Genomic DNA, 288,358 nt, shown 5'->3' with positions numbered 1-288,358 from the left:
ATCCCCTTTCTAAAAGTAAGCCGTAGCACACACCTGGAGTCCCTAGATTATCTGTTGATTGTAAACAGGTGGTTGTGCTGCCTCTCAGCCCTCCCTTGGGTGAAACACACACACACAACTTTTGTACCTGAGCTTACTGTAGAGGAGTTCAAATAAAGTTCAACCTAGGTCAAAAGGCGGGGCAAGGAACCAGTAGGCAGAAGGAAATACGGGAAGGGGCCATAGTGGATTGAAGGGTCTTTGAGACAGCATGGAGAGGGAGAAAGTGCTTGTGTTGTCCTGGGTCCTGAGCTCAGGAGGAAGGGGCTTTCCCCTCCTGGCTCATCAGCTGAGTAGTAGTGTCAGCTGGCTGCTTGCTCTGCCTCTCTGAGCTAACAAGCAGGCTTGCACAAAAGCATCTGGCTCCTGAATCTTCCTAGGTAAAGTGGACCGCTTGGGATGATTGCTGCTTGATTTGTTGGCTGGTTGGTTTGTTGAAGACAGCAAGGGGAAGTAATGCAGGAGGAGTGTAACCCTGCATCATTATTGCTCTGGCCAGAGGGTCTCCTGCTAAGGTTTTCCAGGTCCTGCTGGAAGGCAGAAGGAGGGTGGGGAAACCACCTGAGTCCCCCTTGTGTGAAATGCAGACATGTCCTCAGGGCATAGCCTAATCTTAACAATGTAGGTTACTTGCACTGGTTGAAGGAAGCAGCCGTGTTTGAAAGTGGACTGAAGGAACCAAAGGTCCCATTAAGGCCAAAGTCTGGGAAAAGTCGGCCTACCCAGTCCTCCCTGATGGATCCCCATTAAGGCCAAAGCATGGACATGTCTAGAGAGTCTAGATTGAACAAAGGGCAGACAGATATCGGATCCCTCTGTGTGTGTGTGTGTGTGTGTGGCAGCGACAGAAAAAAAAACCTTGAAGAGTCCAACTTGACTCAAGGTCTCAGTTTGTGCTTGAGTCCAGTTGGACTCAAGGACAACCAGCTGTGTTGAAAAGTTTCCACTACCCCTCCCCAGCTAAAAAAGGTCCTAATCACCCCCTGTGACTGCTGCAACCAGTGTTTTCCATTGGTCAACTTGCCCTCCACCTGTTACCCTACCAGGAAACATCAAGGCTTGGACTCCCTGCCTGCAGCCTTGCTGCCCAGATGCCAACCAATCACATAGCGTTCAACTCATTTCTTTGTCTAAAACCTTTCAAAGGCCCGTGCCTCTGCTTCTCGGGGTCTGCAGGTTGAAAGAGCTGGACTGACCGTGTTGTGTCAGCTCAATAAATTCCTATGTATTTGCACCTAGAACGGACTTCTCCTTTTAGTGAGGACTCTGGGACTAGACGTAGAGATCTCTCTAGAGGTCACAGCCTTCCAGCACATCTTAATCCCATTTTACTCCCAGTCCTTGGGGAGACAGAGGCAGGTGGATCCCTGTGATTCACAGGCCAGCCTGGTCTACCAAGCTAATCCAACACACCCAGTGCTCCACACACAAATCCAGTCTTTCAAAACAAAAGAAAACAAAACAGCTTAGGAAGAGCAGCAGCAAAAGGGCTTCCCACACATCTTCATCCCCCCCCTCTCGTCTTCTTCCTCCTCCAAGAGTGCCAAAGTATTCATCCTAAGCACAACTCTGCTGAAGCCCACCCACAAACCCAACCCAAGGGCAGCATGCACACATGGTGACGTTAAGGGCGGGGCACGCCAATCAGGCAAGAGGACCGCCCTCAAGGCGATCCCATAAAGCCAGAGCAGCTCAGTGGAGTCTCAGCAGTGCAGTGGAGTCGAGCGCCTTGGTGACTTCGTGCAAGGTGTGTGCAGCTCGGCGCAGATCAGCAGAGGCGCTTATAGCCAGAGGATCAGAAGGAGCCAGAGGTGGTTGGAGCCCAAAGCCAAAGTGACTGGTGAAGAGGAAAGCTCGGCCGAGTCGCGGGAAGCAGAGGACAGCAGGCAGGTGACGGAGAGCCTCAGAGGAGACCTTGGCCTGGGATCCTCTCCCGAGGGAGCATCAGGTACACTCCCGAAACGGGAGGTGCGTTGAATTCGACAGACAGACTTTTCCTGCTTGAGGAAAAGGACAAAAAGAGGGAAACTCTCAGATCCCTGGAGAGCCACGCTTTGCCTCGAGGGCATAGAAGCCTAACTTGAAAAAGCCATGGCGGCACTTGTTGCAAAAGTGATCACCAGAGTGTTTCTCACCTTCCTCTGGATAGCATCCTTTATTATGTGTTATTTCTCAAAGGAGCTTGAGAAAATGACTGTCCAGCAGGAGAAAGCCTTGAAAAGCCTCGACGGACTGATTGCACGACAAGAAAAGGTGGTCTTCCAACAAGAGCAATTCGCCAAGAGATTACAAAGGCTGGAGGAGAGACAGAAGGCTGAGGAAGTGAGAGAAGGGAAAGCAGGCTTTGGGGAAGCCAGGGAAGCCAGGGAAGCCAGTGAAATGGAGGGTCAAGTGGCTCAGCCCATGGAAGCTGAGGCGCCAACTCCTAAGGGGACCGAGGAAAGGGCAGCGCCCTCCCTGGCTCTCCCAGTCACCCGGGAGGAAGTGCAGGCCAATGGTTTTCAGCAGCCAGCAGGCCCCCTGCTTCCGACTCCCGGGAAGGCCGCCTGTGAAGAAAGAGCCACAGGCTCTTGTGGCTCGGCCCAGCCTCAGCTGTTTGCCTCAGTGAGCGGTGATGCAGGCTTGGGCAGATGGTCTGCTTGTCCCGATTCCTCAGTCACGGGGGAGGAAAGATTTCAAGAGGGCCTCAGGGTCCCCTACACGCTGGCATTGACCAACGAGCCAGGGAGGGCGGATCTGAAGCATATCGTGATCGACGGGAGCAACGTGGCCATGAGCCATGGTCTGAAAAAGTTCTTTAGTTGCCGTGGACTAGCCCTCGCAGTGGAACATTTCTGGAGGCTTGGCAGCAGAAACATCACTGTGTTTGTGCCGCAGTGGAGGACCAAACGGGACCCTCGTGTCACAGAACAGCACCTCTTAAGCCAGCTCCAGGAGCTTGGGATCTTATGTTTAACTCCTTCCCGGGAGGTCTTCGGGCAAAGAATGGCTTCTCACGAGGACAGGTTCCTACTCCACTTAGCGGACAAGACCGGGGGTATCATCGTGACAAATGATCAGTTGAGAGAGTTTGTGACTGAGTCAGAATCCTGGAGAGAAATCATTGCCAGGAGACTGCTTCCGTACACGTTCGTCGGGGACATCTTTCTGATTCCCGATGACCCTCTGGGAAGAAACGGCCCTCGGCTAGAAGACTTTCTTCGAAAGGAGGCCCTTGTCGGAGACAGGCCGCCGCTTCTCAATGGCGGGCCAAGAGTGGGCCCCCCTGCACCTGGCCTCCGGAGCCCCCGGAGCCAGGTAGAAAGCAGCAGCTGCCGGGCTCCAGCCCAGATCCAGGCGGCCTCTTCCAGGCCTTGGCGTCCCAGGCAGCTGGACTCCCCTGGGCTGGATAGCATGCCCCCGATGCAGCAGGAGCGTCCCACGACAGCCCGGAGCCTTCTGCAGAGACCCTTGAGCTCAGGGGCCTGCTGGTGAGCATCTTCCACGACTCTGAGCACACTCTGAAGACCGACCGCGTTCCAGCGGCACATCCCTCCAGGAAAGAGCCCAGCACCCTTTCTGCCCGGGTGCTGGTCCCAAGGCTGGCTGACAGTCCACTCGTGATGGTGGCCACGGGGAAGCTGCCAGGTGGCTTCAAAAGGACACACGGCTCTGCAGACCGTCCGGTTGGAAAACGCTTTTTTTTGCGAGGGGCCTGGGGGGCCGGGACAGGTGACTGGGACTGCAGGGGCGAAGGAGCGTCACATCAAGACTTCTTCATAAGGACCTCCGGGCCTTTCGCTTGATGGGATTGATCATTGCTTTTGTTGCAAGAGGAAAGCAGGGGACGCTTCTTAGCTGAAACACCGAGGGGACTGTTGCAGGATACGTGATCCCACGGGAACCCCGAGACTCTGAACTGTAAAACCATGTAATACAAATAAAAAGGTCTTAGCACACGCCTTGAATCCAGAGTCTTTGTGTTTATTGTAAACAGGGGGTTGGGCCAAAGCAAGCCCAACAAACAAAGAAGCCACATCTGAGATCCAAGATGGCGGCACCTAACCCGCCCTTGGTGGAATGGTAGGACAGCAGTGGCTCTTGAACAAGCCAGCGATGGATCAGAGAACCAGAGACATCAACAGTGGTGACCAAAAGGTGATAGGGATCCAAATTTCGTCGAGCACGTTTGTGTTGGGCCTCTTGCCACCAGGCAAAAGCACAAAGGGGCTGGGACCCCACAGCAAGCTGCAGGCAGCCTCCAAAGGCTAGAGCCCTACACACAGCTGAGGAGGCCTCTATGCACTCCCTAGTGGGCAGAACCCACTGGAGACTGCTAAATCCCCAGCACCTGTGTGTCTTAGCACCGAGCCGACACTACAGTCAAGATCACAAGCAGAGCTGATCTCAGGTCACCCTGAGAAGCCGCACGGAGAGCTCCAGGGTTCCTGAGCAGCTGCAGTCCATCTGTGTGTCCTCCACACCCCCAGGTGCAACACAGCTATTGAACTTCCTAGTGCATGGTCCTAGCTTGAGTCTCCAATATCACCAGTGTCTGGGTTCCGGCACACACCAGACCCCACAATCAGGATCCCAAGAGGCTCTGATCTCAGGCCTCCCAGAATAGCCACCAAAGGGTCCGTGGTGAAAGCAGGCACTGGGCATCCACTCCAAGCAGAGACATCCCAATGGGAAGAGGTCAGCACAAGATCCCAAGCAATCGTCTAGAGGATCATTTGACCCCACCAGAAACTGACAACATCAGGCCCCCACCACAGCAAGGCCTGGAGCTACTCTCTCAGCTGACACAGAAGAGAAGGATTTCAAATCTGAGGGTATGAAAATGAAAGACGCCTTCAAGGAAGAAAAGACATCCCTCCAACTAGAACTGCGAACCACAAAGGAAGAATTGACAAAATCACTTGAAGAAACTGCAATGTAACAGGAGAAAGCAATGAGTGAATGGTAGCATGATGTAAAACAGGAGCTCCAAGCTAGGAGGAGAATCCACTCTGAGAGAATCCAGGAAATGGAAATAAGAGAGAAGAGGACAGGATCCATAGTCACAAGCATGACCAAGAGAGTTCAAGGGGTGGAACAGAGAATATCAGAGATACAAGATTTGAGTGAGGAAATGGATACAGCAGTCAAAGAAAATTCTAAGTCTAAAAAGCTCTTCTCCCAAAATCACTTATAGGATTATCTGGCCACAGAGCAATCCTTCACAGATACAAAAAGTAGGAAATAATTCTTTGCCTCCCTTCATTCTGCCAGGGATTAAAGCTGGATCTCAAGAGCAACAAATACAACAGCATGCCAACAAGTACATGGAAACCGAACACCTTCCTACTCAATCGTCTCGGGATGAGGAATGAAATGGAAAAAGACCACACACATATGGTCCCATGATTTTTGGCTAAGAAGCTCAACCTATTCCATGGGAAAAGGATAGTGTATTCAGCAAATGGTGCCGGTCTAACTGGATGTCATTTGTAGAAAAATGCCACTGGTCCCCTATTTGTCCCCATGCACAAAACTCCAGAAGTCCAAGTGGAGTAAAGACCTCGACATAAAACCAGAGACACTACATCGGTTAGGAAAAAAAAGTGGGGAAGATCCTAGAACACATCAGCAGAAGAGACAACTTCTTGAACAGAACACCAACAGCCCAGGCCCTAAGGTCAACAATTAATAAATGGGACCTCATGAGGCTGAGAAGCTTCTGTAAGGCAGGAGACACTGTCAACAGAACAAAGAAATAAAAAAGAAATAAAACTCTCTAGAAATCAATGACTCTGAAGGCACACCATACCCAACCGTACGGAACACAATGGAAGCAGGGCTAAGTGCCTCGGCCTGCGGTGTTAGACTAAAACTCTGGAGGACAGTCACCTGTTGGGATGCAAGACACAAAGAAGGAGAGCAAGTCTGAAGTATTGATCAAGCTCTCTAACTTGATTGGTCAGGCAGCAAGCAGCTTTTAGAAGTCAGAATGCAGGGAAGCATATTGCTCTAGCAACCCAACTGCAGGCTTTTCTCAAAACACAGGGAATTCCAGGCAGGGTCACAACGCCCTGCCACACAGGGTATCTTGCTCTCTCTTTGTCTAGTCTAACTGCTAAACCATAACTGGCTTGCCCCATCTCTAGCTGTCTTTGGTCTAACTGGGGACCCACACCAGGGTCAGCTAGTTTCTGGTGAAAGGCAAGCTCTGGGAAAAACAGACACGTAAAGGTGCAGGCTCTGGTGAGATGGCCGAACAGTGGCCATATGGCCAATTGTCCCCAACAGCTAAGTGGAATATTCATAGCAGAGCGTGTCTGTGTAAAGAAATGGGAGAGATGCCATCTTACCAACTGAACAACACACCTGAAACCTCTAGAACAGAGAGCAGCAGACTCACCAAAGAGGAGCACATGGCCGGAAATCATCAACTTCAGGGCTAAGATCAATAAAATAGACCCAGAGAGAACAATGCAAACAAGCATCAGCACCAGGAGCTGGTGTTTTGAGAAAACAAACAAGATTGACAAACTCTTAGCCAAACTAACTAAAAGGCAATGGGAGAGTAATCAAATCAGCAACATCAGAAATGAAAAGGGAGACATAACAACAGACAGTGAGGAGGAAAGCCAAAGAATCACTAGGTCATAGCTCTAAAGCTTTTATGTCACAAACTTTGACAACACACACAAAATGGATACATTTCTTGATTGATAGCACCAACTACCAAAATGGAACCAAGAACAGGTAAACAAACTAAATAGTCCTCTATCTACTTAGGAAATTGAGGAAGTCATCAAAAGTCTCCCAACCAAACAAAGCCCAGGGCCAGAGGGATTCAGCACAGCATTCTACTAGACCTTCAAAGATGACCTAATGCCAATTCTCTTTAAACTATTCCAGAGAATAGAAATAGAAGGAATGTTACCAACCTCATTCTATAAGGCCACAGCCACTGTGATTCCTAAACTACAGAAAGTCTCTACAAAGAAAGAGAATTTCAGACCAATTTCTCTTAAGGACACTGACACACAAACACCCAATAAAAATACATTCAAACCGAATTCAAGAATATATCAAAAATATTATTCAGCATGATCAAGTAGGCTTCCTACCAGTCATGCAGGCTCATTCAATATATGGAAATCCATCAATGTAATCCACCATATGAAGAAGCTGAAGGAAAAAAAAAAAACAAAAACAAAGCACCCACATGATCATCTCCTAAGCTGCCTGAAAAGCATTTGGCAAAATCCAACACCATTCATGTTGAAAGTCTTGGAGAGGGCAGGAATAAAAGGCACATACTTCAACCTAGTAAAGGCAATACACTGCAAGCCTAGAGGCAACATTAAACTCAACAGAGAGAAACTGAAATGAATTGCACTGAAGTCAGGGGCAAAACAAGGCTATCCACTCTCTCCATATCTCTTCAATAGAGTACTTGAAGTTGTAGGTAGAGCAACAAGACAGCAAAAGGAGGCCAAGGGGATAGTATGCGTGAGTGACCCTAAAAACTCTACCAAGCCCCTTCTGCAGCTGACAAACACCTTCAGCAAAATGGCTGGATACAAAGTCAACTCAGAAACTGGGGAGCCCTGCTCTATACTAATGACAAAGGAGCTGAGAAAGAAATTAGGGAAACCCTACCCTTCCCCATAGCTGCAAATGGTCCAAAGTATCTTGGTGTAACTGTAACCAAACTAGTGAAAGCCTTAGGTGAAGAAAACTTCAAGTGTCTTGAGAAAGTAATAGAGGAGGATATCGGAAGAAGCAAAGACCTCCCATGTTCACGGATCACGAGAATCAACTTAATAAGAATGTGCATTTTACTAAAGGCAATGTATAGATTCAGTGCAATTCCCATCCAAACCTCAAGACAATTCTTGACAGACCTTGAAAGATCAATTCTCAACTTCACAGGGAAAAACAAATCCAAACCAAGAAAGCAAAATCCCCAGAAGAGCGAAAACAATGCTGATTACTAAAAGATGTTCTGGAGGGATCTCCCTCCCTGATCTCAAGCAGTGCTCTAGAGCAACAGGAAACAAAACAAAACAAAAAAACAAAAACAAAAAGAAAACCAAAAAACCTAAAAAAAAACCAACAACAACAAAAAAACAAAAAACAAACAAACAAACAAACAAAAAAGCATGGTCTTCCCATGGAAATAGGCTGGTCCGCCCCAGGAATGGAATAGAAGAGCAATAAAGGCACACATCCTTGGGCATTTGGTTTGGACAAAGAAGACAAATCCATACAATGGAAAAAAGAGAGCATCTACAACAAATGGTGCTGGTCTAAGTGGATGGCTGTAGGTAGAAAAATTCCCATAGACTCATCTTTATCACAGTGCAGAAAGCCAAAGTCCAAATAGATGAAAGACCTCAACCTAAAACCAGACTCCCTAAAGGTGTGAGAAGAAAAGGTGGGGAAGAGCCTTGAACTCACTGACACAGGAGACAACTTCCTGAACAGAACAGCAAGAGGCCAGGCTGTAAGATCAACAATTAATAAATGGGTCCTTAGGAAACAGAAAGGCTCCTGTAGGGTGAAGGACACGGTCGACAGAACAAAAGGACATCCTACACACTAGGAAAAGATCTTCACTAGCCCTCCACATGACAAAGGTCCAGTCTCCAAAATGTAGAAAGAACACTAGGCAGCACTGTCTCCTGGTGGGTCCCACCAAATGAGAAATAGGGACTACTTGTGACATGGATCAGGCCTCTAATGTTGTTCACTTCCCCCCTGGGAGGGTGGCCCCACCAGGCCACAGAGGAAGGGGTTCCACAGAGTCCTGAGGACATTCCAAAGCTGAGGTCAGACATTAGGGGAGGAGCGATCCCCTTTCTAAAAGTAAGCCGTAGCACACACCTGGAGTCCCTAGATTATCTGTTGATTGTAAACAGGTGGTTGTGCTGCCTCTCAGCCCTCCCTTGGCTGAAACACACACACACAACTTTTGTACCTGAGCTTACTGTAGAGGAGTTCAAATAAAGTTCAACCTAGGTCAAAAGGCGGGGCAAGGAACCAGTAGGCAGAAGGAAATACGGGAAGGGGCCATAGTGGATTGAAGGGTCTTTGAGACAGCATGGAGAGGGAGAAAGTGCTTGTGTTGTCCTGGGTCCTGAGCTCAGGAGGAAGGGGCTTTCCCCTCCTGGCTCATCAGCTGAGTAGTAGTGTCAGCTGGCTGCTTGCTCTGCCTCTCTGAGCTAACAAGCAGGCTTGCACAAAAGCATCTGGCTCCTGAATCTTCCTAGGTAAAGTGGACCGCTTGGGATGATTGCTGCTTGATTTGTTGGCTGGTTGGTTTGTTGAAGACAGCAAGGGGAAGTAATGCAGGAGGAGTGTAACCCTGCATCATTATTGCTCTGGCCAGAGGGTCTCCTGCTAAGGTTTTCCAGGTCCTGCTGGAAGGCAGAAGGAGGGTGGGGAAACCACCTGAGTCCCCCTTGTGTGAAATGCAGACATGTCCTCAGGGCATAGCCTAATCTTAACAATGTAGGTTACTTGCACTGGTTGAAGGAAGCAGCCGTGTTTGAAAGTGGACTGAAGGAACCAAAGGTCCCATTAAGGCCAAAGTCTGGGAAAAGTCGGCCTACCCAGTCCTCCCTGATGGATCCCCATTAAGGCCAAAGCATGGACATGTCTAGAGAGTCTAGATTGAACAAAGGGCAGACAGATATCGGATCCCTCTGTGTGTGTGTGTGTGTGTGTGGCAGCGACAGAAAAAAAAACCTTGAAGAGTCCAACTTGACTCAAGGTCTCAGTTTGTGCTTGAGTCCAGTTGGACTCAAGGACAACCAGCTGTGTTGAAAAGTTTCCACTACCCCTCCCCAGCTAAAAAAGGTCCTAATCACCCCCTGTGACTGCTGCAACCAGTGTTTTCCATTGGTCAACTTGCCCTCCACCTGTTACCCTACCAGGAAACATCAAGGCTTGGACTCCCTGCCTGCAGCCTTGCTGCCCAGATGCCAACCAATCACATAGCGTTCAACTCATTTCTTTGTCTAAAACCTTTCAAAGGCCCGTGCCTCTGCTTCTCGGGGTCTGCAGGTTGAAAGAGCTGGACTGACCGTGTTGTGTCAGCTCAATAAATTCCTATGTATTTGCACCTAGAACGGACTTCTCCTTTTAGTGAGGACTCTGGGACTAGACGTAGAGATCTCTCTAGAGGTCACAGCCTTCCAGCACATCTTAATCCCATTTTACTCCCAGTCCTTGGGGAGACAGAGGCAGGTGGATCCCTGTGATTCACAGGCCAGCCTGGTCTACCAAGCTAATCCAACACACCCAGTGCTCCACACACAAATCCAGTCTTTCAAAACAAAAGAAAACAAAACAGCTTAGGAAGAGCAGCAGCAAAAGGGCTTCCCACACATCTTCATCCCCCCCCTCTCGTCTTCTTCCTCCTCCAAGAGTGCCAAAGTATTCATCCTAAGCACAACTCTGCTGAAGCCCACCCACAAACCCAACCCAAGGGCTGCATGCACACATGGTGACGTTAAGGGCGGGGCACGCCAATCAGGCAAGAGGACCACCCTCAAGGCGATCCCATAAAGCCAGAGCAGCTCAGTGGAGTCTCAGCAGTGCAGTGGAGTTGAGCGCCTTGGTGACTTCGTGCAAGGTGTGTGCAGCTCGGCGCAGATCAGCAGAGGCGCTTATAGCCAGAGGATCAGAAGGAGCCAGAGGTGGTTGGAGCCCAAAGCCAAAGTGACTGGTGAAGAGGAAAGCTCGGCCGAGTCGCGGGAAGCAGAGGACAGCAGGCAGGTGACGGAGAGCCTCAGAGGAGACCTTGGCCTGGGATCCTCTCCCGAGGGAGCATCAGGTACACTCCCGAAACGGGAGGTGCGTTGAATTCGACAGACAGACTTTTCCTGCTTGAGGAAAAGGACAAAAAGAGGGAAACTCTCAGATCCCTGGAGAGCCACGCTTTGCCTCGAGGGCATAGAAGCCTAACTTGAAAAAGCCATGGCGGCACTTGTTGCAAAAGTGATCACCAGAGTGTTTCTCACCTTCCTCTGGATAGCATCCTTTATTATGTGTTATTTCTCAAAGGAGCTTGAGAAAATGACTGTCCAGCAGGAGAAAGCCTTGAAAAGCCTCGACGGACTGATTGCACGACAAGAAAAGGTGGTCTTCCAACAAGAGCAATTCGCCAAGAGATTACAAAGGCTGGAGGAGAGACAGAAGGCTGAGGAAGTGAGAGAAGGGAAAGCAGGCTTTGGGGAAGCCAGGGAAGCCAGGGAAGCCAGTGAAATGGAGGGTCAAGTGGCTCAGCCCATGGAAGCTGAGGCGCCAACTCCTAAGGGGACCGAGGAAAGGGCAGCGCCCTCCCTGGCTCTCCCAGTCACCCGGGAGGAAGTGCAGGCCAATGGTTTTCAGCAGCCAGCAGGCCCTCTGCTTCTGACTCCCGGGAAGGCCGCCTGTGAAGAAAGAGCCACAGGCTCTTGTGGCTCGGCCCAGCCTCAGCTGTTTGCCTCAGTGAGCGGTGATGCAGGCTTGGGCAGATGGTCTGCTTGTCCCGATTCCTCAGTCACGGGGGAGGAAAGATTTCAAGAGGGCCTCAGGGTCCCCTACACGCTGGCATTGACCAACGAGCCAGGGAGGGCGGATCTGAAGCATATCGTGATCGACGGGAGCAACGTGGCCATGAGCCATGGTCTGAAAAAGTTCTTTAGTTGCCGTGGACTAGCCCTCGCAGTGGAACATTTCTGGAGGCTTGGCAGCAGAAACATCACTGTGTTTGTGCCGCAGTGGAGGACCAAACGGGACCCTCGTGTCACAGAACAGCACCTCTTAAGCCAGCTCCAGGAGCTTGGGATCTTATGTTTAACTCCTTCCCGGGAGGTCTTCGGGCAAAGAATGGCTTCTCACGAGGACAGGTTCCTACTCCACTTAGCGGACAAGACCGGGGGTATCATCGTGACAAATGATCAGTTGAGAGAGTTTGTGACTGAGTCAGAATCCTGGAGAGAAATCATTGCCAGGAGACTGCTTCCGTACACGTTCGTCGGGGACATCTTTCTGATTCCCGATGACCCTCTGGGAAGAAACGGCCCTCGGCTAGAAGACTTTCTTCGAAAGGAGGCCCTTGTCGGAGACAGGCCGCCGCTTCTCAATGGCGGGCCAAGAGTGGGCCCCCCTGCACCTGGCCTCCGGAGCCCCCGGAGCCAGGTAGAAAGCAGCAGCTGCCGGGCTCCAGCCCAGATCCAGGCGGCCTCTTCCAGGCCTTGGCGTCCCAGGCAGCTGGACTCCCCTGGGCTGGATAGCATGCCCCCGATGCAGCAGGAGCGTCCCACGACAGCCCGGAGCCTTCTGCAGAGACCCTTGAGCTCAGGGGCCTGCTGGTGAGCATCTTCCACGACTCTGAGCACACTCTGAAGACCGACCGCGTTCCAGCGGCACATCCCTCCAGGAAAGAGCCCAGCACCCTTTCTGCCCGGGTGCTGGTCCCAAGGCTGGCTGACAGTCCACTCGTGATGGTGGCCACGGGGAAGCTGCCAGGTGGCTTCAAAAGGACACACGGCTCTGCAGACCGTCCGGTTGGAAAACGCTTTTTTTTGCGAGGGGCCTGGGGGGCCGGGACAGGTGACTGGGACTGCAGGGGCGAAGGAGCGTCACATCAAGACTTCTTCATAAGGACCTCCGGGCCTTTCGCTTGATGGGATTGATCATTGCTTTTGTTGCAAGAGGAAAGCAGGGGACGCTTCTTAGCTGAAACACCGAGGGGACTGTTGCAGGATACGTGATCCCACGGGAAGCCCGAGACTCTGAACTGTAAAACCATGTAATACAAATAAAAAGGTCTTAGCACACGCCTTGAATCCAGAGTCTTTGTGTTTATTGTAAACAGGGGGTTGGGCCAAAGCAAGCCCAACAAACAAAGAAGCCACATCTGAGATCCAAGATGGCGGCACCTAACCCGCCCTTGGTGGAATGGTAGGACAGCAGTGGCTCTTGAACAAGCCAGCGATGGATCAGAGAACCAGAGACATCAACAGTGGTGACCAAAAGGTGATAGGGATCCAAATTTCGTCGAGCACGTTTGTGTTGGGCCTCTTGCCACCAGGCAAAAGCACAAAGGGGCTGGGACCCCACAGCAAGCTGCAGGCAGCCTCCAAAGGCTAGAGCCCTACACACAGCTGAGGAGGCCTCTATGCACTCCCTAGTGGGCAGAACCCACTGGAGACTGCTAAATCCCCAGCACCTGTGTGTCTTAGCACCGAGCCGACACTACAGTCAAGATCACAAGCAGAGCTGATCTCAGGTCACCCTGAGAAGCCGCACGGAGAGCTCCAGGGTTCCTGAGCAGCTGCAGTCCATCTGTGTGTCCTCCACACCCCCAGGTGCAACACAGCTATTGAACTTCCTAGTGCATGGTCCTAGCTTGAGTCTCCAATATCACCAGTGTCTGGGTTCCGGCACACACCAGACCCCACAATCAGGATCCCAAGAGGCTCTGATCTCAGGCCTCCCAGAATAGCCACCAAAGGGTCCGTGGTGAAAGCAGGCACTGGGCATCCACTCCAAGCAGAGACATCCCAATGGGAAGAGGTCAGCACAAGATCCCAAGCAATCGTCTAGAGGATCATTTGACCCCACCAGAAACTGACAACATCAGGCCCCCACCACAGCAAGGCCTGGAGCTACTCTCTCAGCTGACACAGAAGAGAAGGATTTCAAATCTGAGGGTATGAAAATGAAAGACGCCTTCAAGGAAGAAAAGACATCCCTCCAACTAGAACTGCGAACCACAAAGGAAGAATTGACAAAATCACTTGAAGAAACTGCAATGTAACAGGAGAAAGCAATGAGTGAATGGTAGCATGATGTAAAACAGGAGCTCCAAGCTAGGAGGAGAATCCACTCTGAGAGAATCCAGGAAATGGAAATAAGAGAGAAGAGGACAGGATCCATAGTCACAAGCATGACCAAGAGAGTTCAAGGGGTGGAACAGAGAATATCAGAGATACAAGATTTGAGTGAGGAAATGGATACAGCAGTCAAAGAAAATTCTAAGTCTAAAAAGCTCTTCTCCCAAAATCACTTATAGGATTATCTGGCCACAGAGCAATCCTTCACAGATACAAAAAGTAGGAAATAATTCTTTGCCTCCCTTCATTCTGCCAGGGATTAAAGCTGGATCTCAAGAGCAACAAATACAACAGCATGCCAACAAGTACATGGAAACCGAACACCTTCCTACTCAATCGTCTCGGGATGAGGAATGAAATGGAAAAAGACCACACACATATGGTCCCATGATTTTTGGCTAAGAAGCTCAACCTATTCCATGGGAAAAGGATAGTGTATTCAGCAAATGGTGCCGGTCTAACTGGATGTCATTTGTAGAAAAATGCCACTGGTCCCCTATTTGTCCCCATGCACAAAACTCCAGAAGTCCAAGTGGAGTAAAGACCTCGACATAAAACCAGAGACACTACATCGGTTAGGAAAAAAAAGTGGGGAAGATCCTAGAACACATCAGCAGAAGAGACAACTTCTTGAACAGAACACCAACAGCCCAGGCCCTAAGGTCAACAATTAATAAATGGGACCTCATGAGGCTGAGAAGCTTCTGTAAGGCAGGAGACACTGTCAACAGAACAAAGAAATAAAAAAGAAATAAAACTCTCTAGAAATCAATGACTCTGAAGGCACACCATACCCAACCGTACGGAACACAATGGAAGCAGGGCTAAGTGCCTCGGCCTGCGGTGTTAGACTAAAACTCTGGAGGACAGTCACCTGTTGGGATGCAAGACACAAAGAAGGAGAGCAAGTCTGAAGTATTGATCAAGCTCTCTAACTTGATTGGTCAGGCAGCAAGCAGCTTTTAGAAGTCAGAATGCAGGGAAGCATATTGCTCTAGCAACCCAACTGCAGGCTTTTCTCAAAACACAGGGAATTCCAGGCAGGGTCACAACGCCCTGCCACACAGGGTATCTTGCTCTCTCTTTGTCTAGTCTAACTGCTAAACCATAACTGGCTTGCCCCATCTCTAGCTGTCTTTGGTCTAACTGGGGACCCACACCAGGGTCAGCTAGTTTCTGGTGAAAGGCAAGCTCTGGGAAAAACAGACACGTAAAGGTGCAGGCTCTGGTGAGATGGCCGAACAGTGGCCATATGGCCAATTGTCCCCAACAGCTAAGTGGAATATTCATAGCAGAGCGTGTCTGTGTAAAGAAATGGGAGAGATGCCATCTTACCAACTGAACAACACACCTGAAACCTCTAGAACAGAGAGCAGCAGACTCACCAAAGAGGAGCACATGGCCGGAAATCATCAACTTCAGGGCTAAGATCAATAAAATAGACCCAGAGAGAACAATGCAAACAAGCATCAGCACCAGGAGCTGGTGTTTTGAGAAAACAAACAAGATTGACAAACTCTTAGCCAAACTAACTAAAAGGCAATGGGAGAGTAATCAAATCAGCAACATCAGAAATGAAAAGGGAGACATAACAACAGACAGTGAGGAGGAAAGCCAAAGAATCACTAGGTCATAGCTCTAAAGCTTTTATGTCACAAACTTTGACAACACACACAAAATGGATACATTTCTTGATTGATAGCACCAACTACCAAAATGGAACCAAGAACAGGTAAACAAACTAAATAGTCCTCTATCTACTTAGGAAATTGAGGAAGTCATCAAAAGTCTCCCAACCAAACAAAGCCCAGGGCCAGAGGGATTCAGCACAGCATTCTACTAGACCTTCAAAGATGACCTAATGCCAATTCTCTTTAAACTATTCCAGAGAATAGAAATAGAAGGAATGTTACCAACCTCATTCTATAAGGCCACAGCCACTGTGATTCCTAAACTACAGAAAGTCTCTACAAAGAAAGAGAATTTCAGACCAATTTCTCTTAAGGACACTGACACACAAACACCCAATAAAAATACATTCAAACCGAATTCAAGAATATATCAAAAATATTATTCAGCATGATCAAGTAGGCTTCCTACCAGTCATGCAGGCTCATTCAATATATGGAAATCCATCAATGTAATCCACCATATGAAGAATCTGAAGGAAAAACAAAAACAAAAACAAAGCACCCACATGATCATCTCCTAAGCTGCCTGAAAAGCATTTGGCAAAATCCAACACCATTCATGTTGAAAGTCTTGGAGAGGGCAGGAATAAAAGGCACATACTTCAACCTAGTAAAGGCAATACACTGCAAGCCTAGAGGCAACATTAAACTCAACAGAGAGAAACTGAAATGAATTGCACTGAAGTCAGGGGCAAAACAAGGCTATCCACTCTCTCCATATCTCTTCAATAGAGTACTTGAAGTTGTAGGTAGAGCAACAAGACAGCAAAAGGAGGCCAAGGGGATAGTATGCGTGAGTGACCCTAAAAACTCTACCAAGCCCCTTCTGCAGCTGACAAACACCTTCAGCAAAATGGCTGGATACAAAGTCAACTCAGAAACTGGGGAGCCCTGCTCTATACTAATGACAAAGGAGCTGAGAAAGAAATTAGGGAAACCCTACCCTTCCCCATAGCTGCAAATGGTCCAAAGTATCTTGGTGTAACTGTAACCAAACTAGTGAAAGCCTTAGGTGAAGAAAACTTCAAGTGTCTTGAGAAAGTAATAGAGGAGGATATCGGAAGAAGCAAAGACCTCCCATGTTCACGGATCACGAGAATCAACTTAATAAGAATGTGCATTTTACTAAAGGCAATGTATAGATTCAGTGCAATTCCCATCCAAACCTCAAGACAATTCTTGACAGACCTTGAAAGATCAATTCTCAACTTCACAGGGAAAAACAAATCCAAACCAAGAAAGCAAAATCCCCAGAAGAGCGAAAACAATGCTGATTACTAAAAGATGTTCTGGAGGGATCTCCCTCCCTGATCTCAAGCAGTGCTCTAGAGCAACAGGAAACAAAACAAAACAAAAAAACAAAAACAAAAAGAAAACCAAAAAACCTAAAAAAAAACCAACAACAACAAAAAAACAAAAAACAAACAAACAAACAAACAAAAAAGCATGGTCTTCCCATGGAAATAGGCTGGTCCGCCCCAGGAATGGAATAGAAGAGCAATAAAGGCACACATCCTTGGGCATTTGGTTTGGACAAAGAAGACAAATCCATACAATGGAAAAAAGAGAGCATCTACAACAAATGGTGCTGGTCTAAGTGGATGGCTGTAGGTAGAAAAATTCCCATAGACTCATCTTTATCACAGTGCAGAAAGCCAAAGTCCAAATAGATGAAAGACCTCAACCTAAAACCAGACTCCCTAAAGGTGTGAGAAGAAAAGGTGGGGAAGAGCCTTGAACTCACTGACACAGGAGACAACTTCCTGAACAGAACAGCAAGAGGCCAGGCTGTAAGATCAACAATTAATAAATGGGTCCTTAGGAAACAGAAAGGCTCCTGTAGGGTGAAGGACACGGTCGACAGAACAAAAGGACATCCTACACACTAGGAAAAGATCTTCACTAGCCCTCCACATGACAAAGGTCCAGTCTCCAAAATGTAGAAAGAACACTAGGCAGCACTGTCTCCTGGTGGGTCCCACCAAATGAGAAATAGGGACTACTTGTGACATAGATCAGGCCTCTAATGTTGTTCACTTCCCCCCTGGGAGGGTGGCCCCACCAGGCCACAGAGGAAGGGGTTCCACAGAGTCCTGAGGACATTCCAAAGCTGAGGTCAGACATTAGGGGAGGAGCGATCCCCTTTCTAAAAGTAAGCCGTAGCACACACCTGGAGTCCCTAGATTATCTGTTGATTGTAAACAGGTGGTTGTGCTGCCTCTCAGCCCTCCCTTGGGTGAAACACACACACACAACTTTTGTACCTGAGCTTACTGTAGAGGAGTTCAAATAAAGTTCAACCTAGGTCAAAAGGCGGGGCAAGGAACCAGTAGGCAGAAGGAAATACGGGAAGGGGCCATAGTGGATTGAAGGGTCTTTGAGACAGCATGGAGAGGGAGAAAGTGCTTGTGTTGTCCTGGGTCCTGAGCTCAGGAGGAAGGGGCTTTCCCCTCCTGGCTCATCAGCTGAGTAGTAGTGTCAGCTGGCTGCTTGCTCTGCCTCTCTGAGCTAACAAGCAGGCTTGCACAAAAGCATCTGGCTCCTGAATCTTCCTAGGTAAAGTGGACCGCTTGGGATGATTGCTGCTTGATTTGTTGGCTGGTTGGTTTGTTGAAGACAGCAAGGGGAAGTAATGCAGGAGGAGTGTAACCCTGCATCATTATTGCTCTGGCCAGAGGGTCTCCTGCTAAGGTTTTCCAGGTCCTGCTGGAAGGCAGAAGGAGGGTGGGGAAACCACCTGAGTCCCCCTTGTGTGAAATGCAGACATGTCCTCAGGGCATAGCCTAATCTTAACAATGTAGGTTACTTGCACTGGTTGAAGGAAGCAGCCGTGTTTGAAAGTGGACTGAAGGAACCAAAGGTCCCATTAAGGCCAAAGTCTGGGAAAAGTCGGCCTACCCAGTCCTCCCTGATGGATCCCCATTAAGGCCAAAGCATGGACATGTCTAGAGAGTCTAGATTGAACAAAGGGCAGACAGATATCGGATCCCTCTGTGTGTGTGTGTGTGTGTGTGTGTGGCAGCGACAGAAAAAAAAACCTTGAAGAGTCCAACTTGACTCAAGGTCTCAGTTTGTGCTTGAGTCCAGTTGGACTCAAGGACAACCAGCTGTGTTGAAAAGTTTCCACTACCCCTCCCCAGCTAAAAAAGGTCCTAATCACCCCCTGTGACTGCTGCAACCAGTGTTTTCCATTGGTCAACTTGCCCTCCACCTGTTACCCTACCAGGAAACATCAAGGCTTGGACTCCCTGCCTGCAGCCTTGCTGCCCAGATGCCAACCAATCACATAGCGTTCAACTCATTTCTTTGTCTAAAACCTTTCAAAGGCCCGTGCCTCTGCTTCTCGGGGTCTGCAGGTTGAAAGAGCTGGACTGACCGTGTTGTGTCAGCTCAATAAATTCCTATGTATTTGCACCTAGAACGGACTTCTCCTTTTAGTGAGGACTCTGGGACTAGACGTAGAGATCTCTCTAGAGGTCACAGCCTTCCAGCACATCTTAATCCCATTTTACTCCCAGTCCTTGGGGAGACAGAGGCAGGTGGATCCCTGTGATTCACAGGCCAGCCTGGTCTACCAAGCTAATCCAACACACCCAGTGCTCCACACACAAATCCAGTCTTTCAAAACAAAAGAAAACAAAACAGCTTAGGAAGAGCAGCAGCAAAAGGGCTTCCCACACATCTTCATCCCCCCCCTCTCGTCTTCTTCCTCCTCCAAGAGTGCCAAAGTATTCATCCTAAGCACAACTCTGCTGAAGCCCACCCACAAACCCAACCCAAGGGCAGCATGCACACATGGTGACGTTAAGGGCGGGGCACGCCAATCAGGCAAGAGGACCGCCCTCAAGGCGATCCCATAAAGCCAGAGCAGCTCAGTGGAGTCTCAGCAGTGCAGTGGAGTCGAGCGCCTTGGTGACTTCGTGCAAGGTGTGTGCAGCTCGGCGCAGATCAGCAGAGGCGCTTATAGCCAGAGGATCAGAAGGAGCCAGAGGTGGTTGGAGCCCAAAGCCAAAGTGACTGGTGAAGAGGAAAGCTCGGCCGAGTCGCGGGAAGCAGAGGACAGCAGGCAGGTGACGGAGAGCCTCAGAGGAGACCTTGGCCTGGGATCCTCTCCCGAGGGAGCATCAGGTACACTCCCGAAACGGGAGGTGCGTTGAATTCGACAGACAGACTTTTCCTGCTTGAGGAAAAGGACAAAAAGAGGGAAACTCTCAGATCCCTGGAGAGCCACGCTTTGCCTCGAGGGCATAGAAGCCTAACTTGAAAAAGCCATGGCGGCACTTGTTGCAAAAGTGATCACCAGAGTGTTTCTCACCTTCCTCTGGATAGCATCCTTTATTATGTGTTATTTCTCAAAGGAGCTTGAGAAAATGACTGTCCAGCAGGAGAAAGCCTTGAAAAGCCTCGACGGACTGATTGCACGACAAGAAAAGGTGGTCTTCCAACAAGAGCAATTCGCCAAGAGATTACAAAGGCTGGAGGAGAGACAGAAGGCTGAGGAAGTGAGAGAAGGGAAAGCAGGCTTTGGGGAAGCCAGGGAAGCCAGGGAAGCCAGTGAAATGGAGGGTCAAGTGGCTCAGCCCATGGAAGCTGAGGCGCCAACTCCTAAGGGGACCGAGGAAAGGGCAGCGCCCTCCCTGGCTCTCCCAGTCACCCGGGAGGAAGTGCAGGCCAATGGTTTTCAGCAGCCAGCAGGCCCCCTGCTTCCGACTCCCGGGAAGGCCGCCTGTGAAGAAAGAGCCACAGGCTCTTGTGGCTCGGCCCAGCCTCAGCTGTTTGCCTCAGTGAGCGGTGATGCAGGCTTGGGCAGATGGTCTGCTTGTCCCGATTCCTCAGTCACGGGGGAGGAAAGATTTCAAGAGGGCCTCAGGGTCCCCTACACGCTGGCATTGACCAACGAGCCAGGGAGGGCGGATCTGAAGCATATCGTGATCGACGGGAGCAACGTGGCCATGAGCCATGGTCTGAAAAAGTTCTTTAGTTGCCGTGGACTAGCCCTCGCAGTGGAACATTTCTGGAGGCTTGGCAGCAGAAACATCACTGTGTTTGTGCCGCAGTGGAGGACCAAACGGGACCCTCGTGTCACAGAACAGCACCTCTTAAGCCAGCTCCAGGAGCTTGGGATCTTATGTTTAACTCCTTCCCGGGAGGTCTTCGGGCAAAGAATGGCTTCTCACGAGGACAGGTTCCTACTCCACTTAGCGGACAAGACCGGGGGTATCATCGTGACAAATGATCAGTTGAGAGAGTTTGTGACTGAGTCAGAATCCTGGAGAGAAATCATTGCCAGGAGACTGCTTCCGTACACGTTCGTCGGGGACATCTTTCTGATTCCCGATGACCCTCTGGGAAGAAACGGCCCTCGGCTAGAAGACTTTCTTCGAAAGGAGGCCCTTGTCGGAGACAGGCCGCCGCTTCTCAATGGCGGGCCAAGAGTGGGCCCCCCTGCACCTGGCCTCCGGAGCCCCCGGAGCCAGGTAGAAAGCAGCAGCTGCCGGGCTCCAGCCCAGATCCAGGCGGCCTCTTCCAGGCCTTGGCGTCCCAGGCAGCTGGACTCCCCTGGGCTGGATAGCATGCCCCCGATGCAGCAGGAGCGTCCCACGACAGCCCGGAGCCTTCTGCAGAGACCCTTGAGCTCAGGGGCCTGCTGGTGAGCATCTTCCACGACTCTGAGCACACTCTGAAGACCGACCGCGTTCCAGCGGCACATCCCTCCAGGAAAGAGCCCAGCACCCTTTCTGCCCGGGTGCTGGTCCCAAGGCTGGCTGACAGTCCACTCGTGATGGTGGCCACGGGGAAGCTGCCAGGTGGCTTCAAAAGGACACACGGCTCTGCAGACCGTCCGGTTGGAAAACGCTTTTTTTTGCGAGGGGCCTGGGGGGCCGGGACAGGTGACTGGGACTGCAGGGGCGAAGGAGCGTCACATCAAGACTTCTTCATAAGGACCTCCGGGCCTTTCGCTTGATGGGATTGATCATTGCTTTTGTTGCAAGAGGAAAGCAGGGGACGCTTCTTAGCTGAAACACCGAGGGGACTGTTGCAGGATACGTGATCCCACGGGAAGCCCGAGACTCTGAACTGTAAAACCATGTAATACAAATAAAAAGGTCTTAGCACACGCCTTGAATCCAGAGTCTTTGTGTTTATTGTAAACAGGGGGTTGGGCCAAAGCAAGCCCAACAAACAAAGAAGCCACATCTGAGATCCAAGATGGCGGCACCTAACCCGCCCTTGGTGGAATGGTAGGACAGCAGTGGCTCTTGAACAAGCCAGCGATGGATCAGAGAACCAGAGACATCAACAGTGGTGACCAAAAGGTGATAGGGATCCAAATTTCGTCGAGCACGGTTGTGTTGGGCCTCTTGCCACCAGGCAAAAGCACAAAGGGGCTGGGACCCCACAGCAAGCTGCAGGCAGCCTCCAAAGGCTAGAGCCCTACACACAGCTGAGGAGGCCTCTATGCACTCCCTAGTGGGCAGAACCCACTGGAGACTGCTAAATCCCCAGCACCTGTGTGTCTTAGCACCGAGCCGACACTACAGTCAAGATCACAAGCAGAGCTGATCTCAGGTCACCCTGAGAAGCCGCACGGAGAGCTCCAGGGTTCCTGAGCAGCTGCAGTCCATCTGTGTGTCCTCCACACCCCCAGGTGCAACACAGCTATTGAACTTCCTAGTGCATGGTCCTAGCTTGAGTCTCCAATATCACCAGTGTCTGGGTTCCGGCACACACCAGACCCCACAATCAGGATCCCAAGAGGCTCTGATCTCAGGCCTCCCAGAATAGCCACCAAAGGGTCCGTGGTGAAAGCAGGCACTGGGCATCCACTCCAAGCAGAGACATCCCAATGGGAAGAGGTCAGCACAAGATCCCAAGCAATCGTCTAGAGGATCATTTGACCCCACCAGAAACTGACAACATCAGGCCCCCACCACAGCAAGGCCTGGAGCTACTCTCTCAGCTGACACAGAAGAGAAGGATTTCAAATCTGAGGGTATGAAAATGAAAGACGCCTTCAAGGAAGAAAAGACATCCCTCCAACTAGAACTGCGAACCACAAAGGAAGAATTGACAAAATCACTTGAAGAAACTGCAATGTAACAGGAGAAAGCAATGAGTGAATGGTAGCATGATGTAAAACAGGAGCTCCAAGCTAGGAGGAGAATCCACTCTGAGAGAATCCAGGAAATGGAAATAAGAGAGAAGAGGACAGGATCCATAGTCACAAGCATGACCAAGAGAGTTCAAGGGGTGGAACAGAGAATATCAGAGATACAAGATTTGAGTGAGGAAATGGATACAGCAGTCAAAGAAAATTCTAAGTCTAAAAAGCTCTTCTCCCAAAATCACTTATAGGATTATCTGGCCACAGAGCAATCCTTCACAGATACAAAAAGTAGGAAATAATTCTTGGCCTCCCTTCATTCTGCCAGGGATTAAAGCTGGATCTCAAGAGCAACAAATACAACAGCATGCCAACAAGTACATGGAAACCGAACACCTTCCTACTCAATCGTCTCGGGATGAGGAATGAAATGGAAAAAGACCACACACATATGGTCCCATGATTTTTGGCAAAGAAGCTCAACCTATTCCATGGGAAAAGGATAGTGTATTCAGCAAATGGTGCCGGTCTAACTGGATGTCATTTGTAGAAAAATGCCACTGGTCCCCTATTTGTCCCCATGCACAAAACTCCAGAAGTCCAAGTGGAGTAAAGACCTCGACATAAAACCAGAGACACTACATCGGTTAGGAAAAAAAAGTGGGGAAGATCCTAGAACACATCAGCAGAAGAGACAACTTCTTGAACAGAACACCAACAGCCCAGGCCCTAAGGTCAACAATTAATAAATGGGACCTCATGAGGCTGAGAAGCTTCTGTAAGGCAGGAGACACTGTCAACAGAACAAAGAAATAAAAAAGAAATAAAACTCTCTAGAAATCAATGACTCTGAAGGCACACCATACCCAACCGTACGGAACACAATGGAAGCAGGGCTAAGTGCCTTGGCCTGCGGTGTTAGACTAAAACTCTGGAGGACAGTCACCTGTTGGGATGCAAGACACAAAGAAGGAGAGCAAGTCTGAAGTATTGATCAAGCTCTCTAACTTGATTGGTCAGGCAGCAAGCAGCTTTTAGAAGTCAGAATGCAGGGAAGCATATTGCTCTAGCAACCCAACTGCAGGCTTTTCTCAAAACACAGGGAATTCCAGGCAGGGTCACAACGCCCTGCCACACAGGGTATCTTGCTCTCTCTTTGTCTAGTCTAACTGCTAAACCATAACTGGCTTGCCCCATCTCTAGCTGTCTTTGGTCTAACTGGGGACCCACACCAGGGTCAGCTAGTTTCTGGTGAAAGGCAAGCTCTGGGAAAAACAGACACGTAAAGGTGCAGGCTCTGGTGAGATGGCCGAACAGTGGCCATATGGCCAATTGTCCCCAACAGCTAAGTGGAATATTCATAGCAGAGCGTGTCTGTGTAAAGAAATGGGAGAGATGCCATCTTACCAACTGAACAACACACCTGAAACCTCTAGAACAGAGAGCAGCAGACTCACCAAAGAGGAGCACATGGCCGGAAATCATCAACTTCAGGGCTAAGATCAATAAAATAGACCCAGAGAGAACAATGCAAACAAGCATCAGCACCAGGAGCTGGTGTTTTGAGAAAACAAACAAGATTGACAAACTCTTAGCCAAACTAACTAAAAGGCAATGGGAGAGTAATCAAATCAGCAACATCAGAAATGAAAAGGGAGACATAACAACAGACAGTGAGGAGGAAAGCCAAAGAATCACTAGGTCATAGCTCTAAAGCTTTTATGTCACAAACTTTGACAACACACACAAAATGGATACATTTCTTGATTGATAGCACCAACTACCAAAATGGAACCAAGAACAGGTAAACAAACTAAATAGTCCTCTATCTACTTAGGAAATTGAGGAAGTCATCAAAAGTCTCCCAACCAAACAAAGCCCAGGGCCAGAGGGATTCAGCACAGCATTCTACTAGACCTTCAAAGATGACCTAATGCCAATTCTCTTTAAACTATTCCAGAGAATAGAAATAGAAGGAATGTTACCAACCTCATTCTATAAGGCCACAGCCACTGTGATTCCTAAACTACAGAAAGTCTCTACAAAGAAAGAGAATTTCAGACCAATTTCTCTTAAGGACACTGACACACAAACACCCAATAAAAATACATTCAAACCGAATTCAAGAATATATCAAAAATATTATTCAGCATGATCAAGTAGGCTTCCTACCAGTCATGCAGGCTCATTCAATATATGGAAATCCATCAATGTAATCCACCATATGAAGAAGCTGAAGGAAAAAAAAAAACAAAAACAAAGCACCCACATGATCATCTCCTAAGCTGCCTGAAAAGCATTTGGCAAAATCCAACACCATTCATGTTGAAAGTCTTGGAGAGGGCAGGAATAAAAGGCACATACTTCAACCTAGTAAAGGCAATACACTGCAAGCCTAGAGGCAACATTAAACTCAACAGAGAGAAACTGAAATGAATTGCACTGAAGTCAGGGGCAAAACAAGGCTATCCACTCTCTCCATATCTCTTCAATAGAGTACTTGAAGTTGTAGGTAGAGCAACAAGACAGCAAAAGGAGGCCAAGGGGATAGTATGCGTGAGTGACCCTAAAAACTCTACCAAGCCCCTTCTGCAGCTGACAAACACCTTCAGCAAAATGGCTGGATACAAAGTCAACTCAGAAACTGGGGAGCCCTGCTCTATACTAATGACAAAGGAGCTGAGAAAGAAATTAGGGAAACCCTACCCTTCCCCATAGCTGCAAATGGTCCAAAGTATCTTGGTGTAACTGTAACCAAACTAGTGAAAGCCTTAGGTGAAGAAAACTTCAAGTGTCTTGAGAAAGTAATAGAGGAGGATATCGGAAGAAGCAAAGACCTCCCATGTTCACGGATCACGAGAATCAACTTAATAAGAATGTGCATTTTACTAAAGGCAATGTATAGATTCAGTGCAATTCCCATCCAAACCTCAAGACAATTCTTGACAGACCTTGAAAGATCAATTCTCAACTTCACAGGGAAAAACAAATCCAAACCAAGAAAGCAAAATCCCCAGAAGAGCGAAAACAATGCTGATTACTAAAAGATGTTCTGGAGGGATCTCCCTCCCTGATCTCAAGCAGTGCTCTAGAGCAACAGGAAACAAAACAAAACAAAAAAACAAAAACAAAAAGAAAACCAAAAAACCTAAAAAAAAACCAACAACAACAAAAAAACAAAAAACAAACAAACAAACAAACAAAAAAGCATGGTCTTCCCATGGAAATAGGCTGGTCCGCCCCAGGAATGGAATAGAAGAGCAATAAAGGCACACATCCTTGGGCATTTGGTTTGGACAAAGAAGACAAATCCATACAATGGAAAAAAGAGAGCATCTACAACAAATGGTGCTGGTCTAAGTGGATGGCTGTAGGTAGAAAAATTCCCATAGACTCATCTTTATCACAGTGCAGAAAGCCAAAGTCCAAATAGATGAAAGACCTCAACCTAAAACCAGACTCCCTAAAGGTGTGAGAAGAAAAGGTGGGGAAGAGCCTTGAACTCACTGACACAGGAGACAACTTCCTGAACAGAACAGCAAGAGGCCAGGCTGTAAGATCAACAATTAATAAATGGGTCCTTAGGAAACAGAAAGGCTCCTGTAGGGTGAAGGACACGGTCGACAGAACAAAAGGACATCCTACACACTAGGAAAAGATCTTCACTAGCCCTCCACATGACAAAGGTCCAGTCTCCAAAATGTAGAAAGAACACTAGGCAGCACTGTCTCCTGGTGGGTCCCACCAAATGAGAAATAGGGACTACTTGTGACATGGATCAGGCCTCTAATGTTGTTCACTTCCCCCCTGGGAGGGTGGCCCCACCAGGCCACAGAGGAAGGGGTTCCACAGAGTCCTGAGGACATTCCAAAGCTGAGGTCAGACATTAGGGGAGGAGCGATCCCCTTTCTAAAAGTAAGCCGTAGCACACACCTGGAGTCCCTAGATTATCTGTTGATTGTAAACAGGTGGTTGTGCTGCCTCTCAGCCCTCCCTTGGGTGAAACACACACACACAACTTTTGTACCTGAGCTTACTGTAGAGGAGTTCAAATAAAGTTCAACCTAGGTCAAAAGGCGGGGCAAGGAACCAGTAGGCAGAAGGAAATACGGGAAGGGGCCATAGTGGATTGAAGGGTCTTTGAGACAGCATGGAGAGGGAGAAAGTGCTTGTGTTGTCCTGGGTCCTGAGCTCAGGAGGAAGGGGCTTTCCCCTCCTGGCTCATCAGCTGAGTAGTAGTGTCAGCTGGCTGCTTGCTCTGCCTCTCTGAGCTAACAAGCAGGCTTGCACAAAAGCATCTGGCTCCTGAATCTTCCTAGGTAAAGTGGACCGCTTGGGATGATTGCTGCTTGATTTGTTGGCTGGTTGGTTTGTTGAAGACAGCAAGGGGAAGTAATGCAGGAGGAGTGTAACCCTGCATCATTATTGCTCTGGCCAGAGGGTCTCCTGCTAAGGTTTTCCAGGTCCTGCTGGAAGGCAGAAGGAGGGTGGGGAAACCACCTGAGTCCCCCTTGTGTGAAATGCAGACATGTCCTCAGGGCATAGCCTAATCTTAACAATGTAGGTTACTTGCACTGGTTGAAGGAAGCAGCCGTGTTTGAAAGTGGACTGAAGGAACCAAAGGTCCCATTAAGGCCAAAGTCTGGGAAAAGTCGGCCTACCCAGTCCTCCCTGATGGATCCCCATTAAGGCCAAAGCATGGACATGTCTAGAGAGTCTAGATTGAACAAAGGGCAGACAGATATCGGATCCCTCTGTGTGTGTGTGTGTGTGTGTGGCAGCGACAGAAAAAAAAACCTTGAAGAGTCCAACTTGACTCAAGGTCTCAGTTTGTGCTAAGGGTCCAGTTGGACTCAAGGACAACCAGCTGTGTTGAAAAGTTTCCACTACCCCTCCCCAGCTAAAAAAGGTCCTAATCACCCCCTGTGACTGCTGCAACCAGTGTTTTCCATTGGTCAACTTGCCCTCCACCTGTTACCCTACCAGGAAACATCAAGGCTTGGACTCCCTGCCTGCAGCCTTGCTGCCCAGATGCCAACCAATCACATAGCGTTCAACTCATTTCTTTGTCTAAAACCTTTCAAAGGCCCGTGCCTCTGCTTCTCGGGGTCTGCAGGTTGAAAGAGCTGGACTGACCGTGTTGTGTCAGCTCAATAAATTCCTATGTATTTGCACCTAGAACGGACTTCTCCTTTTAGTGAGGACTCTGGGACTAGACGTAGAGATCTCTCTAGAGGTCACAGCCTTCCAGCACATCTTAATCCCATTTTACTCCCAGTCCTTGGGGAGACAGAGGCAGGTGGATCCCTGTGATTCACAGGCCAGCCTGGTCTACCAAGCTAATCCAACACACCCAGTGCTCCACACACAAATCCAGTCTTTCAAAACAAAAGAAAACAAAACAGCTTAGGAAGAGCAGCAGCAAAAGGGCTTCCCACACATCTTCATCCCCCCCCTCTCGTCTTCTTCCTCCTCCAAGAGTGCCAAAGTATTCATCCTAAGCACAACTCTGCTGAAGCCCACCCACAAACCCAACCCAAGGGCAGCATGCACACATGGTGACGTTAAGGGCGGGGCACGCCAATCAGGCAAGAGGACCGCCCTCAAGGCGATCCCATAAAGCCAGAGCAGCTCAGTGGAGTCTCAGCAGTGCAGTGGAGTCGAGCGCCTTGGTGACTTCGTGCAAGGTGTGTGCAGCTCGGCGCAGATCAGCAGAGGCGCTTATAGCCAGAGGATCAGAAGGAGCCAGAGGTGGTTGGAGCCCAAAGCCAAAGTGACTGGTGAAGAGGAAAGCTCGGCCGAGTCGCGGGAAGCAGAGGACAGCAGGCAGGTGACGGAGAGCCTCAGAGGAGACCTTGGCCTGGGATCCTCTCCCGAGGGAGCATCAGGTACACTCCCGAAACGGGAGGTGCGTTGAATTCGACAGACAGACTTTTCCTGCTTGAGGAAAAGGACAAAAAGAGGGAAACTCTCAGATCCCTGGAGAGCCACGCTTTGCCTCGAGGGCATAGAAGCCTAACTTGAAAAAGCCATGGCGGCACTTGTTGCAAAAGTGATCACCAGAGTGTTTCTCACCTTCCTCTGGATAGCATCCTTTATTATGTGTTATTTCTCAAAGGAGCTTGAGAAAATGACTGTCCAGCAGGAGAAAGCCTTGAAAAGCCTCGACGGACTGATTGCACGACAAGAAAAGGTGGTCTTCCAACAAGAGCAATTCGCCAAGAGATTACAAAGGCTGGAGGAGAGACAGAAGGCTGAGGAAGTGAGAGAAGGGAAAGCAGGCTTTGGGGAAGCCAGGGAAGCCAGGGAAGCCAGTGAAATGGAGGGTCAAGTGGCTCAGCCCATGGAAGCTGAGGCGCCAACTCCTAAGGGGACCGAGGAAAGGGCAGCGCCCTCCCTGGCTCTCCCAGTCACCCGGGAGGAAGTGCAGGCCAATGGTTTTCAGCAGCCAGCAGGCCCCCTGCTTCCGACTCCCGGGAAGGCCGCCTGTGAAGAAAGAGCCACAGGCTCTTGTGGCTCGGCCCAGCCTCAGCTGTTTGCCTCAGTGAGCGGTGATGCAGGCTTGGGCAGATGGTCTGCTTGTCCTGATTCCTCAGTCACGGGGGAGGAAAGATTTCAAGAGGGCCTCAGGGTCCCCTACACGCTGGCATTGACCAACGAGCCAGGGAGGGCGGATCTGAAGCATATCGTGATCGACGGGAGCAACGTGGCCATGAGCCATGGTCTGAAAAAGTTCTTTAGTTGCCGTGGACTAGCCCTCGCAGTGGAACATTTCTGGAGGCTTGGCAGCAGAAACATCACTGTGTTTGTGCCGCAGTGGAGGACCAAACGGGACCCTCGTGTCACAGAACAGCACCTCTTAAGCCAGCTCCAGGAGCTTGGGATCTTATGTTTAACTCCTTCCCGGGAGGTCTTCGGGCAAAGAATGGCTTCTCACGAGGACAGGTTCCTACTCCACTTAGCGGACAAGACCGGGGGTATCATCGTGACAAATGATCAGTTGAGAGAGTTTGTGACTGAGTCAGAATCCTGGAGAGAAATCATTGCCAGGAGACTGCTTCCGTACACGTTCGTCGGGGACATCTTTCTGATTCCCGATGACCCTCTGGGAAGAAACGGCCCTCGGCTAGAAGACTTTCTTCGAAAGGAGGCCCTTGTCGGAGACAGGCCGCCGCTTCTCAATGGCGGGCCAAGAGTGGGCCCCCCTGCACCTGGCCTCCGGAGCCCCCGGAGCCAGGTAGAAAGCAGCAGCTGCCGGGCTCCAGCCCAGATCCAGGCGGCCTCTTCCAGGCCTTGGCGTCCCAGGCAGCTGGACTCCCCTGGGCTGGATAGCATGCCCCCGATGCAGCAGGAGCGTCCCACGACAGCCCGGAGCCTTCTGCAGAGACCCTTGAGCTCAGGGGCCTGCTGGTGAGCATCTTCCACGACTCTGAGCACACTCTGAAGACCGACCGCGTTCCAGCGGCACATCCCTCCAGGAAAGAGCCCAGCACCCTTTCTGCCCGGGTGCTGGTCCCAAGGCTGGCTGACAGTCCACTCGTGATGGTGGCCACGGGGAAGCTGCCAGGTGGCTTCAAAAGGACACACGGCTCTGCAGACCGTCCGGTTGGAAAACGCTTTTTTTTGCGAGGGGCCTGGGGGGCCGGGACAGGTGACTGGGACTGCAGGGGCGAAGGAGCGTCACATCAAGACTTCTTCATAAGGACCTCCGGGCCTTTCGCTTGATGGGATTGATCATTGCTTTTGTTGCAAGAGGAAAGCAGGGGACGCTTCTTAGCTGAAACACCGAGGGGACTGTTGCAGGATACGTGATCCCACGGGAAGCCCGAGACTCTGAACTGTAAAACCATGTAATACAAATAAAAAGGTCTTAGCACACGCCTTGAATCCAGAGTCTTTGTGTTTATTGTAAACAGGGGGTTGGGCCAAAGCAAGCCCAACAAACAAAGAAGCCACATCTGAGATCCAAGATGGCGGCACCTAACCCGCCCTTGGTGGAATGGTAGGACAGCAGTGGCTCTTGAACAAGCCAGCGATGGATCAGAGAACCAGAGACATCAACAGTGGTGACCAAAAGGTGATAGGGATCCAAATTTCGTCGAGCACGGTTGTGTTGGGCCTCTTGCCACCAGGCAAAAGCACAAAGGGGCTGGGACCCCACAGCAAGCTGCAGGCAGCCTCCAAAGGCTAGAGCCCTACACACAGCTGAGGAGGCCTCTATGCACTCCCTAGTGGGCAGAACCCACTGGAGACTGCTAAATCCCCAGCACCTGTGTGTCTTAGCACCGAGCCGACACTACAGTCAAGATCACAAGCAGAGCTGATCTCAGGTCACCCTGAGAAGCCGCACGGAGAGCTCCAGGGTTCCTGAGCAGCTGCAGTCCATCTGTGTGTCCTCCACACCCCCAGGTGCAACACAGCTATTGAACTTCCTAGTGCATGGTCCTAGCTTGAGTCTCCAATATCACCAGTGTCTGGGTTCCGGCACACACCAGACCCCACAATCAGGACCCCAAGAGGCTCTGATCTCAGGCCTCCCAGAATAGCCACCAAAGGGTCCGTGGTGAAAGCAGGCACTGGGCATCCACTCCAAGCAGAGACATCCCAATGGGAAGAGGTCAGCACAAGATCCCAAGCAATCGTCTAGAGGATCATTTGACCCCACCAGAAACTGACAACATCAGGCCCCCACCACAGCAAGGCCTGGAGCTACTCTCTCAGCTGACACAGAAGAGAAGGATTTCAAATCTGAGGGTATGAAAATGAAAGAGGCCTTCAAGGAAGAAAAGACATCCCTCCAACTAGAACTGCGAACCACAAAGGAAGAATTGACAAAATCACTTGAAGAAACTGCAATGTAACAGGAGAAAGCAATGAGTGAATGGTAGCATGATGTAAAACAGGAGCTCCAAGCTAGGAGGAGAATCCACTCTGAGAGAATCCAGGAAATGGAAATAAGAGAGAAGAGGACAGGATCCATAGTCACAAGCATGACCAAGAGAGTTCAAGGGGTGGAACAGAGAATATCAGAGATACAAGATTTGAGTGAGGAAATGGATACAGCAGTCAAAGAAAATTCTAAGTCTAAAAAGCTCTTCTCCCAAAATCACTTATAGGATTATCTGGCCACAGAGCAATCCTTCACAGATACAAAAAGTAGGAAATAATTCTTGGCCTCCCTTCATTCTGCCAGGGATTAAAGCTGGATCTCAAGAGCAACAAATACAACAGCATGCCAACAAGTACATGGAAACCGAACACCTTCCTACTCAATCGTCTCGGGATGAGGAATGAAATGGAAAAAGACCACACACATATGGTCCCATGATTTTTGGCAAAGAAGCTCAACCTATTCCATGGGAAAAGGATAGTGTATTCAGCAAATGGTGCCGGTCTAACTGGATGTCATTTGTAGAAAAATGCCACTGGTCCCCTATTTGTCCCCATGCACAAAACTCCAGAAGTCCAAGTGGAGTAAAGACCTCGACATAAAACCAGAGACACTACATCGGTTAGGAAAAAAAAGTGGGGAAGATCCTAGAACACATCAGCAGAAGAGACAACTTCTTGAACAGAACACCAACAGCCCAGGCCCTAAGGTCAACAATTAATAAATGGGACCTCATGAGGCTGAGAAGCTTCTGTAAGGCAGGAGACACTGTCAACAGAACAAAGAAATAAAAAAGAAATAAAACTCTCTAGAAATCAATGACTCTGAAGGCACACCATACCCAACCGTACGGAACACAATGGAAGCAGGGCTAAGTGCCTCGGCCTGCGGTGTTAGACTAAAACTCTGGAGGACAGTCACCTGTTGGGATGCAAGACACAAAGAAGGAGAGCAAGTCTGAAGTATTGATCAAGCTCTCTAACTTGATTGGTCAGGCAGCAAGCAGCTTTTAGAAGTCAGAATGCAGGGAAGCATATTGCTCTAGCAACCCAACTGCAGGCTTTTCTCAAAACACAGGGAATTCCAGGCAGGGTCACAACGCCCTGCCACACAGGGTATCTTGCTCTCTCTTTGTCTAGTCTAACTGCTAAACCATAACTGGCTTGCCCCATCTCTAGCTGTCTTTGGTCTAACTGGGGACCCACACCAGGGTCAGCTAGTTTCTGGTGAAAGGCAAGCTCTGGGAAAAACAGACACGTAAAGGTGCAGGCTCTGGTGAGAGGGCCGAACAGTGGCCATATGGCCAATTGTCCCCAACAGCTAAGTGGAATATTCATAGCAGAGCGTGTCTGTGTAAAGAAATGGGAGAGATGCCATCTTACCAACTGAACAACACACCTGAAACCTCTAGAACAGAGAGCAGCAGACTCACCAAAGAGGAGCACATGGCCGGAAATCATCAACTTCAGGGCTAAGATCAATAAAATAGACCCAGAGAGAACAATGCAAACAAGCATCAGCACCAGGAGCTGGTGTTTTGAGAAAACAAACAAGATTGACAAACTCTTAGCCAAACTAACTAAAAGGCAATGGGAGAGTAATCAAATCAGCAACATCAGAAATGAAAAGGGAGACATAACAACAGACAGTGAGGAGGAAAGCCAAAGAATCACTAGGTCATAGCTCTAAAGCTTTTATGTCACAAACTTTGACAACACACACAAAATGGATACATTTCTTGATTGATAGCACCAACTACCAAAATGGAACCAAGAACAGGTAAACAAACTAAATAGTCCTCTATCTACTTAGGAAATTGAGGAAGTCATCAAAAGTCTCCCAACCAAACAAAGCCCAGGGCCAGAGGGATTCAGCACAGCATTCTACTAGACCTTCAAAGATGACCTAATGCCAATTCTCTTTAAACTATTCCAGAGAATAGAAATAGAAGGAATGTTACCAACCTCATTCTATAAGGCCACAGCCACTGTGATTCCTAAACTACAGAAAGTCTCTACAAAGAAAGAGAATTTCAGACCAATTTCTCTTAAGGACACTGACACACAAACACCCAATAAAAATACATTCAAACCGAATTCAAGAATATATCAAAAATATTATTCAGCATGATCAAGTAGGCTTCCTACCAGTCATGCAGGCTCATTCAATATATGGAAATCCATCAATGTAATCCACCATATGAAGAAGCTGAAGGAAAAAAAAAAACAAAAACAAAGCACCCACATGATCATCTCCTAAGCTGCCTGAAAAGCATTTGGCAAAATCCAACACCATTCATGTTGAAAGTCTTGGAGAGGGCAGGAATAAAAGGCACATACTTCAACCTAGTAAAGGCAATACACTGCAAGCCTAGAGGCAACATTAAACTCAACAGAGAGAAACTGAAATGAATTGCACTGAAGTCAGGGGCAAAACAAGGCTATCCACTCTCTCCATATCTCTTCAATAGAGTACTTGAAGTTGTAGGTAGAGCAACAAGACAGCAAAAGGAGGCCAAGGGGATAGTATGCGTGAGTGACCCTAAAAACTCTACCAAGCCCCTTCTGCAGCTGACAAACACCTTCAGCAAAATGGCTGGATACAAAGTCAACTCAGAAACTGGGGAGCCCTGCTCTATACTAATGACAAAGGAGCTGAGAAAGAAATTAGGGAAACCCTACCCTTCCCCATAGCTGCAAATGGTCCAAAGTATCTTGGTGTAACTGTAACCAAACTAGTGAAAGCCTTAGGTGAAGAAAACTTCAAGTGTCTTGAGAAAGTAATAGAGGAGGATATCGGAAGAAGCAAAGACCTCCCATGTTCACGGATCACGAGAATCAACTTAATAAGAATGTGCATTTTACTAAAGGCAATGTATAGATTCAGTGCAATTCCCATCCAAACCTCAAGACAATTCTTGACAGACCTTGAAAGATCAATTCTCAACTTCACAGGGAAAAACAAATCCAAACCAAGAAAGCAAAATCCCCAGAAGAGCGAAAACAATGCTGATTACTAAAAGATGTTCTGGAGGGATCTCCCTCCCTGATCTCAAGCAGTGCTCTAGAGCAACAGGAAACAAAACAAAACAAAAAAACAAAAACAAAAAGAAAACCAAAAAACCTAAAAAAAAACCAACAACAACAAAAAAACAAAAAACAAACAAACAAACAAACAAAAAAGCATGGTCTTCCCATGGAAATAGGCTGGTCCGCCCCAGGAATGGAATAGAAGAGCAATAAAGGCACACATCCTTGGGCATTTGGTTTGGACAAAGAAGACAAATCCATACAATGGAAAAAAGAGAGCATCTACAACAAATGGTGCTGGTCTAAGTGGATGGCTGTAGGTAGAAAAATTCCCATAGACTCATCTTTATCACAGTGCAGAAAGCCAAAGTCCAAATAGATGAAAGACCTCAACCTAAAACCAGACTCCCTAAAGGTGTGAGAAGAAAAGGTGGGGAAGAGCCTTGAACTCACTGACACAGGAGACAACTTCCTGAACAGAACAGCAAGAGGCCAGGCTGTAAGATCAACAATTAATAAATGGGTCCTTAGGAAACAGAAAGGCTCCTGTAGGGTGAAGGACACGGTCGACAGAACAAAAGGACATCCTACACACTAGGAAAAGATCTTCACTAGCCCTCCACATGACAAAGGTCCAGTCTCCAAAATGTAGAAAGAACACTAGGCAGCACTGTCTCCTGGTGGGTCCCACCAAATGAGAAATAGGGACTACTTGTGACATGGATCAGGCCTCTAATGTTGTTCACTTCCCCCCTGGGAGGGTGGCCCCACCAGGCCACAGAGGAAGGGGTTCCACAGAGTCCTGAGGACATTCCAAAGCTGAGGTCAGACATTAGGGGAGGAGCGATCCCCTTTCTAAAAGTAAGCCGTAGCACACACCTGGAGTCCCTAGATTATCTGTTGATTGTAAACAGGTGGTTGTGCTGCCTCTCAGCCCTCCCTTGGGTGAAACACACACACACAACTTTTGTACCTGAGCTTACTGTAGAGGAGTTCAAATAAAGTTCAACCTAGGTCAAAAGGCGGGGCAAGGAACCAGTAGGCAGAAGGAAATACGGGAAGGGGCCATAGTGGATTGAAGGGTCTTTGAGACAGCATGGAGAGGGAGAAAGTGCTTGTGTTGTCCTGGGTCCTGAGCTCAGGAGGAAGGGGCTTTCCCCTCCTGGCTCATCAGCTGAGTAGTAGTGTCAGCTGGCTGCTTGCTCTGCCTCTCTGAGCTAACAAGCAGGCTTGCACAAAAGCATCTGGCTCCTGAATCTTCCTAGGTAAAGTGGACCGCTTGGGATGATTGCTGCTTGATTTGTTGGCTGGTTGGTTTGTTGAAGACAGCAAGGGGAAGTAATGCAGGAGGAGTGTAACCCTGCATCATTATTGCTCTGGCCAGAGGGTCTCCTGCTAAGGTTTTCCAGGTCCTGCTGGAAGGCAGAAGGAGGGTGGGGAAACCACCTGAGTCCCCCTTGTGTGAAATGCAGACATGTCCTCAGGGCATAGCCTAATCTTAACAATGTAGGTTACTTGCACTGGTTGAAGGAAGCAGCCGTGTTTGAAAGTGGACTGAAGGAACCAAAGGTCCCATTAAGGCCAAAGTCTGGGAAAAGTCGGCCTACCCAGTCCTCCCTGATGGATCCCCATTAAGGCCAAAGCATGGACATGTCTAGAGAGTCTAGATTGAACAAAGGGCAGACAGATATCGGATCCCTCTGTGTGTGTGTGTGTGTGTGTGGCAGCGACAGAAAAAAAAACCTTGAAGAGTCCAACTTGACTCAAGGTCTCAGTTTGTGCTTGAGTCCAGTTGGACTCAAGGACAACCAGCTGTGTTGAAAAGTTTCCACTACCCCTCCCCAGCTAAAAAAGGTCCTAATCACCCCCTGTGACTGCTGCAACCAGTGTTTTCCATTGGTCAACTTGCCCTCCACCTGTTACCCTACCAGGAAACATCAAGGCTTGGACTCCCTGCCTGCAGCCTTGCTGCCCAGATGCCAACCAATCACATAGCGTTCAACTCATTTCTTTGTCTAAAACCTTTCAAAGGCCCGTGCCTCTGCTTCTCGGGGTCTGCAGGTTGAAAGAGCTGGACTGACCGTGTTGTGTCAGCTCAATAAATTCCTATGTATTTGCACCTAGAACGGACTTCTCCTTTTAGTGAGGACTCTGGGACTAGACGTAGAGATCTCTCTAGAGGTCACAGCCTTCCAGCACATCTTAATCCCATTTTACTCCCAGTCCTTGGGGAGACAGAGGCAGGTGGATCCCTGTGATTCACAGGCCAGCCTGGTCTACCAAGCTAATCCAACACACCCAGTGCTCCACACACAAATCCAGTCTTTCAAAACAAAAGAAAACAAAACAGCTTAGGAAGAGCAGCAGCAAAAGGGCTTCCCACACATCTTCATCCCCCCCCTCTCGTCTTCTTCCTCCTCCAAGAGTGCCAAAGTATTCATCCTAAGCACAACTCTGCTGAAGCCCACCCACAAACCCAACCCAAGGGCAGCATGCACACATGGTGACGTTAAGGGCGGGGCACGCCAATCAGGCAAGAGGACCGCCCTCAAGGCGATCCCATAAAGCCAGAGCAGCTCAGTGGAGTCTCAGCAGTGCAGTGGAGTCGAGCGCCTTGGTGACTTCGTGCAAGGTGTGTGCAGCTCGGCGCAGATCAGCAGAGGCGCTTATAGCCAGAGGATCAGAAGGAGCCAGAGGTGGTTGGAGCCCAAAGCCAAAGTGACTGGTGAAGAGGAAAGCTCGGCCGAGTCGCGGGAAGCAGAGGACAGCAGGCAGGTGACGGAGAGCCTCAGAGGAGACCTTGGCCTGGGATCCTCTCCCGAGGGAGCATCAGGTACACTCCCGAAACGGGAGGTGCGTTGAATTCGACAGACAGACTTTTCCTGCTTGAGGAAAAGGACAAAAAGAGGGAAACTCTCAGATCCCTGGAGAGCCACGCTTTGCCTCGAGGGCATAGAAGCCTAACTTGAAAAAGCCATGGCGGCACTTGTTGCAAAAGTGATCACCAGAGTGTTTCTCACCTTCCTCTGGATAGCATCCTTTATTATGTGTTATTTCTCAAAGGAGCTTGAGAAAATGACTGTCCAGCAGGAGAAAGCCTTGAAAAGCCTCGACGGACTGATTGCACGACAAGAAAAGGTGGTCTTCCAACAAGAGCAATTCGCCAAGAGATTACAAAGGCTGGAGGAGAGACAGAAGGCTGAGGAAGTGAGAGAAGGGAAAGCAGGCTTTGGGGAAGCCAGGGAAGCCAGGGAAGCCAGTGAAATGGAGGGTCAAGTGGCTCAGCCCATGGAAGCTGAGGCGCCAACTCCTAAGGGGACCGAGGAAAGGGCAGCGCCCTCCCTGGCTCTCCCAGTCACCCGGGAGGAAGTGCAGGCCAATGGTTTTCAGCAGCCAGCAGGCCCCCTGCTTCCGACTCCCGGGAAGGCCGCCTGTGAAGAAAGAGCCACAGGCTCTTGTGGCTCGGCCCAGCCTCAGCTGTTTGCCTCAGTGAGCGGTGATGCAGGCTTGGGCAGATGGTCTGCTTGTCCCGATTCCTCAGTCACGGGGGAGGAAAGATTTCAAGAGGGCCTCAGGGTCCCCTACACGCTGGCATTGACCAACGAGCCAGGGAGGGCGGATCTGAAGCATATCGTGATCGACGGGAGCAACGTGGCCATGAGCCATGGTCTGAAAAAGTTCTTTAGTTGCCGTGGACTAGCCCTCGCAGTGGAACATTTCTGGAGGCTTGGCAGCAGAAACATCACTGTGTTTGTGCCGCAGTGGAGGACCAAACGGGACCCTCGTGTCACAGAACAGCACCTCTTAAGCCAGCTCCAGGAGCTTGGGATCTTATGTTTAACTCCTTCCCGGGAGGTCTTCGGGCAAAGAATGGCTTCTCACGAGGACAGGTTCCTACTCCACTTAGCGGACAAGACCGGGGGTATCATCGTGACAAATGATCAGTTGAGAGAGTTTGTGACTGAGTCAGAATCCTGGAGAGAAATCATTGCCAGGAGACTGCTTCCGTACACGTTCGTCGGGGACATCTTTCTGATTCCCGATGACCCTCTGGGAAGAAATGGCCCTCGGCTAGAAGACTTTCTTCGAAAGGAGGCCCTTGTCGGAGACAGGCCGCCGCTTCTCAATGGCGGGCCAAGAGTGGGCCCCCCTGCACCTGGCCTCCGGAGCCCCCGGAGCCAGGTAGAAAGCAGCAGCTGCCGGGCTCCAGCCCAGATCCAGGCGGCCTCTTCCAGGCCTTGGCGTCCCAGGCAGCTGGACTCCCCTGGGCTGGATAGCATGCCCCCGATGCAGCAGGAGCGTCCCACGACAGCCCGGAGCCTTCTGCAGAGACCCTTGAGCTCAGGGGCCTGCTGGTGAGCATCTTCCACGACTCTGAGCACACTCTGAAGACCGACCGCGTTCCAGCGGCACATCCCTCCAGGAAAGAGCCCAGCACCCTTTCTGCCCGGGTGCTGGTCCCAAGGCTGGCTGACAGTCCACTCGTGATGGTGGCCACGGGGAAGCTGCCAGGTGGCTTCAAAAGGACACACGGCTCTGCAGACCGTCCGGTTGGAAAACGCTTTTTTTTGCGAGGGGCCTGGGGGGCCGGGACAGGTGACTGGGACTGCAGGGGCGAAGGAGCGTCACATCAAGACTTCTTCATAAGGACCTCCGGGCCTTTCGCTTGATGGGATTGATCATTGCTTTTGTTGCAAGAGGAAAGCAGGGGACGCTTCTTAGCTGAAACACCGAGGGGACTGTTGCAGGATACGTGATCCCACGGGAACCCCGAGACTCTGAACTGTAAAACCATGTAATACAAATAAAAAGGTCTTAGCACACGCCTTGAATCCAGAGTCTTTGTGTTTATTGTAAACAGGGGGTTGGGCCAAAGCAAGCCCAACAAACAAAGAAGCCACATCTGAGATCCAAGATGGCGGCACCTAACCCGCCCTTGGTGGAATGGTAGGACAGCAGTGGCTCTTGAACAAGCCAGCGATGGATCAGAGAACCAGAGACATCAACAGTGGTGACCAAAAGGTGATAGGGATCCAAATTTCGTCGAGCACGGTTGTGTTGGGCCTCTTGCCACCAGGCAAAAGCACAAAGGGGCTGGGACCCCACAGCAAGCTGCAGGCAGCCTCCAAAGGCTAGAGCCCTACACACAGCTGAGGAGGCCTCTATGCACTCCCTAGTGGGCAGAACCCACTGGAGACTGCTAAATCCCCAGCACCTGTGTGTCTTAGCAGCGAGCCGACACTACAGTCAAGATCACAAGCAGAGCTGATCTCAGGTCACCCTGAGAAGCCGCACGGAGAGCTCCAGGGTTCCTGAGCAGCTGCAGTCCATCTGTGTGTCCTCCACACCCCCAGGTGCAACACAGCTATTGAACTTCCTAGTGCACGGTCCTAGCTTGAGTCTCCAATATCACCAGTGTCTGGGTTCCGGCACACACCAGACCCCACAATCAGGACCCCAAGAGGCTCTGATCTCAGGCCTCCCAGAATAGCCACCAAAGGGTCCGTGGTGAAAGCAGGCACTGGGCATCCACTCCAAGCAGAGACATCCCAATGGGAAGAGGTCAGCACAAGATCCCAAGCAATCGTCTAGAGGATCATTTGACCCCACCAGAAACTGACAACATCAGGCCCCCACCACAGCAAGGCCTGGAGCTACTCTCTCAGCTGACACAGAAGAGAAGGATTTCAAATCTGAGGGTATGAAAATGAAAGAGGCCTTCAAGGAAGAAAAGACATCCCTCCAACTAGAACTGCGAACCACAAAGGAAGAATTGACAAAATCACTTGAAGAAACTGCAATGTAACAGGAGAAAGCAATGAGTGAATGGTAGCATGATGTAAAACAGGAGCTCCAAGCTAGGAGGAGAATCCACTCTGAGAGAATCCAGGAAATGGAAATAAGAGAGAAGAGGACAGGATCCATAGTCACAAGCATGACCAAGAGAGTTCAAGGGGTGGAACAGAGAATATCAGAGATACAAGATTTGAGTGAGGAAATGGATACAGCAGTCAAAGAAAATTCTAAGTCTAAAAAGCTCTTCTCCCAAAATCACTTATAGGATTATCTGGCCACAGAGCAATCCTTCACAGATACAAAAAGTAGGAAATAATTCTTTGCCTCCCTTCATTCTGCCAGGGATTAAAGCTGGATCTCAAGAGCAACAAATACAACAGCATGCCAACAAGTACATGGAAACCGAACACCTTCCTACTCAATCGTCTCGGGATGAGGAATGAAATGGAAAAAGACCACACACATATGGTCCCATGATTTTTGGCAAAGAAGCTCAACCTATTCCATGGGAAAAGGATAGTGTATTCAGCAAATGGTGCCGGTCTAACTGGATGTCATTTGTAGAAAAATGCCACTGGTCCCCTATTTGTCCCCATGCACAAAACTCCAGAAGTCCAAGTGGAGTAAAGACCTCGACATAAAACCAGAGACACTACATCGGTTAGGAAAAAAAAGTGGGGAAGATCCTAGAACACATCAGCAGAAGAGACAACTTCTTGAACAGAACACCAACAGCCCAGGCCCTAAGGTCAACAATTAATAAATGGGACCTCATGAGGCTGAGAAGCTTCTGTAAGGCAGGAGACACTGTCAACAGAACAAAGAAATAAAAAAGAAATAAAACTCTCTAGAAATCAATGACTCTGAAGGCACACCATACCCAACCGTACGGAACACAATGGAAGCAGGGCTAAGTGCCTCGGCCTGCGGTGTTAGACTAAAATTCTGGAGGACAGTCACCTGTTGGGATGCAAGACACAAAGAAGGAGAGCAAGTCTGAAGTATTGATCAAGCTCTCTAACTTGATTGGTCAGGCAGCAAGCAGCTTTTAGAAGTCAGAATGCAGGGAAGCATATTGCTCTAGCAACCCAACTGCAGGCTTTTCTCAAAACACAGGGAATTCCAGGCAGGGTCACAACGCCCTGCCACACAGGGTATCTTGCTCTCTCTTTGTCTAGTCTAACTGCTAAACCATAACTGGCTTGCCCCATCTCTAGCTGTCTTTGGTCTAACTGGGGACCCACACCAGGGTCAGCTAGTTTCTGGTGAAAGGCAAGCTCTGGGAAAAACAGACACGTAAAGGTGCAGGCTCTGGTGAGATGGCCGAACAGTGGCCATATGGCCAATTGTCCCCAACAGCTAAGTGGAATATTCATAGCAGAGCGTGTCTGTGTAAAGAAATGGGAGAGATGCCATCTTACCAACTGAACAACACACCTGAAACCTCTAGAACAGAGAGCAGCAGACTCACCAAAGAGGAGCACATGGCCGGAAATCATCAACTTCAGGGCTAAGATCAATAAAATAGACCCAGAGAGAACAATGCAAACAAGCATCAGCACCAGGAGCTGGTGTTTTGAGAAAACAAACAAGATTGACAAACTCTTAGCCAAACTAACTAAAAGGCAATGGGAGAGTAATCAAATCAGCAACATCAGAAATGAAAAGGGAGACATAACAACAGACAGTGAGGAGGAAAGCCAAAGGATCACTAGGTCATAGCTCTAAAGCTTTTATGTCACAAACTTTGACAACACACACAAAATGGATACATTTCTTGATTGATAGCACCAACTACCAAAATGGAACCAAGAACAGGTAAACAAACTAAATAGTCCTCTATCTACTTAGGAAATTGAGGAAGTCATCAAAAGTCTCCCAACCAAACAAAGCCCAGGGCCAGAGGGATTCAGCACAGCATTCTACTAGACCTTCAAAGATGACCTAATGCCAATTCTCTTTAAACTATTCCAGAGAATAGAAATAGAAGGAATGTTACCAACCTCATTCTATAAGGCCACAGCCACTGTGATTCCTAAACTACAGAAAGTCTCTACAAAGAAAGAGAATTTCAGACCAATTTCTCTTAAGGACACTGACACACAAACACCCAATAAAAATACATTCAAACCGAATTCAAGAATATATCAAAAATATTATTCAGCATGATCAAGTAGGCTTCCTACCAGTCATGCAGGCTCATTCAATATATGGAAATCCATCAATGTAATCCACCATATGAAGAAGCTGAAGGAAAAAAAAAAAAACAAAAACAAAGCACCCACATGATCATCTCCTAAGCTGCCTGAAAAGCATTTGGCAAAATCCAACACCATTCATGTTGAAAGTCTTGGAGAGGGCAGGAATAAAAGGCACATACTTCAACCTAGTAAAGGCAATACACTGCAAGCCTAGAGGCAACATTAAACTCAACAGAGAGAAACTGAAATGAATTGCACTGAAGTCAGGGGCAAAACAAGGCTATCCACTCTCTCCATATCTCTTCAATAGAGTACTTGAAGTTGTAGGTAGAGCAACAAGACAGCAAAAGGAGGCCAAGGGGATAGTATGCGTGAGTGACCCTAAAAACTCTACCAAGCCCCTTCTGCAGCTGACAAACACCTTCAGCAAAATGGCTGGATACAAAGTCAACTCAGAAACTGGGGAGCCCTGCTCTATACTAATGACAAAGGAGCTGAGAAAGAAATTAGGGAAACCCTACCCTTCCCCATAGCTGCAAATGGTCCAAAGTATCTTGGTGTAACTGTAACCAAACTAGTGAAAGCCTTAGGTGAAGAAAACTTCAAGTGTCTTGAGAAAGTAATAGAGGAGGATATCGGAAGAAGCAAAGACCTCCCATGTTCACGGATCACGAGAATCAACTTAATAAGAATGTGCATTTTACTAAAGGCAATGTATAGATTCAGTGCAATTCCCATCCAAACCTCAAGACAATTCTTGACAGACCTTGAAAGATCAATTCTCAACTTCACAGGGAAAAACAAATCCAAACCAAGAAAGCAAAATCCCCAGAAGAGCGAAAACAATGCTGATTACTAAAAGATGTTCTGGAGGGATCTCCCTCCCTGATCTCAAGCAGTGCTCTAGAGCAACAGGAAACAAAACAAAACAAAAAAACAAAAACAAAAAGAAAACCAAAAAACCTAAAAAAAAACCAACAACAACAAAAAAACAAAAAACAAACAAACAAACAAACAAAAAAGCATGGTCTTCCCATGGAAATAGGCTGGTCCGCCCCAGGAATGGAATAGAAGAGCAATAAAGGCACACATCCTTGGGCATTTGGTTTGGACAAAGAAGACAAATCCATACAATGGAAAAAAGAGAGCATCTACAACAAATGGTGCTGGTCTAAGTGGATGGCTGTAGGTAGAAAAATTCCCATAGACTCATCTTTATCACAGTGCAGAAAGCCAAAGTCCAAATAGATGAAAGACCTCAACCTAAAACCAGACTCCCTAAAGGTGTGAGAAGAAAAGGTGGGGAAGAGCCTTGAACTCACTGACACAGGAGACAACTTCCTGAACAGAACAGCAAGAGGCCAGGCTGTAAGATCAACAATTAATAAATGGGTCCTTAGGAAACAGAAAGGCTCCTGTAGGGTGAAGGACACGGTCGACAGAACAAAAGGACATCCTACACACTAGGAAAAGATCTTCACTAGCCCTCCACATGACAAAGGTCCAGTCTCCAAAATGTAGAAAGAACACTAGGCAGCACTGTCTCCTGGTGGGTCCCACCAAATGAGAAATAGGGACTACTTGTGACATGGATCAGGCCTCTAATGTTGTTCACTTCCCCCCTGGGAGGGTGGCCCCACCAGGCCACAGAGGAAGGGGTTCCACAGAGTCCTGAGGACATTCCAAAGCTGAGGTCAGACATTAGGGGAGGAGCGATCCCCTTTCTAAAAGTAAGCCGTAGCACACACCTGGAGTCCCTAGATTATCTGTTGATTGTAAACAGGTGGTTGTGCTGCCTCTCAGCCCTCCCTTGGGTGAAACACACACACACAACTTTTGTACCTGAGCTTACTGTAGAGGAGTTCAAATAAAGTTCAACCTAGGTCAAAAGGCGGGGCAAGGAACCAGTAGGCAGAAGGAAATACGGGAAGGGGCCATAGTGGATTGAAGGGTCTTTGAGACAGCATGGAGAGGGAGAAAGTGCTTGTGTTGTCCTGGGTCCTGAGCTCAGGAGGAAGGGGCTTTCCCCTCCTGGCTCATCAGCTGAGTAGTAGTGTCAGCTGGCTGCTTGCTCTGCCTCTCTGAGCTAACAAGCAGGCTTGCACAAAAGCATCTGGCTCCTGAATCTTCCTAGGTAAAGTGGACCGCTTGGGATGATTGCTGCTTGATTTGTTGGCTGGTTGGTTTGTTGAAGACAGCAAGGGGAAGTAATGCAGGAGGAGTGTAACCCTGCATCATTATTGCTCTGGCCAGAGGGTCTCCTGCTAAGGTTTTCCAGGTCCTGCTGGAAGGCAGAAGGAGGGTGGGGAAACCACCTGAGTCCCCCTTGTGTGAAATGCTGACATGTCCTCAGGGCATAGCCTAATCTTAACAATGTAGGTTACTTGCACTGGTTGAAGGAAGCAGCCGTGTTTGAAAGTGGACTGAAGGAACCAAAGGTCCCATTAAGGCCAAAGTCTGGGAAAAGTCGGCCTACCCAGTCCTCCCTGATGGATCCCCATTAAGGCCAAAGCATGGACATGTCTAGAGAGTCTAGATTGAACAAAGGGCAGACAGATATCGGATCCCTCTGTGTGTGTGTGTGTGTGGCAGCGACAGAAAAAAAAACCTTGAAGAGTCCAACTTGACTCAAGGTCTCAGTTTGTGCTAAGGGTCCAGTTGGACTCAAGGACAACCAGCTGTGTTGAAAAGTTTCCACTACCCCTCCCCAGCTAAAAAAGGTCCTAATCACCCCCTGTGACTGCTGCAACCAGTGTTTTCCATTGGTCAACTTGCCCTCCACCTGTTACCCTACCAGGAAACATCAAGGCTTGGACTCCCTGCCTGCAGCCTTGCTGCCCAGATGCCAACCAATCACATAGCGTTCAACTCATTTCTTTGTCTAAAACCTTTCAAAGGCCCGTGCCTCTGCTTCTCGGGGTCTGCAGGTTGAAAGAGCTGGACTGACCGTGTTGTGTCAGCTCAATAAATTCCTATGTATTTGCACCTAGAACGGACTTCTCCTTTTAGTGAGGACTCTGGGACTAGACGTAGAGATCTCTCTAGAGGTCACAGCCTTCCAGCACATCTTAATCCCATTTTACTCCCAGTCCTTGGGGAGACAGAGGCAGGTGGATCCCTGTGATTCACAGGCCAGCCTGGTCTACCAAGCTAATCCAACACACCCAGTGCTCCACACACAAATCCAGTCTTTCAAAACAAAAGAAAACAAAACAGCTTAGGAAGAGCAGCAGCAAAAGGGCTTCCCACACATCTTCATCCCCCCCTCTCGTCTTCTTCCTCCTCCAAGAGTGCCAAAGTATTCATCCTAAGCACAACTCTGCTGAAGCCCACCCACAAACCCAACCCAAGGGCAGCATGCACACATGGTGACGTTAAGGGCGGGGCACGCCAATCAGGCAAGAGGACCGCCCTCAAGGCGATCCCATAAAGCCAGAGCAGCTCAGTGGAGTCTCAGCAGTGCAGTGGAGTTGAGCGCCTTGGTGACTTCGTGCAAGGTGTGTGCAGCTCGGCGCAGATCAGCAGAGGCGCTTATAGCCAGAGGATCAGAAGGAGCCAGAGGTGGTTGGAGCCCAAAGCCAAAGTGACTGGTGAAGAGGAAAGCTCGGCCGAGTCGCGGGAAGCAGAGGACAGCAGGCAGGTGACGGAGAGCCTCAGAGGAGACATTGGCCTGGGATCCTCTCCAGAGGGAGTATCAGGTACACTCCCGAAACGGGAGGTGCGTTGAAATCGACAGACAGTCTTTTCCTGCTTGAGGAAAAGGACAAAAAGAGGGAAACTCTCAGATCCCTGGAGAGCCACGCTTTGCCTCGAGGGCATAGAAGCCTAACTTGAAAAAGCCATGGAAGCACTTGTTGCAAAAGTGATCACCAGAGTGTTTCTCACCTTCCTCTGGATAGCATCCTTTATTATGTGTTATTTCTCAAAGGAGCTTGAGAAAATGACTGTCCAGCAGGAGAAAGCCTTGAAAAGCCTCGACGGACTGATTGCACGACAAGAAAAGGTGGTCTCCCAACAAGAGCAATTCGCCAAGAGATTACAAAGGCTGGAGGAGAGACAGAAGGCTGAGGAAGTGAGAGAAGGGAAAGCAGGCTTTGGGGAAGCCAGGGAAGCCAGGGAAGCCAGGGAAGCCAGTGAAATGGAGGGTCAAGTGGCTCAGCCCATGGAAGCTGAGGCGCCAACTCCTAAGGGGACCGAGGAAAGGGCAGCGCCCTCCCTGGCTCTCCCAGTCACCCGGGAGGAAGTGCAGGCCAATGGTTTTCAGCAGCCAGCAGGCCCCCTGCTTCCGACTCCCGGGAAGGCCGCCTGTGAAGAAAGAGCCACAGGCTCTTGGGGCTCGGCCCAGCCTCAGCTGTTTGCCTCAGTGAGCGGTGATGCAGGCTTGGGCAGATGGTCTGGTTGTCCCGATTCCTCAGTCACGGGGGAGGAAAGATTTCAAGAGGGCCTCAAGGTCCCCTACACGCTGGCATTGACCAACGAGCCAGGGAGGGCGGATCTGAAGCATATCGTGATCGACGGGAGCAACGTGGCCATGAGCCATGGTCTGAAAAAGTTCTTTAGTTGCCGTGGACTAGCCCTCGCAGTGGAACACTTCTGGAGGCTTGGCAGCAGAAACATCACTGTGTTTGTGCCGCAGTGGAGGACCAAACGGGACCCTCGTGTCACAGAACAGCACCTCTTAAGCCAGCTCCAGGAGCTTGGGATCTTATGTTTAACTCCTTCCCGGGAGGTCTTCGGGCAAAGAATGGCTTCTCACGAGGACAGGTTCCTACTCCACTTAGCGGACAAGACCGGGGGTATCATCGTGACAAATGATCAGTTGAGAGAGTTTGTGACTGAGTCAGAATCCTGGAGAGAAATCATTGCCAGGAGACTGCTTCCGTACACGTTCGTCGGGGACATCTTTCTGATTCCCGATGACCCTCTGGGAAGAAACGGCCCTCGGCTAGAAGACTTTCTTCGAAAGGAGGCCCTTGTCGGAGACAGGCCGCCGCTTCTCAATGGCGGGCCAAGAGTGGGCCCCCCTGCACCTGGCCTCCGGTGCCCCAGGAGCCAGGTAGAAAGCAGCAGCTGCCGGGCTCCAGCCCAGATCCAGGCGGCCTCTTCCAGGCCTTGGCGTCCCAGGCAGCTGGACTCCCCTGGGCTGGATAGCATGCCCCCGATGCAGCAGGAGCGTCCCACGACAGCCCGGAGCCTTCTGCAGAGACCCTTGAGCTCAGGGGCCTGCTGGTGAGCATCTTCCACGACTCTGAGCACACTCTGAAGACCGACCGCGTTCCAGCGGCACATCCCTCCAGGAAAGAGCCCAGCACCCTCTCTGCCCGGGTGCTGGTCCCAAGGCTGGCTGACAGTCCACTCGTGATGGTGGCCACGGGGAAGCTGCCAGGTGGCTTCAAAAGGACACACGGCTCTGCAGACCGTCCGGTTGGAAAACGCTTTTTTTGCGAGGGGCCTGGGGGGCCGGGACAGGTGACTGGGACTGCAGGGGCGAAGGAGCGTCACATCAAGACTTCTTCAGAAGGACCTTCGGGCCTTTCGCCTGATGGGATTGATCATTGCTTTTGTTGCAAGAGGAAAGCAGGGGACGCTTCTTAGCTGAAACACCGAGGGGACTGTTGCAGGATACGTGATCCCACGGGAACCCCGAGACTCTGAACTGTAAAACCATGTAATACAAATAAAAAGGTCTTAGCACACGCCTTGAATCCAGAGTCTTTGTGTTTATTGTAAACAGGGGGTTGGGCCAAAGCAAGCCCAACAAACAAAGAAGCCACATCTGAGATCCAAGATGGCGGCACCTAACCCGCCCTTGGTGGAATGGTAGGACAGCAGTGGCTCTTGAACAAGCCAGCGATGGATCAGAGAACCAGAGACATCAACAGTGGTGACCAAAAGGTGATAGGGATCCAAATTTCGTCGAGCACGGTTGTGTTGGGCCTCTTGCCACCAGGCAAAAGCACAAAGGGGCTGGGACCCCACAGCAAGCTGCAGGCAGCCTCCAAAGGCTAGAGCCCTACACACAGCTGAGGAGGCCTCTATGCACTCCCTAGTGGGCAGAACCCACTGGAGACTGCTAAATCCCCAGCACCTGTGTGTCTTAGCACCGAGCCGACACTACAGTCAAGATCACAAGCAGAGCTGATCTCAGGTCACCCTGAGAAGCCGCACGGAGAGCTCCAGGGTTCCTGAGCAGCTGCAGTCCATCTGTGTGTCCTCCACACCCCCAGGTGCAACACAGCTATTGAACTTCCTAGTGCACGGTCCTAGCTTGAGTCTCCAATATCACCAGTGTCTGGGTTCCGGCACACACCAGACCCCACAATCAGGATCCCAAGAGGCTCTGATCTCAGGCCTCCCAGAATAGCCACCAAAGGGTCCGTGGTGAAAGCAGGCACTGGGCATCCACTCCAAGCAGAGACATCCCAATGGGAAGAGGTCAGCACAAGATCCCAAGCAATCGTCTAGAGGATCATTTGACCCCACCAGAAACTGACAACATCAGGCCCCCACCACAGCAAGGCCTGGAGCTACTCTCTCAGCTGACACAGAAGAGAAGGATTTCAAATCTGAGGGTATGAAAATGAAAGAGGCCTTCAAGGAAGAAAAGACATCCCTCCAACTAGAACTGCGAACCACAAAGGAAGAATTGACAAAATCACTTGAAGAAACTGCAATGTAACAGGAGAAAGCAATGAGTGAATGGTAGCATGATGTAAAACAGGAGCTCCAAGCTAGGAGGAGAATCCACTCTGAGAGAATCCAGGAAATGGAAATAAGAGAGAAGAGGACAGGATCCATAGTCACAAGCATGACCAAGAGAGTTCAAGGGGTGGAACAGAGAATATCAGAGATACAAGATTTGAGTGAGGAAATGGATACAGCAGTCAAAGAAAATTCTAAGTCTAAAAAGCTCTTCTCCCAAAATCACTTATAGGATTATCTGGCCACAGAGCAATCCTTAAAAGATACAAAAAGTAGGAAATAATTCTTTGCCTCCCTTCATTCTGCCAGGGATTAAAGCTGGATCTCAAGAGCAACAAATACAACAGCATGCCAACAAGTACATGGAAACCGAACACCTTCCTACTCAATCGTCTCGGGATGAGGAATGAAATGGAAAAAGACCACACACATATGGTCCCATGATTTTTGGCAAAGAAGCTCAACCTATTCCATAGGAAAAGGATAGTGTATTCAGCAAATGGTGCCGGTCTAACTGGATGTCATTTGTAGAAAAATGCCACTGGTCCCCTATTTGTCCCCATGCACAAAACTCCAGAAGTCCAAGTGGAGTAAAGACCTCGACATAAAACCAGAGACACTACATCGGTTAGGAAAAAAAAGTGGGGAAGATCCTAGAACACATCAGCAGAAGAGACAACTTCTTGAACAGAACACCAACAGCCCAGGCCCTAAGGTCAACAATTAATAAATGGGACCTCATGAGGCTGAGAAGCTTCTGTAAGGCAGGAGACACTGTCAACAGAACAAAGAAATAAAAAAGAAATAAAACTCTCTAGAAATCAATGACTCTGAAGGCACACCATACCCAACCGTACGGAACACAATGGAAGCAGGGCTAAGTGCCTCGGCCTGCGGTGTTAGACTAAAACTCTGGAGGACAGTCACCTGTTGGGATGCAAGACACAAAGAAGGAGAGCAAGTCTGAAGTATTGATCAAGCTCTCTAACTTGATTGGTCAGGCAGCAAGCAGCTTTTAGAAGTCAGAATGCAGGGAAGCATATTGCTCTAGCAACCCAACTGCAGGCTTTTCTCAAAACACAGGGAATTCCAGGCAGGGTCACAACGCCCTGCCACACAGGGTATCTTGCTCTCTCTTTGTCTAGTCTAACTGCTAAACCATAACTGGCTTGCCCCATCTCTAGCTGTCTTTGGTCTAGCTGGGGACCCACACCAGGGTCAGCTAGTTTCTGGTGAAAGGCAAGCTCTGGGAAAAACAGACATGTAAAGGTGCAGGCTCTGGTGAGATGGCCGAACAGTGGCCATATGGCCAATTGTCCCCAACAGCTAAGTGGAATATTCATAGCAGAGCGTGTCTGTGTAAAGAAATGGGAGAGATGCCATCTTACCAACTGAACAACACACCTGAAACCTCTAGAACAGAGAGCAGCAGACTCACCAAAGAGGAGCACATGGCCGGAAATCATCAACTTCAGGGCTAAGATCAATAAAATAGACCCAGAGAGAACAATGCAAACAAGCATCAGCACCAGGAGCTGGTGTTTTGAGAAAACAAACAAGATTGACAAACTCTTAGCCAAACTAACTAAAAGGCAATGGGAGAGTAATCAAATCAGCAACATCAGAAATGAAAAGGGAGACATAACAACAGACAGTGAGGAGGAAAGCCAAAGAATCACTAGGTCATAGCTCTAAAGCTTTTATGTCACAAACTTTGACAACACACACAAAATGGATACATTTCTTGATTGATAGCACCAACTACCAAAATGGAACCAAGAACAGGTAAACAAACTAAATAGTCCTCTATCTACTTAGGAAATTGAGGAAGTCATCAAAAGTCTCCCAACCAAACAAAGCCCAGGGCCAGAGGGATTCAGCACAGCATTCTACTAGACCTTCAAAGATGACCTAATGCCAATTCTCTTTAAACTATTCCAGAAAATAGAAATAGAAGAAATGTTACCAACCTCATTCTATAAGGCCACAGCCACTGTGATTCCTAAACTACAGAAAGTTTCTACAAAGAAAGAGAATTTCAGACCAATTTCTCTTAAGGACACTGACACACAAACACCCAATAAAAATACATTCAAACTGAATTCAAGAATATATCAAAAATATTATTCAGCATGATCAAGTAGGCTTCCTACCAGTCATGCAGGCTCATTCAATATATGGAAATCCATCAATGTAATCCACCATATGAAGAAGCTGAAGGAAAAAAAAAAACAAAAACAAAGCACCCACATGATCATCTCCTAAGCTGCCTGAAAAGCATTTGGCAAAATCCAACACCATTCATGTTGAAAGTCTTGGAGAGGGCAGGAATAAAAGGCACATACTTCAACCTAGTAAAGGCAATACACTGCAAGCCTAGAGGCAACATTAAACTCAACAGAGAGAAAGTGAAATGAATTGCACTGAAGTCAGGGGCAAAACAAGGCTATCCACTCTCTCCATATCTCTTCAATAGAGTACTTGAAGTTGTAGGTAGAGCAACAAGACAGCAAAAGGAGGCCAAGGGGATAGTATGCGTGAGTGACCCTAAAAACTCTACCAAGCCCCTTCTGCAGCTGACAAACACCTTCAGCAAAATGGCTGCATACAAAGTCAACTCAGAAACTGGGGAGCCCTGCTCTATACTAATGACAAAGGAGCTGAGAAAGAAATTAGGGAAACCCTACCCTTCCCCATAGCTGCAAATGGTCCAAAGTATCTTGGTGTAACTGTAACCAAACTAGTGAAAGCCTTAGGTGAAGAAAACTTCAAGTGTCTTGAGAAAGTAATAGAGGAGGATATCGGAAGAAGCAAAGACCTCCCATGTTCACGGATCACGAGAATCAACTTAATAAGAATGTGCATTTTACTAAAGGCAATGTATAGATTCAGTGCAATTCCCATCCAAACCTCAAGACAATTCTTGACAGACCTTGAAAGATCAATTCTCAACTTCACAGGGAAAAACAAATCCAAACCAAGAAAGCAAAATCCCCAGAAGAGCGAAAACAATCCTGTATACTAAAAGATGTTCTGGAGGGATCTCCCTCCCTGATCTCAAGCAGTGCTCTAGAGCAACAGGAAACAAAACAAAACAAAAAAAACAAAAACAAAAAGAAAACCAAAAAACCTAAAAAAAAAAAAACAACAACAACAAAAAACAAAAAACAAACAAACAAACAAACAAACAAACAAAAAAGCATGGTCTTCCCATGGAAATAGGCTGGTCCGCCCCAGGAATGGAATAGAAGAGCAATAAAGGCACACATCCTTGGGCATTTGGTTTGGACAAAGAAGACAAATCCATACAATGGAAAAAAGAGAGCATCTACAACAAATGGTGCTGGTCTAAGTGGATGGCTGTAGGTAGAAAAATTCCCATAGACTCATCTTTATCACAGTGCAGAAAGCCAAAGTCCAAATAGATGAAAGACCTCAACCTAAAACCAGACTCCCTAAAGGTGTGAGAAGAAAAGGTGGGGAAGAGCCTTGAACTCACTGACACAGGAGACAACTTCCTGAACAGAACAGCAAGAGGCCAGGCTGTAAGATCAACAATTAATAAATGGGTCCTTAGGAAACAGAAAGGCTCCTGTAGGGTGAAGGACACGGTCGACAGAACAAAAGGACATCCTACACACTAGGAAAAGATCTTCACTAGCCCTCCACATGACAAAGGTCCAGTCTCCAAAATGTAGAAAGAACACTAGGCAGCACTGTCTCCTGGTGGGTCCCACCAAATGAGAAATAGGGACTACTTGTGACATGGATCAGGCCTCTAATGTTGTTCACTTCCCCCCTGGGAGGGTGGCCCCACCAGGCCACAGAGGAAGGGGTTCCACAGAGTCCTGAGGACATTCCAAAGCTGAGGTCAGACATTAGGGGAGGAGCGATCCCCTTTCTAAAAGTAAGCCGTAGCACACACCTGGAGTCCCTAGATTATCTGTTGATTGTAAACAGGTGGTTGTGCTGCCTCTCAGCCCTCCCTTGGCTGAAACACACACACACAACTTTTGTACCTGAGCTTACTGTAGAGGAGTTCAAATAAAGTTCAACCTAGGTCAAAAGGCGGGGCAAGGAACCAGTAGGCAGAAGGAAATACGGGAAGGGGCCATAGTGGATTGAAGGGTCTTTGAGACAGCATGGAGAGGGAGAAAGTGCTTGTGTTGTCCTGGGTCCTGAGCTCAGGAGGAAGGGGCTTTCCCCTCCTGGCTCATCAGCTGAGTATTAGTGTCAGCTGGCTGCTTGCTCTGCCTCTCTGAGCTAACAAGCAGGCTTGCCCAAAAGCATCTGGCTCCTGAATCTTCCTAGGTAAAGTGGACCGCTTGGGATGATTGCTGCTTGATTTGTTGGCTGGTTGGTTTGTTGAAGACAGCAAGGGGAAGTAATGCAGGAGGAGTGTAACCCTGCATCATTATTGCTCTGGCCAGAGGGTCTCCTGCTAAGGTTTTCCAGGTCCTGCTGGAAGGCAGAAGGAGGGTGGGGAAACCACCTGAGTCCCCCTTGTGTGAAATGCAGACATGTCCTCAGGGCATAGCCTAATCTTAACAATGTAGGTTACTTGCACTGGTTGAAGGAAGCAGCCGTGTTTGAAAGTGGACTGAAGGAACCAAAGGTCCCATTAAGGCCAAAGTCTGGGAAAAGTCGGCCTACCCAGTCCTCCCTGATGGATCCCCATTAAGGCCAAAGCATGGACATGTCTAGAGAGTCTAGATTGAACAAAGGGCAGACAGATATCGGATCCCTCTGTGTGTGTGTGTGTGTGTGGCAGCGACAGAAAAAAAAACCTTGAAGAGTCCAACTTGACTCAAGGTCTCAGTTTGTGCTAAGGGTCCAGTTGGACTCAAGGACAACCAGCTGTGTTGAAAAGTTTCCACTACCCCTCCCCAGCTAAAAAAGGTCCTAATCACCCCCTGTGACTGCTGCAACCAGTGTTTTCCATTGGTCAACTTGCCCTCCACCTGTTACCCTACCAGGAAACATCAAGGCTTGGACTCCCTGCCTGCAGCCTTGCTGCCCAGATGCCAACCAATCACATAGCGTTCAACTCATTTCTTTGTCTAAAACCTTTCAAAGGCCCGTGCCTCTGCTTCTCGGGGTCTGCAGGTTGAAAGAGCTGGACTGACCGTGTTGTGTCAGCTCAATAAATTCCTATGTATTTGCACCTAGAACGGACTTCTCCTTTTAGTGAGGACTCTGGGACTAGACGTAGAGATCTCTCTAGAGGTCACAGCCTTCCAGCACATCTTAATCCCATTTTACTCCCAGTCCTTGGGGAGACAGAGGCAGGTGGATCCCTGTGATTCACAGGCCAGCCTGGTCTACCAAGCTAATCCAACACACCCAGTGCTCCACACACAAATCCAGTCTTTCAAAACAAAAGAAAACAAAACAGCTTAGGAAGAGCAGCAGCAAAAGGGCTTCCCACACATCTTCATCCCCCCCTCTCGTCTTCTTCCTCCTCCAAGAGTGCCAAAGTATTCATCCTAAGCACAACTCTGCTGAAGCCCACCCACAAACCCAACCCAAGGGCTGCATGCACACATGGTGACGTTAAGGGCGGGGCACGCCAATCAGGCAAGAGGACCACCCTCAAGGCGATCCCATAAAGCCAGAGCAGCTCAGTGGAGTCTCAGCAGTGCAGTGGAGTTGAGCGCCTTGGTGACTTCGTGCAAGGTGTGTGCAGCTCGGCGCAGATCAGCAGAGGCGCTTATAGCCAGAGGATCAGAAGGAGCCAGAGGTGGTTGGAGCCCAAAGCCAAAGTGACTGGTGAAGAGGAAAGCTCGGCCGAGTCGCGGGAAGCAGAGGACAGCAGGCAGGTGACGGAGAGCCTCAGAGGAGACATTGGCCTGGGATCCTCTCCAGAGGGAGTATCAGGTACACTCCCGAAACGGGAGGTGCGTTGAAATCGACAGACAGTCTTTTCCTGCTTGAGGAAAAGGACAAAAAGAGGGAAACTCTCAGATCCCTGGAGAGCCACGCTTTGCCTCGAGGGCATAGAAGCCTAACTTGAAAAAGCCATGGAAGCACTTGTTGCAAAAGTGATCACCAGAGTGTTTCTCACCTTCCTCTGGATAGCATCCTTTATTATGTGTTATTTCTCAAAGGAGCTTGAGAAAATGACTGTCCAGCAGGAGAAAGCCTTGAAAAGCCTCGACGGACTGATTGCACGACAAGAAAAGGTGGTCTCCCAACAAGAGCAATTCGCCAAGAGATTACAAAGGCTGGAGGAGAGACAGAAGGCTGAGGAAGTGAGAGAAGGGAAAGCAGGCTTTGGGGAAGCCAGGGAAGCCAGGGAAGCCAGGGAAGCCAGTGAAATGGAGGGTCAAGTGGCTCAGCCCATGGAAGCTGAGGCGCCAACTCCTAAGGGGACCGAGGAAAGGGCAGCGCCCTCCCTGGCTCTCCCAGTCACCCGGGAGGAAGTGCAGGCCAATGGTTTTCAGCAGCCAGCAGGCCCCCTGCTTCCGACTCCCGGGAAGGCCGCCTGTGAAGAAAGAGCCACAGGCTCTTGGGGCTCGGCCCAGCCTCAGCTGTTTGCCTCAGTGAGCGGTGATGCAGGCTTGGGCAGATGGTCTGGTTGTCCCGATTCCTCAGTCACGGGGGAGGAAAGATTTCAAGAGGGCCTCAAGGTCCCCTACACGCTGGCATTGACCAACGAGCCAGGGAGGGCGGATCTGAAGCATATCGTGATCGACGGGAGCAACGTGGCCATGAGCCATGGTCTGAAAAAGTTCTTTAGTTGCCGTGGACTAGCCCTCGCAGTGGAACACTTCTGGAGGCTTGGCAGCAGAAACATCACTGTGTTTGTGCCGCAGTGGAGGACCAAACGGGACCCTCGTGTCACAGAACAGCACCTCTTAAGCCAGCTCCAGGAGCTTGGGATCTTATGTTTAACTCCTTCCCGGGAGGTCTTCGGGCAAAGAATGGCTTCTCACGAGGACAGGTTCCTACTCCACTTAGCGGACAAGACCGGGGGTATCATCGTGACAAATGATCAGTTGAGAGAGTTTGTGACTGAGTCAGAATCCTGGAGAGAAATCATTGCCAGGAGACTGCTTCCGTACACGTTCGTCGGGGACATCTTTCTGATTCCCGATGACCCTCTGGGAAGAAACGGCCCTCGGCTAGAAGACTTTCTTCGAAAGGAGGCCCTTGTCGGAGACAGGCCGCCGCTTCTCAATGGCGGGCCAAGAGTGGGCCCCCCTGCACCTGGCCTCCGGTGCCCCAGGAGCCAGGTAGAAAGCAGCAGCTGCCGGGCTCCAGCCCAGATCCAGGCGGCCTCTTCCAGGCCTTGGCGTCCCAGGCAGCTGGACTCCCCTGGGCTGGATAGCATGCCCCCGATGCAGCAGGAGCGTCCCACGACAGCCCGGAGCCTTCTGCAGAGACCCTTGAGCTCAGGGGCCTGCTGGTGAGCATCTTCCACGACTCTGAGCACACTCTGAAGACCGACCGCGTTCCAGCGGCACATCCCTCCAGGAAAGAGCCCAGCACCCTCTCTGCCCGGGTGCTGGTCCCAAGGCTGGCTGACAGTCCACTCGTGATGGTGGCCACGGGGAAGCTGCCAGGTGGCTTCAAAAGGACACACGGCTCTGCAGACCGTCCGGTTGGAAAACGCTTTTTTTGCGAGGGGCCTGGGGGGCCGGGACAGGTGACTGGGACTGCAGGGGCGAAGGAGCGTCACATCAAGACTTCTTCAGAAGGACCTTCGGGCCTTTCGCCTGATGGGATTGATCATTGCTTTTGTTGCAAGAGGAAAGCAGGGGACGCTTCTTAGCTGAAACACCGAGGGGACTGTTGCAGGATACGTGATCCCACGGGAACCCCGAGACTCTGAACTGTAAAACCATGTAATACAAATAAAAAGGTCTTAGCACACGCCTTGAATCCAGAGTCTTTGTGTTTATTGTAAACAGGGGGTTGGGCCAAAGCAAGCCCAACAAACAAAGAAGCCACATCTGAGATCCAAGATGGCGGCACCTAACCCGCCCTTGGTGGAATGGTAGGACAGCAGTGGCTCTTGAACAAGCCAGCGATGGATCAGAGAACCAGAGACATCAACAGTGGTGACCAAAAGGTGATAGGGATCCAAATTTCGTCGAGCACGGTTGTGTTGGGCCTCTTGCCACCAGGCAAAAGCACAAAGGGGCTGGGACCCCACAGCAAGCTGCAGGCAGCCTCCAAAGGCTAGAGCCCTACACACAGCTGAGGGGTTCTCTGTGTACTCCCTAGTGGGCAGAACCCGCTGGAGACTACTAAATCCCCAGCACCTGTGTGTCTTAGCACCGTGCAGACCCTACAATCAGGATCACAAGCAGAACTGATCTCAGGTCACCCAGAGATTTCTCTCGGAGAGCTCCAGGGTTCCTGAGCAGCTGCAGTCCATCTGTGTGTCCTCCACACCCCCGGGTGGAACACAGCTATTGAACTTCCCAGTGCACAGTCCTAGCTTGAGTCTCCAATATCACCAGTGTCTGGGTTCTGGCACCCACCAGACTCCACAATCAGGATCACTAGAGATCCAACCTATAGCCAACATCAAAGTAAACAGAGAGAAACTGAAAAGAATTTCACTGAAATCAGGTGCCAAGACAAGGCTGTCCACTCTCTACGTATCTCTTCAATATAGTACTTGAAGTTCTAGATTCAGCACTAAGACAGTTAAAAAAGAAAAAAAAAGGATATCAGGGCGATTGAAATAAGAAATGAAGAAGTTAAACTTTTACTCCTTGTGGGTGACATGATAGTACAAGTGAGTGATCCTAAAAACTCTACCAAGGAACTTCTGTAGCTGATAAACACCTTCAGCAAAGTGGCTGGATACAAAGTCAACCCAGAAAAATCAGTAGTCCTGCTCTACAAACAACAAGGCAGCTGAGAAAGAAATTAGGGAAACTAAATCTTTCACAATAGCTACAAATGGTATAAAGTATACTGGTGTAACCCTAAGTAAACAGGTGATAGACTAATGTGAAAATACTTCAGGTTTCTAAAGAAAGATACAAACCCTCTGGTGAGAGGGTCTCCTCCTAAGACTTTCTAGGTCCTTGGGATCCTGCTTGGAGGCAGAAAGTGAGTTGGGCAACCCAGCTGAGTCCTTTTGTTTGAAATGCAGATGTATCGTTAGGACACACCTTAATCCCAAACAATGTATGTAAATTGCATTTGTTGAAGTAAGCAGCTGTGTTTGAAAATGGGCATCTGTAGTCCTTTAATCTCACCACTTTGGAAGATAGAACCAAGCAGACCAGTGTGAGTAGCAGGGCCACTTTGTCTACATAGCATATCCAGGACAGTCATGGCTACACAGAGAAACCCTGTCTTGAAAAACAAAGCATTATAACAACAGTGAAATCATCCTACTTACCTTATGCCAACCCAAACCTCTCCCCCCCACACACAAAAAAGAAAGAAAGCAAGAAAAGAAAGTATAAGAAAAAAAACATAAAAGAACATACATTGTTTTCAGCACCTCACAGAATTTTCTGCATCATCGACTATGCATTCAACCACAAAGCAAGTGTTGCCAGATAGGACAAAATTGAAATAGCCCCTCTTATCTTATTAGACCACCAGGGATTAAAGATGGTTTCAAAGACAGAACCAAGGAAAAAATGTATGGACTCATTGGAACTGAAATCCTTTCTAATCACTGACCAACAACCAACAATCAATAAAGAAATCTAAACAATAAAGAAAGAAATTAAAGACTTTCTAGAATTCAATGAAAATATAGGCAGGTATGGCGTCCGGAAACTTAGGGGACACAGTAAAAGCAGTGTTAAGGGGAAAGTTCATAGTACTAAGCACCTTCATAAAAAAGTTCAAGAATTGTCGTACTAGCAATTAAAAAAAACAACAACCAAGATGAGACTTGATAGCCTATGACCATATTGTAGAGGAGGAGGTACCCCTTTGTCATAGACCTAGGGGAAGGGAATAGGGTGAAAGCAGGAGGGAGAGAGGAATGGGAGGATAAAAGTGATGGGATAGCAATTGAGTTGTAATCTGAATAAATTAATTAAATAAAAAAAGGACAACCTAAAGCTCTAAAACAAAAAGAATCAAACACATCCAAGATAAGTAGACAATAGGAAATAATCAAACTTAGGGCTAAAATCAAGAAACAAAGAGAACAATACAAAGGATCAATTAAACCAAGAGCTGGTTCTTTGAGAAAATCAACAAGATAGACAAGCGCCTAACCACATTAACTAAAAGGCAGAGAGACAGTATCCAAATAACAAAACCAGAAATGAAAGGGGGCATAACAACAGACACTGAGGAAATTCAAAGAATCATTAAATCTTTTTTTTTGAATCATTAAATCTTACTTAATAAGACTGTATTCCAAAAATTGGAAATGCTAAAGGAAATGCATAGTTTTCTTGATAGATTTCATTTATCAAATCTGAATCAAGATCAGTAAGCAATTTAAACAGTCATATAGGCCCTAAGAAAACAGAAGCAGTCATCAAAAGTCTCTCAACCAAAAAAACCTACCACCAGATTGTTTTAGCTCAGAATTCTACCAGACTTTCAAAGAAGAGATAATACCAATACTCCTCAAACCATTATGAAAAAATAGAAACCAAAGGAACATTGCCAAGCTAATTTTAAAGTCCCACAGTCACACTAATACCTAAACCATAAAACATTCATCAAATAAAGAGAATTCAGGCCTGTTTCATTCATGAACATTGATGCAAAAATACTCAATAAAGTACTGGCAAGCTGAATTCAAAAAACACATCCAATTCATCATCCATCACAGCCAAGCTTAACCCCAAGGATGCAGGGATGGTTTAACATATGAAAATCCATCAATGTAACCCACTATAGAAATAAAATGAAAGAAAAAAGTCACATGATCATCTCATTAGATGCAGAAAAATCCTTTGACAAAGTCCAACCCCCCTTCATGATAAAAGTCTTGGATTGATCATGGATGCAAGGCCCATACCTAAATGTAATGAAAGCTATATACAGCAAGCCAACATCAAATTAAATGGTGGATGGAGAAGGAGGAAAGGAGGACAGGGAAGGAGGGAGGATGGGCCTGGGAACAGTAAGGGATGAGATTACAACCTGGATGTAAAGTAAATAAATAAAAATTTTAAAAGGATTAAAAAAAAAAGAATATGCAGGCAAAAGGCAGCTTGGTGGTGCATGCCTGTAATCGAAGCACTCTGGTAGGCAGAGGCAGATGGATCTCTGTGAGTCTGAGGCCAGCCAAAGCTACACAGAAACCCTGTCTCAAGAAACAAAACAAGAAGCAAAAGGCACAGTAAAACAAAGGTGACAAATGAAGAGACAGAAGACCCTGGAGTCTCTGACCCTACTCCACAGAGATTGGGAGTGTTATGTTGCATCTCTTCTTTGAATTCCAAAGCTTCACAGCGAGGCTGGAAAGGACACACTTTAAACTGCCGCTGGTTCTGGGAAGGTCTTTTGTGATGACTACCAACAAAATACCTAGTCACTGCCATCACAGGTGCTGGGACAGGGGTAGGAGCTCAAAGGCTACCTGCTTTAGAATGGTCTTCTAGACTCTTCAGTTAAAAATTTTCCTGCATAGTCTACCTCCTATGACACATATCATGTTACATAATATTTTGCAATTTTTGCCACCTTTATTACTCCAATGTCAGAGGTTTTTTTTTTTATTTTTTTAGAGGCTCTATCTCATTGATCTGGGAGCTCTCTAATGTAGCTGTAATATAATTTACATGTAGGTGATGATCGCCAAGTATTTACATATAAGTGAGGAAGTTAATAAAACGGCAAGAGCTTATTATGGAGTTGGGGAGGTATTTTTTTTTTTTATGAAAAAGTAATTGGGGCTGGAGAGATGGCTCAGCGGTTAAGAGCACTGTCTGCTCTTCGGGAGGTTCTGAGTTCAATTCCCAGCAACCACATGGTGGCTCACAACCATCTAAACCCTATAATCCTTTCTTCTGGCGTGCAGGTATACATGTAGATAGAGCACTCATATACATAAAAATAAATTTAAAAAAATAAGAAAAAGTAATTACAGTGTTATAGATTTAGGTCTTCAGTCATATTCAGAATAAAAAGGAAGTCCTTTTCAGTTATACCATCAAAGATATAAAACTGAAAATGAGGGATTATATTTCAAAATAATAGAGTGAATTGAGCACCAACTACATTCAAAATCCAAAATTCAACAAGAATGATGAAGTCTTGCCTCTTTTGTGTATACAAAACAATACAGAAGCAACGAGGCTATGAAAATTGTGCTATTAAAAGGGAAGTGTAGTATTTAATGAAGTTATGGATGGTAGGACCTAACTTGAGGGACCTGTATGAGTGTGACAGTTAGAGACATGCAGAATAGGTTGAAGTTGTTCATGCGTATTCTTTGTTTAGAGGCAAAATGATAAATAATCACAAACTGGGTGGATTAGAGCAACAGAAAACTTTCTCTCAGCTCTACAGGGCAGAAGTCTAAAATGATGGTGTTGATGAGGCCATGCTTTCTCGAAACACCCAAAATGAAAATCCTTGCTTGCTTCTGGCAGCATCACTTCATCTTTACATAGTTTCTTCTTCCCTTGGTCCTCTCCTGTGTATTTCAAATTGCCCTATTCTTTATCTTATAAGAATACTAGTCACTCATTATTTTAGACTAACACCAGTTATCAGCCCTGAGTTGACTTCATCTTATGATCCTTAACTTTATTGCATTGGCCAGTCCATGCTTTCAAAGAAGACCACCTTTTTCAAGAACTAGAAGTTAAGACTTGGACAAAACTCTGTTGCTCATAGCTCAACCCACTTCACCAAAGTGATTGAATATTATACAGGAAAAGAAAAGATGCCTTCTAGAGAGGATACGCTCATCTGAGGCCCTATTGGAGCTGTCACTTGATATCCCCTTCAAGAAATTGAAAGATGCCCGATTAAGTATACAAGGAACAATGTGTTTGTAACTGGCTCCTTCCAGTGCCTTATTAAAATGACAAAAGCAATTTCAAATGTACATAGTCACTAGGACAAAAAAAAAATAGAGTTAATAATGAACTATTGATGTTAATACATTTTTGGAAACTAGTATGAAGAGTGAGGAGTGAAAAAAAAAAAACAAAGGAAGCTGAAAGCTGCATTCTTACTCTGAAGGATCATAAAAATAGAACAAACTCATTTCCCATAAAACCACAGAAGGAGTCAGATCCTTCGAGGCCCCAGGAGCAGTGGAAGATTAAACGGTTAGGTGAAAGTGACGAGGCTGTCGAAAAGTCTGTGCATGAAACACACTCCCTGGTTCTCTGCCTTCAGTTTTGTAGCTGGACACGACCCGTCAGTTCCTGCAGGACACTAGAGGAGAATCTGGAGAAATTAAAATGAAGATCTGTGCTTGAGGCACAGAAACATCATGTGGGTCCGTGTGGAAAGCTTGCCTAGTATGTATGAAGCAAACGGGGAGCCTCCCCCACAGATGACATTTGAAGGAGACGAAGGCAAAAAAAAAAAAAAATATGCACGAGGCTACAGGAAAGAGCAAAACCACAGCAGAGGAGCATCCAGGTAGACGAAGAACAGGAAAACACCAAGCACTACAACAGTAACAGAGTGACAGCAAGCAGTGCATCCGTTTCGAGAATACATGACACTAATGGTGGCAGTCCAAAGCATGCAGATTGGAATTGGAAACTACAACCCAATTAATTGTGGCCTCCAAGAAGATAGGAGCTATTTTTAGGGTAAGAGGGTGGAGAAAATGGAGGCAGGAAATAAGTAGATGCCTCCCTTCTACTGATAAAATTGGATTCAAATCAGTACTAGTCCGAGGGCCACTTCATTCTGATTAAGTGGAAAACTCATCAAGAACACATGATGGTTCTGAACATGTACACGTTAGACATGGGTGAACCAATTTCATAAAACAATTACCACTACTGTAAATTTGGTGAAATGTAAAGTAAAGCTTTTATGTCTGGCTTTAAGTGAGACGCATAGTGAAGCCTTTGTGTCTGGCTTTGAGTGAAATGTCTCAGCAAAGCATTGGCGGTGTTTGAGTTAATCAGTAGAGGCTGAGAAATTGTTTTGAGACTTTCTGAACCTTGAAGAAATGTGGTCTGTCTGGAGAATCTGCGTTTGGTGCTATGTGAGCGCTTGCGGCTGCACCGACCTTGGTCCTAAGACACTCCTGGCAAACCCGGAGTTCTTACTTTTGATTATGGCTATCAAAGGGGACAGAGGTTTGTGTGGGCTGTGGGCTCTCGCAGGCAGCCAGAGCAAGATAACTTTGGCAGATGGAACCTTTTCCTGCCCCAATTAACCTCATATGCTTGGATGATGTAACTGGAGTGACCTGGGTGCCAGTCTTTTCCAAGAAGGCTGAGCCCTCTGCTCCTTTGGAAGATGAATGTGTAGGATCCAGGTGAGTTTCTCTCTCTACTGCGGCACCTACGACCAACATCAAGCAATATGTAAAGCCACAGATTAGAAACAATACAGTATTAGTGTGGTGATATCCCATTTTCACCAACAGGTCATTGCTGTACCACCCTTATGTGGCTTAGGTTCCAGAACCCAGACTAGGGGCAACAAGACAAGGAAAAAGGACAGACACTGAAGAAATGACAGACACATGTTTAGAGGAATGCTGGCATCAGGTAGTCTGCGCTCTGAGGTGGAGAACCCTCTGACTGCTTGCTATATGAAAGCCTGGTAAGGGCTTCTTTGGCCATTTGCTCTTCCATGTGTTGGTAACCCGCTCTTTAGTTCTGGTTTGGCAGTCATAAGATTGGTTGACATTTAACAAGGTCTGGTTGTGGCTAGGGGATTGGTCAAGCCTAACTTCAAAATGCTTAACATCTGGGGATGTCAGGTACTTCCCTGCTGTCCCCTGATTGGCTCAGACCTAGGGTGGTTCTTTTCCTGAAACAGTTTGTGGTGTTTTTTTGTTTTTTTGTTTTTGTTTTTTACAGGAACTGGGGTGATCCTGAACACAGGCCTAAAGTGGAGTCTATGGACAAGGTGGAGTCACAATGGCTGGGCTTCCACAGGCTGTTCAGATGGATAAAGATGGTCTAAGATTAATCAGCTGTGGGCCTGTAACATTTCACATCGCTGAGTTTCTGATTAGCTCACCATCGTTGTAGTACGTGTGGTGGAAAGTTGTTCTCACCAGAGCACTGGCTCATAGTAGTTTAACCAAAATACCAGTGAGACCATCTGAAGGGAGGAGTTATTTTAGCCTGTGGTCATTTTGCCCACATGCGATTGTGTGGAGCACCCTGATAATGGGACAGTGTTATCAACAGAGCTATCTACCTCATGGCAGATGGGACATGGAAAGCTGCGACAGGTGGGGCCAGGGAATATAGAACTTTTCCCAGTGACCTGCCTCCTCTAACCAGTCAGGTGGTCTCACCATTTCCCAATAATTGATTCAATTTTTAATTCATCATTTGATCAGATCATCCATCAGGTTAGGGCCCTCATGATTTTAGTGTCTTGAGGAACCTCTATACCTCACAGGTACACTCAGAAGTGTGCTTTACTGCTTAGTCTGCTGAGCGTTTATCAATTGAATCGAGCTGACAAGATCAACCAGCTCAACGAGCCAACTAGCTGATTAACTGATGAATTTGGAATCTAAGGAGGGCTCTTTGCTTCAAAGCTAGCTTCTTGCTTCTGCCTACTCACAGGGAGCTTGCTTAAGCTAGCAGCACAAGAGGCGATAAAGGGATGACTTGAGGAGAGAGCATATGCAAAGCTATGGGGCAATTAGGAGCAAGGGAGAAGTGCCAGGGGAGAATGTGTCTGGTCAGCTCTACCTTGACTGTTTACACTTTACAGTGAGCGTTTATTCTCTCAGACAGAAGATTGAGGAAGCTGTGTTCAAGTTAGAATTGCCTCTCAATATTACGAAAGAAGCTAGGATCTAAAAATCTTGGCAGAGCGTCTTTTGGGTTTATTCCAAGGAGTGGAATAGCTGGGTCTTGAGGTTGTCCTATTCCCAATTTTCTAAGAAAGCACCAGATTGATTTCCAAAGTGGTTGTACAAGTTTGCACTCCCTCCAGCAACGCAGGGGTGTTCCCCTTTCTCCACATCCTCACCAGCATGTGCTGTCACTTGAGTTTTTGATCTTAGGCATTCTGATGGGTGTAAGATGGAATCTCAGAGTCGTTTTGATTTGCATTTCTCTGATGACTAAGGATGTTGAGCATTTCTTTAGGTGTTTCTCAGCCATTCAATATTCCTCTGTTGAGAATTCTCTGATTAGTTCTGAGCCCCATTTCTTAATTGAGTTATTTGGTTTGTTGGTGTTTAATTTCTTGACCACTTTATATATTTTGGATATTAATCCTTTGTCAGATGTAGGGTTGATATGCTCAAATTTTCAAGAGACTTCCCAAACAGACCACCCAAGAGCCAAGTCCAAATGCAATGGCAAGGAAGTCATTAATGTAGATTCGAACCCCAGTCACCCTTCCATGCACTGACACAGCAGATGCAGGGAAGCAGCCTTGAGTCTCAAGTGAGAGGAGTTTTTATAGGTTTTAGACAAAGAAATGGGATTTCAGTATATGATTGGATGACATTTGGGCAGAAAAGCTGCAAGTAGGGAGTTACAAGGCTTGGCGTTTGATGGTTGGGTAATAGATGTAGGGTCAAGTTGGCCTATAGAAAAGATTGAAGTAGTCTCAGGGCCATTAGGAACATTGGCTTGGCTTCTCTAAATTGGTTATTGCTATGTACCAGGCCACTTGCTGCTCAGCTTGACTAGCAAAGAGTATATTTGGACTTTCTCAAGGTGAGCTGATTGTGTTGCTAGGGAATACTTTTCTGTTTAGGTAAGTTTGTGGTTTTTTTTTTCCTGGAATCTGGGTTCAGGCCTTGGCTAGGTGTAAGACAAAATGGAGTTTCTTTTCAAAATGGAGTTTGTCTGGTCCTTTCAGGTGAAGATCCTTTCCCAGTCTGTAGGCTATCATTTTGTTCTCTTGACAGTGTCTTCTGTCTTACAGAAGCTTCTCACTCTCATGAGGTCCCATTTATTAGTTGTTGACCTTAGAGCCTGGGCTGTTGGAATTCTGTTCAAGAAGTTATCTCCTGTACCAATGAGTTCCAGAGTCTTCCCCACTTTTTCTTCTAACACATTTAGTATCTCTGGTTTTATGTTGAGGTCTTTAATCCACTTGGACTTGAGTTTTGTTCATGGTGATAAATATGGATATACTTGCATCTTTCTACATGTAGACATCCAGTTAGACCAGCAGCATTTATTGAAGATGCTAAATGGTTAAAGAAACTGGGTCACATTTACAATATGGAATACTACTCAGCTATTAAAAACAAGGAAATCCTGAAATTTGCAGGCAAATGGATAAAACTAGAAATGATCATCCTGAGTGAGTTAACCTAGACCCAGAAAGATACACATAGCATAAACTCACTTATAATTGGACACTAGCCCAACAGAGATGTCCCATGAAAATCTTCACTTAGCCAGAGATTGGGATAGATACTGGGATTTCCTACTGGGATTCTAGGTGTGAGAGGTAAGGAAGAATGGGGAAATAGAAGGATCCAGAGGGTCCTAAAAACCTACAAGAAGACCATTAAGCTGTCAGATCTGGGCCCAGGTGGGTCAGCTCAAACTACCATACCAACTAAGGCCAATGCATGCAGTAAACCTAGAACCCCTATCCAGATCTAGCCAATGGACACCACATTCTCCACAGTTGTGTGGAGAGCAGGGACTGACTTGGACATGAACTCTGGTGCCCCCTATTTGACCACTTCTCCTTGGTGGGGAGATCGGGTGACACTCAGAAGAAGAGTAAGCAGGCTACCAGGAAAAGATCTGATAGGCTATGATCTTATAGTGGAGGAGGTCCTCTTCTGTCACAGACCTAGGAGAGGGGAATAGGATGAAAGAGGGAGGGAGGGGAAACGGGAAGATACAAGTAAGGGGATAACAAATAAGATGCAATCTGATTAAATTAGTTAAATAAAAATTTTTTAAAAAGAGAAGAGAAGGAAAGGGAAAAAAAATAAAAGTCTTGGCATTTTTACCTGTTAGCCCAGCTGGAACTCAATAATTTGCATTTATGTAGCGACATCCATCTAAGGCACAAAGGTACTTCCTTCCCTAGCACAGCATCCCTGGGAAGGAACTGGGGGGCACAATTACTCCCATTTCACAAGTAAGAAAAGTGCAGCCAGCCACTAAGAGCCTGAGTGGTTTGGGTGCGAATGGGTTGAACCTGTGGAGGGTTTAATAGTGGCGGAAACACAACTCTCTTGGAATAAGGTGTGAGTGACTGGTCCCTCGTAGGTTAGTACTTGGATGCCTCAGAATTTTTAGTAAATTAGCATCTCACTTTGGCTTTATAACCAAAGGACTCTGGTTATTATTCCGATTTTAGTCAAGACAAATGATGACTAACCAAATTTCTGTCATGGGATTTCAAGTTACCTTCCTCTCTTTTAGCTTTAGAACCCAGGAGTCACAAACTTTATAAAAGAATTATAAGAGCAAGGCAATAATAAAAGAAAGGCTCTCAGTTTAAGCCAATTATAAACAACATGCTTTAACTTCTGAACTCCCACCAGCCAACTTTAAAATAAAGATTTAGGGCAAGGGCAGTAAGTAGTGTGTGAGCCTGTACCCCTGGCTATTTGAAAAAGTGTTGTGGGTAGCTATTCGAGAACAGTGCTCAGACTCAGGCTTAAGGCAATAGAAAGTCTGTATTAGCTGGGTGGTGATGGTATTGGGTGTTTGGGACCCCAGTACACTCCCAAGCCCTTCTCAAGGTGAGGGTTTTTTATTGGGGGTCGGGGGGGGGGAGCTACTTTTTCTATGTAGACTTGGCTGTCCTAGACTCACTTTATAGACCAGGCTAGCCTCAAACTCACAGAGATACACCTGCCTCTGCCTTCCAGAGTGCTGGGATTACAGGCATGAGCCACCACACCTTGCTCTCAAGGTAAGATTTTTTTTTCAAGGTAAGGTTTTAAGCACAAAACCACATCCTGGGTTGACACACCCCAGTTAGCAAGAATAGTTAGTGGGAAGCAGAGCTACAGAAGCAAAAAACAAAAAACAAAACACACAAACAAACAACAACAACAACAAACCCACAAGGTTAGTGCCTTTAGAGACTTTCCCAGGACGATGGACTTTGATGGATCGGGCCTTTGTTTTCCTTGTGGCAGGTGGTGCTGCATTTGTGCTGAGTTTTACGACCTGAATGGTACTTCCATAATGGTGTCGGTTGTGCTAAGATCTGGAGGCCTACTAAGTTCTGGGTGTCTGTTTAATTTCCCAGTGGTTCTGTGAGCATGTGCCAAATTGTGGACTCACCTGGGGGCAGATTGTCTTTTTAGCCTTAGGATTTCTGTTTTACATAAATAAGTAGGCAGTTAAACAAACAGGGTCCTATAGTGAGAGCTAGGAGTAAAAGGTCTAATGGCCTATCCATGACAGCAGGCAGAGTAGCTAGAGCGACTAGGAGAACAAACATTGGTACTAGTTATTTAATTCTTTTTCTTAATACATTTTTATTAATTTATACATATTACATCTCAGTTGTTAGCCCATCCCATGTATCCTCCCATTCCTCCCTTCCTCCCACTTCCCCCCTATTCCCCTCCTCTCCCCTAAGTTATTTAATTCTTGATGTTTTACTTTTTTAGGGTTATTTTTGGCCATGGCTAAACTTTTTTTTTTTTTTTAAGATTTATTTATTTATTATTTTGTATACAGTGCTCTGTCTGCATGTACACCTTCAGGCCAGAAGAGGGCACCAGATCACATTACAGACGGTTGTGAGCCACCATGTGGTTGCTGAGAATTGAACTCAGGACCTCTGGAAGAGCAGTAAGTGCTCTTAACCTCTGAGCCATCTCTCCAGCTCCACTATTTTTCCCCCTAATCATCCCTGACTGATTGGCATAGGTGTAAGAAGTTTCTCCCAGCACCACATGGAGACCTCCTTGTCTCATAGAGAGGTAGTCCAACCTCTTTGATTCTACAAAACAACCTTGGCTAAGGAATCTGACTGGGACTCCAGGCGGGAAGCAGAATTTCCTAGATGGGCCACAACTATGTCTACTTGAGCACTGAGTACCTTAAAGTTTCCCCCATAACTAGGGCTGAAGTTCCAACTGCCGTGAAGCCCATGGTACGTGCCCTCACCAACAGGGAGATGAAAATGTAGATGGCTCATTGTGCATGGGGAAACCCAGAATCTAGATTTAGGTGCCCCCCACTTCTCTGTTATAAACCAGTACCCAAGATATAACCATGCATAAAGATGCAGGCTGGGAAGATGGCTCAGTGGATAAGAGCACTGTCTGCTCTTCCAGAGGTCCTGAGTTCAATTACCAGCAAGTACATGGTGGTTCACAAGCATCTATACTGGAAGCTGATGCCCTCTCCTGGTATGCAGGTGTACATGCAGATAAAGAACTCATATGTAAAACAAAAACAGACAAATCAAATCTTTAAAAAAATATATGCATAAAGATGAAAAGGAGGGGGTTCTCCTCCCCTGAAAACAATTCAGGAGGTACACACTTGGTTAAGCCGGTAGTGCAAACAAAGCAGAGAATCTCGGGGGCCTGGAAAGATATTTTATTGCCATTTCTAGAATTAACCTGCTGGGCATGGCTACAGGAATCTGCATGGGAGAAAATATCTAGTGCTATCTTGGACCATTTGGCCATAACCTGACTCCTCAGGTGCCAATGGTTTCCCTATAATGATCTTCAGCTTCCTGCCAGGCCCTAACCTTTATGAATATTGGATTGCATCGCCCGAGCCCACGAGTGTGTACTATAAAGAGATCAATATGCTCCTAGCAGGACTTGGTTTTGCAATCTCACTGGGCACAATGATATTCACCTGGCGTCTGGCAGCTCGGCGTGTGGGTGGGGCATCATCCAGGCAGACGTAGTGCTGGATTGTTTAGAGCTCCTTTTCTTCACTCGTGGACCCACAGGCCCAGGGGTGTGCTCCTCCCCAGGAGTGAGGGAGCCATCCACACCCCCCCTCCCCAGTAGCCTCTGGTTATAATACCTTACAGAAGTTTATCTGGAAGGGGATTGGGTCTCGGTGGATAGATTTTCTGAGTTCCCTGATTCTGCTATTTTTAAAATTCTCATACCCAAGGACCTGTCTTATGGTTTGTTTGTTTGTTTGTTTGTTTGTTTTTGCTCCTTTCCCACAGGGAGACCAAAAATAAATTAAAAAAAAAAACCAAAAAAGCAACAAACAAACAAAGGAAAAAGGAGGACAAATATGATTATAGGGCCCACATTAGTCTTATCTTTAGGGGGTCAGAAGACTTGGTGATGACCTGTCATCTTCTGGAGCCTTTTTCAGCTGGGTGTGGTAGGTCCACAGGGTGACCTCAGTGACCTTCATTGTTATTTTGGGTTGGGATTCTCTTTACCCACACAAGGTCTCCAGGCTGGACCGTGTGGGCAGGCTTACACACAGGCTAGGGCTCAGCTTCTCGAACCAGCTAAAGAATAGTCTTCTGGGTCTGTTGAAGAACCCATAAGGACTTGAGGGAGGAATGGATAGTATTTCTGATATGGGGTTCATCTGGCCCTTAGGAGGGTAAAAGATAGGGGTTTGTTTATTTATTTAAACATAAAAAAAAAACCTGTATTGAGCTTTGTTGTCTGTAGGCATAATGGAGTCCTTATCAACATTTAAGCTCTTTGCCAAGTTTAGGGAAACTTTGGCCATGAAGGCTGGACCATTGTTGGATGCCAGGGAGAGGCGTAATGCACACTTAGGAAGAATTTCTGGGTGTGAGTAACTCAGCAGCTTTAGTGGCCTCAAGAGACCATCTGACTCTAAGTAATGGGGTGCAGATCTCTTATTTGGCAAGAGCATCACCCATTTGTCTCCTGCTGGTTTATCTTTTCTGTTTATCCACTTGGTTTAGTTGTGTAGTATTGGAATTAATAGTTTTTTCTATGCCCACACTAGCTAGCTCCAAAATAATGAGACAGGGACCTTTTAGATGTATTAATAAGCTTTCAAGCACTGCAACTGGGCAGGTGTTGGTCTATTCTAACCTGTCTGTACTATCCTGGCTACTTCCCAGCCATTTATTCCAGGCTACTTGCCATCCATCTTTGTCCTCATGGTGATGAGCTCCATGCCTCGTGGCCTGTAGCTCCTCATGAATGGAAGACCCACCTACTGCCTCCTCTGCCCAGTCATAGGCTCTTCAGCTTCTTTATTAACCAATCAGAGAAAATTGCGGAGTAATTTTTTTATACAACATTGAGACAGGAGATTCCTCAGTAGCAATGACTATATCCGAATCGGTTAGCATTTAGCTCACAAGTAGGTTTAGCAGCTAAGAATGGAATATATAGAAATACCCCTTTTGTTTTGTTTTTTGAGACAAGGTTTCTCTGTGTAACAGGCCTAGCTGTCCTGGACTCGATTTGTAGACCAGGCTGGCCTTGAACTCACAGAGATCCACCCAACTCTGCCTCCTGAGTGCTGGGATTAAAGATGTGAGCCATGATGCCTGGCTCACCCCTCCGTTCTGCATGGTGGACACAGGCTATAGCAAATATAAACCAACTATCTGTGTATACAGTCTTTCCCCCAGCCACATGCCTAGGTGAATACCCAGTGGCGGTTTTTGGTTTCTCTGGGTGATCTGGCAGGGGCAAAGAAACTCAGGTCTCAAACAAGAGAGTACAGATCTTCAGCTGGGGGGAAGGTGTGTATGTCTCAATCTAGTGAAAGCTACTGGTCAGTATGAGTAGAGAAGTGGGTGTGGCATGAGGAGGGGTAGGCAGGCAACAGGACACAGGATAGGACTGGATAGGACAGGATGGGACAGATCCACTGGTGAGGTTGACTTCATGTTTCAGACAGCCTGAACCATCCTTGAGCCACTGGACTCCAAAAGAGGCCCAGTTGTGTTCACAGAAGGTTTAGAGGTTTTCTGTTTGAGGAACAGACATCATATCCGTTCTCATCTGTAAAACTCTCCTTTGTGCTCTGGCAGCTGACACTTACCATAGATGTTGGCATTGCCATAGCAACAGCAACAGCCTCTGCTGGAGCTACAGTCCCCACTGAAATTGGGGCAAGGCAGTGGAGCTGTGAGCCTGAGGGAGGTCATTTTAGGGGCCGCAGTAGGTGGGTGGTCCCAGGACAGATCATTTCCCCTTTTATTTTAAATCTGTTTCTCTAATCAACTGACAGAAACACACACACACACACACACACACACACACACACACACACACACACATACACACACACACAGAGTCACAAACACATAGACACAGACCCACAGAGTCACACATACACACAGACACACAGAGTCACAAACACACACACACACACACACAGAGTCACAAACATATACATAGAGTTACAAACACACAGACACAGACCCACAGACACACACACACACACACACACACACACACACACACACACACACACACGGAACGGGGGTGGGGGGGTGGGGAGAGAATGAGAGAGAGAGAGAGAGAGAGAGAGAGAGAGAGAGAGAGAGAGAGAGAGAGAGAGAGAGAGAACAACCATGGGTGGCCACCACACATTCATGCACCTGTACAGACCCAGGGAGTTCAGTGAGGTTTCACATGGATCCTGGATCAACAGCTGTATCTGGTCTCTTCTTTGTATTTTAGAAAGAAGGGACCTTGACCAGACTGACCTCCAGAGGTGACAGGCCACGCAACTTTCTAATTTGTTTCCTTAACACGGGGGTTAGAAGTGTCAAATTCCTCTGAAGTCTTAGGCAGTGGTTGACATAATGGAGCCCTGGGGTCTTCAGATTGTGTGCCTCCCAGGAGTCCTTTGACCACCCACCACACTCTTCCCAACTCCAGGGTGCTCCAGGATCCCTGGTGTGTCAAGGTCTGGCATCTGGGGATCTTGGTGGAACCTCCAGAAATGACCGTGAGGTATCCACCAGAGAAGACTACTCAGACATGGGCGGAAGCCAATAGAAAGTCTCTATTAGCCAGCTGGCAAAGTATTTGGGATCCCAATGGAGGCCCAATCCTTCCTCGGGGTGAGTTTTGAAGCACAAAACCACATCCTGCGTTGTATGCCTCAGTTAGCAAGAACAGCCAGCCATAAAGCAAGAAGCCAAAAGCAAGGTCAGTACATTTAGAGACTTTTCCAGAATGATGGACTTTGATGGATTGGACCTTTGTTTTCATCTTGGCAGGTGGTGCTGTCTATGTGCTGAGCTTTTTGGCCTGAATGGTACTTCCATCATGGAGTCAGTTGTGTTAAGGTCTGGGCACCTGCTACAAAAGCAGAAGGATCGTGAGCCCAGTAGTTTGGGGTAAAAATGAGCAACATACTGACATCTAGTCTATACATACATACATACATACATACATACATGTAATAATAAAGACTTGGAGGCATGCAGTTTGTTTAGAGGTTATCCTCAGAAACATGCTAAAGGAATTTAACTACAGGAAACAAGAAAGCTGATAAATGGCTGCTACATACATTATAGTTATAGGTAATGGACTTTATCACTTGGGACCTTTCCTCTGTGGGATATACTTCAGAATTGTCTCCTTGGGGACAAAAGGGTTGAAGTGGTTTTCTTCCCATATGATTTGCTTGTTTTGAGACAAGGTCTCTCTACATAGGCCATACTGGCCTGGAACACTCTATCACTCACCTTGGCCACCCACTTAGTGACCCTCTTCTTTCAGCTGCCCTAGTATTGTTGTTACAGGTATGTTGTCCCATTTCTGGCAAGAGGTGATTCTTTATTTACTAATCCCCGCTCCTCTATGGATGAGCATGGCTCCTGGGGTGTGTCTATCTACTCTGTGCTACAGACAGGCGAGGAAGCCTCTCCTAATGCTGCCATCTCACATCTAGGCCTATTTGTGAGCCTCTGAGCAAGGGCAGTGGGTAAGATCAAGGCCCTGACTGTATCCGCTACAACATTCAGTTACTCAACGCTTAACGAGTACCTGTGATATACTGGATGCTTTGTTACACAGGACAATTTCTCTGAAGCATAAATTCTGATTATGACATTCTCCAGATCATTCTTTTGCAATTCAGATCTGCTTCAAACAGGTTATAATATGAGGAGAAATGCAGAGAAACTTGTGAGAGGCGCAAAAACACAGCATAGTCTTAATGTGTTCTCTCTCTCTCTCTCTCTCTCTCTCTCTCTCTCTCCCTCCCTCCCTCTCTCTCTCTCTCTCTCTCTCTCTCTCTCTCTCTCTCTCTCTCTCTCTCTCTCCCTCCCTCTCTCTCGTTTCTCTGTGTACCCTTGGGTGTCCTCAACTCACTTTGTAGACCAGGCTGGCCTTGAACTCACAGAGATCTCCCTGCTTCTGCCTCCTGGGCAGATTGCTGGTGTGTGCCACCTCCGATGGTTTAATGGTTTCTTTTCAACCAGGTTTGAGTAAAGCAGTGATTCCCTAACCAGCCTGCTTCTCTCATCCCTGCATCTAAGCTAGAACTGGTGTGCAGCGGGGCAGGGTGGATTTCTGCCGTGTAATGACCCTTCTTCCATTATGCTTGAATTACTTTCCCACCTAATCAGCTATTTCAGAAGCTGATTCAGTTTCAGATTTCATCTCTCTTAAACTGGCTCAAACCTAGACCCCCTGTTCAGATCTAGTCAATGGATGGCTCATTCTCCACGATTGTGGGGAGAGCAGAGACTGCCTCTGACATAAACTCTGGTGCCCCGGTTTGATCACTTTCCTTTGGCGGGGAGGCCAGGCAGGCACACAGCTGAAGCAGGGGTGGGTGGGATGCAGGCTATCCTGATGAGATCAGATAAGCTGTGGTCTAGGGGAGGGGAATAGGGCTAAAAAGGCAGGGAGGGTGGGAACAGGAAGATACACGTGAGGGGATTACAATAGTGAGCATTCTGAATAAATTCTAATAAATTAAAATTTAAAAACTGACTAAAAAAATACATGTTCTTGCCCAGGCAGCGGTGGCCAACACCTTTAATCCCAATACTTAGGAAGCAGAGGTAGGCGGTTCAAGACCAGCCTCGTGTACAGAGTGAGTTCCAGGACAGCCAAGGCTACACAGAGATATCCTGCTTCAAAACACCAACCAAAGAAATAACTGCCTTGTTGAATGCTGGGATTATAGGCATGCACCACAGCACCCAACTGAATATTTTATTTTTTTTAAACATAACTTCTTGTTGATTCTTTGGGAATTTTACATCATGCGCCCCAATCCCACTCATTTCCCAGTCTTTCAATATCCTCTTTTCGTCTTTGTAACTGCCCTTCCTCCTCCAAAAAAAATTTCTCACTGACCCCTCTGGGTAACGATGCAGCTTTCTCTTAGGCTTGGCACAACTGTCCCGAATCCAGTGCCATCCTGCATGTACCATTCTGCTCCTCTGTTTTTCTTTCCTCTCCATCACATATTTGTTCCTCATAGTGGCACTGGAAGATGCGGTACGTCACACAGTATATTTTCACCCAAATAGCCTTACTTGTAAATGTTTATTGCAATGAGTCATTGCTCTGGTTCAAGGCCTCTGGCTTCCAGCAGCTCATAGACCTGTTAGGTGTTGGGATGGCCCAACTCAAAAAAGCCCTGGATCTGGGCCTAAATACCAGCTGAGTTGGTCAGCCCGCCAGCTGTGCTCACACCTGTGCCACTGGGGTCAGCTCTCCCTTGCTGTCCCGGCAAGGTACCGGACCTCTTCTCCCCCACCCCACCATCATTTCAGTTTAAATGTATTTTTGCTTGCTTGTATAGCTGTCTTCCCTGTATGTGTAGTGCCCACAGACTCCAGAAAAGGACATCAGATCCTCTAGGACTGGAGTTATAGGTGGTTGTAAGCCGTCACATAAGTGCTAGGAATGAAGAGATCATGTTAAAAAACTGTCAGGCAGTATTTTCTTAGAAACAACCTAACTCCATCCCAAAGACCACGAACTGTGAGAAAATTCCTTAGAAATGGTCAAACTGACCATAAGACTAGGTAAAAATAATGTTAGTGTTTTAAGAAAATGTTTATACCTTTAGTTCTGAAAAAAGAAAGAAAGAAAGAAAGAAACCTCCCTACACCTGGTTAAGTCAACCACAAACTATGTTTATGATCAGCATACTTTATGGCCTTATTATTCAGCAAAAATTCGCCAACGATAAGCCCAGCTCCTCCCAACTGCCAGGCACATTTTAAAGGTCAGCTAGAATTTCTTGTTAGCAAAATAACTTGAGTCGGAGCTGACCACCCTGTTCCACTATCTGTCCCCCTATATGAGCTAATTGTGGCTTTTTACAAAATGAACACAGAAGAACAAATGGCCAGTAGAGACAAAAGAGGTCATGATGACTTGAAGATTTATTTCCAGTTACATGATACCACATATTCTCTTTTTCTGTAAAGGAATTTGAGTTGCCTTTCCTACATCTGGGAACAAGAGTGGCAAGGAGTGTCACTTTTTTTTGATTGATGACTTCTTTTGATTGCTTTCTTGACTTGGCTGTATATTTTTAATATAAGATCAGCCTTTTATTATGATAAAATACATAGTACATGAAATATATCATTTTACCTCTTTTACATGTATAATATAGCACTACTGAGTACACTCACAATAGTGCACATTCATTACTACTGTCCATTTAGTTGAGCCTTTCAAAAGCAGCAATATTTGAGTTAAATTCTTTGTTATAATCTGTTTCCTAAGAGGTCTAGTCAATTTCTGGAATGCTGGATCAAGACCATTATATGAAATTAACTTACCAAAACAATACCTGCAAGGGCAGAGAAACAATCCATCCTCAAGTCACGGAGGAGCTATTTCTGTAGGATGCATATTGAATGGACACACTCTTGTTGTACCCTGAAAGCCTTTTAGTTTAATATTAGGATTATAGAAGGTCCCAGTACAGGAAAGCCTTCATTAAGAAACGAAACTAGTTTAGTACTCACATTTACAAACACAAATGGATGTACAATGCCTTTGGATTCCCACTGGCAAGTCAACCCACCCTTAAGCCTAACTTGTGCACGGCTCTTACCCTTAACAGTCTTTAAATGTTGAAAGCACCTAAAGGCTTGGAATCTGGAATCCCAGCTCTCCTTCCTGGAGATGAAAGGGGGGCAGGTTTCAGATAATTAAGGTTTGAGAGAAGGCTCTACTCACTGAACTAACACTCTCTCTCTCTCTCTCTCTCTCTCTCTCTCTCTCTCTCTCTCTCTCTGTGTGTGTGTGTGTGTGTGTGTGTGTATGATGCTGAAGATTGAGTGCAGGGCCTTTATTATCCTAAACAAGCATTGTACCACTGAGCCACAACCCCAACTCTCCATTGAATAAACTCCTTTCCTCTGTCCTTTTAAAATTTTAATTAACTTTAAGAAATTCATTTTATGTGTATAGGTGTTTTATCTGCATATATGTCTGAGCACCATCTGTGCATAGTGCCAACAGAGGCCAGAAGATGGCATAAGATCTTTGGAACAGGAGTTTCATATGATCAAGCAATTGTGTATGTGCTGGGAAACAAAACGAAAACAAAAACAAAAACGAACAAACAAAACATTGGCCCTCTGGAAGAGCAGCTGTTGCTCTTAACTGCTGATCTCTCTCTCTCTCTCTCTTTAGCCTCTAATGTTATTTTTTTAAATAAAAAATTTCATATATTTGTACTGTACTTACATTATTCATCCCTCTCTGTCTTTCCCCCAGCTATTTCAGCATATCCTCCAACTTTCTCTCAATTTCATTTATTATTGTCTTATATGCAGATATTCACATGTATATGAGTTAATATATAAATATAACCTGCTTAGGTCATCTATTGTTGCCATATGTATATGTATTTAGTGCTTACCACTTGCTATTGGTTAAATAATTAGGTTAAATAAGTCTGTTGTGGGGTATCCAACAGGGAAGACAACTTGGACATGTGTTTAAGCTGATTGAAAATCCTTACTAGGTGGCTGGCAAATTACTCTATGTGTTCAAGATCCCAGTGTAGCCCTGAGCCTTTCTCAGGACGAGCTTCTAAGTAAAAACACCATGTACTGGGTTGCCATCGTTCAGTTAACGAGAACAGTTATCAAGAAGCAGAACTACAGACCCAAAAAGCAAGGTTAGTATATTTAGAGACTTTCCCAGAACTATGGAATTGGATGGATTAGGTTTGTGTGTGTGTGTGTGTGTGTGTGTGTGTGTGTGTGTGTGTGTGTGTGTGTTTTCTGGACAGGTGGTGCTGTCTCCATGCTGACTTTTATGCCCTGAATGGTACTTCTATCATGGAGTCAGTTGTGCTAAGGTCTGAGGTCTGATTCTCCTTCTCTCAAAAGTCATTCATTGCCTGTCGCTCTCCATCTAGGGGTGGAACCTTGTGAGATCTTCCCATCTAAGCAGCTTGTCAGCTGGTGATGTTATTGTTGAAGTCTTGCTTGGGCAGCCATAGCTGTTACTTTACAGGTGCAGTTTTCCTTCTCAGAGCAGATGTCCTAGAGCTGTAGATCTGAGAATCCTTCCACTCCCTCTTCTGTGATGTTCCCTGAGCTTCAGGTGCTGAGCTTGGGTTGAAGATGCTTTAGCTGGGGCTGGGCACCCTAGGGTCAGCATTCTCTGAATTTTATCCAGCTGTGGCTTTTCTGTTATTGTTCCTGCTGCAGGAAAGAAGCCTCAAGGATTTGAGACAGGGTCTCACGTAGTTCAGTCTGTCATTGAACTCACTATGTAGTTGAGGATGGCTGGGAGCTGATCCTCCTGCCCTTCCTCATGAGTGATGAGATTACAGGCATGAGTCACAGTACCTGGTTTCACTGAACCTTTGTAGCAATGGAAGTAAATTTATTCAGTAAAAGTAACAGAACTATAAATCCATGTCCCCTTTTGCTTGCTTTTCTGCATCAAATTGTTCTGTAATGGTCTGGATGCTTGACTTCTTTGCAGTAGGGGAGTACTGTTGCAGATAGGAACGCATGTGCGGGCACTCTTGCACACAGGTTGGGAGGGTTACATGTAACCAAACATGGGAAAAGCAGGCCAGCAAGATGGCTGAGCAAGTAAAATTGATTGCTACCAAGTTTGATAACCTGAGTTCAATCCCTGAGACCCTCATGGGGAAGGAGAAAAAATATTCTTGAAAATTTCCTTTTGATTTACACACACACACACACACACACACACACACACACACACACACACAAATGTACACATATATACACACATACATACATGAACTTACACACGTACACATACAGATACATGCACACATACACACATGCACATATACAGACATGCACACCTACACATGTATACACACATAAACTCACACACACATACACACACTAAATGTATAAAAATACAAAAAACCAAGACTCCCTTAGTGAAAGGGCTAAAACTTGTGTGATAATATCCACATGTTGTTTAATTTGAATGCAGAATAAGGTTTTGAGTTTTTTTGTATTTTGTAACTCTTTGCTGTAATCATTTAGAAGAACCAGAATTAGCAGAAGCACCCCAAACAGGAATCACCTGTACTTCTGGCTAGTCTTTAGTTACTAACTGATCCTCTTGCACCTGTCTCTAATAATCATCACTTCTGGTCAAGTAGAGGAATAATTGAAAGATCCTGCTGTCTACTTCCCAGCAACCCATGCAAGAGTCCTCTCTGAGAATTGCCTTTCAACTAAATGCCTGCATTTTATGTGTCTTTCATGTAACGAACACCTATGTGCTCAGGTGTCAAAAATGCAGTAGTAAGACTCCACCAATGAGCTTATTCTGAAAATAGCTTGAAAATCCTGTAAATGAACATTTTCCAAGTGAGAAATTTGTCAAGTTGAGGTTTTGCTTTGGGAAAAAAGGTGCAGAGAAGTGAGGAATAAAAACCCAGCATCAGATGTAAGGAATGATGGGTACTCTAACCTTCACAAGCTTGAAAAAGGAGAGCGCTACAGAGAGCCAGGCCCTCCAGGTCTTATGGTTGGGGATGAAGAGAATCACTTAAAGTGGTGTTTATTTCCCTGCCCTAAGCCAGAACAGTATTTATGGGATGCCACAGGAAGGGCGGCATTCTGTGAATATGAAAGGGTGATGGAAGATGTAGCTTGCATTTTGTGAGAAAGCCACGGAGCATAGACCCAGGGACAAAACAGTGATACCATGCTTTATTTTTTAAGGAAAAGTGAAAATTTTTAGTGAATGAATTTTCTTCAGTTTTCTCCTAGTGTATCTATGGGGGTGGGTGGAGAGAGAGAGAGAGAGAGAGAGAGAGAGAGAGAGAGAGAGAGAGAGAGAGAGAGAGAGAGAGAGAGAGAGAGAAATGCAAATGCCAAACTCCCACACTGACCTGTTTCCAGAGCTACCTAGTCAGCTGGCCAATAATGCCAAGAAGAGGCAAGGATTGCCGGGAAAGGCAAGATGATCCCTGGCTGTTTGAACAACTATTCATGTTGAGAGCACTTTTCAGAGATAGAAAACACTGGGTAGAAGGGAAGAAAGCTTCCTTCCCCATTGTTTATTCCTCTATAATGCCAAAAATAATACTCTGCTAAAAATGTGTGTGTGTGTGCGTGTGTGTGTGCGTGTGTGTGTGTGTGTGTGTGTGTGTGTGTGTGTGTTGGAGGTAAGGGAGTCTCATAGATAGATGACTGGTAAATTGGCTGTTATTTATTTCCGTCAGTTGACTCCAGGGAATAATTGCTTTGCATTGAGCAGAATACTAATTTAAGGCTCAGCAGCTACCAGCCCAGTGATGATGATGGCGGGAGTGATGGTAGCCACTGCTATTTATTGAACATCTGGGTGTGTCTGGCATTATCCTTCACATCAGTAGGTGCTATTGCTGCCTTTGTAATGAATGCAATCGGGTACTGAGGCTGAGATGACTTCTTTGTCCAATGCAATACACTTAATGTACAGGCATATCTGGAACTTGAATGGAAGCTGGTGGAATTCCTGTGCTGAGATCTAATCATCAATATGATAGTATTTTAACTGAGGCTTTCTGAAGGCGATAAGGGTGGAATCCTTGGTAAATAGGATAGAGAGACTAGAAAGTTAGCAAGCTCTCCTTCCACAGACCGAAAATGCAGTGCTAAGCAACGGTATGCAACCCAGAAAGTGGCTCCCGCCAGACCTTGACCCTGCTGGCACATTCTTGGATTTCTAGCCTCCAAAACTGTGAGAAAGATTTTTTTTCCTACAAGCTTCTCAATTGATTGCTTTGCTCAAGATGACTGAAGTACGCATTGCCCAGCAATGTCCACAAGTATGTCATTGTCACTTTAGGCTGCTAGGGGAAAAGTAAGATATTTCACGCCCAGTTACTAGTGTTGTCTTTCTCCACCCAAGACTCACTGGATAATAAGAGAGCAATTCAAGGACAGGGAGAGAGGGTGACTGAGAAAGTCAAGGCTGGTCTGGCCAGCAACTCTGAAGGGACATGTGAACAACTAAGGGGACTTAGGGGTGCAGAGTGTAATCAGTGCCGCTCCTGAGGCTGCTGACAACCACCCTGAAACTTCCATGTCTTCTAATGCAGCAGAAAAGCCACAACCTTGCTTTAGGTGAGAGGAGACTGAAAACCTTTATATTAAAACAAAATTCCAGATCTCTGCATCTGACTAAAGCAAACACTGTATCTTCAAGAGCTTCCCAGTGATCATTTCCCCAACCCTTCAGATTGTTTTTGTAACTGTATTAAATCCATGAACTTCCCAGGATACCTACCTATCAACCTGCAGAAATAAAGAACTATGTGACCAGATTTAAGGTATAAAATATATTATACTTATTTTCATCTTTCTCATAATTATCATTTTTAAAATTTAAATTATATAGCAGATCTACCAAAGTGCACAAATGAAATATTCCTACCTTGACACAACCAAAATAAAATATCTGGGAATATAACTAAATTACACGTTTATCTTCAATATAACTGACTCATTTCCTCATAAAGCACTTACTTGATTTTTAGATAACAAAAAAAAACCCCACTATTATCATATTGCATCAATGAGCATTGATGCCATTTTCGTGAAATGTGCTAACAACCAGGCAAAACTATGCAGACAGAATGTAGACTTGTGTTTACTCAGAACTGCAAAGTAAGGAGTTGAGAGGAATGGAGAATGACAGCTACCAGGCATTTGGTTTTGAGTGTGTGCACTTGAGAGAAGGGGATGAAAATGTCCTGCATTGCAACTGGTTGGGCTTGTGAACCATCTTCCTCCCTCCCCCTCCAGCCTTGCAGATTTACACGTGGTCACGCTTATGTTTGCAGGGCTTGGCATAGCCGACTCACAGGGTTGTATTCAGTTGCTCAGTGGTGACACCCAAACGTTTATGTTTCATCTTTCACAAAGTTGGAGGGTGGCCAGTGATTTAAGACTTTCCCAGAGTGCAATGTGAAACTGTAAATGACTGCTGCAAAGCATCTAAATTTAGCTCAGCCGTAAAGTCATCTGTTTCAGCCAGAAACTATAATATAAAGGAAATTATATTTAAATAACAATGCTCCATCAAAGCCAATTACACTAAAACATCATTTACTCTCTGCTCCCCCTGTTGAGGAGCGGGCAAGTCAAAAGGATAATCCCTTTAAGCTTGTTTCCAGTTGTGAGGTGAATGAATAAGTGTGCCCAAGAAATACATTAAGGGAGATCACATATGTTAAAGAAAATAACAGAGTGTCTAACATATGGTAGCTATGTGATAAATAAATGATACAGTAGTTTCTTAATAAATAGAGGGAAGCTCTTTCCTGCTAAATAAAAAGCAGGCTTCTGCTTGAAAACCATTCACTAATGCATAATTATTATTTCACTGTATGAGAGATTCAGGGTGCAATTAGTGACTTCTAGTATAATTTGCTTATTGGGGCAGGGGCAAGAGGACAGAATGTAGGGAAATCATTGATTCTTGTCAGCACCTACACTTTGTTGGTGAGAAGAAAAGAATGCTCCACCTTTTGGGTGGATGTTGGTGTTTTTAACCTTTCACCCAAATCTCCTGGGAGACCTGGCAGGAGATTTTTAAATTTTCACTCTTCTGTTTTGAGTCCCGCATATGAAGAAGATGAAGAAGTAGAATATCCCAGGAGACGAAGATGCTTTCTGACTTAGGGCATCATCAGCCTTCAAGCTGATCTGAGAGAGGTGTAGAGTGGCCAGTTACTGTGCCGAATTGCTTTGATGTGCAACAGTCAAGGGACGCGGAGAGATTGGAGAATTCAGAGAAGACAAAAAGCACAGCAAGCTACCTTTGGAGTTTTATTAAATATCCTGAGTTGGCAGGCATCTAACAACACCTTCCTCCAGCTAGGATGTGCGGGTGGGGTACGATGGGGATAGAGGGTCGGGGTTGGGGTTATGGCTGTTAGCGGGAGGTGGTGAAGATCTCCAAATCATGTTCAGGGAGTCATGAAAACAGGCATGGAGTCTGTAACCTTCCTAGAATCTGAGAATGACAGCTTTTATTTTAAACTTAGATAGAAAAATTAAGCTGAGAGTGTGCGGGCTGAATGTGCTATCTGTCCATATCCGTCCATCCACTGCGTTCATTCTTGCATGTAACTCAATGAATAATGAGCATCTTATGCCCTGGAGATAACCAACCAAAAGGAGGTGTTTAAAATTAGTAATGATGCTGATACATATGATGATTATATCACACACACACATGCTGATGGAAACAGAAAAATTATATTTTTTTAGGTTTTTCAAGACAGGGGTTCTCTAACAGCCTTGGCTGTCCTAGACTCACTCTGTAGACCAGGCTGGCCTTGAACTCACAGAAATCCACCTGCCTCTGCCTCCTGAGTGCTGGGATTAAAGGTGTGTGCCACCATGCCTGGCTGAAAGAAAATATCTTAAAATTATAGTATTTTTAGCCTTCTTTCCTTGTATGCCCTGAGAAGAAGAAGAAGAAGAAGAAGAAGAAGAAGAAGAAGAAGAAGAAGAAGAAGAAGAAGAACAACAACAACAACAACAACAACAACAACAACAACATCAACAACAACAACTGGCTCATGTTAGTGAGTACTGATGAGTAGCCTTGGACTCACTGGAGAACATGGAGAGACCACTGAGCTCAGAGCAGCAACTGCGAAGCTCTATCGGGAGAGGAGAAAGGCCAGCCTGGAGGGCAGCGAGTGCTCAGGTGGAGTGACGCCTCTGTTCTTGCTTAATCTGCTTGAAACTGGTTTTAAAGATCTCGAAGAAGGGTGGATGAGCACTGTGGTGACTTCTTGTGAGTGTGGAATTAGAGAAAGAAAATGTGATAAGGAGGTGAAGGAAGGACAAAGAGCCCGAGTTAGTGTATTTTTCTTCTTGTCACACACAGGCACTTCTTCTTGTTCTTGTTCTTCTTGTTCTTCTTGTTCTTGTTCTTCTTGTTCTTGTTCTTCTTCTTTTTCCTTTTGTGCACTTGTAGGTTATCAGGGATTTTTGTGTATAAGAACAAACATAAGTATGCAATGCATTTTGTTTTCTTTTTGTGTAAATGGTATCATATTATGTGGAGAGAAAACATTTCAAGTATTCTGTGATCAGTTCTACAATTTTGTGGGAAATATATTGGTTGTCATTGAATATAATCAAATAAGTAATAAATGATCATCTATTTGTCTTAGATCAATTCCTCGGGGGAAAAGACTCACATCTGTGTGGGTTATTGTAGCTACTTAGGTTTTTAGTGTCCTTTTCTTGGTTGAAGAAACTATATTTTCCTTGTGTGTATTTCTAGGTATGTGATGGTGTGATGGTGTGATAGTGTGATGGTGTGATATGGTGTGTGTGTGTGTGTGTGTGTGTGTGTGTGTGTGTGTGTGTGTAGGCCAGATGTTGTTCCTCAGGTGTCATCCACCTATTTTTTGAAGCAAAATGGTTCTCTCCTTGGCCAGAAATTTATTATGTTTCTTGCTGGCCAGCAAACCCCAGAGATCTTCTTGTTTCTGTTTCCAAAGAGCAAAGCATGTTACCAAACCTGGCCTTTTTATGTTCATTCCAGGACTTGAACTCAGGACCTCAAGCTTGCACAGAAGCACTTTACTGACTGGGCCATCTCCCCAGCTCTTGTTTGACATTGCAGTATGTATCTGAAAGCAGTATAAAACTCATCACCGTTCAAACTACTTCCATTTGACCGTCCACAGAACTCATCACATTTCCTCATCTGCATTGTTCTAACCCTCCTCTCCCACTCTCCACCAGGCAGCCCAACCTTCTGCCACTGTCTGAGTAGTCTTACCTCAGGACACATTTCTTTGGAGAGGATATTCAGTTATGCCTTCGACCATTGGCTGGGTATCTGTGCTGGTGTGGCAGGCCTTGGAAGCATGCGTGGTTTACTGTCTGTTGTCTGGGATGTGCAACCGTGAGAGCGTGAATATCAAACCTCTGTCACAGAATCAGGTTCTGAGTGCTGGGTCACTAGCTGGTGGCACAGTTGTCCACTTGTGGAAAATTTCGGAGAAGTGGGGCCTAGGTGAAGGGGTGACACCGGGAATGTACTCTTGAAGGTCATACCACACTCTTGGTAACCTTCTCTCTGGGTCTCTGCTTCCTGTACTTGCACAAGGAAGTAAAGCTCTTTTACAACCTGTTCCCACCACCTCGCTCTTGTGCCCAGGTGCACATGGCCAAGCAGCCATTGCCTGAATTCTTGGAAGCTGTGAGCTAAACTACGCCCTTTCTCCTATAAGCTGCTTCTACTAGGTATTTTTGTCACTGAGTAGGAAAAGAAACAAATGCAGTATCTTACCGATGTCTATGACACAAGCCTTTTAAAGTATCTATGATTTTATTAGTTCTTTGAGAATTTCATGCACCTTGCTCATATTGGTCATGTGGCCCCCACTGCACCCAGATCTCACACCGCCCTACCTACTCACCTTTGTTGTTATCCTCTTCCTCCTTTTTTTTTTTTTTAAATAAAACAAACCTATCAAGTCCATTTTGTTTAATATATTCTTGGATGTATGGATTTCTACTGGAGCTTGGGTGGATTACCAGGCTTATACTTTTAGAAAAAAAAAATCAATTCTCCTTCTCCCAGAAGCTATTACTTTCCAATAGTTCCCAGACTAGTGGTAGGACTTCATACTCACTCCCCCTTTTTCTTGCTGAGATTTGGTCTGGCTTGAGTTCGAAGACCTTGTGTTTGCTATCATAACTGCTCTGAGCTCACATGTGTATCTTCCTGCTGTGTCCAGAAGACACCATTGCCTTGTAATCATCCTCACATGGAAACTGGCTGCCTGCTGTAGAAGCTTGAGAGAGAGAGAGAGAGAGAGAGAGAGAGAGAGAGAGAGAGAGAGAGAGAGAGAGAGAGAGAGATATGGATGGAGAGAGAGAGAGAGGGGGGGAGAGAGAGAGAGAGAGGGAGAGGGAGAGGGAGAGGGAGAGAGAGAGAGAACAGTCTATTTTTATTTATGGCCCTTATAACAGGGCGATAATACCCCACTAGACAGCACAGGTTAACAAAGTAAATTTAAAAAGCTAAATGCCAGGAATAGATCACTACTTAGGTAGTCATTGGCCGGTGAGGTTTCATAGACCCTAAAATATTACAGGTTATTACCAATTCTCTTGTTACTCCCAATTTGACAGTAAAAGCCTGTTGCTAAAGACAGCATATCTGAGTCATAGGATATGAAGACAAAAGCTGGTACCGACCCAGAAGCCTCAGCGTTACCAGGCAGTTTTCTTAGTGCTGGAAGGGCTATGCTGGAGGAGAAAAATAGTCACCAATCTTAACCAACTGTGAACACTGTGCACACCGTGATGAGTGAACTGACAAAACATGCCCACTGCAATATTGGCCCCAATATCTGGTGAGTAACCAACCACTTTCTGATTGGGTTTTAAGGCTCTCTCGCCACAAGAAAAAAACCTGTAACTGGCACTATTATCATAATCAAGAACCTGTGGCTAGAAAGGTCATAGGCCCTGTTAGGGGAGAAGCCACTACTTACTCTGCTAAGTAGACATAGCAGTAAACTAATTCCTAATGATTTATTAATACATCTACAGATTAATGTTTCTCTCATCAATTATCAGAGAAGTTTCTATTTGCTAGTTGGTGATTAACACAGAGCATCACAACTGGTCAACGTGCAGAGAATAAGAGACCACAAAAGGCTCAACCCTTAATGGGGCATCTGCATCACACCCCCTCCCCCGCAAGGCTTGGAGATCATTGCGCAAGAGGGGATGGAAACAGTGTAAATGTCATATATGCCACTTTCGCTTATCGATCTGATGTCATTACTAGAGTAAGCCAAGATGATATTCAACCAAATGCCCAGAAAAATCCAGTTCCTTTCAGGTTGTATTTTGACGGTAAAATAGTTTACAGGGCTCTGTGGTAAGACAAGACATGTATGCACGGTAGTCTAGCCCAAGTGAACGCAAGTTTTCTTTTCTGTTTTCTTTCTGATAAAGGTATAACAATAGACATTTCACAGCTCAGCCACATCCTAGAAGCCACATTAATTTGCCCAAACAAAGAACCATACCTGGGTCGGTCCGCAGGTGCAGCATTTGATTGAATTTGAGGCAGTTTGTTGTCTTCTTCCAGATAATTTTTCTAGGAGCCATACTAGATAATGAAATAGATATATAATTTGGACCACTAAATCTGGTATTTTTAAAGTCTTTGAAAAATAGATGAATAGAAAATGCTATTGATTCCTGGAACATAATCTGTCCCCCTCCTGCTCCCCCACTTTTTTTTTTAAAGCAAGATCTCACTATATAGCATTGACTGGCCTTGCTGTATAGAGGAGAATGGCTGCAAACCCACAGAGTTCTTCCTGCCTCTGCATCCCAAGGCGCTGAGGTTAAAGCATGTGATTTCATGCCTATATGCAATATTGATTCGTGAGGTCACTGCAGGACTTCTGTTTGTCCTTATGTAGTTCTGTAAACTTTACCCCACAAACCAAGTAGTTAATGTCAATATTTTGCCAAATATACCTAGTCCAATACTATATACATATGTAACTATATGTGCACATTTGTAAGATACACAATAAATTAATTCTAGACAAGCTATATAAGTATTGATTTTTTAAAAAAATAGATTAGGATGAATAACAAGAAATACCAGTGGCAAGAACAGAGAAGAACTGTTTATGGAATGAACAGAGAACACCGACTTTGAAGAAGTTGTCAGTTTCTTAAAATGTCTCATGTAGTCTAGGTAGGCCAGGAGCTGGTTGACTCTGAAGATGACTTGGGGCCCCACTCACCCTTCTTATAGCTCTGGAATGCTGGTATTACAGGTGTAATCAATCTCATCGAGGCCCGGAATCTGGCTGGCTAGGTTGGCTCTACTCACTGATCTGAACCTCCAGTTTCCTTAAAAGTGAAACAAGCCTTATAATCACAGGCTCCAGTGAGCCACGTCTAGACACCCTGCAAAGAAAAATAGAAGCAAATGAATGCAACAGTATTTGAAACTAATTTGTCACGGTGGTTTTATTTTTAATAGCAAAGACAGACTGGAAACAACCTATCTACCCAACATCAACAACAAAAATAAGCAAACAGATCCAGTGTATCCATATGGTGGAGTGACATTTATAACTACAAATAAGTGAGATATTGATGCACATGATGATATGGCTGAATTTCAAAGTAATCACAGCAAGTAAGAGGAGTCAGGCAAAAATACTTATTATGTGAATCAATTTATACAAAATTGTAGAAAATGTACACTTATTTGATGGAAAGTAGATTGATGGCTGCGTGGAGCTAGGAAAGAATTGAGAGAAGGGAAAAAAGAGGGAAAGAGACTTTTAAAAAAATTACAGTGCTGCTGATTGAACCCAGAGCTTCAAGCATGTTTGGCCAGCATTCCAGCACTGAGCTATCTATCCCCCGAGTCTTCAAAGTCAAGTCTTTCAGGCGATGGAAAGACGTATTATTTGATTGTAATGGAGCTCCTGTGGTCACACATACAACCGAAAGTCCTAAAATTGTACACCTGAACTACATAAGGCTTTACAGGCTATTTATATATCACCAAGGATAATTTAAACATATGTCACTTTTGGCCAAGTAACTCCAGTAGCAAGATATGTGTGAAATGGGCTTATCATACTTTGGTTGGCGGTCTAAAAACTGTCTACTCTAAGACAAGAATTAAATAAATCCCAGTGCCTTCATGTAATAGAATGCTGGTATTAAAATAGTTTAATTAATATTTATACATAAAGATCTTCAATATATTTAAAATGCAGAAAGTAACTTACTTGCCGGTGAGGCTATAAAGTGGCCCAGCACTTGTAGAGAACAGTTTGAGTTTTCCTCCAAATTGAACATAAAATTATTACATTACCTCCAGCGTGTTTCCTCTTCTAGGTACATATCCATAAGTGTTGAATACATATGTCTCTGCAAACACTTGGACATGAATGTTTATAGCAGCATTAGTCACAGTTGCTCAACATGGAAGCAGTCCAAATATCTCGCTGCTAAGTGGATATACAAAGAGTGGGTTACAGTTACAGTGGATTATAATCAATCGTGCCTGCGATGAAACACTGGGACATCCGATTTAGCATGCATTGACCTGAAACCACAAGACCCATGAAGGAGGCTGGGCGTGAAGGCCGCATAGTATATGAGTCTACTGATATGCAACATCCAGGATAGGGAAATACAGTCAGAGCGAAATGGCTTAGCACATGACAGAAGCTGAGGGAAGGCAGGACATTGGTTGAGGGGTACTAAGTTACAGTGGAAATGGGGGGGGGGTTCCTGGCCTATTGAGGGTAGGACAGAATAGAAGCAAAAACTCCAACATGACTACAGAGAATCTGCAATTAGCTTACACCCAGCAAATGAAAAGCCAGAGTCTTACTCTGGAGATAGGAGGGCATTAGGCCTAACCATACCATGTGCAGTAGGCAGAAGAAGGGAATTTGTTTCTTTTAAGGTACTGATTTATAGTTGGTCCTCAAAAATATTTTTCAGTACCTTAGATACAATTTAATCTTAAGGCTTTGAAAGTATTCCCCAAATAAGACAAAAGTATACTTAAAAAAAAAACCACCATGCTCCCTAGTTTCCATTTTTAACCTTGACTCAGAATCTATATACACCTTTTCAGTGCCCCTGTGATTATGGATGTGGACCTCTATAGAAAAAGACCTTAGTATTGGGTTCCAGAAGAACTGTGCCGGTATATCCACAGCCCATGCCATTCCAAACAAGGCTATATCATAATTCATCTCCATCAGGTCCTGGTGCTGGGGTAACTCTCCACTGTAAGCATCTCCAGTGGGCCAAGGATGCTTAGCCTGCTAATTGAGCAATTAACGCAAACCCAAGGTCATTGGACGGGTGCCTCATAGCAGACTCTGACTGACCAGCAGATCATGGCTTAGTCTTTCTTGGTGCTGCATGGCCCCAGCCCAGGGACCTAATTCTAAGTAGAATGTGTTCCAGATGAAGCCAGGTGACTTTCTCATCTCACGCAATTTTGCCACTTCCTTCTGTAGTTATATTAACCAGATGAGCACTTCCTTATTTGTCAGTCACAGTGAGGACCTGCTTTCCTGGTCCAGGTTGCTGCAAAAGATGGATGAGGGCTCCAATGTGACTGGTTTGTGTGTATGCATTACCACCCTCACGGTCATTATGCATGGTAAGAAACATGTATGTGAGCTCAATGAAGAACATCAACATAGCTTACCATGTGGAGAGGGCATGGAGTCAGGCCAGCTGACTGCAGTGGCCTGATACTGATGCCCTCTTAAGAGATTTCAGTCTTTCTGGTAACACTGCATAGCTTTGTGACAAAATCTACTCAGTCTGAATAATCCACTTTCCTTATGTGATTTGGTTGAAGCCCCACTGATATGTTTGTGTGGAGCGGCTTTCATGTTGGAAGATGTGATGTCAGTCTTGAACTGAGACTTGGCGTGTAGATTGCTGGGAGAGTTACACACAGCATGGTGATGACACGAGAGGGCAGTGCAGAGTCCTTTGCCAACTCTCTCTCAAATTCTTTACTTCTGAGAATTTCATATACATATGACAAAATATGGTCACAGAAGCACAGAGTTACCATTTTCCCCCTCTGCCAAAATACCCCAATATGCCTTTCTCCTAGCTTCACCCAATTAAGTCTAGCTAGCGCATGGGTATAAAGCCATCCACTGGAGCATGGGAAACCCACCAGTAGCTGTAGTCTCAAGAGAGACTGATCCTCCCTCCCACTGTCCTCCCCTCCCAGCAACTATCACTAACAGCTCTTCAGTAAACGGTGGGGACTGGCGTCATCTCATATCTGCTTTGATAGTTTATGTTGCCTAGGCTAGCCTTGAGCTTGAAATCTTCCTGACTCTGATTTCTGAGTTGTTGGTATTATGTCTGTCTGTCTGTCTGTCTGTCTGTCTGTCTATCTATCTATCTATCTATCTATCTATCTATCTATCTATCTTTCACCTTGGTTTGCTCACTTTGTGTGTGTGTGTGTGTGTGTGTGTGTGTGTGTGTGTGTGTGTGTGTGTGTGTGTGTGTGTGCAGATGTGAGCACATGCTTTATCCAAGTCAAGATACCTGTTCCTCAATTGGGACCTATCCATTTACTAACAGCCAAATAAGCTAGGTTTCATTCCTACTCATAGCCTCAGGCAGCAGCAGTTCAGCCACGGATACCTTGGCATCGGAGATGGATGTCCTCATCAGAATCAAGGACTCATGTTAAAGAGGCCAGTTCCCTCTTGGCTTCCATGCTGCCATAAAGCATCCCCGCTCTGCTGTCATGTTGTCTCTTGAAGGCCCGAGTCCTGTTCTGCTTCTTACATATCAAGTCAACCAATATGTATTTCAAATCCACTGATGAAATACTGGCATGCCGTGCACAAAAAGGGACAGGATGCCCTATGGGCTGGAACTCTAATGAATAAATTATGGTCTATGAGCTATTGAACGTGGCAGAGAAGGGAAGAGTCTGATGCCTCTCTGTGTCTTGTCGCCTTCATTTCCTCTCACTAGCTTTTACCTCAATAAATTTTCTACACACCTACAAACTAGGCGGTAGTTACTTCTGTATCATTGTGCTAAGTATATGAAAGAAACAACTTAGAAGGTTTATCCTGGACCCCAGTTTCAGAGTTTTCACTGGTCATGGCTGGCTGCACTGATTCTGGGCCCATGGAGTGGCAGAACACTCAGGCAATAGGAACATGGGAGTAGAGCTGTTCAACTCATGAGAGCTAGGAGAACAGAAAGAAGAGTTTTCCAGAGGGTGCGCCAGCAGGAAATATCTCCTGAGAACATCTCCCGAGTGACCTGCTTTCTCCTAGAACCTACCTCCTAAAATTTCTAGAACCTCCCAGAACAGGACCACCACCTGAGGACCAAGCATCTAATGTAACTCTGTGGTGACAGTTCACACTTAGAGCCTAGCCTTGGAGAGCATAGCATGTCCTACATTGGTTTCCCAGGTGACCTGACCTAACACAAGCAGTTCTAACAACGTGCCAATAAGACAGGTACTTAGATGTTAACTTGAAGTTTATTCACTAACTGTTCAATAGGCAAAGAGGAGGGTAGTTTGATTGATAGATGGGAAATGAATAGTTCATAGTGAAAGGTGGTGAATCAAATGCAGAAAGTTTCATTTATGGTGATGGTAGACTATATCCTGGTGGGAAAGAAAGATGCAGATGTGATAGCGGAGGCACTTGAATTCATGGCAGTAGAGGATAGAAAGAACACTTAATAACTAACAGTGTGAGGCACAGGGTTTCCCCAGTGGCTTCCCAAGGGGTCCTTACCTTCAACAACATGGCAGAGCAGACAGACAGGACTGAGCGGACTAAAGACTGAATAGTTTGGAATTGCAGAGCTCTCTAGGTGTGGGTGTGTTCATCCAGGAAGGGGTGTTGGGGTAAGAGAAAAGGGGAGTTTGGAAGCCTGGGAAAATCCTGATCTGAAAACTGAGAACTGGGCCTAGGACATGGAGATGGCTGCCCTTGGATATAGAGTCCAGGCAGATAGTCCCACACTTAAGCTTTTAGGCTTGTAGAGGTGTTTACTCCCACCTGGTAAGACCCAGCACTTGAACTGTGCATGCTGCTGCTGCAGAGCCCATAATAAAAGTAACATACACTTTTCTAAGTAGATTCCTTCATCTCCTTTCCTGCCTGATCACCAAGATTCAGACTCAGAGAAGCCTGGGTGGGCAGAAGCTGGAATCATCTGTTAAGAAGAAAGACGATTCTCCCATTGCTAAGCATCAAGATTAGAGTATTCTGACACAAGTACAAGGAGTAACCCTTGGGCTATATTTTTGAGAGTGGGATTAAGTGACCTGGAATTCAACTTTCTCAGGACCCCAAATCCAATACCCAAGAAAACATGGAAAACTCACTATGATGACAATTTTTGGAGGTCTGGATAAGGCCAAGACCAACACATAGTGGAGAATTCTGTAATAGAATGAAGCTGCAGTGGTAATAACATTGGACAGAGGAAGGGATGAGGGGGCTGAAGAAGATGGGAGTTCCATGAGGTACCCTATGGACATTCAGCATCCTGCCACTACAGTGAAGCTTTCAGGGCACTTGGCAGTCAAAATCTTGCCAGGACATCTTCAAAGTAAAAGACAAACAGGTGCATCTTGTATCCCTCCTACATCAAGGAACATCAGCGTGTGAAACCTCTTTGGGATTGAGGACAATGTATTCCACAAATAAGAATATTGTTTTGACCTATACTCTGTGTGATGTAGACAGTAACTGCCAGTTTTGAACAGTGCTCAGAGCAGGACAGGGCTGTGTAGCATGTACAATCGCCATCTTGCTTGGTCCATATGATTGAATAGACCCAGTGGCTTTGGAGCTGTCTGTGTAGGAAACAAGATACAGTGGGCAAAATTGGAGTGATGGCAAGTTCTATGGAATCAGCTCTCAGGATGCAGCCCCTGGGATTCTGGGATAAAACCATGCCAGCCACTGCAGAGAAGAAACAGTAATGGGAATATCATGGAGCCCTAGAAGGGATAATGATTCTGGATTATAAAATCAGACTTGCCCGCTGTGGTCTGGCTTCTACTGAACCTTCTAATTCACGGTTGGGCATGTGCAGTGGAAGTCCATGATCACACCCTGGTACATCCAGTTATAAAGCTGAACAGGACCAGAGGGTACGACTATGCGGCATGAACAGTCTGTCCAAATGGTCTTAACTTTATCCCTCCCAATGGATGTAACAGCAACTCTCATCTCACATCTGTGGCTATGGGAGAAATTCCAAGTTATGTATCTGGTCATATACTTCATATTTACGGTTCCCAGATACTGGCCAATGACCTAGCTATCTGCTTAACAGTTTTAAAGGGAAGGGGCCAGAAATTTGAGATATACCAGAACACGAATGCACTGTGGAGCATTTTGTGTTATGATTAACAGCTGTCATGAAAGATAGCTGTGTTCTAAAATCAGTCTCCATGTTGGCACTGGGATGTGCTTCCCCTTAGATGTTTTGAGAAATGATTAACTGTGCCAGTGATGGTAGGCAGGGCTGCACCTGCAAGACCCTGGCCTTCTCTAAAAGACAGATTTGCCTTAAACTCTCCCTACAAGCCTGGAGGAAGTTTGCATAGAACTGCACTTCAGTTTAATAAATATATTCTCTATTCCTTCTCTCCTTTCTTCCCTGCCCCCTTGTGGTTTCTCTTCAGAGGCGAAGACCTGGTTTATGGTCAGACGGCTTTCATTCTCACTGGCACGTCCCTTAATAAATACATCTCTTGCACATGTACTCTCATCCTGGCACGTGTCTCTTGGAGGATCTGGACTAACACAGATGGCCTAGACACGTGCTGGTGGGTGGGTGGCTAAGAATGAATGACGAATATGACAATCTTGCATGCTGAGTGTGGTCAGTTAGCAGTGGCTGCAAGGAGAAGCGTCAAGAAGCATTCCAGCATTGTATCTGGTCCATTGTAATAAATGCTGTGGTCTACTGGGAAGAGCCGCGGGGAGGGCGACAAACTAGGGTCTTGACCTTTTACTGGTCACTAGTGCTGAACTGAAATGTTCCACAGATCTCAGCCACGAAAGGGAAAGGTACAACCAAGTGTGGGTAATGTACGCCTGTAATTCCAACTCAGGGGGCTGAGGTTGGATCATTGTGGGCTTGAGACCACCCTGGGCTACCTCGTGAATACCAGGCTAGCCAAGACTACATGGTGTGACTGTGATCCTGTCTTAACAGAACAAGGACCTGGGGATATGGTACAGTTTAGGTAGGGTAATGCCTTAGCATACATCATGCTCTGGATCCAATCCACAGCATTGTATAAAACCAGGTATGGTGCTTTATGTATACACTAAGGAGATGAGTGCAGAAAGATCAGAAGTTCAAGGTCATCCCTGGTTACACAGTGGGGTTGAGGCAGCCTTAGATAAGTGAGACCCTGTCACAGAAACACCAAAAACCAAAGCCGGACCCAGGAAACAAATAAAAAAGGGGGCCCCTGATTAGAGAGCTCCTATATGTAAAACTTGTAATGGTGAAGGATATCCTTACTGATAATGATTAATGCTGGTGTTAATAGAAATTGCATGAAAAATTATGTAACTATACAATATGTGAATAATTTATGAGTAAGAATAATGCTTAATTATAAGCATAAATTGTACCAATTGTATCACATCATTAATGATCGTAAAGTAATACTGAATGTAAGAGATTATGTGGCTGAATTATATAAACCATAACATACCACAATGAAAGATACAAGGGGACTCCCAGAGACTGAAGCACCAAAGAACATGCATGCACTGGACCTAAGCCCCCTACACATATGTGGCAGATGTGCAGCTTGGTCATCATGTGGGTCTCCTAACAATTGGAATAGGGGCTGTCTCTGTCTGACTCTGTTGCCTGCCTCTGGATCCCTTTCCCCTAGCTGGGCTGCCTCATCTGGCCTCAGTAGGAAAGGATGTGCTTAGCCCTCCTGAGACTCAATGTGACAGGGTGGGTTGGTACCTTTTGGGCACCCCCCCTTCTCTGAGAAGGAGATGGGGGAACGCGAGGAGGGGGGTGTGAGGGTGGGCATGGAAGGAAAGGAAGGAGAAGACTTCGAACAGTCTGTAAAGTGATTAAATAGATAAATTAATGAAAAAAAAAGATATGAAGTCAAGGGAATGTAGGGGGGAAAAGCATAAGGATTTGTTAGTGTTCTCCCTCTTGGGCTGAAGGGACTGTGTTCTAATGAGCTGATGTGAACGTCGTTCTCTGGAAGTTTGCCTCATGGAGTGTTCATGACAAGATGCTACTCATAAACATTATTCATTCTCCTTTATCCGTTTTTAAAACTTTGCCAAGGAACATCCTAATATCCACCATATTCAAGCAGAATTTTCTACTGCAGAAAGAATATGCTGACCAACTGACTAAGGAATTCTAGTCTCTCTAGCACTAATTCCTTTCCTTTAAAGTGTAATTTCTGAAATTGAAAAATTGTAAGGCTTATAAAACAGTAATTGACAAGCAGAAAATTAAAATTCAAAGTCTGTGGCTTAACACAGCTTCCTCGAATACCCCAGGAGTAAGACTTTTGTTGTTGTAAATTACTTCATTTCTCCTCTGGATAGCTGGCACTCGGAAATGTTTTCTTCCTGACCTTGTTTTGAGGGACTTTCTTATGAATTCATTCAGAATGAGCTAACAAAACCGAGTTTCTAAATACACAAAGCCGGGACCCAATCCTTTCATTTAGAAGCCATTTTTCTTTGCTTGTCTTTTGTTAAGACTTTTATGGCATCAAATGTTATGTTTTGTAAAAAGTGTAAGCTTTGTCTACCATTCACGGAGGACAAGACATCAATTTGCAAAGAATTGTGTGTAGCGCCGAACTCACTGCGTTCCGTGCTTTATTCAGCCCGATGAAGAAGTACCACTCATGTTTGTGGGAATTGTATTACTTTTTACATCCACCTCCTCTTTCCAGGGATAAAGTAGAGAAGAAGACAGTATTAGTTTGGAGTGTGAATCTGTATGCAGTGCTACAGTATTTAAGACAGCGAACACAGGGGACAGGGTTAAAATGAACTAGATGGGCTCATTATGTTGGTTTCTTACAATTATTGTCTATTTTCAGACTCAAAACAATTCCTGATGTGAAAAGTTAGTTCCCAAACACGAGCAAGCTTGGGCCTTATGTGAGAAATTTTCTTAGAAAGATTCTCCTTAATGGAGAACAGCTGGATTTCTTTTGAAAATGCTTCTCTGAAAGGACGTAGAGAAAAAAGAAAGATCTCGAGCTTTAGACTTTGTAATGAAATCATTCTTTTAGGATCAGAAAAGACAATGTCCTAAAATATTGCTGAAACCTATAGATAGATGCATAACTTTTATATCTTTGAATCAAGGTTTTGCTTAGAGGAACTGAATTTTTTTTTTAAATTTAAGGCAGACGAGTTTGATTTATTTGAATTAATTTTTGTGAGGTTCTGAAGATTGAGCCTTGGGCCTCAAATGTGCCAGGCAAATGCTCTACCCCTGAGCAACATCCCCAGTGTATTTTGAGGCATGGTCTCACTATGTTAGAGCACCCCAAATGATAACCTTTTTAAGAATAATTTTTGACGGTACAAATATTGTAGTGAATATTAATACAGAAATCTAGTTGACTATGGGGTTAAGGTTGTAAATATCCTCATACTAAAAAATAACTTTTTCCCTAACAAAACTAAAAATTTATTCTCTTACTCTTTCTTGGAGATAGAGTTAATCTTTATGTTGACAGATATTACCAGAAATAAAGACTCTCTAAAACATTCATATATTCACTTACTTCCTCTTTCATTAAAGGAATGTGGAATTCCTTTGTAGCACATGGAATGCTGTAAAATAGGTTCTATGTGTAGAAATATCTCTGGGAGAGGCTGCATTTATTCAAGAGTCTAAGGAACATACCTCTAACTCCATTCTCCAAAGTAGTTTTTGACGTCAGAAGCCAGATGAGACTCAATAGCTTTTTGAGGTGAAATTAATGTATAACAAAGAACCTCAGTGGTAGATGTGAATGTCATTTCAGTCGCCAGACCCACTGACTAGATTAGTGCACACAAGTCCTTTATATCTGATGCCAGTGACGGTGGTCGGAGAAGCTTCAGTAATTTGCTTCCTATTTTTTTTTTCTTTCCAAAATTTAATATCCCCAGTAGTTAGGTATGATACAAGGTTAGAATGCAAATCTGCATATGGCTTTAGTATTAAATTTATCTCTGGCTTGAGAGAAATGCTAATTTCATGGAGATTATTAACAGCTTCCCTAGTACTACAGGTCTCAGTATTGCTGGCAAAGCTTAACATCTCATGAGAGAGTCAACATGCATTTCTCTGTTATCTGTTCTGATGGATGATGTCAGTTTGTTCTGGGAAATTATAATTTGATTATTTCTGTTCTTATCTTCATACTGGAAGAAGGAAATATTCCTCCTGACTTTTGTATTGCAGAAATTGAACCCAAGGCCTTAGGCATGGTGGGAATTCCGCCACCAGCCCACACTTCAGTTCAACAACTCTTTAAATATGGCTCTGGAGGAGTGACTCTTTTTAGCATTGTCTGAAATTAAATAAAGACGTAGAAGGTGTCCTGTCCTTGCTTTCTTGCAAATGTTTTCTTCTGGCTCAATTCAATGACCAACTATCAATAAACTACTAAAACAGACAAAGGCACCATATTGGCATTTATTCTTAGGCCAGACAAGGCTTGGTTTTATGGGTACTATCCAAACATGGTTTCAGAAGTTAGATCAAGTGGATTTCAATTCCTAGAGACAACATAAATTTGCAGGCACAAATGAATAAAGAAATAAACACGTGTAAGATCAGCATTTGGGGCCCAGTGTGACTGAGGTGACTTCTGAAAAATAAGAATCCAAACTAATGACACATATAAACCAGTTTATTAGATTGTCAGTGATACTTTGAGACAAGTTCAAGTTATTTTATTTTACTTCATATAAACAGAGGAAGGGAGGGAAGTTGTAAATTTCAAGCTTTGTTTAGCATGTGTGCAGTTAGCATCCACAGAAGCACCATCGGGTTATGGAGGAATTAGCACCACAGGATTTTAGGACCTAACTGTGAACATGCATCACTGAAAAATTTGGAACATGAAAACTGAATCAGTATGTGTTATGGTCCATTAGAAACAATACAAGGCAATTTCTGACTTCTTTTCATACAGTACAATACAGTCACAACCGATGAGAACCTTTGAAATACAATACAGGACAAAACCCACCTTGTACCCTGTTAACACTAAAGCAGTTACAGATTTTAAAAAAGTGTTTCTTATATGAGGCAGTGGATTGAAATGATCCACTCTCCTCAGAATTTAAATTCAGAGTTAAATAGTTACATGATCTCTTAGGAAAGTATTTTCAACTCTACATGTCTTCTCCCTCAAAGCTGGCAAACAGCAATTGGGAAACTGAAAGGCTTAACGAGACACCCTCACCCCACCCCAGCTCCCCAGCAAGCCCAACTGCGTCCTCCAGTGTGGTGGAGGCTTTCCGCTCAAGGTCAGTGTGAAAATGGTGCCAATGGTGGTGGTATCTGTCTTTCCTTCTGGGCAGGAATGCCAAGTGCAGAAGCCTTGCACTCATGATGAACTTCGGTTCATTTCTTTCACCAAATGCCTTTTTTTCTGGAGTGGAACATAAGGGGTTTAGTCCTTATTCCTCAACTGTTTTTGTAGGATCATAGGGCTGTTCCTTATGCTTGGTCTGACAACAGTGAAAAAGGCTGAGATTCGCTCTGGATTTAGGGCAATTTGTGAGCTAAAGAAAAAATATTAATTTAAATTTAGCAAATAAGAAATTTTAAAGGGAGGTCCACTAGTTTTACAGTACAAACCCACTACTAATATAATTGAAAACCTTTCTGGCAGAAAACATGTAACAAACCCTCCAGTTTTAGCCTAGGCCAATTTTGGCAAATGAAGATACTGCATAAGAAACGTGCAATAAGCATTGATACAGGTATATTCGGATCTCAAAGTACTGATATCATGGAAAATATAATTTTACTCACCAAGAGAAGAATATACCTGAAAATATTTATGCAGACACAGGAGTCAATCATGTATCTGCCTCACATCTAATCTGGAGTAGTGATAACAGGGTCATTTAGGAAGGAGCACTCGGTACGGCATGGCAGCAATGTTATCTTGGCTATATTTAACAGTGAAACATGTTCGAAAATAGAATCAGTCCTGTATGGTAGGTTTACAATTCACCATTTCTATACTTGTAATACATGCGTTTGTTTTCCAAGTTTCTAAAAATCCCACGAGGACCAACATCTTTCAGAACAACACTCTAACAGTAAACAAACGTTCTAAGGGGATACTTAGCATCACAAAGGTTGAGAGAAGCCTGTTACTTTGCATCACAAAATACTCAATAGGTCTACACTGAAGATTGTTCATGCCTTGACAGTAACACACCTTTGGGTTAATATATCTTATTTTAAAAACAAAACAAAGACAGAAACCAAACAGTTGACACAGAAGTTGCTTTGAGTCTTCCTGGTTAAGGAAGACCTGATGAACTTGATTCTTTTCTATATCATGAAGTGATGCTTCTGTCTAGGAAACATTTACATTTATTAAAACACTTAAAACTAGAAAGAGAGAAAGGGCTAAAGTGTAGAAAGATTTGAAAATAAGTAACATCATGGAAAACATTTTCTTAAAATATTTAGGTACACTTCACAAACAAAAAAGGAAAATATTAGCCTATCACTTTTATGTTGGCAGATGTTAAGGGTCAACATGCAAGGGTTGATACTCTTGAAAAAAATATTGTGTTTTTTCTGCTGACTAAATCCATTGTATAAATCAACCACTGATTTCCCCAAGAGGGAGCATATATATACCAGCACATCTACAGGAATGATTTAAGTTAGATAATTCACCAAATCAGGATGACTTGAGCAAAGAAGAAGCAAAATAAATTTTTAATACTTTATGGTTATATTTAAAAAAGTTCAATCAAAACAAAACAAAGCTATGATAGGCTAGCTTAATAGTTCTGATTGCCCTTTTACTTGACAATCATTTTTAGATAAGGTAGAGCTAATTAAAAATAACATTTAACAAGTAAAAGAGGTCTAAATTTTTATCACTCAAAGTCTTTAAATTTTACATGGTAGTTTCAAATGATTATATGTTAACTTAGACAGGTTTACCATTTTCACATATACTTTTTTCTATTTTCATTTCTGTATTATTCATTGTTTATAATATGTAACACAATTTTCTGTTAAATTAAAATAGTTTACTTTGTCATTTTATAGTCTATGTGGCTTTAGAAAAATGTATAACTAGGGTAAATTTATAAAAGGATAAAGAATACTTTAAGGGATTTTTAGACAAATTCTATGCAGATAAATAGTTAGCTCCAGATAATAAAGTGCCTTCTTTTTTTCAGGTAATTTTTTTCACTAAAATATTTTAAGGCTTTGCAAGAAACCCAATACTATCACAAGCTTCATAGTCATGGGTACTCTGTTATTAATTACCAATCTTCTGTAGCTCTTATGCCATTTAATTTTTCAATATAGATGGCAATTTTTAATAGTTAGGAGTTAAAAGTTATGAATTTGCATCAATTCCGAGTATATTTTTGAAGGGATGGGAAATGAGTGCTTTCTAAATGGTGTGACTTATATGTAAGACTCAGAAGGTGTTCGTGGCCGATGAACTTCAAAAAAAATTCAACAGATTTTTCAAACTGTGGCAAGTGGGCCCGTTTTTAAAAAAATTTATTTGTTCATAGATTTTATTTTCCTTCATTTAAAATGTTTGTGCAGCCTTAAGTAGGGAAGGCTAGAGAAACCAATGGTAAATCATTCAGATACAGGCAGATAGATGCCTTCTATCACAATAAGTTTATGCATAATCTGTGTTGGTGCCAACTTCTAAGGTTAGCATTTATACCCACTTTGCTTACAACCCATTGTATGTCACAGTAAAATGCCCGTGGTTGAACAGAAGTTTATCTATATAGGAACCATACCCATATAGAAATCCATTTATTATACATTTTATTTCCTTTGGGAGAATATGGGTGTATTTAAAGCATATTTATATATTTGATTGCATGGAAAAATCTAGATTTCAGGATAAATTATGACTATTTAGATATCTATCAAATTATTTGAAATCAAGAAACATTACTTAAAATATTCGACTATTTGGTTGCTTTTTTTTTTGTTTGTTTTTTTAAAAAGAATTTTAACAAGAAAACTGCTGACATTTAAATCAGCACAAGAGTAAATGGTCACGACACCCAGTGTTCATGTTTTTCCTGACAATCACTGGACTCATTTAAACTGTTCTTTGAAGGTGTTGAGGTCGGGACATCAGAAGAGAGAAGTCAGGGGGAGAATAATCTATGTGAAACATTCCACATCACGAAGCAAACAGGAGTTAACGGTGGGAACAAAGTGCTAGTTTTAGGATTGGGTTTGGTTTTGAATCTAAAGCCTAGTAAGGGTAATTCTAGGGTTAGAAAAGTCAAAGCGGTATAAACCGTTATAATTGCACATTCCTCTTTCAAAGTGCCACAAGTTACCATATATTTTTCTAAAATGCACACAATTCTACTTTTTCAAACTCTAAGTACGTATATAGGTTCATCTTTTGTGTACTAGTACAGTCTACAAACATCACGAATATAACCAGGAAGCTGAAGTATAACTGTCCAAAAAACAGCATAGTGTTTTTAAAGTGGTAACTCTTGAGAGCCTGTGTCTTTAGAGGATTCACGTCCAATGTAATGAAGACACTGCACAGAACCTGACCACACCAGGAGAGCTTGTTTAAGCAAATGTTAGCAATACTTTGCCATGCAATGCGCAGAAGTCTTACGCTTTAAAAAACATATTGGTTTAGCTATTATTTTCTGTCCATTTGACTACGTATTATAGTTACTCTCTTCTATCACAAAAGCAACTGTATGATCTGTTAACCAAGTTTGGAAAACAGTATTAAATATTGAGGTTTCCCACCTTAACTGCTCATTTTTATGAAGTTCAGCAAAAATGTGCGATATTGATTTTACATAATCCTATCTCTTTTATTTAAATAGAATCACTAAATGGAAGTGTGTTTTAGATGTTATATTTTTGACCAACTCTAAGGATAAAAGGACACTGGAAACCAAAGCATGAAAATATGGAACAAATCAAAGAATTGTATGTTAGTTCCCCATATTGCTGAATTCCCATTTCATCAGGTAAGACTTAAAGATGGCTCTCTACCATGTATTAACTGTATTAATATATAGCTGAAATACTGGCATGCATACAAATTTAAATTTTGAATATTTCTACTATTTCTGAGTGTAATGAAATTAAACGAGGTTGTTTCTTTGAAAACTGAGATAAAATTTTACATCATTCAGGGGAAAGTGAGAATGTAAGGTCAGTAGTCACAGTGTAGGATAGCTGGGCTCTCTTATGCCAGAGGCTAATTGGGCAGAGTGCAGTGAGAAGGCTGGCTAAAACATCAAAGTACAACTGCTAAAATAGCATCAGTCCACTGCCACAGAACATTAAATGGCTCTCTGAAGGGATCACTTCCTTTTTCTACAGTTTAAGACTCTCTCCTTCTACAGCAGTGGATCTCAGCCTCCCAGTGCTGCGCCCCTTTGACGCAGCCCATTATGTCGTGGTGACCCCCTCAACCATATAATTACTTCGCTGCTACTTCAAAACTGTACTTTTGCTACTGTTATGAATTGTAATGTAAATATCTAACATGTGACCCCAAAGTGGGCCACAGCCCATGGGCTGAGAACTGCTGTTCTATACTCTAAGACTGCCTTAATAAAAGGTGTCTGGAAGAAATGTCCAGCTATATAAACCTTTCGTCTTTTGTGGCTAGACCAGGAGACAGAAACTGATATGGTAGTCTTCAGAGGAAACTGACATTGAAAATGGTGAAAATATAGTCCAATCAGAAAGGCTCATGCATGGTAAACCATTGCTAATACTCTCCTTCCTCCACCAACCAGTCCAGTACACTGATGGGTTAATCACAGGACAGACAGACATCTATTCACAAGATTTTTTTTTACAGTTTCTGTGCATAAAAATTATTCCCTTTACTGTTAAGTATCTGGTTTTGATAGTTTTAGCATTTAAAATCTGTTAGAGCAATACTTAAACACCGAAATGCATGAAATTCTTAATCAAAACTGCAGACACAGAAAGTCCATATTATATAGAATACTCTAACTAATTTAGCTGATGATTTAATGCCCCAAATAATTTAGTAGTGTGAAGTCTTTCTTGCTAATTCACACTTTTTTTTTTGACAATGTAGAGGCTACACGATTGACTTTACCTAGAAGAAAGCTTGTGGTAGCAGTTCGATACATTGTCAGAAATACTGACCATCTGCAGGAAACCGTCCCCACTGTATGATCTAATCTTGTCTTTAGCTGTTACGTTTACAGAATTCTCATTTGTCCAGTTCCTCACAGCAGTTACAGTATGCGTTTCTCGCTGTATCTGGAGGAGGTTGGCAGTACTCATCAATTGCGTGGGTAGTGGTGGGATTGCACAGAGCTCGTGAGAGTGGGCCGCAGCTTCTCTCCTCTGTAGGTAGTGATGTATAACCCTACTTGGGCAAGCACATTTTATCATCTTTGGGGCCAAAGACAGGATCTTGCATTCTGCTCTAATAGTCAGACCCAGCAGAGGATGGAATGTGCCAGATAGATAACCTGCTGAGTTAATGTATGAGAAACAGGACTGAGAAAATAGACACACGGCCTTCATGCTATACTGCCCCTGCAGTCTCTCCATGAGGAGCTGAGCTGGCCTCCACTGCACTATGGTAGGTGGCATTACTACCTGAGTAACAGCACAGCCCTATTTATTCTCAAGTTACCATGACACAGCCCACCAGTTTACTTTCCAGAGTACCAGTGACACCACTCACTACAATGGTCCCTAGAACTCGGAATTATTCGTCTTTACCTTTGCCAGGTGTTGTAGCTAAAGGTGAGCTGCTGCACATAGTAACCAATACTTTCCTGGGGCTAATTCAGACCCCAGTGAATCAGGAAAAGAAGGCGTACAGCTGCAGCCCACTAGCATGAATATGGAGGCTCTCAGAAGGAAGGAAGAGACAGCAGCACATGTGTATGTGTTGGGATCTGAGGGCTGCAGTTCAGGAAGGAAAGCGAAGTCCCCAGAGAAGAAGTGATTTCCCTGGGCTGCCTGACTTCTGAGGTTAGACTGGATGACACCAACAATCCTTTCGAGCTCTAAAGTCTTTATTGTGCTAACTGGTTCTTCTGTTGACCAAGTGGGAATCTGGGAGACACTCAAAATTGATTTTCTTTTCAAGAAAAAAGGTGAGTTAAGCCTTAAAAGTTTGGCGGCTCAGAGTTCTACATAGCTCTGAGTATTAAATGTTCTCTTTAAATAATCACTATCCTTTGTCTGGCAACAATTTTACAAAAAAGCAGTTTAAATCCTGAATAATCCTATTTAAGTCACAACAGTATGTGGCTAGGATTTATATTGTCAATAAAATTAGTGTTTAGGAGGCTGGCCTACTCCCACAAGTTTCTGTGGCTTCACTGCTTAAAGACCAGGTCACTTCATGACCTCATTTCCCACTGTAAAGAGAGGAAAGTAAACTAATGCTTGTGAAAGCCAGGGTTGTAGTTTTAACTATGATTAGTGGAAAGATATCTTTCGATATTAAGTTTGAAAGTTTAACTTAAAGTCACTTCATATGTATATAAAACCAGCAGTGTCAGTGACGCCATGTTGACTAAGAAGCAATAATAACAAAAATGTAATGAAGCAAAAATTGACAAGTGGGAAGCCGATTCTTTAGGGTGCTGGGCATTCAACCGAGGGCCCTGCATGTGCTAAGTTCATGTTCAAGTGCTGAGCCAGCACCTCTAGCTCCATAAAATCCTGCTTGTTTTTTTTTTCTTTCCAGAACAAAGGAAGGGAGAAAGGTGCTTACTATAATAGCAACTATGCTTAGGCTTTTCAAAAACCCTCTAAGCAGGATATATGCACCAAAACCCGAAGTTTTTAATTCTCTAGTCCACAACCCCTGATGTCTTTCCCTTCCTCACATTTAGCTGATATCATTTCTCATATTCAAATGCCAACAGGGGCTATATCCTCATTTTTCCATCTGGCAAGAAACATTATCAGCAGTTAATTAAAATTAATTACTACAACTAAAATGATGATGGACTGTTTAGAGATTACCCAAAAGAAGTTAGCAATCTTTAGAATTGAGACTATATCCTTGAGGCTTATTATGATGGCTCTGTAGGTTCTTCTTACAGGTTAAATTCTACTAATAAGGTTCTCTTGGTAATTCAAATCCAACTGGTCTGTTAAAAATGAGAAATACAACGTAGGCCAAATTCTACATGAAAGTAGGTCATATTAAGAAGAAGTTTCATTTCAGTATTTTTGGAATTATCAGACTGAAATATGAATAGTGAAAGCAGGAGAAAAATAAGTATGAGTAGGTAAGGCAGGCAGGCAGGATGGCTCAGTGGGCAAAGGCATTTGCTGTTTAAGCCTGGTGACCTGAGTTTGAGCCCAGAACCCACCTAAAGATGCATGGAGAGAAATGACTCTCTGCAGTTGTCCTCTGCCTTCTGCATGTGCACCATGGCAAGCATGTCCACCTACACACACACACACACACACACACACACACACACACAGAGAGAGAGAGAGAGAGAGAGAGAGAGAGAGAGAGAGACACACACACACACACACACAAACACACACACACACACACACACACACAGAGAGAGAGAGAGAGAGAGAGAGAGAGAGAGAGAGAGAGAGAGAGAGAGAGAGAGAGATGTATTTAAGAAAGCAAAAAAGGGTTGTAGGGGTACTTAGTGGTACGCAGGGACATAAAAGGAATGAGAACACAAGTGGATATGAGATTTGGAGAATTAAAATAATAGTAAGTTTTATTAGTATTCTCTCACCACTCAGGCTACATTTTTACCTCATTAGGGGACCTTTCCCCATGAACTGATATAAGCATTATGTTGCTATATGGCTCTTTTCTATGGCCAAATAATCATTTAAACACTGAATGATGTGCTGTCCTTCTATAATGGATGGGAGTGGATGTTATGTATGCTGCTGCTATGTGACAACATGCTGATTGATCTCTCTGCGTTCCCAGTGTTGAAGGTGGAGGTAGGTAAAGTCGCAGGGCAGGGTCACATTCAGTTATCTATAGGACAAAGATAGAACTCTTGCAAAAGACAGCAGATGACAAGGCCTTTCACCCTATAGGTGCATTTGAGTATAGAGTGGCACCCCAGAACCAGAATAATATTTGCTCAAATTCTCTGCTGCTGCCAGATCTTCACCGACTTGGAGTAAAATGGCAGAACTTAGATTAAGACATCATTAGGATGTTTAGGAAAAGCCAGGTGCAATCTAGATGTCAACCTCGATGTGCTTGCTCATCCCTCATCCATGACTTAGATAACTTGCCCTTGGGATTCCAGATCAAACAGAATTTCTAACTATAAAATTGAGTTTCCAAGGTCCACGTTACATCCTCTAGAATGCACAACAGCTGCCAAGGTATCATTATGTTGGTAGACATTGGAAGTGTTAATTCTATTGTCTTTCTGTAAAAGGCAAAGTTAGGTCCCACGATGGCCTTGAACTTGTCGTTCTCCTGCCTCAGCCTCCCAGATACTTGGACTGCAGGTACGCAGTACCAGGGTGTTCTGATAAGACTCTATAGTAAGTATCTCCTCACCTGGGATTACTTTTAACGTTTACTCTGTGGGGTCACAGCACAGCTATACATAAAAGAAATGAGTTTAACGGCCACTGGTGGTGCTGATGGGCTCTCACCCATGTTCTGTATTCAAGTACCCTGAATAGTACTTCTTGATCCATATAACCCCAGGTAAAGAGGGAGAGGCGTGTGAAACTTCCGGGCACTGCCACTTACTACTGGATAGTATTTTCTCGCCTCGTATTTTTATTATAGCTTTGCTGCCTAGACATTTACCAATTCAGATACACAATTCAGATCTGTTTGAAAGAAGATATCAGGAATAAAAAGAAACTACTGTGAAACTCAACAACATGGGATGATCTAACACGGACGGAAGAAAGCGAAAATTTAAAAATATGTGTTAAGTTAAATAAAATTCTAGAATACACAAATATGTGGCAAATTATCAATGGTTGCTTCTGGAAATTAGGAAGGTAAGTGGGCTGTGGGCATGTTGGTTGGAAATAGGTATACACGAAATTTTGGGTAATGGAAATATTCCATGTTTCCATATTCACTGAAACTGATTGAGTGGCAGAGCATCTGACACTGCGTAAATTGCGTTTTAATCAAAAATTGAAAAGCATCACAGTGAAATACATCAAATATCCCTTCAGAAGTGTCAAAAGGTAGGTGCCATTTTTCTCTTCAAAGCTTTCCCTTTCAAACTCTCCCACAAAAAGCCACTCACTCTGGAATGGAATCCAGGACTTATAGGGGACTACTGTTACAGCAGGGCGCCACCCGCTCAGAATGGATACTGATGCAGTGCAAGCAGGTGAGAGGGAAACAGGATTTTACGGCATGCTGCTTGGTACATAGCATTCCACATCTAGAAACCTTGGGATGCCAGTGTGGGTCCTAATTTATGATTACCTCACTGTTATAATTCGCCCCCTGTTAGTCGGTTTCAAAGAGATTGTACTTTTTGAGTCAACTATCTAATGGATACTTAGTTTCCTACAGAAATAACCTTATTATGTGAAGAGTAAAAGAAAATTACATTAGTTCTGAGAAGAAGATGCTACTCTGCTGGACAGAATTTGCTCACAAGTGATGCCAAGCATTCATTTGTAACATTAAAGTTGCAACCAGATGCCAATCATTTCTCCAGTCTATTCCTTTTGGTAATTTCAATTAAAACCTGCCAAAGGCTTTGCTGTCCCCTATCTGTGTGTCATACAGAGATATCTAAAATAAGATTTTACTGTTCATAATCACCTCCACCTGAGAGTAGAGGGAAAAAATGGAAAAATGGAAAAGTAGAGGGAAACAATGACCCTACACAATGACAGCTACAGTGTGGGTATGTTGAATGGTAAATGAATAACCCAATTTCTGAAATTGCTATTCCTTACCTTGAAAAGTGGCTTCTTACTTGACAATACGAACGAAGACTGACTAAAAGGGAAAGCGTAGGCACATGCTTAATTAGTTTAAACCCCAAACAAAAGAAGGCTGACTCTCCTAACCTGTAATTATTATCATGGCTGTTAAAAGAAAAGTGCATAAACAAAAGCTGATATACTTATAATAAACAATAAATTTGTAAGAAGATAGCACAGGTTCCCAGCTGTAGCTTTCCTCTAACAGTTCAATAACTTAACAGTCCCTGTGTACCTCTCAGAGGAAACAAGAAACAGCGATGCAATCGGCACACCAGTCAGTGGACGTTTCGGGTAGACATTTCTTGTAGTTTTATAAGTTTCTAAGTGTCAAAAGGAAATAGCGCCCCTGTGCGGGGATAAAAGGAAAAAAGATACACTTAAGATCACCAAGAGGGAGGGTGTCATCCAGCCCACGAGCTGCACAGTGCTCTTCAGCCATTTCTGGGGCCCAAACACTAGCTGCCCTTATATTCTGAGACCTAGGACCTTAGGAGTGGAGAGTTCCTCCTTTACAGGATTTAAAATGAGCCCCATACATAACCTTTCCACTTTTTAAAAATCTGTTTGTTTGGGGGTAAAGTCGTAATTTTGTAGCGCAGTCCTGCCTTGGTCTCCAGGGAGGCTGAGATTACAGGCATATGTTACCACACTGGAATTGTAATAATGGTTTCAATTTTAGAATAAAGGAAAGAGAAAATCTTGTGGTTGAGAGAAAACTACTCGGCGATATCTTAAATAAAACACATTCTTCCACTGATTCCGAACCAAAAGATGATCACCGGCTGATAGGGGAACCACTTTTCAAGATCTAGGATGAGTTTTGAGGTGTGGTGTAGGTAGGTGGATTTGAAGGAGCTGCAAGATACCTTTGAGACCCCCTCCCCCTGCTCTGCACCCCCCCCCCCGTTTATGAAGGTAAAGGGGAGCCCTTCGGAATGAATCAAAGTTGGTGGCATATGCAGCAAGTAGGTAAGTAGATACTGGATGTCAAGTCACATGCTATCCATGCCAAGATGAGGAAGCATAAGAAATAACTTTTTTACTGCAGGGGCAACTGGTCTTCAACTCATGTGACCTACCTAATGCTTGGCTATTTATAGATGGGAACATTTTTTTTTAACTTCTTAAACATAATCTTATTAGTTTTCTTAATGATGTCTTTGGATGAACAAAAAATTTTAATTCTGATGGATTCTCATGAATACTTTTTTTTTGTACAGTTAGTGCCTTTGGTTTTCTGTCCAAGCAATTTTCACTTATGTATCCATGCCCTTTTACAGATAAGTGAAAGGCTCCGAAGATTAGAAGGAATTCAATTCCCTTGCCACTGCTCCCTGGGAGTTCTTGGCGTTACAGTGAGGCCCGCTCTTAATTCTGCATCACTTTGTTATACTTCCGGTGGAATCATGCATTTTTATGTGTTGGGAAAATGGATAATGTTGTTCATATCTTAAGTGTTACTATGTGACAGATATTATGCTATGGCTTCGTGCATCTTAGAATGTTTTATTTTCTTAAGGAGTATCTGGTCCACCAGCGGTCCTTTTGTTCTGGAATGGACTCAAGGCCCTGGAACCAAAAGATGGCCCAGATCATAGTGGGTGATCAGCAAGTACAAACTGGCTGTTGAATAAATAAATTTTCAGAACACCGTAAGTTAAAATTAAATGCCTCAAATTACACAACTGATAAGATCTGGACGTCCATCCAGTACTGGCTGACACCAATGTCTGTGCTAGCTAGGGCTTGAGTGCTTGAGAATTCAGGGGTCCTAGAACCCAGAAGGGGCATTAAAATCAGTGCTGACGGGAGTGAAGGAAGTCGATGGCAACGACGCCTGGTTCAGTCTTGTCATAGTAAAAGGCAATCGTGGAACGTCTATTAAGCTCTTCCTTCATAATCCTAGTACACAGAGCAGTTAAAAATGCAACTTACATATATCATATTTAAATGTATGATAATTTATAAATATATGATAATTCTTGTAGATTAGGCCAACTTGCACATGCACTTTTTATGGCCATAAATATAAGGTCAGAATGATCCAATTTGCATGTAAAATTCAGAAACTGAGATGGCCAGTTCCTCAGCAATGCCGCAACTGTGGTGAACTGGGATACCAAGCACAGGGCCATTTATCTCATGGGATTTCCCACTTACAGCTTTGATCACAGTGTTATTAATCCTACTGAGGTGGAGCTATTTCTAATATGTGTTGAGTTCTTGCTCTAATGGAGATGACGTAATGAATATGACTGACTTGGTTTGTAACCAAGGACACTGCAGCACTCTGGAGTCTTCACCATTCACTGTAAATACACATGAGGCCAACAGAGATGTGGGCTCTTGAGCAGGCTAGATAAAAATCTGACGCTACCTTCAAACAGAGCTTTGGAGCAGAGTCTGCCTTCAGTTTATTAGGTGGCCACTTATAAATCTCCTGGTCATAAGAGCACTGGCTAATGGTATGCATGTATGAATAAAACATCATATTAAATAAACAGATAAACTAGAAAAAAGTGAACATAGGGAAATATTCATCAGTTGATTTATTAGACCCACTATGCAAATTAGGTAGTTAAATTCACGATGCAGGTGCAATGACAAGAGGTGACAGGAGGACACAAAGAGATTAGGCTGCTCAGGCAAAGATTAATGCATGTTTGAAGCTAGGCTTCTGCACTGACAGCCAGAATCCAGATCAGGGATGTGTGTACTGACAGGGGTACCAGAGCACGGAGCTGTGTGTTTTCTGCCAGGGTTTAAAAGCAGCATAAAGTGAGTGAAGACCTGAGCCTAAGGACCACGTGAAAACAAGAAAGTGCCCACAATGCTAACTACTATCCCCTCCCTCCCTCCCCCCCCTCTCTCTTTGAGCTAGTGTCTCATGTAGCCCAGGCTGGCCATGAACCTGTGTTCTCCTGCCTCTACCTGTGAATGCTGGAATTTTGGGCATGCACTGCCACATCTGGCTAGGATGCAGTTTCAGGAGCCCTTTAACTGCAAAAATTGTTTAATGTTTAAACTGTTTAAACTGTTTAAACTGACCAACTTTTGTTTTCGAGACTGCCATCTAAAATTTGTCTGTTATGAAGGTTTTAATTATCAGTGGGCTCATTAACATTTTGTTATTTATTATTATTAGGTAGGCTGGTGATTACAGCAAATCATGTTACCTGTCAGGGCCTCAGGTTTATATATCTAAGGGAGGGCTAGCAACAGGTAACTAATTTAAATCAGGAAAAAATGACATTGAGCAGATGAAAGAACTCTGAAAATGATTTCCAGTTCCATATATCTTATAATGTAAAGTTCCATATCCTTTTCCAGTCTTTAACTTAATTGGAAAATATTTAATAGTTAATGGAAAGTCACAGGAAAGTGTTTAGGGCATATCTGTTTCTTATACCGTGAATAACTCAATGAACCCCGAGCAGTCTGCACTGCAATGCCCTATGAGAACCAGTGCATCTGCTGACCCATACAACCCGCGAAGAACCAGGCCTAGTCCACGTGGCTCTCCAGTGCCACAGTCATCAGAGTAAAGATCACTGGTGGATGTTTGTAAGTTCTATTATATGAAAAGGAATCTGCGAGTATACAGTCAGTGAAGTAAAACTTAAAGCGAGGCAGAATACAAACGCCTAAGGCATGGAGAGCAAACATGCACAACATGTCACCACCCCGTGTCACCCAACTACAGAGACTACGGTAGCGTCATATGATGTGTCTTCATGGCAAAGCATAGTCATCGCTCATGCGTGCTGCTCAGGAACTCATTGCCACTCGAACACAGTAGGCATGAGATGAGGCAGATTGCTGCCTTCATTCCTGGACACACAGGGAGATTTGGAATGACGAAGACAAGACTGTTGTCTAAAATAGCACTGTTGTATTTCTCTGCTTGCATGAGTGAGTTATATTTAGAGCGCTGGCAGAACGTAAACAATCACACTGAAAGGATCAATTGCTAGACGTAAAATACAGATAATTAACGATAGTTTCAAACACTCTCCTCAGATGTATGAATGCACTGCCTGGAACGTGGCAGATAAATGAGATATCTGTTGGATGGATACAAGTTTGATTAAGCTCCAAAAGATGTTTAGAATCAAGTAACATCGGGCATGGCACAAAGATGTCTTTAAGTAAAATTTAGAATGCTTAGGAAACAGAAGACCCCATTATCAAATTGCACCTTAATTTGCGAGGCATCTTTGAAACAAAAATGACATGGTATTCCCTAGCAGGTTTTACATGATCGCTTTCATTATCACTTGTCACCACTTAAAATTCTGTTAAGCACTGTGATTTCAAAGGCAGAAAAGGAACAGAGAGGGACAGTGGTGATTAAGCGGAGAGAGATGATTTATGCAATCGGCACAGGGCAAGGCGTGGAGGGGAATGCAAAGGGGGGAAGAAAGAGGCTCTTTACACTATATTCAAGTCAAGGAGAGAAGAGTTTTCATATGGGAAGCTAAGATTAAAGAATGTTTAATCAAGATTTAGGTTACATGTCTAAAAATCTCATCAAACTCTGAGAACTGCCTACTTAAAGCCTTTGTCTACTTAAAGCTTACACGCACGCACAGACGCACACATGTGCGAGGTTAACCACGGGGGCTGGGGAAATTAGAAGGAAGCCTGCAAAGCAGCCAGAACTAAATACATAGCATGCTAAGGCAGAACGGCTAATGTCGGACACAACAGAGAGCAGCTGGAGACGATTGGGCCACAGAAGGAAGCTGACAGTTAACAAGTCTGATTGGCTCAAGGGGTACAGACATTAGAAGAGTCCAGAGTTCACACTTCCTGATCCGGTCCCCTCAAGTGATGAGTGAGAAAAATGGCATCCCCAGACTTAAGTGACTTGTCCTAGGCCTAGGCCCAGCTAGGAACCCAGGTCTGGCTCCTGAGCATAGTGCCCTGACCTGAATATAAGCAGTGCTGTGCATCATGAGGTCAAAGGCCAGACCAGGCTTTTACACTCCACAGAGACTTGAAATAATAGTCCAAGTAATAAACACCTAAAGTTCTTTGGCTTTCTTAAATATAATAAATACAGCAAATAATTTAGCATTTATATGCACTTTAGATTAAAGCTATGCTGTGTAACAAATTTACTATGGGTAACTTATCATTTAGAATTAATTATTGAAAGTCTAGAGAGTCAAGTTATGTGTTTATCTAAGATTAATCTTTTCTATCACACAACATGTAGTATGTAATAAGCCCCACATCAGATACAAATACCTTAATGGAAAGGACTGCTTGAATTTTAGCTTGTCCTAAAGCATTACTTGCAATGCTTACATCTTCACATATAAGTTAGAGCTTTATGGTGACTAACCGCACATACCTATGTAATTGCTCCTAAGCTCCCTTAAATGCAGATAGGGCTTAGTAATGCTTAAAGAACAATACTTCAAAGTAGCTTTAGCCATTGTAAGTGCCACAGCCATTTTATATTCTAAATAAACTTAGTTATTATAAAAGAGTAGGTAAATGATTTTAAAATGAAAGCTCAGAACTTGGGGACTCTCCAGGCCGAAATTCAGTGTTTCTACAGGTTCCTGTTTGTAAAATCTTAGTGCTAATCTTATTTCAGAGACTACAAGTGGAGGACTGGCTAAATTGTGAGGCTGGAAGCGTGATCTCAGGAGAGTGCAGTGTACTAACTGGAGCTCTGTGATTTAGGTCTTCTAATAATACACAGTGAAGAAAGATTTTACAAGCGAGAGGAGCCCTGGAAAGAAAGAGAAGTAATTGCTTGGTCTCCTACAGAACCAGCCAGTTGTACCACACCTCCCTAGTTAAACCCATTTAATTTAATGAAAAAATTTCCCTTAATGGAAAAAAAAAACTTCGTGTTCAGTACTCTTATGGCCAAGGTTTCTGAAAATAATATTTGAGACTGTACTGTCAAAAAGTACATTTTAACTTTATACTCATATTATTTTATACCTAAAGATATTATTCCCATAATAGTTATTTTAGGCTGAACAGTTTCATATTGTATGAAGCAAAGATTTTTGAAACTATTTAATGACTAGTAATACTGTCAGGTTCTAGGAAGACATTCCATCTGATAGACGTGATGTGTTAGGAGCAAATAAACCTTTGCTGTCCATGGGAAACAGTGATAAAAAGCCTAGAGTTTAAACCTGCTTACCCTGGCAACTGCAGCTTCAAATCTCAAACAAACAAACAAGCACAAAATGGCCACCAGCCTCCCAGTTCTCGGAATAAAAGCTTACTTTCTCTAGAAGAACTCCCAGGACCACATACCCTCCACTCAGTCACAAGGATTAGACGGGCAATCTTCATATATATACGAGGGCTTTGCAATTCTGAGTTGTTTTACATGCTAGAACTGTAAGAAGATAAGGTTTTTATTTGGTGAACAAAGTGACGGTAACTACAAATCCACTATTGAGAGAAGAGGGGTTAAGAAGCTGCTTGTACACGGTTTTAAAAAGCTGTGAAGAAAACACGGTGGGGCCGGGCTAGGAAGAGGTAGGAGATTCATGGTCTAGGAGTCCAGTTTTCCCAGACAGAAGTGTTCTTTAGATTGAACATTAGGGAACGATTAAATGGTTAATTTTATGATATGCATTTTTGGACACAATGCTAAAAAATACTACTGTTAGAAATGAGGCATTCAAAAATATCCCCAAATTACGTTTTTTTAATATTCCTATTATTTTAGGAGAAAAGACTGATAAAAATTATGTTAGAATTAGAGGGTCAAGTTGTGAGAGACTGAAAAGCCTTAACTCAAGCTGGAGGGAATTTCACAAACATCTGGGCTTTGGAACCTAGAGAGTATGCAGCCAGTGGGAGCAGGCAAGGGCGGTCAGGTGGACCTTGCATTTACACTGCAGGGGAGGGGAACAGAGGCTGACACTGATGTCCTCAGTGTCCACTAGCTATACCAACAAGCTGGCCAATGTGACACAACAAAATTAAACACCTGGACTTAGGCCTTAGGTCTCTGTATGTTTAAAGCTAGCAATAAGTATGTGTTAACCCTGTTAACAAAAAAAGATCACCATCCATGAGGTCATGCTACAATATTTAAATGTAAGCAATTTCAGCTGGAGAAATGCAATACAAGTTTACGGTTTAAGGTGACGGCAATAGATGGCTTTCAACTGGAGGTGGTGGCTGACACCTGTGTTCCCAGCACTCTGCAGGCAGAGTTTAAGGTGAAGCCTAAATTACCTAGACAGTGTGAGACCACCCTGGGCAATGACGATGACCACCACCACGAAAACCACCACCACGAAGCTTCCAGATAATTAGAACAAGGTATGAACCAGAAGATTAAATATGCTAATTTCAGAACCACTCTACCAACTAAATCATAATCTCTATAGATGAGGATCCAAACTGAGCTTGTTAATAGGCCGTGTCACTAATGTCTGAGTATTACTGGACTAAAATCTTCCACTTTACATTTCTGAAATTTATGTGTGTGTGTGTGTGTGTGTGTGTGTGTGTGTGTGTGTAGGTACATATATGAAGACTTGATGACACCTTGGTTCCTGTCTTTTACCATGTGGCTTCTGGGGATTGAATTTACGTCATCAGGGTTGTTAACAAGTGTTCTTACCTGATGAGCCATTTCCTTGGCCCCAACTGGACTCAGTTTTAAAGGGAGAAAATACTGTTACTTAATGGTGCTCAGAACTCTTTAGAAGCAAATCCAAAGTGTAACATCTAAGGGTATATATTATTATGGTAATGCCTTTTCTGTTCCTCAGAGGCACAGTGGCGATTCTGTGTTGTTTTAAAAAGAGACTCTTGGTTTAAAACAATTTCTTTGACTTGGTAGAGGAGACTCAATCCTAGGCGAGTCATGTGGTAATAGGTGCTGTAAGTAGCACCCATCTTGCTGAACTTGAAATTTTTAGGCTATAAGGAATCTTATTTTGGCTTTGAAGTTGGGATGACAAATAGCATATACTTGGCATGAATGTCCTTCTTGCCCTCTCTCTGTAAATGTAGATTTCCAGGCTCAACACAATACTTTACGGCAGCTGATTACATACAGCCACACATGACATGAACCCAGTTTCCATTACTTCATCAGGGGCAGAGCACTGGAATCTATGTGAACACAAAAGTTTGCGTGTATATTTACACACATATATAGTACATATTTGTGTGGTGTAGTAAACTGATATAAGCAATTCATTTTATCAGTAAAGCCCGAGAAAAACTAGTTCTCCTTTAAAAACATTTCTTAGTATTTGGGATGGAACCCAGGGTTCCAAGACACCAGGCAAGTGCGCTATCACAGAGGTGCGGCCCAAGAACTGTGTGGTTCTGTAGTTAGAGATGGGCGAATGGGTATTTTGGAGAAGCGGGGTAATGGTTCCAGAATAATCCTTGGCTATTTGAAATCATACTTCTTTTTCAATTTAGCTAATTAATAGAGCTGAATGCAAAAGTCCAATACGCTCTCAAAAGTTAAACACATGTGGGGAACAACTCTTTTCTTGTTATTAGCTCCCTATGCACATGGCACTAAGTGCTGCTCCTCTACTCTCTGCCTATATAATCTTCACCAGGCTGGCAAGTGTGGAGTAAATTATTTTTAAGTGTTATTTTTTTTTAAAGATAATATACTTAATGAGTGCTTAGGAATGGTCTCTAGACTGAAAGCAATGCTTCCAACTGTTAACTAAGAAGCATAAACTACATCATATAGTTTCTCTATCTTATAAATACAGAGAAGATGCAGAAAAGTGGTGAAATAGTGTTATGTGTTTTAAAGGAAATGAGTTTATTTTGCCTAAATTATATATCCTAAGAAATAATTAGCATTTAAAGCCTTTAAGTCTGTTTGCCTAACCCAAGAATCATTTATATTACATGATATACAGTACAAATGTATAATTTGGAGGCTCAAGTAGTAATTTCTAGGTTCCTTCAGGTCTTAATATCTTATATTCAATAAGCTTGTCAGTAATTTCTGAGTTATCATTCACTTTCATTTACTAAGATTTATATGCCAGAATTACTTAATAAATTAAAAACATGCTTCAGTACCCATATTATTTTCATGATGACTTTCATGTCTTTATAATTCATCCCTCCCAGATATATCTTGAGATAGCTGGTGAAAAATAAGAGGGATTCAGAAAGGTCATTAAAAGTAATAAGTATAAAAAGATAATAAAACAATTTATCAAAAACTCCAGTCAACTTACAAAATCTTGCTTTCAATTTGAGAGCATCTCAAAGCAGTCTAGGTAGCCTGCAGGGTACTAGTTCTAAATTTTCCTTCTTCCTACCGGGGTACTGGTTCTAAATCTTTCTTCTAGTCTCTTTGTAGGTCAGATAGAATCTCATCTGTCACAGTAGTACTTAATATTCCCATGTCAGTAGCATCCTTTCTTCTGGGATGTGTTCTCACTCCACCAGTCTCACTGCACAGAGATGCAGGCAGCTATCAGCGGTAGGAGGTTTAACAAGCACTGAAGCTGACCCAGGAAAGCTTGAACACCATGTTTCTAAAGCAATGGAGAAGAACATGGGCCTGAAAACGGAGTACTGACCCTGTGGGTAATTCAGTGTGACAGGGACGGGAATAATGTGGCGAGAGTATGGAGGCAGCGTGGGCTGTCAGTCAGATGGCAGGAAGAGTTGTAAGAAACAAGCAAATCTCTCAACAATATTAGCAAGATTTATTTCCAAAGTAATTTAACATAGCCAGTTACCTTCATGTCACGAAAATCAAACTGTAGACCCATAGTGAGCAGTGATTTATCTTTTTCTATAGCTAGGGACAGAATCAGGATAATTCATCTATGGTCCCATCACCTGAATCCTTTAAAAATTACTGATAATATTTGACATAGTCAACCAGGATTGGAGGTTTAGTCTATAATGTACACTTAAGATCAAGTAAGTTCTATTTATGAGCAGCAACGTAAACCAAGTGCTTAAGTCTTCCTTTATGCAAATGTTTCTTGGTGAGACTAATAATGCCATTTATAGGGGATGGTTTGGGATAAGATAGTTCCCAGGAACCTGGAGCGCATGTATGCTGAGTGAGGGTAGACTATGTTTTGTTATTGTTGAGGCCTATGTATGTGTCTTGTGTGTCAGTTTCTGAGCAAGTCTTACCAACCGCCTGGCCTGACTGAGCACAGTCTTTGTTTTGGGTATCAGTCTGATTCAAATTTACTAGCTGGGAACTATGGAGACAACTTTTAAATCTCCAGAAAATAATAATGACGATAATGATGTTGTTATAGAGATTAGAAAGTCTATATGAAGGGTTCAGCAATGTAATATTATGAAGTAGGCATTAAAATATTGGTTATCAGTAATAATAAATCTTAATTGACACCGTTTCCCTTCTCCCTCTTTCTGTCCCCAGCCCCAAGACAGGGTTTTATGTAGTTCAAATTGGCCTAATTTGCTATATGGCCAAGGATGACCCTGAACTTCCTATTCATCCTAAACTCTTAGCTAACTATGGTAAGGATGCCAAGAGTGGCTGAGGGAAGGACTAGTCCTCCTTTCTTACAGTCTATATAGATCTAGCTTATTTCAAAGACCAGTGCTGATTTTTATTATGTTTTAATTCCCATTTGAAAAAAATAAGTAGGGTGAAAGTAGGGCCATAGTGGTAGAGAAAGGGAGGTTCTTACTGAATTCCAGTAGAGTACAGTAGGTAGGAGTGAAAGAAAAGTTATTAGTGAGCTGAGCTCTAGAATTCTCTTTTTACACCTGGTTATAGCATGGTAAACTTTCTAGAGTATTTACTAAACAGCACAGATTTCCTATTAGAGTTCTAGATTGTGAAATCATAGGTACAAATCTTACTGTAAGTCTGAAGAACATGAAGGCCAGTATAGCAGTCCCTGAAGCAGACTAGCAAATGGCAAGAGGCGCTCTGGACTTAGGTGTCTGCTGTATACCTTGTTATCCTTATGCTTAGCTCATTATTTTACGGTTCTAATGTTTAGATCTGTTGTGAAGTTTCTGCATCTCAAGTGTGTACTTTTAGGTAAAGCTGTCTGCAGTGTTTGACACTAGACTGAGGAAAATCAACAAAATGACAAATGGAAAGAGCTAACAAACTAAACTGTTCTCTCACGTTCCACTTAGATTCCAAACACCAAGAGAAGCAATTCAGAACTGAAAATATATCTGCTATTTTGAGGAGAGGGAGGAGAAAACAAAGAACTTTGTCTACAATAGTCAATTCTATGGAGTTGTTCAAAATGGACCAATTAAATTGCTACTGCGAACCACCACCAGGCCAGATAGGCTGTCACATGGAATGTTTTGGGAAAAATACAATTGTATGTGCACCAGAGTTCTTAAGACAATCAAAATATTTATGTGCCTAATGTTCTTTAAAATACAGGTAGGTTACTCCTAAGTGCTATCTTTGATAAGTAGTTTGTTAAGAAAGGCATCACTCTTTTAACATTGGTTGTTGGCAGGTGGTGGTAAATGCAAAATGGCGGACTAGAGTGTCTACAGGAATGGCCTATCTGCTTCACCACTCATTAACCCTTGTACTTTTTTCTCAAGGCTTACGATATTTAATCTTTGTACACCCTTGTACAACAGACTTATACTGCTCCAGATAGGCTAGTGTTCTTCCTTATGTTCAACATTAGTATTTGTAGGACAGGTTGTTCAACATGGCCAAGGAAGAAAGGATCAAAGTCAGTATCTTCTTCTCTGGGACACTACAGTGACAGTAGCCACATACCACTTAGCACTGTACTTTATGATCATTTCATGAATAGCATTTGGACAACTGATGCTAGGTTTTAAAAATTACTATGCCATGCGGAATGTAAGAGATAAGTATAAAATATATAGAAGGAACAAGCCACATTCCTTCAAAAAAAGAGATGTCACATGATAGTACTGAGTGTAAGATGGCGTAGTTAGTATGCACCAACTGGTCTTGAGGGCTGAGGACAAAACTTTACATTGTGCAGCTAAGATCTACAAATGCTACGGAACTGACACCACTGTTCTGTCTAATTTCCAGCAAGGCTATCCTTCACCTACTCAATCCTTTACACTCCACCCAGGCAGAATTTAAGTTTAGAGAAGGAATATCTATTTCATATGAAGAAAGTACCTAACAAGTTAAATTATTTCTTTAGGGCCAGCTCATATATTATAGAATCAGCTCTTACTATTTTGCCAGTTCCTCTGTTCAAGGTTAAGTAGGGATTGTGAGTACAGTATTTCTCTTCTTTATATTAAATTGATTTTTTTCTGTCATAGGGAGACAATAACCTATCAGCTACTGCTCCCCGTTTTCCATTTCTTCTTGCTACTTTTATGCAACCTCATAGGGTCTACAATAAATAAAATTCCAGAGAGTATCATCCCCCAGAACTGCTTGCTCTGTAGTGGCTTCTAGTGTGAGAAATGTTGTTTTTAGTCAGCTAAAGCATTAAGATCTAGACCATTAGTTTAAGAAAGATTAATAAGAGAAACTTTTCTTCTTCGAACTTATCCTCTGAACAACTCAAACACTTAAATACTGTGAGAAAATTTAAGGGTCAGTTCTTTCTTTCCTTCCGTTTTTTAAAAAGTCTTACTTCCTAAAAACTAGGAATCTTTATAGAACAATTGTCAAAACTAGATATTAGAGTGAAATAAGACAACATGCTATTGCTATGGAGCAGCTCTTCTTGTCATGCTCACAAAAACAAGTGTCTTCCCACTGGTAACACTGACCACTATGCTCCAAGGTGTTGGCGGACACCACTGGATTAAACAAAATCAAACAGTTTTCACAAGGAAATGCAAAAAAGGTGTGTGTGTGGGGGGGTAATTTACCAAAAACATCAATATGGGAACTCTGATTAGGAATTGGAAATTATTAATTTTGTCTTAAATTTAAACAATCGATTTTTGAAGGTAAATTTGTCTTCTGTTTGTCTATTCTCCATGAGTAGAGAAATGTGCACACACCATTTGAGTTTAAACAAGTCAGTTTATGCAGACCTTAGCTAGCTTTTCAGATTCAATAAAGGATGGTGAGGTACTCACTGCACAGGATGCAGGTCCCGCATGATTTTAAAGTTTGAAAGCACTTCAAGGGGTCTTCTGATGACACCTCTCATGTTTGAACAGTGAACTGTACCACTAGTCATACAGATATTACCATAAATTGACCCAGTGCGTTTAGTTTGCATTTTTTGTTTTCAGGTTAGCTTACAGATACCAATCTCTCTCTCTTTTTTAAAATCCCTCAATCCATGTTTAAGATATATTTCTAATTCTATTGAATGTTTTTGCCCTGGTTGCTCTCATTTGTAAAACTCAGTGGTTCAAGACCAGAACATTTAATGTTGCAGCTGTCTCTGCCACCCCCTTGGTAGTCAACTGAAGGGAGGTCTTCGGATGCATACCTTGTGAGCCTGAGTTACAGTGCCCCCACCAAGGAACACTGGAGAACTATTAAAGTAGGTGTGCTTGTATTTTCAGGACTAGTAATAATCACCACTTTTAATTTTCTTTTGTTTAACCTTCGTTTTTCAATAGTTATATTGGCTATTTCTTATTCTTTCAGCAGATGACCTGGTTGTATTTGTAGCCTCTTACCTTCCCAAGTTATACTCTTTCCCCAAATTACAGCCCCAGGATTTCTGACAGACTCTGGCCCATTAAAAAACAAACAAGGTGGGGGGAAAAAAAAAGGCCCAATTTTCTCAGGGTTGGGAAAACGGCTCCAGTAGCAGAGTCCTTGCCATTGGCATAGTCCTCAGTTCCCCAGTCCCATCTCTGTCTGTCTGTCTGTCTCTCTCTCTCTCACACACACGCACACACACACCAGTGCTTTAAATGACTAGGAACAGTGCTGTTTCTTTGTGTAGACATGGATTTTAAAAGCTGCTAAATAGACTTCATGCCTTTCTTATACTGATAAAATGTTTTGTGATGATGAATCAAGCAATTTCAACAAAGCCATAACATAAAATCTTTCACTACAGTTCTAATGTTTATGTACTCATAATGGCAAGGTCTTTGGATGAAAAAATAGTAGCACAGTTAGTAAAAATCGAAAGCTATAATTTGTTAAAGCTTTTAAATATCAGAGCTTCTCATTAGCGAACATACTTAACCTCATGTACCGCTTGGCTATATTATTTAATATCCAGATCCCCTGAACTAATGTATTACTTGAGAAGAAAAATACCAGTATTTTTTTTAGAGGGTAAAAATAGGGTGATATGGAAGGTGAGGTGGTTAGGTGTGAAGAAGGAAACTAGGATGAGAAACGGAATATTTGCATACTTAAAGATAAACGTAGATATCTGTAATCCAAGTCAATACCAATGGGATTCACTTACTATTTTCTTGATGTTTTCTCTGTACAATATACAAAATGAGATGCTAACCAGATAAAATGATATTTAGTAGAAAGGAAACAATCCTTAAATGTCAGACCTACAGTTGATACTGTTAGGTATGGAAAGGTGCATTTGTTTACGCATTTAAAAGAACATATGTATATACATGTTTACACATGAGAATGACTCTAAAAGGATAACACAGGAAATTGATAACACTGGTTGCTACTTTCCATTGTCTTCTGGAGCATGTTATTATTACTTTGGAGGCAGTGGTTTATGTAGCTCAGGCTGCCCTCAATGTAGCTGAGGATGACCCTGAACTTTGGTTCCTTTTGCCTTCACCTCCCTGTGCCTTGTTTATGTGATGTGGGAATCAAATCCGGGGTTTTGTGCATTCAAGGCAAACATTTCACCAACTGAACTACATCTTCAGTCCCATAAATCTGGTACTATATGATTACTGTCACTATTCAGAAACGTTAAAATTTACTACTAAAATAAGTTTAAATGACTGAAAATGCCATAAGATTAAGAACCAAGACTGATTTTTTCCCCTATTATATAAGAAAATAGTAAAAATTTCCCTAAAACCTACCTATGTATATTTGGTCATATTTTCTTTATGGTAGATTTACTGTCATCTAAAACCCCAATTTTCACACAATATTGAATTAGGAAGCACATTTTTCCTGTACTCCAGTGCTACAGTCCTGTAGACAACAGCCTGTTATAACAGCATGCCAATTCCTTATTCTCCTCTTCCATTGAGCTAGCCATTAGCCACAGCTTCTCTATGGAAGTCACGCCATCCTTAAAGAGACATCAGAAAGATTTTAATGAATCTTATCTGGCAATGACAAATCTTAAATCTGTACCATTCTGCAGGCACAGAATCAATGTCAACTTTGGTTGATAAAATGTCCTGCCAAAGATGTTTGGTAAAGACACACTGCAGACTAGGTGGTGACTCACCCAAGCCCTTCCCTAAAGTTTGGAAGAGGTTTTCATGGTTTCAGTGAAAGTCACTTAGAAGGAAGCAGGGAAAAAAAAACCCTCATTTTCAGACAACCAGTTAAAATTCAAATTTAGTCTCATTCATTTAGATATTGAGTAAACTGTAAAACAAGTTTCAAGGGATGAGAATAAATACATCAGTTTTCAATGGTAGCTGCTGATTAAAAATGAGTATCTGACAGTATATTGCAATTGCATCCTCTTCAAATTGTGCAGCTCAGATAAATGTTTATTTTACTGAAAATATTTGTAAAATTACAATATAAATACATGATTATATTAAGATAGGATGACTATATATGCTTCTTATCTATCGATATAAAATGAATGCAATAAATATAGCACACTTTTGATGAATTGTTAGTACACAGTGTTTCTCAGTAAAGTACATACAACCTACTATTAAGCAACAATTATCTAGTTTTCAAATACACATCTTCAAATGGATTCAGGGTAGCAGGATACACCAAATCCCCCAGAGTCCCTTTTGAATTGATGAACGTTAATACTTTTGCAGATTTTGAAATATCCTACTTATTTTAGCAATTTATTAAGCTTTTTCTATTCCTTACTTGAAACTTTAGTTCTTTAGTCTGGTGATTTTTAAAACATAATAGCCATTCTAGGGCTGTAGCAGGTCCTATCTTTTTATTAGTAACTTAAACACATATTAACGATGAAACAGAATCATTAAAAAAGTTATCTGGCCAGATTCCCCAATTTAATTTTTGGAGTATTATGGGTAGATATGGTCTGAACTGTAATGCTAATCTGGATTAGAAATGGTTTTATATTATTCTAGTCCTTAATACAAATACAAAATCTACTTTAAAATTCCTTGTTAAATGACTTGAGATTTGTTTTAAAACCATCTTCTGTCCTCCTCCATTACACTGCCTTAATGGAAACCTGATACAATAGTTCTAACACAAACATGTGCATGCAAGAGATCACCCTATAGATTCTAACTACGTAGTTACTGAAACACATCCTGCCTGTCAAGTGGCATAAATGTACATCTTCTATATACAAAAGGTAAAGTGCATTATTAAATTAGTGAACTGACAGATTGTCTGCCTGGACCATATAGCTTTCAAATAGACAAATGTGAAATTCTCCCATTAGAACCAATTATTTCAAGAGGTTCTAAATAGCTTTTCCACCCTGTCATTTACTTACTTATTTTTTTTGGCCATGCTCTTTAGTGCAAATAAGCTTGTGTTTGACTCAAGTTTAAGGGACATGGCAGTTTGGGGCTTTAAGAAGAAAAATAATAAAATGTGGCAGGACTTGAATATCTTTATAATACATTGCATCTTTTGCATATAAGCAGCACATGAGTGCTGCTTTAGTTGCTAGGAGCACACGCCAACTACTGAGGAACCCGTTTCCAGATTGTATATTATTAGCTTATATTACTACAGTTGGAGTCTGTCCATATTATGCTTGGTTACTATGTGCAAACATCATCAATATTTTAGCATTATACAGTGAACTAGTGATTTTGGTTACTAACTTCAATGCTTTTTTTTTTTGCTTTTTTTTTTTTTTTACTTCTACCATCCATTTTCTTTAAAGAGTTTAATGCCTTCAAGGCAAGGATCCTGTTATTTTGAAGAATACCATGTACACTTGCAGCTCCATTTATGTTACAAATGATAATAAATAAAATTTATATTGCACAGATAAAAATAGTAGCTTATTTTATAAGATACATGGCAATACACATCCTAAGTCCAGATGTTTAAACAGGATCATAATTATGGCTAATGAAATCTTGGGAATTTTAAGTATCAAAAAAAAAATCATAGCATCATACCATTTTCAATGAATATATTAACTATGAAAAGGTAAACAAAGGATTAGTAAAAGTCTTAGTGATTCTAGAGTGTATTCAATTGCCAGCAGTATATATATACTGGCAATTGATGTGTGTGTGTATATACATACATACATACATACATACATACATACATACATACACACACATATATACCCAATCTGTAGCTTTGAGATGGCAAGAACTTTGAAGTATACATACAAGGTAGAAAACCTGGCTATTTAACTAGTCTTTTACTTAAATAATTAATGTGAAATGAAGCTAATAATATATATATATATACACAATGAATTAAATATATTTATCTTCATGTCTGACGTAGTACTGTGTGTATACATGTACATATGTATATACACACTTAAACCTGATCAGACTAAAACCCAAAAAGAAACCAGTTAGTCCTAATAGACACAAGTATTTTAAAATGGAAGAGAAGACTTTAAGAGGGAGCATACACTCACAGCGTTAGTGACGGGAACAATTGAGTAATGGAATGTTCACAGCTCTGGTTTGCCGAAATCTGACAGGCTGATTATTATTAATAGGCACTATGATGGGCGGCAAGAACAATCAGCAGCACAGTAACTCAAGTGCACACCACTCCTTCATGTACCCAAAACTACTTTTTTTCAAGCCTACGGTTATGTTATTTTACAGTTAGGACTGTTTAAGAATCCTTGCTACTTCTATAGTCTCAACACCCAGTGTGTGCTATTGACTCTAGTGCTAACATTATCTTCTAACCCTCAGCTGTTCCACAGTGACCCAGGTGGTCCACAACGACAATGAACTGAGTGACATTCCATCACAGTACTTGGAGAAGCGTGAAATATCATTTTCAACAACACCAGTACGTATGTCCGGGTTACTAGTTGCTTGTTCTTAACGTAAATCAATGAAATTAGTTTTCTTAATTCATTCCATAGTTTCCTTAGTGACCTTAGTTTAACATGTTTGGGGGAAAGTTCTGGAGGGAAGACTGTTAAATTCTGAATTACTTATAGCCTATCAGAGAAGAGCCACATTCTGACCTCAATCCTTGTAGCCAGCTCTCACCAATGAGAACTGTATTTGGGGAGATGAAATCAGTGTCTGTCTCTCAAACTTGATTATATATAGACTTACTGTGGAGCAGTGACTGATCCCATGACAAAACACATTTCATTTAGAATAAAATGCAATCCAACAGATGAAATTTCAGTCAGTTAATAAGGGGTGTTGGTGTGTGTGTGTGTGTGTGTGTGTGTGTGTGTGTGTATATATATATATATATATATATATATTATACCCACTCGTTTAAAAATTGCTTGAGTGTTTAAAAATTCAGGTGGCACCTTCTGGAAAGTGATTTTTAATGCAGGCAAATAGATACGTCTTGTATAGAGTAAACCTCTTGAAGAATCTTAAGGAGCACCTTGGAAAATGCCTGAATTTTCCTTTTAAATGTTTATAACCAATCTTGTTTCCAAATATTGTATTTCCCAGACTGCAATTTTGTATTCTAGATGCTTATTTTTTTCCCTTAGGGGGAAAAAATGTTTTTCTTCTGGAGTTAAAGTATCTGTAAAAGTTAGGTTTATACTGGAAGTTTGACATGGTTTGAAGGGCAGCAAATGCAAAAATGCTACTAAAATATATCAGTAGATGTGTTTTTGTACCAGTCGACTAGTGTGCCAGCCCTAGAAAATACATGAATGGAGAAGCATAAAATACAACACTTTGAAAGTCCATAACAGATTATAAGGAAAAACTATTGTAAATTATCACTAAAGGCGAAAACATCAAAATTTCCATAGCAAAGCCACTGGATGAAGCCTCCCTCAACAGTGACATAAACAATTCCCAAAGCTTTGGAAAGTCAATAAAATATATAGGATAGGAAACAGATTAGATTGTTTCTAGCTTAGAATAAGGAATTAAAAACTCTTCCATGGCTTTGATATGGCAACTAAAACTGTAGGGTTACCACAAAATTTGAAATTATAGAATACTGTATATAGTAACTATAAAGGAATATGCTATCATATTTTTAAAGATTTAATTATCCAATGACATTTGATCCTTTAGTAGTACTAGTTAATAATTCAGTTACCCAATAAACAATATATTCCTATTTGTACTTTCATAAAAGAAATATACTATACTTGAGGTCAATTTCTGTTTCTGTGGTAACTGTCCTACAGGTAAACTTGGCAACGTTTAACACTTAAGAATGGGACTTTCTTTGGGGGCAGGATTTGTTAAATGGAAATTCACACTTTCATCTTACTTAGATGCGTGATTTTTCAGGATTACGTCATAGTGCAATGCAAATCTTAGTTATGGTGTTTAAAGGTCAGAATGTCACATTTTGTGCTGATCTCCATACTTCAATAGTCTGGAGCAGGTGAAGCAGCTAAACTATTGGGCTCTTGGGGAAGTTGGAATTCCCCTGAGAATTATAGTGGCCTATGTATAACCTAACATGACAATCAGCCTTCTTGAAGTATAAACTATGAGAGGTATTACTAATATAACAGGGGGCCCGAAAGAGGAAAAAACTTCTTCAAATGATTACGGATCAGTACTTTTAGCCAATTAATGGTTTCTAAATTTTGCCTGGTGGAGTTCAATTTCATGCTAGTCGAGGCATTCTTGTTCTTCACCACTGGCCCTTCTGCCATCCATCCTCTTTTCTTTATGGCTGTTGCAAATTTTCCTCATCTCTTCTTCATACTTGATAAAATTCTCCCCAAACCTTGTCCAAGCTTTGAACGGAACAGTAATAGTATTACGGTAAGGTGGCCTCACCTCACTTACCTTTAGGAAAATTCCATATTTATTAGAGCCCACATCAAAGTAGAACCTTTTATTGTCCACTCTGAAAGAGGTCCCCTCTGGGAGTTCAAGTGGGTCGTGGTCTCCGCACCTTCGTTCTTCTATGTCTCCTTCGCCATAGTCTTCAATCAGCTGAACCAAGGCATCACGAAATTCAATCATTCCCTGGGCTGGGAGGACAATAGTCTGTTCCTGGCCCAAAGTGTGGCCAAAATAACCTATCATGCCAGTGCCACGCATCATGGTTTGTCTAATCCTTAGGAAGCGACCGCGTTGATTCTCCTTTAGGTCTAGGTAGTATTTTCTATTGTCCCTCTCTATATAGTCCGTTTTGAGGACACTGTGCGGATGCTCTTCTGATCCCACCGACACTGGTGGGGAGGGTGCCGAGTGCTTCTGCCGCCTCCTGGAGACTTGCTCTTTGCTCTGGCCATGCTCTTGCCTGTGGCCTTTCAGGCCCAGGTGGGCATAGTGCTCAATGAAGTCGCCTAGACAGTCCTTCAGCTCGGCTGCCACTGACAGGGAGAGGGTCAGTTTACTCTTTCTGATATTGTCCTGCCGGCCTCTCCCTATCCAGACTTCAGCTATCTTTAGGAAGCGGCCCCGGGAGCTTTGCTTCACGTCTAGGTAAAACCTCTTTTTCTGGATGTCCACTCTTTTGGAGGCCAGCTCCTGGATTTCGGATGCACCAGCAGCCTGATTAGGGGTGGCTGACGCGGAGTAGTGGGGGTAGTGAGAGTGCTGGGCCTGGGGATAGAGTCTACTCTTGCTTAGGCCAGAGCCCCCTATATTCTTGCCTCCGCGGCCACGGCCGCCGCTGCCGCCGCCTCCCCTTCGCCTGGCTCTTTCCATCTTCAGCTGCAAGTGACAAACAGACACACGGGGTGGGATGGGGGAGGGGTGTTGAGAACAATCGCAGACGCCCCTGGGTCCGCACTGCCCCCGCCGCCGCCGCCCCGGTACCCCCACTCCGGCCCGGTTCTCGCGCTCCGGCCTTCGCCGGCTTCGCACCGCGCACGCAGCATCCCTCGGCTGCCCAGGGCCTCCCCGTTCCGATTCCCGCATGCTGCCGTCCGCCCAGCTCGGCAGCCCCGGGGGTCCCCATCCAGCTGACACTCACATCATCTCCGTCACCGCCACCGATGCCCTTCACGACCACCGCCGCCGCCGCCAGCTCTCGGCCCCTCCGTCGCAGCCGCCGCCCCCCGCCTCCTTCCCCGCCGCCGCCGCCGCGCGCTCTGCCCCCCGCCGGAGCAGCGGGGCAGGGGCATCGCCTGCGGCGCCCACCGCCGCCGCCGCGCCTCCTGCGGCCGCTGCCTGGATTCGGGCACCGGCCCGACGCCGCGGGGAGGGCGGGAGGGAGGCGGAGAGCTGCCGGAGGGGCCGGGCTGCGGACCCCGCCTCCCTAGCCGCGCTAGCGGAAAGAGGGGGGGGGGGGCTCGGGCTCTGCCTCCGGGCGCGCCCTGACGGCAGACAGCGCGCGGGGACCCGGCGTGCGTGAGAGCCGGCTAGAGAGGTGGCGGGAGCGATGTGACTTCCCGCGGCTCACCCGCACCTGCGTTTAGACTACATTTCCCAGCATGCCCAGCGGCCATCAGATTTGAGCATGCGCGCTGCGGCGGCCGACAGGGATGGCTGCGGTGGGAGGGCGGCTGAGCTGGGAGAGGTTGGGCGGGGCGGCGAGCGGAGTGCCCGGAAGGGCAGTCTCCAGAGCACAAGTGCTCCTAGGCGCCAGTTGGTGTAAAGTTAGTAAATGCGGGCCTTCGCCCCATGCCTGGGTTGTGGACTTTTGTCCTCAGCCCTCCATAAGTCATCCTGCTGAAGGAAAAGACCCGTTGATCTGGCTCTTCTCAGGGTAACGTGTCTTCCCCGCTTTTGCTTCTCACCTCTGCGTACTTTGGGCTATTTCTGTGCATCTTCCTTGTGCCTCTGGCCGGCGGGGCAGACCGCTAGGGTTGTGTTGGGGCGATTCCTGGAAAGGAAGCCTGCCTCCTTTCCCCTTCAGATCCCCGGGAAAGGGGCCTTGGAGCCACAGGCCTCCTCTGATCCCGTCAGTTAGCCGACTTTCCCGCCTCTTCCGCCCCCAGCTGCTGTTTTTCGCTCTTAGTCAGGCGTTCTTTTGAGGGCTGATGTTGATTACCCAGGCAGGGGGAAGCAATGCCTTTCCACGATTGAGCAAATTGTATTGGCTCTCAAGTTTAAGTCTTGTACTTAATGGGCTTTTTGAGTCTTGTTGAGTATGACCTGTTCTCCAACACACGTGATGTGTAAAAACCTGGATGCTAATGCAGAGTTCCCAAACTATAATAATTTAGGCTTTATTTTATTGTTTTCTTCGGTAGTCCCTCACATTTTTATCCCAGGCTGTCCTCGAACTCAGACAGTCCTGCCTACCCTGTACTGCCCTCTTGACCTCATTGAATACTAGTCTCCCCCCAGTCTCCTCTTGCCCTGAGGGTGGAACCCTCAAACTGCTCCCTTGCTTGATACAGCTTCCTACTATTGAATGGCATCCTAGCTCTGCGAGAATTCAGCACAGAGATAACAAAATGAATAAAATACAACAGTTACCCTTTCTAAGCTTAAATTTTAGCGGAAACACACACAAAATGCCAGGGCTGTGAGGATTGGGAGCTATAATTTTCTAATATGTCCTCACTATGAAAGACGTGAGAGATCATCTTGTGGTTATCCTGAGGGGAAAGAAAGTGCTGAGGGCCTGAAGGAGGCTGCTCATACTGAGGAGCAACCTGGAAGAGTCATTAAGGCAGAAAAAAGGAGCCTGCTTATTGAGACCTGTGAGGAAATGCAGGACTTGTTGATTATATTGGAAATTTCGTGTCATTCTGAAGAGTTAGGAGGCTGCTGGTGAGTTGCCAAGAAAACACACACACACACATACACACACACAAGCACGCCCACACACACACTGTATACACACACACACACACACACACACACATATAGTTAGCTTAATAAATTTAAATACAATTCAGTGATTAAATTATACTCTTCATGTGTGAATGTCACCACAATCTACTTCTACTATTTTTTTTTTTATTGTTGATTTGGGTTTTTGTTTGGTTTTGGATGCTGGGCATTGCCCATGATAAATACCTACTCTTTTATTGAGCCACACATTAGCCTTAGTTCTAGAATTTTCTCTTCATCCTAAGCAGAAACCCTGTAACCACAAAGCAATAACTCCATGGCCTCTCCTTCCCAGGTCCCAGTAATTTGTAATACATATCACCTCTTTTATGAATCCATTCATTTCAGAAAATTTATATAAATAGAACCACAATTACCTGTCCTTTTGCATCTGGCAGGTATGGCTCAATGTGTTTTTAAGGTCCATCTATGCTGTGCCGTAGTGCTGAGCTTAATTCCTATTTTAAGGCTGAATTATGTTTCATCACATATGTGTACCGTGTCTTGCTTATCCTTTCAACCATTCATAGATGGGTTGTTTCTTCCTTTTGTCTATTGTGAAAACTGCTGTCCTAGATGCTGTTGTGTGCTTATCTATCTGTGGTCCTGTTTTAACTTTTTTTTTTTAACATAATGCCTGTATATGGGAATGGACTTTCTGGTTTTTATGATAAACCTTTTAAGTAAATGGTGAACTTTCCCACAGTAGGAATGCACAAGTGCCTCAGTTTCCCCCCATACTTGTCAAAACCTATTCCCCTACTTGTTATTCTTTCTTCTTGTAGTCCTAGAGGAGCATGTGGGATAGCATCTTATTTTTGGTTTGACTTGTATAGAGGTAAAGAACCAACAGAATGAATCTATATCAAGCAAGAATTCATTAGCTTGGCTTATAAGTTATAGTATGGGCATTCCAACAATGACAGTCTTCTGACTCTAGAGGCTGAGAACTCTGTAGCTGCTCCATGCAGCAAACTGCACTTGTCAGCAGTCCCACCCAGTGCTGAGGGCCTGGATGATTTCTGGAGAGGCCTGGTCTTCAGTCTATGTATTGGAAGCCTGAAGAAGTTTTTGGTATCAGTGAAGGACCATTACAGCAGTGACATCAGCAGCAACAGGACATGTGAGCTTTCGTTGTAGATAACCTTATCAACTGGGTAAATGGACTCACCAGCAAGACCCGAAGGCAGAGAAACAAGAGGCAAAGCTCCCTTTCCGTCAGATCTTCCCTTATCTGCCCCCACTTATAGGCGCTGCCTATAGTGAGGTTGGTCTATCCCATTTCAAATAACCTGATTGAGAAAATACTTTATGGCTTTGCCCAGTGGCTATCCCTTAGTTCATTCGAGATCCTGTCAGGTTGAAATGAAGGCTAACCATTACAGATACCCCTTATAAACAAGTCGTGTCTCCTTTCTCTGTTTTTGTTTTTTTTGTGTTTTTTTTTTTCAAGACAAGGTTTCTCTATGTAGCCTTGACTATCCTAGACTCACTTTGTAGGCCAGGCTGGCCTCGAACTCACAGCTATCCGCCTGCCTCTGCCTCCCGAGTGCTGGGATTACCCTTTCCTCATGAGGACTTTGAATACAATGTTAAGTAGCAGTGATAAAAGTGGACATCCTTAAGGAAAAACTTGTTTCATACTCAGTGGTGTTTTCTGTAGGTTCATTGTAAATGCTGTTTATTATGTTGAAGAAATACCTGTTGATAGTCTTTGGTTAATTATTTTAGAATCATGAAAAATTGTTAAATTTCATCAAGTGTACTTTCTGTGTAAATGAAGATAAGCATGTAGTGTTTTTTTCCTCTGTATGTCTTATGTGAGTTATTACATTGTCCACTTTTCTCATGTCGAACCATCCTTGTATTCCTGGGGTTAAATCTCATTTGGTCATTGTGTTTAATCCCTAAGTTTAAACAGAACCTCTCTGGCTATTGTTTTGAGTCAAGGCTGTCAGGATATCCATCAGCTGTATGGGTTGAGCCAGACCTGGTGGGGGTTATCTGCATTCCCAGGGCTGAGGCAGAAGGATTGTAGAAGGGTCAAGGCTAATGAGTAGTTCATAGGGAAGACTAGACTAGCCAGGGCTACATAGCAAGATACTGTCTCAAGTCCACAACAAAAACAAAAAAGAAAGCAATCACCCCCTACCTTCCCAAAGCTCTATGGATGGAACTGAGGCTGTCACCATGGAGGTGAAGAATGGGAGGAGGAGTTGCTCAAACTGGGAGGGCTGAGGGTATAGTTGCCAGTCTGGATCTGAGGCAGAGGACATGTCTGTGTCCTATCTTCTTCCCCACTTCTTACCGCTCCCCCGACCCCCCAAGATGTGTTGGTAAGAACCCAGGGCTTCAATGTGCCAGATAAATAATTCTACCACAGAGGCTTGATCCACAGTCTTGCCAGATTTTTCACCAAATATCTGGGTTCCCCATGCCAATTAATCCCAACCATTTTGAGACAAAATTATCTCTTATGGCAGAATACACGGGTAAAGATACAATGGTTCTTTTCAGATTAAGAGAAACAAGGTCATCAGCTGAGGATGAAGATGGGGAAGGAGGTGTGATAGGCTTAAGGAAGGAGGAAAAGTTATAAAATTGTCACCATAGGTAGGGAGGATAGAAAACAGGTACAGGTGTAGGTTGCCAGGAAGTACAAATGACTCCCTTGGAGACAGGTTTGAAGGGGAGACCAGTCAACTTGGGTCTTTTTTTTTTCCCCCTGAGTCAGCAGCAATTGTGAAGGCAAAAGTGTTGGGAGAATCTTCCTTTGCTTTAGCTAGGATTAGTTTTGCAGGAGAGAAGTGAAACCAAGAGAAGGGCAGTGAAGCTAAGGGAGTATGCAAGAAACTAGTTAAAGCTTTGGGATTTCAGCTGGTTAACAAGACAAGCGGACGAGAATGGTGGCTCATGGCTGTGCTCCCAATACTCAGGAGGTTACAACAGGGGCATCTCCCGTAAGTTTGAGGTCATCCTGGAAAATATAGTGAGATCCAGGCCAACTTGGCCTACAGAGTGAGATTCTGTTTCAAAACTGACTTTCACATGAACTCTGGTGCCCCGTATTTGACCACGTCCCCTGGATGGGGAGGCCTGGTGGCACTCCTCAGAGGAAGGATAGCAGGCTACCAAGAAGAGACTTGATACCCTATGATCATATACAGGGGGAGGAGGTCCCCCTAAGTCACAGTCATAGGTGAGGGGAGTAAGGGGGAAATGGGAAGGAGGGAGAAATGGAAGGATACAAGGGATGGGATAACAATTGAGATGTAATATGAATAAATTAATAAAACATATTAAAAATGAAATTATAATAAAAAATTAAAGATAAGTGGTAACTACCCAGGAGTTGAAGACAAAGATAAACATTGGATCACAGGTGATAGTGGGTTAAAATATTGTTGGAGTTTAATTTCTTAGGGGGAAAATGCTTGAAGAGCAGGAGTGTTGGCTGCAGAATGGGATTTGTAGGAATTAGATTGTAGAATAATTCAGTTCCTGTTAATGATGAGAGTTGGTGGAAAGATAGTGAGAAACGGAAGACAGTGTCTTCTGTGGACATTTTGCAATACGGGTTGTGGACAAGAAGACAGGAGAAAAGGGTAGACTGTAAATAAAAAAATGGCTGTGATATTGATGATGACAGTCATGGAACCCAGGTACATTGTGAGAAAAATTCTCTTTACTCTGTGACCTAATAACCACATCTAGGAATTGATCATGTACAGAAAGATATTCGCCGAAAAATATCTGTAGTGAAAAATTTGAGGAACCTGTCATTAGGGAAGGGTCAAGTCATGGTAGCTGAAGAAAAGCACTCCAGACAGATTTTAAGAACTTAGATCCCAGCATGTTCTTAGGGCTGCAGATGCAGCTCACGGTACAGCTTGTTCCTAGCATGCAGAGAGCCATGGGTTTGATGTGCAGCACAACATAAAAAAAATTCCATTTTATTAACAAGACTATTTTCAGTGGAAAACCCAGGGCCAAACTGACTTCAGCCATAGCAAGTTATTTGTTGGCCTCTTCCATGATGCTTCCCGAGGCAGGATGGCCTTCAAATATCTGGGCTTTGACTAGTTTTCTGACCTTGCTTTATTGCCTACTATAAAGCCATCTTCACACGGTGGTTACCTTTATGGTTGAAAAACAGCAGCCTGTGTCAACCTTGAATTTAAAGTTCTTCCTTCACATCTGGCCGGAGGTAAAAGTGTCCTTTCTCTCAGTGTGGAAATAAGTCCTAAGTATTGTTGCTATTGGACTTCCTTGGAATCACTAAGTATAGCCAGAGCATGGCAGGCCAGAGAACTGAGACCTGGCTTGTATGTTAGGAATAATTCCTTTTGGTTTCAGTTAGGTTTCAGCTCTGACACTGCTGATGAGGTCAGTTTTAGTGCTAATGCATTTAGGTTAGGTAAGCCTAAATTTAGGAGAGTAGAATGCTATTAAAATATACTGTACATAATGGACCTGTTACCTTCTTTCTTATTATGTATGCACATATGTATTTACTTTTTGTGATGTTGGGATTGAATCCAGACCCCCTGTAAGCTAGGCAGGCACTCTCTCACCAAGGTTCCTAGTGTTGAGATAACCAGCCTCTTTTCCCTCCTTTCATTCTTATTTACTTAAACACACACACACACACACACACACACACACACACACACACACACACACTAAAATCTTATGATATATTGGTTCTTGGGATGTCAATTTGAAAAGATATAAAGCAGTATTTGTTACTTAATTTCTGCTTAATATTATATTGCCAGTTTGAAAGAGAGATGTAGATAGGGGTTGGGGTGGGAGAAGGGAAGAGAAGATGAATGAAAAAAATATTATGCTTGATGAGAAACAAATTATAGAGTGTTGAAACAGGTGCGCATACCTGACCTTCAGTATTAGTCTGTCTCCTGTAAGGGCACCTGTTAGCTGACATACATAGACTCCCCTAGCTTGTTCTTTGCATTCAGGTATATAGTCAGATTCCTGTGTCTGTGGGTTCCACATTTGCATGTTTAATGGGCTATTCAGTAATGTCAGGTAAAGTTTCTTTTGTGTGTGTGTCTATAATGAATCACTTTGTCCCTTGCACTATTTCCTAATCAGCATTACAGTATAGCAACTGCATAATACATTATGTTATGTCTGAGAAATTCAGACATATATTATGTATATATTATGTTTAAACATATACAAGATATATGTATGTTATATGTACATGTATATACATATATGCTATGCGTATGTTATATATAATTTATATTATATATCATATGATACATACTATACAATATGTTATAGTACATATAATGTAACAAATCATAATACAATACATGCATTATATATCATACATTGCATGATATGTAATATTACATATATTATATAAAATATATAGCACTATATATTATACATTATATATTATATGTTATATCTCATTATATATGTATTATATGTAGTACATATATAGCATATGTCATGCCTGCTATCTGTATTATATGTGATATAACAACATATGGCACATATTATGTTATATGTGTATACACATATGTATATATGTTACATATATTGTTTATATGTATATATGATATGCAAACATTATATTTTTTAAAAATGAGACTTGAACATCTACTTACTTTGGTTTCTGAGATGGAAGTGGAGGAGGTGGAGGGTGTGGAACCAGTATTTCCTGAGTCTCTAGAGATGAGTGAATACAGAATTTCATTTTATATTACAATCAAATGGTAACTATAATTGACAACTTTTTCTGTTTCCCCTAGTATGTATGTTAAACAACCCATTAATACACAAATGTTTGTTTTATTCTTTTATTCACTATTCAGTATTCCATGTTAGGTGCTTGCCATCACTTGACTTTTAGTTTACCATAGTAATTGTTTCCAGTATTTGCTCTTAGAAACTGTATAATGAATGCCCTTTGTTTTGAGGTGTTTGTGCTAGTATTTTCAAATGAATGTATAATTGCTAACTCAAGGGTTTAGAGCTCTAACATGGTATTTCCTACAGAACATTTTTCTTTCTTTTTTTTTTTAAAGATTTATTTATTTATTATGTATACAGTATTCTGCCTGCATGTATGCTTGCAGGCCAGAAGGGGGTACCAGATCTCGTTATAGATGGTTGTGAGCCACCATGTGGTTGCTGGGAATTAAACTCATGACCTCTGGAAGAGCAGTCAGTGCTCTTAACCTCTGAGCTATCTCTCCAGCCCCAGAACATTTTTCAAAGTAGTGGAGCCAGTATTTGCTGTCCTGAAAATTGTCTGTAAAATTAAACTTTTAAAAGTTTTGCCAATAACAGTATATCAAAATTATAGCCAGTTTTGTTGGCCTCATTTATTGAATAATTTGTTCTTTCTCAAAGATTAGAAATGCATCCTTAATTACAAGTTAAGTTTCTATACTTATCTGCATCTCTTTCTGGCCATGGTTTATTTATTATATGCATTTAAGGTACACAGCATAGTGCTTTGAAGTATATCTACATAGTCAAATGACTACCACAGTCGAGGAGATGGACATCACAGCCTTCTGTAGTACAATCTTAGCTTTTGTTTTGTGAGAGCACTAAATATTTTTAAAGAAAAACTTTCAGTGTATGGTGCAGTATTACTAACTGTAGTCCTCAGTGCTCTGCCGTAGCTCTCTAGACCTGCTATTCCTATACATGTCTAAGAATATATCCTTGGCCTAGGGAAATGGCTTAGTCCGTAAAATGCTTGCTGCCCAAATGTGAAGGAGTTCCATTTCCCAGAGTCCACACAATAGGCAATCAAGATCCTGTGGTATGTAATACCAGTGCTCTAATGGAAGCTGAGAGAGCGCAATCCAGCAGCTCCCAGGCCAGCTAGCCTGCTGTATGAGGGGCCAGATGATGAAGAGACTCTCTCAAGGTTGAAGGCCAAAGCTGGCCTCCACAGCTGGCACCACGGTTCCCCCTCAGCCCCTCACACAGCGTTTTAGTTCTCTTTCTCTTTTCTTCCTTTCCTCTTCCTCATCATTCTTTCTCTTCCTCCCTCTCTCCCTCCCTTCCTCCTCTTTCTTTTTTCTTTTCTTTGCCTGATGTCCTGACCTTGTCTATTCATCCTCTGATGGGCACTCTCTTTGATCCACATTTCACCTTTGAGAATGATGCTGCCTTGCACAGGGGAGCAGGTGGAGCAGGTGGATCTCTAGGATGCGGACTTCATTTCTTTCTGGGGTATCCAGCAGGGAGGCTGGTGCTAAGAGGATGTCCCATTTCTCCAGGACCACTAGCTGTGAGAAGACACCGGCAGACTTTCTTCTCAGTCTGGCAGTACTGGATTTCAGCCCATTGCAGAGCTTTCTAGCTTAAAGGGAAACACCACTCTCACGTAGTTACCATTTTCAGACATTGCTGCTGAATTGTTTTGTTGCTTAGATGTTTTTTTGATAGTTTTGAACAATTTCTCCGGTGCTGTGGTGGGAGCCAAGAGCCTTGTGCATGCTCAGCTGGTGCCCTGCCATTGAGCTTCACCCTCATCCCGTTTATTTATTTCGTTTGGTTGGGTTGGGTTTTTTTGGTTTCGGTTTTTTGAGACAGGGTTTCTCTGTGTAGCTCTGGCTGTCCTGAACTCACTTCGTAGACCAGGCTGTGCTTGAATTCAACAAAGAGATCCACCTGCTTTTGCCTCTGGGAGTGCTGGAATGACAGGTATGTGCCGTCCTACCTGGCTACCATCCCATGGTTTTTGAGATGAGGCCACTGTGCATATCCATGTAGCCCAGGCTGGCCGCTGTATGTGTCCATGTAGCCCAGGCTGGCCTTGAAGTCTTGATCCTCCTCTTACTGCGTTTTGAGTGCTGGGGTTACAGGCATCTTCCAGCATTCTCAGTAGAACTTTCTATTTTGAAGGTACAAACTTACTCCTGTGTTCTTTGTGGTGGTTTGTTTAAGGTAAGGGATTAAAGAAAAGATTGCATACCTAATTTTATTTTTAGTTGTATTTATGGATCAGCTAGAATGCTAGTACAGAAATCTGTAGATAGACCTGAAATGTAAGGACATATTTTCTTTTACTTGTTATTTTGTGTGCATGTATGTATGTGTTTGTATGTGTATGTGTGTGTTAAGGACAGAGATTGATATTGGATATGATCCTTGGTCTTTTTACCCCGGTGTTTTGAGCGTGGGTCTCTCACTGAACTCACTGATTCACCTAGCCTGTGTAACTGTCACCCCCAGGGAGCATCCCCAGCATCTGTTTACAGTTTGGTTTGTTTTTTAAATGTGGCGCTCATACTTTTGCACAAGCATTTTATCAACTAAGGTATTTCCCAGCCCTTTTGCTCTTTTTGAGATAGATCCCCCTTTGTATCCCAGGCTGCCTAGGGACCTTGTGGCCCAAGTTGGCCTTGACTAGTGACAGTTAACCCTGCCTCAGCCTCCCCTGTGTGGAGATTACAGGGATGAGCTGGCATGCTGGGTAGGAAATGGACTATTAAGAGATGGGACTTGAAGGCCAAAGCAAGGCTGGGACTAATTAAAGTTTCACCAACAAGGCATTATTCCCATCTCTGCCTCCTCCTGTGTGCTTGCTTTATTTCTGGGCTTTTCCTACAAGTAGGCTTTGTTCATGGCAGCAAAGTGATTGTAGAAGGGTCGAGCTTTACATTTTCAAATGGAAGTCATCACTTTAGGTCATTTTCTTAAAAGAAGATTATTATTCTTAGAAATATTCTCAGAAATCTCAAAAACTCCCCTTGTGTCTATTTGGGTTTGAATCATGTATTTTGTTCTTAAACCAAATGCAGAGTTATGGCTTTGACCTTAGGCCTGAGTTTCTGAGTCACTGTGGCAGGAGAATGAGGTTTTCCTATAGGCCAACTGGGTCCGCTATAGGAGCTGGCTTAGTAGGTCACTGTTCATTATCTGAATTAAATTTATTAGTGTGATAAAGAGAGCCAAGTGCAGAATGGATGCTGTCTAGGCAACCATGAATGACCACTTACAAATGAGTCCTATAAAATTTCATCTCAGGCTTTATGAAGGAAGAGTAATAAATATAAGAAGAAAAGTAGACACCTAAGCAAGTTTTAAATGGACTTACTTGAAAACTTTCTCTGCTGTTTCCCAGTTTGTAATGGTTGATTTTAGCTGACTTGCTAAAACTACTTACAGAACAGAGGAAATTCATTAAAAATAATGAATTATTTAGTTGGACAGTGAAATTCAGTTATAAAGCATTTCACTATGCCATGGATTCAGTGCAGGTCAAGTCATCCTCCTGGTTTATGAGCAGTGTGGCTCCTCACTGTGACACAGCAGAGGGGGGCAGGGCAGAGAGAGGGCTTTACCGTTTTCTCTGTTGCCAATCTTGTAATTTCATTGTCTTGCATTTGGTTGATTTACATTTGTACCTTACTTCAGTTGGCCCTTCTTAACACAAAACTCTGTTTTATATAATATTTGACAGTTAGGAAAATTTATTAGGTGCCTAAACAAAATAGGCATCTTGAAAGCCGTCTTATTACTACTCAGAATCGCTTTGATTTATTGTGGTTGAATGCTAATAGGTGGCTTTGTTTAGGTTTTCTGGCTTATGTTTTGTTGTTGTTTGTTTTTGTTTTTTAATTTGGGCTGTTTGGAGGGAAACTAAGACTAGCAAAATAAATTTGTGATAGGTTAGTGAGTCTTAAGATATATTTAATTAAGGAATTTGATAAGAACTTTGTTATAGATTTCTTGGTTACCCTGTTGTTCTCATTTCCTTCTCATTTCTACTTACATATATTTAAAACAATCTATAGGATATATATGTACGTGTATATATATATACATATATATATGTATACACACACACACGTATATATGCTAGTTGCTAGTAAGTGTAGCCAATGTGTACAATCACATTTTTTGAAAATATGTAAATATAACAGTTTAAAAGAGATCAAGATCATGGTTTTTATATCTTTAATTTTAGTTATTTGTATTTTATGTGTGATTTCTCTGCATATGTACCTGCATGCCAGAAGAAGACATCAGATCTTATTATTATATAGATGGTTGTGAGCCACCATGTGGTTGCTGGGAATTGAACTCAGGACCTCTGGAAGAGCAGCCAGTGGTCTTAACCACTGAGCCATCTCTCCAACCCAAGATCATATTTTTATTTTTAAAGTCAGAATATAATATGTTAGGTTCCATTAAGACGTATTTGAAGGAAAGCGGTTCCTATGGTTCTCTCACTTCCTATCACTTCTGTCCTTCTTCGCCCCCTGCTCCTCCCCCTCCAGTCTCCTTTCCTCTTTCACTCCCCATGAGTCCTTTTGTCTGCTCTGCATCCTTCCTCATCACCTAGCGGTACCCTCTCGCTGTCTCCTTTCTAGATTTTACAGCTATTTACAGATGTGCATGCATTTGTTTATGAGGGAGAACATTTGACTTTCTTCGTTCTGAGTTTGGATCATCTGACTTAATATTATATGTATTTTTTCCTGCAAAATTTCATGATTTCAATTTTCTTCACTAAACTAAAAAAAAATTTTTTTTTTAAAGTTACATGTTTTGGTTGTACTTGCACATAAATGTGGAGACCGGGGTCAATGGCCCAAGACTTGCTGATTAGTGTAGCCTGGGCTGACTGGCCACCAAGACCCCGGGATCCTCCTCTCAATGTACTATAAGACTCAAAAAAACAAAACAAAACAAATGTTGTCATTGGAAATTGCTTTGCAGTAAAAATAAGATAATAGTGTGGGTGAAATCCACATTGTCTAACCAAAATTATGACCATGATAACCAAACTGGATTGCTGAAGCCTTCAAGTTGCAAGTTGTTTGTTTGTTTGGTTGGTTAGGTTATTCTTACTATTGCTTACCCAGTCTTATAATCTCCCAGTCATCGAAATTCCTGTTTGTATTCCTTTCAGTGTATACAGATGGTTGGATGAGAGCATGAAAATGATTCAGATTTGTAATTGGAAACTTATGTAGTTACAGAGAAAGAGAATAGGTTCATATTAAAACTCAGTACTCTGACTCAGGATCTTATTTTTTCATTTGTTTGCATTTATCATTTAAAAGACTGTTCAATCTAGAAGTGCTTTTGTGGTGAGCAGTTGATGGAAAAATATTCTTTGTTTATTTTGACTGTATTTGGTATCTATCTGTATCTATATCCCAGTTTTGTCTTTTTACTAGCATATATTAATTGTGCATAATAATAAGTTTCAATAGACGTGCAGTAGTATATATTAATTAATACATGTATTTCACACATGTATTACAATGTATTTGGCCATGCACCATCATGTCTTTTATTGTCACCCTTCACTGGTCTTCTTCCTCATCCCAAATAGTCCTTTCTATTTTCATGTCCCTCTTTTTCTCTTCTAGATTTTGCATATAGGAGAAAACACACAATATTTGTCTTTTACCCTGTTCTATTCATTTTCTATTTCTATTTTCTATTCATTTTCCTGCAAATGATATGATTTTGCTGTTTTTTTATGGTTAAATTACACTATGTTATGTGTATATAGACCCCTGTGCTGGTTAGTTTTTTTGTTATTTGTTTTGATAGAAGGTCTAACTATGTAACTCTTGGTTTCCACAGAATCACTATGTAGATCGGGCTGGCTTTGAACTAATAGAGATCTAAGTACTGGCAATAAAGGCATACTTCACCACACCCAGCCTAAGATTTATTTGTATTTTATGTGCCTGCCTAGTACAAAGATGATGTTGAATTTCTTGGAATTGGAGTTAAAAATGATTGTGAAGCCAGCATTTGGATTCTGGGAATTGAACCCAGGTCCTCAACAAGGGTATCAAGTGATCCTAACTTCATTGCTCTGGCTCCAAGTGTTTATCAACTTGACACAAACTCTAGTCACCTGGGAAGAGGGAACCTTAGTTGAGGAATTGTCCCTATTAGATTTGCCTATGTATGGGTAAGTCTGTGGATTATTTTCTTGATTAATGATTGATTTGGGCCAAAGTCATTGGGTGGTGCTACCCCTGGTCATGTGGTCTTCTGGTGTGTAAGAAAGCAGGCTGAGCAAACCAGGGGGAGTAAGGTGGTAGGCAGTATTCCTCCATGATCTCTCTTATGGTTCTTACTGTTAGGGTCCTTCCTTGGCTTCCCTTGCATAACCTAAAGAGGCAAAGAAGCTCTTTCTTCCCAGTTGCTTTTGGTCAATGTTTTATCACAGCAACAAGAAACAAATAAAGACCACCACATGTTCTTTATCCATTTATTTGTTTATGGGTATCCATGTTGATCCCATAACCTAACTTGGCTATTGTGAATAGTGCTGGGATACATTAATGTGTAATCTATTACATGTTGGGTCTCATTCTTTCAGGTATGTACTCAGTAGTGGTAGAGCTAGACTACATATTAGTTGTATTTTTAGTTTCTTTGAGGAACCTCTATACTGGTTTCCATAGTAGCTACACTAATTTATATTCTCCCTAATTTCATTGACCTAACGTACATTCAAAAATATTGTTTAATATCCATGTGCTTGTATAGTTTCTATAGTTCGTTTTGCTATGGAGTTGTATTTTCTTTCATTATCTGAATTCTTTCAGTTGCTTTATTTGTTTCTGCAAGTTTGGGGTCTAAAATGTGATTTCTTTTGAAGGTTGCTCCTTGGGCTGTTGAGTGAAATGTGTATTCCTTGGCTGTTGGTTTGAATATTCTATAGATGTCTGTTCATTTGGCCTATGTTTCAATTTCTCTGAAATTAATTTGCTGAGTTTTGGTCTGAATTATCTACCTATAGATGAGGGTAGAGTATTGAAGTTATACAACCTGGATCTGCATCTACCTAGCCCTATTATATCTATTTGTGTGTATGTGTATGTGTTTTGTGAGATTGGGCAGTGTGCCATGAATAAATATTGTTCTATCTTCTTATGTTACTATGTAGTGACCTTCTTTATGCCTTTTAATTCTGACTTAAAGGCTGCTTTGTCAGATATAAACATAACTGTTCCTGTGCGATTTTGGTTTCTGTTTGATTAGAATATTCTCTCTCCATTCTTGCACTTATTTAAGTCTATGTATATATTTGCTAGTGAGATGAGTTTCTTGCAGACAGCAAACAGTTGAAGGCCCCCCCCCCCCCAGTGTGCTGAAGATCAAATTCAGGGTATTGTGTATGCTTGGCAGGCACTCTTCTTACTGACTAAATTTCTTCATTGATTCTTCATGTTTTAATTAGAGAGTCAAGACTGTGTTAGAGTAATTATTGAAAGTGAATTTCTCCATTTTTCATATTAGACACTTATTTATTTAGTGGGTTAGTAATGTTTTATTCTCCCCTAATTTTTATTTATTTATTTTAATTTCTTGAGTTTTTGTGTTTGTATTTATCTTTTCTGTCTATTGTATGTTGTATTCCTTACCTTTGCAATGTTGGTATAGTTATCTTAGTTTATGCATATCATTGAAGGCGTTTTTTTCTTTTACTTTAAAGACTTATTTTAATGGTCATAATAATCTTGTAGGGCTTGAAATATACAAGTGTGTGATCTTCTAGCCGTTAGGGCTGCTTCTGAGAATCCAATGTTATTCTCATAGATTTGTCTTTTGCAAGCAACTTGATAATTCTCCTGTTCAGCTTTATTATTCCTCTGTTGTCTTTTCTCTCGGAATTTTAACTATAACATGAAATAGAGATATTTCTGATTGTAAATATTTGGGGTGCTACATGCCTCTTCTACTTGAATGTCTATATTTTTCTGTTTTCTGTTAAACTTTATTCAATAGGTTTAAGTCTTTGTTCCTTCTTTTATGCAGTAGTTTTGATCTCTTAATAGTAGTATGTAGTTATGCTTGCTTATTTCCTTTTCTTTTTTGATACCTGAATGTAATAATTAATCAAACATATTTTCAATTTCTAATCTTTTGTTTTGTATAGTTTATTTGTAGTACATTCAGCTGTTCATTTGTTTTTTTTATTTTTTATTTGAGGTGAACTTTGTATTTTCAAGATTTCTTTCTTCTTCAGAATTTCTGTGCTGATTTTTTTTTGGTAGACATTGCTTAATTTCTTTTCTAAGTCTTGAATTGGCTTATTTATTTTAGTCATTTATTATAGTCATTGATGATTTTAGAACCAGTGTTTTAAGCCATCAGGTATTTCTAACATTTCCATATTTATGAGTGCATTTATTACAGAATTAGAACATTTTGGAGCAATCAGATCCCTTTGCTTTTCCATACTTTTTGTGTAACTGTGTTGTGTTCTGTGTCTCTTTGGAGGGATAGCTTTTTGGGTTTTAGATGGTGGCTATCACTTAATGAGCTCATATCTTCACTGCCCAGAGGAGAAAACAAACCACCATAACAGCAGTACCACGAAAGCAAAAAAAATGTAAAAATGCAGTGAAATCAACTAAAAGACTACTGCTACACTTGGAAAATCATAGAAAAGAAAGTTGCAAAGTCACATAGAAATAACTGTGAAGTTCAAAATTTCCAAAAGAAATCTGGACTGGTGTGATGGCTCATGGCTGTAAGTAACCCCAGCGTTTACAAGGGTGAAACAGAAGGATCATTATGGATTCAAGGACATCCTGGGATACACAGTGAATTCTAGTGCAGCCTTAGCTATAAAATGAGACGGTGTCAAAAAATTGCTGAAAGTACAACTATTAATAATAAAATAATAAAACAAAGAAATGTGTAGAAAGGTTAATAAAAGGAGAGAAGAAGACAAAGGAAGGAGGAAAATCAATGTCTAATTATGAAGTAAAGAAAATATTTAAAGCTGGATGTGGTGGTGCATGCCTTTAATCCTAGCACTCGGGAGGCAGAGGAAGTGGATCTCCGTGAGTTCGAGGCCAGCCTGGTCTACAAAGCGAGTCTTAAGACAGCCAAGGCTACACAGAGAAACCCTGTCTCAAAAAACTAAAAATAAATAAATAAAAAATTAGATAAGAGTAATAAAAATAAAGAATGAAAGTTTTAAAGAATAAGGCAATACTAATAATATTGTTAAAGAAACAGAGACAAATAAATGTAGATGCTTTGGTTGAAATCCACCAAGTCTAGAGTGGGTTGTGGATCCTCATTGGGGTCTGTTGCAATTCCTGCGGAGATTGGTGCTGTATTGTTTGATAAGGGCCAGGCAGAAGTAACCTGTCAACTCCAAGACTGCATCTACCTTAAAGCTTATTTTACTTGTGTGCCAAGAGCTGCTTGAAGCCCTAGGTAGGCTTGAGGCTCAGGATTCAGTTGGGTTGAAGAAGTTGGGAAAACAAGCCGAGTACTGAACTTTGCAGTGGAGAAGAAGAACCCACGAGGCCAGGCACTTTATCTACCTGTCTCACACTTTGAGATCATCCCCAGCAGTGAAGCATCCCGTGGAAGGCAGGAGGCTGGCAAAATTGATAGGGCCTGGGCCCAAAGCTCTTAGTCCCACCTGGCAGAAACCACATGTGGAAGTGAGGCAGCTTTGGAGATCAAGCAGTCCGCAGCTAGAGCCTGGGTGGGCATTTGAGTTCTCAGCAGCTATAATAATCTACAGGTAATGTGGTTTGCTCTAAGCCACAGAGGGCATGGCCTCTAGGCACTGAACTTTCCTTCCTCTTAGCTCCCTGCTGCTTAAACTTAGTGGGTGAGGTCCATGCCTTCCTTGCCATGGTTGCTTCTCCTGTTCATTTTCTACCCAGACACTGTGGTATGGTGTCCTCAGGGTCTTTGACCAGCGATTATTCCATATTTTTAGGACCCAAGAGTAGCTCATTCTCAAATAGCAGGACACTACTGCCCGCTCAAGAGACACTTGGCTGCAGAACACTGAGATATGGGGAGCAATGCAGTGAATTTCATCTTCAGTGTTAGCCTACCACCCACTGGTCTCTGTCTGACCAGCTGGCAAGGAGTGTAAGGCGTTTGTCTGTGGGGCAGCTTGCCTTTCTTTGTGGAGATATCTTTGATCTCCCAGCCACCTTTCCTCCGGGAAACTGAGGTTTTCTACTTTTCTCTGCATGACCTTTCTGTTCCCTGTGCCTCTTCTCTTTTCTTGACCCCTCTCTTGATTCCCAGTGTCCCCCTTGCGTTCCCTGGAACAGTGTGTCTTCTGTTACCCTGGCCCTTCTCACTGTCTAGTCTGCCTGGAACTTAGCCACAGAGCTTTCCTGGAATTCATAGGCTCTCAGTATCTTACAGGATGTGAGATTGAAGAGCAGTAAAGAGCATAACCACTCATTAGCATCCTAGCTCAAGAAGGGCATGGTACCACATGCCTTTCAATGCAGAACGTGGGAAGCCGAGGCTAGAGGGACAGTCTGGGTTTCCATAGTAAGACACTGTCTTAAAAATAAACATACACAACCCCAAATAAATAAAATACACAAAGCCCAAACAGAACCACAGCCCAACTCAATATAACTATATCTTTTAAAAAGTTGACATTATTTTTATTGGTATTTATGTTACTAGCCGTGGGGTCAGTAAAACTAATCATATGTGGGCTAGGTTTAGCATTAGAGTGTTTGGCTGACATGTGCTTTCGTAGGTTTAATTTCTAGCACTGAAAATAAAACTCAATAAAAAAACCCACCAGTTTCTAGAATTATGAAATATAGTAACATAAGTAATGTAAGAGGAATATAATTATATTTTAAAGATGAGGAAATGAGAGTTTAGCAAAACAGTGGCCTGTTCAAGGTCACATTAATAATATGTGATCATATGTCAAAGCATAACTTTCTAACAGATTCTTATGATACATAGAATAAACATGTATTCAGTTCATTAACGAGAACCAATGTGATGAAGTTGTCTCAAAAGCAACAGAGAGATGTATAGATAGTAGAAAGCAATACAGAATGAGATGAGTGGGTTAGGTCTCTGGGCCTTTAGGTTATTTTTTGTGTGGGACAGAATGCTGTTACACCTTTACTCAACAAAAACTTAGAAGCTAACATGTACCATCATGGACTATGAGTTATTAAATTGTGAGGAAATGGTTGAAGTATATTTCATCATGAAATAATCCTCATATGAAATTGCTCTCATGTGACATTGAGAAGCCTGTCTTGCTGTGTCTTTTCAGTTTTGGATACATTTTATTGACACAAACCAGTATCATAGTCAGATTCCTTTCCACTGTTTCTTCTTGCTTCTATACATTCTAATCTTTAGTACTTGAGCAGTCTTCAGCAATGTAAGCTCATCTTTTTTGATACAGACTGATGGTTGTACAGTCTTCTTTTTTTTTTAATCATTGTGAACTTATTGGTTATAGTAAATTTTTCATAAAGGTCTGTAGTAAGAAATTTAAAATTATAGAATAAATATACAACTAGTTTTATCAAACATTTTGTTAGCAAATTTCAGAGTAATTATAAACATTTTTTACATTTTTATTAACAAATGAGTGTTTACATACTTGGCCAAAATAAAATTGAACCATTTTAGCTAATTACTGAAACAATTTTTACCTTAAGCAGTGTAAGTTGCCTATCAATTAATTGTTGAATGATTACATATTAGTTATTAATATTTTTAGTAACTTTATCTTATATTGGAAGTAACTTTATTGGCCATTTAACTTAATTAAGTTTCTTTCTTGCTTTCTTTTTCTGATGCTTTAGAAAAGATTGGGATACCTTATTTAGTTTAGCCCTCAAGCAATTAAGCAAGGGAATTACCATGGTAACAGAAGGTATTCATTTCCTTACCCTAGCTAAAGGTTTCAGGAACAAAGAAATTTCTAAGCTCATCCATTGAAACCCACTTTTCTCCTGAGACTGGCATTAAGTGTCTATGCTCTAGAAGATGGCTCAGTTCTAAATGGAGAAAACGTGCCCTTGAGCTGAGTCTCTGTGTTATAGGGTGGGTTGGAGGATAGTTTAAAAATCAAGTGATTAAAAAGCTACCCCTTCTTAACTAATTTGGAATGTGGTCTTAGCTTTCTTTTTTACATCTTGTATTGAGAATTTCATATGTGCATATAATGTGTTTTGATTAAATCTACCCTCCATTCTCCCTCCAAATCCTACCCTTCCCCAGGTCCCCTCCCAATGTCACGTGCTGTATTTTCTTTTTCTCTTTAAACACACGGCCTTTCCCTGGTGCTGCCTCTCTATGCACGGCTGTAGGACCACCTGAGAGATCTAGCCTGGCAGAGACCAGGTCCTGAGGAAGACTTACTCTCGCTTCCCCAGCAGCCACCAATTGCCAATAGCCTTTTAGCTATGGGTGGGACGTTGTAAGCCCCGCCCCTCCATGCTGCGTTTGGCTGGCTTGCCGTTGTGTGTTCAGATGTGCAATGGCCCTGCCAACAGTCTTCCTGCCCCCTCTTATGCACTGGTCCCTGAGCCTTGGAGTGTGTCATAGACGTCACATTCAGAGTCAGTCCGTTTTCATTTGTTCTGAATTAAACTTGAAATCTTACTGGTATGTGCTCTGTTGACTAAACTAGAAATGACACCAGACAGCTTTTCTCAACTGTCTCGTTGCTGTCAAGTCGCCCAAGGTGGATTGTTCAACACAGGTTTGTAATTTCGATGGGTAATTTATTAATATTTATTTGGCTAGTTCTCCCATTCCTAAGCAGTAAGTCTACTAAATTAGCTATCACGAGACACATTTTGCAACTAATTTATCAAAACATCTGGCCACGGTGGTATACCTATAAATCCACCACCCAGCAAGCTGAGTCTTGAGGACTATGGGCTCAAGACCAATCTCAAAGGAAACATTGTCTCAGAACAAGCAGACTAACTGACAGACATGGAATAAAACACATAAAAAAACAGGCTTTTACCAGAAATTGCATTCTTATTAGATATTTTATGAATGAATGTATCATGGAGATTGAATGCAAATACCAAAAAAATAAAAAAAGCCTGAGTATGTTGTTAAAAAATCAGTCTAAAAATATGTAAGCACTATGCTGTCTATACATAGAGAAGCTGCTGAATATTCAAATTTGCATTTAGTTTTGCATTCCACATTGTGATGTCATAGAACCTGTAAGCCCAATGAAATTCACACTCTTGCAGTACTTTCTGGTTAGTCTAAGATTAGAGTGCAATTAACACTTAGCGGGGTAAAGATGCTTGTTCTGCACCTGACAAGCTCGTTCAGTCCCCAGCATCCATGTAAAAGTAAGAGAGAACTGACTCCACAAAGTCGCCCTCTGACCCCACACATGTGCCATGGTGGGAGCTTGCTGGCACTCACACATAAACATATCACACATAACACACAAGTAGTTATTTCACTACTGAATGAAGTCTTGACAGACCAAAAGAAGGTTTTAAGCAAAAAGGAACATTTTAAATTATTCCCTCTGTTTTTTTTTAAAGGATCTTTCTGGTAATATAGTTAGTTATATTAAATATATTTAAATTAAAATGCAGTGATCACCTGGAAGTTGTATTAGTAGCCAAAAAGTAGTAGTATAAAATAATGTTTAATTTATACTGTCTGACTCTCAAGGAATAATTAATAGTACTAATAGAGCAGAGATAGTGTGTCTGAGGAGAGCTTTAGTAGTGTTTTGAAATATTTTATCTAAAATGTAGTTGTATTCAAAACTGTGCATATCACCACAAGGAATTAACATGGCTCCTATTTAAGGAAACAGATGCTCTTAGGTTTAAGGGGTTTTCTGCTCGTGGTAGTTTATGTTTGGAGCCTGAAGTCTTGGATATCAGTTAGTTGTAAAGAAGTTTTTAGTCTGCTGAGGCAGAAGCTCCTCCTGCTGTTTGCTCCCACATGTTTTAGCAAAGCTTTGTGTGTGATGCTTGTTCAACAAAATCCTAAGGGGGAAAAAGTCATAGTCAAAGATTAACATAAAATCCAGTATGTACTGTAACATTGGGAGTGGGGAAAAGAGTGCGTGCTTGCCTAGCTTTCAAGAAGTCTTGGGTTTTCTCCCCAGCACCATGTAAGCCAGGCAAGGGGCTTGAACCTGCAATCTCAGCACTCACCCGAGAAGATCAGAGTTCAGAGCCCTTCTTGGCTACATGAGAGTCTGAAGCCAGTCTCAGCTTCATAACATTTTGTCTTGACAATACAAGCCAACCCCCCAAACAACAACAACAGCCCCTAAGGAAAAAGTGAGTAATGTAAGATGCATGGTAGACTAGGGTGAGCAGGAATGTGAGGGGGTGCGAGGGTGGTGTGGGGACACAGTACACTGTGCATGGGTGAAGCTGTCAAAAAGAAAGACGCATACTAAGCAAGGGGAAAGGAAAACACTATAAATTTATAACTATAATTTCATTTATTATTGTGTGCAGATGTGGCATACATGTAGAGGTCAAAGGACAACTTTGTGAAATTGGTTCTTTTTCTACCTTTACCTGGATTCCGGGGCATAAACTCAGGCTTGTGGAATAAACAACGTTACCTGCTGAGGTGTCTTATCAGCCCCCAAAACTTTTTTTAATACTACCTGGAATGAGGTAAATGTTACTCCTGAAAAACAGACATGCTCAAGTTGGGCTATTCAAAATTAAAGAAAACAATAACAGTAGCAGCAAAAATTATAGACAGCCTTCAAAATGATAAGAGTTGAAAAGTTGAAGGTGGTAGTAGATGGGTAGGCAAGGTAATTTCAGGAAAGCTCAAACTAAAAGACTACTTCATAGGGGGAGATTTAATTTCCTTTTTAAAAAAAAATTGTGTGTGTGTGTGTGTGTGTGTGTGTGTGTGTGTGTGTGTGTGTGTGTGTGTGATTGCCAGTGCTCTTGGTGGTCAGGGTGTCAGATACCCCTATAGCTGGAGTCTCAGGCAGTTGTGAGCTGCCCTGAGTATTGGAACTGAGTCCTCTACAAGAGCAGTAGGAACTCTTAACCACTGAGCCATCTTTCCAGCCCCAAGATAGTAGTTTTATAAGTAAATTTACTTTTAAATTCACTACCTGGAAGTGTCTAGATCCAATTTTGTATATAAATAGGTATTTGAAATTAAAGTGATCCTAGTGTTACACAGCTGCAGATTAGTTCCTGAGGGTTATGATTGCTTCATCATGGTGCTAGATTCCTTACATAGCTTTTGTAGAGGTTAAGTTATTTGTTGAAACCTTAATTTTCTTGTATTGCCAGTGATATAGTCTAGGTGCAGCAAAAACTTATTTTCTAACTCTATACAAATGTTCTGTAATTACAGACCACAGCACAGGGGTTGGGTGCTACGGAACCCTGTCTTCTGCTCACGACAGAGCTCCTTCAGTACTTCATAGGAGCTTGTGTGTGCGTAAGACCAAGCCAGTTAGAATTCCAGCATGGATAGAGGAGATGCCGCCTGGGGCCTACCTGCAGCCAGGAGATACAGGGAACTGATGGCTCCCGTGGGAGGGAAGAGTAATTTTCCGTTGGGAGTGTGGCCACTGGTCAGTTGTCCGTGTTCCAGTGAATGGCCCCACACTCGTACACATATAGGCCACAGTAAGGACTTAGTGGGTTATAAAAACAGTTAAAATTAGAGCTTGTATACAACCCAGCTGGACTACTCCTGGGCGTCTACCCAAAGGACTGTTTATCTCACTCCAGATGTACTTGCCTAACCATGTTTGTTACTATTCTTTTCACAATAGTGAGTATGTGAATATGTAGGTGTGAGGGTGGATAGAGATTCTGAAACTAGGTAGGAGACCCGATGAAAGGGGGACAGGAGGTGTTGAGAATGGGAAGAGGGCAAAAGGTCACATGGGGCACTGTCTTAGGGTTTCTGCTGCTGTGATAAAACACTGTCACCAAAGACAACTTGGGGTGGAAAAGATTATAATGTTGATGTTTTTTTTTTAAACAATTTTTTAAAGATTTTATTTATTTATTATTATGTATACAGTGCTCTGCCTGCATGTACATCTGCAGGCCAGAAGAGGGCACCAGATCTCATTATAGATGGTTGTGAGCCAACATGTGGTTGCTGGGAATTGAACTCAGGACCTCTGGAAGAACAGTCAGTGCTCTTAACCTCTGAGCCGTCTCTCCAGCCCTGTTGATGTTATTTTTATAAAACAGTGTTAGCTTATTTCTTATCTCAGCTACCATACAAATAATTGAGACTCTTTTTATATATAATACAAGGCTTCACAACACAATCTGAGTAGTTTAGGTCTGTTCTTAACACTCTGTGCTATTTTGACCTTACTCCCAGCAAACTTCCTAGCGATACTTGCACTTGTAGCTTTCCTCAGCTCCAGATTCTTCCTCCTGACTTTCCTTAGCCCTCTAGCTGTGGCTGTATCCCCTCTTCCTTTCCAAACTCCTCCTCCCATGGCTGGCAGGAAGTCCAGCCCTATTCTTTCCCTGTTCATCGATTGGCTGTAAGCTGCTTTATTGACACAACATGGGGACAGCTGGGGAGCAGATTTTCCCCAACATTTAGGCAGGAGATCAGAATTTAAACTACACGATAACATTGTGCCTATGTTATAATTTACAACTCTCAGTTCACACTCCATCATTGAAGGAGGTCAGAGCAGGAACTGAAGGCAGGAACTGAAGGAGATGCAATGGAGGAGTGCTGCTCACTGGCCTTCCCTTCATGTCTTGCTCAGCCTACTTTTGTGTACACCTTGGGTGCTACCACCTAAAGTAAACTGGGCCCTTCTGCATCAATTGTTTGTTAAGAAAATACTCCATTTTACAGGCTAATTGTATTGAGGATTCATACTTCAGGAGGAGTAATTCATACTTCAGGTCTGGATCACATTCCAGAGAGCACTCAAAGCTGGTAACAACCTAAGGAAAAGATCCTCTAAGAAACTTTCTTTTTAGGGAAGCTTCTGACTCACTCAGCCAAGAGCATAGTGACAGTCCTTAATGCAGATCGGCTGTTGTGCCTTCAGAACTACCTCTTCAAGTGCATTTGTGAAGAGATCTAACAGTTGATCTGAGTCAACTTAGACCTTAGGAGAGAGGATAATCATACAGAAAATCGAAGATGCTGAAAAAATTAATCCCTCACATATTCAAGGATTATCTTCATTAATGCGATACAAGTTATTCTTTTGAAGGAACAAAGCATAACACAGCACATTAGATTTTGAAACAGCCACAACCGTAGAACTCAACTAAAATGGTCGATCTGTTATAAAAGGAAGAGGTAATGTATGGTTAGGAAAGTTGTAGAGCTGCATTTGTTTCTCTGTGATTCAAGCGCTTGCTCTTGAGGCCAGGTGTTATATGTTTGTTTCATTTTCAGCCGTATCTGTGGGGATGTCTCTGACTTTTCTGTCCAATATTTGTCCCATTTATTCATAGATATTGTTTATTGGAATTTGCAGGTAGGGCATTGTTAGAGATGAGTGGAAATAAAATGGAAACCACTTCACTGCCGAGGAAGTTTCCTGGATGGATGTCTGAGCAGAACAAAAGCTGTGCTACAGAAGAGAAGAAGGTAATTGTTCACCAGTTGCTTGTTCAGACGGGAAGCTCTATTGAAGCTGGCTGTACACGAGTCACCCAGCTGCTCACAAGCTTCAGGGCCTTGTTTAGGTAAAACTTTGGTTGTGTGGATTAGCCAGGACGGAGATGTTAATAAGTAAATGAAACTAAATTTTAAATAAGTTCCATAAAACGAGAATCTCTAGTTTATATTTTCTCTTTTTATATTTAGGACTCACAGTTGATGTTATTGGTTTGTTCCAATTCATATAATAATTTAGACAATATTAATGTAGGTGAATTTCTGGCTAAAATTATTTAAGTCCTTGGAGACTTAAGATCTGGTAACTAACCACCAGCATCTTAAGGTCACATTATTGCATCTAGGATGTTAATATAATTATCAGGGGAAAAAAACAAGTAAATTAAGTGACTTTATGGAAGTAAGATTAGAAGTTTGAAAATAGAATGATGTGGAAAAATAGTTTCACAGTAGGATGGCTTTACCTCTGTTAAACTTGGTTCTTACTCTATAATATAAACTTAGTGCCATAATATAAATGTTAGTGCTACTTCTTCAATGTACTTCTTACTTTGGAGAAGAATTGCTACTTTGTATGGTATTAATTTGTGCTTATTTTGACTTTTGCTTGACTCAAGGCATGCAGTCAGAAGAGTGTCCTTGAAGATGACCTCCCATTCTTAGAATTCACTGGGTCTATTGTTTACAGCTATGAAGCTAGTGATTGCTCCTTCCTGTCTGAAGACATTAGGTAAGGGAGTGGAAGTTCTTGGCATTCAGTTTTGACCCTTAAGAAACAATGAGGGATATTTTTGAGTGCCTAGTTTTACAGCAGTGGGAGTATATTTCAGAAGTATTCTTACATATGTCATGTCACTAAATTGCATTCTACTTTTAAAAATAAAAAATAAACTCACTGAATTAAATTAGTAAAGTTCCTATTATTAATTAGTAACCTCTTCTACTTCATTTGTTTCTTTTAGTTCTTGAGATGTAACGTACAGATAAAACTATTTACCAGTTTAGGAAAAAAACCATATATGATTTATTAGCATTGCTTTGTAGGCTGCGGTCTCTCTTGTCCAACAAGGGCTTATCTCCCAACAAAAGGCCAAGAATCCCTTGTTCGTGTAGTTGTTCATTCCAGGAGGCTGGGTGTCTCGGTTTCTCTTCAGTATACGCTAGCATCCTGAAGAAATAGGCTGTCACACCGGTGAAGGAGCGCTCCAGAAGCAAGAGAGATGAACTTGCCATGCGTGTTCATTTATGTGGGCTGCCACCAGAAAGGGTAACCTGGATTTAGGAGGTCTTCTCATGTCACGTGATCCAATCAAGAACGTCCTCACAAGTGTGTCCCGCTGTAGCTGATTCCAGCTGTGGTCAGGTAGTCTGCAGAGATTAGCTGAGGGCAGAGAGTATAAGGGATTTGAATAATCATGTACTGTTTTGAAGTTGTTTTGCATTCCCTTTCATCTGGTCACTTTAAAGACTTCTGCATCGGGGCGGAGGGATGTCCAGCAGTTACAAGCAGCGACTGCTTTTGCGGAGGACCACAGTCTGGTTCTCAGCATCCATATTGGTGGCTCAGTTGCCTGTTATTCTAACTCCTGGGTGTTTGGCTTCCTCTTCTGGCCTGTGAAGGCACCTGCACCCCTCTCTCCATATATACCTAATTAGAAAAGTAAAAATTTTGAAGAATATTTTTACATCAGGGCCAGAGAAATGGCTTAGTGGGTAACAGGGCCTGCCACCAAGCTTGAGGACCTGAGTTCTGTCCCTGGAGGTTCATGGCGGGAGGTCAGAGCTGGCCCTGAGTTCCACACACCTGGCCCATCAAGTAAATAAATAAATAAATAAATAAAAAGCAACTAAAAGAGGTTTTTATACCCTAGGGCTTCAACAGCTTGATGTGATACCTTTGTGTACCGAGGTCTATGCTGATCCTGCTTTGGGTTCATTTATTTATTTGTTTGTTTGTTTGTTTATTTTTGATTTGTGGGTTTAGTAGTTTTTGTCAAATTTGAAAAATTCTTTCAAATTTTCCTCTCTTCGGTACTCTGTTTCTCTGGGACTCTGATATGCATAAGTTAAAGCACTTGATACTATTTTTTTAAGTTTTTTTCCCCCTCATTTTTCTTTATGCTTCAGTTTGAATAGGTTTTTTTCCCTGTGTTTTTAAGCAAATCACATAATTCTTCCGTAGTGTCTGATCTACTGTTTATCCTGCCCTGAATTTTAAGTTTTATATGCATTTTTTCTTTTTTTTGTTATTGAAATTAGATTTTTTTTTTCATACAACATATTTTGATCATGGTTTCCCTCTCCCAGCTCATCCCAAATCCTCTCTACCTCAACAGAAAAAGAAAGCTAAGGAAATAGCACAGGAAACGTACAGACGCAGAGACACACACTTGCACACACAGGAATCTCATAACAACACAAAATCTATAACCAAAATATGTAAGGAAGGGAAAGAAATGCCCAGACAAAGTCATGATGAAACAAAACCATCCAAAGATTGAGTTCATTTGGTGTTGGCCGTCCACTGCTGGCCGTGGGGCCTGATACTAAATGTTGTTTGTATACCCCCTGAGAATCTGTTGAAGAAAGCAACTTTTCCTTTGCGCTTGGCTGTGGATTGGAACTAACCTCTGGCGAGGCTTGGGCGATCATGCTTACTTCTCCCTCTGCGCTGGGACTTCCTGTCCGTTAGCCTTGGGTAGGCCTTGTGCATGACCTGAGCTCACTTGTGCATCACCAGCCCTGTCATGTCTATAAGGCCTGTTCCCTTGGTGTCCTCAAACCGCACTGGCTCTTAAAGTCCTTCTGCTTCCTCTTTTGCCAAGTTCCCTGAGCCGTGAGGGGAGGGATTTGATGGAGGCAGCCTACTTAGGACTGAGGGTTCCAAGGTCTCTGACTCTGTACATCGACCAGTTGTGAGTCTCTCGGTTTGTTCCCATCTACTTCAGGAGGATGGCTGGGCAAGCCACGGAGCTATGACCAGTGCAGAGTGTAGATGTGTTTTGTTTTGTTTTGTTTTTATAGACATTCCATTAAAAAAAAAAAAACAAACCCAAAAACCAAAAAACCTTCCAATTTAGTACTCATTGTGTACATGATTCCTTTTAAGTTCCTGAACATGTTTATAATGTTTTTGTTTGTTTAGTTTTGAGCAGGGTCTTTCGCAGCCAAGGCTGGCCTTGAGTTTACTATGTGGCTGAGGGTGCTCGTAGCTCCTGGTTCTTTTGCCTACCCCTCCCAAGGGTCGGGATCACTGACTGGGGCCACCAGGCCCAGCTGTGAGTGTAATGCGACTTTCATATTTTAGCTCTCTCCCCGACTCTTGAGAGCTCCCCCAATTATAGTTTATCTTTGATCCCTGTCAGGGCTGTTGAGGTTTTTGATCAGGTGTGGTTTTATCCTGTCATATTGTTTTGCAGTTTGCTTTCTAAGAAAAGAGGCTTTGTCGGCTGAGTTAACTGGAGGTGGTTTTTGTATTTGGAGGCTCGCATTTAGGCCTTGTTGTGTTGTAGGCCCGTAATGGCTTTTCTTCCGAAGGTAATATAGCTCTCCTGGGTGTGATCCTAATGGAGGCGGCTGATTGTTCCTGGAGTTCAGCAACAATGTCTGCTGTGACTTTGAGAGCTTAACATCTCCGACCTCTGTCTCTCTGAGGCCTGAGAACTGTGCGGTTTATAGTTAGCCTGTTCCCTGCCAGGCCTCTCAGGATTCCTGGAGTCACCATGGATACTTGGGACTGCCCTGCAGCCTAGTCTCTGGTGTCCCCTCAGTGCTGTCCTTGCTGTGTTTCTCTCTGCGCTTGTCTGGAAGGCGTCCTAGGAGAACCTGGAACAACCACAGAGGTTGTCATCTTGTACTGAGAACAGTAAATTCAGATATTTTTGTACTATTTTCTGTTTATTTTTAGTGGAAGAATGAGTACTTCCTGTAAATTTCATCTTGGCCTAAAGTAGTAGTTGACATTCTTTTATGTCTGTAATGAATTTTTAATAAAAAAATTGTGAATTAAGCATGTAAACAATAATAGACACACAGCTACATCTTTTTTAATTATAACTTTATTAATTCATTCATATTACATCTCAATTGTTATCCCATCCTGTGTATCCTCCCATTCCTCCCTCCCTCTCGCTTTCACCCTACTCCCCTCTCTTATGTCTGTGACTGAGGGGGACCTCCTCCCCCTGTATATGCTCATAGGGTATCAAGTCTCTTCTTGGTAGTCTGTGATCCTTCCTCTGAGTGCCATCAGGCCTCCCCATCAAGGGGACGTGGTCAAATATGGGGCACCAGAGTTCGTGTGAAAGACAGTCCCCACTCTCTGCTCAACTGTGGAGAATGTCCTGTCCCTTGGCTAGATCTGGGTAGGGGTTTGATGCTCACTGCATGTATTGTCCTTGGCTGGTGCCATAGTTTGAGCAGAACCCCTGGGCCCAGATCCGCCCATCATAGTGTCCTTCTTGTAGGTTTCTAGGACCTTCTGGATCCTTCTATTTCCCCATCTCCTGTATTTCTCTCACTCAATAGGATGTCCTCCCCTCTGACCTACTTTCCTGGTAAAGTGAAGACTTTCATGGGACATGCCCCTTGGGCTAGTGTCCAGATATAAGTGAGTATATACTATTTGAAAACTACATCTTTTAATCTAGTTACATTGAGTATTTTGTCTGCGTGAGTGTGCTCATGTGTGTAGGTGCACACTTGGTCAGGAGTAGGTTCTCTCTTTTTGCTGTGTGTGTCTAAAAACAATAAACTGAATTAAAATCCCACTCATATCCTTTTAAGTTCACCTCCCTGCAACCCGTGTGTAGCTCTAAAATAGCGTCATGCACTTAGCATTTAGTGTGCCTTTATATTGTATTATTCAGCAATTTTAAAACTATATGGGTTTCCTGAAACTTATATTTCTTACTCAACCATGAGTTTTAAGAATTTTTCTTTTTGATATATGTAGTTTCATTAGACTTTTATATGCCACTGTTTCTGTTTTGGCATGCCACAATTTGTTTATTCTTTTGTTTATGGAATTCTAGTTAATTTCCAGTCCCCTATCATCGTGCAAAAGGAGGACCGAGGCAATATTTTGTTGGTTGTGTTCGTTAGTTTTTGTTGTCAATTTGACACAGGCTAGAGTCTGAGAACAGGGAGCCTCAATTGAGAAAATGCTCCAATCGGATGGGTCTGTAGCAAGCCTGGGAAAACATTTTCTTGATTGATGATTGATGTGGGAGGGGCCCTCTCACCTTGGGCATCATCATTCCTGGGCAGTTGGTCCTGCCTTGTATAAGAAAGCAAACTGAGCAAGCCAGGAGGATCAAGCCAGTTAGCAATGTTTCTCCATGGCCTCCGCTTCAGCTTCCGCCTCGAGGTACCTGCCTTGAGTTCCTACCCCAGCTTCCCTCCATGATGGACTGTGACATGTACGCTTTCATCCCAGGTTGTGTTTGGACATGGTGTTTAGCATAGCAATGGATAGAAAACTGAGACATTTATCGATGAAGCCGTCTCACCTGTTGTAGTGGTTTGAAATAGAACGGCCCCCAAAGGCTCATATACTGAATGCTTCGTCACTGGCGAGCAGAATGCTTAGATAGAATGCGAACAGTGGTTCTCAACCTGTGAGTCTTGACCCCTTTAGGAGTTAAACGACCCTTTCACAGACATCTTGCATATGAGATATTTATATTACGATTCATAACAGTGGCAAAATTACAGTTATGAAGTAGCAACAAAATAATCCTATGGCTGGGAGTCAGGATGACATGAGGAACTGTATTAGGAAGGTTGAGTCCCGCTGGATTAGAAGAATTAGGAGCTATGGCCTTTTTGGAGGAAGGGTGTCACTTGGGGTGGGCGCTGAGGTGCTCGCCACCTGCTGCTCAGGCTTTAGGTCCTAGCTGCTGCTGCAGTGCCACGCTCCACACCATGGTAACAAAGGACTCAACCTTTGAACTGTAAACCAGCCACCAACTAAATGCTTTATTTTATAAGAGTTGCCTTGGTCATGGTGCCTCTTCATAGTAACAGAACAGTGACTAAGCCAGAAGTCTTCTTAATGACTTTTCTTTCTTTTTTCTTTTTTTGTTTGTTTTTCAAGACAGGGTTTCTCTGTGTAGCCTTGCATGTCCTGGACTCACTTTGTAGACCAGGCTGGCCTTGAACTCACAGTGATCCACCTGCCTCTGCCTCCTGAGTGCTGGGATTAAAGGCGTGCGCCACCACCACCCAGCTCCTTAATGACTTTTCAAGAGACCTTTTTAATCTTTTCTAGCTGCTTACTAAGAGTTGTTTGTGTCACAGACATGCTCTCCAATCTTTGGTTGGCCCTTTAATTTGTGATGATATTAGTTATAGAAAAGAACAAGTTCATGCAGTTAATCCACACATTTTTCCTTTGACAGCATGCGTCTGTCTGATGGAGACGTCATAGGCTTTGACATGGAGTGGCCACCTACATACAGACAAGGGAAGCTAAGCAGGGTGGCAGTGATTCAGTTGTGTGTGTCTGAGAGCAAATGTTACTTGTTTCACATTTCCTCCATGTCAGGTTGGTATCTCCGTTTCATTTTTATATATCAACTTTCTTCCTGTAAAATTAACTTTCTTCATTAATAGGCTTTCTGTCATATCATATACTTATTTCTTTATATTTTTACTTGATATTTATATCTCTTCCCTGTGCTAGAGAATAGAGAGCTGTAATACAGAAGTTCAGTGTACATAATAAAGTTTAGAGATCTAACTGACTAGGGATAATATATTATTACTGTTACTAAAGGTGGCATTCAAATTCATTTTTTTGTAGTCAATTTTTAGTCAGGAGTGTGCATCCGATAAGAAAAGAAATAGTTAAAGTGAATGTGATTCTAATGTTAAGATTAATATAAACGTCAGTTTAACATACATACAGTAGGCATAGAATAGTAAATCCATTATACTTAACAGCATTATGGGAATAATAATGAAATGTTTTAGTTTTCCCCCAGGGATTAAAGATGTTACTAGAGAATAAATCAATTAAGAAGGCAGGTGTTGGAATTGAAGGGGACCAGTGGAAACTGCTGCGTGATTTTGACATCAAGTTGGAGAGTTTTGTGGAGTTGACAGATGTTGCCAATGAAAAGGTAGAAGTACTACATGTATTATCTCAATACACATGGTAACTTGTGTTTCAGAATGTGTATTTTTAAATCTAAATGTTAGGGTTTTTCTTCAAAAATGTACTGTAAGCTGTGTGTTGGTTTTGGTGGTAATACAGAAGTTCAGTGTACATAATAAAACTTCCAGTTCTGTTTTGTTGTGTGAGCATACAGTTGCCTAAACCAGCATTCTTCCATCTTTCCTGCCAACTCTCACTTACTCGTGTATTTGCACACTTGAATACTTGAATGTTTATTGTGTTTTTAAAGACGTTTATTCCAATAGCATTTCGTTTGTAAAGATGACTACAGTGCAGCTCTGGATAAAGAGCTCTGAGTATCAGTTTGGCCATGAGACCATCACCTATATTTCCATTGTTTCATTAATGAAATAATTAAAGTCTTACATTTAGCCAAGTATTCATTTGGCTGTGAAGTCAAAAGCATTCTAACCTATTCAACTGCTTTTTAGGAATAGTATCTTTAAGGCTTAAGCATTTTAATACCCACATTATGGAACGTCAGAGTTAAATTCACAATGTAGACTATAAATGAGGTTTTAGTGATGGACAGTTTGTTTATTTTGGTATTGTGTTTCCAGTTTTATTTGTGGTCTGGTCATTTGGTGGTGCTTAGGAATAGCTGACAATACAGGAGATTGTTTGCTATGTTGCCTTTTTATTACTCCAGTTGAAGTGTGCAGAGACTTGGAGCCTCAATGGTCTGGTAAAACACGTCTTAGGAAAGCAGCTTTTGAAAGACAAGTCCATTCGCTGTAGCAATTGGAGCAATTTTCCCCTCACTGATGACCAGAAACTGTATGCAGCTACTGATGCTTATGTATGTATTTAAAGACCTTTACTTATGATGCCATTTTTATTTCTTGTACTGAATTACTTTAGAAAAATTTTTACTGTGGTTGTGTCCTTAGCTAAAATATTTTATCTTGGTTTTTCATGAAAAATTGCTTAGGAGTACATGAAGTGAAATTCTACATGTTAATTAGAAAGCACCAATTAATAGATTGTTTAATGGCCATTATTTTCACTGTCATAAAGCCAAAGTAATGTCTAATTTCTGTGTAAAAGAATGAGAACTTACTGAAATCATGAAAGGTTTAAGCTCAGTAGGCACAAATGATTTGATGATGTATTTGGTATATAAGCAACTCAGAATAAGAAAAATCACAGTTTCTATATTTAAAGTAGCCTTATTCCCTACATTTCTATTTAAAATGTGGAAAATTTAGATAAATTGCCTCCAAATTTAGTTGCTGCTGTTCTTAGATATATTTTCATATTTATAATCTGTATGTGCTAGAATCTAGGCTTTTCTTTATAAATAGTACTCTTGTCTGTGTGTTCTTTTACTTAAATATGTCATTTGTAAATTACTTTTTCCTAGACCATACTTTCATTTATTGATAAATATCTTGTTATTTTCCATCTTGCATTTATAAAAAAGAATTTATTCACTTATTTTATGTGTACAAGTGCTCTGTTTTCATGCATACCAGAATAAGGAATCAGATTCTCTTACAGATGGCTGTGAGCCACCATGTGCTTGCTGGGAATTGAACTCAGGATCTCTTGGAGAGCAGCTAGTGTTCTTAACTGCTGAGCCATCTCTCCAGCACCTTGCATTGTTGTCCAATTCATTTCTCTTTAATCATTTCCCAAGAATTGTTAACATTTACCCATTTTAGTTTCTTTTCCTCTTCTCCACTCCTTTGTCATTAATTGACCTTTACCCCAAATCTAAGCATTAATTATCCTTTACTTCCTATCTAAGCATACATTTTTCCTTTATTTATTTAATCACTTTAAGCCTGATCCCACTTTCCCCTCCCAGGCCTACTCTCATGCTCCCTTTCCCATTTCCTTTCTCTCTTTCTTCTCAGAAAAGGAGAAGTCCCCAGGTACCAACCCACCCTGGCACCTCAACTCCCAGCAGGATTAAAAGTACCCTATCCCCCGAGGTCAGACAAGGCAGCCCAGCTAGAGGAAAGGGATCCAGAGGCAGACACAGAGTCGGAGTCAATCCCTAGGCTACACATCTACTATGCATATGTAGGGAGTCTAGGTCCAGCCTGTGCATGCTCTTTCATTGTTGGTCAGTCTCTGTGAGCCCATGGGCCCAGGTTAATTTACTCTGTAGGTCTTCTTGTGGTGTCCTTGACTCTTCTAGCTCCCTCTGTTCCTCCTACTCTTCTTCTTCTTCTTCATCTTCTTTTTTTGTTTTTGTTTTTGTTTTTGTTTTTGTTTTTTGAGACAGGGTCTCTCTGTGTAGCCTTGGCTGTCCTAGCTCAATTTGTAGACCAGGCTGGCCTCGAACTCACAGCGATCCACCAGCCTCTGCCTTCCGAGTGCTGGGATTAAAGGCGTGTGCCACCAGGCCCGGCCCCCTCCTGCTCTGCTATAACAGTTACCCTGCCCACCCCCTCTCCCACCCAGTTTCCTCCATCCATCTAGTTCAGATGTCTGTTTTCTTCTTCTGAGTGAGATTCCTGCATCCTCCCTTGGGCCCTCCTTGCTTCTTTGGGTCTGTGGACTGTGGCATGATTATCCTATATTTTATGACTACTGTCCACTTGTGAGTACATACCATGCATGCCTTTCTGTGTCTGGGTTAGCTCACTCAAGATAACATTTTCTAGTTCCATCCATTTGGCTGCAAATTTAATGATTTTCTTGTTTTTAATAGCTAAGTAGTATTCCATTGGGTAAAGGTATCATATTTTCTTTATCCATTCTTTAGTTGAGAGACATCTAGGTTTTTCCAGTTTCTGGCTATTACAAATAAGGCTGCTATGAACATAGCTGAGCAAGTGTCCTTGTGGTATAATGGAATATCTTTCGGGTATATGATCAGGAGTGGTATAGCTGGGTCTTGAGGTAGTACAATTCCCAATTTTCTGAGAAACGTCCAGATTGATTTCCACAGTGGTTGTGTAAGTTTGAATTCCCACCAACAATGGAGGGGTGTTCCACTTTCTCCACATCCTCCCCAGCATGTGCTGCCACTTGAGTTTTTGACCTTAGTCATTCCGATGGGTGTAAGATAGAATCTCAGAGTTGGTTTGATTTCTATTTCCCTAGTGACTAAGGATGTTGAGCATTTCCTTAAGTGTTTCTCAGGCATCCAAGATTCCTCTGTTGAGAATTCTCTATTTAGTTTTGCATCCCATTTTTTAATTGGGTTATTTGGTTTGTTGGTGTTTAATTTTTTGAGTTCTTTATATATTTTGGATATCAGCCCTTTGTCGAACATAGGGTTGGTGAAGATCTTCTCCCAGTCTGTAGGCATCATTTTGTTCTGTTGACAGTGACCTTTGCTTATTTTTAATCTGAACCAGAAAAACAAAAGAAAACCAACAAATACTTTAGCCGGGGAAATAGCTTGATGAGTTGAGACTTTTCACAGTTCCTTTGGCTTTCTTTGCTTCCTTGTTCACCTGCTTTTACATTTTTTGACAGAGTCTCTTGCAGCTTGTTCTGCTCCTGAACTGTCCATTTGGCTGAGGCTTGACCCTGATATCCCGATCCTCTTTGCCTCTCTCTCCTTAGTGTGGAGACCACAGGCTATAGTGTCCTTATTCTTGAAAGTCTGTGGGATTTGATTGTTTCTGTTAAAAATGCCCAGTATGCATTATGGTTCATATGCTGACCAATATTCTCAGTTGGCTTAATAAAATCTCAATAATTGGATAGTGTCTGTCATCAAAACAGATGTCTCTCACTAGATTGTATTTGTTAGATTTTGTTTACAGATAATTTCATTTGGATATCTACTTATTATACTGAAAATGAATAAATGAAAATTTAAAGCTATATTTTGCAGCCAAGGCAATTTTCTTTTTTCACTTGAAATAGGGCTTACTTGAAGACATGGGTCTTTGCATAATAGAATAGTTTGATTTCATTTTGGGGGAATGTTTTAGAAATCATTCTTGTAGATTTTACTAGAGAGGTGATGTATACATTTGTTTTGGTTATCTTTAACTTGCACTTTGTTTTTTATAGGCTGGTCTTATCATATATCAAAAATTAGAAAATTTGGGTGATGGTGTGCAAGTGTTTGCTCTAAATAAAGGTATGTTATGGCCTAAAATAAAATGTAAAATGTGAATTTTCTGTTTTGTGGATTTGTTTCAAAAAGCTAATGCATCTTTGGAAAGTATTATGCTACTTCTTAAGTGTCTAAACAATGTTGCCATGAAGGTGACACCCATCAGGAGTAAGGATTGGAGTTTTAGGTACTTTAATTGTGGGAAAGCAGGGCTTACATCACTTCATTGTGTAGTGTTGCTACTCTTCCGTCTGTGGAGCAGGCATGTCACTGTCTTTGATAACATCAGTGAGCCAACCAGCTTATTCTTAGCTAGAATCATACATAGTCTTTTTGCACTCAAGACTCTCATGTGTATAAGATGTGCTGTAGTGCTCTGCTTTCAGTTGCTCTTTTCTTCACTCAACTTCATTGTTCTGGTCAAATGTGTTGATAGTGTAGAGAGTACATGAGGAGTCAGCCAGGAGGGTGGGTACGTATTAGCTTTTGTGCCTCATAGACCAATGGTGAGATCTTTGCCATCTGATCGGTAATATATCTCTTTTCTCATTCTTGAAACATGGACAATAGCAAAATATCCATCCCATAGATTAGTTGTGAGCACTAAGGGGACAAAATACTCAAAAACACTTTTGTTGATGGCCAGAGAGAATTGTTAAATAGAATGAACATTCCTAATACATAATCTGAGATGCTTTGAAATCAGAAACTTTCTGAGTGGTAACATAATTTACATATTCATTAGTATATTTCACTGAATAAATTTCCTAGAAGAAGTAATCCTCGAGATAAAACCTGAAATAGGAGCAGACATTTGCTAGCAAAGCAAAAGGGAAAATGATAGGTACAAAATGTCAGAGGTAAGCTGTCTGTTACAGTATAGGAAACTATTGACAGTGACAATGGAAGGTAGGAGAAGCAGAAACATGAAGGAAGACAAGCTATGCTATAGACTTTGCTTTTCTTCCTAAGGGCAAATTGAAGCTTTTCACGGTTCTATACATAGAAGTGAAATGCACTGTGTTTAAATCAAACTAGCAAAACAAGCCGTAGAGTAAAACCAACACACTAACAGAGAGCCAGAGAGGAGGAAATTGGATTGTAGGATGACAAAAGAATTGTGGGGAAACCTTTTGGGAGGTTATGACAGTAAGACAAGGAAGAGGAAATGGTAACTTGAGTTGGTTATCTGTGTCTAGGGTTGACAGAGTTGTATAGCTTCACACTACACTTAATGGAGAAGTAGAGTCAACAGAATCTGATGTTATGGTAGACATGTGTCAAGGATCCTGCTGGGCTTCGGTGGCCTGAGAGATTAAGGGGTAAAAAAACTTTAGGGGTGAATTTGTTGTTGTTGTTGTTTGTCATTTCTCTGTGTAGCCTCAGTTGTCCTGGAACTCACTCTATAAACTAGACTGGCCTCAAACATAGAGCTCCACCTGCCTCTGCTTCCCAGTGCTGAGATTAAAGGTGTGTGTCACCACTGCCTGACTAGAGGTGAAGTTTTACAGTTGTTGTTACACATCCTAAAGGAGAGAAAGATCTCAGATAGAAGTGGGTGGTGGCCTGCAGCCACCTAGGTCTGTAGGTTGTACCTCAAAGGACAATTTATATGAGATAAAACGATAGGATGAAGAGTAAATTGTGGCTGTGGACCTGCAAAGTTTTGGTGTTCTTTCTTGATAGCCACAAACATCTTTTTATTAGCTGTTTCCTGCTGCTGTGATAAACACCACACCTTGAACAGCAGTCTCAAAGCAGAGAGAGCAAACCGGAAGTGGGGTGAAGCTATGCATCCTCAAAGCCACTCCCAGTGGCTTGCTTCCTAATCCTCTCCAAATGGAGCCACCAACTGGGCATCACGTGTTTAAATGCCTCAGTCCATGGAAGCTAGCTGTTACATAAACCACCAAGGCACCATACTGGAAATGCGAATCCGTAGGGAGTTCATAGCGGAAGTTGCTGTTAGAGATGTAGGCTGTCCTGCCAGTGGTGAAACTGGGTGAGAAAAAATTGGGAGTGAACGAGATGAAGAGCTGAGGAGGCATCAGCTTCAAGGTCACACACTGGCATCTAGAAAAGTCGATTGGCAAAGAGGATTGAGAAGGAGTATCAGTAAAGGAAGAGGGGAGGCGAAGGAAATGCTTTAAATAGGAAAGCGCTGTCAGCCCCTTAACCCTCGGAGGGTTTGAACTGTGTGAGCATCTCAGATTAACAATTAGGGTTGATAATGTGGTGCCTTCCCAAAGGAAGCTTTGCTGCTAAGGGGGAAAAGCTGAGCTGTGGTAAGGTTAGGAGAAAATGGGAGCAGAACATTTGAGGACGAGCAGCAGGCGTTGGAAGCTTAAAAGAGAAAAGAGAGGGCATAAAATTGCCACCTTAAGAGTAGAACAGCGGGGTCTGTGTCATGAGTTTAAACTCAAATGGCTCATTATCATTTTAAGTATGTTTTGCTTAAGTATGTTTTAAGTTTAAGTATGCCTGCTTGTGGGTAGGCATCAATTAGCTGAAGAGTTGAGTGTAATTAGAGTAGGGGTTTTGCCAGGTAAGTTCGATAGAAGTTGAGAGTCTATGTGTCAAAGGAATGGACAGGCTAGGGTGGCTAGGAAAGGAAAGGAAGCCTCTGTGGGGAGTGGGCGGAGTCAGTAAGTTTTATTCCGGTGTTTACTCGCTGAATTGGGGAAATAAATCGTGCTGCAAAGACTGATGGGTACTTGTATTGTTTTTATTGGGCAGCCTTAAGTAGGGGTCTGATTGTGGGAATGAGCAGCTCAGGTTAGATGTGGAAGAGATGGTTGGAAATGGAGGAGGCGAGGATACAGGGTCCAGACCAGTGTGGAGCAGCTCCGTGGGCGTTAAAATCACTAGGGATGATCACAGAGTAGTGGAGGGGAAGACAGGTAATGGATAATTAAATCTAGCCATCCCTGAATAAAAGGATGTGGTTTTGATGTCACAAACCAAACAAAGATAGCTAGCAATCTGGAATCGCAAGATCGGAAGGAAAGTGAAGAAAGTGACTTAGGGATTCAAGAGGAATGGTTTTTGTTTTGAAGAGAATAGATAAAAATCTGAATACTAATGCTATATTATGATGTAGTTAAATAAAATCTCTGCTTTTTAGTTTGAATATTAATATTAATTTTTTTTTAGCAGAAGAAAGCCTACCTATAGGGATGAAGAACCAGTTGAATTCAATGTCTGAAGAAATGAAGGACCTAGCCAAGCATTTTCCTGTCACTTGCAGAAATTTGGAAACTCTACAGAGGTTAACTATTCTGCTTTTTAAAATATTTATTTTATTTTAAAGTATGTGTGTGTGTGTGTGTGTGTGTGTGTGTGTGAGTGAGTTTGTGTGTGTGTGTGTGTGTGTGTGTGTGTGTATACGTGTGTCCATGGTGGTCAGGGATTTCAGATTCCCCCTGGATCTGGAGTTTCAGATAGTTGTGTAGCTAAATGTCTTTGGAAGAGACTTTGCTATGGTCCAAGTGACTTCTTTGTTAAATTTATTCTTTTAAAAGCAGAAATGCTCTAAGCAGTTCCAATTAGTAATGCAATTTGGGAGGTAAAATTTACTCTATAGAAATGTGAAACAGTTATTTGGGATAGACAGTATTTGGGCTTTGGGGAATTACAATAGTAATGTGTGTGTTTTTTACTTTTTATTTTTTGGTTAAGATTTGTGATGTGTTAATTGAGAGCTTTCTTATAGAACCCAGAAACACCAGCCCAAGGACGGCACCACCCGCAATGGCCTGGGCCCTCTAATTTGGAAAATGCTCCACAGGCTTGCTGACAGCCCAGTTTTATGAAGACATTTTTTCTCAATCAAGGTTCCCTTCTCTCAGATGACTATATCTTGGGTCAAATTAGTATAAAACTAGCCAGCACAAATGGCTTGTCAACTTGACACACAAACATACCACTGTTAAACTTTCGTTTCTTGTCCATTCCCAATATCACAGCTTAATAAAGGCATCACGGGATAAAGCATTTTACAAACTTAAAAATCCCACAGTCTTATAAAATCAAACACTTTAGAAGTTTTCTCTTTAAAAATATCTCAAATCTCTACCCCCCCAACTGTTGGCTCCTGTAAAATCAAAAATAACGTAAATACTTTATTACTTTAAGAGGGATGAACCAGGGAACAGTCACCATCTGAACAAAGCAAATTTGAGCTCCCTACAGTGTAAACAGTGCGATGTCCAATGTTTGGGATCCGCTCATGATCTTCTGGGCTGGGGCACTTCTCCAGCCCCACCCTCTGCAGCACACAGCTTGTCTTCTGGGCTCTGGCTGGCTCCACTCCACTGCTGCTACTATTCTTGGTGGTCACCCAGTAATGCTGACATCTCCAAAATGCTGGGGTTTTCTGCTGCAACTGGGCTGCACTTTCATTACCAGCCTCTCCTCGGTTCTTTTCATTGTGCCAACCCATAACTTTTCTCCATGTCCCCTCTAATCCTGGGCCTTCAACTACTGGTGGAGTTGCATCTTCACCAGAGACCTTTCCTGGCCTCTCCCAGTACCTAGCCTCAGCTGCTGTCCATCACCCCTTTATACCTCTAACCCAGTACCACTGGGTGAGTCTTCCACTACCCAAGTTCAGCTGCCAGAGTGAGGTACAACCTTGGCCACCTCTGGAATAAAGTGTTTGTGTGCTGACTCTGAAGCAACGTCTCCCAGAAGATTTCACCTCAATGGTGCTGGTCTCTTCTTAATCACCACTAATTTCTCAGCTCCAGCTGATCAGCATCAGTTGTCCCAGTAAAGCAAAGTTTTACTTCAGTGGTTCTTGTCTCTTGTTAATCACAGCTGCCATTTCAGCCACAGCTAACCAGGACCACAGATTTTCAACTTAAAAATAGCAAATAGCCTGGATAGGGTCTTTAAGGGACGCTCGGTCTTCCCTCTGGAACTTTACAAGCCAGGCCTCATTGTCTGCACTTCTCTCAACATTTTTATCTTCCAAGATCCACAGAACAGCTCCCCAATCTTTGAGCACTCAATGGTTTTCCTAGCCCAAAGTTCCAAAGACCCAAAGTCCTTCCACAGTCCTCTCCAAAACAACACGTTTAGGTCTGTCATAGCAATACCCCACTCCTGGTACCAATTTGAATGTGATTTTTATAGAATACCTGCTTGCTATAAATTACATATATCTACTGCTTTGCTTCATAATAGTAAGCTAAGTAGGCTTTATTAGCATCAAGAACTCACAGAGTGATTTAAGGTTTATTGCAGAAAAGAACAGGTTTTTGTGTGTGTGTGTGTGTGTGTGTGTTTTTGTTGTTGTTGTTGTTGTTGTTTTTCTTCAGAGGACCCTGATAGGCTTGGTGTTATTCACTGTTTAGTCACTGCTTTTAAATTCAGTGTGTACTGTGGTATTGCTGCAGGGTACTTGACATTCTGCTGGGTGCTGAGCTTGTCTGCTGCTAACAAATGAGCATGAGAGGACTCTGTAAGGAAGGAAAAGTGCACGCTACCTTGCATGTCTGCACAGGCCAGCCTTTAGTATTAGAGTGAGTGGTTATGTCTTATTTTGATGTGAGTGCAGGAGGATAAATAAGACATTGTTAGTTGAACTATGTCACTGTTGCTATAGCAACACATTTATCTCACAATTAAATTGCTTCATAACTGTGCTGTCTTGTAATAATGCAGTTTCCAGTGTGGAAACAACTCCTGGAACAACTCACACTTTAATAGTTTATTCTTCTGGGAGAGCAAAGTTTCATCTGAACCATTAACACAAAAATTTACTGGGCCTACACAAAGATTTCAGATTACATAAGTCATTGATTTACATCCTGAAAAATTAGAATTCATAACCCAAAGCATGCATTACACAAAAAATGCACCTCTTTGCTTCTCACACTCCTTTGACTCTCTAATTTCTCCACTTATTAGATAGTTCTTCTTTCCTTAGTACAGAGGACTGAGCTTGAGGCCTTGTGCACACCAGGCAAGCATCTTGGAATTTTCATTAAATGTAGGCCTGCTGTTTGGAGTTCTGCACTGTGTTTCTTATTAAGACTACACTCAAAATGTGTTACCTACAATTTCTAATTTTAGTTTCTTTCAAATTTAGCGGTAATTCAGTATACTTGAAGTCATGTGAATACAGTGTCCTAAGAATTTCTATGTTTTTTTCTTATGAGCTTTAATAGTTATTTTGACTATAGGATATATTTTTTTGTTTAAAAATTTTTATATATTTTTATCATGTTTTTCCCCTTACCCAACTCCTCCCAGCTCTTCCCTACCTCCCACCCTCCCAACTTCAGGGTTGAGCTCCTCTCTCTCAACAATCAATCAATCAAACAAACAAAAGTCAAGACAAACAAAAACCAATAAGGAAAAGCAATTACCCAAACAAAGTGAAACAAATAGCCTACAGAAAAAGTATGGAGCTCATTTTGTGTTGTCAACTACTTACTCTTTCCTGGCCATGGGGCCTGCCTGCATTGTGCTTGATATACCCAGTGACACTTTATTGGAGAAAATGGATCCTTTCCGAACCATATCCGTCAAAAAGAACTTTTTGCTTGGGCTTTTTTTCTGGATTAATCCTTTGTTGTTCTTGTGCATTCTACCACAGTCTCTGAGAGTTCGTATGTTGGATCAGTCTTGTGTCTGGAAGACAATATTTCTGTGTCCTTTTATTGTAGAATTTAGACCATTAATATTGAGACTTACCTATGAACAGTACAGTTTTTGTTGTTTGTTTCTTTTTGATTCTGGTATTTTGTGGTTCCGGTGTGGGTTTCTTCCCTTTCTTCTGATTTACTGGTCTGGGATTATTCTTTGTGTTTTCTTGGGTGTGGTTAACCTCTTCAGACTGAAGATTTCCTTCTAGCACCTATGCGGTCAGTAGTGTCGGGTTGGTAGAGAGGTATGCTTAAGATTGGCTTTCTCATAGAATGCTCCCCCCCCTCCATCCATTGTGATTGTTAGCTTTTAGATATAGTAGTTTGGGCAAGCGTTTGTGGTCCTTTGTTGCTTGTAGAACATCATCAGTCCAGGCCCTTTCTGGCTTTCAAAGTTCCGATTGAAAAGTCAGGTGTTGGTCATCCCACCAGCTCTTCTGTTCTCATGGCCTTGGGGCAGCCAGCTTTCCCACCTGCAGGCAAGGGGCAGAAGTGGGGGAGGGCATTTCTTCCTCACCCACACTGCCACAAGACAAGTTGCAGAGCCAGCTTTCCACACTTGCGCCCTCAGGCTACGTCTCAAGCCCAGATCCAGGGATTTGAATTTGGCCACCCCAACATCTACCCCATTGATGAACTGCTGGAGTGCATGAAAGGACCAGTCCTACAGATCCAAAACTACAGGACCTCCATGACACAGCACAGCAACAGGATATGTGAGAGGAGTGCAGTGAGGCTCCAGTAGTGACAGAGTAGCAGAAGCCAGAGGCTTTGTACCACACCAATGAGTCATTGTAATGAACGTTTGCAAGCAAAGAAATGTGGACAAAAGGCTATACTGTGGGACACACTGTGACACACTACAGCTTCCACAATGAAAGGTTTTTTTCTCTTGGGGGGAGGTTGCGAGGGTGGAGGGCAGGTATGAGAGGAGGAGGAGATGAGTGAGATTGGGGTACATGATGTGAAATTCACAAAGATCGAATAAATTTTTTTAATTTTTATTTTTTAAATTAATTTATTCATATTACATCTCAGTTGTTAGCCCATCCCTCGTATCCTCCCATTCCTCCCTTCCTCCCACTTCCCCCCTACTCCCCTCCTTTATGTCTGTGTCTGAGGGGGACCTCCTCCCCCTGTATATGCTCATAGAACCAATAAATTTTTTTAACAAAAATGTCAGGTATTGTTCTAATGGCCTTGCCTTTATGTTATTTGGTCTTTTACCTTTGAGCCTTTAATTTTTCTGTATGTTTAGTATTTCAGTTGTGTTTGGGGGGAGTTTCTTTTCTGGTCCTGTCTATTTAGTTTTCTGTCTGCTTCTTGTATGTTGATGAATATATCATTCCTTGGATTGGGAGAAATTTCTTGTATGATTTTGTTCAAAAAATATTTTTGTGCCTTTATGTGGATTTTCTCCTTCCTCTGTATCTATTTTTTTATTTTTATTTTTTTTACAGTCTTTTCATAGTATTCCACAATTCTCAGATTTTTTTTGTACCTGGATGCTTTTAGATTTAACGTTTTTTTATTGAACTGTACATTTCTTCTACCTTGTTTTTAAGATCTAAATGTCTTCCTTCCATATCTTTGATGTGTACCTCTGAGGTTTTTCTTTAACACACTGAGTTTTTCATTTTCAGCTTGGAATTTCTTTGGTGATTCTGTTTCTTTGTTAAATTCTACTTTCATGTCTTAATTTTTTTCATTACAGTGTTTGTATCTTTACTGTTTTCATTATGGCATTTGTTTATATCTTTTCTAACATCTTTGAATGATTCATAATTGAAGTTCTTAGCTTATGCTTCAGCTAAATTGCCTTTCTTGGTGAGATGCTGGCTTCTGTGGGAGGCATGTTGTTGTTGTTGTTGTTGTTGTTGGTGGTGGTGGTGGTGGTGTGTGTGTGTGTGTGTGTGTGTGTGTGTGTGTGTGTGTTTGGATCTAAGCATCTGGGGTTATGATGTTTGAAGTGTTTCTTGGTGTAGCTATCTCATCTTGTCTTTGTTGGGTGGGTGTTCTGTTCTTTGGTTGTTCTTGCCTACCTGCATCCTAAGTTTGGTAGCTGTGGGGTCCTGATAGAAAGTAGCATAGACAGAAACAGTTTCTGTGAATCAGAAGGTATCACAAAGGAGCAGAAAGGGACTAGGAAGGAAGACTGAAAGGCACACAGGGGAGAACTAGGGGTCCCTGGGTGTACACCAAGAGGCAGAGTCCTCAGGGCATGATGTGGTCTAAGACTAGGGACTTCTAGCCATGGCCTATATTAGGAATAAGCCTGGAGAGATCAGATGGTGGCCAGGAAGGACAATAAAGATTGCTTCCAGGCTAGGGTGGCACTGATGATCCTTATAAAAGAGTGTGGTTCTGAGAATTGATGGTTGTCACAATGGATGGAAATGGGCTAGAAGGAAAGGTTGAGAGAGGTTGGGGAAAGAACTAGAGGGACTCTGGATATACCATCCAACAAGTTTTTAATAGAATTTTGTTGGCTTGTCTTGTGTGTTTAGTCCATAATGTAATAAAATAGTTTTTACTTTGTTGTTGTGGCCATATCTTATTGATGTACTTTATGTTTCATTAAATTAATTATAAAACAGAAAAGGGACATCTGGCATAAATGCATTCAGGACTGAATTTTTACTGACTTTTAGTGACTATGCAAAGCTATTGCAAGAATCAGAATTATCTAAGCACACAGGCTAGTTAGCTGCCACACCTGTGGCTATAGGGAAATGTGGAACAGTTTTAGTCCAATGGGTCTCCTCAGGAAGCTCTTACTTAGTAAGAACCTTTAATACCTGTCTTTATGGGCTGGAGAGATGGCTCTGTGTGCTCTTCCAAAGGTCCTGAGTTCAATCCCCAGCAACCACATGGTGGCTCATAACCATCTATAATAAAATCTGGTGCTCTCTTCTAAAAAAGAAAAACTTGTCTTTATGATGGATAATATTAAATCTTAATAACATTCCTTGATATTTTTAGGGTTCCTATAATATTGAAGAATATTTCAGAAAATCTATGCTCATTGAGAAAGGTGCTATTTGCTCCTACAAACACCGAGACTGAACTGAAACAGGGTAGTAGTTTGAACTTATTGTCATCAAAGAATTCAGCTGCTGTTGGAGAACAAAAGAAACAAACTGGAGAACAAAGGACTTTTCCTAAAATTAAAGAAGAAGCATGGGACCCAGAGCTTGACAGTTTAGTGAAGCATGAGGAAGCGGATGTATTTATAAAGAAAGTGAAGCGGGAGGAGGCGTGGTTTGAAGATGATGGAGACGGCAGTCTGTCGAAAGAAGACATGGAAGGAGCTTGTTTGACATCCGGCATAGCAGAATATGAACTCCAAACTCTGGAGCAGCAGGCTGAAGAAAAAAACTGTAATGGTGTTTCTCACCAATCTTCTGAGGTACAGAACTGAGAAGGAATAATGTATTCATTCGCGGTTGGCTTGCTTTGTTGTATAAATGCACACAGAGCAACTATTTTACGCTTTGTGGGAATGCACAGTCTCTGAGGTAGCTGTTCAGTTCAGCTGCTGGGTGGTAAAGCAGCATAGACAGAAACAGTTGTGCCTCGTGGGCTTCAATAAAACTTTATCGACAAATATAAACAGAGGGCCACCGTGACTTGTGAGACCCACTTAGTATAAAATTAGCGTAGGTGAAAGATTTTATGTCGTCAAGAGAACCTTTGTTGGATTTTGGATTTTGCTGCTTTACTACTTATGCCTTTTTTTTTTTAAAGGTTTTTTTGTTTGTTTGTTTTCTAGACAGGGTTTCTTTGTGTAGCTTTGGCTGTCCTGGACTCGCTTTGTAGACCAGGTTGGCCTCGAACTCACAGTGATTCTCCTGCCTCTGCCTCCCAAGTGCTGGGAATAGCTTTTTGGCGGATTCTAAGTGTTTACTCATCCAAACTTGATTTGGGGCATAGGTTATATTCCTTGAAGGGTGTGCTTTACAAGAGTCTGTTCTTAAAGAGCCAGTGCACTCTTGTTTCCTTCTAATTTTAATTAGCTTGCTAATTACTGAAAACGCTCATTGTTTCTGGGGTTTTTGCATTTTTTGCAATAACAAGTTGTATTTTAGATTTTGAAAAGATTGTATAGGATATTTCTCCAAATTTCATTATAGAAATGGAAACCCAGACTTACATTCTTTGGTTTTTATAACAACTTTCCATGTTTCTATTGAGTATGGAAATGTGTTGTTTTAAAAGTTTCAAAATATTCTCATCCCAACCATTTGGAAACCAGACCCCCTCTTTAGAAAATACTGTCTTTTGCTGACATGGGTATTACTCTAATTCTGTAGAAATCTCTCATTAGATATATGAACTTAATATTTTTTTATATAATAGAGAATTATGATCATGATTTTGACTTAACTGATATCTTTTATCCCAATTATTGCCATCTTATTATATAATGATTACTAGCATTGTTTTTTATTATTTGTTTAAGACCCATTTACCTTTCTTAGATAAAACATGGATTTTAAAATCTTTTGATAGCTTTAAATTAAGCATATTATTTAAGGCTATTTTTCCTCTTCCATCTCTGAGTTAAACATTCAGCTTTTGGGGAGGAATTGCTTCATATTTCTTCTTGATTTTTTTTGCATGTATGTGTTGTATTTGTGTATCTGTATGTGTGTGAGAAAGAGAGCGAGATGGGGGTGGCATTCACATTTTATTAGGCACCTGATTCCTTGGGAAATTATTGTAAAGATTCTTCATATCCAAACACCAGCAGCAGATCAAGTAAATAATATATCTAGTACTTTTAAAAATAGATGTTCTTTGTAAAACACTGACTTTTTTAAAGGATAATGTAATTATTATATGTTAGACTTTGGTATTTTTAAGTTAGTATATATAATTACTTTTTTTGGTTTGTATAGATCTTTTCAACGTTGTGTAGAATTTCATGTATTTGAACGTTGGAGAGACTCAGTTTGGCATTTGATTGACTTTAGAACTTACACATTTGTTTTTATTTTGAATGTAGATTTTATTTCAAATCTGTTTATCTAACTTACCAATCTTCTTAAGTATGTTGCTTCTTTCTCTTTGATATGTTTAAAAATCATTCTTCTCCCTTTCTCTTTTCTCTTGTCTACTCACCCTGTAAACATATAAATATGATTTATATGCTGGACGGGGGTGGCGCATGCCTTTAATCCTAGTACTTGAGAGGCAGAGGCAGGTGGATCTCTGTGAGGTCAAGGCTAGACTGGTCTATAGCAAGTCCAGGACAGCCAGGCTGCACAGAGCAACCCTGTCTCGAAAAACCAGAAATAAACAAGCTTTATGCATTTGCCTGTTAAAAGAGAGGAAGATGTCTCAAAACTTCCAATGAAAACAACAGAGAATATAGAGTCAATTATACAGGAAGTTAATGTTTGAAATACTTTCTTTTTAAAGCATTTATCTCCCAATGATGATGAAAACGATTCCTCTTATATAATTGAAAGCGATGAAGATTTAGAAATGGAGATGCTTAAGGTATGTTTGCACATAAGAAAAAGTTACTTTAAGTTTTTTTTTTTTTTTTTTTTTAAAGAACACTTAAGTAACTGAAATACTATTCGGTTCTAAAGCAGATGCCACCACAATGCAATTCATACCCATTATTTAATGTTAGACTTAAAGTTTCTCAGTTTACATTTCCTAATATATAAGTAGTCTTAGGTATAATACTGTGAGTTCTCAAATGTGTTCTGTGTTCCTTGTATCTCTCTCTCTCGAATGGAATGTGGGCAGTGGCTAAGCACCTTAGCATGAAACTGACTTCTTGTTCTTCATGTATATGCCACACTTTAGACATTCTGTTTTTACTAGTCAATCATTTACAGTCTCTGCTTTCCTTTCCTTTCTTTCCTTCTTTCTTTCCTTCTGTCTTTCCTTCTTTCTTTCTTTCTGTCTTTCTTTCTTCTGTTGGTTTTAAATACTGATTACTGTAATTTTCAATGGTTGTTTGTTATTTTATGTTATGAAAGCTGAGGTTTAAATATGTGCATTTTCTACCCCTTCACTCAACCTCCAGCTTATCAAGTGTCATGAATCATATATGGACAGGAAGAACCAGACTAGGAAAAAAGAGAAAAGCACAGTTTAGTTAAATCAAGTGAAAAATGGAAAAAGAATAACATATCTACTTTTTAATCTATCAACTTTAAGTTAGTATCATTTTTTAAAATGAAACTAGAGAAACTTTCTAGTTCTTTAATTTTGAATCCCAGTAGTACAACCACAGAAATAATAAGGATGTGGATTCTTAGTTAACTTGTAGGTTTGAATTCTCACTTCTCAATGGATGTCCATTGCATGCATCAGCATTTACCACAAAACCTGGCTCATATTTCAGCAATATGAGCTAAGTCACAATCCTTTCACTGGTTATCTATTTCTCTGGTACATTTTGCTCAAGTGATATAGGATACTTGTGGGCGTCTGTAACATATATTATACATTGAGTATCTCTGCTCTCCGAATATATTGGTAGAGTTAAAGAAACAGAATCACCTGGTTTTTGTTTTTGTTTTTTCATTTTCTTTTTATAGGATTGAAGCCTTATACTTTCAAAGATACTCTTAAAGCCAAAGTAAAAACTAGAAGGTCTTATAAAAAAATGAAGAGAGCTTTGGTTAGATGAATTTTCCTATTGCTCCTTAGTAAAATGTTTTATAAAATTAAGTAATTGGAAATATAGTAATATTTTTGAAATAGAGAAAATATATAATGTCAAAAAACCTTATTTTACATAAGTAGTATGTCTTTCTTAAAATAGTGGAATCTTTTTTATAGTTCTAAAACACATCTGTTGCTTGCTCATAATTTAAGTATCATCTTTACTCATGAAAAATGCAAGAGACATGTAATCTAGAGAAACTTACTATGAAAATGGCATTAAAATTTGTATTTTACCACTTAGAAATCTAAAACATTGAAGCCCAATAAGGAAAACTGTTTAAATTATGAAAAATTAAAATTTATGACAGATTTCCCGAGGCAGTTCATTATATGCTATTAATGAACTTTGTTTATGCTGGCCGTGTTCCATCCTGGCCTTGTGCCTTGCAGCCATTCTCCAGCACATATTTATAGAGGAGCACACATGTTCTTTTGTGCTGTTGCTTGCACATCTGCCAGCTTTCCACAAAATTGTAGGCTTTGTTAATAACACTCTTTTTGTGCTTGGTAAAGAGATGCCATATTGTCAGTGTTTTGCTTTAAATTTTCTTTTAAACTTTCAGTCTTTAGAAAACCTAAATAGTGATGCAGTGGAACCAACTCATTCCAAATGGTTAGAAATGGAAAGCAATGTGAGCCTTCCTCCTGAGGAGGGAGGTGGAGATGGGGGTGAAGCCAGTGAAGAGGAGCAGGAAGAGGAGGGTAAGACATGGGTTGGAAACTACTCACCTTTCACTGACTTTAATTTTGTGCTAGTTTTTCAGTGTTGTGCAGTTTAACAAGTTGGTGGCATATAGGTACATTTAATTCCTTAGTGCTCTTGTGGTGAAATAGTTCACTAATTGCTTACATTAAACCCCGCTATAAACGATATGGATATATGCAGTCTGCACCCCGGGAGCTTGTGGTTTAAACGAGTGTCACACCAGAGGACTTTCCTCTAGCCAAGAATGCAGTAAATGGGTGTGCAAATGATAGAATTATCATGTAAGTGTAAATACTCATAGTTACCTTGGCAGATTGTAGAGTCTTCTCCAAAAGTAGAGCTTACACTACACTTACACTGTATTGTTGTGGGGAAATGTGGAAATTTCAAAACATTTTGTAGGTGGACGGTATTTATAAATGTTGATAAAATATTTTCCTCTGATTTCTTTTATTAGGTGCACCCATCTGTTTTACTTTTCTATTGGAGTTGTTCTGACGTGCAATAACGTTTATTTTTCATCTTTAATGATAGCTTATCTAGAATCCACATTTTATCCTTTCTTGGCTGCTTGTAGGTTTTTGTATCTAAGGATGGACAGTGGTGGGCACTAGCGTGGTGCAATTAAAATTTTTGGCCAAAGATTTTGGTAGCTACATTTACCTAACTAAATCGGGTAGATAAATGACTAAAGTAGATCAAAGTTACTAAATTTAGGTGACTAGATTTATTTTTAACAACCAAACAAAAAATTTATTATTTACTATATAGTTTGGGATAGTAGTGTAATTTATGTTTCTCATTAATTGAAACTTGATTCTAATATGAAGTTTCTATTGGCATTTCTATTGATTGCTTTAGTTCGGTTCATTCTAGATGTTAGATCCTGCAGGTGTACCTAATTACACAACACTGCTAAAGAGTGATGCACTAGCACAGTTCTCCTTTGGTAGTGATCCAAGGTCTCTCCTGGTGTCCTGAGAGATATCTATACAATGAGATCCCATCAGAACAGGGAGTGTTAGCACGTTACCCACCACTGTTGTCTTTACGAGAAGCCAACGAAAGGAACATTTGCCTCTAGCTACATGGAATAATTCTTTCTGAACATAAATGTCAACTTTATTATTTTATTTTTTAAAGACTATTTATTGCCGGAACCCAGTGCAAAGCAAATTAATTGCCTCAAGACCTATTTCGGCCATTGCAGTTTTAAACCGTGAGTGTGATCTCAATGAATTAAATGATGTATTTAAATTTTTTTCACAAAGAAAAAAGTAAATAATCTTCTTGTAACAGTTGTAGCTTAATTTTGCTGTAGTCGTACATGTCAAATGTATATCATGTGCAACTGCAAAATTATTTGAAATATTAATTATATAGATTTCTTTGTTCTTTTTTTTAAGAAAAGAAGCATTTTTAACTGGGCTGTTCTATGTAGAAATTACATAATAAAAAAGAAATTCCTTTCCCTGCTGACTTATCTTTCATTAAGTATGAAATTGTGGGAAACAGGCATCCTTGCCTGCTTTGTGCAGGTGTCCCCAGGCACCTTGCTAAGGCACCAGTTTGAGGGGCTGTCATGATTTACTGCTTTGACATATCAAAATATATTTACATTGAAAGGGCTGTCTTAGTCAATGTCTTATTGCTGTGAAGAGACACCATGACCACTGATAAAGGAAACATTTTCTTGGGGCTGGCTTACAGTTTCAGAGTTTTAATCCGTTATTGTCATGGCAGGAGGCATGGCAGCACACAGGCAGACATGATGCTGAGGGAGGAGCTGAGAGCTCTGCACATGGATCTGCAGGCAGCAGGAAGAGAGAGTGACTCTGGGCCTGGCTTGAGCTTCTGAAACCTCATAGCCAGTCCTCAGTGACGCATTTTCTCCCAACAAGGCCACACCTCCTAATCTTTTTAGATAACACCACTCCCTATGCTCTTGTGGGGGGTCATCTTTGCTCACACCACCACAAGGGCACACTAAGAATTAGAAAAAAAATGGGAGGAACAAAAATGAGATTAGGAACAAGTAAATTTGAATAAGACCAGTAAGAAAGTAAAAAATCTAAACTGGGTTTTCTCAGCTTTGAGAATTTAAAGCAGAATTCATGTAAGCATTTCTTTCCTTCTTTCAATTTGCTTAAAAAACTAAAAATGAAAACAAAATATAGCCTCTGTACAGAAGAACACACATAGATATATAGAGAGGTAAAGTCTGATAGCTCAGCATGCTGGTCGGTATAGACAACGCTCAGATCAGAGTAGACTGCCATCTGCAGAAGCAGAAGGTCTCATCTCCAGCTGAGTTTTCCTTTGCACCGTCACTTTACACAGACCTCTCATTTCAAACCTACCTTATACTTTAGATATGGTTAATATACATACTATATGGAAACTCCCAGTTATTCAGGCAGCCTGAGTGAGAGGTTGATCAAATAGTGTTTTTGTCTCAAAAAGTTAGGACTTGCATATATTTATAAAGAAACTCAAAAAAAAAAAAGTCTGAAAGTGTTTATTAGAGAGCAGAAGTTGAATAGATCTGAACTTGTGCATTGGATTGTTATTGATAAAGCATTTCACTTTTTACCTCAAGGGTTCAGTGGAAAGTCATCCATTCTGTATTAGAAGAAAGAAGGGATAATGTTGTAGTCATGGCAACTGGTAAGTTATACTTAAAGTAAATAATTTAATCATTTAAAAATCATAAAGGGCTTAAAGTGCTTAATCTTTCACAAACTTAAAATATAGGAGAGAGTCAACAGGAAAAAGATTTCAAATTTATGCATGAATTAACGTTATATGTCTATTTACTCTGCTATACAAGCACACTGTAAGAAGAAAATAAAACATCAGGAGTTTATTTTCACTTTTGTGCATTACTTTTATTCAAGGATATGGGAAGAGCTTGTGCTTCCAGTATCCACCTGTTTATGAAGGCAAGATTGGCATTGTTGTTTCGCCTCTTATTTCTTTAATGGAAGACCAGGTTCTCCAGCTCCAGTAAGTAACGGTATTATCTCTACATCACTGCCTTTGATGGGCAAGCAAGAAAGAACATTTTAAGACAGGGTCTTACTACAGAGGCCAAGCTGGCCTCTTCTCACTCAGTCCAATGCCCCTTTGCCCAGTTGTCCCCCTCTGTTTGTTCTATAAATGAAATATCAGATGATAAATATAAACCTAGCTCACAGGATTATGTTTTGGGAAGTGACTTGATCTTTTTTATTTTTATTTTTTGAGATAGGATCTAGAATGGTGTTGCTCTGTCATCTTGCCTTGCCCTGCAAGTTGGGCCTGCAGAGCATGCACTACTGCACCTGCACTTATTAGTAGTAAAGGAAGTGCTAGTGGAAGCCTTTATATTCATTCTAGAGGTCTCTAGGTCAGGACTACCAGATTTTCCTGATCAAGTTTTAAAAGGATTTATTGCTTTATAATGATTGTCTCAAAATTATTATTATTTTTGTTCTGCTGTCTTAACTCTTTAGATTGATGTGATGGTGTATATGAAGTATCTATATATAAGTTTACTTTTTAAAATTTATTCTTAATTTATGTTTTCTTTTCACTTTACATCCCAATTGTAGCCTTCTCTCTCCTCTCCTCCTAGTCCCTGCCTCCCACCCTTTTCCCCTTTCCCTCCACCCCCCTCCCCCCCCCTTGGTCCTCCCCCAACCAACCCACCTGAGCATATCATATTACATCAGGACAGAGCTCCTCCTCTTCTACTGAGTCCAGCCAGGGCAGGCTGGTTAGGGCAGAGTGGTTGAAAGCAGGCAACAGAGTCCATGTCCTAGGCAGTAACTGCTCAACTTACTAGGGGCCCACGTGAAGCTCAAACTGCCCATCGATTACACATGTGTGGGGACCTAGGTTCAGTCCATGCATGCTCTTTGGTTGGTGCTCCTGTCTCTGTAAGACACCACGGGCCTAGGTTAGTTGACTTTATTGGTGTTCTTGTAGTGTTCTTGTCCCCTCCGGGTCCTTCTGTCACTCCTTCCCACTCTTCTACAGAATTGATACAGGGTGTATGAACCTTTCAGTTTCTTTTTTTGAAAGACTCACAATAAAAACTTGCCATCTTATCAGGTTCTTGAAGAAAATTATCAAGTTAGCAAGATATAAAAAGAATATTGAAAAGATGTAGAATATATAATATTAATCTCTTCTTTTTGAGAATGAAGTTAATATTTGTAATACTGATACAGAATATTTGTCTCTTACAGAATGTCCAACATTCCAGCCTGTTTACTTGGATCAGCACAATCAAAAAATATTATAGGAGATATTAAATTGTAAGTAATTTATATGATTTCAGGTCACATCATAAGATCTATACAGTGTAAGCGAATTTTGTGTATCTTTTTATTTAATATGTGAGTAAATTTTCCATATTTGAAAACATACTTTAAAAAAATTTATTTTTGAAATTATAACATAGCTACATTTTCCCTTCCCTCTCTTCCTTCCAAGCTTTCCCATATACCCTTCCTTGTTCTCTTCCAAATTCATGAATTTTTTCCCATTAACTGTTATTACATGTATATATATTACCAAATGCAACCTGCTAGATCTGTATATTGCTACTTGTGTGCATGTTTTTAGGGCTGACTTTGGGTACTGGATAACAGTTGATGTGCTTGTCCCCTGAGAAGCCACTCCTGCTGTTATCACTTGTTTGTTACCCGTAGATCTTTGTGTAGCATTGAGACCTCTTTTTCTTTTTTACTTGGTGGAATAATTTTCCAGTGGACAAACATTCCACACTTTGTTTCCCTAGTCCTTGATGAGCATCTGAGGATTTTCTGTTTGGTGGCTGTAGTAACAGAAGGAGTAACTGAGCCTTCATGTACACGTTTTTGCATGAGTGTGTGTTTTCAGTTCCCCTGTGTGTGTGCTTAGGGGTACAATTGCTCGGTCATGTGCTAGTTTCATGTTTAACTTTTTAAGAAACTGTTGAGCATCTTGAGAATGGCTCCATCGTTTCCCACCTCCAGTGGCAGTCTGTGAGAAGGCCTGTTCCCTGCCAAACCTGTCACTTCTTAGCCAGTCAATGGTTCTAGCCACTTTGAAAGAATCTCACCGTCTTTGTAATTTGCTTTTGCCTGCTGACTAATTATGTTAAGTGTCTTACACTTATTGCTATGTGTATGTCTTTGTGGAAGTGTTTGTTCCAATCTTTTGACACTTTCGTTTATTCTGTTTTGACGGTAATTACATATTATAGATAGAAATCTCTAATTTATATGTACTTTGCAGATACTTTGCTAGTTTATGGCCTCTCTTCCTCTTTCCATAATCCTTTTGAAGAGGAATAGTTTTTCAGTTTGATAGTGGTTTTTTATAGATTTTGCTTTGGGTATTTAAGAACTCTTCCTAGACCAAGGTTATAAAGATGGTATTTTTTCTCTTAAAAGTTTCACAGTTTTATGTTTGGCTCTATAATCCACTTTTAGCAGAATCTTTATTTTGTGTGAGGTACTAGTGCTTTTTCTTATCAGGCTGCCCATGTGTGCTGCTCCATCTTTTCCTCACTGGATTGATTGCCTTTGTGCCTTTCTCAAAGATGCACTGAGTAGACTGTGCAGATTGCTTCTTGGGTATCTGTTCCGCTCCTGTGGATGTGTCTGTCTGTCTTGGTTACTGTAGCTGTAGCAGTAAGTCTGGAAATCTGGATTACAAGCCCTCCAGACATGCTCTGTGTTTTCAGACTTGTGTTACTTTTTCTGGCTACTCTCTGGTTGCATGAATGTCCCAGTGTCCACTTTTTAATGATGTGCCTGAGTCCGGCTCTCTAAGGAAACAGCTAATTTTCAAGGAACTGGGATGCACGGAAATGACTGACTCATCTCAGGTCAGCTTCCGTGCAGGAAGGAGAACTGAGTCCAGCCTGGCTCGAGTGATGGCCGACTTTGTTTTATTTACTGTTTCTTATAGTAAGTAGAATACTGTATGAAGTTCCTGCAGATAAAGAAAAATGTATCCTCCGACTAATAAATTCCCAGTGAAAATGTAATATTTAGCATGTAATAGACACTAAAATATTTATTGAATGGATGAGTTAAAAACTTAAAGAACTCTTTATATAGAAAATTAAACTTAATTTGATTGTTTGCTGTTGCTGCTGTTGTTTTCGTTTTTTTGAGACAGGATTTCTCTGTGTAGCTCTGTCTGTACTTTAACTCTCTCTGTAGACCAGGCTGGCCTCAAATTTATAGAGATCTGCCTGGTTCTGCCTCCCAAGTGCTGAGATTAAAGACATGTGCCACCACCACCCAGCTTTCATCTGTTTTTATATAGTAAAGTGAAGACACGCCGTAAGTAGTTTTTACCCTTCATTATAAAAATTGTTATAATTACAAATTAGCATAATTAGTTTAATCAAAAAAGTGAATTTTATTTTAAGGATAAAGTAATTTCACATGGCCCCTGCTGGGAAAAACTGGACATGGAGAATACAAAAGGCCTCCCCTTTTTCATATGTTCTCTTGTCACATTTTCTTTCTGAAGAGATCAGTCACCAAATAAAAGATGGGAGTTCTGCTTCTCCCTTTCTGACGTGTGCTGACTGGTTGAACTCGCTCAGGTGTTCATATTCTCGGAGGGAAAGCCTTTGCCTGTCTAGACTTGTCCTCAGAACACATAGAATAAACTGGGATATTAAGGTCTTAATCATTAGAGAGCAAAGAGCCTGACTTTTAGTTCTCAAAGGTAGGGTATATTGGTGTGGGGCAATACAAAGAATTTATCAAGATTTGGTCATCTAGCCTGGGTATCTTGTTTGGGGCCTGGACTGTTAGAAACCAGGATCTGACTTGTGCCACCACCTGAGTGGGGAGTGCACCCCGATGGGAATTGCTGTGTTTTATTTTGATGAGTTGAAGACAAATCAAAGAGCTAACATGTATGAATGTGTTTATATAACGTTCCTTTGGTTTTCATAATTAGTACGATGTGTTACTTAAAAACCTAGCCAACTTTTTGATTTTGAGTTGTTACTCATTGGCTGTTCTCTTTATTGGAGTGTTTCCTTTTCTATTTCTGTTTTTATTTGTCTTTACAGAGGCAAATACAGGATCATATACATTACTCCAGAATTCTGTTCTGGTAACTTGGACCTACTCCAGCAACTGGAGTCTAATATTGGTAAGTAATGAAATAGGAGTTTTGTGAATACAAAGTAAACCCATGCAAGAGTAGAGACTAGATTTCACATTTGTTAAAAGGTCTACTTCAAACAATTCCTGCTTTAAGAAACCTCTGACCAATTTGGTTTTTGTTGCATTTCATAATACCATATAGTTCCTCATTCCGTCATGGTGGGACGCCTGGGTTAGTGCTGTGTTTGTACGCAAGCATGCATACATCACCAGCTACACTAAGCACTCTTTTGAGAGAAAAATACTGTTCTTACCGCATTCTATTTCCTTAGTGCAGGACTTGGCACATAGTTATCTCTTTCAGTGTGAGTTTGAATGAATGTTGAATCCTAGATTCTCAGATTTGTTTTTATTTTTTATATTCAGAGTTTAAGTTAATTCACTGACGTAGTTCTTCTTGTTCATAGAAATCACTCTTCCTGCCAGATGATGGTGGCACACGCCTTTAATACCAGCACTCGGGAGGTAGAGGCAGGTAGAGCCTGGTCTACATAGTAAGTTCCAGGATAGTCAAAGCTACACAGAGAAGCAAGCAAGCAAACACACAAACAAATAGAAACACTCTTCAGCCCTAAAAAAATATTGTTAAACAGCATATTTCTTAGAAAAGATAATATAAAATTAGTCAAATGCTATGGCACTGTACTTAAACATTTTGGTGGTGGTGTTCATTTGGTTTTTTAGTTTTGTTCAGGCCTCTGGCGAGATCCAAGGTGCCTGCACTTTCCATGACCCTGTAAACTGGGTCGCTCAGAGATCCCTCTAGGTCAGCAATTAGACACTGCAGGCGTGACGCACGTCTCCCGATAGTGTGGGAGATCCTGCCGGGCCTGTGGGAGCTGATCCAGCTAGGTTCTGTCTGTTGGAGAGTGCAGGATCAATGCGTGGTGGGCCAGAGACAATACGGTTTCAGGCCGCTGGTGGGCTCTAAGGTGCCTGCACTTTCCTGTAAACCTACAAGAAGAACATTACGATGAACTGATCTGGGTCCTGGGGTCTTGCTCAAACTATGACACCAGCCAAAGAAAATACAGGCAGTAAACTTCCAACCCCTACCCAGACCTAGCCGATGGACAGGACCTTCTCCACCGTTGAGTGGAGAGTGAGGTCTAACTTTCATACAAACTCTGGTGCCCCATTTTTGACCACTTCCCCTGGATGGGGAGGCCTGGTGTCACTCAGAGGAAGGATAACAGGTCACCAAGAAGAGACCTGATGCCCTTTGAGCACATACAGGTGGAGGAGGTCCCCCTCAGTCACAGTCATAGGGGAGAGGAGTAGGGGGAAAGTGGGAGGGAGGGAGGAATGGCAGGATACAAGGGATGGACTAACAATTGAGATGTAATATGAATAAATTAATAAAATATTAAAAAAGAAAAAGAAAAAGTTCAAAGAAAAACAAACAAACAAACAAACAAGCAATCATGTAAACCCAGAAGTCATGTATAAGTATTTTCATTATTAGAGCAAAATTCTTTCCTTTTAATGGATGAAAATATTTTCTCTGGGTGACTTAGAAAAAGGGATAAGCTAAATGAAAACTATTTTTAAAAAACATTTCCCTTTGGCTTTTGCTTGTAGGAAATTGTAAAATGCCTATAAAAATGAATATACTCAGGTTGTTATTTGTACAGTGGCCTGACATTTAACTAATCAGATTTGTCATTTTTAGGTAAATGTTAAATTTTTTAAGGAGCCTGGATCTATAACTGAAATAGCAAACATACTTTTATATGGGAGTGCCTTCTCAGCTGCACTTGTAATTGTCTTTTAACTTTGGGAATGAGACTTGAGTGACAGGTGTGCCTAAATGAAATATGTACAGGACCTGGGAAGACACTTGGATTTTTGCATTCAAAGAGAATGCAAAAGTTAACCAAAGCTTGTTTGAATTAACTATGCAGGTCAAAGTTCAACTCCTTTAAACGCTTGTCCAATCTGCTTCTAACACATTTAAATTGAAATCTAGCCATTTTAATCTCTACAGTCAAAATATATGAGTAACAGTAGAAATTTACCAATAAGTCAGTGGTATAAAATACATATTTTCTTCTTTACTTTCTTCCTTCTTGTACTCTGAGGACTTCAGTGTAGTGTAGAATTTCAGAGAATTGCTGCTGTTTCTTTTGTCTCTTCTTTAGAATTTTGAGATCCTTGAAGTCAAGTGTATTTGGTTTTCTAGAAAAGGGCTAATTTAATTTGTTTACTTAAACAGGGCCTCCTGTAGCTCGGGCAAGTCTTGAACTTCCTTTGTGGATGAAGATGGCCTTGGCTTCCTTATCCTGGAATTACATGCATGTGCTACCACATTGGCCTTTTAAAAGGCTTTAAATTATAGTGGCCATGTAGTAACAACAGTGGTAGTTTATTTTTAATAAACTCTTTTTTGGTGGCTGGCTTATCTGAGTATTTTGTGTGAATGTTTTAATTAACCTTAGAGTAGAGTAGTAACAAGTGTTAGGCGCCATTACTACCTACTCTGTATTATAAACTTCTGCTGCTGCTGCTGCTGGTGGTGGTGGTGTGGTACCACAGTGTGTTTGTGGAGGTCACAGAACAGTTCTTTCTGTGGTTTCTGAGGGTTGAACTCAAGCTGTCAAGCTTTCAAGGCTTTTACCCGCTGAGCCATCTCAGCAGCTCCATGCTATAATTTTGAGGAAACTGAGAACTGGAAAGACTTGCAACTTGCTCAAGTCTTCATGTACAGCCACTCTGATTCTAAAGCACATGTTTTTAAATCATCTCACTGATAGAACATAATAGAAAAAGCCAAACAGTTATTTTATTTTATAATTTTATAATTAATGGTAAAGGCATTCTTTGTCAGTTCTTTGAAGTATCTGGAGATTTTTTGATTGATGATTATATAATGAAACCCTTTAAAATGCATTGAGACACTATTGCTCTTGTTTGAGTGTGTGGTGTGGGGCAGAGTGCAGGACTACATCCCCTTGTACTATCTGCTTTGCACACAATGGCATCTAGTTCTTCCCATACCATTTTATGTTAGGCAATGTGTCTTCACATATTGGCATTTCAGAGGAACTTCCTGCAACTTGATATGTGCTTGATCATAGACAGTGATGTTCTTTATCTCTGTAGAAATGCGCTGACTGCCTCTTTTGGTAGCTAATCTATGAGATAAGATTGACATTATTGCAAAACGAAGTAGAACAGTTCTTTTGAAAGCCCATTGTTACAGATGGTTTGTAAGTGATAACTTGGGGACAAAGTAATAGTAATTTATATCTTTGGGGACTAGAAATAAAAGCTGAAATAGAGCATATTGTTTGAATTAATACATAAATATTTCCTTTACTTTAGTGCCTTTTATTTGTTTCTTTTCCTGCCTCCTATTACTTTTGAGGTTTGATGTTATCTGGTATTATTTACACTTTGTATGGATGTGTGTGTTTGAGCCAAATACTTTGATTTGGTTTATACTTTTTGCAAGGTATATATTCTAATAGAAAAAACAGTATTGATTTAGATAGCACTTTTTTCTTCTTGACCCTTATTTTTCATGTATATTCTCTTTTTTGTAGGTATCACACTTATTGCAGTGGATGAGGCTCACTGTATTTCTGAGTGGGGCCATGATTTTAGAAGTTCATTCAGGACGCTGGGCTCTCTTAAGAAAGCACTCCCTTTGGTAAGCGTTTCCATGTCTCGTGTCCCCACTCCACCCATCCAAGCTATGAACTGACCCCAGGCTAAATCCCCAACCCGAAGTTTACTGTCTTGATGTGGCATTTTTATCAAGTGCTTTCCAGGACTGGGTAATGTCTAAGCAGCTAAAGACTTCTCTGTAAAAGGGAAGGTGTCAGATATAAGCAAGATGTCTTAATTCTTTTCTTAAAGATTATAATGTTGGCTTCCTTTTGAGGTTGGCATGTAGCTTATTCCTGTTAGAATACTCTAACAGCGATGTCCAACATTGAGCTCCTACATTGTCATCTACAAAGTTTACTGTCAAGAACCGTAAAATTTATTAAAAAAAAAAACCAATGTTTTCAATTCTTCATGATTTTGTGCAGTGTCACATTCCTAGCTATTAGGGCATGGTTTGGATCCACTTCCCTGGGACAAGAGTTGGAAAAGAAGTTTTGAAAATATCAGATAAAAATGGCAGCTTAGTGACAGGGGCTACAGTTCAAAAAACTCCAGTGGGTACCTGGAACCCACCCCCTCAATGTAATTTATGCACAGCTGAAGAATTGTAAAACAGTATACAATATAATAAAAGTGCCCATAATTTTTATCGTTGACTGTGTGGATCATTGCTAAATAGAATAAGGGCTGGCCAACCGCAAACACTTCCTAGCTTGATTGTTGGTGTGGTAACCGCAGTGGGTAGTAAATAGCTAATTGTTGAGAAACATGAATTGTGTGGGTATTTGGGACCAAGGGGCCATTCCGTCATGGGGAGCATGGAGTGACAACATTGGAAGTGCACACATTTCCTCCTAGCACTTGGAAGGCAAAGGTGGATCTCTGTGAGTTTCAGGGCAGCCTGGTCTACAGACTGAGTTCCAGAACATCCAAGGCCACACAGAGGAAACCCTGTGGGGAAGGGAGGAATAAATTGTTTATTTGTGTAACTTTACATTTAGTGTATTTAGACTATGGTTGGTCACAGGAATCAGAAACCAGAAAAAGCCAATGTGGATGGTGAGGGCAGGTGTGTAGTATGGCTTTGGCGTATATTTCTTTCATTTTCTTTGCTTAAACACTCCACAAAAATGTAGTTACTGTGTGTTCTTCACTAATGGGCCGTTGTAAAATGGGCTGTGGACTGCATTATCCTACTCATCACAGTTTGTAGAAAACTTTTGGGTTGTTTCCTGGGTTTGGGATGTTTTGAATGAGGATGCTGTGAACACTTGTGTGTGCTCTCAGGGTCCTTCAGTAGGTTAGTGGTTATATAACCTGCAAATGTAACTTTTACTTTTCTGGGGTAAATGCTAGGGCTGTGGTGCTGGGTCCCATGGGAAGTGCTTGTTGCACACTTAGAACCATCTACAGGATAGAGGCCTGGCTGCACCATTCGTATCCTACCCCTCTAAATGAACAGTAGTTTCCTCTCATTCTCGCCACTGTTTGGTCTTACTACTATGTAATATTTTAGCAATTGTAATAGGAGTAGAGTGGCAGTTTGTGTTTTCACTTTGCATTTCTCTGATAGCTAGTGGTGTTGAACATCTTTTTGTATGTTTATTTGGTGAAATGCCTGGATTATTGGGTTGTATTTTTTCTTCTTCTTCTGTTAAGTGTATATGTGAGAGAAAGAAGAAAAGGGGGAGAGAGAGGCAAAGAGGTGTGTGTGTGTGTGTGTGTGTGTGTGTGTGTGTGTGTATGAGCACGTGGGCGTGTGTGGCCTACTCTACAGTGCAGCACCTGCAGAAGCCAGATGTTGAGATGTTGGCATCTTCATCTGTTACTCTGCACCTTATTTTATTTCAGACAGAGTCCCTCACCAGCCAGGGAGCTCACCAATTATGCTGGAATGGCAGGCCACCAAGTCCTTGGGGTCCATTTGTTCCTGGACACTGGGGTCTTAGGTGTGCGCACTGTACCTGGCTTTATGCTGGTGCTGGAGATAGCCGTTCAGGTTCTAAGACTCTCTGAGCTATTTCTTTAGTCCCTATGTGAATGCCTAAGATTTTAAAAAACATTGATAAATATGAGTTCTTGGTCAGATAATTAGCTTAGAAATATTTTTTTTACAAGCTGGGGCTGGAGAGATGGCTCAGTGGTTAAGAGCACTGTCTATTCTTCCAGAGGTCCTGAGTTCAATTCCCAGAACCACATGGTGGCTCACAGCCATCTGTACTAGGATCTGATGCCCTCTTCTGGCCTGCAGGTGTACATGCAGATAGAGTTTTATATAAGTAAGTAAATAAAAATAAAATTTATTGTATCTTTTGTTATTTTCACATTGTCTTTTATAAAGAAAAAACTATAAATTTGGATGAAATTTAGAATGCTAATTTTTTTCCTTAGTCTTAAATCTGAAATTTTGCTCCTATGGTTTTTCCTAAAATGGGTGTGTTTTAAATTTAGGTCTAAGAGGGTGCAGAGATGGCATGACAGGTAAAGAGCTTGCGATGCAGTGTGAACCAGGCTCTAGAATCTACAGCACCCATGCAGAGCACAGTAGCATGTGCTCACTCCATGCTATGAGATGGAGGTAGACACAGGAAGCCCCCCACTGGATGAAAAGACTGCCTTTTAACTATTTAAAGTAGTTGCTTTTACCCCTTTGTTGGAAATCATCCAAATGCATTTGTATCAGCCTGTTTCTCAGTTTCTAGTGCACTGTATTAATTTTGATTTAGTAAACAAAGTGGCCTTTGTTTAGGTCCTGGCGACCGGGAAGCCTCCTGAGCTCAGGTTTCACAGTTAAAGGGGTTAAACGGAGAAAACGTCATGGAAAGTTGTAACCATTTAGTAAACTTGGCTCCCTCAGTTTCATTAATCATACATCTTATATATCAGTAGCAAGTTGGGATATTTAAAATGACTTCTCTTTTTGTTTGTGTTTCCTTGTAAAGACTTGATTGAGCAGTAGTTAAGTAAACAAAACAAGTCATCAGCAGTAGCAAAAGCGCAGTGTCACAGCCAGCAGATGTAATACTAGGCGAATAAAGCTAGTGTGGACTGAGGTGTAAGTGTGTGTCTCGCCTTGGCTCAGGCCCTTAGCTCAATTAACCCTCAGGACCATCCACTAAGGTCTCCGTAGATACTGTCCTAGTTCTTCAGCTGTCAAAGGACAGCACATTTCCTTCTCTTCTTTCTTTCCCACCATCTCTTCTCAAGTCTCTTCTGTTCTTTGTACCTCTCTGTCTTATTAAGGTTGGCATGCCTGGTACTTTAGTCTTTAGATGTACTCTCTTTCTTCTCAGACGAATGTCTCAAATACTGTTCATCTGTGGAAAACTCTCAAATTTATATTCCCATCTTGGATTTATAGCACCAAGATGTGGCTGACTTCCTCTCCCTGCTTGCCATATTTGGTGTTGTCACTACATTTTGTTTTAGCAGTTTTATTGGGTTGGATCTACTCATGGGGAAGCCAGCTTGTCCCAGGAGCCGGTTACAAAAAGGGCTGAGAATCAAACAGAGGTGAATGTGGCCCCCACCTGTGCCTTCTCAGGGGGAGCGAGTTCTCTGTTCCTGCACAGGGCTTGAGGAAGTGCAGGGTAGCCAAGTGCACTTAGCTGAAATAAGGCAGCCAGGAGACAAAGAACTAGGTTTTTATTTGCTGACTGTCTCCCTTGTGTTCTCTCTCCCAACAAGAGTTCAAACTAAGTTAAAGAAGGAACAAGGACAAGGAGATAGGACAAGAGAAGAGATGGGCGAGCACCCCTCGCTCAGGGACCCCTGGTTTTAAAACTCTGGCATATAAATTACAGGAGGTGTACCCAGGACATGGGGGGCCAGTGTTCCTCCAGGGTAGCTTTGAAGTGTCCTTTTGAAAAGAGCCAGGCCAATGACACCTTCTGGCCCAAGGTTTTCTGTGGTCGGCCTCCAGCAGGAGGGAGGCACTCTTCTTTTGAGCTCCTCAAACTGGCTTAGTGGAAGGCTGTGCCTCTGGACCTCAGCTGCCTGGCGAAGGGCCACATTATTGAATATAAATCCCACATATTGTAGGAGATTTGTAGGAGATATAAATACGCACACGCACACGCACACGTACACGCACACACACACACACACACACACACACACACACACACACACACTAGCCTACTTAAGACTTTCCTATTTAGGTTCCTAATAGCTATCTCAAACTTAGCCTGTCCCAGCCTGACCTCTGATGTTCTTCCCACTCTGACTGCTTTTCCCTCAGACTCTCTCACTTTGCTTACGAGCAGCACCATAGAGTTTTGCTAAAGCCGTGATTAAACTAGAGATCTTCCTGCCCCAGTCTCCCCAGTGCTTGGGTTGCAAGTGTGTATTGCTATGCCTGGTAACTCTTTTATTTTTACCACTCTGCACCATACATTTCAACAATAAAGGGGTCTTGTGAGGTCTTCCAAGTATATAGAAACTAATCACCTCTCTTTTGATCCCTGCCAAATCCCTGGTGCTAGCCTACATCTTCTTTCATGTAGGCTATTACAGCAACCTCTCTGTTTCCATCAGTCTATTTCAATACAGCACTTAAAGTGATACTTCTGAATATGTCTGATTGTCATGTGTCTTCTGCCCAAAGCCCTCCTGAAGTATGTATGCCATTTCACCCAGTAAAGGCAAAAATCGATGGCGTTACATCTCACTGAGTCTTATGTTGTGTAGTGTTTCACTTTCATGTCCCAGTGTTATAGCATCACATTATTAATGGGATCCATCACTAGATTAAACCACTGGGTCAGGTTACAGCTGTCATTATCCAATCACCTCTCGGTGGTTAGGTCTGTTACCCAGGGACTCCCTCTTCCACACATGGATAAGACAATTCGTATCTAAACCACAGCAAGAGAGAGTTTTTCTTTGTATTTCGATTTATATAAACAGGAGTGGTATCTGCCTTATAGCAGCTGCTCATTAATTACTTGAATGAATGAATGAATGAAAGAAAGAAAGAAAGAAAGAAAGAAATCTGGTCAGAAGGCTGGGAATTAGCAAAGTAACTTTCCCACATAGGTAGTTGTAAAAGAGTTGGGTGATAAATAGCTATACCATAGTATACTGTGCTGATATTAAAGCAAAAGATTTGAAAGAGACAAACCGTGTTTTCTGCCCTCACGTAGCTCATAGTGCAGAGAGGGAGCTGAGATCCACATTAGCAAAGTAGAAGCAATAGAAACAGATGGCACATTGGCACAGAATGGTGCAGGTGATGCACACGGTGAACAGTGCCTCCTCACACACGGGGCGGCAAGTGAAGGTGTTCCCATGGTGCACGCCACTAAACACTGCGCTGAAGGGCTGTTTCCACCCAGTTAGAATGGTTTGATGAGACAGAGAGCTGCGGAATTGGAAATCAGGAAGAGTGCTTTGTAATCCTTTCCTAGGCCTTTGATCCTAGGATTGTGTTAAAGGAGTTTTAAATATTTTAAGCAGTTCTTGAATACGCGTCAGGTGGAAATAAATCTTTCATTATATGTAGCTCTGGATATAATGAGATCATTTTCTGTTCTTCCAGTGATTAATGAGTGTGCTCCTTCAGTTGAGAGCCCAGGCAGTGGCTGAGGATCCCCTCCCCTGTGGTTTTAAGTCCCGACTCTGGTAGGGAGTGGGAAGGAGCGCCACCTGCCGGAGACCAGATTTCTCATTTTCCTTGCTCTTCCTGTTCTGATCCAGCTACGCTGGGGTTACTGTTGTAAACCTGCATACATCACACCAAATTATTACAGTAAACCTAAAAATGCTAGAAATCACCAGTTGACATAGAGAGCCCATTTGGAGGGAACGGGAAGCCCAGAGAAGGAGCAGCCAGGCGGAAGTTCGGCACAGCCTTCCCAGTCTGTCAACTAGGAGGAAGTATTTTTCAAGTCTTTTAGGTATATTGGCTCTTCTGGCTACTTTGGTGTAAGGACCCGTGAAAAAGATCAGTACAGTAGACACCGAGTAACTGGAGTAAGAAGACAAATAATTAGAATCTGTGTGCATTATATAGTGTGAAGTAGTCACATGATCTAACTTAGAAAAGCAGTATTATATTTTCTCTCAACCTTTGTTTCATGGAGTATATAATTAAGATTCACCCAAATGTACAGTGCCATAAGATTAATTTGCATTATATATATTATGTTGACTTTTTTTTTTACCAGCAACTGGTTTCTCTTACCAAGGAAATCAAGGGTAGCCAACTGAAAGAAAAAATTGCCTGTGTGAGGAACTTGCTATAAGGAGGCAGCAATATAATTTTTCTTCTCAGTTTTCTTTTCAGAGTTGAACAGTTTAGACTATTAATAATTGTGCTGTGGCTACAAAGGTGGCCTGGAAGTAACCCATTGAATGAGAGCATAAGGTCTGTTTCTCAATACTGACCCATGTGCTATTTATAAGCTTTCGTCTTGGCTAAATTTTTAAACATCATAACGTGCCACCAACTCCTGAGAGATCTGTTATGTTCACCTTTGAACGTTTACTTTTCATTAATTTTTGTAAGTGTCGTTACTTGATTCTACTTTCCAGTTTTTAAAAAAAGATTTATTTATTTATTATATGTACAGTGTACACCTGCACACCAGAAGAGAGCACAAGATCTCATTCTGGATGGTTGTGAGCCACCATGTGGTTGCTGGGAATTGAACTCAGAACCTCTGGAAGAGCAGCAGTGCTCTTAACCTCTGGGCCATGTCTCCAGCCCCTACTTTCCAGTTTTAAGAGCATCATTCCTCACTCTGACTTTAGAATGTCATAGTGAGTTTATAATGCATTATTGTTGTTATTATTCTTCTGATTATTATTTTGCTGCTAGCTGTCAGCTTCCCTGAGGATCTTATAAGAAAAATGGAAATTATTATTGAAAGTTCTAGCAACCCTGTAGGTTGTAGCTCTAGCTCCCAGGACTTCTTCCTAAGTTGGGCCCTTGCCAAAGCCAGTGGGGAATGTGCTGGCAGGGCCTCTGCCTTTGAAATTCCCATATAAAAAGAAATCTCTTCAACTGTTCTGTGCTGGACTAGTTACGACTGAAACCTTTTAGGTACTTGCTCTCTACCTAGGTACCTATTACTAGGCAAGTAATAGGACATACTTGCTATGTTTTTATATGTATTTGTTCATGTGTGTTTTGTGCAGACGCATGTGTGGAAGATATATACATGTGTGCATTGTGTGCATGTCTGGGCCAGTGAGTCCCAGGGACCAGCCCACCTCCATCTACCTGCTTCCAGAATTACAAACTGGAATTTCATGTGTGTGTCACAACTTCTAGAAATTGTATACATACTTCTTTGCAAGCATCAAACGGCACAGATATTTATACTTAGATATAAGACAAATGCTTAAATTAGTTTGTGAGGTAGTCACAGTGTGTTTGAGTAATTAATTTCATGAAGACATTGCTCTCTATCTACAACAGCCTATAAAGTATTTTAAAATAAAATTGTATTCTTAGCCATAAAATAGTTAATGGTTTAGAAATAAAGTTTAAGACAGCCCTTTTTTCTTGATAATAAAATGGTACAGTGGGTGAAAGTCCCTACATTAAAATAGTGATAAAGCATGACTCATTGAGTTGGGAGGCATTTTGCTCACTTACCTTTGAATTTCTTAAGGAAATATGAGGTTTTCCTGCTACCGATTGTGCTCCTGATTTTGCTGCTCATCCTGCCAAGAATTGCTAGACTGAAAATGGAATGTGGCTCGGTTGCTTACAGGATCTGTTAGTAGGACATTTTACTTCCTACATATTTGCTATATGCTGTAAGGCACGGAGAAGTCAGGACACCGAAGAGAGAAGGCTGCTGGGAGAGAGCGTCTATAGCTGGAAAGCATATGACAGGATAATTCTGAGGAAACCTTCTCACCAAAGAAAGGATGGATTGTTTTATGTAGCTAGGTTATTAAATTATAACTCTACCAGGGTTTATAAGCTGTGATTTCTAGATTATTAAAAAAATCAATATATAATATAATCTCTGCTTCTATTAGCACTAAAGTACAGATGGCTAAGAAGTAGTTTTAATTTAACGGGACAAGATAAATTGCATTGAAATCTTATGGATTCAGTGTTTGATGTTAAGTAGGAGACATCTTTTCTATTTTAAGAACTTTTTTTTCCTCTTTACTGGGGCCATGTAGCTCAGTGGTAGAGCACTCAGAAAGCGTGCCCGAGGTCCTGGACCACACCCTCCAACATGACAAAAAGAAATAAATATTTAAATAAGCCAAAACAAGATCATGTACGTCTTGGACGTTTGTGACTGTTGGTTTGTGAGAAGAGTGAGAATCAGCGAGCTTCCTGCCTTTTAAACATCCTTTCATACTGTATCTCACCAGGTCCCCGTCATCGCACTCTCGGCCACCGCAAGCTCCTCAATCCGGGAAGATATCATACGCTGCTTGAACTTGAAAAGCCCTCAGGTCACCTGTACTGGGTTTGATCGACCAAATCTGTACTTAGAAGTTGGACGAAAAACAGGGAATATTCTTCAGGATCTAAAGCCATTTCTTGTCAGAAAGACAAGGTAAAGATGTAACAAATGAGGAAAATTTTTTTATTTATTTTTAATTAATTAATGTATTCACTTTACATCCTGGTCATAGGCCCCTCCCTACTCTCCCCCCAGTCCTACCCTCCCTCCCCATTCCTCGGAAAAGGGGAACCTCCCTACCCACCCACCTTGGCTCTTCAAGTTACATTAGGACTGAGTTCATCCTTTTCCCCTGTGGCCTGGCAAGGCAGTCCTGTCAGGGAGAAGTGATAAGAAGTTATTTTAGTTTTTCTATTTCTTTTTTGATATATGTTTAATGCTTCAAATTTTATGTAGCTTTAGCTCAAATTACAATTAATTCATCAGTCAGTTCAGTGACCTAGATTAAAGCACATTTAAAGATATTTTCATTAATTCTTTTAGGATTTCATATACTATAGTTTGATCGTATTACTTCCCCAGTTTCCCCAGATTCATCATATCTCTCTACTGCTCCCAACTTCATGCCGTCTTTCATGTTTAAATAACACATCAACTCTCGTTTGTGCTGTCCGTACTTCTGGGTAGAGAGCATCCACGGGTGTATGGACAACTAGTCAGGATCTATACAGCCTTAAAGGAAGCTAAGTCTGCCTGTCCCAGAAGCTATCAGCTGTCCATAGTCCCTAAGTTTGGGGTGGGGGCTCAGTGAGCCATTCTCACTCCATCCTAGAACTCTGAGGCGCTTGGTCTTGTGAAGACAACCATGGCTACTGTGACGTCATGAGTGTGGAGGTCCTGTCATGTCCAGGAGACACTGACCTTTGGCTTTTACAGTCTATTTGTCCACTCTTCCATGATGTTCAAAGCATATATATTTTGCGAGAGGTAGAGGTGGGCAGAAACGAATTCTTCTGATACTATTTTTATTTAATATTGCTGTTTGAACAGGACATATGCTTTTAATAATTTACAAGTAAATAAACAAACAAGATATGTGCTTTTCTTATGAGTTCTGTCTGCTTTATTGAATGCATGACCTACCTCTGTTGTAGGGACTTTTTTTTTTTTTAATGGAATCTGTACATGTTCCAAGGACTGTCCTAGTCGCTTTATACAAGGAGGCTTCTTAAATCCTCTGTCAAGGAAGTGCCTATGTCTTCATTTTACTGGTTAGGGCAGTGGTGGTCCATGGCTTTAATCTCAGCCGAGGCAGCAAGATCTTTGAGTTTGAGGCCAGCCTGGTCTACAGTTAGTTCCAGGACAGCCAAGGCTACACAGAGAAACCCTGTCTCAAACAACCAAACAACCCAACAACAACAACAACAACAACAACAACAACAACAACAAACATAAACAAAAAACTGTCTATTGTGCTTCTAAGATTTGTTTTTTTTAAATATATTTTATATGCTTTATTTCTTTTATGCTAAAAACTCTTATAATGCCATATTCTCTGATATACCTGCTGAGTGAAAAATGGATATTTTCATGATATGAAGTATCCTGAATAAAATAAAGCAATTTTCTCCTACCAAATCTAACACAAACCAAATCCAGGTAAGTAAGAACACAGAGCATTGGTAGTGTTTTCCTCCTCACGAAAGGATGACTTGGGGGAGACAGAGCCTAGCTTCAGAAAGCACTTGGAGTGATTTAAGGGACAACTAAGCAATGCTTGTTATTCAGAACAGAATAGAAACATAATGAATGTATTCATAATGTTTTGCTGCTGTCGTGGCCTCCTTGAGTAGATTATGCTACAGTTTCCTTTTACAGTAGGGAAGCGTCCTCTTGTCAAAGGCTTCTCCTAAATGGGATGCTCTTACCTCACATCACTCCCTAACCCTTAATCTGTGGTTCTTTTCAGTATACATTATTCTTAATATCTATAGCTATTTTTTTAATAGTGACCCTCCTCTTTCTTAAAGACATATTTTTAAAAGTGCCTTCCCATATCTTCTTTTGTGATATTTCATTTTCCTAATTTTGGTATTGTTTGCCTTACAGTATCTTATGCAAATGCTTTCTTCTCATATTTATATTAATTCTGCTAATATAGGTGAATTTTTAGCTAAGACTATTATAATTTCTCCTCAAATATCCAACTCCTTGGTGCTACTTGATGTATTCCATAGATAACTTTTAGATTTATCATCTGCAGACACATCTGTAAACCTTGGAATAATATTTTATCTTTAGATCATGTGTAAATATTTTATGCAACAATGAAGCTATTCATCTACCCTCTTAAACAAGTAAAGAATAATCTATTGTGTTGCCCTTCTAAAAGTATTTATACCCTTCCCTTATAAGTTTTAAAATATATTTTTTCTCCTTTTTCAAACTTTTTTTTTTTTTTTTTACAAAACAAACTGATTTCTGATTTTAACTTTAATTTGTGCCAATATTGAGTGTCAGGGTTTTGAGTTCACACAGTTCATTTCCACGCTTGTCTTCCCATAATGCTTTGGAGTTTCGGGGAGTTGAAGTGTTATCCTTTTGGTCCACTGACACCTGTAAGACCTTTACTTCGTAGAGAGAGCAGAGATTATGGAAGATAAATCCCAACCCATGATAAAGCCTACATATAATAGCTGCGTCTGCATTCTCCGTCTCCCACCCTCACTCCTTGCCTTCTCCACAGTTCTGCCTGGGAATTTGAAGGCCCTACCATCATCTACTGTCCCTCCAGAAAAATGACAGAACAAGTTACTGCTGAGCTTGGGAAGCTAAACTTAGCCTGCAGAGCATACCATGCAGGCATGAAAATTAGTGAAAGGAAGGATGTTCACCATAGTTTCCTGAGAGATGAAATTCAGGTAGGAGGACCGCCCATCTTTCTTTGAATTCTTCATAGGAAATTTGAATATCCATCAAATATGTACTCAGCAAAAATTTTCAAGTAATTTTGTTGTGTTAAGCGCAGTGTCATTGCTTTGGTAAAGGTAGACATTGTATACTGAAAATAAGTATAACAAGCCACGCAGCTTAATACAAATAGCAAATTGTGTCTGTTACTGAGCTGCACAGAGGAGGAGCAGGAGCTCTGTCAAAGTAGGGTTTGTAATGAGAGTGGCCCTCCAGGAAGGTGACATGTGAGTGGAGGCTAAGCTTGTCAAGTTTACCAGGTCAGGAGGTCATGAGGGCAGAGGAGCTGGCTGTAGCATCCCAGGAGGGAGCAGCAGGTGCCGGGACACTGCCCTGTGAGTGCGCCCTGGGCTCAGAGCCTGAGTCCTTTGAAGTGGTCTGAGGGGTAGGAAGGGCACAGCGCGGGGGCAGTGAGGGGAGCGGAGCCAACCACAGGAAGGCTGAGTTGGTGGCTGAGCAGCTTGAAGATGAGATGGATCAGTGGGCTCATACTTCCTACTCTTTCCTACAGTAGGAACAGCTCTAATGCTTGTTATGGCTTTTTGCCCACTTTTATTAATACTTTTATTATTTCAGCAATAGGGCACTTTGTTGGATGCATCTGCTCCTGTCTTGATTACTTTTCTGTTGCTGTGCTGTGGTACATGACCAAGGAGGCTTTGAGAAGAAAGAGTTGATGGGGGCCTACAGTTTAAGAGTGACTCTGTGATCAGCATGGCGGGGAGCATGTCAGCAAGCAGGCAGGCGTGGTGCCAGAGCAGTACTTGACAGCTCAAGCACCAGGCAGAGAGAGCTTCTAGAATGCCATGGGCTCTTGAAACCTCAAAGCCAGCCTTAAAGCCCACCCCTTCCAACAGTCCTATTCTTCCCAAACAGTCCTACGACCTATGGATCAATATTCAGACATATGAACCTATGAGAGCTGTTCTCATTCAAATCACCACACTGCCAACTTATAACTTGATCGAAACATCAGTATTTTTAAAAGATAGCTTTAAAACCTTCAGTGATCTTTCATCTATCTATCTATCTATCTATCTATCTATCTATCTATCAATTATATCTGTACATGCACTGCTTTATTTCCTCTTTCTAATGCAGAAAGTTACTAATGTGAATTTATATTGTAAAAATTAAAGTTTATATTAATAGTTGCATTCTAGCTAACATCAAGTAGTGTTTTGTTGAACATCTGGTCCTGTAGCCTCCTTCCTGGTCATAGCTCAAAACTACACTTATGTTTTGAAGCCTTTTCCTTTTTTAACATGGCGAAATGTGAATTATTATTTGTGTAGAATTGTTCAGGACTCTTAGAATTGATTACTTCCTGTTGAGTGTCTACTGAATTCATAAATGTAATGATTTCTAAATAGTCACTTTCTTAGCATTTTACAGTGGGTTTCTGTTTTATGGCAGGCACAGGAACAGATCCCCATTGCTCCTCGTTTGTTAGACTGATGCTTAGAACAATTTTCTATTTCATAATTAAAAAATACTTTTTAATTTTAGTATATACTCAGATCAAATCACATGTACATCTAGTTAATGATTTTTGCTTGTAATTGTTTGTTTGCAAATTTTATCCCAACTTTAGTTTTGTCCTTCTAACTTTTGTCACTTTAAGATGCCTTTTCTTGTATGAAATGATGAATTACTTATTTTGTAAAATAACTTTAATTTAGACCTGAAGGTTTATAGGGTTAGTGTGAAATCTGACTGGTAGGTTAGTTAACATCATGGCAAATCATGTGGTTAAGCTTAGAGCTATGTTGCTCACTAGCTCCTAGCTGTATCGAACTTGTCTTCTTTGCCCAAAGCTTTCGCTTTCCGTACCCTTCTTTTGCTTGTTCTATTTGTTTAGCATCTTTTGTTGTTTTCACTTCCTATATCCTTCCTTTCCTCCTTTCTGTCAATCTCCTGGGCCAACTAGAACCACATTATTAATTTAATCTTATTTATGCTTGCAAATACTTCTGTTGTCCCTTCAATGAGAAGTCTTCTCTCCTTTCCTCTCCCAGTCCTTCCCACTGACTCTGTAGGTGTTATTGCTCTGTCTTACCATAATTTGATGACACTACTATCTTAATTTTTTGTTAGTTTTGTGGTTCTCTATTGACCCCCCCACTAAAAATGTCACACATTCGCCTGTCTTTCATGTGTTACTACTGTCCTTTCCCTTCTGTGTCTGCACGCCTAGACCTCATTTCCTTCCCTGGGAGTTTATATCATAATTCTGGTTAAATAGTATATGGTTATTAACCCAAACCTAAGCCTTTATAATATATTGTTATGTTTCTTGCTTAGTGTTTTGTATTCTTGCTATTAAAATTATTGTTTTCCATGAATTAGTAAATATATTACTAATTCTTTTGTGAATTTTTCAACTGTGTAAACTTTTATTTCAGTGAGTCCATTCATATTAGGTCGTTTGAGTTTTATCTTCTTGGTGTTATACCCATCTTAAGGATGTAGCATTAACTGCGTTTCACTGTGCAGCCAGGATGATATACTTCTTAGAATAAGATATTCTCTTGTCAGTTGAGGACACTTGAAACTCGATGATAATACAAAAGTTTTATTTATTATAGGAACTGTTTCTCATAGCTTCTGGCATTCAAAGAAACTGCTTTATTTGCTAGTTCTTATTGAGATAAACAGGTATCATGTTTTATGATTTATAATAATCTTCCAGTCTGTACGTAAAGTTATATTTAACTCAGTTTTATGAACAAGCTACTGTTTTATTTTCAAGTTTCAGTTATGTTGAAGTGTGATGCTCACTCTGTGTTGCTGTTCATCCTCAGTGTGTTGTAGCCACTATAGCTTTTGGAATGGGCATTAATAAAGCTGACATTCGCACAGTTATTCACTATGGTGCTCCCAAGGAAATGGAATCCTATTACCAGGAAATCGGCAGAGCTGGCCGCGACGGTCTGCAGAGTTCTTGTCATGTACTCTGGGCTCCAGCAGACTTTAACTTAACTAGGTAAGAATGCTTATTGCTTTCATCTTACAGATTTCTCTTTTCCTTTCCAAAAAAAAGTGTTTGAGGCAGTGTCCACAATTTCCAGTGATCTCTGATTGTATTTAAAGGGGTCACCACTGAAAAGTGAGCAAAACTAACATGACAGCCACAAAGAGCATTTGTGATGAGTCTTTTCACTTAGGGCTCCTGATGGTCCAGGTCTGTCAGTGTCCAGTTAGGACGGGGCCTTCACAGATCGGGACTGGACTTCGATGTGTACCATAGGTCTTATGGCACACTGTCCTGTTGTACGGCAGTGAGCAGTTCCCACTCTTTAAATCTGCAGGTGATATGGATGCAGTTTTACTTAACTAGATACCATGTGTTTGGCTATTTTTTTCTTCCAGTGCTATAATGGTCCTTATTCTAAAAGATGTGTCCAATTCTTCCTTAACATTCTTCACTATTTTCCATGATTGGTTTCATAAGTACATCCCATTGCTCATAGATGGAAAGTTGCCTTGTTGGTAAAGCCTTGTTGACAGACTTCTGTCATAAAATAGTAAGTGTTCATGGTTTAAAGTACATCAATATTAACTTAAATACTAAGTAAATTGTCACTTAAGTTCTGTCAGGCTGTAGTAGAAACAACAGCTTCAACTTGAAAAATCTCAGGGGCAGTATTTACCAGTTTATCTATGGGGAAACAGGAAAAGGAGCCAGTGCAGCTCAACCAGTGAGCCTGGCAGCATAAGGGGCTTTCAAGTGTCCCACCAGGAGTAAGTTAGGACCCTCAGTGCATAGATTATCATATTTAAATGATTACTGAGCCTACCCAGGTGTTGTTCATCTCCATAATTCCTCGAGGTCTTGAGTAAATGCCTTGTTCTAAGAACTGAGCTAGTGCTGAGGACACAAAGGTGACTAACACAGTGCCTGCCTTGGGACTCAGAGTCTAGGTGGACGAGAGATCTTAAGTAGGGAACTGCCTATTATGCATGCATGATGTTCTTTTTACTAATCCCATTTTGCATTAGGAGATGTTGATTATTAAATATTTTTAAACAATCATATGAATATATCTTTGTTGTTGCTGCTTGTTTTAGGACAGAGTCTCATTCTGTACTGTTGGCTGGTCTGGAGTGTAACCAAGCTGGCCTTGATGTGTGCTACTTACTACCTCTGGCCCAAATACATTTGATAAATGCTGTGTGTAAAGGAAGTTGCTTAGCGTAGAGTACCATTTACTGACTTGAAAAGCCAGGCAAGACTTCCCTGAGGAAGTAGTAGCTAAAAAGAGTAGGGCTAGATAAGTAAAAAGGTTTGCTATAAAATCTAAGATCTTTCTAGGAATAGTCAGTGTGTTTTACTTTGTAACATGTATAGCTGAACTCTGGCCCCTGTGAGCAAGCATTCTTAACCACCGAGTCATCTCCAGGCCAGGCACCAGAGTCTTTATCAAGCCATTTACAAACTAAATGTGAGTTGGATAGAACACATCTATGCAAGCTGCTGTTAAAGTTGGAAGATATCAAGTACCACTTGATTAAAACCAGATCTTATTTTATTTGTGCATTACACTAACATGCTAGAAACCTTATAGGCTTGAGTTGTATAATACAAGCTCGTTAGTAGATACAGTTCAGTTTACATGAGTTTAGAAATGTAATCTAAGGAGTTTATCTCATTAAGATTGATCAGGAAGTAATAGTGGCACCAGAATACCTACACTGTTGTCACTTAGAATCCATAGTGACTTCTTCTGGGACCCTCAAGATACCAAGATGCCAGAGCTCAAGGCTGTGATACAAAATAGCATAGTATTCACATAAAGGCTGTGTACTCTCCTATATACTTTCTCTCTAGCTTATATATAGCAACTATTTTAAATAAAATGATGTGTAAATAGTTTATATTGTAATGTTTGGGGAATAATAACAAGAAAACAGTCTTATTGTGTTCATTGCAGATGACTGGGGTATAACTGGGGTTAGCTGACCCTCAAGGACAGTACAGAGGATGAGCTGCTTTGGCTTTTAGTACACTACTCTCTGTATCAGTGACAAAGGGAATAAAGCTATAGGGTGAGAATAGACAGGCTGGAGCAAGGCTCGAGGATGAATTTGTCCCCTCACAATTTTAAACTTGTACAAGAAGACAATGGGTTGCTAGGCCTTAGCCAGAAGGGCCACCGTGATTAATAGCAGGTTTAATCTATCTTATGCTAACAGTCTGTGATAAGGAAAGAAACTTATCTAAGTGACCATGCAATGATTTTAACTAACTGATGTTTATTTATTTGTTAATTTTGCGATTCTCGTTATCAAATCTGGGCCTCACTCATGCTTGACAAGCATACGTAGAGCACAGCTTTGGTTGCTATTATGTAATTTTATAATCCTTTGTTGTGTGAATTTGTGTTTCTTACCATAGAGCCAGAGCACAGGCACTGTCCCAGTGATTATATTTACTGTATTTATAGTCATACACAGTAGTTACTGCCATCTTTTGTTTCAAAGAGAACAATTTGGAGAATAATCGCAATCTTAGTTAATCTTTGACTGTCTATAAATGATTTCTTTTAATGTTAATGATTTTAGAATTGTTAATTTTTTGTGAAATATTAAATTTAGCTCATTTAATAGTAGCAAAAGAAGAATAAAATAATAAATATTTTGCTGAGTTTCTTTTTCTCAAATGAAACAAACATGTAAATAAACATGGATGAGATCAAATAAATATATTTCATCCCAATCAAATAGAAAAGATACAATTCTGAGTGTATCTTATTTGTTTTTCTTATTCATTCTATCTCTGAAGAATGAAGAAATTAATAAAAATAATTTTTAAAAAATCTATGATCTGTAAGGATGATAGCACAGGAATTAGCATTTCTAGTATAGGGGATTTGGAGAAAAAAATACATTGGGAGTGGTGCTATCCATTGAAAATGTTTTTAAATAATAGATCATTTGTATATTCAAACTTTCCTGAAGCCCTTGAGAATTGTGTACAGATATTTTGATTAATCAGAAGGCTGGTTATGACAAACATTAGCAAGTGAAGTCCATAAGTTCAGTATTATCATTTAGTTCTCATATATTAAGTCAGAATGTCATATTACAATATCAAAAATTCATTTTACACAGACTTTTGATTCTTGGAAATATGTGCAACACTGCCTGGAAGATTTCATCACCTGATTATTGAAATTCATGGAATTTGACCACAGAAGGCTAGAAAGTAACAGCTGTGATGAGCTACAGCAAGCAGCACTGCCATTTAAAGATACCAACAAACATGCTGTTGCTACTGCTGCTGCTGTTACTCTACAGTTCTAAACAAATTCATTATTGTGGCCAAAAAAGTTAGTTACAACTGAATGAGGAAAAAACTTAATTCTAATATTTTACTATTGTGCTCAGGTGACCCACAATATAGAGGGACAAATTTGGAGGGCTGAGCTGTTCTCTGAAAAGCCAGTGGAACTAGATAAAGGATCAGACTGGAGTGATGGGATGAAGGCTCAGATTGGAGTGATGGGATGAAGGCTCAGACTGCAGTGATGGGATGAAGGCCCACACTGGAGTGATGGGATGAAGGCTCAGACTGGAGTGATGGGATGAAGGCTCAGACTGGAGTGATAGGATGAAGGCTCAGACTGGAGTGATAGGATGAAGGCCCACACTGAGTGATGAGGATGAAGGCTCAGACTGGAGTGATGAGATGAAGGCTCAGACTGGAGTGATGGGATGAAGGCCCACACTGAGTGATGGGATGAAGGCTCAGACTGGAGTGATGAGATGAAGGCTCAGACTGGAGTGATGGGATGAAGGCTCAGACTGGAGTGATGAGATGAAGGCTCAGACTGGAGTGATGGGATGAAGGCTCAGACTGGAGTGATGGGATGAAGGCCCACACTGGAGTGATGGGATGAAGGCTCAGACTGGAGTGATGAGATGAAGGCTCAGACTGGAGTGATGGGATGAAGGCTCAGACTGGAGTGATGAGATGAAGGCTCAGACTGGAGTGATGGGATGAAGGCTCAGACTGGAGTGATGGGATGAAGGCCCACACCGAGTGATAGGATGAAGGCCCACACTGAGTGATGGGATGAAGGCCCACACTGAGTGATAGGATGAAGGCTCAGACTGGAGTGATGGGATGAAGGCCCACACCGAGTGATAGGATGAAGGCCCACACTGAGTGATGGGATGAAGGCCCACACTGAGTGATGGGATGAAGGCCCACACTGAGTGATGGGATGAAGGCCCACACTGAGTGATGGGATGAAGGCCCACACTGAGTGATGGGATGAAGGCCCACACTGGAGTGATGGGATGAAGGCCCACACTGAGTGATAGGATGAAGGCCCACACTGAGTGATGGGATGAAGGCCCACACTGAGTGATAGGATGAAGGCCCACACTGGAGTGATGGGATGAAGGCCCACACTGAGTGATGGGATGAAGGCCCACACTGAGTGATGGGATGAAGGCCCACACTGAGTGATAGGATGAAGGCCCACACTGAGTGATGGGATGAAGGCCCACACTGAGTGATAGGATGAAGGCCCACACTGAGTGATAGGATGAAGGCCCACACTGGAGTGATGGGATGAAGGCTCAGACTGGAGTGATGGGATGAAGGCCCACACTGAGTGATGGGATGAAGGCCCACACTGAGTGATGGGATGAAGGCCCACACTGAGTGATAGGATGAAGGCCCACACTGAGTGATAGGATGAAGGCCCACACTGGAGTGATGGGATGAAGGCCCACACTGAGTGATGGGATGAAGGCCCACACTGAGTGATGGGATGAAGGCCCACACTGAGTGATAGGATGAAGGCCCACACTGAGTGATGGGATGAAGGCCCACACCGAGTGATAGGATGAAGGCCCACACTGAGTGATGGGATGAAGGCTCACACTGGAGTGATGGGATGAAGGCCCACACTGAGTGATAGGATGAAGGCCCACACTGGAGTGATGGGATGAAGGCCCACACTGAGTGATGGGATGAAGGCCCACACTGAGTGATGGGATGAAGGCCCACACTGAGTGATAGGATGAAGGCCCACACTGAGTGATGGGATGAAGGCCCACACTGAGTGATAGGATGAAGGCCCACACTGAGTGATAGGATGAAGGCCCACACTGAGTGATAGGATGAAGGCCCACACTGGAGTGATGGGATGAAGGCCCACACCGAGTGATAGGATGAAGGCCCACACTGAGTGATGGGATGAAGGCTCACACTGGAGTGATGGGATGAAGGCCCACACCGAGTGATAGGATGAAGGCCCACACTGAGTGATAGGATGAAGGCCCACACTGAGTGATGGGATGAAGGCCCACACTGAGTGATGGGATGAAGGCCCACACTGGAGTGATGGGATGAAGGCCCACACTGAGTGATAGGATGAAGGCCCACACTGAGTGATGGGATGAAGGCCCACACTGAGTGATGGGATGAAGGCTCACACTGGAGTGATGGGATGAAGGCCCACACTGAGTGATAGGATGAAGGCCCACACTGAGTGATAGGATGAAGGCCCACACTGAGTGATGGGATGAAGGCCCACACTGAGTGATGGGATGAAGGCCCACACTGAGTGATGGGATGAAGGCCCACACTGGAGTGATGGGATGAAGGCCCACACTGAGTGATAGGATGAAGGCCCACACTGAGTGATGGGATGAAGGCCCACACTGAGTGATGGGATGAAGGCTCACACTGGAGTGATGGGATGAAGGCCCACACTGAGTGATAGGATGAAGGCCCACACTGAGTGATAGGATGAAGGCCCACACTGAGTGATAGGATGAAGGCCCACACTGAGTGATGGGATGAAGGCCCACACTGAGTGATGGGATGAAGGCCCACACTGAGTGATGGGATGAAGGCCCACACTGAGTGATGGGATGAAGGCCCACACTGAGTGATAGGATGAAGGCCCACACTGGAGTGATGGGATGAAGGCCCACACCGAGTGATAGGATGAAGGCCCACACTGAGTGATGGGATGAAGGCCCACACTGAGTGATAGGATGAAGGCCCACACTGGAGTGATGGGATGAAGGCCCACACCGAGTGATAGGATGAAGGCCCACACTGAGTGATGGGATGAAGGCTCACACTGGAGTGATGGGATGAAGGCCCACACCGAGTGATAGGATGAAGGCCCACACTGAGTGATAGGATGAAGGCCCACACTGAGTGATGGGATGAAGGCCCACACTGAGTGATGGGATGAAGGCCCACACTGGAGTGATGGGATGAAGGCCCACACTGAGTGATAGGATGAAGGCCCACACTGAGTGATGGGATGAAGGCTCACACTGGAGTGATGGACCTCTTTCAGTTTTCATCACATAGATTCTTTAAAATTCTCAGAAAACACCCATTAAAATAACTGATTTATTTTTATTAAAAATCCAGGATTCATGTATTAGAAAGCTTACTAAAAACTATGACATAAGTGATCCCTAAATCAAAATGAAAATCTTCAAAGTTATCAATGGAACTCTCTGGTCAGGAGCATGGTTGGGAAGAATGCAGGCCATTTTGGGGGAATAAAATATTATTTGTTGAAATGCAGTAGGGGGATCTGGGGGGTATTAAAAAGAAAATAACAAAATTGACAGTACAATTTTAAATAGTCTTGTGATTTTCAATTGGCAGGCATCACTTTATTGAGATACGCAATGAAAAGTTCCGATCATATAAGTTAAAGATGATTATAAAGATGGAAAAATATCTTCATTCCAGTCAATGCAGACGACAGTATGTATTATTTTTTTTATCAATTAAAAGCATAGGCCTTCAGATGGGACTTTTAAAAAGTTAATTAAAAGTATTTGAAAAGAATATTTGCTGTCATGTCCCCTTGATAGGGAGGCCCAATGCCACTCAGAGGAAGGATAGCAGACTACCAAGAAGAGACTTGATACCCTACGATCATATTCAGGGGGAGGAGGTCCCCCTCAGTCACAGTCATAGGGAAGGGCAATAGGGTGAAAGCGGGAGGGAGGGAGGAAGGGGAGGATGCACAGATTGGATAGCAATTGAGATGTATTTTATTTTTCAATAAAAAAAGAAAAAACAAACAAACAACAACAACAAAAAGAATATTTGCTGTATACATGCAGAATTTTAAGCAGGTTTATTTGTGTTTAAATGAATTGATATGATGTGATGAGGTCCCAGATAAATACAGTAATGGTAATATTACTTCATTTAACATGTCTATATTTGTCCTTTAATTTAAAAATTTCTCTTTATCAGAATCATCTTGTCCCATTTTGAGGACAAACGACTACAAAAGGCCTCCTTGGACATCATGGGAACTGAAAAATGCTGTGACAATTGCAGGCCCAGGTAAAAATTTCTTCTTGATGCACATTCTAGAAGCTGTTATTTTTCTTTCTCTTCTAATTATGCTTCATTAAATTTTTGTTGGATCATAAGTAGTGTAGTTTTAAAAAATGATATAGTTACTTTATTTAAAATAAAACAAATTGAAGACATTTACTTTTATATAGTAAAGTCATAAAATGGTAGGCCTGGCTAGGAAATATAAATAGCCTAAAATGCTCATTAAAGATATAAATTATCAAACTTGATTTTTAAGAGCATTCTGTCTGATGTTTTCCATAAGAGCAAGTACGATTATGCAGATAGGTTAAAAATAATGACTACAAAATACTGTGAAAACACCAGTCAAAAGAAAACTTAAGTCACTATTTTAGTATTTGGCAGTGGGGACTTTGGAGCAAGGCATATTGTCAGGGATAAAGAACAAGACTGAACAATGCAAAAGTGTCAGAGTTCTCCAGAGAAATGGCACCAAGGATAGAGCTAGAGAGAGAAGGGGCGAGGTGACATGTGAGCTATACAACCCAGGAGATAGAACCCCAAATGCACATAGACTTCACATAGAGCCTCCAGAACTAAAATGGGGAACAGAAACCCACAAGTGTATTTGGTGACATTGATGTCTGCTTACAAGCCATTAATAGAATTAATGGAAAAAATGAGTAAGTCATGCTGGGAGTGATGGGCATGCCTGTAATGGTGAGAGTCAGAGGGTCAGACAAGAAGACAAAAAAAGAGTCTGAGGCCAGCCTGCACTTAAAGGGACTTCAAGATGAGCCTACGCTCCATAGTGAAACTGTGTCTCAAGGTACCAAGAACAAAAGAAAAGTAAGACTAAACAACAACAACCATGAGCCACCCCCCCCCAATAGACCCCAAACAAACCCCACTAAATCCACGAGGAGATTAAGGAAAGAAGAAGGCTATGCTGTCAGCAAGCCAGGTCTGATTAATTTCTTAGACGCATGTCATCCATTCTTTCCAAGGGCGGCACAGTACTTATATACTTGCGTTTTCCTCTGAGTCATAAAACAAACACTAACGAATGAAGAAATATGCTATTTGGATAAAATATGGTTTTTGCTTTAATGGAATCAAGCTAGAATGCAGCAGTGCCAAGAAAAGGGAAATCTCTAAATCCTTAGAAACAAAACAATGTACTTCAAATAACCTGTGAGTCAAAGGCTTACAGCAAATCAGAAAACGTTTTGAACTGATGAATAAGAATATGAAATGTCTGAAATATAGCTAATATGATTGTAACAGATAATTTAGTGTTAGAGACAGCATAAGGAGTACAGGTTTCAAATAAATAGCAAGCGTTCACTTTAAGAACCAGGCAAATAAGAGGAAAATGAACAGGACAGGCATAATAAAGATAATTGTATAAATTAGTAACATAGAAAACGAAGTCAAGAGAGGAAAGTCAGTGAACTCAGAGGCTTGTTAGTTTACAGTACTGACAGAAAAAAAGGGAACACAGATTACCAGTATGAAAATGAAAGAGAATTCTACTGCAGATCCATAGTCATGAGGATAAAGGGGACAAAGTCAGGTGACAAGAGGATGCGCCGAACAAGCCAGTTTAATGGAAACGCAGTAATACAAATCTAATGGACCAGTTAATTGACAGTGCTTAGGCATGGCAAAACATAACCGGAATACTCACCTAACCATCATAAGGATTGAATTCTTCCTTTAAAACCTCCGAAAAGAAAACTCTCTAGCCGGCATGGCTTCAGTGACAAAGTGCAGCAAATACTTAGATGGAGAAATAGCCCCAGTGCTACAGTGTGGTTCCACGGGCACGTCCTCTAGGAGACAGAACTCTAGGGAAGACCAGCTGCTTAGAGGCAGGGAGAGCGGATCTGAGAGCAGTGCAGTCACTGGGTCTCGATTGTGGATTGTGACGAAGGTTAGATGAATCTGTGTATAGGAATGTGCACAGTTTGTTATATCGTAAATAAAACAAACACAGGTGGCTCAGAGGATAAGAGCACTGGCTGCTCTTCCAAAGGACCTGAGTTCAATTCCCAGAAACCACCTGGTGGCTCACAGCCATCTGTAATGAGATCTGGTGCCCTCTTCTGGCACACAAGCATACATGCAGGGAAAACACTGAATACACAATAAAGAAATAAATCTTAAGGGGAAAAAATGACCTCCCTTTAAAAATAAATAAACAAACAAATACAGATGACACCTCTTGGGGTTAGTTGTCTCTAGGTGTAGTGGCTCTGTGTCAGAGGCAGCACTGTTAGGCATAGAAATGTCAAAACTTTTAGAAATTAGTGATAACCAGAAAGGTATATATTTAAAGGGCTATGATACTGGATAGGTATCTGAAGAAGGTCCCCTAAGCGTTCCTAAAGGAGGTAAAGGGGAGAAGAAACCTAAGCAGTTTTCTTTTTAATCCAAACATTTTTCTCTGGAATATTGGATGCATTCTTATTGCTATTTTAAAGATATCTATGATGTGGGAAGTAGTTGGACTCTGTAATTGACATGTATTAGCTGATAGTCTCTGAGGACTTCTTTTGTTCTCAAGCTAAAAAGATCCTCATTTACATTAATGACAATTTTACATGCACTTGGAGGATGACTAAGGGATTTAACTTCTAAGTGTGCCAGCACGGAAGCTTATAAGCTCTGTGTTATATTTTAAAATTATCAGGGTTCAAACTAACATTGTTACCTCACAGAATTTTTTTAACTTAAAAGATCTCTCTGGTCTGAATCTTGAGGTGAGGCATAGTAAATCACCCAGGAAAGAAAGAGGTCTCTGCAGACACCAAAAAGAGCATTAAGGAGAGACATGGAACCCCCTTCCCCCCCCCCCATCCCCGAGCAGTTCTAAGCTCTTACCACTCTTCCTACTCAGCTGGCCTTTTTTAGTGTTTGTTTGTTTTTGCTTTTACATTTTTTATTTGTTTTGTTTTAAGATCATTATCCAAAGTCCTACATACCAGAAAAAAAAATGAGTTAGAGCTTTAACATCTTAAGGTTTTCTCATTTATTTTAATAGCAGTAAACTACTGTTTTGAAGTGTTCATAATCACAGAAGAAATGTATGTGAGACAGAAACAGAAACACAAGTAGGAAAGGTGTAGGTGTGATGGTCTGTTATGATTTGTGTCTCAGGTCTTAGCGCACATGCTCCTGATTGTAATAAGCTTCACTTGTAGCTTTTGAAGTATTGGGCACATCTGAGGTGTTTTCACATGGTTCATTGTTGCACTTTTTTATTTCTAAAGGAACATGCTTTGTTTGTGTTTTCTTAGTATATTATTACTTTTCTTCAGATTGACTCATTGCTCTTCCACTAACAACTCAGAGGACACATCCCAAGACTTTGGTTCACATGCATTTCAGCTACTGTCTGCCGTGGACATCCTGCAGGAGAAGTTTGGGATTGGGATGGCGATTTTATTTCTCCGAGGCTCTGTAAGTGTATCTGTAATGGCTGCAGTGACAGTCTCTGACAGTGCTTTCCACTGTGTAGTTGTGCCTCTGGCTTTAGATGACTTACTGCCAATGCAGAGACACCTTGGGCTCCATCTTTGCTGTGCGTTCGTTGCTTTAGACAAGGCTTGTATCACATCAGATGCTGTTTGGCTAAGTTGTAAACTGGTGGTCAGGTGTGTGCAGCAGCCTGGAAATAGTGGATTAGCTTGCCACACTGCAATTGCATTAATCCCTAGGTTGGTGTTTCTTAGGAGAATTAAGGAAAGTTAACTTTATTGTGTCTAGGGACTGTTAGAATGAAATTATATCTTCTGATGCCCAGACAGGACTCTGTTCTTTGTGTAAAACTTTAGTTTCAGGGATTATTTTGTAAGCGGCTGTGTTCAGCCGTAGTATACAGCAGCATAATCTATCCTTGGGTGGTATTTTACACCAGAAGTATTTACCATTCTAAGAAGGGGACTTTGTTTATTTTGGTGCTTTACCAGTGAACAGCCAAGTATAACTCAGCTACTTTCTGTTTTGAGTGATTCTCGTGCCCTCATGCTGGCAAATGTCAGGCACAAATATGTTTAGAGAGCTTGTTTTCTATAGTCCTTCTGTTCATGTGGTAATTTTATTTCTGAATTAAAAGTCTGTAAATTTAAGAATTCTATATTAACATCACTTAAATAAACCAAGAGTAGCAGGCAGAATACTTTGCATCTATATCTTCTTATTAAAAATATGCTTTATAGTAGAGGCTAAATGCTCATTTTATATATAGACTCTAAAATCATTAAGGTAAGCATTTGCTTGTTAAATATTCAAATGCTTCATGTAAATGCTTTTGCTTTTGTAGAAAGCAATTTCTGGAAATAGTTGTGAAATACTTTTAGTGAAGCACATTGAAAACTTGTATTACTCTTTCAGGTGTCAGTGCTGTCAAGATAATAGGGCTTAAAATTTTGGTTTTAAATGGCAAAGATGCTTAAAATTTTAACAGTAGAATTACTAACTAAGGAATTTTAATTTTTATCAGCTCTGCAGGACAGCTCAAATGTAATTGAAATTTATCCATTTATTTTTTATCTTTGTCACTTTTAAAACCCCTGTATCCAATGTGAGTATGTAATTTATGAGACGTAACCTTGTTTTGATTTGGTGCAATCCAGCTATATCCAATATCAATAAATAAGTTTGTTTCTAGGCAAACTTCAAGTGGTCACAAGAGGGATCAGGTTTCGCTTATTATTTGAAAACCACGTCAGACCTCTTACATTGACAGTGTCTTCTGGGAGTCCTCAAATTAAGCAGTTCATCCTTAGTGAAACTTTATACTACCCTTGCTAGCTAAAAGTATAAAGCTTTTAAAAAGTATCACTTAATGAAAATGTGTAGATGCTAACGATAGTGAAAACAAGGCAAGTTACCAGTGGTCTTGATATCTACTGGGATATCACTGAAAAATTATAACTGTAAATCTCTTGAGAACAAGAAAGTTGTTCCCCTTAACCAATTTAGGACAAGTTATACCTTTGTATGTAATTTTAATATGTAAGATGATACATCAAACTATTTTTGAAGTTATTTTGAAGGGATTAGTTTTACAAACATTAATATGGTTTCAGGAGTACTTGATTCCATCCTACATGTTTTTCCAAATATTATAATCAGCTATTCAGTTTATCCATAAATTTATAGAGTTTAAAATTTTCTTTTAATGTCTAATTAGATAGTAACCAATATTGTCTAGAGAACTTTGTTTTAACTGACTAAACAGTTCACCATGTAAAAATCTTTGGCACTGCTCAAATATGCCATAACACAGTCAATAGCCATAATTTAAAGAAAAGCACATTGATCATTTGCATACCAAGATTAACATCTTCCCGAAAGCCTTATCAAAGTCCTAATTCCTATCATGACTTCAGAATAAGGTACCACTTAAACAATATTTTAGGGTTTGTGAGTGTACATGTGTGCAGGTGCTGTCACCTATGTGTGCACATGCAAGCACCAGAGTAGATGCTTTCACCGGTGTGTGCACATGTGGGCACCGGAGCTGGTCATTGGATGCCTTCCTCTGCTACTTTTGTTCTTTTGGTACAGTTTGTCACAGGAGCTCAGGAGCCTTGCCTACAAGCTCCTGACATCCGTCTGACTCCAGTTGCTGCCACCCCATGCTACAGTTACAGGCATAGTCTTCCCATCTAACTTGTCTTCTTAAATAATATTTTATTAGCTTTTTAAGAACTTTATTCACGTTGGAACTATATTTTGGTCATAATCAATTACCACTATTCTCCTAACTCTTCCAAGGCCCGTCCTTCTGCCTCTCACCCCAGTCCCACTTTATGGCTTCTTTCCCCACCCTATCTCCTGGTGATGGGTATAGAGCCATCTACTGGAATGTCTTCAGCCTACCAGGAGCTTTAAAGAGCATACCAACACTCTTAAAGAAGAATGACTCTTCCCCCAAACCCATCAGGTGTCAACAGTTGCTCAGTAGGGGCTCATGAACATCTTCTCTGCCCCATTGCTGAAAGTTTTACTAGCTTGATTGCATGCAGGCAACCACAGATACTGTGAATTAATGGGCCCAGTGGCCTGTAATGTCCAAAAGACACTGTTCTGTCCCAGTTCTATACCACCTCTGGCTCTAACAGTCTACACACACACACACACACACACACACACACACACACACACACACACAAACCCTGCCCTCACACACACACTTTGGGATGAACCCTCAGCTTAGAGAAAGGAGCGTGTTATACTCTGGCTCTAACAGTCTACACACACACACACACACACACACACACACACACACACACACACAAACTTTGGGATGAACTGTCAGCCTTGAGGGAAAGGAGTGTGATATGGATGTCCCATTTGTGGATGAACACTCTATAGATACTTTGTGCTTTGACCAGGTGTGAGTTTGAACATTAACCACCATCCCCTGCACAAAGAGCCTTCTCTGATGAGACTTGAGAGTGGCACTAATCTATGGATATAGGGATAGGACTTTAGAGGCAAGTTTAATACTATATTAGTTTAGCAAAATAATAGTAATAGATTCACCCCTGGGGCCTGTGAGCTCCCTGGCTAAGTGTTCTGGCCAGCTTTACAGTATCATGTCTGTATTTCCTCCCTTGGAGTGGGCATGGGAGTGGTGGGGAGGGGAAAATACTTCAGTCCTCTCAGAAAGTGCTTGGTTACCCCTGTAATAGCCACACCACTCTTGTACCCATGGGCATACCTGGCCATGGTGGGTGTTATTTTAGTGCACAGGATTAATAGGCTTGATGACTTGCCTTCCCCCAGCAGCCTGCATAGCACCTTGTGGTACTATGAAAGGTAGCCAGTAGAAAGGAAGCTTCCTGGTCAGTACCACTGTGGATTCTGCATGTCCTGTGACCAAAGCCTGTACAGCCTTGCTACCATGTTCTCATGGGAAATCCAAAGCAGCAGCAGTACCCTGTATTGTTCAGGGGGAGGGGGTGTCTAAAGGACAAACTGAGCAACAGTTTGAAAGTAGGTATCCCACACCTAACATATGGGTGGCTGGGAACTGTTACTGAAATTTGGAAAGAGAAGTTTGTGAAGATGTCACCGGGGGATTCAGTAGGTGTGAGGAATATAGTTGATGTAGACATTTGGACACAGAAAGTGGGAAGAATGATAAAAGATAATGCCATTTGTAGTAAGGAAAAAAAACTTACTTCAAAAAGAAAATTAGTTTTTGAAGAAGTTAATTTGAAGAAGTGGCAGGTTTTCATCTCTCTTCCCCATTTTCTATTGTACCAGAGGCTAATACAAAGGTTTTGCCTCTACAAAAACTCTCCCTTTGCGTGGGGTGCCCTGCCCACCAGCTGTCTTTACTCTAGCCTTTTTATTCATCAGTTCTTGGGTTCTGCACTCTGTAATATGTCACCTTTTTGAACCTTATTTTTTCAAGTTGACTTTTAAAGAAAAGTACACTATGAATATATCCCTTTTCAAGATTATATTCAATGGAACTATATATAGGTTCTCAGAGCTAAAGCTGGCAAAATAGAAACTATATTCTCTCTGTTATGACTTTCTCATTCTAAGTAGCTTTGGTGATTTAGTGGATTCAGTGGATAACTTGGAAAATTAAATTAACTAGAACATTTAGGCAGTAAACAAGGATGTCTTGCTTAGAGTAAGATGTCATTATATATTTGTCCAAAGCTTTATTGTGGGGCTGGAGAGATGGTTTAGTGGTTCAGAGCTGCTCTTTCAGAGGATCTCGGTTGGGTGGCTAGAATCCACATGGCAGCTCACAGTCTTATGTAACCCCAGATGGGGAGGAAACTGCCTTCTTCTGGCTTCCATAGGCAGGGCATGCACATGATGCAATACATGCATACATACATGCACACCTACATACATACAGGAAAATACTACGACACATTAAACAAAAATTTTAATAAAATCTTTATTGTACTGTTTTAAAACCAATTGCCCAGTTTAGTTTGAGCTTCTACTTATACGAGAAAAGTGCTTTAAAAACAAAGATGTAATATATGAAGGAATAAATAGGGTTCATTCTCTGCCTGGTGGTTACCATGGAAACATGATTATATAAATTTATTTACATACACAGTATTCGCAATGATTATTGATCTTAAAGGGAAGAGGTACTTTCTACTAATTAGGAAAAGCCTCATCACTTCATTCCAGTAAATGTGTACGTTCAATTTCAGTTTTTTTCTGCTTAGGAAGAAAAAAGGTAAGAAAGCTAGAAATGCTAGTTGGGCAACTTAATACTTTTGGTGTTATTTCTAAACAATAGAATCTCCTGCTATAAAGGTAAGCCCCACTAGCTCTTAATGGCTGGTCAGGGAAAGCTGATTGCATACTGATAAAGAATATTATGGACTACATGTATATCAAAATGGTTGCTATCGTTAAAATAACATCTTTTACATATGCTGTTTATTTGGCATGGATGTCTGAAATGCATTCCTTTGTCAGGGGCAATCACAGTGCACTCTGATAATTGTAGTCTCCATATTGTATATTAGTGCTTAAAATGCATTTACCTGGCATGTGTTTGACTTCAGAAACATTTTCCAGTTGACCCACAGTGAGGTTAACATCCACATGGCTTACAGTGAGGAAAGGACACCACTCTTCCCTGTATTAGTTACCTTTCTCGTCATGAAGACCAGATGCCTGCTGAAGTGACCTAAGGGGGAAGTTTATTTTGGATTGTGAGTCACAGGATACTGTCTCTCAGGCCAGGGAGGAAGACCTTCACGTGGATTTGTCCCTCGCCCTGGGAACTTGCAGCTGGCCATATCATGGTAGCAGATTGGAAGCGGAGGAGGCTGTAACTCTGAGATCTGCCGCCAGTGATCCATTTCCCCCAGCCCTGCCTCCATCTCCCCGGGTTCCGCAGCCTCTCAAAAGAGTATCTCCGGCTGAGGACCAGTTTTCCAAAGGCATGAGCCTGTGAGCACTGTATTTCCATTCAGATCCTAACACTGCTTGGGTCACAATCATGTGTGACCCTCTGCAGTCATGCATGCTTGCACATATTGCAGAGGAGTAGCCTTTGTCTCGCATCCTGCTAGTACATTCTGCTTAAGAGAACTTAAACCACGTTCAGAATTCTAGACAAAAGAGAGCTCCAGAGACATGTTTGTGACTTTCCATTTTGTGTAATAGAGGGCACAGTGGATGGGGGTTATAATGACAGATGAATTTTAGTCAATCATGATCATCCCGAGTGCATCACGCACAAGTCATTTTCTGTGATGCTGTGTGATCTATGCCACCATGCCCATTTCAAGCATTGGGATGGATGGGAAGCATGAGATGGGTGGGCGGAGGATGAAACGAGCACAGAGTGTTTCTACAGACAGAGTCAGGGTGGCCAGAACCTTCTCTGCCACAGGACAACTTCCTAATGTATCGAGGCCGTCATGCGTGGGGAGGCTCAAGAGAAAATTCTGCCAGCATTCAGAAAAAGTGTTAGTACCATAACAGCAGCTGCTCAGCACGCACTGTTTTCACTGGTGTCTCAAGTGATCAGCAGTTAAGGGAGCTTTGTACTGTGCTGTCAGCAAAAGCGCAGTGAGAGGAGGCCATGCCGCGGAATCCGTAGGTGTTCCCACCGCCCTCAGGACACAGTGCTCGTTACCACACATGTTCTAGACTTGAGCTGTAGTTGTGATCATTTTTAAAACTGGTCATCAGAGTTGTAATAGCAAAGGTGAAATAGTCCAGACACATATCCAAACTTACCCACTGGGAAATAACATCTGAATTATGTGAGGATTTTTCTATATTTAAAACAATAGACTATTTTCATGACATATTCATCAATTCAGTGTTCAGATAAAAAAGGTGGAGCATAAAAACCTGAGAGGTTTAAAAGCTAATATTTGTTTTTAAGCCTGAAGAGTTGCTTGGCAGGCTTTTGCTTTATTTGGCCTTGTTTGTTTGAGAAAATGTTTATAGGCACTTTATTTCCCTTTTTCAGAATTCTCAGCGTCTTCCTGATAAATACCGAGGTCACAGGTTTTTTGGCACTGGCAAGGAGCAAGCAGAGAGTTGGTGGAAGAGCCTTTTTCATCATCTCCTAGCTGAAGGGTTCTTAGTAGAAGTGCCCACGCAAAACAAATTTGTAAAGACTTGCTCCCTCACAAAGCAGGTAAACAGTCCAGAGATGTCCCTGTTGGACTCAGTTCTTCCCACTGTGTGTTAAGAGTCTTCTTGCTTTTGATAGGGTAGAAAATGGCTTCGCGAAGCGGAGTTGCAGTCTTCTCCCAGCCTTATCCTTCAAGTTAATGAAGAGATGTGTCCGAGGAGCGGTCTTCTGCCAAGGTTCTTTTCTCACCCCCCTCCCCGTTAACTTTTAGTTTTGTTTAAGGGATTCAAATGCTAGCAGTTTATAGACATTGTACAGGGAAAACCAGTTGTCTCCCTTTATGCCACTGGGAAGGGTAAATTATAGAACACTTTCCTGGTTGATGTCAAGTGTCTGACTACAATACATACAAAGCTGCTTTCCAAGATGAGGTTAAAGAAGTGTTCCTTACAGAAGAAAACAGGCTTGCGGAAGTCCTCCATATTGTACTTAAAAAAAAATTTTTTTTTAAATTCTTTTTAGTTTTTCAAGATGGAGTTTTTCTGCATAGCCCTGTCCATCCTGAAACTCGTTCTGCAGACCAAAGCTGGCCTCGAACTCACAGAAATCCTCCCACCTCTGCTGGGAATAAAGGCATAGGCCACCGTCGCCTGGCTTATATTTACTTTTTATATTTGTACCATGCAATACAATATGGTGCAAAGATGAAAAGGACTTGCGATTATTTTCTTAAGATTTCTGTGCTTTTGTATATTCTGCTATTATATTGAAATTAATATATGAATGTATATGATTACAGTCACACCCTAGCCACATAGAATAAAAGGAGAAAGGCAAGCTTCTTGTCTATTGCTTAGGCAGCATGAGGGCAAGGCTAAACAATTAGTGACCCATACCTCCCTACTATAGGCATAGGAAGGTAATATGCCTGCTGCCTTTTAAAAGTATCAGTGCAAATATTATTCTGAATCTTTTTTTTTCTGTTCTTTGAAACCTCTTTCTTTTTGGGGAAATCTGATTTTTGTTTGTTTGTTTGTTTTTTGTTTTCTTAATATCAATTCGTAAAGGGTAATATAATCTCTGTTTCTCTGAGAGTAATTCATTACTCATAAATCATAGATTCCATTGTAACTTAGGAGGTATTTTTATTTTACTCTTTTTCAGTTCTAATCCCGTATGGTCAGAAACGAAGCAACATTCCTTTAATCAAAAACCAATTGGATTAACTACAGAGCAGGTTTGTTTTCAAGGGTGGGTCTTACTATCTCGTTTTTCATGGAGGCAACTCCTGGTTTAAAGCCTCAGATTTGCATTGCTGCAAGTCCTAAGAATGGGACATATGAAAATCATAAACTACAAAGAGAAAGTGTGTGACAAGAATAAAAATATGATATCTATGATTTCTTGAGCAATAAATAGAAGTATTTCACAGAGTAATTTATCTTTCCTTTTAAGCTTATTTTATAAATCATTTCTCCTCAAGCTTTTAATGTATTATGATACTTATAGCTAATAAGTAAGTGTAATTCCTAAATATGCTCATTAAAACTACACACGTGTACACATACACACCCATCCCATCTGCAAATGGATATCTATCTATCTATCTATCTATCTATCTATCTATCTATCTGTTGTTGTTAGTGTCTTAGAAACTCCTACAGCGTCTCTATGCACAGCCTATCTTTAGTTAATTAGAACACAGAGATAGGCAAATGGTGAGTTAAATCTTCCAGTATACCATTTCTCCTTGTCAAGAGTGTCGATATGGAGTTGAATCACATTTGTACCTTAGGCTCTGTGTCTCAGGACATACTTCGAATTATTTACTCTTTAAACTGTCTTTAAAACTTTAGTCTTAAATGGTAGTGGCTCAGTAGCTTGTTTACTTGAAGAGTTGTTTGCTTAGGGGGAAATTGTTAGTATGAGGTTTTTAAATCTTATTTTCTTTATATTTAACTGTCTTTGTAATTTCTTTTTTTTTTTTTAATGGACTTTATTTGTGGAAAATAGTCTAATTTGGAGAGAATGTATTCTTACAAAGTGCCTGAGAAAATTTCTTCTGGGAGTGACGTTCCTAAAAAAAGGTACAGAGTTTGAATTTTAATTTTATTATATTTGCTTACATTATAGATACTGTTATTTTTCTTTCTTCCATGAAGAAAAAGGACTATCAGATGTTGGGCTGCATCACTGCAAAACAAAAAAATATTTAAAAACACATCCTCTGTAGTTTTTGAATGACTGAAGCAGACATGTGGGAAGTTGGGCACCTCTGTTTACAGAACTTTGTAGTAAAATGCTACGCACTCAATGCACCTGTTTCCTAAAGTAGCTGCTATTATTCTCATTCTGAAGGCCAATGTACCAAGGCCGGGCCATTAACCAACTTGCTCATGACTGTGTCACTAACGGCATTGCTGGCTCACATCTTTATCTGTCTACCTCTAGCATTTAACCACTGTTATGTATTTGGGAATACATATTCCCAACCCATTTTCAAATACAGGTATTATAGCAATAAGACTGGAAATTTAAAAATTGTTAAAGAGTAAAGCTAAAAGACCCGTTGTGGTTTTAATGTTGTGTTTTCTTGTGCCGGAGCTGGAGCCCAGGACCTGGACGTGCCGGATATGCACTCCACCACTAAGCTACAAACCCAGCTGCTCATAATTTAATCTTACTATGCGACTTGCTGACATAATAGAAGTATGCAAAGTGTATAGAATCTAATATCCTGTGTTAGGGTAGGATAATAGCAGTGTCATGCCTTACATTATGCACAAAGATGAAATGGGCTGGGCTTATATTCATATCAGGTTAAAGTAGATGATCTCCAAGATGCACAAACTTTCTGTGCTTTGCTCATATAGATAACACTACTTTGGATCTTATAAAACATTTACTACAATATTAATTTCCTTATCTTAATTTCATTTTGTTTGGTTGTAGGAGATGCGATTACTAATGTTTTATTTAAGTACAAACTTTAATAAGTATATATGACAGTGTCCATACAGTATCATGAAGCATTCCTACATGTACTGATAACTGTGTTTTTACTGGCTGCTTTGTAACACAGGCATCCTTTTAGGCCCCTGGATCCAAGGGGAATATTGACGATGTTGACTTTACATTTCCCTGATGTTAATAACTCAATGGGACGGACATACAGAGAATGGTCTATATAGAACTATAAAATGGGGCTGTGGTTTAGAGCAGAGGACCAGGGGTCAGTTTCCAGCACCCAGATGGTGGCTCACAATATATGTAACTCCAGTTTCAAGCGATCTCATGCCTGCCCTCACCTGATTTCTGTGGGTACTAGATACATGTGGTGAGCATACATACACCTAGGCAAAACATTCCTACACATTATTAGTAAAAAAACATAAAACCTTTTAAAATGACCATTTAGACTCTAGCATTTTATAAAGGATAAAGGCTGAAACTGAGGAAAACTGGGAGCAGAAGAGGCGGTCTTTGCTAGGGAAGAATACACCATTAGGTTGTGTTTGTCTGTCTGTCTGTCTCCAGTTTTCCTAGCATTCTTTGCTTTTTTCCCCCCACTGTATGTTTTTGACGCCTTTATTTTAAAAAATCAGGTAACTATAGCTGTGAGTTTAATTCTGCCATTGTATTTCCTTGATCCATGTGTCTGTTTTTGTGCGAGAGTCGTGATTGCTTGCTTGCTTGTACTTTACCTGTGTAGTATAATTTGAGATCAGCTATTGCAATGTCTCCAGTCTGCCTTCTGCTCCGGATGGCTTTTGCTGGTTGGAGTCATTTTGCTTCTCTTTGAATTTTAGGATTTTTTTCTCTTTCTATGAAGAACTTCTTTTAAGCATTTAATGGTGGATTGTGTTGAGTTTTAGATCTGTTTCTGTAACTTACTTATTGTCACCATATTCTGCCAATGTGTGTGTTGGAGATTGTTCCATTTTATAATGTCTTCCACTTTTTCTTCAAAGTTTAAAGTTGCAGAAGGCTTTCACTTCCTTGGTAGGTTTTATTCCTAGGTTTTGGATGCTACTAGCCCCCACTCTTTTTTATTAGGTTTTTCGAGACAGGGCGTCTCTGTGTAACAGCCTTGGCTGTCCTAAACTTGCTTTTTAGACCAGGCTGGCCTTGAACTCACAGAGATTGCCTGCCTCTGCCTCCCTGAGTGCTGGGATTAAAGGAATATGACACCATGCCTGTGTCTTGCCCTGACCCTTAATCAAGTTCTTTATTTGAGGTGTAGAGAAGCTAATGCCTTTAGTATGTTCATTTTGCAATCTACTTAGTAGCTGAAAAAATGTTTCTCAGATCTGAGAGCTTCCTGGTAGAGTCATTAAGGTCTTTAAAAATTAGGATTGTATCTGCAAGTAGGAGTGGTTTTACTTTTTTCTGTTCTACTAATGCCCTTTTCTTCCTTTCTTTTTGCTGCTCTAGCTTAGCCTTTTAGCACTCTATTGAATGAGAATGGAAAAACTAGGGACCTTTGTCTCATTCCTGATTTTAGAGGATGTCTTTTCATTTTTCCCTCATTTATTATAATATTGGCTGTAAATTTACTGTATGTAGCTTCATTATGTTAAGGTTTGTTCCTTCTCTTTGTAGTTTCTTAAGGGCTTTTCAAATGAGGGCTATTGAGCTTTGTCAGAGTTTTTTTTTTTTTTCCTGTAAACACCGAGATGATCATGTGAACTAGAGAGTGTCCTTGAGTATTTTTATGTGTATTTTACATTTATTGTGTTGAACCATCATTGTACCCCTGGAATGTAAGCCACACTATGACCTTGTGTGTTCTTGAATTTTGTTTGCAGGTTTATTTTTGCATTTATGTTTATCATAGATGTTGCTCTATAATCTCTCTGTCTGTCTCTGTCTCTGTCTCTATCTCTGTGTCTGTCTCTGTCTCTGTCTCTATCTCTGTGTCTGTCTCTGTCTCTGTCTCTATCTCTGTGTCTGTCTCTGTCTCTGTCTCTATCTCTGTGTCTGTCTCTGTCTCTGTGTCTATCTCTGTGTCTGTCTCTGTCTCTGTCTCTTTCTCTGTGTCTGCTGTCTCTGTCTCTCTCTCGGTGCACATCCTCATCTTGTTTTGGCATGGTAATGCTAGCTTCACTGTGTGTGTTAGGTGGTGTTCTTTATCTTTCTATTGTGTGGAGCAGTTTGAGGAGCATTGCTGTTGGCTTGTTTTGGATTTGGTAGAGTTCAGCAGTGAATCCACCTGCTCCTGAGCTTTTCTTTGGTAGAAAACTTTGTTATTTTCTGTGCATCTGGGGCAAAGCACCTGACAAGAGCAGCTTAGGGAAGGTAGAGTGCATGTCCGCTCTCATTTTGAGGGTGCATTACCATGGTAGCAGGCACTGGAGCAGCTCACTGCATCTGTAGCACGCGGGCTCTCGTTTGGAGGATGCTCTACCATGGTAGCACTGGAGCAACTCACTGCATCTGTAGCCCATGGGCTGTTGTTGTTTGGAGGATGCTCTACCATGGTAGCACTGGAGCAGCTCACTGTATCTGTAGCACGTGGGCTCTTGTTTGAAGGATGCTCTACCATGGTAGCACTGGAGCAGCTCACTGCATCTGTAGCACGTGGGCTCTTGTTTGGAGGATGCTCTACCATGGTAGCACTGGAGCAGCTCACTGCATCTGTAGCACATGGGCTGCTGTTTGGAGGGTGCATTACCATGGTAGCGGGCACTGGAGCAGCTCACTGCATCTGTAGCACGTGGGCTCTCGTTTGGAGGATGCTCTACCATGGTAGCACTGGAGCAGCTCACTGCATCTGTAGTCAGCAGCAGAGGGAAATGACTATTCATACTCAGTTCCTGCCTAGTCTGGGAATTCCCAGATTGCAGGGGAGTCTTCTCATTTCGTTTAGCTTGGGCTAATTAAGATCTAAGCAAGTACCCCATTGCCTACTGCCTGTGTAACTTCAGATCTCGCCAACCTGCCAATCAGTACCACCACTGAGGCAGGCTCTGACTGCTTCCCTTGTCTTGCCTTTTACAGCACATTTTTAAAATTTTTATTTTACTGGGATCACTTTACAGCCTGATCCCAGTGTCCCCCCTTCCTCCAGTCCCACCCTCACGCCCCACTCTCCTTCATTCTCCCCTCTCCATCTTCTCAGAGAAGGGGAGGCCCCTAAGGGCTATAAACCCACCCTGGCACGTCAAGTCCCAGCAGGACTAAGAGCATCCTCTTCCACAGAGGCCAGACAAGGCAGCCCAGCTAAGGGGAAGGGATGCAAAGGCAGGCAACAGAGTCAGAGACAGCCCCTGCTCCATTGTTAGGGAACCCACGTGTTGACCATGTTGCACATCTGCTACATTATGTGTAGGGGATCTAGGCCCAGCCTAGGTTTATTCTTTGTGAGCCCCATGGGCCTCGGCTAGTTTACTCTGCAGGTCTTCTCCTGGTGTCCTTGACCTGGTTGCTTAATCCTTCCTCTTACTCTTTGACAAAACTCCCCATGCTCGGCCTATTGTTTGGCTGCGAGTCTCTGCATCTTACAGCATATTTTTATTGAACTTTTTCTGTGTCCATTTCTATGTTAGTGATATCACTTAGAATTTTGCAAGAGAATATGCTGGTATGATTTGACTTAGTAAAAGATGCACGCAAATAGCCTGTCATTAATGAAAACAAGGTAGAAGCTAAATCGGGCCTATGAGATGAATGAGGGATGACCTGAGCCTGATTCCCCGCGCCAGTGGAGAGGTGGGCGGAGGGCACTGGCTCCCTCACTTCCTCCTGAGACCTACATGCATATACTGTGCCATGCATGCACACATATACAGTAAATAGAAAACACAAGTTTCAATCCCGACATTCATCATTTTCTTTACTAATTTGGTATTTCTTTGAACTGCTTATGTTTTGTCAGGTGCGAGTCAATTTAATATACATGTTAGGACTTGATAAATGTGGGAATGAATTCTTTATATTGTAATTACTGAATTCTTGGGTTGAAATTTACAAATATTTCTGGGATGCTAAACACACCCACTGTCTTATTTTCAAGAAGTAGAAATGTATATCTGACATCTTTTATCAAAGCCTATCTTATATAATTTCATTTTTGTAGCTTTTCCCATTTATAATTAACCTATCAGTGAGAAACGCTTCTTATGACAGATCTAGTTTGCATCGCAGGACATTTCCTTTCTTGAAATTTGATACATTTGCTACAGTTTTTGAAGAATCCCAATTATGTCTTTTGTCATATATTTGTTTGATTTTGAAAAAAAAAATCTGGGTAACTGTATTGATTCTTTGCTAATGCTGCCTAGTAAACAGAATCGGTGATTTCTCAGGAAGAACAAACTGTTTCCATTGGTTAGCAAAGTGTTTTCTTTCCTGTGGATAAGCAATATTTTGTATCCATCACATGGCTGAGAAGGAAGATTGGTAGATGCCCTCCTTCAGCCACTGTGAAAGAACCAAATGGTACTTTTAACTGTAGCATTTTAATAAATTATCGGATCCAAACTGTTCAATATCTAGGCTGTTGCAGTTGAAGGACAAATTTTCTCATGGGTATTGTAAAGAATACACGCTAGTTTAGGAAAGAATCTTATTTAGAGTATGAAATAAAAGTTAATGAGGAAAGAAGAAAAGTGTATTTATTTTCTTTTTAAAATTTTAGTGTCTTGATGCAGTTACCAGGGACATCTTACAGCTCCCCAGAACCGGTCATTTCATCCCAAGAGGTGGACACTCGGGTAAGGCGTGTGTGTGTGCGTGTGTGCATGCGTGTGAGTGTGTGCATGCGTGTGAGTGTGTGCATGCGTGCGTGTGAGTGTGTGTGTGGGGAGGGATGGTTAGCTTATGAATAGGCTGCTAATACTCTGATAGACATCAGCGCAGCTCATCTTAAGGGAAAAAGGTAGTGCTTAGAGTTCTAAAAGTAAAGGCATCTTATTTGTAAGTGTGTTTTAAATGCACAGCTGTTTTTTTGTTTTGTTTTGTTTGTTTGTTTGTTTCTGTCTTGCTAGATTGTGTTATATGCCAAGTTGGTGGAAGCTAGGCAGAAACATGCTAATAACATGGATGTTCCGCCGGCAATTCTAGCAACAAACAAGACTCTGCTGGATATGGCCAAAATGAGGTAAACAGTTGACGTTTCAATTCTCTTTGATATAATAGAGTTCTAAAAACATATCATTAGATAGTAGTGTGTCATGGCTTCAGCCTGTGATGCAACTGTCACATTCGTTGCCCATGCTGCAGTGCTATCTCAGACACCCTGTCTCCCTGTGAGTGAATCGTATTTATAAAACCACATCCGTCAGCCTCTCACCCTCTGTGGCTGATGTCATCTTTTTATTCCTCTTATTTAAATACCTTTAACTCTTCATTTAGACACTCTGTGTCTCTCAGGCCCAGCTTTTCTCCCTGTTGTTATTTCAGACCTTAGCTGGCCACTCCCTCACATCTGGTAACTTAATAACAAATTAATTACATGGTCTTGACTTCTTTGGCTTGGAATGCGAACCCTTGTATTCGTTGGCTTAAACCAATGTTTTCACTTCAGGACAGAGTGTGGGGTGATTTCTATGACCTAAGTTGCTTACCCTTGCTGGGCACTGTCCCCTCACTTTCATGTATGTCGTTTCTGCCTTGAATTTCTTGATTCTTTACAATTCTTCCTAAGTCTGGCTTAATTACAGTTTCTTCCGTCATGGTCCCTATTGTCTTAATCAGACAAATAATCCTCCCCCTTGTACTTATCAGAGCTTTCAGGTGAATGCTAAAGTTGCTTGTATGGTGGATACTTTTCTATATAATTAGCTGTAAACAAATACTACATTAGGGCTTAAACTCTGTGAATGACACTACTACTTTAGCCCTTCGTTATGACGTTAACATCAGAAGAACAAGGTGTTCAGTACACTTAGGATGGACTTCCAATGTTTTGCCGTTTGGTTCCTTTAAAGCTTTTTTTTCTGACACTAAATTTCACTTAATAGGGATTGCTTTAATGCAGGATGTTCTAAGAATAACATATAGTAGCTTTCATGTTACTATTACTATTTTGTTAAATAAATATTCTAAGATGACACTTCACTATTCAGAGAATATGCTTAAGATATGAAGTAATCTAACACGTGGAAACTAAACAACTTTCTACTTAATGACACATGGGTCATGGAAGAAATAAGGGAAGAAATTAAAGACTTCCTGAAACTCAATGAAAATGATGGAACAACATATTCAAATTTGTGGGACACACTGAAAGCAGTGCTAAGAGGAAAATTTATAGCACTAAGTGCCTTTAAAAAGAAAATGGAATCATCCCACATAAACAACTTAACAACACATCTGGAAGCTCTCGAAAAAAAAGAAGCAGAAACACCCAAGAGGAGTAGACGCCTAGAAATAATCAAACTCAGGGCTGAAATCAATAAATTAGAAACAAAGAGAACAATCCAAAGAATCAACAAAACCAAGAGCTGGTTCTTTGAGAAAATTAACAAGATAGACAAACCGTTAGCCAACCTAACGAAAAGACAGAGAAACACTATCCAAATTAACAAAATCAGAAATGAAAAGGGAGACATAACAACAGATACTGAAGAAATACAAAGAATCGTAAGAACCTACTTTAAAGGCATTTATGCCACAAAATTCGAAAATTTAAGGGAAATGGACAAATTTCTCGACCGATTCCATTTGCCAAAATTGAACCAAGACCAGATAAACAAATTAAATAGCCCTATTTCGCCTATAGAAATAGAAGCAACCATTGATAGTCTTCCAACCAAAAAAAGTCCAGGGCCAGATGGCTTCAGCGCAGAATTCTACCAGTCCTTCAAAGAGGAGTTAATACCGATACTAGTCAAGCTATTCCGAAAGATAGAAATGGACGGAACATTACCAAATTCCTTCTATGAGGCCACAATTACATTGATACCTAAACCTCACAAAGACCCAACAAAAAAAGAGAATTTCAGACCAATTTCTCTTATGAACATTGATGCAAAAATACTCAACAAAATACTCGCAAAGCGATTACAACAGCATATCAAAGACATTATCCACCATGACCAGGTAGGATTCATTCCAGGCATGCAGGGATGGTTTAACATACGGAAATCCATCAATGTAATCCATCATATAAACAAACTGAAAGAGAAAAACCACATGATCATCTCTCTTGATGCAGAAAAAGCATTTGACAAAATCCAACACCCATTTATGTTTAAAGTTCTGGAGAGATCGGGAATACAAGGCACTTATCTAAACATAATAAAGGCTATTTACAGCAAACCAACAGCCAACATTAAATTAAATGGAGAGATACTCAAGGAAATCCCTCTAAAATCGGGAACCAGACAAGGCTGCCCTCTGTCCCCATATCTCTTCAATATAGTTCTTGAAGTTCTAGCCAGAGCAATAAGACATCAAAAGGAGATCATGGGGATCCAAATGGGAAAGGAAGAAGTCAAATTATCCCTATTTGCAGATGATATGATAGTGTACATAAGCGATCCCCAAAATTCCACCAGAGAACTCCTGCAGCTGATAAACACCTTCAGCAAATTGGCAGGATACAAAATAAACTCGAAAAAGTCAGTAGCCTTTCTGTATACAAATGACAAACAGGCAGAGGAAGAAATTAGGAAAACTACTCCCTTCACGATAGCCACAAACAATATAAAATATCTAGGAATAACTTTAACCAAGCAAGTGAAGGACTTATTTGAAAAAAACTTCAAACCTTTGAAGAAAGAGATTGAAAATGACATCAGAAGATGGAGGGATTTACCTTGTTCATGGATCGGGAGAATTAACATAGTAAAAATGGCCATCTTACCAAAAGCAATTTACAAATTCAATGCAATCCCTATCAAAATACCTACAAAATATTTTGAAGATATTGAAAGATTAATTCTCAAATTCATATGGAGAAATAAAAAACCCAGAATAGCAAAAACAATCCTATACAATAAAAGATCCTCCGGAGGAATCTCCATACCTGATCTCAAGCTGTACTACAGAGCAACAGTAATTAAAACAGCATGGTACTGGCAAAGTAATAGGCTGGTGGATCAATGGAATCGAATTGAAGACCCGGAGATGAACCCACACACATTTGCTCACTTGATTTTTGACAAAGAAGCCAAATCTATTCAATGGAAAAATGATAGCATCTTCAACAAATGGTGCTGGTCTAACTGGATGTCTACATGTAGAAAAATGCAATTAGACCCTTATTTGTCACCATGCACAAAACTCAAGTCCAAGTGGATTAAAGACCTCAACTTAAAACCAGAGACATTAACTCAGTTAGAGGAAAAAGTGGGGAAGAGCCTGGGACACATAGGCGCAGGAAACAACTTCCTGAACAGTACACCCACAGCCCAGGCCTTAATGTCAACAATTAATAAATGGGACCTTATGAGGCTGAGAAGCTTCTGTAAGGCAGCAGACACTGTCAAGAGAACAAAGCGACAGCCTACTGACTGGGAAAAGATCTTCACCAACCCTTCATCTGACAAAGGTTTAATATCCAAAATATATAAAGAACTCAAGAAATTAAACACCACAAAACCAAACAACCCAATTGCAAAATGGGGCTTAGAACTAAACAGAGAATTCTCAACAGAGGAATATCAAATGGCTGAGAAACACTTAAAGAAATGCTCATCCTCGTTAGGCATCAGAGAAATGCAAATCAAAACGACACTGAGATTCCATCTTACACCCATCAGAATGGCTAAGATCAAAAACTCAAATGACACCACATGTTGGCGAGGATGTGGAGAGAGAGGAACACTCCTTCACTGCTGGTGGGAATGCAAACTAGTACAACCACTTTGGAAAGCTATCTGGCGTTTTCTCAGAAAAATGGGAATAGGGCTTCCTCAAGACCCAGCTATCCCACTCCTTGGAATATACCCAGAAAATGCTCGAACACACAACAGGGACATATGCTCAACCATGTTCATAGCTGCTTTATACACAATAGCCAGAACATGGAAACAGCCTAAGTGTCCCTCAGTAGAAGAATGGACTAAGAAACTATGGTACATTTACACTATGGAGTATTACTCAGCTATTAAAAACGAGGAATTCCCGAAATTTGTGGACAAATGGATTGACCTAGAAATTATCATAATGAGTGAGTTCACCCAGAAGCAAAAAGAGACAAACGGTATATACTCACTTATATCAAAATACTAGTCCAAGGGATACGTCCCATGAAAAACCTTACTTACCAAGAAAGTGGGTCAGAGGAGAGGACATCCTATTGAGACTTTAGGCGAGAGTAGCATGGAAGAATGGGGAAATAACAGGACCCACAGGGTCCTGGAAACCTACAAGAAGAACTTTATGACAGGCAGATCTGGGTCCTGGGGTCCTCCTCAAACTAAGGCACCAGCCAAGGAGAAATAGGCAGTAAACTTCGAACCCCTACCAAGACCTAGCCGACGAACACGATATTCTCCACTGTTGAGTGGAGAGTGAGATCTGATTCTCACGTGAACTCTGGTGCCCCTTTTCTGACCATGTCCCCTGGATGGGGAGGCCTGGTGGCACTCAGAAGAAGGATAGCAAGTTACCAAGAAGAGACTCAATAATCTTAGAGCATACATAGGGGGAAGAAGTCTCCCTCAATCACAGACATAGGGGAGGGGAGAAGGGGGGAAGTGGGAGGGAGGGAGGAATGGGAGGAAACAGGGGAAGGGCTAACAATCAAGATGTAATATGAATAAATTAATTAAAAAAAAAATAATTGTATATAATTGTTTAGGGGAATTTAATCTATAATAAATTGACTGAGTATGCAAAAAAAAAAAAAAAAAAAAAAAAAAAGATATGAAGTAATCACTAATTAGATTGGTAGATTTCAGAAAGAAGACATTATATTGTCTTGGATATTGGACGTAATGGGGAAAAATTGAGCCTTAGATTCCATGAGGGTAGCATGTAGGTTTCAAAGTGCACCATAGAAGCTGTATCATAAGGGCATTTAACATGTAGCTGTTCAAACTGGCAGCATGGACTTAAAGCAGATCTGCAGTTCAAGAAACAAAGACTTAAATAAACCCATCAACTTAAAGGCCTAGTGAGCCAGCTGACTGTTACCAGGGATGAAATATGAATGAGACTTTCTTCTGAGTGTCTTAGTGTTTCTTACCACCCCATTAGAACCTCATTTCTGTGAATAATATGGGTAACTAAGTGGAGTACTGGTATTAGCGTATTCTTTTCTGATAACGATCTCTTCACCAGTTAGTACTAGCACTGGATTTTGTGGTGATAGAAGTGGTGCCTTTATTTGTTAATTGTTTACATAGCAAATCTATCAGTGGACAAAGGTAGAGAAAGCAATTATGAGGTGTGGCTTTTTGTATAAAGCACTGGTTTTGATTGTAGAAAAACATACAAGTATTGAGTGAAATGCGAGTCTGAGCATCAGCTGTAGTCTTGGAGTGATGCTGACTCGGTGGCTTTATCATAATTCTTTCTCTTTTGTTTATAAACAACAGACCAACTACTGTTGAAAATGTGAAACAGATTGATGGTGTCTCTGAAGGCAAAGCTACTCTGTTGGGCCCTCTGTTGGAAATCATCAAAGATTTCTGTCAAGTGAACAGTGTTCAGGTAAAATATGCTGGTTTACAGAAGCTCATAGAGAATAACACGTTTGACCATTTCAGAGGCAACATGTTCTCCCTTGATTTGCATTTCCACCTGGACACTTAGAAAATGAGCTCAGATGCTTTTACAGCAAATGGTTGTGACAACATGTTAGCTACATACTTCTCAAAATTAATTGAGACAAGATCTCCCTTTGTAGCCTACACTTCGCTGGAATTGACCATAGAGCCCATTTGAGATTGAACTTGGATTCCTGTGCCAGTTTTCCAGTGGTCACCATGCCTGGTGGCTACCTGTCTCTGTTGGTGATGCTAAGGTAGCCATCTATGTACATGTCTATGTAATTAAAAATTTTTATTTTAAGTTTGGATAAGTATTGTATTTTGGCTGACAAGTTCTCCAATATGGTAGTTTAAAATTGGAGCTATGTATATATGTAGCTGTTAGTTGGAAAGGAACCTAGCCACTTTGGTTTTTGTACGTTTTGGCATGTGCCCTAATCAGTGGCCCTTCCTGTAATGCGATCCTTCTCTGTTAGATAGTGTTCATTTTATTCTCCTCAGTCTTTGTAGTGTGTTCCTCATGTCATTACTTAATTTCTTAAGTCACCATAAGTGATTGTTTCCACAAGGACTGTTTGTTTGTTTTTCTTCAAACTCCTGTGTGAACCACACTGTGAGATGGGATCGTCAGAGTCTGTGAAGACTGCCGGCCTCAGAGTCAGGGACCAAGACTTCAGCTCTGTGCTTTACATTGTGAATGTGACAGTTTCTTTTCTTTCCCTGGGTGTCCATTTGCTTATATGAACCACAGAAAGAATGACTTCTGCCCCCAAATCAGGGAAGTGGTGAGGAGTGGTAGAGAAATTATGTACCCATGCCAGTGTATGGGCTTGTTTGTCCCTGGTACATGTGGGCAAGCCCTCTGGGTCATCTTCAGAAGACTATCCCCAGCTCCACATAGGAATGTCTGATTTTTGTGTATACTGTTTCCTCTTTTGAAACAGAATACCTTTGGCAACTTTAAAATTTCTCTTCCATAGCCTTCTATAAGAAATTGTATGAAATTCATTGTATTTCATAATAGATATGAACAATGAACAACATCCCCACATCTTCTGGAGAGAGAAAAACGACTGACTTCTGCACTTCGTCTGCATTATTGAAAACATTTATTAAATAAATAAAAAGCCACTATATTCAGTAATATTTTAATATATTTGCCTCAAATATATTTAAATTTTTATTGAACTCCCTAAATAACAGGATATAGAAACAAAGTGTCCTCAAAGCAAAGCCCATAAATACTTCCTCACATATCTTTGCATAATAGATCACGATAAATTACCTTGTCAAGATGAAACCAGTTTTGCCATCAAGAGACTAGGCTCATTGCACTATTAAGCTATCTATTTTCTTGCTTTGTTATAACTAGAGTATGCTGTTTTAATTTGACTTTTATATGTGAGTTTAAAAAACAGTTTTATTTTAAAGCTTAAGATAATTCTAGTATTTTAATGAATTTTATATTTTTAATTTTTCTCTGTTCTTTCTTTTGGATATTTCATAAGGAACTATATCTAAAAAGGTTTTTAAGTCCATCTTTTAAATTCTGTATGTACTGTGTGTGTGTGTGGGTATATATGTGTGTGTGTAGGATCCGTGTGTGTGTGTGTGTGTGTGTGTGTGTGTGTGTGTGTGTGTGTGCATAGGATCCACCTGATGTGTAGGTGCTGGACATAAAACTCAAGTCCTCTAGGAGAGCACCACATGCCCTTACCCACTGAGTCATCTATCCAGTTCTATATCTCAGGTTTACATGATGCTTACAGGCCAGAGTTCTAGTCAGGACGTGTGTTTTACAGTGAATTATCATATAACATATTTTAATATAAATGCATTTATGTATACACACACACACACACACACACACACACACATATATATATATATATATATATATATATACATATATATAGTTATGTATATCTCACATACAAAGATATGGTGAGATTGTGTTTCTTTATGATCTGTGTGTCCATTCTGTAATAATAGTATGTAAACTTGTATATTGATTCTGTTCAGTTTTTGCCTCCAGGGGATTAGGGGATTACTTTGGAGACATCAATTAGGACGTTATATGCTTCCTTTTGAATTCTTTCTTATGAGCCAAAGAGAAGGTGAGAAAGTCTGTTGCGTGCTCTTTAGCTTATTTAACTTTTTAAGTCAACATGTAAAAATCAACTTCTTTTTTTTTTCCCCACAAAACTCTTTGTTATTTAGAGACTTTGTGTTATGTTTCCCTGTTATGCCTCATAGTCATATGTTGATCATTACATTAATGGTATTATATTATATCTATCACTATATCATCATCATCATCATCATCATCATCTGTGCTATATTTAAAATCTGCAGACAGACATCTTTTCCAGTACAAAACCTCAAGAGGAACAGAAGGAAAGTCAGGAAATGGGAGATAAGGAATGTTCACTCTCACAGTCTATGGCTGTCACATATTCTTTATTCCAGGAAAAGAAAATGTCCTTGGTAAGCACTGCCTTGGGGTTTGTTACTTCTTGTCATACAGTACAGTAAGTGTCATCTTTAATTTTCACACACAGTGGCATTCTCTTCCTCTGGTAAGCCTGTGTCTGTCAGGTGACAACTGCAAGTCTAGTGTGACCACAATAATCTTGACAGAGACTGTATCACAGTTAGAGAGAACACAGCTGTAGCTCAGGGAAAATATAGCTGAAGCATCTTAAACCCAGTTAAAAACTAGTGGTGTGCATATTATTAAGAAACACAGAGACAAAATGTGATCAAATACTGTCAAATGTAGATATGCCATTCTTCACACTGTTTACTATGAAATCTGAGAACTTTTGTATTATGGAGTGTGTGGCTTTTAGCCTCCCACGCCTTCAGTGCAGCACACTTGCCTTCCACGTGGGAGCCCCTAGGCGTTATTTCAAGCACTGCTGGGGAAAATAAATTCACTAAGTTACGAAGAAACAAGGCACAAAACTGAGAAAACATGCTGTTACACATGGATGATGTATACACTGCTTCTGGAAGTTACTCAAAGATCCAAAAATAGCTTTCTAAAAATTCACTTTTCACTCTATCTTCCAGCACTCCCTGCTCTGTTTTCCCCACAAAGCTATGTTGGACACTCTTTTAAAAATCTTATCACTGAGCCAGAGTGGTGGCTCGTGCCTTTAATCCCAGCACTCAGAGAGGCAGAGGCAGGGGGATCGCTGTGAGTTGGAGGCCAGCCTGGTCTACAAAGAGAGTCTAGGACAGCCAAGGCTACACAGAGAGACCCTGTGTTAAAGTCTGGGAAAACAAAACAAAACAAAATCTTATTGTTGTGAGCAGTGGCCACGAGTAATGGTTCTTCACTGTTCTAACGTAAGTCTTCAATGCTGTTGAGTTTTGATTCTACGAGATGGAGAGCACATCACTAGAATAGCGTACCACGAGACTCCCGCTCTGCATCCCTGGCCTCTCTGACAGTCAGCTGTTTGGAACAGCTCCTGTGGATCAGGACCTGCTTTCCCCCTCCACCCTGTATCACGGCACTTTATTTAGCTTACAGTTGGATGGAAATAAAAACATACAGTCCTTAACTTTAAATGTCTAGATAGTCAAGCTCCCTACTTAAAACTAGAAAAAACATTAGCAAAGAAACTACATGATTTCATTAGCTATTTTAAGAATAAAATACACGGTAAGTAGGGATTTAAGTTGAATCTTGTGTAAGCACTCAGTACCATGTACTTGTTGAACATACCTCATATGAATGTTCTGATCAGTGTACACAGTAACTGACTATGGTTACCAAGAAAGTTTGGAATGGGCTCCAAATGTTTGAATAAGGTATATTCTAGTTGCAATAATAATACATAAAGTATATTACATTTTCTGATCAGTGGTATGATGAATGAAATATCTTCATTTATGTCTTATGGTATTAGGTAGTAGTGTTTGATTTTGCAAGATGATCGTTGATCATCTATACCTCCCTGGAGTCCTAAGAGGGTCTTGCTAGTTAACCACAAAATTAAACACATCTGAGGACTAATTAGTGACAAGCAATAATACAATTAGTTGGAGGTAATTTGATGCCTAGTATCAAATAACCCTGATATTATACACACATGGTTCATACTTTTTAATGGAAAAGGGTAGAAATTTAATGAAAGCAATTTAACACCTACTTATGAAGGATGAAAATATTGCCGTAGATGGTCTGCTCTGTGAGTGAATCAACATTCACACATATAGTCTAAATTCAGACTTTCTAAGTATATTGAAAGAAATATCATGAATGTTAATGTCATTGAGCGTCTGGTTTTTGTTTAAAGAAATGTTTTTACATAATATATCCTGTAAATGAATTTGGAGCCACATCTATTTTAAAAGCTTGATTAAAAATATTTTCCAAAATTGATCATCATCATGTTTAGTTCAGTAATATGATAAAGGTGAGCAAGCATCCTGGTTAAGTTGTAGCTCCCATTTTATGAATGGAGCCTGTTTAAAATACTTATGGAAGTCTTCCCAGGGCTCTTTTAAAGAGAGCACTCAGGGGTTGCCTTCTTGGAAATTCATGTAGCCAAAGCACCAGGTCCAATTTTAAGAGCATTACAATACAGCTTTCTATATTTCCAAAAGATTGTATGAGATCTCAGACTTACCATAAAGTGGCCAATGGCTGACCCCAATAACATCTTAGAGTAAAAACAGAGGGAAGGGTTAGGGATTGAATTTTTGGCTAAAGTTGGGTGCTTTTGTTTTTAATCAATATACTGAATGGAATCTGTGGAGGCCTATATAGTGTTTGAAGAAATATTTAAAATGAACATTTTACTCAAGGTCGAATTTTTGCTTATTTCTCAGTGACTATTTACTGCCTGAAGATGTGCTTTCTTTCTGTGAGGCGCAGGAGGAAGCTTTAAGCTCACTGGTTCCTTTGCTGGTCTTTCTGCAGCACAGCATAGCTGAGAATAGGCTTCTGCCTCTCACAGCAGTCGGCATGCACTTAGCGCAGGCGGTGAAAGCTGGCTACCCCCTGGATATGGAGCGAGCTGGCCTGACCCCAGAGGTTCAGAAGATCATTACTGATGTTATCCGAAACCCTCCCATCAACTCAGGTAATGCACACCGCCCTTCTCTGCAGCCTAATGACCTGAGTCAACTCATGAAGTAAACAAGCGATTCGCTCATAGCTCCAGATTAACAACACTGACCCTTATACTGTGGTGAAATTCCACTTTGGCAACTTTTTTTCTTCTTTTAGGAAAAACAGTTATTTCTGCCTCAGCAGAAAGTACACTGAAAAATTCTTTCTTTTCAGATTATAATTTTCCCACTCATCCCCAAATCAGGCATCCCCAGCAGCCAGTGGACTCCTTATTGTCCCCTAAGCGCCTCAGAGTCCCTGCCACTGTTCTCTCTCTAACCAGCAGCCAGTGGTGACAGTCACTGACGTGTCACGCCCCAGTAGAAGAGTTCCTTCTTAATAGACGGCTCAGCACTTAAGAACACTGGCTGTTCTTCCAGAAGATCAGGGTTTGATTTCTGACACCCACATGGATGGTGGTCCACAACCTACTGTAACTTCTGATACCCCCTTCTGACCTCTGTGGGGATCAGACACACACATGGTACATAGACATACATGCAGGTGAAACACCCATTAAAAAAAAAAAGGTATTTGTTCTTGTTCCACTGAGGGACCTCGACTGTGCCATGGAGCTCAGTCCTATGCTTGGCTTACAGAAATATTTGATAAGTGATGCTTTTTTTTTTTTTTTTACAGAAGTAAGGTTAAGGCACATTAGAGGATTATCCTCTTAAATGCACAACTATAAGGTCAATGTGTTATAACAGTAAAAATGATTTTTAAAAATTCATCTTAAAAGCAAACAAACAAGTTGGGCATGGTGGTACATGCCTGTAATCCCAGCACTCAGGAGGCAGGAACAGGCAGATGTCTGTGAGTTCGAGGCCAGCCTGGTCTACAAAGTGAGTCCAGGACAGCCAAGGCTACATAGAGAAACCCTGTCTTGAAAAACCAAATCCAAACCAACCAAACAAAAAAGCCTTTCCTGAAAAGCTGAGCGAATTCTTACTTTTCATTACTTGAAATTCTTTTCTCGCGTGGAAACAACTAGAGTTGTCACTCACCCAAGAATTTGTAAAACGATAAGGCAATAAAATTGCTTAGAAACAATCTTTCTCAGATACAGTCTGGTTGTAATTTGATTTTCTGTACATATCTGTGTATAGAGAAAACATGTTTAGACATGCTAATATGAGATTTAGAGTGATACTTGCACATTTATAATTGTAACTTGGTCAGTATGGATCTGTTATGGTTAAAATTTTATAATATAATATTTACTCGAAAATAGAGTAACCATGGCTGGAAATCTTGTCCTGTGTGTTGTTCTTAGACTCCTCTAGATTCCACTCTGTGACTTCGTGTTTTTATAATTCTGTGATTTTTATTAGTTTTCTGTGTTTATATAATTTTAAACTTCTTTCATTACATTGGGTGTTTTAACTATGCTTAATAAGTAAGATATCTAATGAGGTACCTAGATAATACTCAGAATAATCTCTCCCATTCTTCATGTGCATGGAACTGGAAAATTAAGGGTGGTTTCCAAGGGGCCTTCGGCAAAGGAGTAACACGATCTCTCAGGGCAGTGAAGGAGGGCAGCTGGGGCTGCCACTGAGCTTTCCAGGGCGTGTTTTAGGACTGACTTACCCAGGAGGGTGGGATGAACTAAGTGCATTTACAGCCACAAGTGGCCTGCTTGGAGAACTGTAGTGCAGACGACTGTAAGGTAGTGCACAACACACTTGCAGACGTGGTGAAAATACCAATGACATCTGCATTCATGCAAACCCTATACATAGCATCACTGTCAGTAGTTAACCCAGAGGGGAATGTTTGTGTGCCAAAGTTTTTGTAATATATTTTAATTTTAGAAGTAAAATTATTCTAAATGGAGTAAGATTCTTTTAAAATAACCTTAGTATAACATTGTCATAGTTCAGTATTTTAACTATTTTATTTAAAAAAAAATAGTTTGCCACACTTACATCATAAAATTAAGAATGTGTATTATCATTTAATTTTACTAACTCACAGAAGAAAATGAATATAATATATTATAGTTATATTAATTGATTGAGATATGGAAAAATCCAGTGATTTTTCTAAACAATACTACCTAATAGAAATATAATGTTGATCACATGGATACCTTAATTTTCTTTTTTCTTTTTAAAGATTTCTTTATTTATTATGTATACAGTGTTCTGTCTGCATGTAAAGACTGCATGCCAGAAGAGGATACCAGATTTCATTATAGATGGTTGTGAGCCACCATGTGGTTGCTGGGAATTGAACTCATGACCTTTGGAAGAGCAGCCAGTAATCTTAACCTCTGAGCCCTCTCTCCAGCCCTAATTTTCTAATATCTATATTAAAAACTAGAGCTATAATTAATTTTCATAACAGTTTAATCTGTACTATATACTAAAATATTATGATATTCAATCTAAAGTTAACAAGCATTCTGTACTAAGCTTTTAGTTAGCCATTTTATGTTTATAACATGTCTCCTGATGCTGACGTTTAATTAGAAATACTTTAGCCAGTATGCTGATGCATGCTTCTAACCCCAGAGCTTGGGAAATGGGGCCAAAAGCATTAGTAGTTCAAGGTCTTTATTATCTTCAGTGATTTTCATGGACATATTGGGCTATATGAGACACTGTCAAAAAAAAATCAATGACCAACATTAAAAAATAGTGATCTATATTTAGCTTTCATAAGCTTTGAAATTGAGCTAAGTGGACTGGTATAATATTATTTTTTAATTTAATAATTAATTTGAGTTACTTAATTTCAGATGTTCAATAGCATGTGGTTGGCTAATGGCTGTAGTAGTAGATACAGCACAATTTAGAGATAACTTGCCAGTATACATCAAACTACAGTGTATCCAACCTATGAACCAGCAACCCTACTTCCAGCAATCCAGAGGTATGAATGTAATATAGTGCTCATCAGAACCTTATTCTAAAGAACCATTGAGGACAGCAGATGCTCAAAGTCAAGCCTGTATCCACAGCGCAGAGTGCACCTTAGGGCCGCTGAGAGTTGTGGGATTTCTATGACAACTAGAATGGTGCATTGACCCAGAACAATTGTAATGGGGTTGATGTGATAATCTCATTGATGATTTTAGTACATGTTTAGTACATAGTCCTTTCTAAGACTATGCTTAGCACCAGTCTTACATTTTAAACCTGGAACATAGCCAACTGTACTACTTTTTGTTAGCTGTATATAACTTTTATTTGTGCCTATTTATTTATTTATTTATTTGTTTATTTACCCCTTTGGATGAATCCTCGAATAGCAAGCCATAGTTTTTGGAAGAAAAGAGAATATAAACCTGAAAATGTCAACAATTTAAATTCATGTTGTCAAGATGAGTTGAGTTGTATGTCAGGAGTCTTTAATAAACTAAGTGAAAATAAATAAGTAGCTTGTAAGTTGCTTAGTTTTATTGTAGTTGACATTGAAGATGAATGTGATGTGGAAAGGATATACTTCAACAAAGAGGAGTGCTTTATCTGTAGGAGATGCTCTACAGTGTATGTCCTGGTGGTGGTAGCACGAGCCTGTAATCCCAGCACTTGGGAGGCAGAGGCAGGTGGATCTCTGTAAGTCTGAGGCCAGCCTGGGCTGCAGAGCAAGTTTCAGGACAGCCAGGGCTACACAGAGGAACCCTTTCTTGAGACCACCCACCCCCCGAAACCTAAAAGTTTTGTTTTTAAAAGAACACATTTATTTGTTTGTGTGTGTCTGTGTGTGAAATGCGTGCACACACATATACAGGAGTGCACACCTCTACTGAGACCAGAAGAGGGCGTCAAACTCCCTGGGGCTAAAATGACAGGTGGTTTTGAACTACTTGATATGGAAGCTGGAAACTAAACTTGGATCCTCTGTAAGAGCAGTGTGTGTTCTTTACTGCTGAGCTGTCTCTCCAGCCCCAAGAGTAAATTATTTTAAGAAAATTTTATTTATAACCAATATTTGGCAGTTGGAGCACAGTTTCCTTTAAAAAAGCATCTATGCCCATTTGGTGTCACTTTGACGGAACCCGACAGAACACAGCCTACAGAGTTGCGCGGCATCCTTACTCTCGGCGGTCCTGGAGCTAAGCGTCACGGGGAAGCATGGTTTTACCGCATTTACCTGAAGGATGTTACCATTTGAAAGGCACTTTTCTTCTGTCCTCTGGAGTAGTTTATCATTTTCACACCGTAGTTTCCTAAACTACTTGGCTTAACTTTTGTTGTTTTGGTTTTCTTCTACAGATTTGTATAAAGTTAAACTCATTAGAATGTTGGTTCCTGAAAACATTGACACATACCTTATCCATATGGTAACTGAGATCCTTGAGAGTGGATCGGACAGCAAAAGGCAGCCTTCCTGTGATCCCAACAGAAAGAGGTGTTTCTCCAGCTCTGAAGAGAGCCCTGGGAGCTCTAAGAAAAGCAAGGAGGCAGTCACCGAGACCAAGGTAGTGATTACACCAGCATTTACAGAGCTCACTTGGTTACTTTGCGCACCCAGTGGGTACATTTTGGTCTGTTGTAATGTATAAATCTGTATGCACTATTCCCTTTGCTTTTCAAATGCGATGTGAGAAAGCTGGTTCTTGGTTTTTAGAGACAGGGGTTTCTCTATGTATCCTTGGTTGCCTCTGTAGACCAGGCTGGCCTCGAACTCACAGTGATCTACCTGGCTGTATCTCCTTGAATGCTGGGATTAAAGGCATGGGCTACCATGCCTGCCTGTTTTTGTTTTGTTGGTTTTTTTGTGTTTTGTTTTGTGAGAAAAGCTATGGATTTTTTTAAGACAATAAAAGAATAATAATTTATTGTATAGAAAACCATCTTAAAATTTACCTCTCTTGGCTTTCTGGTCTGAAAAAAATCCACCTTATTCCAGAGATGTAGCTAATGGAGTTAGCTTTGTATGTCCTGGCACTGCATATGTTTAATGGAAGTGAAGGTAATTCAGTTGTAATTGCCTCTCACATGTCGATCCTTCCGTCGTTCTCATGCTCTGACACAAGGATTATACTCTATATGCTGATAGTTATGGTAGTGAGCATAACATGGGGAGGTTTGCATAATTAAAAAAAGTAAGCAGTCAGTGTTATTTTAGATGGTATTAAAAGTGCTTGAAGTCACTCTTTGTATCCTACGACATTGTAGTGAGAGAAGAATCGTTCCTGACATCACTATAAACTTGCAGTTTTGACTTTTAATATCTCCAGGGCCAATATGACTTGCTAATAGTAATTGCTGAGCTTTTAATAACTCACAGAAATTGCATTATTTCTCCTATGGAAAGCTGGGTGCGCTGCCTTGTAGTTGCTAACACGCTGGGGCCGAGGCTCCACGCTCCAGCGCTGCAGGGATTCCTACAGGGTTCCAGCACTGACAGCTCACACTTCGTGGTTTAAAATACAGGGAACTCATCTTTTTTTTTTTTTTTTGAATTGAACTGGTCTTTTAAAATTCTTGACTTTAGTTAGCTTTGTGTGTTATTGTATGTTATCTTGTTTTAGATAATCTAGTGACTTAATTACTTGGGAATGTTGACATTTTTCATAATGTATTAGTTGTAAAAGTGATATTAGCAAGTGCATATTTTAGGTAGAATTAATGACATTTAGCTCCTGTTGAAAGCCCATCTTTCTATTTTTGTAACTGATACTGAGCACTTAGGGCTTTCTTACTTGTTTTTCCTACTTATAAATACAGGAAAGGTATACTCCACTGTTAATGTCAGTCTGCTGTTTGAGGTGTGAACTTGTCCCTATTCTGTTGTTCATTTTCCTGTGAAATTGGTTTTCCTGCCCTTGCAAAACAAGTCATAGCTCAGGGTGGCCTTGTTAATTTCATATAACTCTCTATGAAATTTTTGGTGTAGTGTGTAAAATATGGGAATTGTCTTATAAGCCGCACTCCATCATTTTTTGTTGGCTTTTCTCTTCTGACTGTCTCTAGTACACATGCCCTGCTTCACTTTTTTTTTTTCTTTTTTGTTTCCATTTATTGAAAATGGATTTTGCAGGCATGGTGGCGCTTACCTTTGATCTCAGCACTTGGGAGCCATGTGGTTTCTTGATTAAACCTAGAGCCTTTTGTATGCCAAACGCACCCTCTGTCCCATTTCTGGGCATTTTCACCACCAGTGTTTTTCTTTGCTCTTCCAGGTAACGTTTGGTTACCTTGTAATCAAGTTTTCCTCCAGAGTGCATAGATCTCCTGTTGTCCTTCCTGCTTCCTTGGTTGGGAGTGGACAGCAGGCACAAAGGTGCTGTCCCAGCCAGTCCTTTTCCTTAGCTTTGGAAAAGTTCCAGCAGCCCCTTCATTTACACCGAATTTCTTTACTCGACATGTAACATAAAACAGCTTTCGTTTTCTTAAATGTAAAATATCAGTATTTCAATGTTCAATATGAAATTTCAATATATAATTCTTTTTCCTAAGTATCTTTTGTACCACCCCCCCTTTACCTGTGAATATTTTGGAACCTTTTAAGAGCAGAAGACACAATAAAATATAGCAAGTAATTGATAAAATATCGAAGGTTATCATTCCTGAAATGGTATAAATTATGCCCTTATTATACCTTATACTAACAGGCACATTTAACTTAAAGAAAGCTACCTTATTATCAAAGCCTTCAAATACTCCCAGTAAGTAAACCAACTTGGCCGAATTCCAAGGAATACTCTTATTAACACGATTTCTGCCCTTTTATTCTAAAACTAGTGATGTAGCTCCATACTCACATTTGTACCATTGTAGGTTTTAGAATATTTACCTACTTCAACTGGTAATGTTTATTTGTTTGTTTGTTTGTTTTGTGCACAGATGGTGTAGCATAACATTCTTTTCATACCACTAAATATTTTTTCTGGGACTTGACGGGGTCCAAAGGATTTTCATAGATGCGCCCCTGAAGCTATATGCAAAGTGTTGTGCATGTAGATATTTGTTCTTTTTCTGAGAGGGGGATCTATGGTTGTCAGGGAATTCACAAAGCAGTCTATGCAGCAAAGGTTTTTTTTTTCATTTATTCAATTTTATTGCCTCTTGGCCACTCTACAAGGAATTGGGCGATGACTGAGGCCAGTCCTTCTGCCACCATGGAGGCCAGGACCTGGTTTCTTTTTTTATGTGCTCAGTAAACTCTTTTTCTGTGTACATGCTTGTGTGCCTTTCTTAGAGCATCACTTTCATCATCTTTTAATGTTTTTTGTTTGTTTTCTCTGAAATCTCTTGGACTTGCTGCCTTGTGCATGCCAGATGAGTGTTGTAACACTTCACTGTGTTCCCAGCGCTTTAAATTCACCACTTCAGTCAACCCAAAATGAATGTGTTATACTAGTAGATTGGAAATAATGTTCAGGTTTTTACTTAGCAAAGGAGTGCCTGAACTTGAGTGACTTGAAAGTTACAGTGAAGCCAGCAGGGTGCACACTGGGTAAAAGTCCATAGTGAAGCCAGCAGGGTGCACACTGGGTAAAATCCTTAGTGAAGCCAGGAGGATGCACACTGGGTAAAATCCTTAGTGAAGCCAGGAGGGTGCACACTGGGTAAAAGTCCATAGTGAAGCCACCAGGATGGTCCAGTGGGTAAAAGCTTTTGTCTGTGCAAGGCTGATGACTGAATTTGATTCCTGGAACCCATATTAAAATGGGGAATACAGTGGTGTGCATCTGTAATCCCACACCTCATAGGGTGATAAGGAGGTGGGGACCAGAATTGCCTGGAAGTTTGAGGGAGCTAGCTTGGAGTACAGAGCATGGAAAACAATAGAAGAACCTCTGCTTCAACATGATAGCGAGAAGGAAAAAGACCTTGAAAGATGTCTTTGACTTCCACATGGGTGTAACATGTATACACACACACACACACACATATACACATACCACATGTGCGCATGTGCATGCAGTCCAATAATAACAATAAATCATCTTTAAAGGGGATGGTAATGTGATGATAAGTAAAGGCTTAAAGAATCGATATAATTTTTCTCCTTTATTTATTAGATTTTTTTCACCCCAAAATGAATTCTATAGATGTTTCCATTTCATTGTGTTTGCTTGGGAAGAATAGTTGGGGAGAATTCAGAGTATCTGTGTTGTTTTTACAGCTCTTATGCTAATTCTTTGTATTCTGTTTTCTATAGACATCATCTGACATGTCAAAGAGAAAATTACCCCAGTGGTTTGCCAAAGGAAGTATGCCCTCAGCTGATATTGGCAGCTCATCAATGGCCAAGACAAAAAAGAAAGGTCTTTTTAGTTAAGATGACAGCTACAGAACAATTTGTGGGTCCTTCTGCCTTTATTCCTGTAAAGAATGAAAAGAAATATTTCAGCTTTAAAATTACTTAAAGTCCAAAGTAAAACCCACTTAGACATTGAGCAGCCGGCATCTTTAATTGCCTGTCCACAGATGAGATGACGTGTCGGAACCGTCTGGGAGCCTGAGTGCCGCAGAGACTGTTGAGGTGGCCTCCTCTCGGGCTGCTCTCAGGACCCTTGACACCACGCTGTTGCAGTCGCTCTTCTTCTGGCGGTGGTGTGTGTGGGAAATGTAGGGTGTGTCTCTGTGGCAGACATACCTGGTTACAAAGTGATAAATATGAAGCAGTCTTGAATTGCCGAAATGGTGTCCTGTGACTTTAAGGCAACAGACTCATTTTAAAGATTGTCTTTACTTCCTTATGTCGGTGTTTGTGTGTGAACTGTCAGACAATATCAGTGCACTAGACCAGTGAGTGCCATGTTGGCTTCCATTTAAATGGGGAAAATGGTGAAAGGATTCCATTATAGAGAGAACTAAATGCTATGCATTTTTTTTTACAGAGTCTCTATTATTTTTCAAGTTAAACAGTGTCCTCCATACTGAATATTAGATATGCTTAATTTGCATTTATTTAATTACTGAGTACCTTCAATATTTGAAGATGCCAGAATTTAATATCTTATGTGACACAAAGAACTTAAAAAATCTAAAGCTCAGCTCTGTTCTTGGTAAGCTTTTGTTACATAAATTTAGGCAGTTCACCATGTAGCTTATAAGTACATTTCAAGTATTTGATTGGCGTTTTTGTAAATAGAAATGGACTGTTATTAATACAAAGAAATACATACTTGAATTCAGAGCAGTTTTTAAAAAATAGCCATTACTAGATAATCAAAGCCTATTTTGGAACCTGCTAGACTTCCTCATATCCATTTTCTTACTTTGTTATATCCACAGTACATGAATGAATCTTATTGTAAAACATTCAAACTACACTTAAAAACATACTCAGAGCATCTGGGGTTACCATCACAAGACGGACACAAGATTGAGCCCTTCTGCATTCCATGGTGGCTGGGCGCAAGCACTACATGAGTCTTTAACCCTAGCTGAAGAGCTGTAGGCAATTAATGACCATACATGCCAGCAACTTTAACTAAGCTCAGTGGGTTGAAAACCAAGACTTGGAAGCAGGAGGGGGTCAGGGCAACTGTGAAGAGCAGAGTTCCCAGAGGCGGTAGCGAGCAGGATAAGAGCGGGAAGTTGGGGAGGGTGCTATGACCAAAATGCATTATATGAGTGTGTGGAAATTTCAAGGAATAAATAAAATTAACCTTTAAGAAAAAGAAAAACATAAAAATCCCCATGCTCCCATTTTCCTGCTCCCTATTACAGAAGGTAGCCCCCACTAACATGTCACACAAATTCTCTAGATTCTTCGATTTTTCCTGTGCCTTAACACAGGTTTCTACAACACACAAGTTGGTATTCTTTATGACAAAGTGTCAAGCATCTTAAACTGCTTTGGACTTTGTGCTGGATGTGGTGGCCATCCGTAGGAAGACACCTGTCTAATTATCTGAGTTATGAGTTGAACTGGATTTTTTTTTTATGGAATTGAGAAACAAAAACCTGTTGGCAGATGCTTGGTTCTTTAGGCCTGGTATTTTGGCAGACATTTTTTTCAAGACTAAATGATGTTAGCTTATTGCTTTAAGGAAAGTGACTTACCAATATTTACTGCTGGTAATAACATTGAAATTTCTAGTAAAACTTACAATTTTGGTTAACCTGTATCCTTCACGGGGAACCTGGGCAGCTTTCCTTGACCTGAACACTTTTCTAATGAGATGGGTTAAATAAACACATTATTTTATACTATCTAAAGTTTTGTCTGTATCTAGAACCCAAGAAATAAGTGTTTGATGGATAATTAAGACATGATGTGAAATGGAGACACATTGTTTAACAGGCTGCTGGAAGCAAAAGTCTTAATGTAGCCAAGAGTGAAAAGCTGGTGGCTGTCGCTTCAGATGACACACTGAAAATAATCAGTAAGAAACTTTTGGTATAGCTTCTCTACCATTATTTGAAAAGCTATTAAACTATTCCTGTTCTTCAGCTACATATTTGTATGAATTTAGGTTTTTCAAATATACCTCGAGCAAAGCAACATGTCCAAGTAGACTGGATGTGGAAGACTGGACTTTCCCCTACACTCATCTACACAACGAGAACATGCACAGAAGTGAAATGGGCCCATCACTGTCAATGTTTTTAATGAAAATATGTTTTTAAAACAAATAACATTTATGTCAAAGTGTAATTTTTAAATGAATCAATAAATCTTTGGAAAAAGCCTCAGATATAAGTATATATCTGCACAACTGTACCTATACTGAGTAACTACAGAAACCAGGAAAGTAATAAGCAACCATGGGGGCCTTGAGGAAGGAGCTGGGCAGCGGTGTGAGTGTGAGTGTGTGTGTGTGTGTGTGTGTGAGAGAGAGAGAGAGAGAGAGAGAGAGAGAGAGAGAGAGAGAGAGAGAGAGAGAGATGACAGGTACTAGGGACTGGGGGGAAAAGGTAGGGCCTTTAACTACAGAGGAGAAAAGAACAGTACAGAGGGAAAGGTCAGGAAGAGGGGTAGCTAACAGTGAAGTTGCTTGACAAGCTGTAGGAAAATATTACTGTATGCCTTTATGTTTACTTAAAAAAAATATGTTGCCAGGTGGTGGTGGTGCACGCCTTTAATCCCAGCACTCGGGAGGCAGAGGCAGGCAGATCTCTGTAAGTTCAAGGCCTGCCTGGTCTACAAAGTGAGTCCAGAACAGCCAAGGCTACACAGAGAAACCCTGTCTCGAAAAACATATGTAGGAACATTGTGGAAGAGAGGATAGAAAGATTGTAAGAGCAGAGAACCAGGACTTCTGCTGTGAGATAGTGACTTCTGTATATGACATGGAAGCTACACCTCTGAAAACAAGACCAGCATAATGACATCACCACATGATATGCCAACACTGACGGAGGAGATGTCACAGGGCCCTAACCCTAGATGAAGAACTATAGGGTCATCAGTGGCTCCTGAGAGGGGACAATTGAGTCTAGGGACCATATCCAATCCGGAGGGTCAGCCCTGAACATAAGAGCAACACTAAATATATATGTGCAGGTATGTATATAACAGTAATAATTAAAGAAGAGGCCATGAATTTGATAGAGAGTGGGAGGGACAACACGGGGACTTGGAGGCAGGGTGGTGAGGGAAATGCTGTAATTTGAGCACACGTGTAAAATTCTCAAAGAATGTAAAATATTTAGTCAAAGTTGAAAATTCTCACTTAATTTCTAAAGTGGTAAATGTTGGTGGATGTAAATCAGAGTAATAACGGTTCTTTAGGACCCTCTATTTTGACTAATATAGAGGGTCTTGCCACATAAAAATTTGAAGGGTATTAGAGTATATTATTTGTTAATTGGGGATATTTGTTATATGGGCATATATATTATTGTTGGGTAGTGAATAAATTTTTTCTGCTAACTTGCTTTGGCTTTTTTTTTTTTTTGATACTGTCATTTTGTGGCCTCTAGGCTTACTTCAAACATGTGCAACAGCATGCTGAGGATTGAATGTTCTTGTAATGAAACTCCTGCCGGACGGACGAGGCCTTGGGATCTGCCTGTCGCTTTAGTTCTTGCTTCATCTTGCTCTGCTCCTGAAGATGCCCAAGAATGCAGGATGTCCCCGCTGGCTGCTTGTAACCAGACTTTTGGCTACTTTGTGTTCTTTTATCTAACTCCCCACACCACCCTTATCCCTTCCAACCCCTCAACACTGGATAGGAGAGAAAGGATAGAGGGGCAAGGGGGGGATCCATTGCATTAGACTACTTCCTGCTGATTAGGAGCGTTGAGTTCCTTGGGGCAGGGTTGATCTTCGCTCACAGGATATTCACTCTCTTCTCCTCATCTCTTTGCCCATGACTACTTGTCAAATTGCAACAAACCGCATCCAACAGCAACCAGCAATAGGAGGAGCTTCAAGGGCAGCAATAGCAGGAGGAGGAGCAACACCGCGCTGTGCCTCTTGGGGCTCTGGCTTTTACATGTCCTCTGAAGAGTCTGCAGAATTCCAAATGCAAGCCACGTGGCAAAATCATGTCCCCGCCAGAGCACAACAGAAATCATAGTTAGCTGCTGTGGACAATCTGAAGCAGCTGCGTATCCCACCCCTGGGATTAAAACAAAAATATAATCACATAACATTTTCTGTGTTCTTATATAAACCAAAACTCTCACTACAGCTGTTCTTTCCTCTTATAAGAGTCTGTTAACTATGATTTAGTCCTCAGTCCTTCTCCTATGTTCAGATGAAGGGCTGGGGTATAGCTCAGTGGCAGGGAACTCACCCAGTACACTAAAGACTGCGGCTCCCATCACAGCTGTGGCACCTGTCCCAGGCACTGCCACAACAAAACAGCACCTTGCATGGTTTATTTAACATCATAGTGCACTGCACAGTCTCTTTTTACCAACATACCAATTTACGGTTCCAGTTTACCAAAGAGAACATCTCATGTCCAATATTCTAGAAGTTGCGCTTAGCTATGCTTGTGGATGATGTCCCACTAGAACATAGATTCAGCAGGAGGAGGAAGGATTCTTGTCTGTTTTGTCCATAGCTGTGTCGATGCCACTTAGAAAAGAGTCCCACCAGGCAGGAAGCCGGGAAACGCTGAATGAATGAGTAGGCACAGCCACATGCTACAGGATCTAGCCAGAGCTGCTTCACCCGGGGAGGCATACGAACCCTCAGGCATCTCTATAATTCTGTTTAGTCACAGGTCTCAGTTCTGTTGAGATGTCTGGGTTACACCTGGTCTCAAATCCCATGGACCACAAAGCTTCCCTTTATAACTTTAGCCATCAGCAACACATACTATGATAAAGCCCATAGCTCTGCTATCAGCTAGGTGATTGGGCAAAAAGCACTTAGAAACCCTCATTACATTCATTATAATGTTTACAGCTATCACTGCGAGTAGATACAATGTGTGCAGGTAGACAATTTAGCAATGGTCAGATCTCAGCTAACTGGACTGTCTGTGTAATATCAGCACTAGGGAGGTGGATAGAGGATCAAGAGTGCAGAGCAGTGACATCCAAAGATCTAGGTCTGTGTGATCCAGCTGGAGTACAAACACACTTTTAATCCAGGAGACAGAGGCAAGAATCAGCTAAAGAAAAGTTTAGGTCCAGGCATGGTGGTACACGCGTGCCTTTAATCCCAAATGAAAGTAAAGTTAGTTTGTAGAAGGAAGCACCCATGTTTGAAAGTGATAGCTTATTGAGTGGCAGAAAAGGTGACAATCCAGAGAGGATTTGACCGAATAGGATACGCCCAACTCTCAGGAGAAAAGAGGGGAAAGGGAAGCTACTTAACAGGCAGTTTTATGAGGACAGTAATAGAGAGATGGGCTGCAGAGAGAGAACTCTGGTGAAGATGAGAAGCCGGAAGATTAGAGCAGATGGCTGAGTTAGTTTGAGGCCAAGCAGAGCAGTTCAGGCTGAGAGAGAAGCCAGGTTAAATACATCAGCTGGGAGAAGCATTTGAGCCAGAACAGCTGAGTTGAAGCAGCCAGCTCAGAGCTCAGAAGAAGGGTGAGCTCATTAAGCAGGACGTCTCAGAAGCTAGGCCTAGGTTAGATGATACAGGGGCTCGAAGCTTCCAGAACTAGGCCTAGGCCGGCAGAAGGAGGTAGTATACGCCTCCAAGATGACAATCACCTCAGGTGAATAAAAGCTACTTTTACAGGACCCAGTGTCCAGAGTAAGACAGCCTGTCTCACAGAAACCACTTTCTAGACACTATTGCACAGCACCATGGCCTGCTCTTGTCTCTTATAATGCGTAGCCAGAAATTGGTGTCAGCAGTCTGAAATAGACTCTTGTTTCAAGGCAGACTTATTGAACACCTGCTGTGTGCAGAGCATAGTTCTGGAATCCAGGGACATAGTAGTGACCAAAGGAAAAGCGATATGGTTCCCCTTAGAGAGAGTAAGGAGAAGATACGGACTAAGAGCATAGAGACCCTATGGGCTCTGAGAATTAACTAACTGATGAGCTGTGACTCCAATCCTGAGCACATCAGTCCAACTCTTTTATTAAAATCACCATACAAAAGAGGAAATGGGCTTAGAGCGTTTGGAGAATTGAATGCGCTTTTGAATAATAAACAGTAATAGATTCTCACCCTTTCTACAGAAAAGCTGCAGGAGAAAACAATCAAGGTTACCCAATGGCTTGATGTAAATTGGACAGTTAGATAATTTTGACATCTAGGGGCACTCAGCTAGATTTCTCAGGGTACCAAAGCTTTTTGTTTAACAACAACAAAAAAATTAATTGCAGAAGGAGTTATCAAAATAATTAGAATAATCAGCTGTCTTCGTGAAATATTCTGGTTCATGAAGTGTGTACACATTAAATCTCAGTCTGAAGTATAAATTGCATTTAATCTTTCCAAGGCTTATCCTAGCTGATCACAGGTAGTGTTGCTGTTAGTTTAATGGTATGGCATAAATAATGTTTATTATTAGGCTTATAATTATTACAGCAGAAATATCTAACCCACTTTACAATCAATTAAAAAACACAGACACCTGATAGAGTTTAGAATAGCCTATTTTCACCTGGGGCAAGGCAGCTATTACCTCCTACGCTATCTTTATTTACATCCCAGCCTCCATCCCATGCCATCCGCTTGTAATAATTTCTATTTGGGCTGCCTCCTATCCACAGTCCCAAAATACTTGCTAAGGCTGTTCATTTGGGTCATTTCTTTCTTGTGGAACTTCAGAATTCCATCTCTGGACCCATCGTGATTCTTCCCCTTCATCCTCCTCTGGTATGTCTGCTTCTCTTTCCCAAGACCCTCCCCCCACCCCTCCCCCACCCATCCTCCTGCCCTGCCCAGGTGTTGCTTCTATTCAGCCAATCAGGGAGGCAAGGTTACACAGCAATACTTGGGGTGTGCGAGAATGTTTGTCAGGGCAGCAAGTAGATCTTGGGAGCCAGTAATTTGACATAACACCAGACCAGCTCCCAACAGGCTAGGGATATTTAAACTAAGACAGGCTTGAACACAAAGGGAGAAACATTTTTCCTGGGGCTCTGCAAGCCTTAGAAAGGAGAAGGACTTGAACATCAATGCTCTCCCACCTGCCAACCCCCAGCTCTCTTCATTTTGGTAGAAGCAATTTATTATTTTCATATATATATGTATATATATATATATTTCATTGCATTTTTGTATTATTTTAAGCACCCTTTAAGAATGTGTGGGCCCTGGCTTTGGCTTATTTTCACACTGGCGAAACTAGCTAGCATTTTACCACACACTGGTTCAAGAACACCATCTACTGGTTAAAATTGGCAATTTCAGGTAATATGGTTTGTAGGACAAGCAAGACTATGCTATGTTTTATTTGGTTTGGGTCAATCCACTAATCAAGGTAATCATTTATCTAGTACAAAATGAAAAGTCGAGAGAAAAAGATGGCATGGAGTACTCCTTTCTGTAATGGACAACGAGGGTTCAAAGTTTTAAATAGATAACCTGCCTTAGGCAGCTCAACAGACTCACTGAAGAAGAACCTTAACAACTAACACAAAGAAAGTGGACCTGTGCTCAGTGCTTGTGGTGGGTCATTTGGATATGGAAATGGAGTAGAGAAACATGGAGGTCCCCAAGGTATTGATTGACTAGGCATAACTGAAAACACTGCACAAAATAGACATGGTTCACAGCAGAGGGTGGCTCCTGACAAGAGAAGGCTAACTTCACCTGTGTAGGAACCTGGCCAGCTTCTCACAGATGATACCCATCCATCTGAGGAGGTAATAAGGAGTAGGCAGCTGTACAATAAGAATGTGCTCCGGGTGGAGGGAACAGCCAGCCAGCACACAGAATTGAGAGCCACAAGCTGTGCCGTTTTTCCAGAGTGTAAAGTGCAAGGTAGGTTGTGCCTGTTTAGAAACCAGAGAGCAACCCACTGGCGCCACTGGGTCAGCAGACTGGTTCCAGTCACGGATTCACCCCTTTTCTTTCTTCCTCTACTGCTTTGATGCTGTCTTTTATTCACTGCAAGCACTTTGTTGTGCCACCATAGCTCTCACGCACTTACACCCTCAGTCCCCAGTTGGTGGCTGGGAAGCCTAGAAGATGTGACCTTGATGGAGGATGTGTGTCACTGGGGGTGAGAGTTGGAGGGGAGACTGAGTTGTCAAAAGACTCAGGCTATTTCAAGCGCTCTGCTGGTTTGTGGTTCAATGTGTGGTTCATAGCTGCCTGCCGTCAGCTCCAACGTCATGGAGCATTAGCCTTACGGAGCTTTAAGCCCCCAATAAGACCTTCATTCTGTAAATTAAATTAGCCAAGTGTTTTATCACAGCAACAGACAGGTAACTAATTCTCCCTCTTTTGCCCAGATTTCAGGTCTACCAGCTACATGTCTCTCTTTGTTCTTCAGATCATGGTTTGGGTTTGATGAGGTGGGTTAGATTGTTAGTTGCCAACCCTATTTATTTGGGGGAGGAGAGTAGCATACATGCTATAGTTCATGTATGTGGATCAAAGGATAACCCACAGAAGTCAATTTCTCCTTCCTGTGTGTGGATCCCAAGAATTGAACTCAGCTTATAAGGTTTGGGACTCTCTGCATAGAGAATGGTGCTGCCCACAATGGGCTGAGTCTTCCTACATGATTCAAGTCATGACATTGGCCAGAAAGTGCTAATTAAAACAAGACAGACTCAAGAAAACAAATGTCGAATATGTTCTCTCATATATAATCTAAATGTGTTGTGTGGTACAATGCCAAACATCCTTCCTCAAATAGTATTTCCTTCTTATTTCACGTCACACGTATCGCATTACCCTCTTTTACGTTCTTTCCCCATCTTTTGTCCCTTAGGATCTCTTTCTCTGATCTACAGACATCACACACACACACACACACACACACACACACACACACACACACACACGACATGACAACAAAAAAGGAAAGGTTGTGACCTTCTGAGGTCTCAGAAGAGTGAGCAGACCCAGCTAAGCCTCATGCATGGATACCTAACCTGTAAGAACTGTAATAGGAGGAGGGATTTCTGGGAAAGAAAGTACAATATTTTATTAAAGGAATAATTATCACACCTATCTCTTTAGCATAGCTTAAGGTGAGCCTTGCCTTCCTAGGGGTGGTTCCTACTTCCTGAGAGGTGGATTTTTTGGTTAGGGGATTGGCCCACTCAACTGGAACATCATGTCTCCACCTAGGGCAAGAAATTTCATTTTTGGAGCAGAAGTTTTCCCTTACTGGACGTTTCTTGCTATTCTAACAACAGGTTTCAGAGATTTAAATATTATAAATGCTAGGTCTGAAAAAGCAGGTTCTGGGGAAGAAACTGGGATGATGCCTTGTTTCTCACGGGGCTGAGAGGTGGGGTGGTAGTGTTGTAACCAAGAGAGAAGCATAGGATGGAGATAGCATAGGATGGGTTGAGAAGATGCCCAATTGGGTCCACTCTGAGCTGAGACATCCTGATGGCAGCTGAAGGAAGCTGCCTCATAGATGTTGGAGAAAAGTACTGGGGACCCAGAAGAGAACTGCAAGCTAGGGAAGGCAAGGTAGGTAGGCTCCCAAGTTCCAAGCTATTCTTTGTGAAGCAGAAAGAAGAGGAGCTTATGCAAAATTGTCTCACACACCCCCGCAGTAAGACAAGCTGGAAGAATCATGGATTGCTAGGTCCAAAGTGGCTCCCCCAAATGGCAGTGCTCCCCCAAATGACAGTGCTGGCGAAATTGTCCTGAACAGAAGCCTGAAAGTGCAGGTTTCTGTTTACCAGGAACTTCCCTTAACCCACCCACAAAGGTATCTAGTTCTTGGTCAATCTGAACAGTCAGCTCAAAGACATCCCACTCCCCAACCCCCATCACTGGTTGTCATATAAAATGTGCTTGCTTTTCTACCACTTTGCTTCTTGCTGCCCCCCAACCATGAGATAGCCTTAGCCATTTGACCCCAACGAACCTTTCTTTGTGCCTATGGAGTGGTCCAGTTCTGTGGTTTTACTATGTTCCTCCCTATGTGGATTTAAGATGGAGAAAACTACCATTCTACTTCTCATGGGGAAGTGAAAGCTAAAAGGGAAAGGACGCTTTGGGAGAATAGGTAGGGGGTTACTTTGGGCCACACTTTGACCTTGGATTGGCCCAGAAGATGGTTTCTTAAGAGGGCAGTGTCTGGGGGGGCTGCCTCCCTGCTCTTCACGCTGACCACTGCCATAGTTTCAGACTGTGACTCACATTCTTGGAAGAGCTGGCTCTCTCAGGGGCTGTAATTAGCCTGGTATTTTCTGCCTTTTGTCATGCTAAGCGGTGCCTGCCAGTTCTTTTGCCTGTGCCTAAGCAGTGAAATGAATGACTCACCCTTCTTTCCCAGGAAGAAATTTAAACTTTCTTGAGGGACCACAGTGCTCTTCTGGCTCCAAGTGAAATCCATCTTTATTTCCAAATCACTCACTCTTTTCAGTGGGTTTCCACTTCCTAGGGGAAAAGCAGCCCTCTGCTTGTTTAAGTCTCGTTTCTTGGGAAGTTCTGCATGGAGACTCTAATGTCGCGCGTTGATGGTCTAGCTTTCTTCTAGTTCTTGGTAGGTAGCCAGCTTCTGCATCACTGAAACCCACTGTTAACAGCCCGTTTTGCCTCTGTCCATTCTTCTAATGTTCCTCAAGTGAAGGCCACAAAGAATAGAAATAGAGGAGAAGCCTGTGTACAAAGCAAATGCCTTCTTCAATGCACCTCTCAGGATCACCAGAAGGCTCATTGCCCAAGGGCTTTGGGCCTTTTTTTCCCTCCTTCTTTGGATTTACATTTTAGTCTTTGAATTGATTTACAGCTCCCTGGGCCATCTGCTTTCAGTTTTAGTGTGCACCTCACCTTGCAGAATTGGACTTGAAGATCTGTAACAACGTGTCACCTTCAGTCAGCTACTCTATTTGTTCAGAGCAGCAGCAACAGCAAAGCAATAGCTTGTCCCTCACGGCAGTGATCTAAAATAGCTCAAAATAACTTCACCTGTTCAAAAAGCCTATGCTGCCCAAAATTTCCAAGGAGCTCCTTTTAAAGAGACTACAGAAAGTAAGAAGAAAATAGGCCAGGGAGGACCTTTGTTCCCCCACCCCCACCCCTATCCCCTTTTACAGCATCCGGTGGTAGTCTATCCTTCCTGTGTGCCATCATTTCTCTCTGGTATTTCTACTCACGGAGTGTTATTGTCTTAAGGCATTTGCTGTTGCTGTTGAGTTTCAGACCTGGTTCAAGTGGCTGAGGTACTCACTTAACCAGAGCAGACACAGCCTCTAGGTTCTCCCAGCATCCCTCAGTTACCAGGTGTGGCTGGCATACCCTGCCTTCTACCCTGAACTTTCCAGCCCAGGGGCTCGCATTCCCTTGCCCCAGAAGTCCTTCCCTATATGATCCGTATGTTTTGGTCTCTCTGTGGTGAGCCTGCCTGAGGGCCGCCCTAAACAAACCTGCCTTTATACACTCAAAATTGGCTTGAATTGGCTCACTTCATTGGCAGAGATAACCTATCAGTTGCTATTAATACTGCATCACAGTATTTTGTATCACAGGTAATTAGACTCACTGTTTTGGTACAAGGCTGTGGGGTCATATTTGGTGAAAACCTTCTTGCTGGCAGTATCCCATGGTGACACAGGGCATCACATGTTGAGAGAGAGAGAGAACAAGCACGTATGTCTCTTGTGGTCTTTCCATGGTCTTGAAGCCATCAGGATTTGGTCATGGTGCTCCTGTAGAATGATTTTGTTTAATTCTAGCTTTCTCCCAAGGACTCTGCCCTAAACACCACAGCCACGATGTTTCTACCCTCTCAATACTTCACAAAACAGAAGTTGAACTTGAGTTTCAGAGAGACAAAGCGCATTCCAACCACAGCAGCTACTCTGCTAGAACTTTCCAGAGGAACTTCTTATTGGATTTTCAGTTGTAAGAAGCAGAGTTTTATGCATTTTCTTACATTAAAAAGATCAAGATTTTTTTTCTGGGAGGAATTCAAGCTCTGAAGATGCTGGATGCAGATTTTCTCAGAGATTCTGATTCAGTTACTTTTTTTATTTTTATTTTTTAGGTGAGATAAGCATGTTTCACTTTGGAAACAAAAGTCTTAGCAAATAAATAAGGCCACTTACCAAAGTGATTATTTCCCAAAGTAAATTTCTCCAGTGAGACTTCCTAAAATGTTTTAGCTATTTGGAATTTGATTTATGTGGGTTTCAATATAACCAATACACCCAAGAACGACATCTACTGTGCTACTCATTCTGTAGCTGGTAAAGGACATAATGTACTTTGGAGGGCACATTAAAAAGAAACCATTGGGGGCTGGAGAGATGGCTCAGTGGTTAAGAGCACTGTTTGCTCTTCCAAAGGTCCTCAGTTCAATTCCCAGCAACGACATGATGGCTCACAACCATCTATAGTGAGAGCTGGTGCGCTCTTCTGGCCTGCTGTTACATATGAAGGCAGAATACTGCATAATAAACAAATAAATCTTTAAAAAAAAAGAAGAAGCCATTGGGACCCACTTGCTTATACCAGTGGTCTATGCTCAAGTCTGTGATACTTGAACACCATTACCTTAACCTTGTAACAGGTAGCAAAGGGATGGCTTTGCCTTCATTCCCCCAAAGAGCAGCATTTTAAACTATGGCTTTATCATCACAAACAGGATTAATGATCCTACTTCTGGATGGGAGTGCTGGTCACCTCTGTAATGCTTGGGAAGCTATAACAGGATTGTGAGCTTGAGGCCAGCCTGGGATAGTATAGTAAGAGCTTGTCACAAAGAAACCACCACTAACAGTGAAAACCAACCAGCCAACCAACAGCAAAAAACAAGACAGAAAGGAAGGAAGGAAGAGTAAAACCAGAAAAATCCACTTGAAGGGTATGGTTGACTCAGAAGTGATGGCTGTAAGATCCTGGTTGTACCGTAGACACCTGAGGTTATATGAGTTTCCTATTGCTAGGAAAAACCTAAGGAATGAAGGGTTTACTGGGGCTCCCAGTTTGAGGGTATGATTCATGGAGTTGGAAGGAGGTGACTGGTGGTGCTCAGATTGTTTTCTACCCTCCCCTGCACCCCCCCCCTATTCAGTCTGGAACCCCAGGCAGTGAGATGGCACCACCCACATTAAGGATGGGTCTATCCTCATCAAGTAAACCTCTCTGGCAATGCTCTCCTGAACACTCCCAGGGATGTATATACTAAATCCAGTCAAGTTGATAATGTAGGTCAGTCACTATGAATCCAGCCAGTGTCAACTTGGCATCCAAATACGTCACTTTTAACTGTAGCAGTCTGCTCTTTATCAAAGGTTTATTGTCACCATACAAAGCAAAACTGCCTTTAATTAATCTGAAAGAGTTCCAAAATGACGACACCCTCTATATTCAGCACGGGTCTTCCCGCCCCCAGTTAAAGCCCTCTGGAAACACGGTGGTAACATATATGTATTCTAGGTGATTTTAAATCAACTCAAGTTGACAATGAAAATCAACCATCACAGAGTGGCTGGCAGGGTGCCAGGGACATTTGCATATCCATTGCAGAAAATGTGGGAAGAACTCAATTGTAAGAAGGTAACAGGCAAAGAATCCCAGTTACCACTTCACTGATATGGCAGTTGCTTCTTTGTAACCAATTGAGTAATAAGCAAGGCGTTACTAGATCTGCTATTTGGTAGAGGATTATTCTTGCATCAGTTTTGGCTGTGTGTACATGCTGCCATGACTTACCGCTCTGAGAAGGTTTTTAAGCGTTGTGTTCTGCATTCTTTTTATTTCTGTCTTATATGGCCAGTCTCCTCTTGACCCTTATGTTAACAGCTCTCCTGTAGCAATGCCATCATCCCATATGGAGGAGGACTTTTCGCCTGTCCTGGAGTTCCCATGACAGTTCCAAGGAAATGATGAAAGATGTCCAAAGCTAATGGAAATCTTTTTTGATGAGATATTTTTAGACACACAAAGAAACAACCTAGGACATGGAATTGAAGAAATATTGGTTATGTGAAAAAAATTGCTCTGATTTATAATTGAACAGAAAACTGAACTGAAGTTAACAAAATAGTATACTCAGTATTACAAGAAGACATAGAATAAAAATCTCACCCCAACCCCATAAAACCCAAAGCAGGTTTGCATAATTCTCAGAAACAAAAATGTCAATTGTTATAACGAAACTGTAAAAACGAAATTACTGGTAGGATTTAAGCATATCACATCTATGCACATTTGTAGATGTGTATTTGTCTCTGTTGTGTTCCACAGGTAGATTCTGATAAGCAGCTTCTGTATTTTCTCCTCATGAAATTTTGCCATGCAGCTGACTTGACTTACACTACTTAGTAATGATGTGCCTACTCCTTTCATAAGGAATTATGGTTTAAACCCTAATCGTAGGTGTGGCTTAAATGTACTATTAACCCTGCATTATAGAGTCCAGTCCAACAGCAGTCCCTAATAGCTTATTTCCCTGACAGCTCCTTTGATGGCTGAACTGACAGTGTGCTGTTTATGTCCGGGACTCATAGGTGGAAATGCAATGATACCCAGTCTTTCATGAGAGGAGTGACCATTCCCACTAATGTAAGAGTGCTGGGAAGTCCAAAGAATCAGTGTAGTTTGAAGCAATATGAAGATATTAGCACATCTATTTGTGGAGCACATAGAAACAATCTGGATATATGAAGTTATGTCCTGTGGGCAGAACTGTGGAGGGAAGTGATGGGACCTGAGGTAACCGATCCAATGAAGTCAATGAGCCCAAGACTGAAAGGCACAGTTATGAAAGAATTACTGTCCTGCTCTTTTTGGTTTGTATGTGGAATATCTACTGAAGAGCTAGCCACTAAATACTTTGTACTAATCTTATAAATTATCTTAGTGTTATTAGAAGGTGCTGGAAATCTTTTTTCCATATTTTAATTATACTTTATTCAGATACATCACAATTGCTATCCCCTCACTTTTATCTTCCCATTCCCACCCTCTCTCCCTCTTTCACCCTATTCCCCTCCCCAATATCTCTGACAGAAGGGGACCTTCTCCCATGCAATATGACCATAGCCCATCAGGAATCATCCTGATAGCCTGCTTCCCCTTCCTCTGTGTGCCTGCCTGGCCTCCCCATCAAGGGGAAGCGATCAAATCGGGATCCCAGAGTTTGTGTCAGAGGCATTCTCTGCTCTCCCCACAATCATGGAGAATGAGCTGTCCATTGGCTAGATCTGAGCAGGGGGGTTTAGTTTACTACATGCATCGTCCTTGCTTGGTACAACAGTTTGTGCAGCACACTCCTGGGTCCAGATTCGCTGGCCTTGATGGTCTCCTTGTGGGCCCCCGGACCTTCTGGGTCCTACCATCATCCCATTCTTCCATACAGCTCCACCTGGAGTCCAGCAGTAAATCCCAGCATCTGTCCTGATCCCTCAAAGAGGACATCTCTGTTGGGCTACTATCCACTTATAAGTGAGTACATACCATCTGTGTCTTTCTGGGTCTGGGTTACCTCACTCAGGAGGATCATTACTAGTTCCATCCATTTGTCTGCAAATTTCAAGAGTTCCCTATTTTTAATAGATGAGTAGTATTTCACTGTATAAATGTACCACAACTTCTTTATCCATTCTTCAGTTGAGGGACATCTAGGTTGTTTAGAAGTGGAGCTTGGTGGGAGATCTTATACCATTAGGGGCATTGACTTGAGGGACTTGTTTTCTGTGTTTGCAGCCTAGGGTTTTTAATGCTTATATATCTCTTCCAACCCACCATCCCTAGATAGGGGAGAAAAGAGGTTAACGGGAGCAGGAGAAGTAGACCTTTTTAGACTCAGTTACTTGAAGCGACTCCACTCTTCGTGGTCAGGGTTCCAGTAGATCTGTTAAACAGCAAACCAGCAATTCAGCAAAGATGACTGCTGCTGCAGTAGCGCGATCCAGAGCAGCAGCTGGAACCCAGAACCTTGAAGCGTCTCTGAAGCGGTTCTCTCTAGGAGTGTCTCAAAGTGGAGCGATGAACAGTGTACAGACATCACCTGTTCTCTCACAAGCCTGTTTCCACTGGAAAATCACCACACACCTTCACACAAGTCTGTTTCACATCCCATACTTGGGATCAAAACAAAAGCATGTTTACACCCACTAGAAGACATCATGACCAAGGCAAGTCTTGTAAAAAAAAAATGTATTTAAATAAGTGCTTGTTTACAATTTCATGAGCTTCTTAGTCCATTGTCATTGTCTCAGGGAGTATGGTGGCAGGCATGGCAGGCATGGTGCTGGTGAAGTAGTTGAAAGCTACATCCTTACCTGCAGAGAGTGAGAGATACAGAGAGAGACAGAGAGAGACAGAGACAGAAACAGAGACAGAGACAGAGACTGGGACTGGCTTAGGCTTTTGAAATCTCAAAGCTCACTCCCAGTGACATACTTTCTCCAACAAGGCCACATCTATGTCAGCAAGCCTGCACCTTCTAATCCTTTTCAAACAGTACCACTCCCTAGGGACCAAGCATTTAAATATATGATCCTATGGGAGTCATTCTTATTTGAACCACCATAGGCACGTATGTGGGAATATATGCACCTTTATCAGATTTGTTCCAAAACTCAATGACCAGCAGAAGGATTCAAAAATTAGGTTTTAGGCTTTACCTTAGACCAGAAATAGTTGGGATATACAGGAAAACAAAACAAAACCAAAGCCCAAACCAGGAAAGGCTGCTAATTGTCCAGAGGAAGAAAGAAATTTTCTTAAGGTGAAAAGTTGGGAGCTTAGGGCTTAGTTAGACATATATTTCATATATCTGATTCATATTCCTTTAGGTATAGGGCTTGGAAGGTGTCCTAGTTTGCTTTATATTTCCAGAGGCCATGGAGGAACACTGCTCATTGGTTTGTTCTCTGTGGCTTGCTCAGCCTGTTTTCTTTTTTTCAATATTTATTTATTATTCATACAGTATTCTGCCTGCATGTGTGCCTGCCCACCACAGAAAGGCATCAGATCTTATTACAAATGGTGATGAGCCACCATGTTGTTTCAGGGAGTTGAACTCTGGACCTTTGGAAGAGCAGAGGGAGCTCTTAACTTCTGAGCCATCTCTCCAGCCTGCTTTCTTAGACAACTCAGTACCACCTTCCCAGAGTGGGACCACCTACCCTAGGCTGGGCCCGACCCTCCATCAACCATCAATCAAGACAGTGCTAGAAGACTTGTCTGTAGGGGCGATTTCTCAACTGAGAATATCTTCTCCCAAATGACTATAACTTGTGTCAAGGTGACAAAAGCTAACCAGGAAAGAAGGAAAGCCGTATGATTTATACTAGATTATCGTGAGAACAGCCAGCTAATAGTATCATTGTTACTTGTTTGACAGAAGGTCAGAGGGAAATTCAACATTAAAGCCTTTAAACTATAGACTGGATTCAGGGAGGAGGGTAGAATAAGACCCAAGGACTGGAACATACCCCCTACCAATTCCTGTCTTTTGCTGTAAGATAAAATGAAACACCTCAGTTCCATCTGAGAGAGTGTACAATATACTTAGTAGTTTTCTTGTCAAAGGCAACGTGTAATTACATGTTAGCTTTCTCATCTGTTCCCCTTTAGCCAAGGCCTCACTGTGCAGTACAGGCTTGAACTCATGATGACCTGGGATTATTGGTGTGTGCCTGTATGCTTGGCGACAGTTGCTTTTTGAATCTTTATTTCTCCTAACATGACTCAGAAAGATTTTAAACGTAAGGCTTTGAAATGGTCACTTGTTTGGAGTACCTGTGAGGGTGGCTGGCTCTTTGAATTCTGAGGATGGTACTTTTTTCCGACTTGAGATGAATTTTGGATGGTGTGAGCAGAGCCTTGGGTAGGTGATTGACATAGATGTAATGAGGAACGTATTCTTGGAATTTTATGCTGTGTCTACTGAAGGAGGGGCTGGACTTCATCTAGAATTTACATGCAACTCTCAGTCTAAAACTAAGGAATGTGAGAATTTTGGGGGGTGGGCATCAGACAGTTTGGGATCAGTTATTCAACTGTATTATAGAAGAAGATTGTGTTTCTGGAGTCTAATTTTTCCCAAGACAGTTACTATTCATGCTTTTGCAGTTCGGCGCACTTTTAGATTGCTGCTGAAGGATTTGGGGATTCAAAAATGTCCTTTGCGTTCCTTGCACATTTCTTTCAAGGTATAGTACATTGTATAGCTGGGCATAATTTGAGCTGGAAAATAGATAGAGTGAATGTTGGCTCAGGGTATAGTTTGATCTTGAAGTTATTTTAGTAAATGTTCAGTTTCGGCTATTTCAGAGCCTTTAGGCATAAGACTCTTGACCGCAGGAGCCCAAGAAGTATATAGAAGATTCAATAATAAAGAGAGATGAGAAGTTCATGGAAAAGGCAGCCAGACTCCCCTGATCCACCAGGGTATTCCCTTGAGAGAGGCAGCCATACTTTTCGATCATGACCATGTTGTTAGGTCTCTGAGGTAACATTAAAGGGCATGCGTGTCCTAGTTTGGTTTCTATCGCTGTGATAAATACCATGACCAAAAGCAACCAAGGAAGAAAAGGTTTCTTTGTCTTCCATATTCCAGATCATAATCCACTGAAGCAAGCCAAGACAGGAACCTGGAAGCAAGAACTGAAGCAGAGGCCATGGGCCAGTCCTGTTTACCAACTTGCTCCCTATGGCTTGCTCAGCCTGCTTTCTTGCCTGGGTGTGGCACTGTCCACATGAGCTTGGCCCTCCTACATCAATTAGATAAGAAAATACCCCCAAAGATGTGTCTACAGGCCAATCTTATAAAGGCATTTTTCTCAATTGACAATCTCTTTGCCCAGGTGACCCTAGCTTATGTCAAGTTGACCCTCCAAAAAAATATTTCTATCCAGTACAGTGTATATAGAGAGGTACTTTTGGTGTACATGGTAAAAGGAAGCCATGCTTATTTTTGTTGCTATAATGTGAGTTTCTTCCTATGTTTCTTCCTTTGAGGGAGAGCCCATGTGCTGACTTTGCCTCATTAAAAAAATGTTGACAGTTTAGTTCTGTGTCCTCAGACTTTCTGTCAACATAATGCAGGGCCAGGTCAGGGCTCTTGCTTTACCTTTTACAGGTTTACCCCCAGCTTCACTCACCCTAAGGAAAGTATGGCTTGACAGGGTGTTACCTCTGTTCTTAAAGCAAGACCTGAGCTGGTGCACTTCAGAGGGGGGGGGGGGGAGGGAGGGAGGGAGGGAGGGAGAGAGAGAGAGAGACTACAAATCACTTCAGGGGAGAAGTCTCAATTGAGAAATCATCATGGTGGAAGGGTTGTCCATCCCACTGTGGGTGGTTTCATTCCCCACCCAGACAGTCTTGGACAGAAAGAGAGAGAGAGAGAGAGAGAGAGAGAGAGAGAGAGAGAGAGAGAGAGAGAGAGAGAAAGAGAGAGAGAGAGAGTGACTCTCCAGAAAAGAGTGGAACAGAAGTATGAAGTGTAGTCCATACTCCCCACGTCACTCGCTCTCTGTCTAATGGCCACTCTCTAATGCTATTAGAAAACAAGAAGGTCAGCTTCCGGTAACCATGGGTATAAGATGGGAACCCCTGACTTCCTAATGGGTGAGAAGCAGTTCCCATTCCTGGTACTTCAATGGCAGACAAACTGCTCTGTTGGTTCTTCTCAAAGTCTGTGGAAGGAGGTCTCTACCACTCATCCATCTAAACGAAAACATAGGGCCCTAATGGGAGGGAGTTCGAGAAAGCAGTTCTTACGTGATGCAAGGATTGCTTACTGGCAACTTGAGAAGCTGTCAGTCATCAGGGTGGTAGGTTTTCACTGATGTCTTAGAGTTCTGACTTTTCTCACTGTCATGTTTATTAAAGATGTACCAAAAGAAAGGGTGTGCCCTGGTCTTTGACAGAGAAATTCCTCACATATCTGTACTGCATTATTTATTAGATTTGAAGATTTGTCTTCTTGTTGAGTTATATTCACATTTTTAGCCTCAGTGTTTATATTGCTCTAGAATGTCCCCTCCTCACTCACATATCCTCAAGTGTCGCTGAGTTTATGTACATTGTCCATAGACAAACACAGGTTTACCTCATGGGTATTTACATCTATGGTTGCATTTTGATCTTTGGTCCAGCTTTGTGGTAGGAAATATTTTATTTTCTGCCTCAAATTATGCCAGGTATCACCGTCTGATGTAGCTTACCAAGGATGCTTGAAAGAGGATGGCCAAAATGACTCACTGGGAAATGTCACTTGCTACAAGCCTGGTGAGCTGAATTTTGTCTCCAGTACTCACATGAAGGTAGTAAGAAACCACTGGCTCCACAGAGCTGTCCTCTGAACTCCACATGAGTGCTGTGGGATATCACACACACACACACACACACACACAGACACACACACACACACACACACACACACACACACACAGAGAGAGAGAGAGAGAGAGAGAGAGAGAGAGAGAGAGAGAGAGAGAAACAGACAGACAGACAGAGACAGAGACAGAAAGAGAGACAGACAGACAGACAGAGAGACAGAGACAGACAGACAGAGACAGACAGACAGATAGAAAGACAGACAGACAGATACACAGAATGAATGAGTGAGTAAGCATGCAAGAGAGACAGAATACATTAAAAATATATGTGTAAGAGACAGTTGGAGGTGGTGCATGCCTTTAATCCCAGCACTGGGAGGCAGAGGCAGGCGGATCTCTGTGAGTCTGAGTCCAGCCGGGTCTACACAGTGAGTCTACAACATCCTGGGCCACACAGAGAAACCCTGTTTCAACAAAACAAAACAACATGTGTAAGAAAACATGAAAGTTAGGATGGAGGGATGCAGATGGGAAAAGGGGAACACTAAAATCAGATAGGGCCATAGTGGCAGTGGCCACAGTAGGAATGGAAATACAGACAGGGATCACACTCAGGTGGTGAGGCGAGCTGGACTGCTGGATAGGAATGCTGTGGGCTCTCGTGTCTGGACCACAGTGCTGGCAGAACAAGTACCAGAGAAAGAGAGTTTAGAGGGAAGATGAGTTTGGGAGCTAATGTGCCCTGTGTGGTTTTAAGGAACAGGATACAGACTGAGTGAGATGAAGATGTTCAGCAGGTCCCACTGGTGGTGGTGGAGGAGCTGGCAGCAGGTGGGAAATTTGAGAGACAGCGGGGCAGAAAAGGAAAGTAAGAGGGCCCACCAAGCCTTTTCCACCCTACATTTATACTCTCTGTCCCATGAGCCATCTGTCTTCTCCACCAGTCTCAACCGAGGAAGTCAAAGGTTAAGCATATTCTAGGCTGAAATTTTCTGGAGATAATTTCTTGGCTTGGAAGAGCAAGTTGTAATTAACAACTGCATACTGCTCTGTCACTGAAGTTCCTATATTAGCCACTAGATGGGAGGCCCAGTTCACAGAAATACACAAACCAAGTCACAAATTTTTATTTCTCGGTTTTTTTTTTTTTCTTTTCTAGCAAAGGGAGGAAATTGCTATAGATGGGAAAAGGACTGTCCAGAAGTGAGGTCTAAACTTTTAAGAGTTACCTTTTTAATTGAATTTGGGTCTAAAATATTTATATGTATTCTATATCATGAGCACATTGTCCTTTTAGTCCTCATTCCTTTAACACTCTTCCCCGACTCCCGGCTCCGCCCTGACAGGGTTTCTCTGTGTAGCCCTGGCTGTCCTGGACTCACTTTGTAGACAAGGCTGGGCTTGAACTCACAGAGATCTGCCTGCCGTTGCCTCCCGAGTGCTGGGATTAAAGGCGTGCACCATCCTACGCAGACATTTAACACTCTTTTTTATTATTTGTTTTATTTTTTCATAGTCTTATTTATATACTTTTTAGATATATGTTTATATTATTACACCTATATAAAATAAACTACATACAGCAAGAAGAACCACAGAACATTCAGGAATTTTATTCATGTTATATTCACAGTGTTTTGGCTGTTTGTAGCTTGCAAACTTGAAGAAAACATTTTTCTATCTCAGTGAGTCTAAAATCTTTTTATTTTATTTTATTTTTTATTATGACTGAAGATTTTTATTTGCAGAATATATTTGAGGACATGTATGTCTAAAAACTTAGACATTCCAAAGAACTGCTCAACTGGGAAACACTACTAACATTCTTTTTTTTTTTTAAAGTGTTTATTTATTTATTTTATGTACACAAGTGCTCTGTCTTCATGCACACGAGAAGAGGGAATCGGATTCATTACAGATAGTTGTGAGCCATGATGTGGTTGCTGGGAATTGAACTCAGGACCTCTGGAAAAGCAGCCAATGCTCTTAACCACTGAGCCATCTCTCCAGCCCCCCATAAATACTCTTGATTTGAGACAAGTGCCAAATAGCCTCAGCATGGATCACTTCTGTACTTCAACAACAGGAGTTATTTTTTTTTTCTTTTGAGGTCCCATAAAGCTAACAAAAGTCGTAGCTTTGGAATGAAGAAGAGACAGATGGAAGGGGTCTCGAGAGCAGGTTTTAGACTTGGGTCGGACCGCTGTCAACATTAGATCAAAACCAGCACATTCCTGGACAATTGCTTTCGTGACCAGGATTTGGGGGTGATATTGCCAATTCTGCTAGTGCTTATCAAAGGGATGCACGTGTCGGGTGCCTAGATTTGTAGGAGGTACACGTGATGAAGTGGGTGATGATGATGAAGATGATGGCCCTGAGGTAGAAAAAGCAGAAGGCAGGCCGCCATTTACAAAGGCCAGTTTTTCAGGTTGTCTCTTGGCAATGCTTAGAATTGTGTCAAAATTGTGTCAAACACTGTGTCAAAAAGAAATCCCAGAATCAGTTCAGTTTAGAGAGGAGTGCGGCAAGATGTGGTGCTGTGTGTCAGGGCTGGACAACAGGGCTATGTTCTCATTCCACTGTCCCCTCAGCGAAGAAGCCTGAAGCCAGAAGTATATATATTTTGAATATTTCTAGTTGCCCTAAGAGCAAACCAAACTGTGTCTATATGTGTTAAAAGTATCGACTTAAATTATCAGATAACTAAGTGCAGAGCAACAATAGGATATACATACATACTAACACATATATATAAATCACATATATAATTATCTATTCATCATCTATCTGATTGTCAGTCATCTGCCTGCTTGTCTATGATAGGTAAGAAAGATGTACTTATTTTAAGGACATGGTCTCCTGTGATTTTTGAGGATCTCTCTAGTCTCAAAATCTGTAGCCTAGACCGGAAGGTTGGTACTCAAGAACTGGTACTGCACACGTTAGCTAATTTTGCTGGTCAGCTTGGCAGACTGTAGACTCACCCAGCAGGCAAGCCTCCAGGAGCACCTGCCAGGGATGATCTAGATTAAGTTAGTTGTGGTGCGAAGAACCACCTTAACTGTAGATGGCACCATCCCAGGGACCGTGGTCGTACACTGAGTAGAACACCGAAAGGCAGCAGAAGACTCCAGTACAAGTGAACAACCAGTTCATCGCTCTCTGTTTCCTGACCACGGATGCAAGTCGGGCAGCTGCCTCCTACCCCTGCCCCCATGACTCCCCAACTCCCACAATGGCTGTGCCTTGCAACTGCATACAACAAACTCTTTCCTCTTCGTGTGGCTTTCATCAGGGCATTCTGTCTGAGTGGTTCCAACACAAAGGCCATCTACTGCACAGCTTCCTCTAGCTTGGTGTGGCTACTTTCGCCTTTGTTCTCTTGAGACGTGCAGCTGGTTGGGTGAAGGAAGATAATTGGATATAGAAAAAGAGTCTCTTAATTTACATATTAATCTTATCTAAAACCACCCACGAAAAAAGCCAGAATAATATTTGACCATATACTTGGACTCTGTGGCCCTGCCAAGTTCACCAAATTAGCCATCACATTGGTGAAAACTCCAATGTCTTTATATTTAATTTATGTTATGTATAGGGGGAAAAAGGGTTAAGTTTTATTTATGTTTGTTTTCCAAATGTTTCAATTCTTATCTCTTTTTTTTGGAATATTTATTCAGGGAAAATTTGTTTTAACTATTTAAATATTTATGGATAAATCTATTATTCTATTTGTTTAATGTTTTATTAATGCATCCTAAGGTCTTTCTCAATTCCCCTCCTGGCTTGAGTGGCTGTTGATGATATCTCAGTTTTGTTTGAACATGGGGTTATTGAATTTTCACCCTTGGAAGGTAATTTTAATTGTGTTTGTAGAATTTGGCTTAAGGTCTAAGCCTCATTGTTCAGTTTCAAAATTCTATTTGATCTGAGCTACTTTCCAGTTACAATATCTCTCCTCTTGCCTTGTTAAGTTGAATGGATCAGACATATTATTTTAAACTTTGTTTTTGAAAATGTCAATATTTGGTTTCTCCTTGACGTGGACATCCATCGATGTGTTTGTTTTTCAATTTATAGAAAACTCTTTTAGACATCTTGTAGTTTTAGATCGAATGTTACATGTGGTATATATAAAATAGAATGAGAACTTGGAACTCTGGGCAATGCCATGTTTTGCTAGGGATTTACATTTTTCCCTCTGAAAGACAGCTGAAGGGAATGACCTTAACCCTCCCTGCCCAGCATGTGTCAGAAGTCAGCATGCATCTTATTCTTCGATCCTCTCAGGAGAGTGAGGGACCCTTCTGTGTAGCCAGGTTCCTTTCTAAGAGTAAATGGCCTGCAGTGGGCCAGGTTTCCATGTCCAAATCAGCTGTTTTAGAGTAAGGAGCTGTCCACACACAGTGGCTTAGGCTTGCTTTATTTTACCTGCTCAGCTGTGGAGAGGCTAGAGGGACCACCTTGGTTAGGGTAGACCAGTTGTGTCCCTTCTGTGGATGTGGTCTCGATCCACTTCAACAAGCTCACGAGAAAAAGAACGTTTGAGAGAAGCATGGGAGAATGGCAAAGTAGAAGGATCCAGAGGGTCCTAGAAGCCTACAAGTAGAACATTATGATAGGCAGATTTGGGCCCAGGGGTCCCGCTCAAACTAAGGCACCAGCCAAGGACAATACAGGCGGTAAACCTTAAACCCCTACCCAGATCTAGCCAATGGACAGAACACTCTCCACAGTAGAGTGGAGAGTGGGATATTACTTTCTCACATACTCTGGTGCCTCACCTTTGACCATGTCCCCTGGAGGGGGAGACCTGGTGGCACTCAGAGGAAGGACAGCAGGTTACCAAGAAGAGACTTGATACCCTATGAGCATATACAGGGGGAGGAAGTCCCCCTCAGGAACAGTCATAGGGGAGGGGAATAAGGGGAAAATGGGAGGGAGGGAAGAATGGGAGGATACAAGGGATGGGATAACAATTGAGATGTAACAAGAATAAATTAATAAAGTAAAAAAAAAAAAAAAAAAAGAAGTTGGAGTGAAATGGTGGTAGGATTTACGGAGCCCCAGAGACCTTTGCAGGCAGAGCGGGGGTGCTTTTGTTAGACGTGTACAAAGTTCTAGAAACAGAAGGAGGAGGGTTTTGAGGCAAAGGGGCTCTTTTGCTGTTGTTTGCTGAGTATGGAAGTTTTAGGGGTAGAGCTGTAACTTGTCAAATGTGCTGACTGTGAAGGACATTTAACGTCAACCTGGGAAATCAGTTCTAGGCCTATTTTACCACGAGTAACGTATAGAACGAAACAAGGTCCATCCATCCCTACACATAAAGTCACAGCACAGTAAAGGAGCGGGCGAAGTCCAGTGTCTCAGACCCCGCCCACATAGGTGCGCATCTGTGTTTGCTGTGGATCCTGTGGTACCCACCTGTACCTGATATTCTTCATAAGATTATTCTCTAGCTAAAAAAGGTCTTAAATATTTTCATTTTTATTCTTCTATAGATTGATATTAATATTCAAGTATAGTTTTCTCAGTTTTAAATTTTGAAAAAGCAGTAATCACTGTATTGTGTAACTCTTTAATACAAATGACAAGCTATTTCACCTTTTTATAAAACTTATTTTATTCTCTTCCTTCCCTCCCCGTGTGTGTGTGTGTGTGTGTGTGTGTGTGTGTGTGTGTGTGCTATTTGTGTGGAGGCCATAAGGAGTCTGATCCCCTAGAGCTGGAGTTACACGTGGTTGTATACCAACTGACATGGATGTACAGAATCCAACTCAGATCCTCTGGAAGGGCTGTATGCTCTTAATCACCGAGGCCGTGATTCCAGCACACACAAATCTCAGTTTTAAAAAGGAAAACATCAAGGGGAATTTCATGCTGGTAAAGTTTTGTTTGGCCAATTTGACCTGGAATATGCAATTATGAAGAAAAACTGAAATAATGAGTGAAGAATTTTATATGTACATTGTAAAATTATAGAACATTAGGACTTAGCTGATGTTTGGTCTGATAGGGAGAAATCTAATATGGTCTCCAAATTTCATAGACTGTGGTATAGTCTATGAGTTTACTCCCAATTATTCAATTAATCACCAATGTAGCATATATATATATAACTTTATAAACAGTGGCCTCAAAATAGACATATTTTTCTGTTGGGTCTCACCTAATAAAAAGGACCCTTTGGATATGAATTAGAGGCATTGGAAGAAAATAATTGAAGTGAGAATTTCTTAGTTATTGACTTGAAGATGAAAGAGACTGTGTGACAAGGGATGTGAGCATCTTTGAGGATGTGAAACAACCCTGGCTGATAACTGGCTGGGAAGTAGGCACTATTCTCACAGCTGTAAATAACTGAACTCTGACGAAGCTTATGTGAAGGCTTGGGATATGAGTTAGTTTGCTCAGAGTACCATAACAAGAATTGGAGAGCTCCACTGGGTCCCTCCCCTGGGAGATTGGGGATCCCTTGGAAGATGTGGGAGGAAGAATTGTAGGAGCCAGAGAGGCAGGGCTCCTGGGGCTCATAGAGACTGACGTGACAAATATGGAGTCTGCGTGGTCTGCGCTAGGTCCTCTGCATTTATGTTAGCTTGGTGTCTTTGTGGGGGCTCCTAATAGTGGAAGGTGGGGTATCCATGATTCTTTTGCCTGCTCTTTGTCCATTTTCCTCTTACTGGGTTACCTTGTCCAGCCTTGACATGAGGGTTTGTCCTAGTCTTTTTGTAACATATTTGATTGAGATCCCTGGGAGGCCTGCTCTTCTCTGAGGGGAAACAGGAAGAGTGGATCTGGGGGAGAAGGTAGGTAGGGGTGTGGCTAGAAGGAATGGAGGGTGGAGAAATTGTGGTAGGGATGTGTTGTCTGAGATGAGAATAGAACAACAACAACAACGACGACATCAATAACAACAACAACACAGGTCACAATAAGCTAGGTTGCTGTTATGGTTTAGATTCTAAATGTTCTCCTAAAGTTTTGTCCAGGGCAGAGATGTTCAGATGTGGGGCCATTGGGAGGTGCTCGGACCAAGAGGGCTCTGCGCCATCAGTGGATTCATCATTGATGGAGTCATAGCTTAGTGTGGTATCACGAGGAGGTGGGAGTTTTAGGAAAAAGGGTCAAGTTAGACAAAGTCGGTCAGTGGAGATGTTCTCTCGAACTTTTCCCCACACCCCTCCTTTGCTCGCATCCTTCCTCAGTTTCTCCCTCTCCCATCCTTATTCCCCCTCCCTGTCCTTCTCCCACCTCTGCTTTCTGGTTGATATGAAGTGAGAAGTTTTATTCAACCCCCATGCTCCTCCCATGATGTTCTCATTGCAAGTCCACAACAGAGCCAAGAGTGACCTGTGAGCCGATTAGCCCAAATAAACTTTTTTTTAAAAGTTGATTTATTTGTGTCTGAGTAATGTAGCCAACTGGGTTTCATCCTAAACAGCAAACAAACAACTGACTAGAGCTTCCTTTCCTCAAGATCCCCTTCCTTCTGTTTCTAGAACTTTGTATGTTGGTCTCAGGAAAGCATCCTGTCCTATTTACAAAGGTCTCTAAGATTCAGTCAATTGCACCATCATTTCCCCCAACTTCCATGAAGTTCTTCCTTTGGGCTTATTTATATGCTCTGTGCCACAGACTGCTTTTATTTGACTCACTTTCAATACTTGTTTTTTCTTTCTTTTTAAAAGCTAATTCCTGGCCCTGCCACAAGAGACTGGCTCAGTAGGGGAGGCTTATGCAGTTTGAGTTACAGAAATGCTGTTGCACACGTTATGCCACAGCATGTGCCCTCTCCTGCTTGCTGGATCCTCAGAGGGGAATGGAAAACATCTGTTCATCGTTCTATGCATAATAGACCATAGCATAATTTTGATTACCTCATTCCCTCAAGACTTCAGTGAGATGGTTTATCTTATCATTATTGGAGAGTATCCAAAGGTAGGAACCTTAGATTCTTATCTCAGCATATTGTCTGGTTTCCTCAGGCTGCCTTTCCATCACTCAATTCAGTCTACTTGCCTAGGCCAAGTCCTGTGCTACCAAAGAAGAAAAGTTATTGGACACGCCTACATGAACTCGGTGATAATGACAACTCCTCTATTGACCATTTGGTGTTACTATGTAAAGGTCCTGACACCTTGGTTTTCAAGCATATTAGCACAAGAGATTTATATCTCATATCAGAGTCAAGGATGTGAACTTTGTCTATGCCTAGAAGTGAAAGTTACCACCAATTTGACTTTTTCTCTTTAAGGGATCTTGGCTCGTCTGTCTTTATTTAGATGCCCAGTCATTTGATTTGATTGCTCTGTAAACTCATGTTTTCTTTGATCAAGGTGCTTGCTGTCTATCTGGGCACAGGGTGGCTCCACGTTTCCTGGTCATTTGTTGATACCACACAATGTAGTTTTGAACCTTGGGGCTCTTAATGCTGTAGTATTCCTTCAGGCCAGTGACGATCTTCCTTTGAGTGGAGGAATTACTCTACCATGGGCTTTTCTTTTTATAAGTATGTTCAAATTTGAAGTTGAGTTAAGCAGATAGCTTTTTTTTGGGTATGTGTGGGTGTGCATGTTCACACACAGGTGCATTTATGTGTACAGGTGTGTATGCATGTATATACACATGTGTGGAGGTCAGAAATTGGTTTAGCGTCTTTATCAGTTACTTTCTAGCCTATGTTTTGAGACAAGGTCTCTCAGTAAACCTGCAGTTCATGGATTCATCTAGATTTCATGACCAGAAAGCCCTAAAGAGCCTCTTGTTTCCAGTTTTCCATACTGCCACATGTCACACCTGTTGTGAGTGTGTATGCATGCACATGTGTACGTGCACGTGTGTGCATGCATGTGTGTGTTTGTATGTGTACATATGTATGTATGTATGTGTACTGAGTATCCAAATTTAGGACCTCATGGTTATATGACAAACCTCTTACTGAACAAGTCACTCTTTTTGACCAAGTCACCCTTTTAGATCCCTAATTAACATTTAACGCTTAAAAATAGGGTAGGTGATAATCTGAGAGACATAGATTTAAATGTAGTATGGAAGTCGATTACTTATTACTACATGTAAAGGTAGATGCTATGGACTGAGCAAAAAACATGATCAGTTCTTCTTAAACCTTCAGTGTAGTGTTTTAGACTCTATTCACAGGGCTGGCTTTTAGAGATTAGGGAGTTTAAAGCATTAAGTGGATCTCAGTGTTGGCAAATTCTATTAGTGACGCTTTGCAACTCCAAGAAATGGAAAGTATACTCCAGGCTCTCTGTTGCTCAGTGGTGCAAATTGACTAGAGCCTGAACCTCTGCCAGCTCATATCTTCTCTGCCTCAGGCAGCAAAAGAGCTTCTACCAGAAGAACGGAGGAGGAGGAGGCCTCACAGTGCTGTAAATGTTCTGGTCATTGGCAATGATGGAGAAAGGCAGCTTACTTTTGACAATACACTCTTTTTTTTTTTTTTTTGAGACAGGCTCTATGAAGCATTGGTATTCCTGAAATTCACTCTGTAGACTAAGGTGGCTTTGAATTCACAGAGATCCACCTGCCTCTGCCTCCTGAGTGCTGGGACTAAAGGTGTGCGCCACCACGCCCAGCCTGACGGTGAATTCTTCATGGACCAGTATTTCTCTACTTACTAGTTTTGAAGAGAAGTCTGCCATCTGATTTCACAGTAAGAGTTATTATTTTAACTCCTTGCAATGAATTTCATACTCAGGTAACAACGTTGCATTAGTCACGATATTCCTGTGGATGGGCTTCAGTCTTTGAGGCTATCAGTCCAAGATGATCTTTGAGAGATAGAAAAAAAAAAGTGAGCAATTTTTCCCTGCTTTCATATTCAATACAACACAGAAGTCTCCTGTGGCCAGATATGTGGGTTCCTCATACCAGGTGGGTATCTACAGTTTATACTAATTCTGACATTGCCTGCAATTAGATCAGACTCTACAGAGCATGAGGTCCACTGTCTCACTAGGCTGTCCTTATTTCAGATGTCAGTGCAAGTCTGGACCTCAAGGATTCCAGACAAATATATAAATTGAGGGTCCACATGTATCTTGGTTATTGTTTTAAATCAACTTGGCATAAGTTAGGGTTACCTGAGAAAAGGGAATTTTGATTGAGAAAATGCCTTCATAAGACTGGCCTGTAGGCAAGTCTGGCAGTGCATTTTCTTAATTAGTGATTGTTGTAGGAGGGCAGAGCCTCTGGTATGTAGTAACACCCCTGCCGTGGTGCTCCTGGGGTGTATAAGAAGACAGACTGAACAAGCCATTAGGAGTAAGCTGGTAAACAGCACTCCTCCATGGTCTCTGCATCAGTTCCTGCCTCCGGGTTCCTGCCTTGAGCTCCTTCTTTGACTTGCCTGGCTGATGGAGTACATCAGCTACAGGATGAAACAAACCCTTTCCTCCCCACATTGCTTTGGTCCTGATGTTTTATCACAGCAATAGCAACCTTAACTACGTCAGCATGAGTCCCTCCAGTCTACCCTCATTTCCCAGAGCAGCTCACAATCCTCCAGGGAACACTTTCCTCACATAGCCAATCTATTGTGAATTTAAAAGGCTACAAATGAAGAGATGAAGTATGTTCAAGCCTCAGGCTATGTGCAGTTTGAATGACCATCCACATGGCTTGCAGACAAATTCACCAAACTGGAAGGTCTCCAGATTGGTCATTTTGTTTTCAATGGAGGCTCCAGTGTGTGTATAGTTAATTAAACCACTGGCCACTGTTACAAGTCTAACATATGCATCAAACACTATTATTGGGAGTAAGTACACAGACTGATCTCAGCATACTAATGGATGGTTTCAATACCCTACTCTCATCAGTTGACAGGTTATCTAGCAAAAAAAAAATGTGAGAGAAATTTCAGAGTTATATGACGTGGTAAATATAAAGGATTTAATAGACATAAACAGAATTTCCACTCTAACATTGCAGAAAACATATTCTGCCCAGAAATCAAAGGAAATTTCTCCAAAAGAGGCCATATTTTTTCGGACAGAAAGCAAATCTCAACACATACAAGAAAAATGAAACTAATTTTATCAGCTCACAGAGGAATACAGCTAGAAACCAAAGGAAAAGCAACTATAGAACACACACAGTTTTATGGAGGGGGAACAACACCGTGGTGAGCGATGAATCGGTCACTGAGGGAATCAGGAGGGAAATTTTAAAAATTCCCAGAATCCAGTGAAATAAATGTACAATGTGCTATAACCTGTGTGATAGAATGAAAGGCATCCTGAAGAGGAAAAGTATAGGTGTAATGCCTACATTCAAAACTGGAGAAACTTCAGGCAAATTGTAGGAGAAATTTTTATGTACCTGATTTAATTGTTGTCTCTGAGGCTTACTGCTTCTGTCTGCTAACCTAGTCCTCGTCCTACGGAAACTTCTAGTCGCCATATAGTCTAGTCTAGGCTTAAAATGTTTTTAGCCTCTGAGACTTACCGTTGAATAAGCTCATCCTTTCTAGCTCTTTCTGAACTCTGGCTGGCTGCTTCATCTCAGTTGTTCTGGCTCAAAATTCCTCTTCAAGCTGACTGATTCAAACTTCCCTCAGCTTCTGAATAAACTGCTCTGCTTGGCCTCAGGCTAACTTTGCAATAGGTCTAATCCTCTGTCTTCTTCTGATTCTCTGGCTCATTCTATCTTCACCTGAACCTAGCTTGTTCTCTCTCTGCAACCCGTCTCTGTATAGCTGCCCTGGTAGAACTGCCTCCACCCTTACCCCACCTTCCCTCTTCAGTTGCCTCCCTTTCCTCGCTCTTCTCATGAGAGTTGGGCACATTCTCTTCTGTCATATCTTTTTCTCATTTGTCATTCTCTTCCCCTCAATTAGACATTCCTTTCAAACAAGGGTACTTTTTCTACCAACTAACTTTACCTTCATTGTTGGAGAATAAAAATGTATACTTAGGGTGTACACGTCTGTATTCCAGCCAGGGTAACTACAGTAAGTAACTTCATGATATGCATCAAGATCTTAGAAAAACAAGAACAGGAAAAGCTAAAATTAGTGCACAGTGGAAGTAATAAAGATCAGGGCAAAAATTAATGAACAGAAAAAATGAGTATATTAATATAAAAATCAATGAAACAAAGAGTTGGTTCTTTTGAAAAGATGAACAAGAATGACAAAGTCTTAGTTAAACAACGGTGGTCAGTTCTAATTGTCGGCACAACCTAGAAGCACCTGGAAAGAGAGGCTCAATGTGGGATTGATTACTTTGGGTTGGGCTATGAGCCTGTCTGTGTGGGAGTGTTTTAATTAACTCATGTAGGAAGACCCAGTCCATGGTGGGCAGTGCCAGTACCTAGGTGGGGCGGGGTCCTCAATTGTACAAGCAAGAAGGCAAGTTTATAGTCATTGAATTCTCTCTGTTCTTGACTGTGGCTCTGATGTGACTTACTGATGTTCTTGCCTTGACTTTCTCATAAATATGGACTTGGAATTTTAAGTGCAACAAACTCCCTTTCTTCCACGTTGTTTTTTTCTGTTTTTTTGTTTGTTTGTTTTGTTTTGTTTTGGTCAGGACATTTTATCACAACAACAGAAACAAAAGTAGAACACTAACCAAAAGAGGGAAAGGACCTAGGTAAATAAAATTAGAGATAAAAGGGATAGACTACAATGGACACAGATGAAATTCATAGAATTTTTGGGACATACTCTATATTTTAATAAATTGGGAAATCTGGGTGTTATGGATATGTCTCTAAATACATGTGATTTACCAAAATTAACCCTAAAGACAAGAAAACTTAAGTAATCATATTGCAAGAAATGAGATTAATAGAGTAATTAAAAGTTTCCCAACTTAAAACTAAAGCCTTGGCCTAGATAACTTCACTGCTGAATTCTACCAGAACTTTAAGGAAGTACTAGCAGCAATGTTCCTTAAACTTCTCCATCAAACAGAAAGGAAAGAGATGTTAAGAAACTCATTTTTGTGAAGTCAGTCTTGTCATGATATCAAATATAGATAAAGGAACAACAAAAGTATAATGATAGGCATCTTCCTGATAAATACAGATGCAAACACAAATGAATAAATGCAAAACATATCAGATTCAAGGGCAGAAATCACACAAATATATTAAGAGATGCTGGCATGTTTTTTTGTCAAAGTCCAACTTGTCTTCATGATAAAAACTTTGAATAAGCTGAGAATGGTGAGAGCATAGCTTCTCTTGTTGCTGTGATAAAATCCCTGATGAAAGCAACTTAAGGAAGGGTAAATTTACTTCGGGGATCAAAACCATCGTGATGCCTCTGAGTTTGAATGGTGGTACGTGGGATAAAGGCACAGAGAGTTCAGTTTACAAAGTGTCCCTCAGCTCTTCAGTGTTTTTTTTCCTCAAAATTTTTTCTTAAAATTATTTATTTAATGTATGGGTGCTCTGCTGCATGTATACCTGCATGCCAGAAGAGGGCATTAGGTTCTTTATAGGTGGACGTGAGGCACCATGTGGGTGCTGAGAATTAAACTCAGGACCTCTTGAAGAAAAGCCAGTGCTCTTCCTGCTGAGCCATCTCTCCATGCCCACACTGTGCCCCTCTTTTGAGACAGGGTTTCTCTGTGTAGCTCTGGCTGTCCTGGAACTCACTACGCAGAGCAGACTGGCCTCAAACTCACAGAGATCTGCCTGCCTCTGCCTCCCAAGTGCAGCACCAAGCCCAGCTTCAAGTTCTTAATTGGAAGGGACACGAAACGGAATAATCCATGAATTCAAGGCAAAATCATGAGGAAAGTAAAGGACTGTTTCAAGTTGAGTTATAACGAGCATGCAGCATCTCAGTATAGCAAGATGCAACCAGAGTAATGCTTGGAAGGGATGGAGTCTTAGTTTTAAATGCTTATGTTAGAAAGGTCTTCCCAGGATAGATACATTTGTAGTTGTTTTTTACATTGGATTTTTAGTTTCTGGGTTCATAATTATTTGATAATTCTTATCTGGGAGAACAAGTAGAACTTTCCAAAATATTCCTACATCATGGCCAATTGAGTAAACGAAGCACAGTATTGCAAATGTGGTTAGTTCTACTCAAGACTTTGAAAATGGTAGACGATATTAAATGAATTCCTGTCTAGTTTACCAATTTTGATTTTGCATAGCTCAGTTTCTGGAAGATACTGTAACATCAGTCAGTTGCTATTCCAGACATACTTTTGCCAGAATGTTTCAACACTTAGACTGTGGTAGACAGCCAACAGTATGGTGAATGTGCTCTCTGCACCCTTTCCCTGAAGAAGGCTCACAACCAGTGCTTACGCTGACTGCCCAGTAGCCATTTGTGGTCTTGTCTCCGACATATGCTGCCTTTTCTCTTGGTCATAAACGGAATGAAGGGAGATGAATAGACTGAAGCAGACACTGTACCAAGCTTCATGTCAGTACTTTATGCTACGTGATTTTGTTACTCATCCTGGCAAATACATGGCCTATCAGTTTGGAGGTTACTTCTGGTAAAGGAGGTCAGTAAGGAAAGTGAAGTATAGAAAAACAGAGCCAAAGGAAGGGATGTGAGGGTGGACAATGAAAGGCAGAGTGATGGCTTGAGTGTGGTTTGTTCCATTTGGACTCTCCAGTGATCCAAGTCAAGAAGTCATCCTACTCAGATTAGTGGTAAGCAGAAGACAGGGAGGCTAAGCAAAGGGTTGAGAGTATGGGTTTGGACAAATTGTGCCAAGATCCAGCCAAAAGGAGGAGTAAGTTATAGTGTTCCAGCACAAAACAAGACGGAAACGATGCTTTTCCTGGTATTACTGTGACACTTGAAATATGTGCATCAAATGATCACACTGTGTCCCATAAGTGTATTCAACTAACTGTAAGTATTGGGATGGGAGCTATAGAGTGATGGTATAGTGTAGATTATATGCTCAGCAGATATAAGGTCTTTTGTTCAGTCCCAAGAGCTTCCCACAAAAGTTAATAAATATAAAGAAGTTTTCTTTTTATCTTAAGTTGTGTTAAGTTCTTGCCACAGGTAATTACTCACAGTTATTAACAGCTTGCTCGGTTAATTAATTTTTATAGGAAATGTACTGTTAAAATCAGGGTGCATATGTGTTCAGCAGTCACAGGTCTGAGGGGTTTGAAAGATGAGGTCCTCAATGCAAACTGAGGGGGATGATTGTGTTCTAGAACTACACAGAAATCTTTACCCCTGAAAGTGGAATGATTGGGAGGAAACACTTAGCGCAATGTATTAGAAATACCCAAGCCGAGATCATTCAAGATGGCGTTGATCGCACACTGTGTCTGACCAACGGAACAGCAGTGACTGCACAGCCACCAAAGCACCATACTGAGAGCTCCAAAACACAGTGCTAGTGTTTCCCAGAAAGAAAGAAATCCTGTCATGTGCATTGTCCATGCCCTCCCACCACAGGGCCATGGGACCATGCTCTGGTGAGCTCCCAGGGACTCAGGGCTGGCTCCAGCTGCTACTGCCACCATTTTTTAGGTTGCCAAGGAGATCAAAGGGGTTCTGTTTGAGTGGCGGCCAAGCGAGAACAGCACCACCCACACCACAGGCCTCATGGATCTCCTCTCACAGGCTGGGGCCATGCTCAGTGCCCAAAGCTGGGTCGTGCAGAGACGGATACTAGGGGGCAGCACTGAGGCAGGTAGTGGGGGGCATGGTGGATGAAGCACATGATGGAACCAGAGATTTGGGAGGCATGAATCAACAGAGCTACAAATTCCCGGGGGCAAGAAGCTGAGCTGGGCCAACATCAATGGCTTCTGTGAGCTACTCAATGAAGACTTTGAGGGGCCTCCATTTGCCACCTGCTTGATGGCACACACCCCACAGGAGTAAGAGGCCATCATCATCAAATTTGGTGTTTTGAACTGGAGCAGGAGAGCTGGCCCTGAGGACACAAGAACAGGAGAGCTGGCCCTTAGGACTTGGGAGCAGGTGAGCCAGCCCTGGGCTCATGGGAGCCTGAAAGCTGGCCCTGCCTTGAGGACACGGGCACCAGAGAGCTAGCCCTGCCCCGAGGACACGGAAGTGGGAGAATGGGCCCAACTCCCAGGACATGGGATTGGGAGCGGGAGAGTGGGCCCTGCCCTGAGGACAAGGAAACAGGTGAGCTGGCCCTGCCCTGAGGATATGGGAGCAGGAGAGCCATCCCTGCCCTGAGGACATCGGACCTGGAGAGCTGTCCCTGCCCTGAGGACCCAGGAGCAAGAAAGTAGGCCCTAACCTGAGGACAAGGGAGTGGGCCCTGATCCAGAGCTCTGAGGGAACCTCACCCCAGCATCTACCCCTTGAATGTATGACCTGCTGGAAGACATGAAGGGGCCGGGCCTGCAGATTCAAAGATTAAGAATCTCCTTGACACACACCACCAACAACAGGATATCCGACAACAGTCCCAGTGAGGATCCGGTAACGATAGTGTAGGCCTCCAACCAGACCCATGACTCATAGCAATGAACATTTGAAAGTAAACATATGTGGACAAAAGGCTATACTGTGAGATACACTACGTCTTCTGTGACAAGATTTTTTCGTTTGTTTGTTTTATTTTACTGGGGGGAGGAGAGGAATTTTGGTGTATGACATGTAAATCATAGACGTTCAATAAAAGTTTTAAAAAATCAGGACATACTCAGGCCCTTGTTGTAGTGTAGTGGGTTCTCAGCCTGTGGGTCTTGACCCCATTGGGGGAGCTGAACAACCCTTTGAGGGAGCCAAACACACTTTCACAGGGCCCATCTAAGACCACTAAAAAACACAGATATTTACATTACGATTCACAGCAGCAGCAAAATTACAGTTTTGAAGTAGCACTGAGTACTGTGTTAAAGGGGCAAAGCATTAGGAAGATTGAAAACCATCGCTCTAGAGGACACGTGTATCCAAAGCTTGCCACACTGGAAAACAAAGTGGACAAATCTTCTGTTTCCTCCATTTCACTCTATTACTGAGAAGAGAGACTTGCCTCTTTGTGCAGTTACAGCTTTATTTTTAGATTAAGAGAAATCTCTTCGGACACCATTTTGTTGTATGATTGTTATAAAAAATTGTGAGAGAGCAACTATTCCAGATAATAGTGATTATTTTAAAAATCGTCTTCCTGTATTTAAAAGTTTAT

General features: G+C 42.2%; 2 protein-coding genes and 1 long non-coding RNA gene across 7 annotated transcripts; 1 reads left to right on the top strand and 2 right to left on the bottom strand.

Moving 5' to 3' along the window:
* Positions 1 to 86,355: 86,355 nt before the first annotated feature.
* Positions 86,356 to 88,607, bottom strand: LOC311584463. Its single transcript, XR_014774890.1, has 3 exons — positions 88,555 to 88,607; positions 87,820 to 87,902; positions 86,356 to 86,571 (listed from the first exon to the last, which is right to left on the bottom strand). It is a non-coding gene; the product is annotated as an uncharacterized lncRNA (long non-coding RNA).
* Positions 88,608 to 99,221: 10,614 nt separating this feature from the next.
* PURG (purine rich element binding protein G) lies at positions 99,222 to 130,840 on the bottom strand. Of its 3 annotated transcripts, none has more exons than XM_084759904.1 (3): positions 130,692 to 130,838; positions 129,554 to 130,429; positions 99,222 to 100,122 (listed from the first exon to the last, which is right to left on the bottom strand). In XM_084759904.1, exons 2-3 carry the CDS (start codon positions 130,421 to 130,423, stop codon positions 100,018 to 100,020), a joined length of 975 nt encoding a protein of 324 aa, XP_084616030.1. In that variant the 5' UTR covers positions 130,424 to 130,429; positions 130,692 to 130,838; the 3' UTR covers positions 99,222 to 100,017. The 3 variants fall into 3 exon arrangements, with proteins under 3 accessions (XP_084616030.1, XP_084616031.1, XP_084616029.1); XM_084759905.1 differs by lacking the exon at positions 99,222 to 100,122 and adding an exon at positions 110,486 to 115,919 and having other exon boundaries at positions 130,692 to 130,839; XM_084759903.1 differs by lacking the exon at positions 99,222 to 100,122 and having other exon boundaries at positions 119,221 to 130,429; positions 130,692 to 130,840.
* Positions 130,841 to 131,237: 397 nt separating this feature from the next.
* WRN (WRN RecQ like helicase) lies at positions 131,238 to 252,623 on the top strand. Of its 3 annotated transcripts, none has more exons than XM_084759656.1 (34): positions 131,238 to 131,426; positions 155,760 to 155,872; positions 156,520 to 156,632; positions 162,304 to 162,449; positions 162,878 to 163,026; positions 163,732 to 163,881; positions 167,064 to 167,133; positions 170,266 to 170,377; positions 176,745 to 177,171; positions 179,187 to 179,267; positions 181,019 to 181,157; positions 182,305 to 182,380; positions 183,761 to 183,828; positions 184,059 to 184,167; positions 185,394 to 185,462; positions 188,231 to 188,313; positions 191,873 to 191,979; positions 200,283 to 200,470; positions 203,064 to 203,238; positions 206,092 to 206,273; positions 212,940 to 213,041; positions 213,543 to 213,635; positions 216,935 to 217,076; positions 223,603 to 223,773; positions 223,849 to 223,946; positions 224,875 to 224,947; positions 225,724 to 225,797; positions 231,350 to 231,425; positions 231,699 to 231,811; positions 237,201 to 237,315; positions 239,730 to 239,861; positions 242,311 to 242,473; positions 246,729 to 246,934; positions 250,627 to 252,623. In XM_084759656.1, the coding sequence occupies exons 2-34, from the start codon at positions 155,777 to 155,779 to the stop codon at positions 250,744 to 250,746; spliced, it is 4,218 nt and encodes a 1,405-aa protein (XP_084615782.1). In that variant the 5' UTR covers positions 131,238 to 131,426; positions 155,760 to 155,776; the 3' UTR covers positions 250,747 to 252,623. The 3 variants fall into 3 exon arrangements, with proteins under 3 accessions (XP_084615782.1, XP_084615781.1, XP_084615783.1); XM_084759655.1 differs by having other exon boundaries at positions 170,263 to 170,377; XM_084759657.1 differs by lacking the exons at positions 131,238 to 131,426; positions 155,760 to 155,872 and adding an exon at positions 160,430 to 160,511 and having other exon boundaries at positions 170,263 to 170,377.
* Positions 252,624 to 288,358: the final 35,735 nt, after the last annotated feature.

Source organism: Acomys minous (genome assembly GCF_964271855.1).
Source record: "Acomys minous genome assembly, chromosome: 15".
In the NCBI taxonomy this organism is placed as follows: domain Eukaryota; kingdom Metazoa; phylum Chordata; class Mammalia; order Rodentia; family Muridae; genus Acomys; species Acomys minous.
Note: the sequence above shows the minus strand (reverse complement) of the source record. Positions and strands in the feature narration are given on the sequence as shown.

Coding starts and splice junctions, on each gene's coding strand:
- WRN (XM_084759655.1), top strand. CDS start 155,777: ATGAGTGGAAATAAAATGGAAACCACTTCACTGCCGAGGAAGTTTCCT. Junction 167,134..170,262: donor AGTGTTTGCTCTAAATAAAG/GTATGTTATGGC, acceptor ATTTTTTTTTAG/CAGAAGAAAGCCTACCTATA. Junction 200,471..203,063: donor TTTCTTGTCAGAAAGACAAG/GTAAAGATGTAA, acceptor CCTTCTCCACAG/TTCTGCCTGGGAATTTGAAG.
- PURG (XM_084759903.1), bottom strand. CDS start 130,423: ATGGAAAGAGCCAGGCGAAGGGGAGGCGGCGGCAGCGGCGGCCGTGGC.